Genomic DNA, 288,358 nt, shown 5'->3' with positions numbered 1-288,358 from the left:
TTCTTCTTTCCAGATCTAAACAGATATTTCTCTAAAGAAGATAAACAGATGACCAACAAACTCATGAAAAGATGCTCAACATCATTCATTATTAGAGAAATGCAAATCAAAACTACAATGAGGTACAATGACCTCACCCTGGTCAGAATGGCCATCATCAAAAAATCTACAAACAATAAATGCTGGAGAGGGTATGGAAAAAACGGAATCTGCTTGCACTCTTGGTGGGAACGTACGTTGATACGGCCACTGTGAAGAATAGTATGAAGATTCCTTAAGAATAAACATGTGATTTAAGAATCCCACTACTGGGTGTATACCCTGAGAAAACCATAATTCAGAAGATCCATGTACCTAAAGTTCACTGCAGCACTATTTACAATAGCCAGGACATGGAAGCAACCTAGGTGTCTATTGACAGATGAATGGATACAGAAGTTGTGGTACATATATGCAATGGAATATTACTTGGCCATTAAAAGAAACAAAATTGGATCATTTGTAGTGATGTGGATGAACTTAGAGTCTGTCATACAGAGTGAAGTAAGTCAGAAAGAGAAAAACAAATATTGTATATTAATGCATATGTATGGAATCTAGAAAAATAGTACCCATGGACCTATTCACAGGGCAGGAATAGAGATGCAGATGTGGAGAATGAACTAGTGGACACAGAAGGGGAAGGAGCAAGTGGGACAACTTGAGAGAATAGCATATACACTACCCTGGCATTGTTAGCCAGCAGAAAGCTGGTGTATAGCTCAGGAAGCAGCTTGATGCTCCCTGATAACCTAGAAGAGTGAGATTAGGGTGGTGAGAGGGAGGTTCAAGAGGGAGGGGATATATGTATGCTTACAGCTGATTCACATTGTTGTATAACGGAAACTAACCCATTGTAAAGCAATTATTCTCCAATTGAAAGCAGTCCATGGGGTCGCTGAGAGTTGGACACGACTCAGTGACTTCACTTTCACTTTTCACTTTCATGCATTGGAGAAGGAAATGGCAACGCACTCCAGTGTTCTTGCCTGGAGAATCCCAGGGACGGGGGAGCCTGGTGGGCTGCCGTCTATGGGGTCACACAGAGTCGGACACGACTGAAGGGACTTAGCAGCAGCAGCAGCAAAAAATAATTAAAACTTTTTTTTGAACTTTTATTTTGAAAACAAAAAAAAGATAATTTCTTCCTTCCTCCTGGTACAGGGAGTGTATCACTCACCTGGAAGTTTTAAGACCTGTTTCAGAGAAGGGCAAGGGGATGAAGTTAGCATGACTTTCCAGTTTCTGCCTTTTTCTCAAACTTCTTCAGCTTAAGTTAAAGTGCCAAGGAGCTATATTTTGTGGTAGTAGGTCCTGAACCCTATCAAGACAATAATACTCTCATCATCACTTTGACTGTAGAGCACAGTCAGTGAAAGAGGCCAAAAGAAAAAAATAAGAGGCATAGGATTGGGAAGGAGGAAATAAGTGTGTCATTATTCATAACAGCTTTTAGCAAGGTGGCTGAATACCAGATTCTACATGACAACAAAATTAGAAAATGTTTCCGAAAGAAGACACCATTTTCAATAGTGTCTGCTGCTGCTGCTAAGTCGCTTCAGTCATGTCCGATAGTGTCAGAGAATATTAAATACTTAGGGACTTATAAAACTTAACTAGGATACATCAAAGAAGGAAGACTCAAATAAATGTAGAGATAAAATTTGCCCAAAGAAAGAAAGAAAGATTCAATATTGTAATGGTTTCACTTTTTTCCAAATAGTTTTGAAGTTTCAATGAAATTCCAATCAATATCTCAAAAAATTTTTTATGGAACTCAATAAGAAGATATTAAAGTGTATAAATACATAGATAAAACTGAGAAAAAGTCCATTTGGAAAAAGATGACACTGGATCTTTAATTTGCATCATCAAATCAAATCCATCAAAGACCCTAATGCTGGGAAAGATTGAAGGCAGGAGGAGAAGGAGATGACAGAGGATGAGATGGTTGGATGGCATTACTGACTCAATGGACATGAGTTTGAGCAAGCTCCAGGAGTTGGTGATGGACAGGGAGGCCTGGTGTGTGGCAGTCCATGGGGTTGCAAAGAGTCGGACAAAACTGAGTGACTAAACTGAACTGAAAATCAATTCTAGATGGGTTAAGAAGTTAAATGTCAAAAACAATACTTCAAAAATTTTTATAGAAAATGTAGGTGATCTTGATGAAAGTGAAAGAGGAGAGTGAAAAAGTTGGCTTAAAGCTCAACATTCAGAAAACTAAGATCATGGCATCTGGTCCCATCACTTCATGAGAAATAGATGGGGAAACAGTGTCAGACTTTATTTTTGGGGGCTCCAAAATCACTGCATATGGTGATTGCAGCCATGAAATTAAAAGACTCCTTAGAAGGAAAGTTATGACTAACCTAGATAGTATATTGAAAAGCAGAGATATTACTTTGCCAACAAAAGTCCATTTAGTCAAGGCTATGGTTTTTGCAGTGGTCATGTATGGATGTGAGAGTTGGACTGTGAAGAAAGCTGAGCTCTGAAGAATTGATGCTTTTGAACTGTGGTGTTGGAGAAGACTCTTGAGAGTCCCTTGGACTGCAAGGATATCCAACTAGTCCATCCTAAAGGAGATCAATCCTGGGTGTTCATTGGAAGGACTGACGCTGGAGTTGAAACTCCAATACTTTGGCCACCTCATGTGAAGAGTTGACTCATTGCAAAAGACCCTGATGCTTGGAGGGATTGGGGGCAGGAGGAGAAGGGGACCACAGAGGATGAGATGGCTGGATGGCATCACCGACTCGATGGACATGAGTTTGAGTGAACTCTGGGAGTTGGTGATGGACAGAGAGGCCCGGTGTGCTACAGTTCATGGGGTCGCAAGGAATCGGACACGACTGAGGGACTGAACTGAACTGAACTGATAGGTGATCAGAGGGAAAAACGTTTTGACACAAAAAGAACCCTATGAAAAGAAAATGTAAATAAACTAGATGATATTAAAATTAAGAACGTTGTCAAAAGATTCTTTACTAAAGCAATCGATTATTTTGTGGATCTTGAAATAGAAAAAGAACATTAGTGGAAAAAACAGTGGAGTCTGGAATGGGGGAAAAACCCCACATTAACCTTTTCTACTTGAAAGTTTATCAAAAGAGTAGATTAAAAAATTATTTTTGTCTGTCGTGAGTCTTTGTTTTTGTGAGAGTGCTTTCTCTGGTTGCTGTCAGCAGGTGCTCCTCTTCACAGCTGTGCTAGGGCTTCTCATTGCACTGGCTTCTCTTGTTGCTGAGCACGGGCTTTAGGGCACTTGGGCTTCAGTAGCTGCAACTCGAGGGCTCTGGAGCGTGGGCTCAGAAATTGTGGTGCATGAGATTAATTGCTCTGAGGCATGTGGGATCTTACTGGAGCAGAGGTCAAACCAGTGTCCTTTGCCTTGCAAGGCAGATTCTTAACCACTAGACCACCAGGGAAGCCCAAGAGTAATTTTTTAAAGTTCTCATCACAAGAAAAAAAAAAGGCACTATGTGTGGTGATAGATGTTAACTAAATTTATTGTGGTAATCATTTCACAGTACATACATGTGTCAAATCATTGTATTCTACACCTTGAACTTGAAACAATGTTATATGTCAATTATATCTCAGTAAAACTGGGAAAAACAAAAAACAATTTCTTCCTAGAGCAAAAGTGACAGATATATATTTTTTAGAAGCTATTAGGAGAAGGCAATGGCACCCCACTCCAGTACTCTTGCCTGGAAAATCCCATGGACGGAGGAACCTGGTAGGCTGCAGTCCATGGGGTCGCAAAGAGTCGGACATGACTGAGCGGCTTCACTTTCACTTTTCACTTTCATGCATTGGAGAAGGAAATGGCAACCCACTCCAGTGTTCTTGCCTGGAGAATCCCAGGGATGAGGGAGCCCGGTAGGCTGCGGTCTATGGGGTTGCACAGAGTAGGACACGACTGAAGCGACTTAGGAGGTATTACTTTATAAAGATGACACATCTCGATATCCCCAGTTCGTATCTTTTATTGCCAGCATTATCCATATAGGAATTGTAGCCGATGAGAGAGAGAGAGAACAAAGTCCAAAGCATATTAATTTACTTCCTCCCCTTGCCCCCAAAGACCTTCCCCTCCCCTGTCTTTTCTCACCTGAGCTCCTTCTGCCTCTTGTGCTAGTCTGAATTCTCCATCTCAGTCTCTGAGCCTCCTGCTCATGTTTGCAGGGTCAGGATTCCTCATCCTTGTTCATTGTTACTGATGCCTCACAGTACCGGTCAGTTACTCTCTGGAGGCCGACCAAAGGGGTTCTACACCTAAGTCCAGTGTTAGGGGTTGGGCTTTTGTTCCCTCATACCAATAAGTGAGGAGTCTAAGAATTTAACTTAATTCTGATCCTATATACCTGTAGACAGCATCTGATTCCACAGGTTGTGGGCTCAGTCATATGGGACTACCCCCACCTCCCCCGACCTCCCACTCCCGTCTCCAACTTTAGATGCCAGTTGCAAGCCCAGGTCGTCAGCTGTACTTCTGACAGACTGTAAATCAGAGGTTCCCCTGATCCCCTCCTTAGGTGTAATAAATTTGCTGCAGTGACTCACAAAACGCAAGGAAACAGTTTACTTACGTTTTACCTACTTTTTAATAAAAAGCATTAGGATAAAGGCTATAGATAATCATTCTGATGGAAAAGATACCTATGGGGCATGGAAAGGGTGTGGAGCTTTCTTTCCCAGGGGCACGCCTTTTGCAGCACATCCACGTGTTCAGCAACCTGGAAGCTCTCTGAACCCCGTACTTTCAGGATTTTTATGAAGGTTTCTCTCACACAAGCATGATTGATCATTAACCCCCTTTTCAGCCCTTTTCCCTTCTCAAGAGAATGGGGAGTAGGACTGAAAGTTCCAAACTCCTAGTCATGGCTTGTTCTTTCTGGTGACCAGTACCCACTCAGGGGGCTGTCCAGGAGCCACCAGGGTTGCCTCATTAGAACAAAAGAGACTTCTATCACTCAGGAAGTTACAAGGGTTTCAGGAGTCCTGTGTCAGGAACTGGGGACAGGGACCGATACATATTTTCCAGGATCTCACACCTAGTTACTTCTTTCTACCCTGATGATCACCTAACTCCTAGGCCTGTATCCTTCTAACCACCACAATGGCTGTGTTCTCCATAGTCTCATGGTTCCACAAGGCTCCATCTTACCTTGGTTAGTAATTTTAGCAAATCCATAGGCTTGCTGTCATTTTCCTGATGGTGGTATGCAAAAGTGAGGGACAGAACCCTCTGGTCTAGGCCTAGCTGTCACTAACCACTGGGATCTTGATCTGATTTTCCTTTTGTAAAACAAGAGCACTGGATTCAATCATGTCCAAATTTCCTTCCAGTTCTTTTCCCTTAAAAAAAAAAACCAACCAACATGCAGCATTATATTATATGTATGGTTTCAGCCATCCAACATAATGATTCAATGTTCGTTAAGTATTGCAAAATGATCATCCCAATAAGTCTCATTAATACCCACCACTGTATATCATTACAAATTTTTTCTTGTAATGAGTTCCTTTCAGAACTGAATTTCAGAGTCTACAATTCCAGGCATAACCTCTGGACCTTTTTGGGTAGTTTCCTGGAGCTAGATCACCTCTCCGGGACCTTGCCCATACCGTTTCCTCTGCCTCAGTTCCTGCTTGGTGTGTGTCCTCCTGTGGCTCACACATGAACACGGCCTCTTCTTCACAGTGCTGTGGCCTTGGCTCCAACTCTCCTGTGTTTGTATATTACCTTGTGTTACCTTTTTATATGCATGCATTTTATCTCCTCAGCTATATCTTAAGTGCTTTTAAGGTTAGAGCCCTGACTTGTAACCCAAAGTGAACTTTTCAGGTCACCTGCCTATAGTGGACATTCCGTAAATATTTCTTCATTGAAGGATGTCTTGAGAATTTATGTACCACTGTTATAAAAGCTTTTTTTTTTTTTTGAGACAATCAAATAAAAGTAGCATAGCTTTGGCTTACCTGACTTAACTTGTTTCAGTGTAGAGATGCTATACATTCTTCCTCTATAACCCTCCTTGTGCGTTCCCTTAAAAGAGCTGTCTTTATAAACGTTTTGAAAAATTTATGTTCTTATGGGAAACATTTCTCTCCAGGCATTCCATTAAACTTGTCTGTCAGGTTATTTGGTATTTTATGTTGTTAGAGAGTTACTCAGAATTATTAGGTCATTCCACTACTTAAAACCCTCCAATGCCTTCCTGTCTCACTCAGAGATCCCAATGCCAAGTGTGAATTCCTATACTGAACTGGCATCCTTACCATCTCTCTGACCCTGACCCCTACCGTCTCCTTACTCTCTGCTCCCTGGGCCTGCTTGCTGTTCTTCAATCACATCAGGTATATTCCACCTCTAGGATTTTGTACTATTCTCTTGGCCTGAAATACTCTTGACCCCCAGATATTAGTATGATTTTTCCCTCCACCTTTTTCGGGTTTTGTTGTTATTTTTTTTTTAAATTGAGAGGTCTTCCTTGACAACCCTATCTGAAGTGGAGCACATAGTGCCTTTCTGGTCACTCTTAAGTCCCCCTACTCTGTTTTTTTCTCTTCATAGAACTCATCATCAACTGACATATTCCATATTCACCCACTTGTTGGCTTTCTCCCTCACTATAGTGTAGGCTCTGCTGGTGGCTGGAACTTGGCTTGGTTTTTGGCTGTACCTCTGGCACAAAGTGGTACCCAGCAATTACTCTCAGGGTAAATGACTATGTGCTGGGGAAAAAAACAAACAGATTTGACTTGAAAAAATGTGTTAGATCACAAATTTAGTTCCAGTAAATAACAGTTATGTAATTATGTTGCTGGTGATTTTTTTTTCTGTTTTATCAGTGATACAACATTGATCAAGTCAGTAAAAGCGGATAAAATTTTGATATACTGAAAAAACTGATTCAAAAATTAAAAAAAATATTAACAAAATTTATTTTGTTAATTTTATCTTAATATCAATAATGGTATCAGTTCAGTTCAGTTCAGTTGCTCAGTCGTGTCCAACTCTTTGAGACCCCATGAATCGCAGCACGCCAGGCCTCCCTGTCCATCACCAACTCCCAGAGTTCATCAAGCTCACGTCCATTGAGTCAGTGATGCCATCCAGCCATCTCATCCTCTGTCGTCCCCTTCTCCTCCTGCCCCCAATCCCTCCAAGCATCAAAGTCTTTTCCAATGAGTCAACTCTTCGCAGGAGGTGGCCAAAGTACTGGAGTTTCAGCTTTAGCATCACTCCTTCCAAAGAACACCCAGGACCAATCTCCTTTAGAATGATATAGTTAAAATAATTTCTTTGTGTGGCCACTAGGTGGCAGAATATACACACATACTTTTAAAATGGACGTTTGTCTCAAGTTCACCTTTTTGGAGCAGAGATACTAATCTCTTATGTTTGAAGAATGCTTTATAGTAGACAAAACACTTTCACAAAAACTATCTCATGAACCCCCTGTGAAATGGAGAAGACAGGTATTTTTGTTGTTGCTGTTCTTGTTTATTTTTAATCCATTTTCATTTTTAATAGGAAAACTGAGGCTCACAGTTTAAGGGATTTGCCCAAGGGAGTAAAGAGAGCCTAGAACCCATATCCTGGGCCTTCTAGTCCAGGGCTCTTCTTATAATTCCACTCAAAGAGGGAGAAAGTGACCCTTCTGAAAATTTGCTATTGAGTCTCAATTTGCTGTGATGAATGAGCCTGAAAATACAAATCCTTTTAAGCTTTTAAAAAGTAAATGAGGACTTCCCTGGTGGCACTTTGGATAAGAATCTGCCTGCCAGTGCAGAGGATGCAGGTGTGATCAGTGGTTCGGGAAGATTCCATGTGCCTCGGAACAATGAAGCCTGCATGCTCTAGGGCCCTCATGCCACAGTTACTGAAGCCCACATACCTAGAGCCAGTGCTCCACCAACAAGAGAAGCCAGGGCAATGAAAAGCCTGTAGCTAGAGAGTAGGCCCTGCTCTCCGAAACTAGAGAAAGCCTGAAGACAGCAATGAAAGACCCAGCACAAACAAAAATAAAACAAACAAATAAAGAAATGAAGTATATATATATATATATATAGGTTTCCCAGGTGGTGCTAGTAGTAAAGAACCCGCCCGCTGGTGCAGGAGATGAAAGAGACTCTGGTTTGATACCTGGGTCAGGAAGATACCCTGGAGCAGGGCATGGCAACCAACTCTAGTATTCTTGCCTAGAGAATCCCATAGACAGAGGAGCCTTGCAGGCTACAATCCATAGGATTGCAAAGAGTCAGACATGATTTAGCACTCATAAGTCAATGAGAAAGCTTCCTAACCTTCCCTTTCGACTTGGGATAGATCCTAAAATGTATCACTTTTTTGGAGGGCGGTCTCCCCAGACTTAAAAATATGTTTGGGGGAAAAATAGTTGAAGTTATGAAGCTTCCACACTGTGTCAGCTGATAGTCTCAGTGGCTGGCAGGGTGCCAAGGCACATGACAACATGAACCTGATTCTTGGAAGTTTTCACCTCCTAAATGGTTGGTGGTTTGGGGTGTGTTTTCTGTGAAGGGTTGGGGTGTGTGATCCCCATTAGTATCAACCGGGAACTGTGTGTGTACTGAATGGATCTGGAAAAACATTCAAGGGATATCGCCTGTACCTAAAAACTATCACTTAAATTCACTAAATATTGCCTTAGGTTTTCTTTGGTGTATTTTTAGCACAGGTAAAAATATTTTCTATTGGCAGAATTGTGATGTAACAAAATGAACTTAACTTTATGTTCCTTGCTTTATGACCAACCTAGATAGCATATTAAAAAGCAGAGACATTACTTTGCCAACAAAGGTCCGTCTAGTTAAGGCTATGGTTTTTCCAGTGGTCATGTATGAATGTGAGAGTTGGACTGTGAAGAAAGCTGAACACTGAAGAATTGATGCTTTTGAAGTGTGGTGTTGGAGAAGACTCTTGAGAATTCCTTGGACTGCAAGGAGATCCAACCAGTCCACCCTAAAGGAGACCAGTCCTGGGTGTTCATTGGAAGGACTGATGCTAAAGCTGAAACTCCAGTACTTTGGCCACCTCATGCAAAGAGTTGACTCATTGGAAAAGACCCTGCCTGATGCTGGGAGGGATTGGGGGCAGGAAGAGAAGGGGACGACAGAGGATGAGATGGCTGGATGGCATCACTGACTTGATGGACATGAGTTTGGGTAAACTCCGTGAGTTGACGATGGACAGGGAGGCCTGGCATGCTGCAATTCATGGGGTCACAAAGAGTCGGACACGACTGAGTGACTGAACTGAACTGAACTGAACAGTACCATGAGCCATGTGGCATTTTAGAAATAACAGGTTTTAAGGCTAAATTCTGGGCTTCCCTGGTGGCTCAGTGGTAAACAATCTGCCTGACAATGCAGGAGACTTGGGGAAATCCCTGGAAAAGGACAGAGCAACCCACTCCAGTATTCTTGCCTGGGAAATCCCATAGACAGAGGAGCCTGGTGGGCTACAGTCCATAGTGTCACAAAAGAGTGGGAAACGACTTAGCGATTAAACAACAAGGCTAAACTGTGGATTGCGGTTCTAGTTTAGCCACTTGGTGGTTGTGTAATCTTTAGTGAGTGATTCAGTCCCTCTGACCCTCACTTTCCTTGTCTGGGAAATGAGTAAAATAATACCTGCTTCACTGGGTTGCTATGAAGATGAAGTGAGATAGTAATTATGCAAAATATTTGTACAACTAAAATCCTTGTATGTAAACTGATTGCTTTTATCAGTGAGATTGAGTGGGGGAGCATGCCTTTTTTGTTGTTTGGTTTTTTAAGGCTAGAGGTCTTGGGCTTTGTCATTACTAGCTGCTGAACTTGAGTGGTTACTTTATTCAAACTGCTAAACCTCTGGTTTTGTGGGGAGGGGTGAAGTAATCAGTAACTCATTTATTGAGGAATTCCAAAGTGTCCAGTACTTGTCTAAAGTTCCTTACATACTAACTGACTTAATCTCTACATTCACTTCTAAAGTAGATTTGCTAAAATTGATTGATTATTAACATTTTGGCATTTTAGAGCTAGAGGAGACTTTAACTAATGTGCTCTACCCTTTTGTTTATCCTTGAAGAAAATAAACTCGAGAGATGAGGTAAAGTGTTCCAGGCCACAGGGGTAGTTGTAGGTGGAACTGAGACTAGAAAAATAGCCAGTGGCTGGTTTCCAGGACATTTTGTTGTCTCAGTTCCTATAATGTCAGTTCAAAGAAGTGAAAAACAGAATTGTTCTTGGATCTTTTAGTCAGGTTGGAGAAATGAGTAGCAGTGAAGTTGTGGAAGAGAGCAGAGGGGCGAGAGAACAACAGAGGTGGAGGAGGTGTCAGAGGGCTTCCTGGAGGAGGAGAGATTTGAACTGGGTGTAGAAAAACAACTAAGATGTGGGAAACAGAAGCCAGGAATAGATATTGCAGAAGGAGAAAATGGTATAAATCAAAGAGGGAAGGAAGATAAGAATATGGAACATGGAGCTTCCCTGGTGGTCTAGTGGTTAAGAATCCACCTACCAAAGCAGGGGACGCAGGTTTGATCTCTGGTTCAGGAAGATCCCACATGCCTCAGAGCAACTAAGCCCGTGATCCACAACTTCTGAGCCCTTGCCCTAGAGCCCGCAAGGTCCTACTACCGAAGCCCAAGTGCCCTACAGCCTGAGCTCAGCAACAAGAGAAACGACCGTAATAAGAAGCCTGAGCACCACAAAGACAGTAGCCCCCACTCGCCACAAGTAGAGAAAGCCTGGGCATGGCAACAAAACCTCAGCACAGTCATAAATAAATAAATAGAGTATGGAATTTGCAGGTATCAAAGCTTCCCCTTAAGGAGAAGTTGCAAATGAGGGCGGATGGATGGTATGTGGGAACTGGAGGCCAGGGACCTGGGATACCAATCAAGTTATGTTCTTAATTTTACAACCAAGGAGAACCATTAATTAAGCAATTCAATTGTTTAACAAAGGTTTATTGGGCATCCATTGCATGTGTGTTCAGTTGGGCACTGGACATATAGTGCTGATCAAAAGGAGCTTGGTCCTCCTTCTGGCAGGTGGAGGGGGGATTCAGTCTAGTTTGGAGAGATGGATGATAAACAGGTAAATCAATACAAACTGAGACATGCTAATGGAAGTCCTGGACAGGGTGCTGTGTTAGCAGTGGAGAAGGCCTCCTTAAGTAGGGCAGACTCTGAACAATGAAAGAGTCCCATGTGGCTAGGATATTTAGTATGGGGGCTGGAGGACAGGTTGGGGAAGGGAGCTGGGGTTAAGTAATGCTGGATTTTGTTCTAAGTGCAAAGGGAGTTTAAAAAAAATTTAGAAATTTTAAAGCAGGTTACTGATATGGTCTGGCACAAAAATTTTAAGTCATTCTTGGGTGCTCTATAGGGAATAAACTATGGAGGAGTCAGGGGAAGAGACAAGAATGGAAACAAGGGGACCAGTGCTGCTAGGGGACCACGGCAGAAATTCTCAAGAAAGACGAAGGTACCTTGAATTGGGGTCATAGCAATGAGGCCATGAAGTACGACATCTTCAAAGCAATGAGGACAGATGGACTTGGCTGAGTGAGAAGATTTGAAGTTAGGAGCTCCAGAACTTGCTGATGAATTGGCTGTGCGGGATAATGGGAGTATAGTGGTTGAATGAGGGCCCTTGAAAAGCTTTATTGTTGTTCAGTTGCTCAGTCGACTCTTTGCAACCCCATGGACTGCAGCACACCAGTCTTCCCTGTCCTTCACTATCTTCCAGAGTTTGCTCAAACTCACATCCATTGAATTGGTGATGCAATCCAACCATCTCATCCTCTGTCATCCCCTTCTCCTCCCGCCTTCAATCTTTCCCAGCATCAGGATCTTTTCCAATAAGTCAGTTCTTCACATCAGGTGGCCGAAGTACTGGAGCTTCAACTTCAGCATCAGTCCTTCCAATGAATATTCAGGATTGATTTCCTGTAGGATTGACTGGTTGGATCACCTTGTAGTCCAAGGGACTCTCAAGAATCTTCCCCAGCACCACAGTTCAAAAGCATCAATTCTTTGGTGTTCAGCCTTTTTTATTGTCCAACTCTCACATCTGTACATGGCTACTGGAAAAACTATAGCTTTGACTATATGGACCTTTGTCAGCAAAGTAATGTCTCTACTTTTTAATATGCTGTCCAGGTTGGTCATAGCTTTTCTTCCAAGAAGCAAGTGTCTTTTAATTTCATGGCTGCGGTCACCATCTGCAGTGATTTTTGGAGCCAAGAAAATGAGTCTCTCACTGTTTCCATTGTTTCCCATCTATTTGGCATAAAGTGATGGGACTGGATGCCATGATCTTTGTTTTTTGAATGTTGAGTTTTAAACCAGCTTTTTCACTCTCCTCTTTCACTTTCATCAAGAGGCTCTTTAGTTCCTCTTTGGTTTCTGCCGTAAGGGTGGTGTTATTTGCATATCTGAGGTTATTGATATTTGCCCCAGCCATCTTGATTCCAGCTTGTGCTTCATCCAATCTGACATTTTGCATGATGTACTCTGCATATAAGTTAAATAAGCAGGATGACAATATACAGCCTTGATGTACTCCTTTCCCAATTTGAACCAGTCCATTGTTCCATGTCCAGTCCTAACTGTTGCTTCTTAACCTGCAAACAGATTTCTCAGGAGACAGATCATGTGGCCTGGTATTCCCATCTCTTGGAAGAATTTTTCACAGTTTGTTTAATCTCTGGAGCCTGAGATTGTGACTTTATTTAGGAAAAAAAGATCTTTGCAGATGTAATTAAGGATCTCCAAATGCTAACATCCTGGATTATCTGCATGGGCCCTAAATCCAATGACAAGTGATTTTATAATAAACACAGAAAAAAGAGGAGAAGGAGATGTGAAGACAGTCACAGAGACTGGAGTGATGCTGCCACTAGGAATGTCTGGAACCACAAGATGCTGGACCAGGCAAGGAAGGATTCTTGCTGGAGCCTCCAGAGGGAGAGCAGCTCTGTTGACACCTTGTTTTCAGATTTCTGGCCACTAGGGTAGTAAAAAACTAAGTTTGTTGTTTTAAGCCATCAAGTTTGTGGCAATTTATTAAGACAGTCACAGGAAACTAATACAGAAAGGGAGGCATCCAGGATGACCCTCAGGTTTCTGGGTGTTTGATGTCATTTACTGAGTTGAGGAAGTATGGGCTTGCAGGTTGTTCGAGGGGCATCAAAAGTTCTAATTTGGCAAAACAGATAAACAACGTCTTTCAACAAGGTATAGTACAGGAAACTATATTCAATATCTCATAATAACCTATAGTGGAAAAGTATCTGAAAAAGAATATATGTATATACAACTGAATCACTTTCCTATACACCCGAAACTAACACAACTTTGTAAATCAACTATACTTCAATTTAAATTAAGAAAAAAAAGAAAAGAAAAATTAGCTAGTTTGGCAAAGATGTAGAAAATTGGGACCCTGTGCACTGTTGATGGGAATGTAGAGTTGGTGCAGCTACTATGGAAACAATATGGTACCTCCTCAATTAAAAATAGAATTATCATAGGATCAAAAAAGTTCTAATTTGGATGTGTTAAATTTGAAATGCTTGCAAGATGTCCAAGCAGAGAAAGGTCAGTACGTAGGTGGATGGATGGAGGAGGCTGGAGCTCAGAGGAAGGGTCAAGAGGGAAGGTATAAACTCATTGTCAGCATACAGATTAAATTTAAACCACAGGAAATGATGTATTGTCTTAGAGAGTGAACCATAGAATCTTGGAAGATTTGTGAATGGCCGTGTGTGATATTTCAGTCCATTTGTGGGAAATTCCTCAATCCTTTGCCTCTTTTTTTTTTTCTCACTTCTGCTGCCCACAGGTTGGAAGAGAGGCAAGTGGTAGAAAGAGCATGGTTGACTGGGAAGGCAGTGTAACTTCAGGGCAAAACAATGCCATTCTACCTTCCCAAATAATTTCTCTGTTGACTGATGGGTGGCTTTTCACCATTAGAGATTTTTTTTTAGATTTTGAAATGAAAAGAATCTTTGGAAGAAGTCACGTGCCACCTTTTCCTTTACGTCTACCTCAATGAGAGTTTGTTTATCAGATGCTTTACTCAGAGCAGGTTATGACCTGGTGGTGACAGGAGTGTGAGAGAACAAAAGCATAAAGCCTGGGGCTTAAGCTGGGCTAGCTAACTAGAAACAGGCAACCAGAAAAAGGGAAACCCTGAAGCTTGGCCATGCCTGCTCCATTGTGTTGCCAGGGAGGGTGAGAGCAGCGAAAGAAAATTCTTTCTCTGCCCCCAAACTCACATTCAGACTTCCTTCCTTCACCCCTTGGAGTACCACTGATGGAAGCTGAGCTGACGTCTCCTTCTCCAGAAAGAAGAGAAAAGTCAGAGAAACACCAGTGGCACACAGCAGATGGTTTCCCACAATGACAAGAGGAAATCCATTGCATGGACTCCACAGCCTTCTAATAAGGACTGTTCTGACGTTTCTGTTCTCTCCAAGGTGAAGGCTACTTCCACTGGCCTGTTGATGTTACCTTCTCTTGTCTCCATGGCTACCATCATCAGTCCAGCATCAGCCTGCTGGGACCTCCAAAGTGCTCAAGCCTGGCTGGACTCCCTGCAGGCCCTCCATCTGCCCCAGAACTTCCTGCTAGTTCTGCCGTCAGAGGGAGGTTTTAACACAAAGCACGCTCTTCTGCCTTCAGTGTCTTCCCACTGCTCCTTGCACAAAGATTATACAGCCTCTACTTATGGCTTCATACCATCTCCCACTCTTACCCACTCTGCTGTCTGAGATCCAGCCACAGGGACCTCCATTCAGATTTTTGCAGCTCCATAGCTCTCTCCTTGCTCCCTGAGTCTGGAATGTTCTCCCTGCCTCCACCTCTTCTCTCCCTTTCTCCCACCAATCTCCCACCCCAGCCCTCAGTATACAGCATCACCACTTCATTAGGGAAACTGTCCTGATTTCCCTTCTACCATAGCAGATCCCCCTATTTTTGGCCTTAAATCACTGTATACCTTTTCTGCCTAGTCCTTCTGATAGTTGTAATTGTATAGATAATAATTTTTATAATATATCTGTATTTTTGTTAGTGAGATGATTTGATTAATGTCTCTCCCTACTGGACTTAAAATCTTCACGAGGGGAGCTCTTCTGTCCTGTTCTTGGTGGCCTCCCTGGTATCAAGTCACCCTTGGCCTGTGACATAGTCACATTGTGTGTTGGCTGAAGAGAAATGAATGGACATATACTGCCACTAATAATTGAGTTGCCGGATGAATTCTAAGAATGATCAGGTTAGGTCTTTTCTATGTGGCTCTTTAGAGTTAGAAAAGTGATTAGTAATGATATTGAGTCTGATTCTCTGCTCTTGGAGAATGCTCATTCCCAGAGTGCAGGAAAGAGAATAATGCTACCTATCAGTTTTCACTTACGAGTAGTTCCTACCTGCAAAGGGAAGAAGAGAAATTCTTGATAGCAACCAGCAATCATTTATGAATGAAAAGAAAGCCTCAGTGAAGGGTGATATCCCTCACACTCTGGAGGCACCCCCACCCGCACTCACACCTTAACAATTACTTGAGAATGTATTTGGCCTCCCTGAAAGAGGAAAGAAGATGATAACCAAATTCAATCACTTTAAATAAAAAGAACACAGGGACTAAGCTTGATAAAACTATCAAAAACCATTAATTTAGGGGGGAAAAGTCAGTAATGTCTCAAATGTGGTTTTAATGTTTTTTCTTTTGAATATTAAGCCTCCAGTACGTGGCTCTAGTCCACAGAGTGATGAAAATATGGTGTGCATCTGTACATTTGTTTTCTCATGGCTTGTGTTTAATTATCCACAAAGAAAAAAGATTCACAAAATGTTTCGTGTTCTTCTTTTAACTGCCAAAACAGGAACTTCTGAAGCTGCAACAGAATTGGTTGCAATCCTTTGAAAGTTTTATTAATGTAGCCAGAATATGTTTTTAATCTTTCGTATTTTGATCACTAAAATGTATTTTCTGTGATTCGTTCATTCTTGTTTCAGCCATATTTTAAGGAAACAAGAGGCGAGCAGTTCTTTCCTTGTAAAATATATTGGCCTTTTTAAAAAAAATGCAGAGCTGTGATGATTAATGAACAAACTAAATATTAAATCAGAGGATTCTTCTTTGTCTAGGACATAAAGGAAGTCTTGAGAACCTTTGAGAGATCAGTATCTGAACTCATTTTAATGTAAACATCAGAGGCATTCCTCTGTTAACATATTTCTTTCCTCTAAAAAATTCTGTAAATGGATGCTGTATTTTCTATGTTTTTGTGAATATAGAAATGTAAATAAATGAAAGTGCTTATTTTTGTGTCTCAATTGATATTTTTGAATCAGCAGCTGAAACTTCAAGCATGTGTTTTTGGTAGAGTACTTTAAAAAATAAAAGTGTGCATGAGAAAACATTGAATGCTTATTAGAGGGACTCTAGTAAGGGTCAGATTTAACTGAGCAACTGAACAACAACAAAGAAGGACACTATTATCATAATTGTCTTTATTTATTTATTTTTTAAAAATCTGTTATTTATTTATTTTAGTTTTTTATTTTTTAAATTTTAAAATCTTTAATTCTTACATGCGTTCCCAAACATGAACCCCCCTCCCACCTCCCTCCCCACAACATCTCTCTGGGTCATCCCCATGCACCAGCCCCAAGCATGCTGCACCCTGCATCAGACATAGACTGGTGATTCAATTCTTACATGATAGTATACATGTTAGTATGCCATTCTCCCAAATCATCCCACCCTCTCCCTCTCCCTCTGAGTCCAAAAGTCCGTTATACACATCTGTGTCTTTTTTCCTGTCTTGCATACAGGGTCGTCATTGCCATCTTCCTAAATTCCATATATATGTATTAGTATACTGTATTGGTGTTTTTCTTTCTGGCTTACTTCACTCTGTATAATTGGCTCCAGTTTCATCCATCTCATCAGAACTGATTCAAATGAATTCTTTTTAAGGGCTGAGTAATACTCCATTGTGTATATGTACCACAGCTTTCTTACCCATTCATCTGCTGATGGACATCTAGGTTGTTTCCATGTCCTGGCTATTATAAACAGTGCTGCGATGAACATTGGGGTACATGTGTCTCTTTCAATTCTGGTTTCCTCGGTGTGTATGCCCAGCAGTGGGATTGCTGGGTCATAAGGTAGTTCTATTTGCAATTTTTAAAGGAATCTCCACACTGTTCTCCATAGTGGCTGTACTAGTTTGCATTCCCACCAACAGTGTAGGAGGGTTCCCTTTTCTCCACACCCTCTCCAGCATTTATTGCTTGCAGATTTTTGGATCGCAGCCATTCTGACTGGTGTGAAGTGGTACCTCATTGTGGTTTTGATTTGCATTTCTCTAATAATGAGTGATGTTGAGCATCTTTTCATGTGTTTGTTAGCCATCCGTATGTCTTCTTTGGAGAAATGTCTATTTAGTTCTTTGGCCCATTTTTTGATTGGGTCATTTATTTTTCTGGAATTGAGCTGCATAAGTTGCTTGTATATTTTTGAGATTAGTTGTTTGTCAGTTGCTTCATTTGCTATTATTTTCTCCCATTCAGAAGGCTGTCTTTTCACCTTGCTTATATTTTCCTTTGTTGTGCAGAAGCTTTTAATTTTAATTAGATCCCATTTGTTTATTTTTGCTTTTATTTCCAGAATTCTGGGAGGTGGATCATAGAGGATCCTGCTGTGATTTATGTCTGAGAGTGTTTTGCCTATGTTCTCCTCTAGGAGTTTTATAGTTTCTGATCTTACATTTAGATCTTTAATCCATTTTGAGTTTATTTTTGTGTGCGGTGTTAAAAAGTGATCTAGTTTCATTCTTTTACAAGTGGTTGACCAGTTTTCCCAGCACCACTTGTTAAAGAGATTGTCTTTACTCCATTGTATATTCTTGCCTCCTTTGTCAAAGATAAGGTGTCCATATGTGTGTGGATTTATCTCTGGGCTTTCTATTTTGTTCCATTGATCTATATGTCTGTCTTTGTGCCAGTACCATACTGTCTTGATGACTGTGGCTTTGTAGTAGAGCCTGAAGTCAGGCAAGTTGATTCCTCCAGTTCCATTCTTCTTTCTCAAGATTGCTTTGGCTATTCGAGGTTTTTTGTATTTCCATACAAATCTTGAAATTATTTGTTCTAGTTCTGTGAAAAATGTGGCTGGTAGCTTGATAGGGATTGTGTTGAATTTGTAAATTGCTTTGGGTAGTATACTCATTTTCACTATATTGATTCTTCCGATCCATGAACATGGTATATTTCTCCATCTATTAGTGTCCTCTTTGATTTCTTTCATCAGTGTTTTATAGTTTTCTATATATAGATCTTTAGTTTCTTTAGGTAGATATATTCCTAAGTATTTTATTCTTTTCATTGCAATGGTGAATGGAATTGTTTCCTTCTTTTTCTACTTTCTCATTATTCGTGTATAGGAGTGCAAAGGATTTCTGTGTGTTGATTTTATATCCTGCAACTTTACTATATTCATTGATGAGCTCTAGTAATTTTCTGGTGGAGTCTTTAGGGTTTTCCATGTAGAGGATCATGTCATCTGCAAACAGTGAGAGTTTTACTTCTTCTTTTCCAATTTGGATTCCTTTTATTTCTTTTTCTGTTCTGATTGCTGTGGCCAAAACTTCCAGAACTATGTTGAATAGTAGTGGTGAAAGTGGACACCCTTGTCTTGTTCCTGACTTTAGGGGAAATGCTTTCAATTTTTCACCATTGAGGATAATGTTTGCTGTGGGTTTGTCATATATAGCTTTTATTATGTTGAGGTATGTTCCTTCTATTCCTGCTTTCTGGAGAGTTTTTATCATAAATGGATGTTGAATTTTGTCAAGGGCCTTCTCTGCATCTATTGAGATAATCATATGGTTTTTATTTTTCAATTTGTTAATGTGGTGAATTACATTGATTGATTTGTGGATATTGAAGAATCCTTGCATCCCTGGGATAAAGCCTACTTGGTCATGGTGTATGATCTTTTTAATGTGTTGTTGGATTCTGATTGCTAGAATTTTGTTGAGGATTTTTGCATCTATGTTCATCAGTGATATTGGCCTGTGGTTTTCTTTTTTTGTGACATCTTTGTCAGGTTTTGGTATTAGGGTGATGGTGGCCTCATAGAATGAGTTTGGAAGTTTACCTTCCTCTGCAATTTTCTGGAAGAGTTTGAGGAGGATAGGTGTTAGCTCTTCTCTAAATTTTTGGTAGAATTCAGCTGTGAAGCCGTCTGGACCTGGGCTTTTGTTTGCTGGAAGATTTCTGATTACAGTTTCAATTTCTGTGCTTGTGATGGGTCTGTTAAGATTTTCTATTTCTTCCTGGTTCAGTTTTGGAAAATTGTACTTTTCTAAGAATTTGTCCATTTCTTCCACGTTGTCCATTTTATTAGCATACAACTGCTGATAGTAGTCTCTTATGATCCTTTGTATTTCTGTGTTGTCTGTTGTGATCTCTCCATTTTCATTTCTAATTTTATTGATTTGATTTTTCTCTCTTTGCTTCTTGATGAGTCTGGCTAATGGTTTGTCAATTTTATTTATCCTTTCAAAGAACCAGCTTTTGGCCCTGTTGATTTTTGCTATGGTCTCTTTTGTTTCTTTTGCATTTATTTCTGCCCTAACTTTTAAGATTTCTTTCCTTCTACTAACTCTGGGGTTCTCCAATTCTTCCTTTTCTAGTTGCTTTAGTTGTAGAGTTAGGTTATTTATTTGACTTTTTTCTTGTTTCTTGAGGTATGCCTGTATTGCTATGAACTTTCCTCTTAGCACTGCTTTTATAGTGTCCCACAGGTTTTGGGTTGTTGTGTTTTCATTTTCATTCGTTTCTATGCATATTTTGATTTCTTTTTTGATTTCTTCTGTGATTTGTTGGTTATTCAGAAGTGTGCTGTTCAACCTCCATATGTTGGCATTTTTAATAGTTTTTCTCCTGTAATTGAGATCTAATCTTAATGCATTATGGTCAGAAAAGATGCTTGGAATGATTTCGATTTTTTTTGAATTTATCAAGTTTAGATTTATGGCCCAGGATGTGATCTATCCTGGAGAAGGTTCCATGAGCACTTGAAAAAAAGGTGAAATTCATTGTTTTGGGGTGAAATGTCCTATAGATATCAATTAGGTCTAACTGATCTAATGTATCATTTAAAGTTTGCGTTTCTTTGTTAATTTTCTGTTTAGCTGATCTGTCCATAGGTGTGAGTGGGGTATTAAAGTCTCCCACTATTATTGTGTTATTGTTGATTTCCCCTTTCATACTTGTTAGCATTCGTCTTACATATTGCGGTGCTCCTATATTGGGTGCATATATATTTATAATTGTTATATCTTCTTCTTGGATTGATCCTTTGATCATTATGTAGTGGCCTTCTTTGTCTCTTTTCACAGCCTTTGTTTTAAAGTCTATTTTATCGGATATGAGTATTGCCACTCCTGCTTTCTTTTGGTCTCTATTTGCGTGGTATATCTTTTTCCAGCCCTTCACTTTCAGTCTGTATGTGTCCCTTGTTTTGAGGTGGGTCTCTTGTAAGCAGCATATAGAGGGGTCTTGTTTTTGTATCCATTCGGCCAGTCTTTGTCTTTTGGTTGGGGCGTTCAACCCATTTACGTTTAAGGTAATTATTGATAAGTAAGATCCCGTTACCATTTACTTTATTGTTTTGGGTTCGGGTTTATACACCCTTTTCGTGTTTCCTGTCTAGAGAATATCCTTTAGAATTTGTTGGAGAGCTGGTTTGGTGGTGCTGAATTCTCTCAGCTTTTGCTTGTCTGTAAAGCTTTTGATTTCTCCTTCATATTTGAATGAGATCCTTGCTGGGTACAGTAATCTGGGCTGTAGGTTATTGTCTTTCATCACTTTAAGTATGTCTTGCCATTCCCTCCTGGCCTGAAGAGTTTCTATTGAAAGATCAGCTGTTATCCTTATGGGAATCCCCTTGTGTGTTATTTGTTGTTTTTCCCTTGCTGCTTTTAATATTTGTTCTTTGTGTTTGATCTTTGTTAATTTGATTAATATGTGTCTTGAGGTGTTTCGCCTTGGGTTTATCCTATTTGGAACTCTCTGTGTTTCTTGGACTTGGGTGATTATTTCCTTCCCCATTTTAGGGAAGTTTTCAACTATTATCTCCTCAAGGATTTTCTCATGATCTTTCTTTCTGTCTTCTTCTTCTGGGACTCCTATAATTCGAATGTTGGAGCGTTTCATATTGTCCTGGAGGTCTCTGAGATTGTCCTCATTTCTTTTAATTCGTTTTTCTTGTTTCCTCTCTGATTCATTTATTTCTACCATTCTATCTTCTATTTCACTAATCCTATCTTCTGCCTCCGTTATTCTACTATTTGTTGCCTCCAGAGTGTTTCTGATCTCATTTATTGCGTTATTCATTATATTTTGACTCTTTTTTATTTCTTCTAGGTCCTTGTTAAACCTTTCTTGCATCTTCTCAATCCTTGTCTCTAGGCTATTTATCTGTGATTCCATTTTGATTTCAAGATTTTGGATCATTTTCACTATCAATATTCGGAATTCCTTCTCTGGTAGATTCCCTACTTCTTCCTCTTTTGTTTGGTTTGGTGGGCAACTCTCCTGTTCCTTTACCTGCTGAGTATTCCTCTGTCTCTTCATCTTGGTTATATTGCTGCGTTTGGGGTGGCCTTTTTATATTCTGGTAATTTGTGGAGTTCTCTTTATTATGGAGCTTCCTCACTTTGGGTGGGGTTCTATCAGTGGCTTGTCAAGGTTTCCTGGTTAGGGAGGCTTGTGTTGGAGTTTTGGTGGGTGGAGCTGGGTTTCTTCTCTCTGGAGTGCAGTGGAGTGACCCGTAGTGGGTTATGAGACATCAAAGTTTTGGGATAATTTTGAGCTGCCTGTATATTGAAGCTCAGAGGAGTGTTCCTGTGTTGCTGGAGAATTTGCATGGTATGTCTTGTTTTGGAACTTGTTGGCCCTTGGGTGGAACTTGGTTTCGGTGTAGGTATGAAGGCATTTGATGAGCTCCAATTGCTTAATGTTCCCTGAATTCAAGAGTTCTCTAATGTTTTCAGGCTTTGGATTTAAGCCTCCTGCTTCTGGTTTTCAGTTTTATTTTTACAGTAGCCTCTAGACTTCTCCATCTATACAGCACCAATGATAAAACATCTAGGTTAAAGATGAAAAGTTTCTCCACATTGAGGGACACTCAGAGAGGTTCACTGAGTTACAAGGAGAAGAGAAGATGGAGGGGGTAGTTAGAGGTAACTGGAATGAGATGCGGTGAGATCAAAAGAGGAGAGAGCAAGCTAGCCAGTAGTCACTTCCTTATGTGCGCTCTATAGTCTGGACCGCTCAGAGGTATTTACAGAGTTATACGGGGCAGAGGAGAGGGAGGAAGTAGACAGAGGTGACCAGGAGGATAAGAGAGAGGAATGAGTAGGAGAGAGACAAATCCTGCCAGTAACCAGTTCCTTAGGTGTTCTCCACCATCTGGAACACACAGAGATTCACAGAGTTGGATAGAGAAGAGATAGGGGAGAAAAGAGACAGAGGCCACCTGGTGGAGAAAAAGGAGAGTCCAGAGGAGGAGAGAGTGGTCAAGCCAGTAATCTCACTCTCAGGTAAACTTGGGTAGTGAAGTTTGGGTTTTTAAATGTACAAAATTGACAACAAAAACTTAAGAGCAAAGATTAAAAATCTAGAGTAGAGGTTGGATTTTCAAAGATACAATATTAAAGAAAAGCAGAAGGAAAAAGGAAGAAAAAAAGAATTATTAAAAAACAAACAAACAAACAAAACCCACCAACAACCATCCAAGGACTATATATGGTGTTTGCCTTAAAAAAAAAAAAGTCTTTTTTTTTTAAAAATAGTAATAATAGGTTATAGAAATAAAAATTAGAGGAGAAATAGAAGACTTAACAATTAAAAAGTTAGAAAAAAAAGAAAAAAAAAACAAAAAACAAAAAAGCAAAAAAAAAAAAAAAGGAATGATTTTTAAAATAGTAAAAATATATCTGGCCCTTCTCTGGTGTTATGGGCCGTGTAGGATCACTTCCAAGGTGGTTCCCTCTGTTTGACTTCTTCTGTTTGCTGGTTTTTTAGGCTCACTAGTTCAGTCGCGCTGTGGGGAGGGGGGATGCTGCAAACAAATAGCACTGTCGTGTGCACACAGTATCTCTGCCCCGCTTGACCTGTCCTTTCTCGCGGCGAACAAACCACTCCGGCTCTATGATGCTCAGCCGGGAACCGTCTGGGGCTGGCCCTAGGCTGCGTGCACTTCCCCGGTCCAAGCCGCTCAGGTTCGGCGCTCAGGCAGCCCTCAGAGGCACAGATTCGGCTGGGACCGCGCTTTGTGCCCTCCCCAGGTCCGAGTAGCTCAGGAGTTTGGCGAGCGCGATCGCCGATGCTTGTCACCTTTTCCGCCGCTGCTACTCAGCTTTCTGGGTGGACCGCTGGCGCACCCCGTGAGGCAGATTGTGACTGTCCAGCACCCCCAGAAGTCTTAGCAAAGGAGCCTGCTTGCAGTTAAGTAAGTAAAGTCTCTCCGGGTCTGCAATTGCCCCTTTCCAGTCCTTATGGCTCTGGCTGCCTGTCCCCGGTGGGGGATGGTCTGCAGCCGGCTTTTTCCGTTCCGTCCTTTGTTCTGTGCTCGGTCCTGGTGTCTTATGTTCGAGCTTTTCGCGTGGTAGCTATCCCACAGTCTGGTTTGCTAGCCCAAGTTAGATCGTTCTGGTTGCACGTGGGGCGTTCCTGCCAGATTCTTACAAAGCTCTGCAGCCCGCGCCTCCCGCGCGTACCTGCCCTGCCCCCACTTCTCAATGGCGGATGCAGGCGTCTGTGCTGCTTTTCCACTGGGGGAGTTACTGGTGGGCTTGTAATCTCTTGGTTTTAATTATTTATCTATTTTTCCTTCCTGTTATGTTGCCCTCTGTGTTTCCAAGGCTTGCCACAGACTCGGCAGGGAGAGTGTTTCCTGGTGTTTGGAAACCTCTCTTCTTAAAATTCCCTTCCCGGGACGGAGCTCCCTCCCCACCTCCTTTGTCTCCTTTTTCGTCTTTTATATTTTTTCCTACCTGTTTTTGAAGACAATGGTCTGCTTTTCTGGTTGCCTGATGTCCTCTGCCAGCCTACAGAAGTTGTTTTGTGGAGTTTGCTCGGCGTTGAAATGTTCTTTTGAGGAATTTGTGAGGGAGAAAGTGGTCTTCCCGTCCTATTCCTCCGCCATCTTTTTCAACCCCCTCCATAATTGTCTTTATTATTCATATTTTTAAAAGGCTTATTCCAGTTTCATAGATCTCATTGTTTGGGGCCTAAGTGTTTGGAGGATAAATAGCAGGCTACTTAACAGTGGTTGCCTGAACAGAAAAACAAAAGCAATATGTCTTGTCTTCTGGATGAATTTGTAAGGAGATTTTAACTCAAACAAAATGGAATTCTTGGGTTAACAGTCTCAAAAAGACATAACTAAGGTAGTTTTAATGCAGCCCAAACAAAAAAGTGTCTAGAAGAACTAAAAGTCAAAACATTTGTTTGAAATAACATAATTACATCTTTTAAAACTAAAAGTGTTTTTTTGCATGCCATGTGGAATCTTAGTTTCCTGACCAGGGACTGAACACATGCCTCTTGTTTTAGAAGTGCAGACTCTCAACCACTGGACTGCCAGAAAGTGAAAGTGAAGTCGCTCAGCCATGTCTGACTCTTTGCGACCCCGTGGGCTGTAGCCTACCAGGCTCCTCCGTCCATAGGATTTTCCAAGCAAGAATATTGAAGCGGATGGCCATTTCCTTCGCCAGGAGATCTTCCCAACCCAGGGATTGAACCCGGGTCTCCCACATTGTAGGCAGACGCTTTACTGTCTGAGCCACCAGGGAAGTCCAAGGAAGTCCCTAAAAGTATTAATATATTTTTAATTAGTTACTTTTGACTTTGCAGAAGCAAAGCCTCAGACTTTGTTTCTTGTTAAAATCATACTATAATCTGCACATACAGACTTTTTTTTAATGTACTTGAACAGATCTCACCTGCACTACTTAGGTTTACAGCGACATAGACCCTAACAGACATAGACTCTAACATTTAAGGATTGAAGAGAATGCCTGGAAATGGAAAGACAACAACTTCAAACATCAGGCAATCTGAAATAGGAGTCCATGTTATAAAGAACCATTTTTCATCCCTCTTTTACTCACTAATTGAACAAATATTTCAGTGCTTCCTGCATATCAACCACCATTCAAGCTGTTGAGAATACATAAATGAATGAACTAAGGAGATAAATCTAGCCTTCAGTTCAGTTCATTTCAGTCGCTCAGTCGTGTCTGACTCTTTGCGACCCCATGAATTGCAGCACGCCAGGCCTCCCTGTCCATCACCAACTCCTGGAGTTCACTCAGACTGGCATCCATCGAGTCACATTGGATCACAATGACGCCATCCAGCTATCTCATCCTCTGTCGTCCCCTTCTCCTCCTGCCCTCAATCCCTCCCAGCATCAGAGTCTTTTCCAATGAGTCAACTCTTCGCATGAGGTGGCCAAAGTACTCGAGTTTCAGCTTCAGCATCATTCCTTCCAGAGAAATCCCAGGGCTGATCTTCAGAATGGACTGGTTGGATCTCCTTGCAGTCCAAGGGACTCTCAAGAGTCTTCTCCAACACCACAGTTCAAAACCGTCAATTCTTCGGCACTCAGCTTTCTTCACAGTCCAACTCTCACATCCATACATGACTACAGGAAAAACCATAGCTTTGACTAGACAGACCTTTGTTGGCAAAGTAATGTCTCTGCTTTTGAATATGCTGTCTAGATTGGTCATAACTTTTCTTCCAAGGAGTAGGCGTCTTTTAATTTAATGGCTGTAGTCACCATCTGCAGTGATTTTGGAGCCCCCAAAAATAAAGTCTGACACTGTTTCCACTGTTTCCCCGTCTATTTGCCATGAAGTGATGGGACCAGATGCCATGATCTTCATTTTCTGAATGTAGAGCTTTAAGCCAACTTTTTCACTCTCCTCTTTCACTTTCATCAAGAGGCTTTTTAGCTCCTCTTCACTTTCTGCCATAAGGGTGGTGTCATCTGCATATCTGAGGTTATTGATGTTTCTCCTGGCAATCTTGATTCCAGCTTGTGTTTCTTCCAGTCCAGCGTTTCTCATGATGTACTCTGCATATAAGTTAAATAAGCAGGGTGACAATATACAGCCTTGACGTACTCCTTTTCCTATTTGGAACCAGTCTGTTGTTCCATGTCCAGTTCTACCTGTTGCTTCCTGACCTGCATATAGGTTTCTCAAGAGGCAGATCAGGTGGTCTGGTATTCCCATTTCTTTCAGAATTTTCCACAGTTTATTGTGATCCACACGGTCAAAGGCTTTGTCATAGTCAATAAAGCAGAAATAGATGTTTTTCTGGAACTCTCTTGCTTTTTCCATGATCGAGAGGATGTTGGCAATTTGATCTCTGGTTCCTCTGCCTTTTCTAAACCAGCTTGAACATCTAGCCTTAGGGATCTTCAATTCTGGTAGGTAGAAGTGAAATACTTCAATTTAACCATGTCTTAATCTAATAATCAATCACATGTTATGAAAATATCTCTAGATATCATCATGGATTAAGTTCAAGAACACCTATGGAATAAATATACCACCGTATATTACTTTTCTGTTAAAAAACTATGAGATTCATCCTGTTAGCTCACTTAAAGTTTACTATATAGTTGATAACTTTATAACTGAATTTGTCTACATCTTGGAAATGTGTTTTTCTCTCTACTTTACAAAGGAAAACCAAAAAGTTTGTTACCCAATTAATTAGTGGCAGAGCTAGTAATAGATTTTGATGTTTCTGCTACTGTTTGATCTTATTAGTCCTTTTAAATTTAAAATCCTGTTAGAGTGATCTGTTTTGAACTGGAGAGTGGAAGCTGACATTTACTTAGTATCTACTATGAGCCGGGTACTTGACATATGTGGAGAAGCAGCTATGATCAGACACAATTCTTAAAGGAGGAGACTTTTCTGAATACAAATAGATAACAGGTAAAAAGACTGATCCCCAGTAGGATGCACAGTGAGATGAACTGTTCCTTTCTTTCCAGCCCTTGGATTCGTTCATCTGATTCAAGGAGACTTAAAGAAAGGAAGCTTAAGCTGGAGACTGGCTGTGGTAGAGTGGGCGGGTGAAGTGAGGATCTATAATGTGTTTTGTTGTTTCCAGCTCTTTTGTAACCCCATGGACTGTCGCCTGCCCAGGCTCCTCTGTCCATGGGATTTCCCAGGCAAGAATGCTGGAGTGGGATGCCATTTCCTTCTCCATGGGATCTTCCCGACCCAGGGATTGAACCCATGTTTCCTGCATTGGCAGGTGTATTCTTTACCTCTGAGCCACCAGGGAAGGCCAAGAATGTGTTTACCTCGAAGGCAACAGAAAGGAGTAGTTCTCTGTGTATGTCATGAGCATTTCCTAAATGTTCCAGTGAAAGAATAAGACATGGTTTCCTCACATTTGCACAACAAAATGGGAGTTAGCAGCAGTGTAAATGCTGGCTGAATATATGTGTTGGGGACAGTATCTTCTCTTTTTTGGTAAGTTTTCAGGGCTTTTAGTCATTTGCTAAAGGAATCTTTTCTGAACATCTAGTGTGGAAGTGGTTCTGTGCTACAAATTGGAGGACATAAAGGTATACTTTGCAGGAAATTGGAAGTGAAAAAAGGCTACAACAGATCGAATCTTAGTCCACATTTAAATGAATTTACAACAAAAGGCCTGGTAAGAGGGAAGCTGACAGCGACAAATGAGTGCATTAAAAAAATTTCAAATAATCTAATTTTTAATAAAAAATCTAAATAAAAAATGAAACAGGGAGTTTACAATGAAATTAGAATGTTTAGAGAAGAAACTTGATAATTCAAACAACAGATTTAACATAGAATTATCCAGGATAGAATAAATATCTAACTTAATTATATCGACTGAGTAGATTGCACAGTCCACTTTTCTTATTATTTCTTTTAGATAACATCACTGAAAGATATTACATCTGTACCCTATTGAGGTAATTTAGGATAGTATTGGTAAGTTACTGAAATTCTCATGTTCAGCTTAGCAAATACTTTGAAATATTAGAGGAAAAACTAGATTTTAATGAAGTGATTCTAGTAAACTACCACATATAATATAACACACAATGTCCATTCTCCTTTCCAAGGGCTCTGGATATAAACCAAAAAAATCTTGACAATATTTCATTTCTTGAATGCCAGTGTATTATATATTAATTAATTAGTTAATGTTTGAATTTGATGCCTTCCAGATGAGATTTTTGTTGTTGTTGTTAAGGCAAAATATAAACATAGACTTTATTACATGCGGCTCAATTCCCCAAAGAAGATCTTTCATTACATAACAGTTTTCAACACAACTCCAAGTTAAGAGATTGGCATCAGATGAGGTTTTTTATGCAATATCCTGGTGATTTAGGAATATACTGTAATGTTATCAGGAATAAAGTTTCAAATTTTGGGTGTGTCGCTCTTGGGAAAATATCTTCAGATGGCTCATCTCATTCTTTTTTGTGCTTCCATTGCAAAAGACATCTTTGCAAAAAAAACAAAAAACGAAAGACATCTTTGCTTTTTTCTAACTCCCTGTATTCTATGACGATTCCCTATTTGGATTGTATACCCCTATATGTGAAGTTCAGAGAGTACATATATAAATATAGTGTGGATTTCTTTGGGGTTTTAAAAAAGTTGTATTATGGAGCTTATGTAAATATTTTCCTTTTTCTCCTCCCTGATCATAAACTTGCCCTCACTCCTGGATTTGAAACATGACCAAGCTGAAAGATGAGATCATGTTTGTAGTGCACACTGAGGTCTCAGCAAGAATCTTCTAATTTGAGAGGCATCAGTATTTTACGCACTCATGTGCTGAAAAACTAAAGAATGAAATCAGGAGTTTAAAAGTTATTTTCAGCACCCGGACTAAGTAAAGGAGATAGAGTTTTCTTTCTTTTTTTTTTTTTTAATATTCAAAATAACTTAATTTCAGTTGCAAATACAATTCTGTTTCACTTAGAAAAACTGACTCAATAGTCATTTGGTGATGCAAATAATGCTAATGTCTTCCTTTTATTTTGTTTTTAGTATTACATAAATTGCTTAGAGAATGTTATTTTGAAACTGGCAAATTTTTAGACTATTATTTAATAGTGGTCTGATTTGCTGTTTTAATACAGTGAAATTTTTTTCCTTTTCTTCTTTTTCACAAAACTGTACATGATTATTATTTGTTAATGGTCTTATTTACTTCTTCAATTGGAAAGGTAAATTTCCCCCTTGTTTCATGTAATTACACATTCTATACCACTTAGGATGGAGAACATGCGCAGATAAGTATCCTCTTTTTTTTTTTTTTTGCAGATGTTTACCACATGTGGAGCTTAGCACAAAGAATAAGCATGAATGCCCCACCCCAATACCCCTTTGAAACACTTTAAAGTAGTTCCATGAAATAGCGTATATTTTAATAGTTGCCATGATGGCCATGCTGCAGTCTTTCTCAGACAATCCGACTCAAACTCTCTGCTGTGGGCATCTATTGTTTTTACCCACTCATTCTACCACCTTCATTTGTCAGGAATCAGGTCTTGATTTTCTTTCGGAAATCACCTCTCCCTAGGCCATGAGGTCCTAGTGAAAAGACTACCGTGTCCCACCCGCTCTGAAACAAGAAGAATCTTCTCCAAGATTTGTTTCTATAAGATTTATAGCTGCTAGGAGAGAGAGGAGTTCTTTTTCTCTGGGTTCTCAAGCTGAACGAATCACATATGCCTGAAGCTTATGGTCTTAACCCCAGGCTTCATGGAAGATCTCTGCAGAAAGCTTGCCAGCACACAGAGAGAACTAGAGCTCTGGTAGCATTTAGCACCATCTGAAGCTAGATCAACCCTTGAAGTGTCCAGTTACTGGAGCCAGTACATTCCCTTTGGCTTAAGCTAGTTTAAGTTATATTTCTATTATTTTGAACCAAAAGAGCTTTGGATGTTGTTATCCATCTAAAGGTGGGAATGATAACTTGGTACAAGCAAAAGTAACTTGCCAGCAGTTCTAATAGAAAATCCTATCAAAATCTCTTTTGGATAAGTAGTGTTTGTTGGTTTGGGATCCTAAATTTAGAAAGCTCAAATAACTAACATTTTCTTGTACCCTAGAGACAAGTGTTAAATAAACTAACTGATCCCAAGGATTATTAAAAGATATAATTTCAGGGTATATCAGAGTGCCATTATAGATTCAACCTAATCACCTACATTTTCAACATTAATAGGATTATTCTACAGGAATTGATGCCATGAGAAATGATCCAAAACTTGGTGCTAATAATAGCTACAACATATTGGGACATTTTATGTGCCAAGAAGTGTGCAAAGCCTGTCATTATTTTTTGTTTAATTCTCACATAAAGTCTAAAAGGTAGGTGTTATTGTTCTCCTTTTACAGATAAGAAATCTTAGAGAAGTTCAACAGTGTGCTCAAGCCCAGGTTTGTCTAACTTCAAAGACTGTGCTTTTAACCACTGTTTTCTCTTTAAGTTTCCAAAGTTCATAAGTTCATTGTTGATTTTTTCAACATATTTTGGAGATACACATGGCTAATGGCAGAGATATCTATATAGATATATTACATAGTATATAGTAGATATAAGCTCTTATGAATACACACACACACACACACACACACACACACACACATATATATATAAGCTTCCCCGATGGCTCAGCAGGTCAAGAATCCACCTATACAATGCAGGAGACATAGGAGACACAGCTTTGATCCCTGAGTTGGGGAGATCCCCTTGAGTAGGAATTGGCAACCCACTCCAGTATTCTTGCCTGAAAAATCCCATGGACGGGCTACAGTCCAAGGGTCTCAGTCGGGCACAACTGACATGTATAAAACATATGTACAGTCTACCTTGAGCCAGGTATAAGAATTACTAATTCACATGGCAATCTTATTGCAAAACTCTATGAATAAATCATAATTTACTATCAACAGTTCAATATCTGAATTTTAAATTCTTCCTGTTATGAGAGAAAGAGGCCCAGGGAGGCATTAAATAAAAAAAAGCCAGGCAACCAATCCAGTAGATTGCTATCAGAATGTGGGGTTGCTGCTTCTTCCCAGAAAGCACAATCCTTTGGTGGTTTTGAAAGACTTGGAGGGCCTCTCTGCTGGTCTGATGGGATCTGAGGCATAGGAGGCAGGAAGGAGGGAGTGGAGAGCCTGGCCCTGGCCCTGGTCACAACCTTCTTGCCTGATCCAAGTCACATGTGTGGATGTATGCTTCTGACCCGTGTGTGGATATGTGACAGTGCCTTATTTTCATGTTGACTCTCCCCACCTGGGAGCTGTATTGGTACCACATGTTTAACTTTCCACATAGACACCCAGTCCAAAATGCAATTAATTGAGCCCTTACTTGAAGCAAAGATGTATTTTGTGTATTTAGAGATCCCAAAATTATGTAAAAAGAAATTTCAAAATTGAACTAATTCAAACAAAATTATGTTTTCTAATGAGGGAATGAGAAGAAGTAGGGATTTGGAAAGAGAACACCTAGCTTTGACCAATTATTAAATATATATCTTTGCTCAGGTTGTTGTATCTCCATTTTCCAATTATGATATTTAGCCCATAAAGATGCTGGAAAGATCAAGTTAATATTGACAGGAAAAATTCCTAGAAATCCCTGGAATATTAGGGAATACACACCATTCATTTTGATGTGTTTATTTCCATAAAGTCTCATGAACAGTTGAAAAAATCAGTTTAAAATTTAATATCTTTAAACATACTACATGGCTCAATCAGTAAAGAATCTGCTTTCAATGAAGGAGACCCAGGTTCAATTCCTGGGCTGGGAAGATCTCCCGGAGGAGGAAATGGCAACCCACTCCAGTATTCTTGCCTGGAGAATCCCATGGACAGAGGAGCCTGGCAGGCTCCATAGGGTTGCAAAGAGTTGGACACAACTGAAGTGACTTAGCGCAAACATATTACAATGCAGAATACAATAGTGTTTACAATGCTATTGTTTAAACAAATAGCTAAGTAAAAACATTTAAATCCTTGTCATCTTAAACATATGAAAGATCAAGCAATTGCAAAAATCATCCTGATTTTTGGGTGTAGATTCCCTTGATTACATATTTGTAGATACTGGTTCTTATGGTGCTTTTCTTTCATGCTGGAGAAATGACTTATTTCTCTTTAGAGACCACTTGTATGTGTTCCAGGTAATTAAATATTTAGATTAATGAAGAGCTATTAGATATTTTTCTCAGAATTAGAACCAATAAAAATACACCTAATAAAACTATATATGACTATCAAAAAAAAAAAAAAGCCAGAAAATAAGTGCTGTGATCTATGGAGAAAATTGGAGCCTTTCTGTAGAGTTGGTGGAAATGTAAAATGGTACAGCTGCTGTGGAAAACAGTATAGAGGTTTCTTCAAAAAATAAAAAACAGAATTACTGTATAGCCCAGCAATTCCACTTCTGGATATACATCCAAAAGAATTGACAGCAGAATCTCAGAGAAATAGTTGCACACTCCTGTTCATTGCAGCCAAATGGTGGAAACAACTCAAATGTACATCAGTGAATGAATGAATTAAAAAACTAGTCCACACAATGGAATATTAGTCTTAAAAACAGAATGAAATCCTGTCACATACTACAACATATATGGACCTGAGGACATTATTCTAAGTGAAATAAGCCAGTCATAAAAAGACAAATACTGTATGATTTTATTTTTTGTGAAGAATATAGAGTAGTCAAATTCATTGAAACAGAAAGTAAGATGGTTCTTGTCAGAGGCTGGGGGGAGGGAGAAATGGGGAGATGTTATTCAGTGGGTAGAGAATTTCAGTTTTGCAAGATGAAAAAAGGTCTGGAGAGCTGTTGCACAACAAAGTGAATGTACTTTACACAGCTGAACTGTAAACTTAAACGTGGTTAAGACGGCAAATTTTATGTGAAGTGTTTTTTACCACACACACACAAACTGTATATGAATGCAGTTTAATGTAGGAGGTGATTCAGAATGTTCCTTTATTATCTTTTCAGGCCTGATGGTAATGCATGTTCACACGGGGACCCAGGAGAAGCAGCTCAGATATTTGTGTCAGATTACAAGGGATAGAAGATCCTCTGGAGGAGGAAATGGCAATGCACTCCAGTATTCTTGCCTGGGGAATCCCATGGGCAGAGGAGCCATGGGCTATGGTTATGGGGTCCCAAAGGGCTGGACACGCTGAGCAACTAAACAACAACAGATAGGTGTGGGGTCCCAGGTCAGACAGTTTCTTATCAGTGTGTAAGGACTAAATCCAAGGCCATTTGTAGAGGGGAAAGGGAGATGTAGGGAGAGAAAAGGATTTGAGTTTTGGCCCAGAATGCTTTCTCTGAAGCATGTAAGCTGGGGAAGCATTCCAGAACCTCATGTTAGTAGTTGCCAGTCATCATTAAAGGAAATATTTGTTGATGAAAAACACTGATGAAATGCATTATTTAAATAATGAATCATGTTTTTTATTGTATATCAGAGTTTGCCAAACTGTGTTTTGTAGAACATTAGTTCTATGGGTATCATATTTTAAAAAAGGGTTCTAGGGTCACAAGGTTTGGAAAATGTAGGGTTAAAGAGTTAAAAATGTGATTCGGTTTTATCCGGAACTTTTCAAAGGCTTTGATATGTTAACATTAATATTAATGTTACTATGTTAAGTCGCTTGCTCAGTTGTGTCCAACTCTTTGCGACCCCGTGGACTGTAGCCCACCAGGCTCCTCTGTCCATGGGATTCTCCAGGCAAGAATACTGGAGTGGGTTGCCAAATGTTAGTACACCAATATTAAACATTAAAAGTTAATATTTTTTATTAAATAGGTTAACATTAATGTTAATGTATTCATTAATATCCATGTTAATATATTATGGTCTAATCCCATATGACCAAGGGAGCAAGCAGTCCTCGGCACACCATTGTGAGAATACTCCCCTGCATCATACAAGTCATGATATTTTTGTCATCTGCTTTCCTTTAAGATAGTCACTTTCTTTCATTTTTCCTAAGTTTGCTGTGAAGCCCATCTCCTTCACCATAAGCACCAGTGGGGAAACACCCAGAGAGTAGGGCAGCTGCTGTTTTCGTATTTGTTGTTTTGAGATACGGTAAAGCTATGATCGAAGAAAGTGGAGAAAACCACTAGACCATTCAGGTATGACCTAAATCAAATCCCTTATGACTATATAGTGGAAGTGAGAAATAGATTTAAAGGACTAGATATGATAGACAGAGTGCCTAATGAACTATGGATGGAGGTTTGCGACATTGTACAGGAGACAGGAATCAAAACCATTCCCAAGAGAACGAAATGCAAAAACAAGCAAAATGGCTGTCTGAGGAGGCCTTACAAATAGCTGTGAAAAGAAGGGAAGTGAAAAGCAAAGGAGAAAAGGAAAGATATACTCATCTGAATGCAGAGTTCCAAAGAATAGCAAGGAGAGATAAGAATGCCTTCCTCAGTGATCAATGCAAAGAAATAGAGGAAAACAATAGAATGGGAAAGACTAGAGATCTCTTCAAGAAAATTAGAGATACTAAGGGAACATTTTATGCAAAGATGGGCTCAATAAAGGACAGAAATGGTATGGACCTAACAGAAGCAGAAGATATTAAGAAGAGGTGGCAAGAATACACGGAAGAACTGTACAAAAAAGATCTTCACATCCCAGATAATCACAATGGTGTGATCACTCACCTAGAGTCAGACATCTTGGAATGTGAAGTTAAGTGGGCCTTAGGGAGCATCACTATGAACAAAGCTAGTGGAGGTGATGGAATTCCAGTGGAGCTATTTCAAATCCTAAAAGAGGGTGCTGTGAAAGTGCTGCACTCAATATGCCAGCAAATTTGGAAAACTCAGCAGTGGCCACAGGACTGGAAAACATCAGTTTCCATTCCAATCCCAAAGAAGGGCAATGCCAAAAAATGCTCAAACTACTGTACAATTAATTGCACTCATCTCACACGCTAGTAAAGTGATGCTTAAAATTCTCCAAGCCAGGCTTCTGCAATACATGAACCATGAACTTCAAGATGTCCAAGGTGGTTTTAGAAAAGGCAGAGGAACCAGAGATCAAGTTGCCAACACTCGCTGAATCATTGAAAAAGCAAGAGAGTTCCAGAAAAACATTGACTATGCCAAAGCCTTTGACCGTGTGAATCACAATAAACTGTGGAAAATTCTGAAAGAGATGGGAACACCAGACCACCTGACCTGCCTCTTGAGAAATCTGTATGCAGGTCAGGAAGCAACAGTTAGAACTGGACAGGGAACAACAGACTGGTTCCAAGTCGGAAAAGGAGTACGTCAAGGCTGTATATTGTTACCCTGCTTATTTAACTTATATGCAGAGTACATCATGAGAAATGCTGAGCTGGAAGAAGTGCAAGCTGGAATCAAGATTGCTGGGAGAAATATCAATAACCTCAGATATACAGATGACACCACCCTTATGGCAGAAAGTGAAGAGGAGCTAAAGAGCCTCTTGATGAAAGTGAAAGAGGAGAGTGAAAAAGTTGGCTTAAAGCTCAACATTCAGAAAACTAAGATCATGGCATCTGGTCCCATCACTTCATGGGAAATAGATGGGGAAACAGTGGAAACAGTGGCTGACTTTATTTTTCTGGGCTCCAAAATCACTGCAGATGGTGATTGCAGCCATGAAATTAAAAGATGTTTACTCCTTGGAAGGAAAGTTATGACCAACCTAGACAGCATATTAAAAAGCAGAGATATTACTTTGCCAACAAAGTTCCATCTAGTCAAGGCTATGGTTTTTCCAATAGTCACGTATGGATGTGAGAGTTGTGCTATAAAGAAAGCTGAGCACAGAAGAATTGATGCCTTTGACCTGTGATGTTGGAGAAAACTCTTGAGAGTCCCTTGGACTGCAACGAGATCCAACCAGTCCATCCTAAAAGAAATCAGTCCTGGATGTTCATTGGAAGGACTGACACTGAAGCTGAAACTCCAGTACTTTGGCTACTTGATGCGAAGAGCTGACTCATTGGAAAAGACCCTGATGCTGGGAAAGATTGAGGGCAGGAGGAGAAGGGGATGCCAGAGGATGAGATGGTTGGATGGCGTCACTGACTCAATGGATATGGGTTTGGGTGGACTCCAGAAGTTGGTGATGGACAGAAAGGCCTGGTGTATTGCAGTTCATGGGGTTGCAAACAGTCGGACAGGACTGAGCAACTGAACTGAACTGAAAGCTATATGAAGACTCAGCTTTTCTTTAACTGGCTGTTTTCCAAACAGAGCATTAATATTGAACAATCTTACAAGGGTGTCAACAGAAAAGAGTGAGCAAGAAGAATACATATTGCAAAGTGAAAATGTTCAAAGTGTGTAGTTTCTTTAATGGGGTACTTTTTTGTTTTATAAGGAAAAGCTAGCTACTGCATTAGGAAGTTCTAGTAGGCTTATTTTGAATTATCATTACAGAGATTTTAAATGTGACTCTTACTAAAATGATGATAGCTCAGAATTGGCCCATTTAACAGTTAACAGATTAGTTAAAATCGAGTTTAATATGAATGGACTAATCTCTAGAGGGAAGATATTTCAAAATCTTAAAGAAACAACCACTACCAGTATCTGCGTATAAAATCCAAGTCAAGTGATCAAGAAGAGAGTCAAAGCAGTTTCTTGATATTATCAGAGTCCTTACATGTGTTACTTTTTCAGCTGAAAACTCAGAGTTGCTACATCTACACTCAACTTTCTTTGTTTTATCTGTAGTCAAAGCCAGGACACACCATCATAGGGCAGGCAGGGAAGCCTTGTGTGTAGACCTTTGATGATAAGTCCATGGTAAGTCACCTTGGTTAAGACATTAGCATTAGAAACATTTGATTTTGAACCTGAAAAGTGGAACCATGAATCTAAGTCATTACAAGAGATAGCGTGATTAGTAGAAGTATAAACTGCGTATTTTAAAATTCTTTTTTAAGTGTATAGTTTTATCTTTACTAGAGCACTAGTTCTGAAATACTCCTTCTAAAATTACCTCTTGCCTTACTCCTTTTATTTTTCAATTTAGCAGATATTTATTGAGCACCTATTATTTGCCAAACATTGGGTGGAACACTGAAGATATTTGTTTTGCTACCGCATCCAAGAAGCATATTTTTATTTGTATTAAAAAAATTAAATCACCTTATTCCCCATGATGTAATAAAATGAAGACAAATATATTAAATTTCAGTTTAAACAATAACTACCTATATATCAAAATTTTAGTATGATATCTTTTTGAGAAAATAGTTTTCAAATTCTTTTGAGATTTGCCTTGTTTAGAAAATGAACATATATCTCAGTGGAGGAAAACTAGTAGTTAAACATATGAACCCATGTTCAATTTTACTAGGAGTCAGGGCAAAACAAATCACTTTTCAGATTAAAAGAAATTGGAAAGTTTCATAGTATTAACTATTGGCAAAATTTTGGACAAGCAGCATGGCTCATTACATTAGTGGGACTCTAAATTAAGATACTCCCTGTGGAGTATACAATGTAATACTTATAAACCTTTAATTGTTTATACCCTTCAACTTAATAATTACTCTTCTAGTTATGCATCATAGACTAGAGAAGCTGTCACAGGTGTGAAGTGGGAGGCAGATACAACAATCCTTGTTTGTTGAAATCTTGTAACAACAGTAAGTAGAACCAGTTCCAATAACCATCTTCAAGGAAACTTGAAACTTAAATTTAAAATGTTATAGTAATTGTGTGGACTACTATTATCCTATCTATGGATATTCTATTAGATAGACTATTCTATTATCCATCAACTAGAAGAAATACCACAATGATAGATTTAAAAATCATAATGTTGAATAAAAAAGGCAAGTTGTAGATTATATGCTACTTATGTAACATTTTAAAGTGGACAAATACTTTCCCTCATATTATGAAGAATTGCTTTCTATCTATATCTATGTATATATGAATGCAAGTGTGCATGCTAAGTTGCTTCAGTTGCGTTTGACTCTTTGCGACCCTATGGACTGTAGCCTACCAGGTTCCTCTGTCCGTGAGATTTCCCAGGCAAGAGTACTGGAGTGGGTTTCCACGCTCTCTTCCAAGGGATCTTCCAGACCCAGGGATTAAATTCAAATTTCTTGCATTGTCTCCTGCATTGCAGGCAGATTCTTTACCACTGAGCCACCAGGGAAGCCTGCATAGATGCATATGACTATACAAATACACATACACATATATGTATATGCAACAGTATAACAAAGTGCACTAGAAGGGTATACACTGGAAGGATACACACTAAATTCATAAACGTGGTTTCCTCTGGAGACACTGGCAGGGTAATTGGTTTGGACTGGAGTTGAGGTGGGAGGGTCAAGGGGATTTGAATTTTATCTGTAACATTTTATTTCTTGTATAGAAAGATAAAGAATTTGTCAAAATGTTAACAAATGATCAATTCTGTGTGTTGACATGTGGGTGTTTATAAAATTCTTTGTATTTTTCTGTATTTTGAAAATTTCTTATAAACATGTATTATTTTTTATTTTATCTTCTACTCTGTGCTTAGTTTTGGTAAGTTGGCACATTTTAGCCCACACAATGGTTATGAACAAGTCTTGCAACAAAATGTGTGTAATCCTCTGCGTAACAGCCTAGCACATTTTTACCAGCCTAAAAGTAACTGAAGAGTAAAAGTAGGGTTGGATAGAGGGTCCCTCTGTCGACCTTTAGGACTTTTGGATTGTCCATCAACTAATCTTGTCACAATCACATAATTAAGAGGCTGCTTTGAGTTGCTGAACCAACATATACAAGGAAAATATGCTGCAACCAGAACTATGCCACGTCAAAGCCCTTCAGGACACGATGCTTCTCTGGTGTTTCTATGTGAGGTTTTCCTAAAGATAACAAAGGCTTTAAAAACGTGTTTTTCAGGCATATCAGCCTTTCCAATGAATACACCTCTTCTCCAAGCCAAGTTGTATGTCCTCCCTACTCAATACTGATGCTGCATGTCCATCATATAAATACCCAAATGTCACATCATATCTTAGGCTACAGTTGGATAGTACAATACCTTTTAAAGCAGTAGGGTTGCAGAATTCTATTAAAATGACCATTATATTCTCCTCTGAAAGGGAATCTCGTAAGTTGAAATACCAGTTAGTGAAAAACACAGGAAAGAGAAAACTAACTGCACAAGGGCACAAGTGCACTCAAGCGATACTCAAAATTCCAGCTGAGTTGAACTGAAGAGTTATTTAAGAAAAGTCAAATGTTTGAAGAACTAGTTTGGGAGTCTCAGTGTGCCCTCCGCGCCCCTCCCCGCCCCCCACATTTTTAAGGTGCATACCACTTAGCTCTCTGGAAAAAAAAAAAGTTGAAAGGGGTTTCTATCCAAGAGAATGAAATCTGAGACTGACATCTCAGGTCAAATGCAAAGTTATAACTCAGCATTCCCAGTAAAGGTTTCTTCCCTCTTAACTTTGTATTTTGGAAAATTTCAGGCCTTGAGAAAAGTTGAAAGAATACCCACTGAAATTCTAAAGGCACAACAAAAGACTGGAAAATAATTTATATGAAGGAAAAAAATCTATAAAATTTACTAACTTGTATGTTTATTTTTACAAATGTGCACAAAATATACGTGCATTTATTTATTTATTTGATAGGAGTATAATTGCTTTACAATGTGTTAATTTCTGCTGTACAATGGAATGAATTAGCTATGTGTATACAAAATGTGTCCCCTCCCTCTTGAACCTCCGTCCCACTCATGCTTGGCATTTAAATTTAGTAAAATTATGTTTAAGGAAAAGTAGGAGAAAATTTGGTCAAAAGAGAAGAAACAAGAGTGAAGAACAAAGGTCATGTAGAATGCACAAAACCTGTGAAGCTTTTGATTTTCAAACAGAGCCTGAACAACTGGTTTATTTGATTTTTAAAACAGAGTTGAAATTGTTTCTACAGAGAAAGCTGAAGGGGATCCTAGTGGGACTGTGTAGTGTCAGAGACCAGAGGCAAAGAAGGAAGTGTGTTGTCCTTTCTCAAAGGGAAAAGTGAGTGGGAAGGGAGGAGACTGTTTAAGTTAATGAATGCTTCCTTCCTTTCTCTCTCACTTCAGGAGCAGCCAAAGACCAAAGATCTGCTTCATTATCCTTTAGGATACTAAGGGATACTAAATCCATGCCTTCAGCATTTCAAGAGGGCCAGCATTTTCCAGCAATGATAATAGTAGTGTGGATATGATTTTTTAAAAGTCTCTATCAACACAGTATAAAATACGAGTGACATGCAAAGGCATTGCATATTATTTCTACTCTTAGTGGCTCCTGGCTCTTTCTCTCCTTTCAGCTAACTGGATTCAGCAGCCTTATTTGCTTCAGTCAGGTCACCTGGTTTACCTACACCTTGCTAACAGGTCTGACCGAGATCAGGAAGCCCCTTCCTCATGCTAAATCTGTGGCTTCCAGTTGAAGCTTCATTCATGTTACTTATACCACATACTTACTTCCTGCCTGGGCAAACTGGTGCTGGTTCTTCCAAGTCAGATGTATTCTGCTGCTCCCTGAGTCCTGGCTTGCTCAACCCAACCCAAAACTCTTGGGTCAGTATCTTGTTGAGCCTCTAGAGGGGCATCTGTCTCAATGGTTGTTATAAAACTTCACTGTTCTTGGTCTCTAGCTGTGGGTATCTATCTGGAAGCTGTCCATTAATTCAATGTTTATTGGATACTTAGAGGCAAGGACCATTGTGCTCTGCTAGGAGCTGGGAACACAATGTTGGTTAAAACAGCCATGATCCCTGCCCTCGTGGTTTTTGTAGTCTAATGTGAACTCAGACAGCCTGCTCCAAAGAGGGGCTGGGTTTTATTCACTAACATGAATTGTAGATGGAAAGTACTGAATAAGTATGTGTGTGAAGATGTGTGTGTATTAATGGGTGGGAAGCTAGATTACAAATGCAAGAAGACTAGAGATATCATACTTGTATAAGAGAAAAAACTGTATAAGTTAGATAGGATTGCTAGTCAATTTTTAAAAAAAACGAATTTATTCGTTTGGCTGTGTTGGGTCTTAGCTGCCGAACTCGGGATCTGGGTTGAGGTGCCTGGGCTTTAGTTGCTCTGCGGCGTGTGGGATCTTGGGTTTCTGCAATGGCTTGATGGTAAAAAAAATCCACCTGCCAATGCAGGAGAGGCAGGTTCAATCCCTGAGTCAAGAATATCCCCTGGAGAAGGAAATGGTACTCCAATATTCTTGCCTGAGAAGTCCCGTGGACAGAGGAGCCTGGTGGGCTGTCGTCCATGGAGTCACAAAGAGTCGGACATGATTTAGTGACTAAACAACAACAACTGATTGACTGAGATGAGGAGATGGAAGATGTGTTCATGGGGATCAAGAGTACAGTTTTTCACATGTAACGTTCAGTTTTCCTACTGAACACATCGAGTGGATGTCAACTAAATGCACAAGTTTGGAGTTAGGGGAGAGGTCCAGGCTGGAGACAGAATTTTGAGGATTGTCAACGTGTGCTCGCGTGTATGCTAAGCTGCTTCAGTCATGTCCTACTCTTTGTGACCCCATGGACTGTAGCCCGCCAGGCTCCTCTGTCCATGGGATTCTGCAGGCAAGAATACTGGACCGGGTTGCCATGCCCTCCTCCAGGGGATCTTCCCAATCCAGGGATCGAACTCCTGTCTCCTGCAGCTCCTGCATTGCAGGCAGATTCTTTACTGCTGTGTCACCAGGGGAGCTTTATCAATGTGTAGATACATTTAAAGAGAGAGGTCCTTGATAGCACCTTGAGAGTCTTAATAGAGAAGGGGACCAAAGACACTGCCCCAGGACAAGCCAACATTTAAATTCTGGGAGCAGGAAGAAGAGCTATCATCGATAACTTAGAAGGTTCAGCTAGGAAGAAGGAAAAAATGTTATTAGTGCTCTATATTCCTGTAGCCAAAGAAAATGTCTCAGTGAGGAGAGAGTGAGTTCCTGGGTCATAAGTTATTGCGTGACTGACTAAACAAGATGAAAACAGAATTGGTGACTGGTTTGGCCACACTGTAACCTTGACAACTGTGGTCTGATTAGATCTGGTTGAGGAGAAAGTGATGGGTGAAGGGGCATGGGCAACAAATGTAGATATCTGTTTTGGAGTTTTATTATAAAGGGAGTTGAAATTGAAAGTGAGAAATTGAAGTGAGATGGGTATGTGGAGTCAAGTAAAATTTTCTAAGGTGAGAAATATTATAGTATATTTATAAGTTGACTGGAATGATTTGATGTGACGTGGGGCCGGGGTGAGGAGTGGCGGAGAGAAAGAAAGAAATATGAGGATGCAAGTGAAAAAGGATTGAAATGCAGTACTTCGATGCAATCTCAAAAACGACAGAATGATCTCTGTTCGTCTCCAAGGCAAACCATTCAATATCACAGTTATCCAAGTCTATGCCCCAACCAGTAACGCTGAAGAAGCTGAAGTTGAATGGCTTTATGAAGACCTACAAGACCTTTTGGAACTAACACCCAAAAAAGATGTCCTTTTCATTATAGGGGACTGGAATGCAAAAGTAGGAAGTCAAGAAACACCTGGAGTAACAGGCAAATTTGGCCTTGGAATGCAGAATGAAGCAGGGCAAAGACTAATAGAGTTTTGCCAAGAAAATGCACTGGTCATAGCAAACACCCTCTTCCAACAACACAAGAGAAGACTCTACACATGGACATCACCAGACGGTCAACACCGAAATCAGATTGATTATATTCTATGCAGCCAAAGATGGAGAAGCTCTATACAGTCAACAAAAACAAGACCAGGAGCTGACTGTGGCTCAGATCATGAACTCCTTATTGCCAAATTCAGACTTAAATTGAAGAAAGTAGGGAAAACTGCTAGACCATTCAGGTATGACCTCAATCAAATCCCTTATGATTATACAGTGGAAGTGAGAAATAGATTTAAGGGCCTAGATCTGATAGATAGAGTGCCTGGTGAACTATGGACGGAGGTTTGTGACATTGTACAGGAGACAGGAATCAAGACCATTCCCAAGAGAAAGAAATGCAAAAAAGCAAAATGGCTGTCTGGGGAGGCCTTACAAATAGCTGTGAAAAGAAGAGAGGCGAAAAGCAAAGGAGAAAAGGAAAGATATAAGCATCTGAATGCAGAGTTCCAAAGAATAGCAAGGAGAGATAAGAAAGCCGTCTTCAGCGATCAATGCAAAGAAATAGAGGAAAACAACAGAATGGGAAAGACTAGAGATCTCTTTAAGAAAATGAGAGATACCGAGGGAACATTTCATGCAAAGATGGGCTCAATAAAGGACAGAAATGGTATGGACCTAACAGAAGCAGAAGATATTAAGAAGAGGTGGCAAGAATACACGGAAGAACTGTACAAAAAAAACTCCATGACCCAGATAATCATGATGATGTGATCACTAATCTAGAACCAGACATCTTGGAAAGTGAAGTCAAGTGGGCCTTAGAAAGCGTCACTATGAACAAAGCTAGTGGAGGTGATGGAATTCCAGTGGAGCTGTTTCAAATCCTAAAAGAGGATGCTGTTAAAGTGCTGCACTCAATATGCCAGCAAATTTGGAAAACTCAGCAGTGGCCACAGGACTGGAAAAGATCAGTTTTCATTCCAATTCCAAAGAAAGGCAATGCCAAAGAATGCTCAAACTACTGTACAATTAATTGCACTCATCTCACACGCTAGTAAAGTCATGCTCAAAATTCTCCAAGCCAGTCTTCAGCAATACGTGAACCGTGAACTCCCTGACGTTCAAGCTGGTTTTAGAAAAGGCAGAGGAACCAGAGATCAAATTGCCAACATCCGCTGGATCATGGAAAAAGCAAGAGAGTTCCAGAAAAACATCTAGTTCTGCTTTATTGACTATGCCAAAGCCTTTGACTGTGTGGATCACAATAAACTGTGGAAAATTCTGAGAGAGATGGGAATACCAGACCACGTAAGCTGCCTTTTGAGAAATCTGTATGCAGGTCAGGAAGCAACAGTTCGAACTGAACATGGAACAACAGACTGGTTCCAAATCGGAAAAGGAGCACATCAAGGCTGTATACTGTCACCCTGCTTATTTAACTTATATGCAGAGTACATCATGAGAAACGCTGGACTGGAAGAAACACAAGCTGGAATCAAGATTGCCGGGAGAAACATCAATAACCTCAGATGTGCAGATGACACCACCCTTATGGCAGAAAGTGAAGAGGAACTAAAAAGTCTCTTGATGAAAGTGAAAGAGGAGAGTGAAAAAGTTGGCTTAAAGCTCAATATTCAGAAAACAAAGATCATGGCATCCGGTCCCATCACTTCATGGGAAACAGATGGGGAAACAGTGGAAACAGTGGCAGACTTTATTTTGGGGGGCTCCAAAATCACTGCAGATGGTGACTGCAGCCAAGAAATTAAAAGATGCTTACTCCTTGGAAGAAAAGTTATGACCAACCTAGATAGTATATTCAAAAGCAGAGACATTACTTTGCCAACAAAGGTCCGTCTAGTCAAGGCTATGGTTTTTGCAGTGGTCATGTATGGATGTGAGAGTTGGACTGTGAAGAAGGCTGATTGCCGAAGAATTGATGCTTTTGAACTGTGGTGTTGGAGAAGACTCTTGAGAGTCCCTTGGACTGCAAGGAGATCCAACCAGTCCATTCTGAAGGAGATCAACCCTGGGATTTCTTTGGAAGGAACGATGCTAAAGCTGAAACTCCAGTACTTTGGCCACCTCATGTGAAGAGTTGACTCACTGGAAAAGACTCTGATGCTGGGAGGGATTGGGGGCAGGAGGAGAAGGGGACGACAGAGGATGAGATGGCTGGATGGCATCACGGACTCGATGGACGTGAGTCTGAGTGAACTCCGGGAGTTGGTGATGAACAGGGAATCCTGGTGTGCTGCGATTCATGGGGTTGCAAAGAGTCGGACACGACTGAGCGACTGAACTGATCTGAACTGAAAAGTCTTTGAGTAGCTAAAGAAATAATCCGGGACACAGGAGGGAGAAGGGCCAAGAAGAGAGAACTTCAGAGCAGAGAATAGACACAGATACACTGACAGAGGTGTTGGGAAGCTGGGGATATTTTCTTCAGAGGCCTCTGATATTCTTAGTAAAAAAGAAATAAGAAACAACGTCATTAGGTAAGGGGTAGAAGGTACTAAATATTTGAGGAAAGAGAAAGATAAGTAAAATAAACCTCCTGGAGAATAAGAGAGTGAGCTGATAAGGAAAATATAGTGGGATTGCTGAACAGTGCTAAGAATCCATTGAGGACTGTGGTCATAATTTAAAGTGAGAGCAATCATGGTTGTGGATGGTAAAGAAAAAGTAGTTGGGATGATGGATTAGAGATCCTGATGGGCTCAAATCATATTTGAAATCAAGGTACAAGAGGCAGTGATTTGGAACAATAGAGACTGATGGTTAGAGAAGAATGCTTGGAATTGAGATTTGGGAGGTGGAGCACTTATTTCTGATGGAAACGACCTGGACAAGATCATGTTTTCAAGCGACTGAGGTGGGATGAGAGAACAGGTCCCAGGAGGGGAGAAAGTCAAATAACTTTCATTTTTAGCGACTGAATTTTCCAGAGGTGAATATACAAGGGATTTTGCTGGTAATTTGTCATAAGTTCCAGATGCAAACTGGAAAGGTTTGGAAGGTTGAGAAAATGGGAAAGAGAGAATAAGTTAGGAAATGTTCAAAGCCATGTGGTGGTAAGAATCCAGTAAGCAATGACTAAGAAGGCTTGGATTTCTTACTGAAACCGAAGGAAACGGGATTTTCAGACTATAAGAGGTCCTTTTAGTCTCTTTAGGGGAGGTGAATAGGCTGTTCTTACTTTAGCTTCTTTCTTGGGACAAGTCTTGTAGGTGCTCCTGCTTTATAGCCTTAGCATCCCTTTGCCATTGTTCAGAATGTTCCTTCCCTCCTCTGCATGTGGTGCATCCTGGGCTCCCTTCTCATATTCTCAGATCAACCCAGACCAAGGATCATCTCAGTTCTTTAGCACATAAAGTCACATTTGATACTTCACATAATTCCTATTCCTTAGCTAATTTTTAATTGTATTTTGTATCACTTCTATATGTATCTTTCGACCCTTTATATGGCTTAGCAAATGTCAATGAATATTGGTTGGTTTTTCATGAGAGAGGATAATATCTTCCAGAAATTATATGGGTAAACTGGGGAAATGGTAAAGGAAAATTTAATTTAAAATTCTGTAGAAAATTTTTCAAATGTTAAGAAGTTAAGGACCCTTAAAAAAATTCTTTGGCACCTCTGGAAAAGAATTTCCACTTCAAAAGAGAAAAAACATTGACCAGAGAAACAAGAATCTTTTATTATGGGGAAGTCTATTGTTTTTTAATTATCCCTGTCCCCCTTCCCCCAAAAGAGGATAAACACAGCTTTTAAAGATTATCATTAAAACAAAAAAGCAAAATGAAAGCAAATTTCTTACTCAACTTATTACTAAATTCTAAAGACTATGTCTACAGGACCCAGTTGAGAAACTCTCCTCCTTAGATTGCATGAAAAAAACAAAACAAAACATTGTGAGAGTAACCTAAAGAAATGTTGTAACAGGTAATTTTAACAAATACATGGACTTATTCATTTTCAGAATAGGTTAGGAAATAAATTTTATAAGGCTAAACTTGTAACAAGGGCTTACACAGAGTGAGTGCTCGTAAAGGGTAATAATAACAACGATAACAGAGGATCAATAGCAATGGCAATATTAAATTCTGGTATTTTTACAAGTGGTGTTTCAGCATTTCTTGTATTCATTAAATGAAAGTAATAAGATTTGTAATGTTCACAGATATTAATATATGTGCAGGGGGCTCTTAGTCTTATTTTAGTCCCCCTGTCACAAAATAAGACGTTTGTGATTTTTTTCTCTTCTCTAGGCCAAAACAAAAGTTCTCTGCAGGGCACCTAAGGAGGTGGGGGCCAGGGAGAAGCCTTCCCTCTGGAGTGCCTGCACCTGAGGCAGGGAGAGCAGAGGCTCGGCCCCATCCCCTAGGGAGCTAAGACCACAGGGATCTCAGTGGGGTTTGCTATTCCTTTGAAATGGTGTGAGGTTTCCTGCTTTTTCAGAAGACCCGCTGAGGGGGAAATTGAAGGTGCATTGTGGAAACTGCCATTGGAGGCTCCGCACAGGCACAGGAAATGACAAGTTTGCAGGAACTCTGGCTTACTGGAAGGGAATTTGCTTTGGATTTTTATTTCCAAATTCTCTGAGGAATCCGCCAGGCCTGAGTCAGGTGTCTGTTTTGGGCTCTGCTCTGCAAACAGGCTCATCTGAGAGTACTTTTTTCCTCATTAATTTGAAATTTGCCAGCTGCAAATTTTATCAGTGAAAATCATATTCTAATCTTGGATATAGATATAGAAAAATGTGGCTTTAGATTATGGCTTTTAGGTTATGGTGATATATAAAACACCTACAGGTATGAATTGGAATCTTTATGGGCAAACTTTAGAAATAAGGTAGTAAATCTTGCTGTAATAATAGGTCAGCCGAGCAGAAAATAGGAGCACAGACTGTAGTTTGTAGATCAGTCTCCTGTCACAACAATTTTGGAACAGTTGGTTCATGTTCTGTCACACATTCTTAAAAGGAGTTATGCAATTGCTTCTAAGATCTTGGCTGTTTCAGACAAACTTTAAAGTTAGTGTCTCTTCTCCTTTCTTTCCTGGGTGAAAGGAATCAATTTTTATGTGGTGGTGGAGGGTAATATTTCTCAACAAACTTTATCTTTTGAAACTTTTAAAGAATTGAGCTTTAAGAATATGACTCTGCTTTGAGTGGATGGGGCTCTATTTTCACCTGTAGCAGCATAAAGTGGAGGTTCAGAGCACACTCTGGGTCAACCAGCCAAGTCACACTTGCTGGTTGTGTGACTTTGTGCAAGTTTCTTCACTCTCTGCATCATTTTCTAATCTGTAATGAGGATGATACAGTGTCATAAGGATTGAATGAGCTACGATTTGTAAAGCGCAAAGCATATGCTAAGTACTAAAGGAGGACTTAGAAAAGAAAAACAACCGAATGATTTTCTAATGATACAGTCTTTTAGCATTTCGAGGTGTTGACTTCTATAAGGAAAACAAGCAGGTTATTTTGAATTTGTTCAGTTGTCTGCTAATCAACAGAATCTGGGGACATGCCACTGTTGTAAAGCAGTAGGTTCACACCTATAGGAAGGGTGGTTCCTTGCAAGAAACACGGTCTCCGTAAATTTCGACGCTCTGCTGTCAAACCTTTTTTTTTGCAAGTAACAGAGTGCACATCTTTATCTCACCTCTCCGCTTGCAATTCTTTTTGAAAAAATTTGAATCAAATGACTAAGACAGCACCTTGAAACAAAGGAAGTTTTTATCTTATGGGAATAAATCCTGTAACTTGAACAAAGTCCTAATTTGTAAGAGACCAATCAAAGGAGAGGATTTATTCCCTCTAGAAATCAGTGAATATTGTATTACTAAAATGTAAGGGAACTAAAATGTAAGGGTTTCTGGAGAACCCTTTTGCTGGGGAATCAGAATTTTGTTTAAAACCTTTGCTTTATGCTTCAGGTGTCTGCATTTCTGCAAATAATATCACATTATTAGCATAAAGATTGAGATGAAACACCTATGTAGGCATTGTTAGTTTTGCAAATACTGATATAATTTCTTGGATTTTTCCATATCATCTAGAGAAACTAATTAAATAGCCCTACATTTTAAAGATGTTTTGAGAAAAAAAAAATCCCAACGGACTAAACTCCTCAAACCTTTCATTTTGCCAATAATGTAAAGCTTTTGATGCCAGGTAGTACATCCAAGGAGATCAAACCAGTCAATCCTGAAGGAAATCGACCCTGAATATTCATTGGAAGGACTAATGCTGAAGTTACAAAACTTTGGTCACTTGATGCAAAGAACCAATTCATTGGAAAAGATCCTGAAGCTGGGAAAGATTGAAGGCAAAAGAAGAGGGGACAGAGGATGAGATCTTTAGATAGCATCACCAACTCACTGGACATGAATCTGAGCAAACTCCGGGAGATAGTGAAGGACAGGTAAGCCTGGTGTACTGTAGTCCACGGGGTCACAAATAGTTGGACACGAATTAGTGACTGAATAGCAACAACAACAACAATGTCCTGGTGGTTGAGGACTTGGGCTCTGAGCTAGATGCATGTGGATTTGAATTCTGACTCTCTCACTTATTATATGTACTATCTTAGAAATTCTAAGGCCTTAAGGTAGGTGTGCACATAGGCCTCAGATTGTATCCAGCTTTATAGGGCTTGAGAAGTAAATGTGTTTATGTATATGGAATATTTAGAACTCTGCCTGGCACAGAATAATTGTCCAGTTTTGAGTTACACATAATTGGTTACACTATTGAGAATCTGATTATTGTGAACAGTTACGTTGTCATCACTCTCTAAAGACAAGACTGTTATCTAGGACTTGGTTTTTCTCTCTCTACTTCTACGTCATTTTATTTAGAAATTTAAAAGCTTTAGTTAACATGATTGATATGTTTAAATGTAGGATTAAATATTCCAACCCAGTTTAAGTGTTCATGTCTGGTCTTGAAACTAAAACTTGACAGTTTGAGGCATGAATACTTTGTAATTTGAGTCTATGAGAAGTCTAAGTCTTTGAATCTATAACTCTACCTAGACTGTTGGCTCCTACAGGGCATTAGCCCTATATATTTCTCCAAGGCCTCACTCAAGCCTCTTACACAATAGGTGTTCAATAAATATTGGTAAGGAATGAACTGTTCATTTTAGAGATTTTTGCAGTAATCCAGGTGATTCAATAATGTTTTGTCTTTTGTGGAAATATCTCCAATTGAGTGCGTTCTCTGTGTATAGGTACAAGAGAAAAAAGAGGAGAAACACTTCCTCTTCTCCCAAAGTAGGAAAACCCAGTAACTTTCCAAATAATAATATTGCAGAAGTAATAATATAAGAAACTTTCCCATTCTACTCTCTAGCGATTAAAAGCCTAGGACCATAACCTTTTAAGATTTGAAGAGGTCTCCTAGGCCAAGCTTCTCATTTAACAGAGGAGAAATCAGACTTGGAGAGTTTAAGCTCATAGTCCAGGGTTCCACATCTAGTCAAAGCGCAGAGTCAAGACAGGACGTCTGGTCTCTGAAACCTGTCAGCTTAGAGTCATTTCACCAGCCTCTTGGTAAAACAGTGTCCTTTGATTTAAGAATATCTTTTAACAGAAAAACCAGGTGTAAAAAAGGAGTATCAAAGCGGTATTCTGATGACAGCGTTCATCAACCCTTGCAGCAGTCAGTTCAACCGGACTTGCACGCAGGAAGCAGCACAGCGTGAACACCTTCACTTACATCGCGCCAATCTAGGGATAATGCCAGTAATGCTGACCAGGCTCCTTCATTTGTATACTTTATCTAGTGAGCAGGGGGTAATGGCTGCGTTATGCACTCTCAGCTGTTAGGAGGAGACAAGACCCACCATTAGAACGCATCTTGATATACAGCAAGCAGGACTGCAGGTGGGAAAAACAAGCAGGGACAGAATGAATGTGCGCGTGGGGGCCTTTGCTAGGGTGTACGCAAGAGGTTTACCGCAGGTTTTAGAATTTTTATATCAAGACGGAGGGAACCAAATAACCCAACTCTTCCAGAGAGCTCTGAAAAGTTGGAAACACCTAGTTGGAGGATGGGAATCCCTGCAGCTCGCGTCCACGTTCCACCCCTGCCCCCTGCCCCAATGTGGCTCTTCTCCGAGGACTGGGACCCTCCGCCCCACAGCCTTTCGCCCCAACCTGGGCGCGCAGCACCCCAGCCGTTCCCGGTACTCCTTTCCTCTCCCTTTCTCCTCGGTCCGAAGGGAAACTCAGGCTCCGGCCGCCCTCGGGGTTCATCCATCAGCGCGAAAGGAAAAGGGGGAGGAGAGAGGGGAGGCGGGCGGCGGGAGGAGGAGTTTCTCGGCGGCGCGGAGCTCTGGTGGGGACCGCGGAGGAGGAGCGCCCTTCCCCCCGCGCGCTGATTGCTGTGGCGTCCTGCCCGTCCCCGCCCGCGTGTGTGAGGGGGAGCGAGTGCGCTGGGTCGGCCCGATGGGGGTAATCGAGGGTTTCGGGGACGCCGAGTGGCGCTTTCCTCTTCCTAGTGAGTGAGGGAGGGAAGTCGGCGGCTCTCGTGCCCGGCCACTTTCCCTGCGCGATTCCCTGAGCTCCCTGCAGGAGGAGAAAGTCCCCGGCGGGTCGGGATGGCGTAGTTGCGCCGCGGCGCAGCAGCTGCCGGAGCTCGCGGCCGCCGGGCGCTGGGCGGGGAAACTTTGCTCTGCTTTCCTGCAACTTGCGGCGGGTGGATCTCCGTTTGACACACTGCCTCAGAGGTACGTGCGGGCTCAGCCTAGCGGCGCTGCAGCCCGCGCCGGGACACCCTTGGCCGCCAGGCTAGCCCAGCACCCGTGCCGGCCAAGGGCTCTCCAGGCTGCGCGGGGGCTGTTGGCGTTGCACTGGGTTCCGCGCCTGTTTCCCGGCCGGGATCGCTCCGGCCGCCAGGACCCCTGGGCTTCTTGGGGGCGGCGTTGGTCGGTTGGTGTTTACGCTGTGAGGTGCACAGGGGAGCGGCCGTCCCGGGTGGGCAGCGCTCCGGGCGATGCGGTGTGCTGGGGAGGACATCTGCTCCGCGCCTGCCCTCACTCTTCCTTTCCGCGGTTTCTTCTGACCTCCGCGGGGCGCGCTGGTCACTTCCCACTGGGCGCGTGACACCGTCGGTGGGAAAGATTTGTTGTGGGTTCATACTCAATTGCCATTGCAGAGGCTGCGGCCCCGGCACTGGCGCAGCAACAGGAGCTTCACTCCCTGCGGGCCGCGCCCTCAGGGTGCACTGCGGGCGGCGCCGAGCGCTGCAGCCCTGAGTCCGCAGAGAATCCTCCCTCCCGCTTTAACTTGCTAGCCACCTTTCCCGGTTTATTTTGAAGGCTTCCCTTAGCATGTTCATTTGGTTAGAATAATCTGGAAACTCTTGGACTGTTGCTAGGAGAATCTCCTTGCAGTCTTGTTCTTATTAGGGCATTTGCTTCACTTTCCAGAATCATTTAGTGCAGGGGACCAGCTTGTCAAACGTGAATTACCTTGACAGTGTGTGTGTGTTAGTTACTCCTTCATGACCGACTCTGCGACCCCAGGGTCTGTAACGGACTGTGGCGAGCTCTCCAGGCTCCTCTGTCCATGAGATTCTCCAGGCAAGAATGCTGGAGTGGGTTGCCATTCTCTTCTCCAGGGGATCTTCCCGACCCAGGGATGGAACCTGGATTTCCTGCTTGGCAGGCAGTTTCTTTACCATCTGAGCCACCAATACTGGCTCCCACCTTGACCAAGTAGAACTTAATGGGTTTAGTGTCTACAAAAAAGAGCTGGGAGAAGAAAATCACTCCATTCCCTTAGCTGTGAAATGGGAATAATAATAGTATTGGCCTCAATGTTACTGTGAGAATTGAATGATTTAAAATATGTAAAGTACTAAACAGTACCTGTGCACCGCTATTAGCTGTGCTTGTCCTGAGCCCAGTGGAGACTGGACGGGAGCGTGGAGGGTAAGGGATGGTAGGAATGACAGACTGAGATGGGGAACCAGACTTTTTCTGAACTCTGCATCCCTTCCAAGAGAAATAAGCGATGGGTTTGGGAGGAGATAAGTCTCGCACAAGTAGCAAAGCACATGTCAAGACCTTTTAATTTTCCTGGAATAGTACTTTAGGTTGCAAACAGGTACTTCAGTGTGAAATTAGCTACTTTCTTTCCGGAAATAATAAAAGCTAACGTTTATTGGGCCCAAACTCTGTGCCAGACACTCTCCTAAATGCCTTATGGACACTTAATCGTTACACCAACTCTCTGGAAAAAAACACTATTAATAGCCCTAATTTGCAGATAAGACACTAGAAGTTAGTTACTTGCCCAGGCTATTACACAACTGTTAGTTCTGTCTGACTCCAGAGCTAGCTTAGCCACTCAGCAGAGAGCAGCAAGTGCAGTCAGATTTGTGTGCGGTGAGTTTGGGCAGCTTTTCCCATCCTTCAACTTCCCACTGAGTTGAACACACATCTCTTGAAACACAAATCAGGTATCCGTGATTAATGTAGATGATCTACCCATGGGGGTGCCAAATTTCAGCTTCTCTGAAACTGGCTCCAAGTAATTATAAATAGAACTCTGATTTATATTAATTAATTTAGATCTTTAAACTTCATTTCTCATATTAATTCTCCAGACATTGTTGGTCAGTGTTACTTAGCTTCCTTAGGAAACAGCTTGGGGTTGGCACAGGAGGCAGGGAAATAATTCTTACCCCCTTAAGGGCTATTAAAATGAAATTGATTTCATGCCATTGTGTCAGTTAAAGGATGTTGCTCTGTTTCTTGATGTTCTCTGCTTTTGGCTTCAATTCTGCATTGTTTAGTGTTTCAAGGCTTCAGCATGTTTTCAGCCCTTCAGTTTGTCTTTGTCATTTGTCAACTTTAATTTTTCCTGTTTTGATGGAATCTGACCATTACATGGCACCTTTGCTTAACAACTGTTGACCCAGCTCATGTTTTTAAGCAGAAAAATCACCAACTTACTTTTGAACCCCAGCACTTCAAAGGCAACCCCTGGGGAATTCATTGTTATTTTGAATATTAGCCAATAGGGGGAGCATTGCACACTATGCATTGATGTCTGTTGGGCACCTAAGCCAGTTTTTTTTCGAGTATTCAGCATACATTTCAGGAATGGAAAATGTTGTGGCTTTATCTAGCAAAACAACCAGTTTGCTTTCTGACTTGACTATGGAGAACTGGGTTTAATTTCAACTGATGAATGTTTAAGAATAACTTTGAGGACAGGGCCTATAGATTGGATATTTGTCTAGAACTCTGTGGTGTATGGACAGGTATTAAATACACACACAGTTATTTCCATTTGTTTTCGTTAAGAGGCATATGTAAAATGATTTAGTGTACTTTGAATAATATTTCAAACTATCTAGGAGAACTGGGAGTCCAGAGAGATGCATTGTGAATTCTTTTGTAATGAAGCTCATTTGTCTTTTGTAGTAGAGTGGATATAGTGAATTTGTTCTCAGGAAGGCTGGTGTTCTCACAATCCTGTCATTATCATTTTTCATTAACATCTGAGTACAAGACAATAAGGAATTGTTATGTTGAGTTTCTATTCCAGTACATTCTTTAGAGGCTTATATTTTAGTACGATAATAGTTCAGAAATAACATGTTTGTTTAGTATAGATGCAGTGTATCTATAGATAAATATATAAGCAATATTTAGGAATTAACATGCTTGGAAAAGCAGTTAAATTAACTTTAAAAAAAAGTTTTTCATCTCTGCAATTTTGTAGGTTAATTTCCTTTCTTGCTTCTTGAGTATCAGGTACTTTATTTCATTTACCAAGTTAGGGTCAAGAGGATTTTATTTTAAAGTAACTTTCAAATTACTAAGATTTAGTCCTTTCTTTCTAAATCTCAATACTGCAGTTACACTTCAGAGTAGCGTTTTATTTAGTCTGGTTTTCCATGGTCTTTTAGTTTACTTATTCAGCAAACTTGTAGCAACTCCCAACTCCCTAATAGGCTTAAGGTTCCTGGTGTTGGAGTTAGCCAATCCCCTGATAGCAGGATGCCTTAAGGCTTCCTAGGGTTTAGGAAAGCCTGTTTGTTTTTTTAAACCACCATTATTGACAAAATTGGTTTGCTTAAAGAGAAGTATTGTCCCATTCTTTTGAAGACTCAAAGGAATTAATCTTTCTTTTTGCATGCAAACTTGATTGTATCTTGTAAAAATCAAGTGATTCTTGCTTTTCTGAGGGCCTGCTCTGGGCCTAAGCACATGGAGAACTCAAAGGTCCTTTGAGTACTAAGAAGGTGATCTCTGCAGACTCTTTAATACCTAACTGTTGACCAACTTCCCAGGATCATAAATTTGTGGAAATTTCTGACTTTACATTTTAAGCATAACAGGTAGAACCGTTAACATTTAGAGGATCACTGGTAAGTATCAACATTGCTGTAATACTTTTCCTGGATGAATTTGATCTGTGATCATTTTAAATTACCCCTGTTCTTGATAATCCATTTTGAAAATGTGTTTTTTTCTTCCCTTATTGCTGTTGGACAAAAACTAATTATAATTGTCAGGTTCATTAGTTAATGAGGACACTCTGGCTTTTCTCCTTTCTTTTTCTTTTAATTCAACAATTATTTTATAAATGATTTTATCTCTGTTTCAGTCTCTCCACTGGAGCGTTTTGCTTATATTTTTAAACTTCTTTTGAAATTTTGAAACTTAAAATATTAACTACTTTTTTTGAAAATTATTAACTACTTTTTGAACTTTGCATGATTCAAGTTAGATAGTGGTTTGGGGGTCTTTAACTTAGAGCAATCTTGTATTGCCTTTAGGAACATGGATAGTTTGGAATATAAGAGTGAATTTAGGACATTTGAGGCTTCCACATCTTCAGAGTAACACTTGGAATGATAGCGTTGTCTTTTTGTAGCATTTCATAAAACACAAGCTATTGCTGATTTGTTCGGTTTCTAGTCAAGCTGAAATAAATCACAGCTTGGAAGTGCCTTACGAAAAAGGATTTGGGTCCATTTCCTGGGCTCTGTCCATTTCTAGATTTCTTTTTTTATTTCTTTTGAAATAGCACATTTGTTTGTTAACTGACACTGAGATTTATTTTCTCTGTTTGCAAAGTTTTAAGGTTTAGCACAGATTTCCAAGACTCTTGCCTTCTTTTAGGAGGAAATTGTTTTTATTTCTCCACCAAGACGTGCAGTATTTAATGTTTGAAGCAACATTCTTAAATTTTCTGCATGGGGCCCCTCTCATTTGGACCTTCTGCATGTTTTATTCTTTAGTTTTCTAGATCAAACAAGACTTAGTAGGCTGACAACTAAAGGTATAAGGGATGGAGACCATATTTAAAATTGAGATTATCCCCTAAGGTCTGAAACATGGTCTCCAGAAGCACACCCTTAGGCTATCTTGATAGTTCCTGCTTAAGATAATTATAGAAAAAAAAAAGGTTAAGTCTGTTGCTAGTGCTGGTGATTCCTTTAGCCTGACAAAGTTCATTTTTAGGATTTAATTTTAAATTGTTGCCACAATAATAATTTAGAATCTAGTCTGAAGTGTCAGCTCTGTCTTCACTTTAAGAAAAAGGATGGTGATCCAGAGGCATATACTTTCCCTTAATTCTTGGACACCGGGCTCTGGGAGAAAGGGGACTTCAGGGTTGGGTACTTTTTGCAGAAGAAGGAAGAAGCACCTGCTTGTTTGTGCTTCCAAGCTCATAATTCATTTCCCTGGTACAGGCTGAAGGTCAGCTTTTTGTTTGAATTTGCCGATGGACCATTTGTAAAAACACATTTAAGTTGATTAGTCCCTGAAAAAAAATGATCTTTAGAAAACAGTCTTTAAAAATACTAGTCCTTGAGCTCTCCTGTGATCAGATTGCCCTGGGAAAAGGTCTGGAGTTTACAGGTGTGATGACTAAGCACCAGTGATGGGTAAGAACACCAAGCAGACCAGGTGGAGGGCCTAGCAGAACTTAGGGTTTCTTTTTTTTAAATTCTGATTATACTATTTTATTAATGGAAACTTGATGAATACTTAATTCCATTTGGTGTGTGAAAAGATTCCCTTTTGGGAGTATAATTCCGTTAGCATTTTTAGTGATTTATGTGTTTTGACACATGAAATTGTTCATTGGATGCAGAAATACACTGGTGGCTATTTGCAAATTTCATTTTATAATTAACTGCAAGATGATTGCTGGAATAGAATGTTGCTTTAAAAAAAAATACTTGGAAGGTTATTTGAGGTGAAATATTTAGATTCCAATCTCAAAACCTTGTGTTCATGTGGTAGCCTAAATACTTTTGTGTGATACTCCCCTGTGTTGTTTTGAGTTATCTCTTTTCTGGTATTTTTCTTTAAAACAAAACGTACTCAAACACAAAACTCTCCTTCTGAGTGTCCATAAAGAATAACTATCTCATTTTACTATATTATACTTTGTGCAATTGGCTGGCAAATGAAATTCAACTTTGAGGGAAAGCACCATTGACTCATTACATACATTTTGCATCACTGCATGTAAGGTCTTCCCTATATGTGTGGGAGAAGTTTCTGATCTTCCAAATGGGTATGTTTACTATTGTTGGTCTCTATTTGTCAAGTCCTTTCTGAACAGACATTCCTCTTAGTTTCTTATTTTTGTGTCTTTATAGACATAGTTACAGGAGAAAGCAATGGCAACCCACTCCAGTACTCTTGCCTGGAAAATCCCATGGATGGAGGAGCCTGGTAGGCTGCAGTCCACAGGGTCGCACAGAGTTGGACACGACTGAAGCGACTTCTCAGTAGCAGCAGAGATAGTTAGGGCTTCCTGGGTGGCTCAGTGGTAAAGAGCCAGTGCAGGAGATGTAGGTTTGATCCCTGGGTCAGAGAGATCCCCTGGAGAAGGAAATGGCAACCCACTCCAGTATTCTTGCCTAGTGAATCCCACAGACAGAGGAGCCTGGCAAGCTATAGTCCATGGCGTCACAAAAAGAGTCAGAAACGACTTAATGACTAAATAACAACAACACAGCTACTTGCCATATATTTATAATATGCCCTGTGAATCATGAAAAAATACATAGCTGCTTTTTTTGTTTTGAATCCATCATACTCATCCATTACAAAGCTGTGCAGCCATTGGATGCATCATGTTTTTGACACAGGAGCCAGAACGATGACCTACTTGATACATTTCATATTTTGGGGGGGATACATATGCTTTTTTCAGTTTGTGGCCTCTTTATTTCATTTCTAGAATGGCTGCTCTCAGAGATTGAAGGTTTTAATTTTATTCAGTGTGTGGGCAAACAGGGAGATTTCCCGTAGAAGCAGTTCTACCAAATTAAAAAAAAAAAATGCTTCCAGAAAGTATCCTATATAGATACCTTGTTAGATAAGGCTTTGATGATGTTCAGATAGGAAATAACACAAAGCAGGATTCCATTTAGCTTCATTGAATAGGGGGGCTAGGAGAGAGGTGGGGGGTATCTAATTTGTTAGGGGAAAATGCACTTTTGCAAAATATAAGGCATTTAAATTTAAATTTTTTGGGGGGGGATTAATATATACTTCTAGTAGTTACATAGGTAAGAGGTTTGCAAAAGAAATTTTGCTAAGGTTGAGATTCTGTAGTTGGCAACTCTTATAACCCTGAAGATCCTGTTCCCTGAAGCCAGGAAAAAGCAGTCTGTTTCCAATTATAAATCACAAAAATAGGGAAATTAGGCCAAGAAAAATGACCATTTTGGGGGTTGGGTTGATTTTTTTCAGAGGGTGAAGGAGAAAGGACCATAGGCACACAGTAAAAAAAAAATTGCTAGTTATTCTGTTGGCTTTCTTTTTTTTTTTTCAAGCAGTCTGTATTGGAAATTAAGAATAATTTTAGGTTTAAAGACACTTCCTCCTTCAGCTCCTTTTTGTTTCTCAGAGTGCAAATAGAGGAGCAGAGTTAGGCAGCTTCTGCTGACACTGAGGGGCTTGGTCCCAGTGTTTTGGGACCCAGCTGGTATTACTGGTAAAGCCTTTTCCTGTCTGAATGGTGCCAGATTATGGCTTTCCAGCATCATCCCAGCTAGTTGGGGCTATGGTTTATTTATTACACTTTATACTACGCTTTGTGGGCTTCCCTCCTGTCTCAAACCGTAAAGGATCTGCTTGCAATGGAGGAGATCCAAGTTTGACCCCTGGATGGGGAAGATCCCCTGGAGGAGGGAATGGCAACCTACTCCAGTATTCTTGCCTGGAGTATTCCCTGGACAGAGAAGCCTGGGCGGCTACAGTGCAAGAGGTCACAAAGAGTTTAACAGGACTGAGCCACTAACACTTTCACTTCTTTCTTTTCCCCACACTATGCTTTGAATGAAGATGTAGTCCCAACGGATTAGTATAAAGCTGCTCTGGGAGAAAGACTAGGTTTGCTAGTGTGAGAACAATCGGAGGTGAGAAGCCTAACTGGGAGTTGGGTGAGGTGTGAGTGAATCTATTGTCCTCAGCGCTTGTTGGAAGCAACTAGCCTTTCTTAAATACAGCCTGCTGTTAGTTTCAGGATTAGTGGTCCCATGAGACCCAGGTGTTAACTAAGAAATCTCCTTTCTACCACCAGGAGATCACCAACACATCTTAGTTCCTGTTTCTCACACCTTAAGCCTCCAGAGTGTTGAATAAAACTTTCCCGATGGTACAGAATCTTTCATAACAACGTCATCCTTCGGGGCTAGTGGTGTTCAGCGACTGACTCTTTTCTTCTCACCTCTGGCAAACTCCTCGGCCTGCAGCAGGCGGGCTCCCACGCCCACTGCACCGCCACCCCAGATGGGCGGGTGCGAAGTGCAAAATTCCGAGCTTGTTTTCAGTCAGCATCTTAAGTGTCCTCTCTCTGGTGCCTTACTCTCTCCCACGTTTTATTACCTTGGTTTCCTGGAACTATTTTGTCCTGGTTTCCCCCACTTCCTGCCCGATCTCTTCAGGTTCCCTTCTCAGTGCTTGTTCTGTGTAGGTCGTTGTTTTCCAGCTTCGATGTTTCCTTCCACTCCTCCGTCATTCAATGGCTCATATTTCTCTGTCACAGTGGTCACCTAACTCCCAGTTTTATGTGTCTGTCTCCTTATTTCCAGCAACTACCTGGTATTCTGCCGATTTTTCTGTGAAGCCAAGCCCCATGGCGGTCCAGTGGTTGAGACTTCCTGCGTCCATTGCAAAGGGTGTGGCTTCCATCCCTGTTTGGGGAACTAAGATACCAGATGCCCCTCGTATGCGCGCAGTCGCTCAGTCGTGTCAGACCCTTTGCAGCTCCATGGACTGTAGCCTGCCAGGCTCCTCTGCCCATTTCCCAGGCAAGAATACTGGAGTGGGTTGCCATTTCCTACTCCAGGGCATCTTCCCAACCCAGGGATTGAGCCTGTGTCTCTTTGCATTTCCTGTTTTGTCAGGCAGATTATTTACCACTGTGCCATTTGGGAAGACGCTACATGCCCCTGGAGAGGGCTGAAAAACAAAACAAAACAACAATAAAACCGAAAAATTAAGTCCCAATCCCAGTGTACGATTTCTCTGTGGTCCCCAGCCCCTAACTCCTGTATTTCACATGTCAGTAAGTGGCACCAGTTGCCAAGCTAGGATCCTCAGGCATACTCAGTTTCCTTTTGCTTACCTCCTCCACCGACTCACACTAGTCTCATGGTGTCATACTTTTAGCAGATCTCAACTGGTATTTATTTTCGCTGAGTTCCAGGAGACTGACTTTATGGACACAGAAATTGGAATTTCATATAATTTCCAAAGTATCATGATATTTTATCATTCCTTTGACTTTTTTCCATCATTTTAACATGTAAACACCATTCTTAGCTCTACAATAGAGATTGGCTTCTCTACAATAGAGATCACTTAATGGGAAATAGATGGGGAAACAGTGGAAACAGTGTCAGACTTTTATTTTTTTGGGCTCCAAAATCACTGCAGATGGTGACTGCATCCATGAAATTAAAAGACGCTTACTCCTTGGAAGAGAAGTTATGACCAACCTAGATAGCATATTGAAAAGCAGAGACATTACTTTGCCAACAAAGGTCCGTCTAGTCAAGGCTATGGTTTTTCCTGTGGTCATGTATGGATGTGAGAGTTGGACTGTGAAGAAAGCTGAGCACCGAAGAATTGATGCTTTTGAACTGTGGTGTTGGAGAAGACTCTTGAGAGTCCCTTGGACTGCAAGGAGATCCAACCAGTCCATTCTGAAGGAGATCAGCCCTGGGATTTCTTTGGAAGGAACGATGCTAAAGCTGAAACTCCAGTACTTTGGCCACCTCATGCGAAGAGTTGACTCATTGGAAAAGACTCTGATGCTGGGAGGGATTGGGGGCAGGAGGAGAAGGGGACGACAGAGGATGAGATGGCTGGATGGCATCACGGACTCAATTGACATGAGTCTGAGTGAACTCCGGGAGTTGGTGATGGACAGGGAGGCCGGGTGTGCTGCAATTCATGGGGTCGCAGAGAGTCGGACACGACTGATCGACTGAACTGAACTGAACTCAACTAGGTCTATAGTTCAAGCCCTGCAATTGGCATGTTCTTCTCTATTTGCAAATCATCATCTCACCTGGATTATTGCAGATGTATTCCAGTTGGTTTTCCTGGTTTCAGTATCTTTCTCTCAAATTGTTCATCCATTACGATTGGAACCTTCTAAAAATACAGATCGGACATGACTGAGCGACTGAACTGAACTGAAAATACAGATCTGTTTTCCTTTCTTTTATTTAAAATGTCTGCTGTTCCATTATCCTTGGCAGGGGATGTCTGGTTACTCACAATGTAGCTCAGCCTACTTTTTAGCTGTTTTCCTTCACTTCTCCCATGAACCTCACTGTGCTTCTACAAGACTCCTTATGTTTTCCAGAGCACACCCTGGGCTCTCATGCCCTGTTCCTTTAGTACTGGTCTTTTCTCTAGCATCCCCTCCTTTTCCTTCTTTCTGGTGGCCCCCTGTTTAACTCCATCATCACCTTCTCTGCTGTAGTTTCATGTGGCTCTTCCTGGCGGGTGGTTGATTGCTTCCTCCCTTTATTTCTCTTAGAGTCTTTCTCCTGCTGCCTCCTGAGAATTTACTTTCTTCTCCAGACTTCCTAGAGCAGGATTGAGTCTTACCATCTTTGTAACCTGGGTGTGTGGCATGGGCATGGCCATGTATGTTGTCAAACGGAATTCAGCTTGGCTCCACTTCTGCTAAAGCTTGAGGGAAAGACCAAGTTTGCAGTTGATATGAATTGTAACTGTAGATAAGACAAAGGAAATCAACTCAGAGTCATGTAGTTTAGGATTAGATTGGGGCTTAGAAATAATCCTTTCCAAACCCCTCTAAAGAGGAGGACAGCCAGGTACAGAGAGCTTGGGTGGTCTGCCCAAGATTGCAGGGTGGGGAGCAGTGCTTCCCTCTGCCCCTCTCCAGTAGTCTCCACCCAGTAGTCAGGATGGCCTTGATAAAACCTAAGTCAGATGCTGTCATTTCTCTAATTAAAACACGCTCTTGTTTCTGTCTTTCTCAGCATAAAAACCCCAATCCTTATAATGATCCATAAAGCCTTAACCAGCCCGGCTCCCTTGCCTGTTACCTCTTTGACTTCACCCTCCATTTTCTGGCTTGCTTACTCTACTCTAGCTACTTGACCTGCCTTCCCTTTCCCATGCCAGACACACTCTGTCTCAGGGCCTTTGCATGTGCTGTGTTCGTTGCTTGTAATGTTTTTCTCCCAGATATCTACACTGTTCACTTCTTAGGGTTAGGGTTAGGTCCTTACTTGAAACAAACAAACATGCACACAAACAAACCTTCCTGTCTTGCTTCTCTGTTTTATTAATTTTCTCAGCATTTATCTCTGCCTCATATATAATTGTATATCTTGTTTATAGTTTTGGTCTCCCCTGACTAGGATGTAAGCTCCACAAGGTCAGGAATTTTTGTATATTTTATTCCCTTTTGAATCCCCACACAGACCTGGCACTGACTGAGCAGGCAAATAGATAAATATTTGTTGGATGAATATATAAATGAGAGGAAGCAAGATTTGTGGTTTCTTGTAGATCCAGTTAAATGTACACTTATGACATTGAAAAGGGAACACTATCAGGTATGTCTGGAGGGAGAATCTGATTTTTTAAAAATCCCCATTCAAGACCTGTCAGACTAGAACACTGACCTCTTTTAATTGTCTGACTTGAAGCAGTGACAGTGGGTTCTGCTCAGCCTTAAAGTGGTTTGGGAAGACTCCCATTTTACCTCTAACAGGCTAGGGCTTGCTGTGGTTTCTCTCTGCCTGTGGTTTGCCCTTTAACCCATGGGACTACAAAGATGAAAAGTAAACATGGTATTAAACAGAAGAGCTGGGGGAGAGGGTATGGGGCAGAGGAGCAGAATTTCCTTGTGGCCCTGACATCTTCCCTTGGCTCTGGGCTCATGCACAGGGCCGCTCACTGAACCATCTAGAGTTGCTTCGGGGCTATACCCTAAGGAACGGTCTTGAGACTGCCAGGCCAAACTCCTGAGTTTTGCTTTGATGTTCTGATTTCTTTGAAAAGAATTTTTAGTTTAGACAAAAAGGACATTGGAGTATGGATTTTTTAAAAATTAAATTACTGTCTTAATTTTGAAGAGAGGTTTTAACCCTTTTCAAGATAGCTGTTGAAATTACCATTTGCACACTTCCCTAGCGGTCCATTGGTTAAGACTGTGCTTCTGCTGCAGAGGGCACCAGTTCTATCCCCACCAGTTCCCCATTAGGGAAGTTCTGCATGCTGTGCAGTGTAGCCAAAAAGAAAAAAACAAAAAAGAAATTACTGCTTGCTTTTGTCAGTAGTGCTGGTGGGGGTATGGTCCTTTGAAACCAATGACTTAAACCCAAGGGGTAGTAAATTATACTTCTGAAGAAGAATCCAATTTTGGGGGTAGGGGGTTGGGTTGAGTATAGAGCTAATTTATATTAGTGTAACAGTCGTTTTAGAGTTACTTACCTCTCTCTCTTTTTGTGATAACATCTCTGTGATAACAACAGAGCCCCCCTCATCAGGACAGGAAGCTCAGCCAAGGAACTCAAAGGCTTAGGAGGATGTTATTGGCCCTATACAAAGCTGTAGCACAATTTAACCCTGGGATTCAAAACTATCAAATTGAAAGTAAATTGTCTTGAATGGAGCTGCTGTCAGTGACCTAGTTAAAAATCAAAGCTACCGTTTCCTGAACACTAAGAACATATGAGCTCTCTGAATAGTGTCTAGTACATGGTAGTTGTTTACTTGCTAAGGCGCACCCAACTCTTTACGACCCCATGGACTGTAGCCCACCAGGCTTGTCTGTCCATGGCATTTCCCAGGCAAAAATACTGGAGTGGGTTGCCATTTCTTTCTCCGGGGGATCTTTCCGACCCAGGGATTGAACTCATGTCTCCTGTGTCTCCTGCATTGGCATGTGAATTCTTTACCACTGAGCCACCAGGGAAACTCTCTGGTACATGGTGCTGGTGCTGCTAAGTTGCTTCAGTCGTGTCCGTCTCTGTGCGACCTCATGGACTGTAGCCCACCAGGCTCCTCTGTCCATGGGATTCTCCTGGCAAGAATACCGGAGTAGGTTGCCATGCCCTCTTCCAGTGGATCTTCCCAATCCAAGGACTGAACCTGCATCTCTTAGGTCTCCTGCATTGGCAGACGGGTTCTTTACCACTAGTGCCATCTGGTACTTGGTAGGTGGTAATAAATAATGAATGAATGAAATAAAACTGCTGATTGAGCCTCGCCTCCATGGTTACAAAACAAAATAACTTCTCCCTTATGTCAGATCTAATCAGGCTGCCACTATCGGAAAGTGACTGTGGGGCTTGGTTGGTGTCCACAACAGACAAGCTCCTGTTTGGTGGTTAAGATCATAGGCTGTGGAATCAGACAGACCCGGGCTCAAATCCTGGTGCCAGGATTTACTAGCTTGGGGGTGGTTTAGCATCTTAAGCCCCACTTTTATCGCTATAAAATGAAGTTAAAGAAATCTGTCTCCTTGGGTTTTTGGGAGGTTGAAATGAGAAGTTGTGAAAAAACAGAGTAGGTGCCCCATAGATGGGAACTGGGACATTTTGCGAGGTCCAAAGAAGGTGGCAGCGTGTTAGCCTCTAATAGGAAGGCGAATGTTGCAGAATCACATGAACGACCACAGAATAATTACAAAGCAGCCTGTGGACAAGTCTTGGCTGTGCTACTAACTAGCTGTGTATCAGTGGACCAGTCATTGAGCCTTTTTAATTCTTGGTTTGCTAATCTGCAAAATTAAAGGGTTGGAGTAAATGTTATCTATTTCTAACATTCTGAGTTGGCTCTAAGTAGAGGATAACATGGAACAAATTATACACAAAATGTTAAGGAAACAGTGTTTACAGAGGGATGGGAGTAATCAGAAGTGACTTTTGAAATGAGGTGAGGAGAACAAGTAGAATTCATGGAGTTTGAGGAGTAGAATAAAAATGGCAATTTTGATGAAATAGGCAGATCTGACAAAATTCAGGTTTTGTGATTTCTTGCCTCGCTTATAAGATAATTTATTTAAATATTTTTTGTTTATATAAGTTGTGTGTTAAAAAATGTAGTATTAATACTTTCTTTACACTTATATTGTCAAGTTGAATGTTTTTCTAGGATAATACTTCGCAGTTTTGTTGTCATTCCTGCTAGCTACTCCATGATCGTGTGTTTCACATTTCCACAAGTGTATTTGAAGTCTCATTTTATAGGAAAGATTCAGGATTAGTTTTTAGCTCTTACAATGACAATTATAAGTAAGGTAGAGAATAAAATATTTTCTTGTTTAATCTCTTCATGTTAGAGATGAAAAAGTTAAAGCCCAGAATGAAGTGACTTGTCTGAGCTTGTAACATGTGTTGATACCCAAATTCTTGCCTCTGCTGTTCCTTTGATGCTGCCTGAGGTATAGGGTCTTTCTTAGATACAATTCTTAATAGTTAGAAAGTGAAAGAAAGTGTGAAAGTGTTAGTTGCTCACTCATGTTCGACTCTTTGCGACCCCCTGGACTAGCCCGCTAGACTCCTCTATCCATGAAATACTCCAGGCAAGAATACTGGATGTGTAGCCATTCCCTTCTCCAGGGGAATCTTCCCAACCCAGGGATCCAACTCAAGGCTCCTGCACTGCAGACAGATTCTTTCCCATCTGAGCCACCAGGGAAACCATTCATTTATTATTGAGAGATGTTCTGATAACTCACCATCTTTTCATACTACTTTTAATTGTAATGTAGAAGATAGTATTTTATACTTGAGATCCAGATGGTACCTTCACTGGTTGCCTTCTATATGCTAAGTGAGCCAGGGCAACTGTCATCCCTGTTTCTGAAATGAACAGATGAGTAGGAAAGCTACACCTGGAAGGAAGTAATTACATGGAGATTTACTTTGGGGGTGGACTGCACTATATTCTAGGTGTCCAAGTTTAATTTCAAGAGAATTAGAGGAGGCTTCCTTAAAGAAGTAATGCTTATACAGAGACCTGAAGTCTTGAAGATGTTAGAAATTGGCCATGTTAGGGGATCCATGGCGGGTCATTGAATTGCAATACAGTGAAGGTCACTTCTGGAAGCAAGGACTTGACCCTTTTGTAGAACTGAATTAAGGCGAGCGTGGATGGAGCATGCAGAGGATGAGGTGGGACTAAGTTGGCAACATCCAGCAACCATGCAAAGTGTTTTGGTCTTTATCCTGACAGCAGTGGGCAACCATCAAAGGGTTTTAATTCTTAATGTTTCACAAGCCTGGGTGGCTGAACCCTTTCTTTACCAAATAATATCAGTTGAGTGATCCAAATGTATCTGTTGAGGGATTATCCCCACCCAAGAGAAAGAATTTTATCTTGGAAGTTAGTGAGAGGAATAAAAAAACATGCTTAATTGTGATTAGCACGATAGCCTTATTGCTGGAGTGTTTATCCTGAATTCATATATTTGCAGAATCCCTGCATATAAAGATGTGAATCAAATGTTTCGGTAAATTAATATATGTTGTACAAAATAGTCTGTTGGCGGTCTAGGAGATGTAGCGCTTTTAATTTATTTTTTGGCCATGCCACACAGCATGTGAAATGTTAGTTCCCTGACTAGTGATCAGACCCACTCCCCCTGCAGTGGAAGTGTGGAGTCTTAGCCCTTCAACTGCCAGAGAAGTCCCACCCCAAAGCTTTTTTAAATGACTTGGTGCAAGCTAGGACTTGAGAATATTCAGCTGTGCTGCTTTGGCTGGAATGATTGCCGCTTTATGATTTAATAAAGCCTTTTGGTGATAGCTGTTTCTTCCCTCTAGGCATCTGGGTTAGTTTGGTGGCAGTGCCAGGCTGAGCTCTGAAGCCCCCTGGCTAAACCCCTGAAGCTAATTTGGGAATCATATGGTAGAACTGAGGAGGGCTATGCAGCCAGATCTTTGTAACTTATACAAGAGCTGTTGAGGCAGTAGCTTTACTGCCTTTTTGGAACAGCATTACAATATGATAACTGTCTTTAGGACTTTTGTATTAGGTTTGGAATCATTACTTTTTGGTGATGGAGGAAATTTCTGAAATTCTAGATGACAAAGTCTAATCCCAAAATTAATATAAACTTTGATGTAAACTGCTGTTTATATTATACTGACTGATAGTTTGCCTTTTTTTTAAAGATGATGTATTTTAACTATAAAACTTCAATGACTATTTTTTTTTTAACATATTGAATGGGAAAAAAATGTATTATGGGGGCCAGATATTGTTTTAGGTATCATGCCTATATTCTGTCTCATATATTACAATCAAAATATCATTACTATTTTGCAGATGAGGGGGTGATGGAGGCTAAATGACTGGCCCAATGTAATACATCTGAGAAAGCCAGATTTGGAACCCCTAAGAATAGTTCTCTGTGAATTCTAGCTTAGAATTATAAGCAACTGAAATCTTTAGATGCAGAAATATTAAATGTGAAAGGTGGTTCTTGGAATACTGCAAGGGTGAGTTAAAAATATCAGTCCTAGTTTGTTTGAACTTGAACAAAACCTGGTCTTTTACAACCTTGTGAGATGTATCCAGGCCCACCCTCCTCTTTATGCTGTATTTTGCTTGGGCAGTGAGAGCTCTTGTGCTTGGGATAGACAGAGGGCTCTTAAGGACTGACTGAAGGTCAGCCCCGAGGAAATTAAGGTTGCTGGGGCCAGAGACGTGTTGGTTACACTCTTAGCCAGGAGTGAGGGTGGACCAGGCCCTGAAGGGGTAGAGGAGAACAGAACCCAGCTTCTCTGTACTTCTTGTGCCCTCTGTGCATCCTGCCTTCTTTTACTGGGTCTTCATGTAGAATTCCTACCTGTAAGTATAGGTAGCTCAAGAGTGAAGTGAAAAGTAAAAGTGCTAGTTGCTCAGTTGTGTCCAACTCTTTAGGACCCCATGGACTATAGCCTACCAGGCTCCTCTGTCCATGGAATTCTCTAGGCAAGAATACTGGGTTGGATAGCCATTCCTTCTCCAGGAGATCTTCCTGACCCAGGGTTCGAACCTATATCTCCTGCATTGGCAGGCAGGTTCTATACTGTCTGAACCACCAGGGAAGCCCAGGTAACTCAAGAGTGATCCTTCTTTTTTCCTTTCCACTGGCGGGCACAGAATATTGAGACTTTACTTAATCTTAGGCTTCAGGATAATAATTCCCTTTGGTAGAGACAGGCTGCTAATGATAAGTAATACAGCTTTTGTGCTGTTACTTGTACAATTTCATTTGATGCCTTGTTACCACACTGTGATGTAGGTAAGGTTAGTTTCAGTTCAGTTCAGTCGCTTAGCCATGTCCGACTCTTTGTGACCCCATGGACTGTAGCATGCCAGACTTCCCTGTCCATCACCAACTCCTGGAACTTGCTTAAACTCATGTCCATTGAGTCAGTGATGCCATCCAACCATCTCATCTTTTGTTATCCCCTTCTCTTCCTGCCTTCAATCTTTCCCAGCATCAGGGTTTTTTCCAGTGAGTCAGTTCTTCGCATCGGGTGGCCAAAGTATTGCAGTTTCAGCTTCAGCATCAGTCCTTCCAATGAATATTCAGGACTGATTTCCTTTAGGATTGATTGGTTTGATCTCCTTGCAGTCCAAGGGACTCTTAAGAGTCTTTTCCAATGCCACAGTTCAAAAGCATCATTTCTTCAGCGCTCAGCTTTCTTTAGTTTATTTTCTTACAAATCAAGAAACTGAGGTTCCATTCTAATCTAAACCACGTTTCTTGTCTGACTGCTGTCCGAGTTTTAACTGATCATCTTAGCACTCTGGGCTCCTTTGGTGTGTTCCCCACATGGTACCCAGAAAAGTCTTTATTTATTTTTAATGAAATTTTTTCAGTTTTATTGAGATATAATTCACACATAACATTGCATAAAATACAACATAATGATTTGTATATTGCAAAATGATTACCATAGTAAGTTTAGTTAACATCCATTACCTCACATAGGTAACAGCTTTTTTATAACTTGTGTTAACTTTTAAGATTGATTCTTACCGACTTGCAAATGTACAGTACAGTGTTGTTAACTACAGTCATCATGTACATGCTATCCCCAGAGCTTATTTAGATAACTGGAAGTTTGTACCTCTTGTCTACATTCACCCGTTTCCTCTACTGTTCACTCCCGCTTCTGGCAATACCAATCTGGTCTCTGTTCCTAAGAGTTCAGTTTTTTAGATTTCACAGATAAGTGAGCTCATATAGTATTTGTCTTTCTCTGACTTACTTCACTTAGCATATTGACTACGAGATCTATCAGTTTTGTTGCAAATGGCAGGGTCTCCTTCTTTTGTGGCTGAGGAATATTCCATTATAGACACACCACATTTTCTTTATCCAGTCATCCATCAGTGGACATGTAGTTTGTTTCCATGTCTTGGCTACTGCAAATAATGCTGCCGTGAACATGGGGTTGCAGATATCTCTTTTGCAGTGGTTTAACTTCCTTTCGGTATAAAGCCAGAAGTGGAATTGCTGGATCATATGGTAGTTCTGTTTTTAGTTTTTTGAGAAACCTTCAGCTGTTTTCCACATGGGCTTCCCTGGTAGCTCAGTGGTAAAGAATCTACTAGCAATGTAGGAGATGTAGGAGACCACCTGCAATGCAGGAGATGCAGGTTGAATCTCTTGGTCAGGAAGATCCCCTGGAGAAGGAAATGGCAACCCACTCCAGTGTTCTTGCTGGGAAAATTCCATGGCCAGAGGAGCCTGGCAGACTATAGTCCATTGGGTCGCAAAGAGTTGGACACAACTGAGCAGCTAAACCACCCGCATAGTGTTTTCCACATTGCCCGTACCAGGGAAACTTTAAAAACCTACTGGGATCATGCCGCTTTCCTGCTTAAACTCTTTCTTGAACCTGTTCCTTTCCCTTCCTATTGACTCTGCAGCCAAGCTCCCTTCAGCATCAGTGACTTGTAATGGTTCCTTTATCTGTAATGTTATCCTTCACCAGAGCTTTTAAATCTTTACTTATCCTTCAAGTGGTGATACTTTTTTAAAGAGCTCTTATCATAGCCTATAATTACATTTTCTGGTGATTATTTGCTGGTTATCCCACCACACTTTAAGCCTATGAGGGCAAAAGAATATGTCTCTTTTTGTGGCCATTATATTCCCATTGCCTGGCATGGAATAAGTAATAAAGATTAACTGAAGGGAGAAATGAGGCTCAGGAAATTAAATTCTTGCCTAATGTAGTAGATGGTGTTACCTTTACTAGAATATAAGCACCATGAAGGCAGGATTTTTGGCTCCTTTTTTCCCTGCTATATCTTTGATATCTTTAACAGTGCCCAGCTCCTCATAGTAAATATTGAATATTGATTATACTTGGATGCAATTCCAAAGATTTCTTATCCACATCCAGCACTTTTCCCCTCTTTGTGCCAAGTCTGTCTGCAAATGGGGATTTGGGATTAGCCAGTTTCTCTGTGTTGTAGAGAAATGGGAGAGTTGCTGCTGTGACTCAGTAAGGTGGTTTTGCTGTCTCTGTGTACAGGTCTTAAAGGGTATCCAAGTGTCATCAAACAATAGTATCTGTTCAGGCTGCCAAGCTCTATATTGATGTCATCCATCCTGCCTTTTTTCTAAATCCCCTGAATAACATCCATCAGAGCAGTTCTTCTACCAGCTTTTATTTAACCATTTGCAGACTTAACAGTATACCTTTCTCCAAAAAATTCACTTAAATGGCAGACCAGAAACATTGTAATGATCTGCTAGAAAACCTTTTCATGCTGAAGGACCAGAAAATCAGGTGTTATTTACTATTTGGGTTTAGGGAATAGGTCATTTTTTATTCCACTCAATATACACATCTTTAAGATCTTCACATTTGTTGAATATTTTCCATATTGGAGGCTGAACAGTCATAGTGTTAAGATATGACAATGCAAAGATTTGTGCTTTATCTTCAAAGAACTTGAGTCATATAGCATCACCAAGGATTGTTTATTTATTATGACCACCACCCACAGTCCTGAAGTCAAGTCTTAGTTTGTGATCAGTAATGATTTGTGCAAAGTGCACGTGTCAGCATGGAAGTACCGATGTCTGATGGCAGCTATGGCAGGCTTCCCTCTCTCTTGGAGAAAACATTCTGTTTCCAGAGATTGAGCACTGAGGGAGAGAAAATGGTTACTAGTTTGTGGCAACTGACCTGGAACTTCAAGATAGAGTGCTGTCATGGGAAGACCCTGTTTCTAGTCTTGACTCTGCCTTATTGTTAATATTTTGGTCAAGTGTTGGTCTTGGAGATTGGGCTTCCCTTCATCCATGAATTCTGTTGAGCTCGTATAAGTTTAAAAGCTGTTCATGTTATCTTTAGTAGGCTAATTCTCATAATTGAGAAATTGATTGGGTGGAAGCTAATTGTAGGTTCCAATTTTGAATAATCTCATGTTCTTAGCCACTGTGTTAGGTATCTAAGGGGAAGTTAGTAATCTTTTTTGCTGGCTGTTAGCTTATTGCCAGGCATTGTTTCACCACGTTTTCTAAGATAGAGCAAAGTTTGCACTTAAAAAAATTCCTGATCAACCCAGGGAATACCAATAGTTCCCAATCAATTCCTTTTGAATATTGGTTCAAAAAACCATGATGTATTTCAGGACTCATTTGGGTAGGGGTTTTCAGCTTATCCTGGTCTTTCCCTGTGAACTTGTTGTATCACTAGAGAATGTGGGGCAATGCACTAAGTTTAATGACCTTAGAAATAGACTCAGGGGAAATTAGAAGAATTAGCATCACATTCATTTTTAAAAAACTCCATTAAGGTCTCACTCAGAATTATTTTTTGTTCATTTGTGGATACTATAAGTTTTGGTACCCTTTGAATGGAATACATTACTTTGAAATGTGGGCAAAATGACTGTTTCACAGTATCTTTCAAATTGTTCTTTTAAGATTTTGAGCACCCTATTTATATATCAAAAGAAAGCTATTTGTTCTTAAAGTCCAAAGAGATACAGAGAGGTCAGAAAACCAGGGTGGTTGAGTCTCTGATCTATGCAGATGGAGTGTGATATAACCTCAGAGAAAGAAAAGAATTGGTAATTCCCTAGTTTTGTTCCAGATCTGTGACTTTTTCGAAGCTTTTGATCATCCTGTTTTCTCCTAGTTAGGGAACTGATCCCCAGGTTGTGTGTTCAGCTGCTGATATGTGCAAGTCTTGGCCAAAACTGGAGTTCCAATGAATGGAATGACACACTTCCCTTTTTATTCTCCTCTGCCTTAGGATCCTGTCACCACATTGGGAAGATTAGACAAAAACTCTCTGCAGTTTATTTTCTCTTTTGAACAAGTTACATTGTGGAGGTACTTTTAAGCTAAAAGAAGAAAAGCTCCTTCTTTGTTTGAAGCAGCAGTGTGTAAGTTTCAACTTGTCTTGGACTTCCTCAGAGATGTTTTAAGATCCGGTGTAAACTTGCTGTGGTTTGCCTTTGGGCATCAAACTGTTTAGCTTGGCTCTATTATATCTGTAATTGCTGCGTTTTAATAATTACCCAATATTCTTGTCAGCAATTTGCAGTCTATATTTTTTTAATAGAACCATTTGCCTTTCTCTCCCAGGTTCATTCAGACTTGGTTTAAGCCCTGGATTAATGTGCACAGCCCCACAGACCCTCTGCAGCTGAAGGCAGGGGGTGACACAAGTTTATTAAATATTCCTACAAGCCTCGTGCTGGTTATGTAGTTTGTGTGCACCATAAAAACACTCTGGGAAGTCATCTTCTGAGATCTCCTTATAGGGTTTTGCTTTATAAAAGTTGCCTTTTTAGTATTTGTTGAAATAACATGTTCTTCTAGAGTTTTCCTTATCCATCCATTTAGGAAATCTAATTTTTTGAAGGGAAAAAAAATAGGGACAAATTCTCTTTACTGTCATTGATTTTTTTTTTTTCTTTTGGGTCATTGATTTTTAAGGTAACCGAGGAGACTTCCATTACATCTGAGGTGATGCGGAATTATGGTGGCAATCACTTTAAGCAGTGATTGGAAACAATTTTATGGTGTCCAGAGTTATGTCTATAATTTAGTCAGTTTTTGAGATAAGACCATTGTGCCACCAATGAACTGTGCCTCAATTTGCTTGATAACTTTGTTTTCTTAGTGATCTGCTCTTTAGCTTATCTCCTTTTGGTGTCCATTGTAATGTTTATTTTGCAGTAAACAAAAAGTTAAACTGATTTTTCAGTAGCTAAAAATTATGTAAATAGCTATACCCTAATTGTTCTGCTTTCTTGGTATAAATATACCTCAAAGGGAATGGACCAATAATGATAATAATAGCTAGCATTTATTCATTGCTTATTATGAGCTAGGCACTGTTCTAAACAATATATCTATGTTAACTCATTTAATCCTCACAATAGTTTGGAGGATAGTTTCATCCATGCAGAGTGTCCAGGTCAACATCACTCATTTGGGAGGTGGCAGAGTGGATTCACACCTATGCAGACCTTTTACTGCTACTCTAATCTGTATTTTACTCATACTAGGTTTTTAAAACTATTTTCCTACCAAGATTGGACCACAGTGCCTCCTGCATATGTAATAGTTCAGTTTTAAAGCATATATAAAAATTATCTTTGAAATTCGAACTTTATTGTTATTGCTGGGTAGGTAATACTTGTAAAACCCTAAAGAGAGTTCACTGAAAAGGTTTCCGCCCTCTCCTACCACTGTACCCCAATCACCCTATTTCCTTCCTTCTCCAAGGCTATTAGTATTGCTACTACAGAAATGCATTTAAAATATCTTTCTCTTCACACTTGATGCAGTGAATTAAAACCATTTAATTCGAGCTTGTTTTGCCATTGTTTTTATGTATTTGTACTGTGTCTGCAAGTGCCCGAACTAGCTTTGTGTCTGAAGGTAGCATGCTGTTTCTGGGGATGCATTTTTCCGACTCTGGGTAACAGGGCTGCGGTCTCTAGCTGTTTGAGGTGGATCCTAGAAACTTGTGATCCTGCCTGTCCGAAGCTTAGATCAGGCAGAGTTGTCATAGTTTTATCCAGTCGTCAGATAATTTTTATTCCTGACACCAGGAATCATGTCCTTACGCAACACATGGAGCATAGTAGGTGCTCAATAAATGTTTGTTGAATTGCAGCTTCTATGGGTTGTTCCAGACTCAGGGAGATAAGGTTGGAAAATTTATCAATACGTTGCAGTGTCTAAATGAGGTAATTTTTAGGGTCATTGGAGGATATTCCAGTTAATCCCACCTTCACAAAACTTGTCATTTCAAGGCTCTAGATAGGAAAATTTTTTAAAAAGCCTTTTGGATCCTCTAGTCAAGTAACCAGATAGTCTCAGATGGAGTTGAGAGACAAGTTTTCACATGTTAAAATGTTGGCAAACAGTTGAAATAAGAATTTTGCTTTTTAATGGTTCCTTATGTTTTCAGATTGATTCTAGATTAATGTTTTAATTTGATCTTTATGATAGGTCTGTCACTATAACATTAGACTGAGTTCTTTTAAAAAACTTTTATTGAACTCTAATTGATTTACAATTTTGTGTTAAATTCTGCTATATAGCAAAGTGATTTGGTTATACACATATATATTCTTTTTCACATTCTTTTCCAGTATGCTTTATCATAGGATGTTGATAAAAAACATAAAAATATAAAATATAAAAATTTATAAAATAAAAATTAAAAATATATTTTTATATATGCTTTATATAAGATGTTGTTGTTTATCTATGCTATATATAATGGTTTGCATCTTAGATTGAGTTCTAATCAGAGTTGGTCTTTTTTTTTTTTTTTTTTGCTGAAGTTCACTTATTAAGTGTCATTGATTAGTGTTCCAACATAACTGATGATGTTATGTTTAAGTGTACCTTGATTTTATTCTATACTCTTGAAACTATACTATAAAACCAAAGATTTAAAACATCAAAGCAAACATGTATTTGCAAAAGTATTTGCTGTAAAAATCTTTATTTGGTAATTACTGTTCCCCCTCCCCCCCAGTTTGCTTGAGGGCCGTCTAGTCATCTTTTAAGGTAAATTTCTTATACTTTATAGGAATTCTTCATTTTACTTTAATATGTACTTATGAACAGAAATTCCTGCATTAAGTTTTCTTCTTAAAATGTGTATTTTTACAGGCAATTTGAAAATTGGAAAGAAAGATTTTAAAGCCACTTTTGATTTGCAACGATTGTCTATAATCTGAAGAACTACAGGCTGAGGTGACTGAATGGGACACACTTTTGGAGAAATAAAAATGACTTCTCATTGTGTGATTGTCATGTTTGCCTTAATGAGTTCCTGCTTAGCAACTGCAGGTAAGTAGCATAATACAAATTGCATGTTCATTATGTTCTTTTGGATATATTTTTCTTCAGTGTAGAAAAATTTAGAATATGTGATGTTTATGCAGAGCTTGAGTATTTACATTCTTCAAGGAATAAAATACTTGACTCCTCTACAGATACACAATGTGTTTGCCTATATTATATCTTACTACACTGCTAAGCTGCTAAGTTGCTTCAGTCGTGTCCGACTCTGTGCGACCCCATAGACGGTAGCTCACCAGGCTCCCCCGTCCCTGGGATTCTCTGGGTTGCCCTTTCCTTCTCCAATGTAGGAAAGTGAAAAGTGAAAATGAAGTCGCTCAGTCATGTCCGACCCTTAGCAACCCCATGGACTGGACCCCACCAGGTTCCTCCATCCATGGGATTTTCCAGGCAGGAGTACTGGAGTGCGGTGCCATTGCCTTCTCCGTTAGTGCTAGATATTCGAACGTTGGTGACGCAGATACTAACTAACCTTCGGTGTGGAGGTGGCTAGAGAACAAATATATTGTTTAAACCCACTTAAGTTTGTTACATGCAGAGATTACATTTACTTTCTTGTCCTAAGTAAGAATTTCAAGAAAGCCCTTTGATTCTTTATTGTAAAATAAATAGATCTTTTGTATAGAGGTGACACTGCTAGCACAGGCTACTTAGGAAACGTTTAATTTTGCCTATTTCAGATATTTTTAGGATGTAATTTTTAAAAAACTACAGAGGGGATTCCTTAGCAGTCCAGAGATTAGGACTCTGTAATTTCATGGCTGAGGGCCTGGGTTGGGGACCTGGGATCCCACAAGTTACATGGTGTGGTCAGAAACAAAACAAAATAGAAAAATTAAAAAGTACCGAAATATACTGTGCTTCCTAGAGGCCATCAGAATGTGAGATTGTAGATGAGAAGAAGCAAATGGTTTGGTTGGAATACTGTACCTTAAATAAGAGTATCAGATCCCTCATATCAACATCTTAGTGTAGGTAGTCAGGGTTACTTAACAAATTTAGAAACTTAATTTGCTCTATTTTGTTATAATTTGCTTTGTGTCTCCTTTGTAATGACTATATTAGAGCTAATTTGTTGGGCCAGTTCTGAAAACTGGCTGGCCTTAAGAAGACACACATTGACTTAAAAAATGATTAGCTTCTTGGTTTTGACTGTTGACTTGCACATACAGATGACATACTGCTGCTGCTGCTAAGTCGCTTCAGTCGTGTCCGACTCTGTGCGACCCTAGAGATGGCATGAGAGTGATAATAATAAGCATGCACTGAGTGTGCTACAATTATAGATTAACAATGAATAAGGATATTCTTAGTTTATGAGCTCACTTAGTCACAACTCTGCTAGTCACCTCTGTGGTGTACTGAAGAAGCTGGACCACCATTAAGGCTTCAGTTGACTCGGACGAGGAGTCATATGTAGGCAGACTGAGTGGAAGTCACTTTGCAAAACTTGGTTTATGAGATTGGAAAGCAGAAAGAATGCCCCCCTTTTTGCAGATATCTTGAGGGAAAGTTTTTTTGAATGCTGGTGTGTGAATTTGAACTGCCCATTCCCTCTGCCAGCAGTTTCACTTTGTCTCATGATTGAAAAGTTATTTGCCTTTTAGCTGGTACATTAAAAGTGATCTTAATTAAAATCTCATTAAAAAGTAGGAGAAAAAAAAAGAGAGAAATATCTTCTGCTTCTGTTAGGCCCATACCATTTCTGTTCTTTATTGTGCCCATCTTTGCATGAAATATTCCCTTGGTATCTCTCATTTTCTTGAAGAGATCTCTAGTCTCTCCCATTCTATTGTTTTCCTCTATTTCTTTGCACTGATCACTGAGGAAGGCTTTCTTATCTCTCCTTGCTATTCCTTGGAACTCTGCATTCAGATGGGTATATCTTTTCTTTTCCCCTTTGCCTTTGGCTTCTCTTCTTTTCACAGCTATTTGTAAGGCCTCCTCAGAGAAACATTTTGCCTTGTTGCATTTCTTTTTCTTGGGGATGGTCTTGATCACTTCTTCCCGTACAGTATCACGAACTTCCATCCATAGTTCTTCACGCACTCTGTCTATCAGATCTAGTCCCTTAAATCTATTTCTCACTTCCACTGTATAATCATTAGGGATTTGGTTTAGGTCATAGCTGAATGGTCTAGTGGTTTTCCCAACTTTCTTCAATTTAAGTCTGAATTTGGGAATAAGGAGTCCATGATCTGAGTCACAGTCAGCTCCTGGTCTTGTTTTTGTTGACTGTACAGAGCTTCTCCATCTTTGGCTGCAAAGAATATAATCACTCTGATTTTGGTATTGACCATTTGGTGATGTCCATGTGTAGAGTCTTCTCTTGTGTTGTTGGAAGAGGGTGTTTGCTATGACCAGTGTGTTCTCTTGGCAAAACTCTTATTAGCCTTTGCCCTGCTTCATTCTGTACCCAAGACCGAATTTGCCTGTTACTCCAGGTATTTCTTGACTTTCTACTTTTGCATTCCAGTCCCCTATAATGAAAAGGATATCTTTTTTGGGTGTTAGTTCTAGAAGGTCTTCTAGGTCTTCATAGAACTGTTCAGCTTCTTCAGCATTACTAGTCAGGACATAGACATGGGTTACCGTGATACTGAATGGTTTGCAAAGACAGAACACTTAGGGATATACAAAGAGATGTAAGATTCATCCTTCTTTTGAGTTGCTTGTACTTTAGTTAGGCATATAGAATATAACCATGTAACAAAATAATCAGTGCATGGTGAGTAAAAGCCAGATGACCTCAGACGGGTCAGAAAGGTGGGTTAGAGCAGCCAGGGAAGGCTCTGTAGCAGTCTATGTTGTGAGCTATGTTTTGAAGACCAGGATGACTTAAGAAAGGGGAAGGCACTGAGGGTGAGCAGAGGGGGAGAACAGTGGCACTTAGGTGTCTGATGTTGTTTTTTTTCTGTTTGTCTGTTTTTGCCTTCAGCATATGGGATCTTACTTCTCTGATCAGGGATCAAACCTGCTCCCTTTGCAATAAACGTGTGGAGTCTTAACCATTAGACTGCCAGGAAGGCTCTTGATGTTGTTTGAAGGAACAGATGAACCAGACAGCTGCTTGGGGATGTAGAGGATGTCTGTTTAGAAGGAAGGATGGGGGTGGATTATAGAGAACCTTAAATGTCAGAACAAAGCTGTGGATTTCATTCTGAGGTTTGGATTCTCTCTTCTTCCATCCCCCTGTAGTCAAAAGCATGCATTGTCAAATCTTAGAATTCAAACTGCAGCCTCAGAAAGTAAGGCTAAGAATGTGGCCTCCTTGGCCACAAAGGCCACAGTGCCTGGCACGTAGGCTGACATTTAGCTCAGGCTTGCTCTGTGCCAGCTCATTTTGTCTTTATGAAAGAACACTGTGACGTGGTATTAGTATTATTATCGTCATCTGCATTTTTCCTCACAAGAAAACTGAGACTCAATAACTAAGAAGTAGCAGAGTGAGGACTTGAATCCTGGCGGTCTGGCTGTGGAATCCAGCCCATCCACCAGTCCGCTAGAGCCTCTATGTAGGAGACCCTCAGTGTGGAATAAAGGAAGCTCTTCACTTGATCGGTTCAGTACCAGATGAGTAGCCACCAATGAGGCATCCTGGAACCAGGTTAAACCCCCTTGTTCTTAGGGGAGACGTATGTAAGTCAGCAGAGTGAAAGGACCCTCACGTAACGAGCCTTCTTTGTTTGTATTCTTATTCCGCGGACACGGCTGTGAAGCTCTGTTATCGAGTTCTTGCCAGCAGAAGTGGTGAAGGCTTCCTTTAGATATGTAGCCAGGGAGGAGACAAGCACAGCACAGCACATAAAATGAGCCCGAGCTGGAATAGTAGATGCCTGCGTGTGGGCCTTCATTGAAAGCCTTCCTTCACTGCTTGTGGCTGAGGGTGAAGGAAGCAAGCCACATCCCGGTGTTAGTGGATGCTTTGACAAAACTCGCACTTTCCTTCCCTCCCTTGTTCCTTGGTTATTGTACAGCATTGTGTGGAGGGAGGGCCATGGTCTTGAACAAGAGCTTTGTAGGGACCCTAAAGCCACCTGATTAAAAATTACCTTAGGCTTTTATCATCAATTTTATCTTATCTTCCATCCTAGAATGTATCTGAAGAAAATGGAAAGTTAAAAGATGCAAATGCTTGCTCCTGTGGGCTTAAGCTTCACTAAGTTTTCACTTTAAAAACAGTTCCACTACACATCTTTAAAAAATATTAACTGCTGCCTCCGTGGCTGGCCAGCGTTAGGTAGGGCTGTGTTCCCAGAAGCCTTGGTAACGAGAAAAAGAGGCATGCAGGGAGAACTCAGGGAAATCGGTTTGGGAGAAAGAGATGGACTTGTCTGTGTTTTACTGGTCCCTTGTGTCAGGACAAAGGGGTGCTGTTGAGGGGAGCTCTGCAGAGACGCTGCTGGCCTCTGTGCCAGTGGAGTGTGGAGGGGTTGGCTATGTTCCTCATTCCACAGTTGCCATTTGGTGCCTAGATGTATCCTTTTGGAGGCTTGCCCGTGACCCAAACACATATTTCTGTTGAGCAGACACATTTCTTTTCATCTTTGTTGGATGTACCTGGAATTCCAGGTAGAGTCCGCAGGAGAATAGTGATGTTTTTAGTTGGAGCTATTTTCCTGCTAAGAAAGCTTTGAACTCTTTGGGTTCATAGGACAGCAAGCAGAGGTATTAATACTAGCTGGTTAATACTTGGTTTGGAATGGACAAGCAGACAGCCTTGGGTGGAGGCTAAACGTAATAATATCACTTTATTTTTATTGTTTTCAAATGCTTTCATGCCTGGTGTTTCATTTGATTCTCATAGCAGTCCCTGGGTGGGCAGGGTTGTTTTTTCATTTATGGAATGAGAGTAAGGGGCTTGAGAGCAAGTAATTAGTTTAGAAAGCTGGTCTGCCTCTTGACTGAACCTGAACCCAGCACACTTCTGCAGACAGACTGCACCGATGAGTTAGTGTGATTTTCCTGCAGCATGCCCCTCAGCACCTCTTGAAACCATGATGCCAGGCGCTCTGCTGGGTACTCTGCACCAGTCAGTTCATTTAATCTTTACAGAAACCCAGTGAAGTAGGTGTTCGTCATTATCACTGTTTTTATAATTATTACTACTGCCACCACTCCTACCACTATTATTATAATACTAATTTTACAAATGATGAAACTGAGGCTTAAGGAAGAAAAATGTCATATATAATGAGAGTTAATTTTTAAAAAGTTGAAATGGTCCTTTGTGTCATAATAGTCATATGACAATTAAGTGTGGCAGCATGGCAGTAGACACAGAGTTCATGTTCTTTCCGTTGTGCTGCCCAAAGGGAACTGGCACTCTTTCTCTTGGGCTTGAGATCAATGGCCTGAGCACCGCAGAGGTGGTTCTGCCACAGTTTTCCCTTCTCTGCCAACTGAGGGCTCAGCAGCTGTAACTCATAATGGCAGGAGGGTAGGGAGGGTGCCAATGGGGGCTGCCACTAGGGAAAGTAAACATAGGAGGAATAGACTTGAAGGTTCAAAACAAATTCAAAAAGATCTCTTGCTAACCCTTAAGTCTTTGGACAAAGCTAGTTGATTTGGTCAGTGATTATTATAGTTTTCAGGTGGTTATTATAACTACTTTTGTGTTTAATTCTACTTGTGGATACATAGGGAAAAGATACTGTCAGTTGTGATGCCAGCTATCACCAGGGTGCCAGTTTTCTATTCATTTTAAGGAGCAAAGAACTATTATTAAAAGACGCAGAGTGAATAGAATGGCCTGCATTTTAGGTAGTGATCCCTCTGGAGAGACCATGTACACCCAAGTGTAATGAGGTCCCTGTTTCCCTTTCTTTAGGTTTTTACACAGAAACAACACACACACACACACACACACACACACACACACAGTTGGGGCAGTTAGCTAGTCAAGAAAGATGAGTTTATTTCTCAAAGATTACCTTGCCTTGCATAATCTACCAGTAGGGGTGGGATATGATATGATATCAAAAAAAAGGCCTTTTTCTTTTTTATGTGCAAGGAGAATAGATAGTTGTTGGGTAACCAGATGTGCATATAGATTAAGAAAGATACTTACCAAGAGGGTGAGAATCTACCTGCAGTGTAAGAGACTTGAGTTTGATCCTTGGTTCCCCTGGAGAGGGCAATGGCTACCCACTCCAGTATTCTTGCTGGAAGAATCCCATGGACAGAGGAGCCTGGTGGGCTATAGTCCATGGGGTTGCAAAGAGTTGGACATGACTGAGCGACTAACATTTTCACTTTGATGTCACAAGTTCACAGAATCCAGATTTCTCTCCTCTGCCTCCTTATCTTAGACTGTATAATTGCCACCCAGTTTTCTGGATTCCTGATCTGGGTTATTTTAGGATACCCATCATGGTGCATTTTTGTAAATGCTGATCCACTTTCCCATCAGGACAGAGCTGTCTGTGTGTGACCATGTAGCTGTTTAATTGCACAAGGCTTATATTTTCACACATTGTGAAATTAGGCATTCTCAGCTTGTTTGCTTTGATAACTAAATCCTCCTATTCTGGGGCCACCTTGAATCATTGCTAGAGCTCCAAGTGCTGGTTTTGGAAGTGTTTTAGAACACGGAGTGTTCTGGGCAGTGTCACTGTGAGGCCTTCCCCCAGGACCAGCATCAGGGCTTGGAGGTGCTTGCCTGTCTCAGGAGATTGGCCCACCTTGCACTGCATCCACGTGAACTGCTGACTTTCATTTTCTTTGAAACGTTCTCTGCCAGAGTGGCCTAAAAAAGATTTACCCTGAAGTCTAATGTGGTCTTATTTTTGTTCTCTGAGAGGACGCTGTAAATCAGGTGGCATTCTAGAGGGCTTACCAATGTGCTTGCTCTCAGAACATTCCTTCCAAAGACCAGGCAGCAGGTGCCCTGGGGACGGAGGCCTAGCTCTTCTCCTGCCCTGTCCTGCCAACTCTTAGAAATCTTAAGGAAAAAAAAAGAAACCAAACTAGTTTAAACTAGAGTAGAATGTAGAAAAGCTTACTGCCTTTAAAGGAAAATGTTGATTAAAAAAAAAAAAAAAGGATATTCTCTGTTGGCAGTGAAAGGAATCATATAGTTATAAGTGGTGTAGTTGTGGCAGAAGGAAAAGGTTCCATTAAGAGTGCCCTGAGTTCTTTGTGTTGCTTCTTCCCTTTGTCCTCGCATGCCTGAATAACTTCGTTCTGGCCTAGATAATAAACTAGCCACCAGGAGTAACACCTCCCATCCTCCTGCCCTCTGGCCCCATCCACAAGGATGCTCAGGTAGCAAAGGCCTCAGGAGAGAGCAGAGCACCTGCTTCTGGAGTCAGTTCCTTTTCTCTTGTTTTCATCAGGGGTGCTGCTGAGCTGCTGGGCACTTTCCTGCAACAAGCTTTTCCAGCGGGACACATCTGTGCGGCCCACTTTGGCATTGTGTTGTTGCATGGTGAAGCAAAATGCCGCAATGCTCCCACTTGCCCCTTTATCCCATTTATCATTTCACCTTTTCTTTCAGTGTTTAAATCCTGCTGTGTTTAGATGGGTGTTTGTAGTCTAGTGAATTAGTTTTGAGTGTATACTAGGGCTCAGGTACTTTGATAGCTTCTGTGGCACAGAAAGGGGAGACTTTGTAGTGTGAACAATGAGTTTTTGCCACCTTCTTACATGGTTAAGTTTCCTAAAATGTTGATTGATTTATTCAGCAAGCATCTCCTGAGCATTCTAGATAGCATTCCAGCTGTTAGACATGTAGCAGTGAGTAAAACAGTCAAAAATCCTTGTGCACCTGAAGTTTACACTTTAGTGAAGAGAGACAGAGACCAGAAACAAACAAAAACTATGCACATTTTAGCAGGGTTAGTGGAGAAAAGGCAACAGGGCTAGGGATTATTAGTGGGCAAGTACAGTTTAAAGTAAGGTGATCCAGGGAGGGCCTCACTGGGATGATGACATTTGAGCAAAGATTGGAAGGAGATGAGCTAAGTGGATATCTGGGGAAATGAGCATTCCAGGCAGGAGGAAGAGTATGTGCAAAGGTCCTAAGGTGGGAGCTTGTCTGAAGTGCTTGAGCCTTGGTAAACAGGCCAGGTGGCTGCTGGAGCGGAAAGTCAGAGTTCCTTGGGGACAGGTGTAGGGCTGCATATAGCCTTGTTGACCACTGCAGAGTTTTTACTCTAGTGAGAAAGAGCCATTAAGCAGCAGAATGATGTGATCTGAAGGATATTTTAGCAAGATCACTCTGGCTGCAGTGTTGAGAATAGACTGTTGGGCAAGGGTGAATTTGGGGATACTGGTCGGTGGCCATCGTAATAAATGAAGCAAGAGATGATGGTAGTCAAGATCAGATTGTAGAAGGAAAGATCCCTGGAAGTGAAATGCTTGTGAAATTAGGAATGACTTTGTGGTTTTCTTTCAATTTGTTCCCTTTGAGGGGGGAAAAGGATAAAGACTGATATCTCGTATTAGTGGAATACTAAGCCATAACCTAATAGTAAAGATAGTTACTTTTATGTAACAGTGAAAACGAATATTGAAAAACAGAACAACCTTCCAAACTGTCTAAAGAAAATTTCTTTGCACTGTGAATGACTTTCCTTGAAAAATCAGTGTCTGAAAATCCTCAACCCTCCCTTCCCAACTTACTTCTAAATCTCATCCTTTTCATTCCCCATGTGGTCTGTTTTTCAGGAATATGAATTTTTGAGGGTCTTATCACCTTTTGCAAAGTTGCCTCTCATAGCAAAACTTGTGTTTCAGAGAAATAGAATTGAATCCAGTTTTACATAGTAAATAAGTGCATAAATTCATTGTAATACATTTTATAAATATAAGTTACATGCTAGATGTCAGCAAGGAGCTGGATTATTATAGCATACTTTCTTCTATTCTAGTTTTTAGCTCTGGCTTCCTCACTGATTCCTATTTTATTCCTGTAATCAGATTCCAGGCTAGAACTTTAAAAAAAATTAACATTTTTTAAAAGGGGAAAAAAATAATTCCCCAAAGTTGTTGTTGATATTTATTAAGTACCCAACATCATATTCATTAAAAATTGAGATAAGACACTGAGAAGGTTTAACCTCTGTGCTTGAAAAGTTGTCTTTTAGAATAATTTCTATTTATTTATTTTACCACTGAGTAGTTTATAAAGTTTTCTGATTTGCTTTCTCAGATCTCATCACTGTCATTGGGGGGTGGGGGAGGGGCATTGGACAGCTTGAATCCGGCCCTGTGCTCACCAAGCCCCAGGTGGTGGTCTTTCTGTTTTTGAAACTGGAACAGGAAAGTCCAGAGGAATGCAACTACAGTTTTACTTCTTGCCCCCTGCAGGGTTTCTTTCTAGGCCTCCCCAAAGTGTGTTTATCTTACTGGCCATGCATGTAGAGCAGCCTGGAATTCTGTGGGGCATTAGTGAAAAAAACAGAGATTTCCCACATGACTGAGGTTATGGGAGAGGGAAATCTGGGATTATGCAGGACTCTTTGATTGAAAGAAGATAATTTGGGGATGAAATTTATTTTGATATCTACTTTTAAAAACTATTATTCATCCCTCTCTTTTAAAAAATTAAAACCCATGTTTTTGGGGTAGAGGTATGGTCTTCAAAGGATCTGCCCAATATGTGGGAGACCCAGGCTCGATCCCTGGGTTGGGAAGATCCCCTGGAGAAGGAAACAGCACCCCACTCCAGTATTCTTGCCCGGAAAATTCCATGGACAGAGGAACCTGGAGGGCTATAGTCCATAGGGTCACAAAGAGTCAGACACAACTGAGCAACTAACGGAAGTGTGGAGGTATAGACTAGAAGCAATAAAAACCTTCTAAGTATCAAATCAAGAGTTTCCAGTCATTAGAAGGAAAAAATATCTTGAGGGTGGAAAAATAATTTGAACTTTAAGAACCTGATAATGATATAATTTGAGGGCAGGGTCTGACATATTGTGAGGACCCTAAGGGCCTGACCCCGGCAGCCCCCAACTTTGTCACCCCAGGATTGTTTGCATGGGTGGCTTCACTGCCACCAGCCAGGTCTCTGGCCTGGCCCTCTTGAGTGTTTGGGGAGTCTGTGTCCTCTGGTTTGTCACATTTAATTAGCTCTGGAAATATGTTATCAAAGGCTGTCTGGCAGTGTTTCATTAATGGTACAGGGTGAATTCGAAAGCATAATTAATTGTTTTAGATTATTTGCAAAGTCCGTGCTGAAAAACCTAATGACTGTAGGAGAAAGTTGGCAGAGAGGCTGTTTAGAGATTAGCCTGGACCTTACCCGGCTCAATTGCCTTTTGGAGTTGGGCCAAGAGAGGAGTTGTTTTTCTTTTTGGAGAAGTGTTTGTGGCCACATTGTTCCCTAAATTCCCAGTTTACTGCTCCAGGCTCGTGGCTGATGGAGATCATATGGACCTTGCAGGGCTAGGGAGCTCAAAGAGCATCTTCTAGAAGTTTTTGTTTGTTTTTTGTCTTGTGAGAAAAACACAATTACTTAACTCTCATTAACTAAATAAATACTTCCCAAGGGCCTCTTCTTGGAGGGAGGAAAGGGAGCTCTAGTTTGTTATGAAACAATTCAGGTTCTGAGTGTTAAATGTTCAAAGGCACCAGGATCAAGCCTTAAGCAGTTTTTTTTCTTTCTTTTAAAATAAAACAAATCAGATTCCTCATTTCCTCTGTTGAGCTGGCTCAGAGTAGCAAATAGCCACTGCGTTTGGAAAATACTGTTCAAAAATCTCAATTTGGAATCAAGTGCACACAGTATAAGTTCAGAGTATACTGTATGTATGAAGGGGGAAAATAGACTTGCATTATTTTGCTAATTTGGCATATGTTATAGAATAAGAATACCTAGAATTAGCTCAGCCTGATGAATTATAGAAAAATAATGGAAGTCCCTGCCCCTTAAAGATGAGAGAGATTTGAGGCTGACCGAGTCAAGTGCCAGTTCTGACTCTGAGAACAGTGTGGGCAGTTGAAGATGAAAGCAGAGAAGAGTGTTTCAGACTTATCTCAGAGCCAGTCAAGTGTAAAGGAGCACTCTTCTAAGCAATATATAGCTTCGTTGGAAAACATCTATCCAGAAGCCTTGCAATTCCTGGGCCTGCGGCTGGCCCTGCCTTTTACTCATAGGCTTTAGCATCTTTTCCCGTCCTTCTGGGCTCGAGCTGCTTGTGAGTAAGTAGTTGCGTATGAATCTGAGGCCAAAGTGTACTTTATTAACATGATTCAGGAGAAAAGAATTCTAATGAAAAATTTCAGAGAACTGTGTTGAGCTATTTCGTGATATTGTCAGATCTTCCTGAATTCAAGGAGGGCCCAAGAAAATCTATTATGCTTGTTTATTACTTGGAATCTATTGGAAAAAAACTTACATGAAAACCTCAGCAGAGTATGTGCTGGTTGAGGAATTTATTACTGAGGGCACAGCAGCCTGTGTTTACTCTGTGTGAGGCTGGCTGTCCTGAGGTTCTGGGCAACCTGCCTCCTCCTCAGCCAGCAAGCTTGAAGTAGCTACTTTGACTTTTAACACTTTCTATAGATGATCCCCAGGCAACCTTATGGAGTTGATAAGAATTCTGGCCTCAGAGCTGTGAGGAATCATGAAAGATATTTTCAAAAGTTGAGAATAAAGCCTTTGAACCAATAAATGACTGATTTTTCTTTGCTGCTCTATTTTTCTCAATCTCATTACATTTTTATTTTAGAAAGTAATGTTGTGCTACAGTGTCAAGACTTACCGTATATCCCAGTTAAGTTATAAGAGATCATGAATAATGTTACAACTAAGAGTTAAATTGATGACTTTAAAGGGTGATTTTACTTTACAAAGACAGAATTCGTGTTTACCCTAACCATGGTTATTTGCATTTAAATACATTTGAGTGTGAGAGAGAGGGGTTAGGATTGCCATTGATAGAATGAAAAGAACACAGAATCTGTAGCATGTCATATCTGTTTTGCCATCCATGAACATGGTATACCCCTCAATTTGTTTAATTTCTTTCAGTACTCCTTTAGAGTTTTCAGGAATTTATTTTGAAGACTGTGTAGTGTATTCAAATATGAAGAGTGTTCATTAAGCATGTCTGTTTCATTAGGATTAAGTTTGAGGACCTCTGTTTTAGATATATAATTCTGTCTTTACACTACTCTTGATTAACAGGGATAAGAACTAATACTGCTGGCCTTCTGGAGAGTGAACTCAGTCACAAATAACTAAGGCCATCTGATAAAGAATTATTGGCTTGCTAGCTTTGCTTTTTGTTGTAGGAATTCAGAGCTCAGTGCATACTATAAGAAACATGTTCTTTAGCTGAGACTCAAACTGGTGTTGCTGAGCAGAGGAAAAGCCACCGCATCTCTTCACTATGGTAAAGCAAGCATACTTGTTCCTTTAGACAGTCTCAGAACCCAAAGATTGAAAGTTGTGCCCTTTTTCCAAGCCTTTGGGTTTTCCAGCAGATTTTTGCTGGAGCATAATCACCAATGAAGGCTTCTCTGGTGGCTCAGATGGTAAAGAATCCAACTACAATGGAGGAGACCCAGGTTCAATCCCTGGGTTGGGAAGATCCTTTGGAGAAGGAAATGCTGCTCACTCCAGTATTCTAGCCATGGAGAATCCCATGGACAGAGGAGCCTGGCACTAAGTCCATGGGGTTGCAAAGAGTCAGACAGGACTGAGGGACTAAGCGCAGTCACCAGTGAAGCTTTACTTGTAAGTAAAGGATTTTGTAGAAGTGAAAGTGAAAGCACTCAGTCATGTCTGACTCTTTGTGACCCGATAGATTATACAGTCTATGGAATTCTCTAGGCCAGAATACTGGAGTGGGTAGCCTTTGCCTTCTTCTGGGGATCTTCTCAACCCAGGGATTGAACCCAGGTCTCCTAAATCGCAGGTGGATTCTTTACTAGCTGAGCCACTAGGGACAGCCAAGAATACTAGAGTGGGTAGTCTATCCCTTCTCCAGTGGATCTTTCCAACCCAGGAATTGAACCAGGGTCTCCTGCATTGCAGGCAGATTCTTTACCAGCTGAACTACCAGGAATACTTGAGCAATGCCTGAGGATTCCTGTTATACTTTTATGTAGGAAAAGTAATTTTCTACCATGATGTTTAATCTTGACAGAGATGTATTAAAGTCAGAGTCAGAATCTTAGTGGTGACATTGGACTTTGGATTCAGACATAGATTCAGGCCCAGGCTTTTCTATTTGTAGGCTGTATGACCATATACTCGGTGTCCCTGTATATAAAATAGATATTGATTATACTCATTGTACTGTGTCCCCATTATAGATGATATAATCCATGCAAATCAGAGGGTCATGTTTACTTAAATGAAACTATTGAAAATGATGTTCTGCTGCTGCTAAGTCACTTCAGTTGTGTCCGACTCTGTGCGACCCCAGAGACGGCAGCCCACCAGGCTCCCCCGTCCCTGGGATTCTCCAGGCAAGAACACTGGAGTGAGTTGCCATTTCCTTCTCCAGTGCATGAAAGTGAAAGGTGAAAGTGAAGTTGCTCAGTCGTGTCCGACTCTTAGCGACCCCATGGACTGCAGCCTCCCAGGCTCCTCCATCCATGGGATTTTCCAGGCAAGAGTACTGGAGTGGGCTGCCATTGCCTTCTCCTATCAGTAATTTTCCCCATCCATGTAGCACTCTGGGCTCAGTCCCATCCTAAGCACCTTATTTAAAATTGTAATCCCAATTCCTGGTATTCCCATTCTTCTAAACTTGCTTCATTTTTTCCCTCATAGCATGTATCACCTTAAAACATGTTTATGATTTATTTTTGTTTATTACTTACCTTCCTCCATGGAAGTGTAAGCTCCATGAAAGTACTCAGGTTAGTTTGCCTTTGCTCTGGTACAGCTTTTCCATCTATATGAAAATTCTCAAGTGGAGGAGTTTCTGTGTCTTTGTCTGACTCTGCTTGAATCTTATCATTGAGTGAGAAGATGGAGACAGTTCAGTGATAAATCTTCGGTTCCCAGCACCTGTGAAGTTGCTCAGTCGTGTCTGACTCTTTGCAACCCCATGGACTGTAGCCTGCCAGGATCCTCCATCCATGGGATTTTCCAGGCAATAGTACTGGAGTGGATTGCCATTTCCTTCTCCAGGGGATCTTCCTGACCCAGGGATTGAACCCGGGTCTCCCACATGGTAGACAGACGCTTTACCGTCTGAGCCACCAGGGAAGTCCCAGCACCTAGTGGGTGCTTAATGTTTATTGAATAAATTAATACTTAGAACTCGTGTTTATAAAGTACAATAAAGAGAAATGAGTTTGCTAAAATAATAAATTGGAATCTTAATGTACATATTCTGCTTTTGGGGAAAGAGGCAGTGGTGGAATGAAGGCTACTCCATGAAGACTGGGTGAGGGTCACTGTCTTTTCAGAATAAACAGCGTCTGAGTGATGTGTGGGCACTGATTTAAAAACAGATACTGGATCTGTCACTAGATTGTTATGAGTCTTTGACATCAAGAAGTTATTGTTTCCTGGTAAAACTTCTGTAAATCTTAGCATATAATTCTTTTTAGTACGTTAGTGTTGGCTAAAGTAGTAGTGGTATATTTCATTCAGGAGCTGAAAGTTAACTCTTTAAATCGGTGGTACTCAAAGTATGAACTATGGATCTTGGATCTTTTCAGGATGTCTGTGAAGTCAGGACTATTTTTATAATGATTCTAAGATGTCTTTTTCCCTGGGTTAATATTGTAGAAAAGAAAAAGAAAGATAGCGCTAAGTCGTGTCTGACTCTTACGATCTCACAAACTGTAGCCCGCCAGGCTCCTCTGTCCATGGGATTCTCCAGGAGTGGGTTGCCATTTCCTTCTCCAGGGGATCTTCCCAACCCAGGAATTGAACCCAGGCCTCCCACATTGCAGGCAGATGCTTTCACTGACTGAGCGGTATAAAAGCAACATTGGATAAAACTGCTGGCGCCTTATCAGGAATTGAGGCGGTGCTTCACTACCACTCACCTGCTTTATTTAAGAACATTCTTGATGAAGCATTAAAACCCTTCAAATACCTTTTTCATATTCTGTATGCTGAAATGGGAAGTAAGTAGCACTTCAACACTCCGACGTATAGTGGTTGTCTTTTGCTTCAACTGTGAGCTGAACTAGTCTGATTTTCATCAAATACCATTTTGCTTGAAAGAACGAGTGACAGACAAATGATGGTTATTTGACCTTAGGTATTTGGCAGACATTATTCAAAAATAAATAGAGGGAGCGTATTGTTTCAAGAACAACTGACAATATTTGTTACCAATGATACAATTTTATTTTTCAAGCAAAAACTAAAATTTTGGCAATTTGTATCTATCATTGTGACCATGGCAGTTTCTCAATAATTAAATGCTTTTTTAATAAGGTCGATGGAGAAATTAACAAATGTGATGTTTTGATATCATATAAGACATACCTCAACATTTGGCATTTTTGCATAACTCAGTGAACCATTATTTTCCAAATGACCAATACAAGATGTTATAAAATCATGTGTGAGTAAAAGAGCCCACATTTTGATAGTATAAGATAGACCAATTGATTTTTTTTTAAAAAACTTTATATCTTGAGATAATTTTAAACTTACAGAAAAGTTGTGTATATACTACTGAGAATTCCCATAAGCCCTTCACCCACCTTCATCTTATAACATCTTCTATACCCATGGAGCAATTATCAAAACTAAGAAGTTAATCTTGATATCATAGTGTTAACTGAAGTATAGAATTTATTTGAATTTCACCAGTTTTCCCACTCATGTTACTTTTTATGTTTCAGGACCCAAGTCAAAATCTCACATTGCATGTAATTGTCATGTCTGCTTAGTCTCCTCCAATCTGTTATGGTTCTCTGTCTTTCAAGTGACCTCGACAGTTTTGCAAAAGTACTGGTCAGTTTTGGAAAATGTCCCCTGATTTGGGTTAATATGATTATGATTGCTTTGAGGTTGTGTGCTCTTGGGAAGTTTGCAGCAGAGGTGAAGTCCCCTCTCAAGGCCTCAAGTCAGTGTTACATTATGTTGGTGTGTCTTCTTACTGGTGATGTTAGTCTTGATCACTTGACTAAAGTGGTGTCTACTAGAATTCTCTGCTGTAAAGTTACTGTTTTTCCCTTTATAATTACTCAGTATTTTGGGGAAAAACATGGATTTTATTGTAACAAGGTATGAAAAGTTCATTATATGATTCAGATTACACTTTTAAATTAATCTCTAAGAAATAACTGTTTATGTGTTGCTATGTACTTTATGTACTTTAGGTATAAAGTACAAGAGGTAGCCACAAGTATGAGAAGAGACTAATAAGATTTGCTTCTCCTTTCCAACTACATATCAGTGTGAGGCCAGATTTCTTCATCTCCTTCAACCAGAGCAATAAATTGGATGCAAAAGTAGATCTGAAAACGTAGCTCTCTTCTGTTAAGCCAGACATTAAAGAGATTTGCAAAATGTAAAACAGTGCCACTATTCTCACTAAATTATGTTTTATTTTGGAAAATAGTTATTTTTCATAAATGATACCACTTATGTTCACATGCAGTGGGTTTATTATTATTGGTTTTAAATGAATTAATAGATACTTAAAATTTTTTCTTTTTTAAAAAATTTATTTAATTGGAGGCTAATTACTTTACAATATTGTAGTGGTTTTTGCCATACATTGACATGAATCAGCCATGGGTGTACATGTGTTCCTCATCCTGAACCCTCCTCCCACCTCCCTCCCCACTTCTGTTGTGGTCACTGTTGATAGGTAGAGTTCATATCAGCAAAATCTCTTTGGAGCCCTCAGTAATTGTAAAGTATAAATGAACCCTATGACCAAAAAAATTCAGAATTGCTGTTGACTGAACACTAAAGAGGTGCTGTCTTGGGGTGAGGGTGAGGGTGGGTAGTGCTTGGCAGATCATATCTTCTGGCCCAAATGAAGATTCAAAGGAGACCTGAGGGAGGTCACTTACCTAGTACCTGTGTAACCAGTTTCCTCACCTGTCAGATGAGGGAGATTAACCTGAGGATCTCCAGGTTTCTTTCAGTTCCCAAACTATGATTCTAAATCGCTGTTGCTGTTAAAGAAGCCATGTTGGCAACGTGAGCATTATGGAGCAACACAGGTAATTTTTAAATATTCACAAAGCTAAAGATAAAGATCTCATTTGCAGGATGTGATCTAGAAATATTTGTGAGGACCTTGTTCTGACTTTTTTGGCCCATAAAATTCTTTTATTGTCCCCTGCAAAAAGTTTTAGTTGTAATTATTACTGAATTTTCTTAGAATGAATATAGGAGAGATTTAAGTTATTGCTGAATATTTTTGTCAGTTTATGTATATCACCAATTAAGAAGTGCATGATTTTCTAGAATTTTTCTGCTATAATGTTCTTTCTCTCTCTGTATATGTGTAAACTTATTTTATGTAACTAGTTATAAGTATGCATAAATCATTTTTATTTGTTTTGGGTTCTTAATGTACCACTAGTATCTATATTGAAGCAGGCTCAAGTTGTATATCCATGATATACTTACTGATAGTCTTCATGAAGTTGGTACTTTAATACTTTGGTTTTTAAAAATATGATTATTCAGACTCTTTAGACATCATGATATTTACAAATACAGACTTAGAAAAATGCCAAGTGGAATATACTAAGAATTCCAAACTTTGGAACTAACACTTTCCTTTTTTAGTTTAAATGGAAGGAGACTTGATGGCTTAGTTTTCCAAGATGAGGAAACAAAAGGGAAGGAGAAACCAATAGTAAATTGTCATATTAAGAATCAGGGTAAGTCAGTTTTTAAACAGGATCCTGCATTCCTGTGAAGTGGATTTTGTAATGGAAACTGCCACATTTGAGGGCCAGCTCTGTCATAATCACCAATTTGGGCATCTCTGATGTTTAGCAGAAATATAAATATCCAATTCAATGTATGTTTGTTACACAGTCATAGGAAAACTTTATGACTGATTTTGAGCCAGAATCTTCTAGTGTTTAAGCTACTACTTGGACATAAGATCTGGAAGCTGAGCTAACTTTCTGAGCACTTTTACAATTTAGTAAATCATAGTAAGGTGAATTTCATATGTATTATATCTGGAACAGAAATTTATAATTATCTTATATCAGAAAAGTTTCATTCATCAAACTTTAAGATTCCTTTAAGTAATTAACTATTTTAGAATATTCATGTCTCTCTAAGAGGAAAATGCTCCCCAGCTCCCAACAAGACAGCGTAGGAGAGCACAGTGCTTCACATCACAGACCTGAGAGCCAGCTGCCTGGGTACAAATCTCAGGTCTGCCATTAAGTAGCCGTGTAGGCTTGTTTGCTTCAATGTTCACCTGTAAAATGGAGCTAATAATAGTATCCATCTCAATGGATTGTTTTGAATATTTAATGAGATAATATGCTTGAAGTGCTCAAAACACTGCCTCGCATTTACTAAGTGCCAATAAGAAGGCTGTAGCTGTTAGTCTTTGTCTGCTTTTAAAATTATTGCTTAGTTAATACATGGTATATTTTTGGTCACTTATTTCTTCATGACATCTGAATTTTTATTTCATTAGTGACATTATCCTCAAGAAATGTTTTAGGATAAGTTACACCTGGAAAGGTTTTACATTTATAGGGCACACCAGAGTTCTAGATTTGTGGTATGTTGCTGGTATTTTAAGGATCCTTAGGGAATACCTGGTCTAATTCAGCTTGATGTATAAATCACCCTTCTAATATCCTGTTGACTGATCCCCCAGCCTTTGCTTGAATTTAAAATATCTCTGACTCTTGGGAAATTCTTTCTTGTGTTATGCAGTCCACCTGGCTATAACCTCTACTTTCAGCCCAAGTTCTGTGCAGTAGAGCTGCATAGAATTTGGCTAACAAATAACCCACCCAAATAGTGACTGTGAAACAAAGGGGTTCTGGATGATTCAGGATTGTCAAGAAGTGACCAGAGTGTAATTCAAAGTTGAGGGGGCTCATTGGATTTATCTGTAGGTGGAGTTGCCCTGAGCTAGTTGAGAAAATATTTGGCATAGAAGTTTGTTCCGTTGATCCTGTGGTGGGGCTCTGAACCAGAGAGGGGGAAAGCAGTGCCAATGTCTCTGGCCCCTGGTGGTACAAAATACCCCCATGAATTGTTGTACATGACCTTTCCTGGAGGTGGAACTTCTTTGTGTTTTAAAAACCTGATCTTCCATGTTTAAAAATTTGTCTCTGTTCCTCCTCTAATGTAGAATGGAAGCTCCATGAAAGCGGAAGAGAAACTGCTTACTTTGTTCACTGCTCTATCTCTAGCAGTTCCAAGAACTGGGAATATAGTGGGTGCTCATTCAAATGATGAAAGCAAAGATTGAACACACAAATGTGAATTTATTTTCAATTTAGCACAGTAAACTAAATGTCATATTCTCTTTACTGGCATGGGCCATTCTTTGGGCCTGAGCTGAAGGAGAAACTGTCAGAGGATAGGATTGAGATCTCATGAGGGGAATATATCTGTTATTATTATTTGCAACTTTCAAATATTTTCAGAAAAAAAGTATCTTTTCTGTTTTGATATGTGAGGATTTTCTAGAAACAAAATAGAGGTTTCTAATGTTATCAAAGCGAGAGGTATACCATGCTATGAGAATTGGGTTTTTAAATCAGCCCAGCTGGATAGCAACTTCATAGTGTAGCCTGGGCAATGTTATATGAACTTAGCTCTACTCTGAGTGCTAATGAAACAAGTTTGCCAGACACATGAATTGTAAAAAGCCATCAAAACATTACAATGTAGAAGAAAAATGTAGTGAAAATTCCAACATATAATGTCTAAGTAGTTCCTTTTTCTGAAGGCTTTTAAGTTTTTTCTTAGGTAATTTGCAAAGCCCATCCGAAGTTGTCAAAAATATATGTAAAATTAAAATAATATTAGTTGAAAACTTTGAACAGATAATTTAAGGAAATCTGAGTGCCCTGCTTGGATTTTGGGTGTAATGGTGGCTCAGAGGGTAAAGCATCTGCCTACGATGCGGGAGACCTGGATTCAATCCTTAGGTCGGGAGGATACCCCTGGAGAAGGAAATGGCAATGCACTCCGGTACTCTTGCCTGAAAATCCCATGGATGGAGAAGCCTGGTAGGGTACAGTCTGTGCAGATGTGAAAAGTTGGACACGACTGAGTGATTTTAACTTCACTTCAGCACATTAAAGAGAAGTGAAAGTGAAGTCGCTCAGTTGTGTCCAACTCTTTGTGACCCCATGGACTACACAGTCCATGGAATTCTCCAGGCCAGAATACTGGAGTGGGTAGCCTTTCCCTTTTCCAGGGGATTTTCCCAACCTAGGGATCAAACCCAGGTCTCCCTCATTGCAGGCAGATTCTTTACCAGCTGAGCCAGTAGGGAAGCCCAAGTATACTGGAGTGGGAAGCCTGTCCCTTCTCCAGGGGCTCTTCCAGACCCAGGAATCAAACCTGGGTCTCCTGCATTGCAGGCGCATTCTTTACCAGCTGAACCACCAGGGAGCAGCTGGATTTTCTGTAGCTTGAGGATACATATTTAGGTCAAAACTCATTGCCATGTTCCTTCGTATATCTTGATTCTGCATCCTTTCTGGGAAGAAACACTCTTTGATTTTGGAACAAGAAGGCTACTTCCTGCATTCTAATCCAGGTTCCCTGCCCTCATGCTGGTCTTGGTTTACTCATTTGACTAGGTCTGTAACTTATCAATAACTTTGTGACATTGAGTGAGTTACTTAATATGATTCTACCTCAAATTTTTCATCTGTAAAATGGAGGTAATACTACTATATCTCAAGGTTGTTATAAGGAATAAATACATAAACACATGTAAAGTCTTTAGAAGAGAGTGTGGGATATTGTAATGTAATATCATTGTTGTCAAGTGTGGATATTTTAAAGGTAATACAGTGGAAAATAGATAAAAGAGCTTTGGAAATTTGAAATATCTATACAAATACAAAGGAGTATTGATTAGTATTCACAAAGTTATTTCCACACGTAGGGCCACTCACTGTGGTTCCATTCACACGTCTCTCTTCAGGGTGTGGAATTAATTCCTAGGGTGCTTCCTTTGGAGCCAGGAACGCTCTGAGGAAAAGAAGTTTAAGTACCAAGTAGTTAGAAAATGAAGGGACTGAGTTTTCTAAGCTATATCTTTACTTGGAATTTAAACTTTGTAAATTTCTAAGTAAGGGGATAAAAAAGACTACTGGAATCACAGTGTTCATAGCCAACATGAAAAAAAAATAGACAACTCAAGGAGAAATTTTTTTTTGGCCATGCCTCCCGGCTTCTAGGATCTTAGTTCAATGACCAGGGCTTGAACCCACACTCTCGGCAATGAAAGCGTGGAGTTCCTAACAACTGGACCCCAGGAAAGTCCCGAAGGACAAAGTTATGAAGGGAAAAGTTAAAAAAATAATTTTCTACATTAATCAAATTCCATGCATTTTGAATCTTAGTTATTACTTTGTCTATGCAGAGAATGGAGCAAATTTTGAACATGTCTTTTTTTCCCCCTTAAAATATATCAGCATTATATTTAACAGGATTTATATATTTTTAAAAAATAGAGGTAATTAATTGGGAAGTATTTTGATGTTCAGCAGGCAAAGGAAACATATTACTTTGTGTAAACAGAGGTTAATATGGAGTCTTTGAAGTCTAAATTATTGAACTATTTGCCTAAGGACAAGCTTCTTAACTGTTTAGGTTTCCTCTGGCCTGTAATAAACTATAGGGGTGAGAATATACAAAAACATTCTATGTGTAAAACATTTGGGTTCTGTTTGCAAAGCATGTTTGATCCAAATTTTCAGGTTTCTCTTTGAGTTATGCTGATGAATTAGGGAACTTTCATCCCGTTTCCCTCTCCTTGTAGCAGTCTAATTGGCTCCTGGTTGATAAAGACAGAAGCATGTGTTTCTGGGAAAGGTAAGCCGTCATTTGTTTAAGTTTTAAATGATCACTTGCCTCTGGAACTGGCACAGGGACCAAAGAATGTTTATTACTTCCATGTTGTTAACATGGGAGTGGATCTGAAAGACGTTAAGTGAGGTTTATGTCCAATTCTATTCTATAGCTTCCTTGGGCCCTGGCCAAGGTGACTTGTGTTTGTATGGGCCAAGGAAGCCCTGCTTAAAGAGTAGACTCTTTTTCTATAGCTGTTTTTAATTTGAAAATATCTACCTTGAAGACAGAGCTCTACTTCGGAGAGTAAAAAATAGCTGTTACTGATCTTAGCCAGTGGACAACCATCAGGGAGGTGGGCAGGGGCATACATGTTTCTGGACACAGCTTGTGCCTCATTCTTGCTCTGCTTGTGTTACTGGCCAAGCAGATCTTGTGGCCTTTGGACAGGGTTGCCTTGGGAAGGTGGGAACACAACAGTATTGGTTTCTAACTTAGACCTCGGGGCCTTCAGTCTCGAAGTTCTTGGATCTGTGTGTGCCAGGTGGGGAGTAGGATGTGTGTCCTGCTGTGGGGTGGGGAGAGCGGCGTCCCACCCTCATCGGGAAGGGCGAAAGCTCTGATTGGCACATGTGATTCAGAAGCCTCACTTCTCAAGTTCGCATGTACTTTTCCAAGATCTTTCCTCTACCCTGAGCTCTGGCCTTGCCTCCTTTCTTGGCTCTGGGGACCGTGGGAGCTGCTGGGAGGAAGTTGCCATTCTTGATTTTCTTTATTCTTTTTGTGCCCCCCAGGCTGACATCTGTCAGGACCCCACCCCAAATCATATTTGTATTTTGCAGCTTGCTTGGCAGTTCGCTCCCAGGACCTGGACTCCTGTCTGAAATACTGGCTGGCGTGACTGCAGCTCCTGTTGACCCTCTGTTCACAGAGGCCTAGGGACAGATAGCCCCAGACTGGAGAACCCAAAGAAAGCTCTGGGTGACCTCTGCTATTTAGCAGCTGCTCCTAGCACCAGTCACTGTGGCAACTGGGCTCTGTTTATGAAAATGAATGAAGGCCTCAAGCCTGGGGCATCCACGCCATGGACAGAGCTCCCCCTGGAAATACATCGCCTGCCAGATTGCCAGGGCTAAACCAAAACAAAGATGAACCAAACAAAAGTAGCCAGGGAAGTGTTCAGCCCTCGGGGGACATGCTCCATGGCTTAATTGCCTAATTATCCTCCCTTACCAAGCAGAACCATGCCAGAGTGAGCTTATCTTGGTTATGCTAGAGGAAGACTAAGGCTAAGACCCTGGAGCTGGTCTGGGCAGTTTTCTGAGCTTATCCTTGCATTGCACTGGCCTGGCCTCTAGCTGTAGATTTAGAAGGAATCAGTGTTTAGAATTAAGGATCTGACTTTTTGAAAAACTTATTTTAGATCCTGCCTTTATATAAACTGTAAAGCTATTTTTGGGGTCTGCACCTTTGGAATGGACTCTTATCTGGAACAATTGAGGTTGGAGTCTGTCCTTTTTGAGTCCTTGCTTTTACAGAGTCCAAAGCACTCTTTGTAGTTATAACTGTCCATGGGAAATGGAGAGTTCACTGTGGACGTCTTTAAGAACACTTTGAAATCGGAGCTTCCTTTGAGGGGACTGTTATGTTCTGGGTACTGCTAGCATTCTTAGATTTTATGATTCCATGGCTGGACATGTCCAGCATATGTGTCCTTTGGCCTCACTTAGATGCTCACTGGGTTACTTCGCTGAAGCATAAATAGATATGGAGCTGGGAGGACCTGTTGCTGCTAAGTTACTTCAGTCATGTCTGACTCTGTGCGACTCCAGAGACGGCAGCCCACCAGCCTTCCCTGTCCCTGGTATTCTCCAGGCAAGAACACTGGAGTGGGTTGCCATTTCCTTCTCCGATGCATGAAAGTGAAAAGTGAAAGTGAAGTCGCTCAGTCGTGTCCAACTCTTAGTGACCCCATGGACTGCAGCCTACCAGGCTCCTCCATCCATGGGATTTTCCAGGCAAGAGTAGTGGAGTGGGGTGCCATTGCCTTCTCCGGGGAGGACCTGTAGAAATCGTCAAACCACACTCCCTTATTTTAAAGGTATTAAACCAAGGATATAGTTCACGTGGTTAGTTAGGCAGAGCCAGAACCAGTGCGTGGATCTTCTGATGCTGTTCCAAAGCCCCCTTCCCTACTCTGTGCTTTGTCATGGTGAGGCTGTGTTTAGGCTATAGCTGAGGGGTCCTGGTGGAGGAAAACGAGCAGGGAAGTTTGAGAGGGCTGGCATCGATGGTTTTCCAACAGAGCAGAGATGCCTAGAAATGTGGTCAGAGAAACAGGGACTCCTCCACATCCATGTAAGGCAGCTTTAGCTCTAAATTTTGAAATACCAGTCTGCTGCATTGAGGAGGCCTTGAGATCCTCACCTGCTTTTCTTGATGACAAGGAGTTTGAGATAAAGAGGGAGAGGGACCCAGGAGGGGGTGCTGCAGATTTTGATGGCAGTGAGAAGAAAGTCTACTTGAACCAGAGCTCCATCCTAGAATTCAGGTCTGCCTCTGTCCCAGCAGCCCTTTACCCCTAACTTCGGCTGCATATCTTGGGGTTTGAACAGTTCTGTCCCTGGTGAAGGTGACCCATCCAAAGAGACCCTTGCCACCCGGGAAGAGAGTGAAGTCCTTGAGTTCTCAGGTCTATGCAGTTACTGGGTGGCTGCTGCTGTTTGCCAATGATAATCCCTCGTGAACTCTGCTGTTGATAAACCAAACCAAATCAGTGGTCGTTTTCTTTTAACTGAGGATTTAAGTTAACATATAACTACAAGTATCCAGTTGGTTTTCATTCATGTCAGCACTGAACATTTGTACACTGAGCTGTGGATTTGATGTTTGAGTTGTCTTGGCTGAGATACATATGTGAATTGTGAGTTTGCAGTTGGCAAACTCTTTCCTCCTCTGGCTGGTCAATGAAGCTAAAATAGGTCGATTGGTTATGTTCGAGAGATTCTCATGGGCATGAAGACTGGTACAGGTAAATCCTGTGTTTCACTCTGAGTAATTGTAATCAGGGGAAGAAGGAAACTTTCCTAGGTTTGTTCTGTAGTTATGATGACATTCAGGTTCCTTGAGGAAAGGATAACGAAGGGGATGGCTAGAGGCTGTGCTGCACTTGTGCTGTCAATACCAGCAGACCTCAGGCTGAGCTGAAAAGCCAGCACCCTGGACCAGACGAAGTCATCATTAACCAAAATGATTGTTCTGGACAGTCTGAAGTTGAACAGGTTTCTCTAGCGTCTATTCACAGTTAGCCAGTGAGGTTAATAGCAAGTTAGCTGGAAGTCAGTGCCTGCGTTGGTCATAACCGACTTGTATTCCGGATGGGGGTCAGAGAAACTGAATAGATTTATTCATTCAGCAAGCAGTGAGTAACAGCAGCCTTAGCTACAGAACCAGCTCTTTTCAGCTTCTTGATGACATGTACTATTACTGTTGTTAACAGGTTGGCTAAAAAAGTGAACCTGGAAGAGTCAAGGCTTTGTTTCTTCCTGTCCCATACTCAGATATTTTCTCCTAGTTTCTTGTAGTTATTCAGTAAACATTTACCAAGTACCTACTGTGTGCCTGGGGCTGTGTTATCACAACCAGTAACTTATTCTTAGTTAATGAATGACCTCATGCAGCAAGCAAACAAAGAAGCCTTAAGAAGAGGAGGATAATTGGGATCTTGTGTGTCTCTTCCTGCTGTCCTTTGGTGCCTTCACACCAGGGAAAGGAAGCGGAAGTCAACTTAAATTAGTTTACTTTGGTAATGACAGTTTTAGAAGAGTTTGGAGAAGGAGATTGAAACTATTGAGACATAGGAGGTTTGGGGATTACTGCTGGAGTTTTCTTTCTTATTCCTCCTAGCCCAGGAACTCTGTCCCAGTTACCACTGATAATGGACCTTTTTTATGTTTAACCATCTTGTCAGTAAGTCAGTAACACGTGCTGAGAATAGAAACTAGTGCTGTTCCATGTTGTAATCGCCAGTCCATACATGCCCCACGGGTTCTGTTGTTGTGATTGTTGCTATGATGCTTCACATCAGATGCCAGCCATTAGTCCGCCACTTTATAGCGCATCTGAAGAAGTGAAGTGAAGTCGCTCAGTCGTGTCCGACTCTGCGACCCCATGGACTGTAGCCTACCAGGCTCCTTTGTCCATGGGATTTTCCAGGCAATAGTCCTGGAGTGGCTTGCCATTTCCTTCTTCATTATAGCACATCTACAGGTCCCTATTCCAAGCAGCTTACCTTCCCCAGAAGCCCAGGGCTTTCCCACATTGGCACACAGGAGGTGGTTGAGGGGACGGGACAGGAACCTTCCCTTTGTGAAATGTGGTCCTTGCTTGAATCAATAAAGGGAATTGTGTTCATCTATTTTAATAGGGAAGGCTTTTATTTAGGTAAAATATTTTTCTATTAAATTCTGCCTTTTAAAATGTCTAGGCTTGATTGTAACAAGAACAGAATAACAGTTCTGTTCATTGTTTCTGTTTTTTCAGAAGATGTGACTTGCAATGGTTGACTACGTGCTAGATTCTGAGGGAGGAAATGAAACAAGAGATGTCACTTCTAGTCTCGGCTCTGTAGGTGCTTCCTGACCAGCAAGGGAAGAAAAAACATCAGGTGGTGTTTTCAGGAGCATCTTAAAGTGGACAGGAGAAAATGGAAACTTGACTAATTTCATTGTTTTATCTCCATTATCCTGGCCAAAGGGTTATTGTAACTCAAGACGGATCTGCTGGTGATTGTAGGGATCGTTGACAGTAGGTATTTAGGGTTGTAGGCTTATTTATAGTTCAAGGAAGAGTGATGCTGCCTTCAGCTTTCTTAATAATGTGAAAGCCTTTTCCCCTAAACTCTAGCATGCCTCTTTTTGCATTCTGTGGCTGGATTGACTTAGTTCCACCCATCTGTGAACCAATCATTGGCAAAGAGTAATGGAGTTGCTGTGATTGGCTTAGATTGATAAACTGGAGAGTCAATCACACTGCTGGCCACAGTGGACTACCAAAATAAATATGGTGGTACCTTGCAATAGAGGAAATGTGAATTCAGTAGGACCCTGACAGAGAAATAAGAGGTCAAGGACAAAGTAGTGGAGAGAAGGTCCTGGCCCTAATCTGTGTTCCCTCAGTTCCCTAGACATGCTTCTATGGGGCCCTCTAATGTGGTGCTACAATGTGGACCCGCCTATCTTACCTCTCAGCATATAGCTTCTTAAGACTAAGTCTATCTTGATAATTGTGGTCACCATACCTGGCACATGGTAGGGACTTAGTATGGGGTTTGAACATATTGAATGAAAAGGCATGCGTCAAATTCCTTTGTGTTTGTTGTCATTCAGTTGCTAAGTCTCTTGGCGGCCCCATGGACTCCATCACACCAGGCTCCTCTGTCCTTCCCTATCTCCCAGAATTTGCTCAAATTCATGTCCATTGAGTGGGTGATACTAATGAACCATCTCATCCTCTGCTGCTCCCTTCTTCTTTTGCTCAATCTTTCCCAATCTTTCTCAGGGGCTTTTCCAATGAGTTGTCTCTTCGCATCAGATGGCCAAAGTATTGAAGCTTCAGCATCAGTCCGTCCAATGAATATTGTATTTAACTTTTATTAAACATTCTTTGAAATAAATGGACCACTGACATCTTACTGTTCTTTATTTTATAACTGTTCTTTTTTTAAGATGTAACTCACATACCATACAATTCACTTGTTTAAAGTGTATAATTCACTGGTTTTTAGTATATTCACAGAATTGTCCAACCACCAACACAATTGATTTTAGAACATTTTCATTACCCCCAGAAGTAACTCCATACTCATTAACTATCACTCCCTACTCTCACCTTCTCCCAGACCTGGCAACCACTAATCTGCCTTCTGTTTCTATTTTGGACACCCCACATAAGTGGAACCATACAGTATGTGACTTCTTGTGTTTGGCGTCCTTTACTTAGCGTGTTTTCAAGATTTATCATGTATCAGTATTTCATCCCTTTTTTATGGCCAAATCATATTCTGTTGTATGTATATACAATATTTCATTAATCCATCATCAGATGATGAACATTTGTGTTGTTTTTAGTTTCTGGCTATTATGAATAATGCTGCTGTGCACATTTGTGTACAAGTTTTTGTGTGAACATACGTTTTTATTTCCCTTGGGTATGTATATACTTAGGAATAGCTGGATCATATGGTAACTCTATGTTGAACCTTTTGAGGAACTGTCAAACTGTTTTTCAAAATGTGCTATTTTTCATTCCTCACAGCAATATTTGAGGGTTCCAGTTTTCCACATACTGGCCAACTCTTGTTTATTTGGTTTTTCATTATAACCATCCAAGTGGATGTCAAGTTGCATCTCAGTATTTGTTCATCAACTGAAAAAAAATAATTGCATTTTCAGAAACTCTCTGTTAGGTAAGAAGACTGAGTAACCTTTGACTCTTTCCACCCTTCTGGCCTCATCTCTTTCATGTATTTTTCTCTTAATTCATATTCCAAAGACACTAAATTGTTTTATAGTCTCCACACTACTGCATTGTTTCTTACCTGTAGGTGTTTGCTGGTGCTCTTCCTTGTGCCTGGAATGTGGATACTAATGCTAATGCTAATGGGGCCTCCCTGGTGGCTCAGATGGTAAAGAATCTGCCTGCAGTGCAGGAGACCCAGGTTCAGTCCCTGGGTTGGGAAGATCCCCAGGCGAAAGGAATGACTCCCCACTCGAATATTCTTGCCTGGAGAATCCCATGGACAGAGGAGCCTGGAGGGCTTGGAATCGCAAAGAGACACAACTGAGCATCTAACACTTTCAAACAATGCTAGTACTAATAATGATACTGCATGGTTCTTACACAGCCAGTAAGTCATAGAGCTAGCAGTCTGGCCCTAAATCTGTGTTCTTTTTAATTAAATTAGTTAATTAAAAATATTATGTATTTATTTATTTGGCTATGCCAGGTCTTAGCTGAGGTGTGCAGGATGTTTGATCTTCATTGTGGCATGCAGGATCTTTAGTTGTGCATGTGGGATTTTGTTCCCTGACCAGGAGTGGAACCCGGGCTTCACAGAGTATTAGCTGCTGGACCTCCAGGGAAATCTCTAGGGAGTTAATAAATTCTCTCATTCTTTACATATTTTTTTCCAGTTTTTATAGAAGTTTAACAATATAACATTAAGATATTTTCTCAGTACTAATAGACTGTTTTAACTGCAGCATATGTATTTCATGGTACAGATGTACCCTCATGAATGTTTACATTATTCCTAGTATGTCTCTGGTGTATTTACAATTACACCAATTGTTACTGGTGTGATCTCATTACAGTTATGGTATAATGCCTTTACAGGGGTGTTGGGTAGTTCAGTTGTTCCCCAACCCTATCTGAGAAGGTTGTAACAGGTTCAAAATGTTCCTATTGGCCTTTTTTAAATTGAATGATCAACTCTTTGAAAGTATTAATTGAGCATTATCATCATTTTTAGGCAAAATTTAATAAACTTTTAACAAGTGCTTGCTGCTGCTGCTGCTAAGTTGCTTCAGTCGTGTCTGACTCTGTGTGACCCCATAGATGGCAGCCCTGCAGGCTCCTCTGTCCCTGGGATTCTCCAGGCAAGAATATTGGAGTGGGTTGCCATTTCCTTCTCCAATGCATGCATGCATGCTAAGTTGCTTCAATCACCAGGCTCCTCTGTCCACAGGATTCTCCAGGCAAGAATACTGGAGTGGGTTGCCATTTCCTTCTCTACAACTGCTTGGTACATTCTTATGTGTTATCTCACTAAAATCCTTTATTAATCCCATGAAAAATGTGCTACTATTTACTATTTTCTGAAACTAAAACTTAGAAAGATTGTGACTTGCAAAAAAGTGACATGGCTTTAAGAAACCAGTTCAACTTTGCACCCCATCTTCTGATTGCCAATTCAGTGTCTGTTTCCCCATTGTTCTAAAGCTAGTCCATTCCCTCCTAAGAGACTTAAAAGGAGAAAAATTATAGAAGGTAAAATGTCTCTGAAATAATGTAGTTGTAGCATGAAAAGAGCAAGGAAGAACAAGCATCTCTAGATTAGGGATTGGAGTTGGTGGGGAAACCTCTGCCCCTGTCATCAGGCTTGGAGGTGAGATTCATGACTTCAGAGGGGGACTCCTAAGAGGCCTTGGTGCTCTGACAGCAATGTCCTGCTATTGTGAGCTGTGGATTTACTGTCATGCTGAGAAAAATAAATCACCACCAGGAAAGGCTGTGTGCTTAGATGCAGCCCACTCCTGGAGGCCCTCTCCCAACTGGAGAACGGTCCTCAGTGGATGAATTGTCTCAACTTCCTTTGAGTTTTAATTTCTATATAGATCAAAGGGTTATTTTCAGCCTGTGGGATGGCTTGGCTCCTTGAGAAGTGGCCCCTTTTATAGGGACTAGAGTGAGGTGATGGTCAGGGTTGAAGGGTTGTTTCAAGCTCTTCCTAGACCCTATGTTTGCAGGTTCCCTGAAGTACAGAGGTAGAATTTGAGCAGTTTGGGTTAGGGGAATCAGTTCTGTTCTCTGGCAAAGTGACTTGTGTCCATCAAGCCTGTTGGCAATGAAAAAAATAAAAAATAAGTCATCAAAGTTATTTGAGGAAGAAAACTCAGAATTTGTGAAAACAAAGCACAATATAACAGAACACAAACCCATAATAGAGTAAATGACATTCTTAGAATGAATGTGTCAGCATTTTTAACAGACACATAGTCAAGTAGGTGGTGATGCAGTATGGGTATAAAAGCGCAAATGTAGTCAGTGTTTACGTTCAGCCTCCCACCTCCAAAACACAGCCACGAAAGGTCCTGCCTGTGGATGTGGAATTACGTCTCTGAATATTCCCTCCTTCCGCTTTCCCCCCTCCTTTCCTCAAACACATATTTTGGTTTACTTCCCTAAAGATACATGATGTATATGAGGAAACATAGTCTCACACCTCTCTGAGTAGTGTGAAAATATAATGTTTCGAATACCAGGGACTCGGGTCCACCAGGAATCCGAAACACTGGTTTCCAGCCACAACTGTGCTGGAATGAAAATAGAAAACAATAAGGCATGTGCGGAGTCAGCTTTACTTTGTGTCTCAGCTCAGCAGTTTTCCCGCTGTCCTAAACTTTCCTTTAAAAAAAAAAGGGGGGGAAAAAAGAGGAAATGATCTGGTTTAAAAATAATCTTAATAGTGAAAAGTGAAAATATCAGATAGCAGCTCAGACTGTGGGGACATTTATTTAAAAAAAAAATCAAAACTGAATCCATGGTGAAAAATCTCACTGTTCTTTGCTGGGTCGTGAAGACTTGCATGTCTGTGCACGACATGGTACACGCCTCACCACACGTGTAAATACAAACGCAGTCACGGATTTTCATGGCGGGGTGGTACAAGCTGTATTTGGTCATCATGAAGCACTAGTTTTATTTTTGCTTCTGCTGCCCACTTGCTGTGGAATCTTGGAAATGTCACTTTTATTCATTAATCAAGTAGTTCTACTTAACAAGTATTTATTGTATGCTGATTATGTTTGAGGCCGTGTCTATGTTCTGTGGAGGATTAGATAAGTTAGATCAATTTTCTGACTTTAATATAGTTAGATACTGGGGCAATCACGAAGAAATGCTCAGTGTTGCAGCTTGCTGTGATGATGTGTGCCCGTCTGGGAAGAAGCAGCTTGCTGTCAGAGAAGGCAATGGCACCCCATCCAGTACTCTTGCCTGGAAAATCCCATGGACGGAGGAGCTGCAGTCCATGGGCTCGCTGAGGATCAGACACGACTGAGTGACTTCACTTTGACTTTTCACTTTCGTGCATTGTGGCACCCCACTCCAGTGTTCTTGCCTTGAGAATCCCAGGGACAGGGGAGCCTGGTGGGCTGCCGTCTATGGGGTCGCACAGTGTTGGACACAACTGAAGCGACTTAGCAGCAGCAGCAGCAGCAGCAGCAGCAGCAGCAGCTTGCTGTAGGAATCCAGAGGAAATGTCAAGTGAAAGAGGCTTCTTAGAGGCCGTGAAGACCACTGAGGTGGTCGTGAAAGGCCAGATGGCTTTTAGACAGTGGGGAGTAAAAATTAGGTGCCAGAGCTGGGGAAGCACGTGGCCTTTTGGATGATCAGACCCTAGGAGAAAGTGGGGCTCTGTTTTGATAGAAGTTGACTGCCAAGCAAAACTGTCTTTTAATTGCTCTGGGTCTCAGTGTCCTCCTCTGAAAAAAAAGGCAGTTGAAATTCCTTTTTTTTTTTTTTAAAGAAGGGTTTATTTATTTATTTTCTGGCTGTGGCGGATCTTTGTTGTTGCACGCAGGCTTTCTCTCGTTGCATCAAGTGGTGGCTACTCCTTGTTGCAATACACAGGCTTCTCATTGTGGTGGCTTCTCTTGTTGCAGAGCATGGGCTCTAGGCATGTGGGCTTCAGTAGCTGTAGCTCATGGGTTCAGTAGTTGCAGCTTGTGGACTCTAGAGCACTGGCTCAATAGTTGCGGCGCATGGGCTTAGTTACTATGAGCCATGTGGGATCTTCCCAGACCACGAATTAATCCAGTGTCCCCTGCACTGCAAGACAGATTCTTAGCCACTGAACCACCAGGAAGCCCCTGAAATTTCTTTCTGTTTCAGTGTGCCAAAGAAAGATAGAGAGGATTATGTTTGTGGCCGGGTATGCCAATTGCCACTGGTCTTAGGTGTTAGTGCTTGAAAACAAATAGGATTTGTCCGTTATAAAAAGTAGACATCAAAACGCTTTCTCCTCCCTATCCCCTTTCTTATTTTCTCATTTTAGCATCTTTATCACTCTTTACTGTAGGATGGACTTGTAGAAACTTACTTGGTACATAGGGGGAAAAAACCCAAGTGATGTTTCAAGTCTTTCTCATGAATGGTGCAGATATCCAAATTTATTAATAGTTTAATAATAGTTTAAGTTGAAAGATTTGTTAGTAAAGTATTATTTCAAACATTCATATATGCATCTGTAAAAGGAGAGAAGCCAAGGTAAAGGAAGATGTAAGCTTCAAGTACATTCAGATTTTTTTCCCTGTTACCAGTAGCATCCTTCAGAAAATACTGATTAAAACTGAAGGCTGTTTTCAGCTCTTCGTTTGCTTGCTTCATAGCACACCAAGTCAAGGCTGAGCGGGTGCTTCCAGAAAGCACAGACTTCCTTTCTGGTTGGACATAATCCCATATTTTGTTTGACCTTCAGAATACTCATAGCCTTGCTGGAATATAGGGGCCAGCATTTGTCCTGGCAAGGCCAGGGCAGTGTAAGTTTGGTGTCCTCAGGGATTGCTTTATAGGTTGTGAAAAGCAATGGGAGGAAGGTGACTATAGTAACTCAGACATTTGCGTCCTTTCCGGCTTTAAAATCAAGGGGGTGATTTAAAACAGGTGGTATTTGAAAACAAACAACAAAAAACTTCTTGCAGTTCCTATTTGTCTAAACCTCTGAGAACTACCAAGGTCAGACTGTTCTTTTGCAAATGACCTTGTCATGAAGAGGGGATTACATCTCATTTATTACACTGTGTTAAAATCTGCAATCCTCTTCTGACTGTCAAATACAGACCTTGGAAAGAGCACAAGTTCCATGCTGTTTGGACAGTATGTTCTTTATGATGTTCTTTATGTGTGTAAAAATATTATCAAATGGTTAGGACTTGTGTTAGCATACTAATATTAGCTGGAGTTAGGCCTCATGGTACCTTTGTTTGATTAGGCCAGAGTCCAAAACCTAAGACAGAGTTAAAAGTTATCGTTCTTTTTATTTTTTCACTTTAATAGATGGCACTTTTTTTTTCCTCTTCCAAGTTTATCGAGATATAAGTTGACATACAGTGCTGTGTAAGTTTAAGGTATACGGCATAATGATTTGACTTAAATATATCAGGAAGCAATTACCACAATGTTTAGTGAACATCCATCATTTTATAAAGATACAAAATAAAAGAAAAAGAAAAAAATTTTTTCTTGTGATGAAATTTACTCTCAACCTTCACGTATACAACAGTGTAAACTATATTTATCATATTATAGATAACATCCTAGTTCTTATTTATCTTGTAACTAGACATTTGTACCTTTTGTCTTCATCCAATTTCCTCTCCTACCACCCCTCTGATTATTCTCACAGAAAATACATAACTAGAGTTATTTCATGTACTGGGTTCTTGAGTACTTAGTGAGGTCAGTGATTCTCATTATTCAGGGCCAGTTTGATTTTGTCAGATGTGTAGTTGCAAAGATATAAATGATAAGGTAATCAGGGATTAGTTGGCTTCATATGTGGGAACATGAAGATGTTTTCTTTAATAGGAATATCCATTATATGAGTGTAATTACTGGTGCTCGGTGGTAGAGAAGCCGCCTGCAATGCAGGAGACCTGGGTTTGATCCTTGCGTTGGGAAGATCCTCCGGAGGAGAAAATGACAACCCACTCCAGTATTCTTGCCTGGGAAATCCCATGGACAAAGGAGCCTGGTGGGTTACAGTTCATGGGGTCATAGAAGAATTGGACGTGACTTAGCGACTAAACAATGATTGAAAATAATCATATCTTGATCTAGTTGAAATCCTGTATTAATTTAGGGGGAAAAAGTAAGTCTTTTTATTCTGCATATATAAAGAGATAGGAAAGAATGTATGTAACTAAATTTCTTAATGCTTCATTTTGCTTTTGGTGTGCGCATACTAAGTAAAGTTATACTTGAATGTTAACGCTTATAGCTTGAGTCTAAAGTTTCAATTGTGGTCCATAGATGGGAACCATGATCTCTAGTGGTTTCCAAAATACAATCCCGTAAAGATGAAGAGACCCCACAACTGAAATAGGTGGTGTGTTCAATTTAAGTGAACATTTGGGAGTTCAGAAAGTATCCAGCATTATCTCATCACTGTCAGAAGTAATTGCAACATCACTGCTGTACACCAGCCCATGTTGTTGACTGTATGGGTGTTTGCTGTTCACTTAATGACATAAGCAAAATATTTTTTAAAAAGATATAAAAGAATATGTTAGACACTGTCTATAAGTCCAAACTGATATCTATATGCTTTTGGCAGCTGAGAAAGCAGGAGTGGTAAGTGAAGCTCAAAGGTTTAAGTATGAAAAATAATTGAGAAAAATGAGTAGAGAAGAAAAATTGATCTTTTGATGATCTTTGTCAAGTGTGTTCTCGAAGACCAGCCTAAAATTTAAATTATTATATGGAGGTTTTAGCTTCCAGTAGTTCTTCAATTTGGAGAAGGCAATGGCACCCCACTCCAGTACTCTTGCCAGGAAAATCCCATGGATGGAGGAGCCTGGTGGGCTGCAGTCCATGGGGTCGCTAAGAGTCGGACACAACTGAGCGACTTCACTTTCACTTTTCACTTTCATGCGTTGGAGAAGGACATGGCAACCCACTCCAGTGTTCTTACCTGGAGAATCCCAGGGATGGTGGAGCCAGGTGGGCTGCCAGGTGGCCAGGTGGGGTCGCACAGAGTCGGACACAACTGAAGTGACTTAGCAGCAGCAGTTCTTCAATAGGAATTCAGCTTTGAGTTGAACTTTGAGATAGGTTTTTTACTTTTCTTTTTAATTACCAAGAGACCAATCTGTTGTAGTTTGTTGATCTATTTTCTCCTCTTACTCTTGCTTTCTGCATGAGCTGCTGTTTATTCTGAAACACTGGGAATCCACATATAGAATTAGGGTTTGCCTGCCTCTGTCTTAACTAAGAATGGAGACAAGCTGACCTGATATCTCAGTTCGCAAGTTTAAGTGGACTCAGAGGGGTTCAAATCCAGTTCTTTGCTCTAAGTTCCAATTTCTAAAGCCCTCATTTCTTTCTTTCTTTTTTTTTTTTTTTTTGTTAATAGTTATTTATTTGGCTGTGTCAGGTCTTAGTTACAGCATGTAGGATCTTTTAGTTGTGGCAAATGAACTCAGTAGCAGCATGTGGGATCTAGTTTCCCTGACCAGGGATCAAACCTGGGTGCCCTGCATTGGGAGCACAGAGTCTTAGCCACCAGGAAAGGCCTCCCCAACCCGACCATTTCTTGATGTAATAAATATATGAGTTTCCACTGTGAAGGCTTCTACACTCTTCTGTCTTTGCTTAGCCTTCTGGTGCCAGGTGTTTGGGAGAAGTCTGACCACAGTCAGCTTCTTTGCTTGTCAGTTGATTTTATAACAGAGCTATTAAAGTCCAAACTCTTTGATAGGCAAATCTAAGTCATTATTTATTATATAGATGTCTCACTTTATAGAATTCTTACAGAATTGTAAGTTTATGGAATTCTTTGCTACCCATTATGTTCGTTCATTTTGGCAAGATTGGCAGTATTAGCCCCAGTTTACAGGGAAGGAAACTAAGTAAGATGGCCCAGGTCAAGAAGCTTGTTAGTTACAGATCTTAGAGTAGAACCCAAGTCCTCTAAATCCAAGTCCAACCTTCTGTTTTCTATGTTTCTATATCCATATTATATGTTGTGAGCTTCTTTTTTGAAAGGAAAACATAAGATAGTAAGGAGAAAGGAAATTCAATTCTATTGATTTTTCTTACGTTAGTCATCTCTTTGTTTTTGTATAAAGCTTCCTGACTTAATTAGAAAAAAAAAAAAAAAAACCTTTCATTTGTTTTGCTAACAGTTCTGGAGATTAGCTAGGACAAGTATTATCCTTACTTTAAAGGTGAGAACACCAGAAGCTCAAGGAAGTGATACATAGACCAGACAGGGTTGGGCTAAGACTAAAGTGAAGGAGAATTAAATGTGAGCCTTTTCTTTCTGTAACATACATGGAGCCTCTATTATGTGTCAGTTGCCATGTTAGATGTCATGGATTCAAAAATACCTGTTTTTAGGAGTTTGAGAGTAACAATGTACACACTGCTGCTGCTGCTGCTGCTAAGTCGCTTCAGTTGTGTCCAACTCTGCGACCCCAGAGACGGCAGCCCACCAGGCTCCCCTCTCCCTGGGATTCTCCAGGCAAGAACACTGGAGTGGGTTGCCATTTCCTTCTCCAGTGCATGAAAGTGAAAAGTGAAAGTGAAGTCGCTCAGTCGTGTCCAACTCTTAGTGACCCCACGGACTGCAGCCTACCAGGCTCCTCTATCCATGGGATTTTCCAGACAAGAGTACTGGAGTGGGGTGCCATTGCTTTCTCTGAATGTACACACTACTGTATATTAAATAGATAAACAGCAAGGACCTATTGTATAGCACAGGGAACTGAACTCAGTATTTTGTAATAACCTATATAGGAAAAGAATCTGAAAAAGAATGAATATTTATATAACTGAATCACTTTGAAGTACACCTAAAACTAACACAACACTGTAAATCAACCATACTTCAATTTTAAAAAGACTGAAAAAAAGAAAAAATACCTGTTTTAAAAATTGTCTCAGTATGTCAGAGATTCTCAGAGTTTGTGGAGTGGTACTGGTAGTTGATTTTGTTTAAGCAAATCATTTCTCTAGTATGGAGGAGGGTGTAAATTTGGAAGATGTTATGTTGTAGAACTGCAGCCAGATATAGAGTTACTTTTGTGAGTTTCTGTTTTATTTGCTGGTTTATTCATTCCTATGCATTAGGACAGAAAAATAAATATAGTTCTGTTTTGGCTCCCTGAAATAGTTTTTATATTTTCTGGAATTTCCTCACTTATTGTCTTTAATATTCCAAAGTTTTATTATGACTCATTTTGGCCACCCAATAATAGAAGGAGTTGGTGTTGGCCTGTTTGAAGAGGCTCATTAAGTAATTTGGGGGAAATATGTTTTGAAGGCTATAAATACTAATTTTGGTGTTGAGATTGGTGTCATGGGTGTCAGTTTTGTATGTTTGTGTATGTTTTGGATGGGAGAGGATAAAAAGTTATGCTAAAAGAGCTTAGTTTAATTTTTCACTTTGGCTCAAATATGTGGTTTTACCATAAACTACTGAAAGTTTCCTGTTCTTATTTGATGAAAAGGTCACTTCCATTCATTGTTTCCACGGAACTTCCTATACTTTTTAGAGAAAAAGGTTGAAATTGAGGATAAATTATGAGTTATCTCTAGGAGCAAAGAAACTCTATTTCATTTCAGAAAAAGCTTTAAAAAGTGAGCCTCCCTGAGTCTGAAACTGCAGTAGCCCTCAATATATGCCTTTCCTTATGTAAGCATGTCTTGAAAGGAATTCAGTCTGACCTGTAACTCAAACTAACATGGGAAGGTAGGGAACAGTCATGTCATGATGATTTTAGAAAGCTGCAGGATGATACCATGTACTGTAGAGAGGCGGTTTGAGTGGCTTTGTTGTGTGTTTTCTTTGTGAAATGGCACTGTCCAGCACATAGCCTGCCCTGCACTGTATTTATACCATGGATCGTTTGTACTGACTGGTAATAGGGACCACTGGTAGGAGTGTCTGATGTCCCTAATGGTGCCTGAAGGAATGGTGATGACATGTTCCACTGAGGAATGACAGTGACGCATGTGCAAATGATGCTAAAATTGTGATTAACTGGGGATGTGTAGGTTTTATAGGAAATGGCAACCCACTCCAGTGTTCTTGCCTGGAGAATCCCAGGGACAGGGGAGCCTGGTGGGCTGCCGTCTATGGGGTCACACAGAGTCAGACACGACTAAAGCGACTTAGCAGCAGCAGCAGCAGGTTTTATATCTCTTCATCGTGAAAACTGAACAGAAGAGAAGCTATCATGAGACCTTTATGTAATACACATGAGACCTAACCATATATTTGCTTTCTCTTCTTGAAAAGATAAAATTTGAAGCCCTAGAGCAATGGGAAAGTAGGGCTTTTAGCACAGTTTTTGTGAGAGCTAAATTCCCAATGGTTCACTCTTAGTGCGTAAGCTTTGCTTTTTATGATGCTTGCCATTCAAATTAGATCTGTGTGGTCGCTGTCTATAATACTGTTAATATTGTCATTCGTATTATTATTCAATGTCAGTTTTACAGCAGGCTTGTGTATCTGGAGCTCATGAAGAAAGCCAATATGTTTCGTGAGTTATCAGGAAAATAGCTGTCAAAAGCCATGGAAGTTACTCTGGAAGTGGGATGGCCTTCATCCAGAGCTTGCTGACTTAGAATAGAGTGTAAAAGATGGTAGTCATGGGCTTGAGGCAGAGACACAGGCTTTCAGCTACAGCTGAGAGAAACAGAAGTGTAAAAAGTATAAGCAGAATTATAAAACAGAGAAATATGGGACCATTTAGTGTAGAGATAAAAGCTAAAACACCATACCAAGTTTAATAAATTGTCATTAGTATTTGTACTGATGACCCTATGTCCTCAAGAAATAAAAAAAGAATTAATGATATTTAGGATGTATAAGGGAGAAGGCAATGGCACCCCACTCCAATACTCTTGCCTGGAAAATCCCATGGACAGAGGAGCCTGGTAGGCTGCAGTCCATGGGGTCGCGAAGAGTTGGACACGACTGAGAGACTTCACTTTCACTTTTCACTTTCATGCACTGGAGAAGGAAATGGCAACCCTCTCCAGTGTTCTTGCCTGGAGAATTCCAGGGACAGGGGACCTGGTAGGCTGCCGTCTATAGGGTCTCGGACACGACTGAAGCGACTTAGCAGTAGCAGGATGTATAAGATGGCCAGGAAGTAATTATGTATGCAGTATGTTTTAGGTAGATTTATCTTAGAAATGACTAAAGTTACTTTCTTTCTGGAAAGGACTAAAGCCCAGTTATTTGGAAGATTTGCTTATGTGGTCTATCTCATTGCTAGTCAGTGCTGAATAAATGAGGCATTGATGATGTGGTGGTGCGGTCGTTCTTTGGGCCAGATGAAATAGGTGGGAAGAAGGGAGGGGGAATGATATAAAATACTGAGAGAAGGAGTTAATTACTACTGTATATAATGGATTAGTGTAGTTTTGGTACACTTTTCTATGCAGATTTTGAAACAAAGCTGTTTTTGTCTTAGGAACTGGCATGCAAAGGATTTTATTTTCAGGTTGACCATTTGAAAGTATTAGAACTTGTCTCCACGTGAGAAAAGGTGAATTCCTTCTGGTAGACTAGTTTCCTTAGGTTCACTTGAGAGGGAGAGGGGAGCAAGTTGATCCAGAGTGGAAAAACACTGAAGAAAAGTTTTCCCCGAAATAACACACAGATTTCAGGAAAACAAAAATTGCTTTGATTGAATGTGACAAACTGAAAAAAAAAAGCTGAGCTTTGAAACGTCATATGACACATCCGTTTTGAAAGGTTGCTTTGTCAGATACAGCTGTGTGTTTTACAGCACTTTACTGTGTGTGAAGTTTTGTCATGAGCATGCTCAGTAGATGTTTTTCTGAACAGGTATCTCATTTATCCTAGTTTTAAAATTGGGGGAGGGTGTGGAGAGTTTATTAAACAACAGAACATTATTTTATATTTATCTTTAGGTTAAATGCACTATGGTTGAATCAAATCCCTCTCTTTTAGTCTTTTATTAAATTGATAACTCTGTTTAGATTTTATCTTCTCAGAAGTTGCTTATCACAGGAAAACACAAAACTTCTGATTTATTGCATGGCATGGCAGGGGCTTCCCTGGTGGCTCAGATGGTGAAGAATCTGTCCTCCAATGTGGGAGATCTGGGTTCAATCCCTGGATCAGGAAGATCCCCTGGAGAAGGAAATGGAAACCCACTCCAGTATTCTTGCCTGGAGTATCCCATAGACAGAGGAGGGCTACAGTCCATGGGGCTGCAAAGAGTCGAACACGACTGAGCAACTAACGCAGAAACACATAGTCTTAAAAACTGAGATTACAAAATTCCCTAAATACCTTTAGCAAACCAATGCCACTTGTTTTTTTGGCTTCATACCTACATTAATGTGAATTATTGATTTAAAAGTAAGAGAACCGAGCAAATTTCCAATTCCAGAAAAGGAGTTTTTGTGTGCATTAAGAATTCCCAGATTCCTGAATGAAATTCACTAAAGAGTGTATTTCCTCTATTTGTAATGAAGCTATATAAGAAAGGGTTTCCATTGTGGCTCAGCTGGTAAAGAATCCACCTGCAATGCAGGAGACCTGGGTTCGATCCCTGGGTTGGGAAGATCCCCTGTGGAGAAGGGAAAAGATACCTACTCCAGTATTCTGGCCTGGAGAATTCTATGGACTGTATAGTCCATGGGGTTGCAAAGAGTTGGACATGACTGAGTGAATTTCACTGCTTTCTATATAAGAAAAATTATGTACCTATGCTGTTTGTAAAGTAACTCTTGCAATCACTGATCTTTGCTTTATAAGCCTCTTAAATTCAGACTTAGGAAGAATATTTTCTTATCCAAAGAACTGATTTGTTTCCTTTTTTGAGATCTTGTAAACGTCCCATTTTCTTTTTTTTTTTTTAACCTTGACTGGTGGGAAGCTCAGAATTAGGTTTAGTGTGCAAATAAAGTTGTTTCTGAAGTTCTTCAATAAGGTTTTTTTTTTTTTTAATAGCCACTTTTAATTGATTGGCAGTTTAATTTTCCTGGACCTGTTTTTTTTTGGTTATATTTCCTTTATTTTTTTTTAATTACAATCCTCTCAGTTTCCTTTCTAGAAGTGGTTGAGTATATGAATAATAAAGGAATATTTTGCATGGCATTTTGGTTGGATCAGGAATTTTCTAGGAATAGAACTTATTAAAACTGGGGGATTCTGGGTCAGACCTATCTTGGTATCTTAATTTTGCATGTTTGGGACCAGAAGCATGGAAAAACTTGTCTGAAATTCAGAAAGAACTGGAGGCAAAGGTCTTATACCAACAACTGTGGGTGACAGTGAGGTGACTGAACTACATAGAACCACAGTTCCTTTAGCTCTATGATTCCTAATGCAAAAGGAGGCTGAGACAGGTTAAAAAGTACCTTTTTAGGACATATTCTATAGTTGGAGAGTTGGTAATAATAATTATAGTTAAATGATAATAAAGATGAGTTAATCCTAAGAACTGGTTGTTTGAAGAATTCATTACCCAAAAAGTGCTTGTGAACACTTGCCTCATGCTAAGCACTGTGCTAAGCACTTGGGTAGATAGAAGGTAAGCAAAAGAAACATGGTCCCTGCCATCTTGGTGTTTCCAGCTAAGTAGAAGACACCCAGACACAAGCTAGGATAAATGAAACAATAGGTTTATAACTAAAAGCTGTTACTAGCCATAAGGAAAAAAATGTAATAAGAGGCTTATGGAGTCTCTGAATTGAGTAAGGTGTGAAAATGTGCTTCCAGCCCAGGGTTGCTTAGCACAAATATCCACCTGTCTTTCGAAGGTCTGTCGTCCCTCCGTCTACAGTGAGAAGTCCTGTCAATGCCTTTGTTTGACTGAACCCTGGAAATTCCAGCTCCATCTATACTCCTGAGCCTTTTAGCTTCACTGTGAAAGGAGAAAGAGCACATTAGTTTTTATAGATTTCTTTGCAAACTATCAGCTGTTTCTTAACAGAAGCACCTGAGCAGCGACCTACCTTGTTTGAAGAGGAAGGACTATGATTTAGTATTGTAATTGGATTCGATGTATCATTGATGCTTAGTAATTTTGGCATTCCTGTTAAGCATTTCCTGCATTCCTTTAACTACCAATTATTGAGTGCCTCATCTATATATAAAATCCTTAAAGTCAATGTACTTTAGTTCATGGCCCAGTTTGTACACGTGTCTGTAATTAGTAATATTTTTTTCATGGCCAAACCAATAGTTGGCAGATTTTCCTTTTTTAATCTCTTGCCTCCTATTTATAATCAGGACTGATGGTTACAGCCTGTGATTCATCTCCTCAGCAGTTGTGGTTTCCCCCTTCCATCCTTTCTGACCATCCCCACCATCCCCCCACTTATAGCTTCTTGTCTTGCCACTAACCCAGACCTGTACCCCAGCCCTAACGAAGGGCTCAGCTGTCCCTGAGAAGCATGTTATAATTCTGTTGCAGCAGGTTATAATTCTGTTTGTGTGCACGTCTTTACCTCTATTTCTCCCATTTTTCCTTTCTCATCAGACACCAATTTGCTAGAGATTAAAAAAAAATTAGTTTAGCAATTATCTTAAGTGGAAATCAAAATCTGAGAGACACATTTGGTGATGTTATCCCTCAGGGTTAATGAGGAGTGGCTTTCCAGCCCTGCAAATTTCACTTTACTGTAAAATATTGCATTAGTAGGAATTAAATTATAATTTTTATTGGTTGCATGCCTAAATTGAATTTAATATTTTGATTCCAGATCAATTATTTTCCTTTTAATAAAGAAGTATACTTAAAAATTATTTTGTGTATCTCAAAAACACAGTAGGAGGAAACAGATTCTGTTTTCTTCCATCCTCCCAAATCTTCAATTTGTCTTGGTCCCTGTGCTGAACCATTTAGGCAATAACATTCCATAAATTCTAATCTCCTCATAAATGAATTCTGTAGACAATGTTCCCTTCATTCCCAGGTTCCTTTAGATCTTGTCAGAAAAACAGGAACAAGTGTACCGTCTTATCGATGGAAAATGAACAGTAAGAAAGTTGGCCAAGATGGTGCCTGATTATTCTCATTCTGGACTGTGGCAATTCCTGGAGGCAGAAACATGACCTGTTCTCACCTTTGGGAGTTGTACTTCCAGATTGTGCTCAGAGAACTGGAATTTTTACTCTAATACTGACTATAGTTTTATTTTAAATCTTCTTAGTGCAGTTCTCAGAAATAATTTTTGGGGAGTAATGGCTAGTGTAAGAACATCTTATCTTGGATATTTTATTAATATCATTCTAAAAGTTCATAAAAGATTTTTTTTTTCACTTGGAGAAAATGTTTTAATTCATTTATTTCTCCTCTCCCTAGAGGACTTTATGTTTCTAACAATAATTGAAATTTGTAAAGTATCTGCATGTATAGGGTCTCATTTGATCTATGAATTGAACCTGTCATAATGTAAAAGAAAGGGAGATTATGGGAAACTTAAAGACAAGGTCAAACAACTATAAGTGGGAGACCTGGATTTAGAATGCAGCTCTCAGATGTCCTGGTCCAGTGCTCCTCCTGGACTACCAGGTCTCTAACGCGAGGACTCTCTGCAGTGCCCAGTGGTGACTTCTGGGACATGCTTCTTCTGCTACCTTTTCTCTTCAGGTTATTAAACACACACACACACACACACACACACACACAATGAAACAACCCCCTAGAGCTGGGTAAATCCACTGATACTTCTAGGTTGTCTAGTGGTGTTTTGCCTAGATGGAAGAGTAGATGGCTTGGCACTTGCCAACACTTTGAGAATTTAGATTCTTAAAAAAGCTCTGCCCATTGTTTCCTTTTGAATATTTAAAAACACAACTTGAACACAGGAAGTTCTTCAACACGGATGCACCATGATTTCAACACAACAGTGTGCAACTAACTATGCACTGGCTTCTGGCCCAAGAAGTTGGCGGGTTGACTTCTTGGAAGACTGTTGGTTTGTCAAGAGAAAGGTTTGGATTTAGATATTCACTTGGAGAATGAATGAAACTATGATAAGATATGCCTGAGGAGTTGTTCTCTTAAAAAAAAGAAAACAAGTGCCTGTTTTTTCCTGAGAAATCCATAGTACAGGATTTAGAAAATTATATGCTCTTCTGCCTATCTTTTTTCTATCAAGGATAGGCTTCAGCTGTAAGCCAAGTTTTACTGTTGAAAAAACCCAGGTGGGGGCTGTGGTAGAAAGGTCCCTCTTTGAATTTTAATGGTGGTGCATTCCACAGCTCCATCCCCAAGGGGCTGTTGGTCCACTGAGTTGTAATTTGAGAAGGTATAAACACGAACATATGTTGTGTACACTGCACGAGCTTGGAGCCTTCCAGGTGTTTTTTCTTGGAGCTTTGTTTTTGCATCATATCCTGATGCTTGTCACGTACCCTCTCATAAAGTTCCATTCAAGCCAGACTGTGCCTTTGACCAAAATCACCTTGGGTGCCCTTTCTTACAGATTCTTGCATCCTGTGGGGGTAGAAGGGAGTTTTAGCTCAGGGGCAGAATAGATCCTGCAGTGCCCAGTCCCACAGTCTGTGGGAGTTTGTCCCTCTTCGCAGCTGACAGCATTGTGGAATTCCCTGTGGGACCATAACAGAAACCCTTATTAGCCAATGGTGTTGTTGGAATAAAATCTCCCCACAGCAGTGTCTTGGTCCCAGGCTATAATGTTACCCGCTGATTCCCTCTGCATCTTTACCACTTTTATTACAGCTGAACACACGCTCCTCATTAGTACTCTGGGTGATATGGGGAATCAGTGTGTTGGAAATTATGTGGAATAGGTACCAGATGTTTGTGTCAACTTGGTATGTATTGGTATTTAGAATGCTTAAGGATCACATTTATTAAATGTGAAAATTACTTACTGTCCCTTCCCCCAAATAATCACTCTCCCCCTCCCCAACCCCCAATATTTTACTCTGTGTTGGCATGAGGTGTGATATTAATTTCTTTGGGGACAGATTAAATTTAAAGTGTGTGCAGCAAATGGGTCTGTTCCCAAATGCTTTGTCTGCGTTTTGTCAAATCTGAGGGCTGGCTTGCAGCCAGTGGGGATGTGGGGGTTCTGTAACTGAGATTGGAATGCTGTGTTGTAGCTAAGGATATAATGAAAGGGTGAGTCCGTTTGCATTTTTTTCTTTAAGTGGAACTGGGAATTTAGACATTCATGTTATAGCCAGACCTAGGAACATTTCCCATGTGTGCAGATAAGCAGGCATTAGTGAGAAAGAGGAAGACATTTGGTAAAATGAGAAATGAGCTTGTGCTTTCTCATTAAATATATGGCCTTTTAAGTCAACCGAAAGGTTGCAAGTGTGATCCAAGCAATTCTTTTATTGTATTTTATTTTATCAGACATGAATTATGTTTATGTTTGGCCATGGCGTTGGCCTGTTCATCACATCCAGAGGTGCAGGACTGGAGGATGCAGGCAGTGGTTTGTCATGGGAAGAACTTGGATCTGGAGTCAGAGAGTACTGGGTTTGAATCCTACCCTGCTGCTTACTGGTGGTGTGTGACCTTTGGCAAGTCGCTTAACCTCTCTGAGTCCCAGTTTCTACTGGGGGTTTTAAGTAGGGGTTTTAGCAGAATCTTTCCAGTTGTGCTATGAGGATTAGAAACTATATGTATACAGCATGCAGCTCAGAGAAGGTGCATAATAAGTCTACACATGAAGAATTAAACCCTGGCTTATCGCAGGAGCTGGAGGCTGAGGGGTCTCACCATATGCTTCACAGCACTGCTCCAGGTGGTCCAGCTGCTGCACAGAGGGCCCTGCCTGCTGAAGGAGGCTGCTTGGTCTGGGCCACTTGGGGAGTTTCTTACCACAGGGTTTACTTGAATCTGTGTTGCTGTCAGGTCGGTAAATGTTTTTACTCAGTACAAGTAGCATTTTGTGGGTGAATAGGGGCTGTGTGTCTGTCCTGGTTGCCCAGGAGGGTACTGAGCAGGAAAAACAGAGTCTGGCTTAATTAGATTCTTTTGGGAATTATCCCCAAAGACTTCTGGACGGGCCATGTACTAGATGTTCGGAAGAAACAGAAATACCCAGATTGGGAGGCAACAGGCAGAAGCATCTCTGGGGGTGTGTTACTGTCAGGAAGCAGTTCACCGAAATCTGCACCCAGCTCTGTGGCTTACAGCAATATATGTACAGTGGGAATGATATCTGTTCTACCCACTTCATAGAATCTCTATAGAATGTCTTTTAACTGTAAAGTACAGTGCAAGGTTAACAGGATTGTTGTTTATGAACAGCACTTCTCTCCGCTGTGATCTGTGCCCTGTTGGTTCTCACTGCAGTAAGGTAGCTTTTGGTGAGCCGCTCAGCAGCCCCACTAGGGCTTGTGCTCACCTGCTCACTTGGGCTTTGGGGAAGAGATGGCTCAGGGAGGGAAGGGCTGTGGGTTTCCAGCAGTGGCCGCAAGAGAAACTGCCAGGCCTCTGAGGCGAGCCGACAGTAGCAGAGCTCACGGGTCACCACAAAAGTGAGCATGTGAGTCAGACAGGGTTTCGGAGCATGTTTCCCTGGTTCCTGAGCCTTTGTGACTGTGAGGTGCTGTGCTTGGGCGTCGTGGTGGTCATGTGAGAATCATGGCCCCCTTCCTACTCCAGGCTCGCGTGGTAGAGTCTGGGGAGGGGATTAGCGCTTCCCAGGTGGAAACTCTTCTAACTGGAGATGAGTCTGCCACCATGTGGGCAGCCTGGTGGGGAAGGATGGAAAACCAGTTGCTGGAGGCAGGCTGTGGCTGCAGGAGAGGGACAGGAAGGCCTGGAGGCTGACGCAGGAGGTGGCAGGATGAGGCTAGGGGTGTGCCTTGCTGATGGGAAGGGGGGATTGTTATGCCTCCTTGGAGAGAAGTGTCTTGCCAGAGCGTGTTGGGGAAGACAGAACAAAAACACGTTTGCGTTTCCTGCCTTCTGTGACATTTGAGAGTGGGGAAGCCCTGATGGGGACTTGATTCTTAGCAACCAAAAATGTCCTGCTCGATTTTTTTTTCCCCTTTAGCATAAGATTGAAGCTTTGCGGGGAAGAGATGGTTAGGGGGTTTGGGATGGACATGTCCATCTGCACTGCTGTATTTAAAATGGATAAGCAACAAGGACCTGCTGGGCAGCATGTGGAACTCTGCTCAATGTTATGTGGCAGCCTGGATGGTAAGGGAGTTGGGGGAGAATGGATACATGTATATGTGTGACTGAGTCCCTTCACTGTTTACCTGAAACTATCACAACATTGTTAATCAGCTATACCCCAATACAAAACAAAAATTAAAAAAAAAAAAAAAGACTGAAGCTGTGGCTCCTAGGTAAAGAGTCAAAGAAAGATTCTAAGATCGAGTCTCCTATTTGATGTGATCCTTTGTGCATGGATCACCTCATTGTTCTTTCCCTTTTCCTCTCCTGCCCCCTTCCTCATTAATATTTGAATACATACTATGTGATAGACATTGTGCTGGTATAAGGGATAAAGCGGAAACAGAATGATTGGATTCCACATTTTAGTGGTATCTGTAGTCCTAGAATGTATGCAGATGTTGAACAGATAATTGCACAAAAAAATGTTGCTTGCTTCTTGGAAGAAACGCTATGACTAACCTAGACAGCATGTTAAAAAGCAGAGACATTACTTTGCTGACAAAGGTCCATCTAGTCAAAGCTTTGTTTTTTCCAGTAGTCATGTATGGATGTGAGAGTTGGACTATAAAGAAAGCTGAGCGCCAAAGAATTGATGCTTTTGAACTGTGGTGTTGGAAAAGACTTGAGAGTCCCTTGGACTGCAAGGAGATCCAACCAGTCCATCCTAAAGGAAGTCAGTCCTGAATATTCATTGGAAGGACTGAGGCTGAAGCTGAAACTCCTTTGGCCACCTGATGTGAAGAACTGATTCATTTGAAAAGACCCTGATGCTGGGAAAGATTGAGGGTGGGAGGAGAAGGGGGTGACAGAGAGTGAGATGGTCGGATGGCATCACTGACTCGATGGACGTGAATTTGAGCAAGCTCTGGGATTTGATGATGGACAGGGAAGCCTGGGGTGCTGCAGTTCACAAAAAGTCGAACATGACTGAGCAACTGAACTGAACTGAACTGAACCACATGAAATGCAGTGAAGAGAAATAGTACCAAGAGAGTACCAAAGAATGTATATCTAACGTAAAAGAGCTAAGAGAAGCTTCCTTGAGAGATCTGAAGAATGAATAGGGGTTCATCACACCAAGGCAGGGGTAAGTGATAGGAATGGTGGGGAAAGTGTTGCTGAGAGAAACTTTGTACATGCAGGCTCTGGTGGGAAGAAGGTTGGTATTTTTGATGAAGTAAAATAAAGCCAGTATATTAATTAAGGTAGGTGAAGCTATAAATGGCAGAAAACTCAATGTCGGTTTGAATAGAGAAAAGCTACATGTATTTCATATTTTAAAAAAAGCAGTCCAGAGCTGAAGCAACAGCACCATGTTCATCAGTGACCCAGGCAACATCTGTCTTAATGCTTTGTTAGACTCACCGTGTTGCTACCGTCTTATGGCCCAGGATGGCTGTTTTAGCTCTGTCCGTCACAGTCTGTATTCCAGCTAGCAGGAAGGAGGAGAGGGCAGAAGAACACAGCTCCTTCCTTTTTTAAGATACTTCTGAGAAATTGTACATATCACCTCAGGCTATACCTAGCCAGAATTTCATCACGTGGCCATACATTAGCATTAGCTAACACTTCCAGTATAATGTTGAAAACGAGTGGTGAGAGGGGATGTTCTTGTCTTGTTGATCTTAGTGAGAAAGCTTTTAGTTTCTCATTAAGTACAATGCTAACTGTGAGATCTTCTGGTACAGGTTCTTTATCCAGTTAAGGAAGTTCCCATCTCTTCCTACTTTGCTGAGAGTCCTTATCGTGAGTGACTGTTAGATTTTGTAAAATGCTTTTTCTGCTTTTATTGACATGATCATGTGATTTTTCTCATTTTTCTTTTTTAGCTAGTTGGTGAGATGGATATATTAATTGATTTTCAAATGTTGCATACCTGGGATAAATCCCACTTGATTGTGATGTATAATCCCTTGTATCCATTGCTGGATTTGATTCGCTAGTATTTTGTTGAGAATTTTTGCACCTGTGTTCACGAGAGATACAGGTCTGTAGTTTTCTTTTCTTGCAAGGTCTTTGTCTGGCTTTGGTATTAGGGTAATAAGTTAGAAAGTATTCCCTCTGCTGCTGTCTTCTGAAAGAGATTATAGAGAACTGGTGTAATTTCTTAAATGTTTGGTAGAATTCACCAGTGAGCCCATGTGGGCCCAATGTATTTTAATGAAAACTTTCACTTTACAGAGATACTAACTTGGAAGGCAGGTGTGAATTTGAGGCCTTGAGTGACTGGGGCAGGCTTAGAAGAGTTACTTAAACATTCCTTTTCTTTAAAATGGTGATAATACCACTTGCTTATGGTGGTATTGGAATGATATACAGCACCTAGCACTGTCCAGCCTATAGTGAGCAATTACTGGGAGCTACTTATTTATTTACTTATTACTTACTTACTAACTAGACCAGACTGACATTGTGCGTTGAACTGTTGAAGACACCATTTCTTATATACCCTTGGAGGATGGGATAGATAGTTTCTGATTTTTCTTTACTTTTATCTTTCTCTTTCACAATCTCTGTCTCCCTCCATCCCTCTCTTCCTTCCTTAAGGAAGGAAGGATTAATATATCCATATTTTGGATTAATATATCCATATATATGGATTAATATATCCATATTAATCATTGTTGTTAGTTGCTAAGTCATGCCAACCCTTTGCAATTCCATGGACCGCAGCACGCCAGGCTTCCCTGTCCTTCAGTCTCCTGGAGTTTGCTCAAACTCATGTCCATTGAGTTGGTGATACCATCCAACCATCTCATCCTCTGTCATCCCCTTCTCTTGCACTCAATCTTTCCCAGCATTAGAGTCTTTTCCAATGAAAAATATATTAATCATATGTTGTAGCTATTTTTCCTTTTTAAACTTGGAGGAAAAAAATTCATTAAAGCACTTCAGTAACCAACACAACTTCAGTATGTCTGATGGTCAGGGATACTGTATACTGAGTGTATTTAAATGTTCACCCCAGTGGGTCTCTGTAAAGTGAAGCTATCCCGTCAGTTGGTCAGAGTGTGCCCTGTGCATTGCTTTCTCTCTTATTTGACATTGGATTAACTTGGATAACTCATGACTGGAGCTGCAGCCTATATAGTGGGGGTGTGCCTTGTTTTGGTCTCTGTTAGGACAGGGAACAGACACTCTTAAGGTGAAGCATACTCGTCTTCAATATAGAAAGTTAGTCGTTCAGTCGTGTCTGACTCTTTGCTGACCCCATGAACTGTAGCCCGCTAGGCTCCTCTGTCTATGGGATTCTCCAGGCAAGAATACTGGAGTGGGTAACTATTCCCTTCTCTAGGGGATCTTCCCAACCCAGGGTTCAAACCTGGGTCTCCTCCATTTCAGGCAGATTCTTTATCAGTTGAGCCACTGGGGAAGCCTGGTGCTGGGGGTTTTCCTCTTCTGATTCCCTTCCTCTCTGGGTAAGACCTTATCTTTTCATTTGTTGCCAGTGAGTTTTTTGTGGAGATGAGCAGTATGGTGACTGAAGGAAGATCTTAATGGGTGATGGTGGTGTGTAAGGAGGAGGGTGGTAAGGAGAAGGGTGGTGGTAAGGTAAGTCTGCGAATCAAGCAGACTGCAAGCCTTTTGCGGATGTGTTCTGGGTGGAATTGCAGCTCAGTCAGAGCTTTGCACATATATACAAAAATGGAACCGAGAAGTATTTTCATTTGTACTTTATTTGTGATAATGGCACGTCCACGGCAGGAGGCCGTGAAATCAGTTCAGGAGGGTAGCAAGTATGGGTAGCAATAGCTGCTGCCAGTCCCCAGGGTTAAGTAGCAGTAGGAGACTTTCTGGAGCTCTGGGGTGTGAAAGGCACCTGACATCTCAGGGCTGGTAATGGCTGGAGGAGGGGTGCAGGCATCCGCTCATACCCTTTGCCTTGCTCAGGGACTTCAGGGAGTCGCACGTCCAGTACCTCCTGACTGTGCTGCTATGACGTCTTCCTTCACCACCTCTCTTTCTCAGAAAACGGCTGGGCTCAGGAGAGCAATACAGAGGGTGGCAGTGATTATTTGAGAAGGTACACACTTCACTTCAGACCAGATAACTGTTATCAGCCTAGATAATTTCTGTGAGTTCTGAAATAGACTTGGCACACCAGGCAGGGTGTCTGCTTATAGTATAGCGGGAGGGATGAAGGATTGCCTGGTTTTGCATTTTAGACTGGGGCTGTCATCCTGGAGAGTATTTTTACTGTATGGAGTCAGGAAGACCTCATGAAGCGCATGTAGGTCTTTTATCTGGTTCCATTTGGAAGATGGTGATTTAGAATGCTATCTGTTCAAGTCCCAGTCTCCTCAACTCACTGGGGACAGCACCAATCTTACAGAAGTATGTGAGGTTTAAGTGTCACTGACTCCTCCTTATTTCTGGACGTCCCTCCCTAGCGATTCAGTTAATGCATGTCCCATCAGTGTAGCGGTCTCTTCCGCATGTTAGCTCCATACAGAAAGGTGCCCTAATCACTGATCAGGGAGGGGACAGCTTTTTTTCTTTAAGCTTAATGATTCATCTAAGAAATATTTTTTTGCATCTTATACATGTGAGGCACTGTGATGGGTGCTGAGGATAGAAGGATGATAATCCACAGCTGTCAGGGAGGTCCCACTGGACTGGCAAAGACAAGACTTATACACTGGTGGTTACAGCATAGAAAAGAAACAGCAGAAGTGGGCAGAAAAATTATGGGAGGACAGAGGAAGTGTCTGAGGATCTTCCTGTTTGGGATGTTTCTTATAGGGTTGGAGATAGCATGGAAGAGGAATTTGGGAAAAGGAAACAAGCTTGAATGAAGACTTGGAGTTGAGAAACATCATGTTTGGAGACCTTTAAGCCATTTGAGGTTCTTGGATGGGGGAGGGGTAAGGCTGGAGAAATAGGAAGGGGCTAGATCCAGAAAGGCCTTGCATGCCAGTTTAAGGAGTACAGGCTTTATTCATAGGCCAGCAATTCTCTAAGGGATGGGACATGCCTACAGGGATGAGAGGGGCAGGTCTTTGCATTTGGAATGACCATTTATTTGGTTGAGGACTGCCTGCCAATGCAGGAGACATAAGAGATGCAAGTTCAGTCACTGGGTCAGGAGGATCTCCTGGAGAAGGAAATGGCAACCCATTTTAGTACTCTTGCCTGGAAAATTCCATGGACAGAGGAGCCTGGTGGGCTACAGTCCATGTGGTCGCAGAGAATTGAACACAATTGATTGCACACACAGTGCGATGCAGTGAGGACCATGCTGGGTTAGGTGGACCATGCTAGGTTAGGTGAACCATGCTTGTGTGGAAGGTAGCTTGGAGAGCTTGAGACCAGAGGCTCCTTCTAGGAATATCCACAATTGTCTAGGGACAGAGACAGTGAACGCTACAGGAAGTAGAGGTAGGAAGGAGTGGATGGATTTCAGATTTAAGTTCTGATTGATTAGAGGAAGGGAGAATGAGGAAGCAGGAGTCACATATGATCAGACCTTTACTTTTTCTTTCAGAGGCTCTGCTCGTATCCCACTTCTCTTGGGAGAGTCTTTCTGACCTCTTCCAAACTTTGCTGTATAACTCTGGCCTCAACTGCCTCTGCTCATTCCTTCTTGGTTTTGTATGTTCTTAAGTTTGTTTTGCTTTCTTTAAGAAGAGGAAGCACTATTAAATACCTATTAAACACCTATTAAATATTGGACTGTACACAATTTATTTATCTCTGGTTTTCTTCTAAGAGGGGAAGGAAGAATTGAACACAGATGTCAGATGGGAGGTTTCCTCCATCCAGAAGAAAACATTTGTGACTTGTGTGTCTAAAAGGGAATTTAATCAAATACACATCAAAATCATCCAGAAGGAGTTTAACGTTGGGGTTTTAGAAGAGTAGACTAGTTTTTTTTTTTTTTTTGCCATTTAGTTCTAGAAACAACTTGGGCTTCCCAGGTGACTCAGATGGTAAAGAATCTGCCTACAATGCAGGAGAACCAGGTTCTATCCCTGGGTCAGGAAGACCCCCTGGAGAAGGAAATGGCAACTCCAGTATTCTTGTCTGGAGATCCCATGGACAGAGGAGCCTGGACGGCTACAGTTCATGGTGTTGCAGAAGAGTTGGACGTGACTAGCGACTAACAGCAAAGAAGGCAATGGCACCCCACTCCAGTACTCTTGCCTGGAAAATCCACGGACAGAGGAGCCTGGTAGGCTGCAGTCCATGGGGTCACTAAGAGTCGGACATGACTGAGCGACTTCACTTACACTTTTCACTTTCCTGCATTGGAGAAGGAAATGGCAACCCACTCAGTGTTCATGCCTGGAGAATCCCAGGGATGGGGGAGCCTGTTGAGCTGCCGTCTATGGGGTCACACAGAGTTGGACATGGCTGAAGCTACTTAGCAGCAGCAGCAACTAACAGTTTCACCTTTCACTTCTAGAAACAACTTACCTGGATAGGCACCTCTGGTGGGTTGGCTGTGGCTTATACATCCAGAACAGTTACTTTAATCGTGCCACAGTTAACTGCTGTCTCTGAAGGGCTCGTGTTTGTGATTCCCTCTGCAGGTCCAGAGCCCGGTGCCCGGTGTGAACTGTCGCCCGTCAATGCCTCCCATCCGGTCCAGGCCTTGATGGAGAGCTTCACTGCCTTGTCGGGATGTGCCAGTAGGGGCACAGTGGGGCTGCCTCAGGAGGTTCATGTCCTGAACCTCCGCGCTGCTGACCAGGGGCCCGGCCAGCCGCAGAGAGAGGTAGGTACAGTGCCAGCTTTCTACCCACTGCCCCTTGGAATTTGTAAAGACACTTCTTTGGATGCAGAGTTCCTTCGTCCATTCTGGGTTTAATGAGGATGCTTGTGTATGAACATAAGTGGGGAGGAGGACACAAAGTACATGAGAGAGAGAGAAGGATTTCAATTAATCCGGAAGGATTGCTCTCTGCACTGGGCAACTCTAGGACTTTTCTCTAGAGAGCTTTCTCAGCTTTTCATCTTTCCTGCCCATCCGCTGCCACCATATTGGAAAGAATGTTTTTGAGAATTTTACTTTTAAAACATGGTTGTGAAAACACAATGTTGCCACTTTTCTGTTATTATAGAATGTCTCTCATCTCCTGTGCTGTCTTTCTTTTCTTTGCTTTGTCTTGTGAGCCTACTTCTCCTGCAGGATGTGTCAAGGGAAATGGAATTATATTAATTCCATTGTATTAATATTCACATGAAAGCCCTGGGTGGGGGGTAGCTCCTTATGCTAGCCAGGTAGCTTCTCGAAGATGAAGATGGTCTTGGTGGTGGTAGTGATGACCCAAGCTCATAGCGACTCAGTGTTTCCTCTGTCCTCAGCACTGTTTGAACCACTCAAACGCTTATTCCAAGAAGTCCTATTACTGCCCTCAATTTATAGGTTATAGACAGGTGCAATGATAACTCACTTGCCCAAGGTCATTATCGTAAGAGCGAAATAGCCTCCTCTGTCTTATGGCTCCGAAATGACCCACATTGTGGATAATGGTCATGCTACTTCTTGGAAGATAACATGCAGTTGTCATTCTGTTAGTTTTTAAGCTTCTGTGTCAGAAATGTTATCATTAGGGTATTATTTCTCTGGGAAGAGAGAAACCACAATAAAGCCCGATCCCAGTGAAGTGTAGAAAAACCCATGCAGAGCAGAATTTATCTTTGAGCTTGTTTCTGATCAAGAAAGTTAATTTCCAGAACCATTTGTTTATGTGCCTCAACCACTCTTCATTCTGGGAAGGGCGGGGAGAGTAGGACTAGGGGAGGCGAGGTGTCCAGAAGGGAAAGCAAACTGATTTTAATCTTGCGAAAGTGTGTGGAGTTGGCTCATTTCAAAGACAAATCATCTAACCTTCCCAGCTACATTGGAAATTATTGTTAATACTCTTGGTTGCTTGCCATTGTTGCTGCGGCACATATTTCAGGTCAGATTTCTTTATCCCAGTAATGCGTCTTTAATTTTTAACTTATGGGGGAGAATTTGTGGTGGGAGGGGAAGAAGGGGAGGAGGAAGTACAGCTCATATGAGGTACTGCTGACTCCAGCAGTTTTTTAGCAGCAATAATTACTCATGTTATATATGCTGTCTCAGAAGAACCAAGAAAGAAAAAATAAGTCCGTGCTATTACAAAAGCAGCAACAGCAGAAATTCTGCATGTTAAATTGTGCAGTACTGTTGTTGGTTCTGAAAATAGATTCACATAAGACTATTGAAGCAAAAGAAAAATACCTCAAGGAATGATAGCAGAGCTCTCCCACACTTGTATTTACTGTGTTAGATAAAAATAGACATGGTTGTCCTGAAGATACGTAAAATGAGCTGGCATCAAGGGACATCATATGCTCAGTGAGGAAGTAAAGAAAGAGGGCCTGTGGGGATAGTCTCTAAAACTTGGTTAAAAAATGTTTACTGTATGTACTCTTTGGGATTAGTGATTTGAAGGTATTACTGAGACTAGGCAACTGAGGGAAATTGCATTCTTCCCTTCTTTGGGGGACTTTAAGGAATTAGGTGGTTGTATTCTATCTTGTTAGAAGACAAAATGTTGGGACATGTGATCTTTGGAAATTCTCTCTGGCTCTGAACTGCTTTCATAGCATAGACCTGGAGTATTTTATATCTACAGAGTGAGTGTCAAGGATAATCCAGAGCAGTGAGGCCCTGACAAAGGGACAATGAAGGAGAAGTTTGTTTATGGACGGTAAGATGGAGGAGGAAAAATAAGTGTCTCTTACCTTCTTCATGTGTGACTCTGGAAATTCATTACTGCAGCCATGCCAATCGCTTTGGAAGATCATTTAGACTATATGACCCAGCAATTCCATTCCTAAGAGTATATACTAGAGAAAAGAAAACATACATCCACATGAAAAGTTGTCCACGAATGTCATAGCAACATTATTCATAATAGCCAAAAAATGGGAACAATCTGCATGCCTGAATACCGGTCAAAAGTGTTAACAACCTGAATGCCTGTCAATGGATGAATGGATAAATGAAATGTGATATATATATATCCATATGATGGAATGTTATTCAGCAATAAAAACGAATGAAATACTGATACATGCCACAATGTGGATGAACCTTAAAAACATTATGCTAAGTGAAAGACACAAACGACATATACTGTCTGATTCCATACATATGAAATGTCCATGGTAGACTGAAGCGACTTAGCAGCAGCAGCAGCAGCAGATGGTTCCACAATTGTATATGAATATTACTAAATACCATTGATCAGTTCAGTTCAGTCACTCAGTCGTGTCCGACTCTTTGCGACCCCATGAATCGCAGCACGCCAGGCCTCCCTGTCCATCACCAACTCCCGGAGTTCACCCAGACTCACGATAAATGTCAATAAATGTGAACATACTAAAAGCCATGGAGTTGTACTTTAAATGGATGAATTTTATGGCATGTGGGTTTATTTCAGTAAAGCTCTTAAAAAAATAATGATTTAGCCTGTCAGTATTCTAACTACCTTAAATAAAAGTTATCTTAACTGTATCTAGTTTTTTTTAACACCAAGATTGCTTCCTCCTCCAACCTAAGCCCTTCCAACTCTTTCTGATGTTTTTAAAGATAACTTGATTTTTATACATATGCTATTTTATATTGGTCTGTGCTAAAAATAACAGCCAGTTGATTCTGGTGGTAATAATGGGAGGGAGGATCAGAGACAGCCTTTGTGCATGTTTCTACCAAATATTAAGGGCAAATATTTTTCAAGATGAAATGATAAATGTTGTTGCTTGTAAATTAGAAAAAGAATGTCCTACTGGCTCCAAGCCATTGTTACTTTGACTCCTATGACCGACGTAGTTGTTTTTCATGCTGTCCTCCTTAATGCAAGGGAATTACTAAATCAACCCCATCCCCACCCCCTCCTCCTGGCTTGTTATTGGCGGAGGATAAGCATTAAGATCTATTATAAATCATCCCTTCTGTAACATTTTACTAAATTCCTATCTCCCAGGCACCTTAAGTTTCCTCAACTGAGAGGCTTCTGCTTTTCCTCTGTGGAGGATATAACAGCCTACACCTGAAAGTAATAACCCCAGCAGGTTGACAAGATTTGGGGAAACAGTTATACTAAAATTCAGTACAGTTCAGTTCAGTTCAGTCGCTCAGTTGAGTCCAACTCTTTGTGACCCCATGAATCACAGCACACCAGGCCTCCCTGTCCATCACCAACTCCCGGAGTTCACTCAGATTCATGTCCATCGAGTCAGTGATGCCACCCAGCCATCTCATCCTCTGTCGTCCCCTTCTCCTCCTGCCCCCAATCCCTCCCAGCATCAGAGTCTTTTCCAATGAGTCAACTCTTCGCATGAGGTGGCCAAAGTACTGGAGTTTCAGCTTTAGCATCATTCCTTCCAAAGAAATCCCAGGGTTGATCTCCTTCAGAATGGACTGGTTGGATCTCCTTGCAGTCCAAGGGACTCTCAAGAGTCTTCTCCAACACCACAGTTCAAAAGCATCAATTCTTCAGCTGTCTGCCTTCTTCACAGTCCAAGTCTCACATCCATACATGACCACAGGAAAAACCATAGCCTTGACTAGATGGACCTTAGTCAGCAAAGTAATGTCTCTGCTTTTGAATATACTATCTAGGTTGGTCAAAACTTTTCTTCCAAGGAGTAAGCGTCTTTTAATTTCACGGCTGCAATCACCATCTGCAGTGATTTTGGAGCCCCCCAAAATAAAGTCTGCCACTGTTTCCACTGTTTCCCCATCTATTTCCCATGAAGTGATGGGACCGGATGCCATGATCTTCATTTTCTGAATGTTGAGCTTTAAGCCAACTTTTTCACTCTCCTCTTTCACTTTCATCAAGAGGCTTTTTAGCTCCTCTTCACTTTCTGCCATAAGGGTGGTGTCATCTGCATATCTGAGGTTATTGATATTTCTCCCAGCAATCTTAATTCCAGCTTGTGTTTCTTCCAGTCAAGCGTTTCTCATGATGTACTCTGCATATAAGTTAAATACTAAAGTTAGGGAAACAATTTTATAGGCCAGCAGAGAATTTCTATCAGAAGCATGCTTGCTACAATGATTAATACAAAGCTGTCTGTGGCGAAGCATGGTTTTGCTATTGACTTCCCTGCTGGATTCTCATCAGGACAACACAGACCTGTAGTTGTATTTTCCATCTGAGACCACACCTCTCATTTGTAATCATCTACTTTGGAAATAGCAGTCCTGGAAGTGAACAGTAAATTGGAAAAAGACTCTTTGGTGACAGAGGCAGGCAGAAGGTAAACAGGCCTGAGAGATCAGTTTTGTCTTTTAGAATAAGTGGGATGTATCATAAGTTTTGGGCTTCCTTGGTGGCTCAGTGGTGAAGAATCTGCCTGCCAGTGTAGGAGACATGGGTTGGATCCCTGGGTCAGGAAGATTTGCTGGAGGAGGAGATGGCAACCCCCTCTAGTATTCTTGCCTGGGAAATCCCATGGACAGAGGAGCGTGGTAAGCTGCTGTCCACGGGGTTGCAAAAGAGTTGGACATGACTTAGTAACTAAACAACAACAAATCATAGGTTTCATCCTCCCTGTGCCCTTTAAGTTCAAAGTAAAATCTGCCCCCTGCACGCCCACCGCCCCCCAGCCCCCCGCCCGCCCACTCTTTCCTGATGACCCCATGTGCCTGCCCCTGAGTTTGGTCCCTCTGGGTGTTTCCTGATTCCCAAGAAGGTTTGTAGCACTACTAAGAGGCTGCTTGTTGACAGTGATATACTTTCATTAGTTGCTGGAATGGCAACAATTTTGCTCCCCATCATCTAATTTTTACTGTGACCTGTTTTTTTGTGTGTGGTAGTGCTTCTTTTCTATTTCCCACTTGTCTAACTGCTTGCTTATTAGGAAAAGCTCTTAGTTAGCAGTGTATATGTGTATAACAGATTCTGGGAGTAATTATGGGTGTTTAAATTTATGTATGTGTTTTGACATCAAAAAAGCAACTGTTAATGGGCATGCCATGCCAGTGAGATGGCTGTAGGGTGGAGTGAGGATCGGGGAGGATCCATTGTCATGGGAAAGGGGCCAAGTTTAATAAATTTATCCTCACCCGTCAGAGGGCTTCCCTGGTGGCTCAGACAGTAAAGAATCTACCTGCAATGCAGTAGACTGGGTTTGATCCTTGGGTTGGAAAGTTCCCCTGAAAGAGGGCATGGCAACCCACTCCACTATTTTTGCCTGAAGAATCCCATGGACAGAGGAGCCTGGCGGGCTACAGTCCATGGGGTTGCAAAGAGTCAGACACTGAGTCAGACTGAGCAACTAAGCACACACACACCTGTCAGAAAGCTCAGAACCCTCCATTCTTTTATGGATTATTCTCTGTTTCATTCCAAAAGGGATTTGAGATGGGCTTACAACAGACATACCAACAGTGTAAGCAGAAATACAAAATGAGGACAAAGAAGTGTAGTTTGTTAGAAAGATATAGTTTGATAGCCATGAGGGTTAATGTGATTGGCGTGATCGAGTTTGAAATTTGGCTCCAGGTTTCTAGGCAGGCAGGGCCAAATGGGATGTGTAGTTAATCACACATGTGGCTCCAAGTCATTTTTATTTTGCACCTTCTCTAAGGACTGTGGCATATAGTTGTTCCTTTCCTGTTTTTTTTGAGGGCAGGAAAGGACCACGGTTGGGAGAAAGAGAAGGAAGTGAACCCATCTAAAATGCGAACTGTTCTGCTTGCCTCTTCACAGCTCCCTTGTGTGTGTCTATGCTTAGTCGCATTCGATTCTTTGTGACCCTGTGGACTGTAGCCCGCCAGCCTTCTCTGTCTGTGGCATTTTCCAGGCAAGAATACTGGAGTGGATTGCCATTTCTTTCTCTGGGGGATTCTTCCCGACCCAGGGATTGAACCCGAGTCTCTTGCATCTCCTGCACTGGCAGGTGATTTCTTTACCAATGTGCCACCTGGGAAGCCCTTCTAATTCATTACCCTTAGCTCCCTGAGGCCCCAGATAACAGTAACAGCTATGATCGTGGTGATGGTGAAGCGACTGCTGTGGGCCAGCCACTTGCCCGGCACCTGTGTTGTCTCTGCCCGTTCTCACTGTCGGCCCGAAGGGAGGTTACACAGCAGACCCTGGATATGCAGCCCCACTCTGTTGGATTCTACTGTCCAGGCTTTCCCCGCAGTCCACTTCCCTTTCATCTTTATCTCTGACCTAGCTCTGGCTATGAAACCGGCCATCCTGTCGCACTTAAACCTGTTCCGTGAGCCAGCAGATCTCCCGCTGAAAGTTTGCGTTTCCTGCATAGGCTTCTGATAGCTCTTTCTGATATTCAGAGCTCCTTTTCTTCCCCTTCCTTGTGTCTTTGGGGCAGTTCTGAGGGTGGTTTTGTGTGTAGCATTGTCTCCCTTTTCCTTTCTGGCTTAAAAGATTATCACGTCAAGTGTCAGTAATTAGAACATGCGGGACTGAGTTTAGGAGCCCTTGCACTCTATGTGGCCGTTAATCCTGCACTAAATGCCAACCGCCCATCTGTTTTTCACAGTTGATCATTTTCCTCCCCCCAGACAAAGCTTTTAACTGCCTCCCCACAGTAACTCACCTGTCTTCTGCTAGTAATCCATGACTTGTAACCAAACTTGCTGGAATTGTGTGGATAGAAAACAAAACATTCAGGCACTCTTTCTGCTCTGAGTGAAGTACAGGAGCTTCAGTGTGTGGACTTTGCCATCTAATGTGACATCTCTTTTGCTTCCTTTGAGGAATCTGGCAGTTTAGGAATTAAATTTGAGAGCCCTGCAGCAGCCTACTTACCAGTCTATCTGTCTGTCATCTTTCCCCTATTTCTGCAATATTAGGTGGACAGCTTCTTTCTTTTTGGCCCCCACCTCCAGTTATTAAAATATGGACAGAACAGCGCAGGGGTTGGGGGAGTGGGTGGGTTTCTTACCTTTACATGTCACCACTGGAAGAACTGATAGAAAATTTCAGGACTGTGTTTTGGAGAGTACACGTATGGGAGCAGAAATATCAAATGAACACTAGCACACTAGGTACGCTGTTACTCTTATGCGGGGCATTTTCCTCTCTGAATGACTTCCCAATGCTGCTCCTGTGTATATGCTGGGGAAAAAACCTCAAACGAACTCAAGGCTATTTATGTTTCAGAGATCTTATATGTAGCATGTGCTAAAATAAGCAGGCATCAAAGTAAACCCCTCACACACAGACACTGTATATTGGTGAAATTCAGTTACTAAACAAACACTTTCCATGTGTAAACACTGCTTGGTGTTTGTTTAAATGGAAGTTGTTTTGGAGGTCACCCCAGCCTGACAGGTAAAGTCATCTCTGAACTGGCCATTTCGTCACAGACCGACAGCAGATTTATCAGAAAGTTACCCTGACCGCAATGGTCTCATTTCTCAAAAGACATTCCTTTTCCTCTTTCTTCCCTCTCCCTTTCTTCTCTCCTCTCTCCCTTCTTCTTTCCCTCTTTTCCCTCCTCCTTTCTTCCCCCATTCATTTGAGCGTTGCTGTCAAAATTATTTCATTAACTTGAAAGATAACCAAACCTGGCTTTCACATAGAATTGGAGGCCCTAAATAAATAGGACAGCCACATTATTTAAAATGAGTTGCCCCTTTGCTTGAAGATACTCAGTGCAGGTTACATGATGACACGCTCCTGGGCAGTATGAAGGTGCCAGGCCAGGACTGGACAGAGGAGCAGGGGTGGGGCCAGCCAGGTAGCCAGACACCCGGCTGCTATTTCAACAGAAGACAATGCAGGCCAGGTAGAACTGGCCTCGCTAGTCAACGATGGTTTCTAACACATTGGGGCAAGATGTTCAGTTTCAAGCTACAGCTAACTCTCAAATGAGAACTCTCCAGAAACCCAATCTTGGAATTTTAGAAAAAGGGAAAGCAGATTCAGAGTGATAATAGTGTTAATAAGTATCAGAATTTAGCAAACCGATTAGGACATAAGAAGTGAAGAAGTTATAAGACATACTGGCTAGCCACATGGCTTAAACCCTGCCGTTAACCACAGTAACATCCAGATACAGTAACGTAGCCCTCAGAAAGCACACTCCTTCCCCACAGAGGGACTGAGCCTGGTTGGACTCTGCCATTTTAGCATGAGGTAATGCCGGTTATGTTTTTTGCTGGCTGGGAGCTGACAGATTGAAAAATCCTCTCTTGTTATTGCCTCTTCCCCAGTCTGGAGGAGAGGCTGCCTTGACTCCTTCTGAAATTTGTCCAGCAGCAGCATTTTCCACTGGTGCAGTCTTGGTCTTTATGGAGGTTAGGGTTACGACCTCAACCCATACCCTTGTTGCCATGGTAACGCTCTTGACTTTTAAAAAATTGTGTAATTTCCCCAAAATATTGTTAGGAAATATTTCTAACGTTTTTTGGAGTACCCTCCACATTTGAGAATGTGACTTTTTGCTTTTAGAACTCTTTGGGGAGTATTTTAAAAAAGCAATAGACCAAAGTAAAGAGCAGGTTTGCAAATCTGAGACCCAGATGTGCTGGTTGGGCAAATGCCCAGTTTGTGTGTGTTGCCGAGTGTCCAGATATCCAACTTGTATTTTTTTCTTTCCATTTCTGATTTGCTCTCTTGACATTTTGTTTGAAAATGTCAATTTACTGGCTAATACCTCTGACTTAAATACCCAAATTCTGCAGAAGTATTCATTACTTTCAAGAGTTCCACTCTCCACTGTGTTTTTTTTTTTTTTTTTAATCTCTGTGAAAATGAGACACGTGTTTAGTTACTCTCCTTTCCCTTCTCTTTCAGTGAAGAGGCTGTGTATGAACCTGGCTCTGCTGATTGCCTCTCTGCACCATCTTATTTCTTTTCCTTGTATACCCCTCGCCTTGAATGAGTGAGTCTGTGTTTCCTGCCTTCCCCTTCTTTCCTCTCTGTAGCCTGATTTCTGCTCTTCTGAATTTGTCTCTGGTGATTCCCTTTTGACCAACTCATGGGATGCTAGGACTGGAGAGATGCCCTCAAGACAACCCAGTTTTAACCACCTTCCAGGGCCAGGGAGTGAAGCCATGGCTTATTCACTGTCAAACAAGAATTTGGTGTCAGGGCTGGACTGGACCCCCGGGCCCCCAGCTCCCGTTGCAGAGTTCTCTCTACTGCCGCCCCTTTCCTCACTCTTCACCCCACCTCAGCTCCTTTTGCTGTGCCCCCTCTTCTGGCATCTCTCTCTGGGTTTCAGGATATTACCTTAGCTTGCTTCTCCTTCCACCCTTTCATCTGTTTTTCTGCTTTGTTCCCAGCTTCTCTTTCTTTTCTCTCAGTGGTTTTGACTGAACTGTAGTCCTTGGCCCTGGTTTTCCCCTGTCTGCTCTCCCTGTGGTGGCTTGTCTGTTCTCAGGATTTGGATTGCCACCTCCATGCCAACGACTCCCCAGACTCTCTCATGGCTTCTTAAGTGGAGCTCCAGGCGACTCTCTGAAGCACTCTACCTCTCACGTCTGACCTCAGACTCTCAGGGGCCTGCAGTGTGCTGTGGAGCAGTGGCTATCACTGTGGTTCTACCTGGTGTCAGATAGAGGGCTGACCTCAGCTCTGTCACTTCCCAAGCATATGACTCTGGGTGAGTTACTTAATTCTCTGAGCCCATTTCCTCTTTGGTAAAATAGAGATGATAGTGGCAATTCTTTAGAAGATTCACTGAGGATGGAGAGACATCTCTATGGCCCCCTTAGGACTGGCATGTATGCTTAACACACAAGAAATAATCAAATGCTAGCTATTTATCTTTAAAATTGACTGTAAGTACCTTCCAAAGCTGGTCTTCTCCTTACCCCCGTGCTGGTTTATCAGTCTAACTTCCTTGTCCCGTCAATGGTACCACTACCGTCTTGGGACATTTTTTCCACCTTCTTTTTTTTTTTTTCAAATCACCTGTGTGCGTTTTCAGTGTATTTTTGTTTCATTCCCCTCCCCCCCCGCCCCCCTTGGCCACTCTGCACAGCATGCGGGATCTTAGTTCCCCCAACAGGGATTGAACCCAGGACCCCTGCAATGGAAGCATGGAGTCTTAATCACTGGACCGCCAGGGAAGTCCTCTGTCTTGGGACTTTTGAACCATCTTGGACTTACCTATTCACTCAAACCCTATATTTGTTCAGTCACCAAGTTTTATTGACCTTCCTCTGAAATTTCCCGAGTTTTTATGCTCCTCTCCACTGCCTTGCAGCTCCTTAACCAGTCTGCTGGGACTGGCCTAATCAACATTAGGCCCTGATTATTTCAGTCCAGCTGTGGGCCTCTTCATTAAAATTATTTTTCCCTAAATAATGTTCTTATAATTGATTCATTTGTTCATTGATTGATAGACTTATTCAATGAGTTATTCATTGAGAACCTACTGTATACTAGATAGATTCTCTGCTGAATTCCTCCTCATCGTTATGTCTTGAGCATTGCTGCAGGTTGAGGGAAAATCAGTTTAATACAGTGTGACAGATAATATGACCATTATTTGTCCCCAGCAGCAGGAGTGGTTATTCTATATGCAGGAGAGGGAGCAATTCTCAGAAGAGAGCATTTGATGAAAGACTTCAAAGTCAAGTAGAAGTTAGTGGGCTGAGGGGAAGGAAGGCTTCAGCATGTGCAGAGGGAAGAGCAAAACCACGTGTGGAGGAAAGTTCTTCCTTGTGCATGGAGTGGCTGATGTACATACAGATCAGGCAGTGGCAAACTATGGGCTTTGGGCCCAATCCTTACCGTTGCCTATTTTAGTATGTATGTAATTTACACACTGTAAAATTCACCTGTTTAAAGCATCCAAGTCAATGACTTTCAGTATATTTATATATTTATAGTGCAACTATTGTGACAACTGAAGTTTAGAACATTTTTAGTATCCCCAAAAGGAAACTCAGTGCCCATTAGCAATCATTCCTCATTCCCCATGCTCCCACCCACTAATCTACTTTATAGATTTGAAATTCTGGGCATTTTTCAAATAAATCGAATCACATAATATGGGTGACATTTATGACTAGCTTTCTCACTTAATGTAATGCATTTGAGGTTCATCCATACTGTGCATGTATTGGTTATTTCATTCCTCTTTATTTCTGAACAGCATTCTGTTATATGGCTATACCACATTGGCACATAGCCATGCCCATTTGTTTACTTGTTTTCTGTGGCCTCTTCCTCACCACAGTGGAAGACTTGAGTTAGGGTAACAAGAATAACAAAGCCCCAAATGTCTACAGTCTGGTCATTTTCAGATAAAGCTTGCCAACCCCTGGAATAGAGGATGTGGTAATGATGGGAGCAGCGGTGGGGGTGGGCTGGGTCCTGGAAGTGGAAGATGAGACTGGAAAAGCTGGACAAGTAAGGATTTGGACTTAATCCTATGGATCAGGGTATATGGTATGCGGAGCCCCTGTATCTGAATCCCTTGGACATACTTAAATGCATGTTCCTGAGCCTCACCCCTGACCTTTCTGCTGAATCCATTGCCTTATAGCTTTTTCTTAATTCCACCTGAACTGCTTTCTTAACTCTTCAAACATAACATGGGTCATGTTTGAAGACCATGTGCTAAGTCTTAACTCATCAGCATGTCTTTTCTTGGTTCCTTTATCCTCCTCCAACTCCCTCTTTTCTAAAGTAGCTCTGACTCCCTTGCCCCCCACAATCTGTACCTCCCCAGAGTATAGAATTATATGTTTTCTTGTATTACTTGCTGCTGAATCACGTGTGTTAATCTTGTGTAGTCAGCTGGGGAGTGGACTTCTTAAGGGCAGGAACCAAACTGGACTCTTTTGCATGGATTGTTTTTTTTTTAACTTTTTATTTTGTATTGGGGTATAGCTGAATAACAATGTTGTGATAGTTTCAGGTGGACAACAAAGGGGCTCAGCCATGCATATATATGTAACTATTCTCCCCCAAACTCCCCTCCCATCCACACCTTGCAGGGACTCTGGGTTTTGCATAGTGCTGAGGATATTATTTAAAGTATCATCATAAGTCTGCTTAAATTCTTCCCTTTTACCACTGTGTAATTTGATTTGATTTCATTATATCAGTGGACTTGGTGTTTTGTTCCCAGTCCTTAACTGCTACAGCAGAGCAGGTATCCTCTGCTTTGTATTACTGCATTGATTTATTTTTCCTAATTAAATCTTGTGCGTACATGCTGCATGCTCAGTTGTGTCTGATTCTTTGCAACCTCATGGACTGTACCTTCCAGGCCTGTCTGTCCATGGAATTTTCCAGACAAGAATACTGGAGCGGATTGCCATTTCCTTCTCCATGGGATCTTCGCGACCCAGGGATTGAACACACGTCTCTTGTGATTCCTTCATTGGCAGGCAGATTCTTTACCACTGCGCCACCTGGGCTACTGCAATTTACTGTATATTCTCCAGGTCTCTGTTTTAGACTTTTCCAGCCGGTTTCTGAGTGTTTTTTTTTTTTTCTTTAGTCTTATAGATTTTAGTCCTCTATTAGTACACCAGCTAGTCTTTTCCCTCAGCTGGGTAAAAGCTATAAATGGTTTTCGACTCTATGCTGCTCCCTTGGGTAGCTCATTTGATCTGAGTCGGGTTTGAAGTTGGGCCATTGAGAACGATCTGTCCTGATGCAGGGGGATGATTCCCAGCCAATTCTTCATGTTGCTGGAATTAATTAACCTTGATTCCTCCAATCGAAAGAAGGCATTTTTACTTTACCCTATGTCATTAAATACTTAATAACTTGATTTTTTTAATTTTGTTTTTTTGCTCAGGGAGCACTTAAAATATCCTTGCCTGTATAGTAATTTGTTCCCTGTTTAATGTGGCTTTTTCCTTTGTTTACTCTGGACTCAAGTCTTTGTAGCTTGTTTTCTAAGTCAGCTCAAAAGTTGCTGGTCATTGGATTTGGCAGCCTTTTCCAGCTTTACCCACCAGAGCCCTACAGGAAGTTGTGTGTCGGCCAGAAGAGTCTGTTTATTTAGAGCATGGTGTCCAGCAGAAGCAATCCATTTATGAGGGTCTGGTCTTAAAGACACAGGAATCTGAATCTGTTTGAAAGACCTGCTGCTTTGGCTTCCACTGCACTTCTGTGCTCTGTGTTGTCCTTTCCAGGCTGCTTGGATGCCTCAGCTAGACGGGTGGTTAATTGGAATAGTTCTTTGCCTGAAACTCCTTGGCCTTGTCTGACATGCTAAAACATCAATGCCCAGATACCAGATAGCCTTTTAAACTCACAGGGAAAAGATTAATTTTTAAAATTGTCTTTTATAAGTTTAGCATTATTTTCTAGTATCCTGATGGCATTTTGCTCTGAATGCACTCCTGATTTAGGATGCTGAAACTAAGGTAAAATGGCTGTACTTTTAACTCCTGGGTATGGTTCTTTGCCTGCAATCATCTGGCATTATCTGGGTTCTAGTCCAAGACACTCTACAATAAGTGCTTGGTACTTATGGAATTTTCCACCTGAACTACAGAGTCCTTTGACTGCATCTAGAATTTTTACATCCTTTGGTAAAAGAGAGGTAAATTTTAGCTAAGATTTGGGTACTTTTGAAGATACAAAGACTAAATTAGATGTCACTGGGTCTAATATAAGCCAAGGAGAGCCAGCTGTAGGATCCAGGATGGGTTTAGGCAGGCAGATGGATTTACTTGCTCTGCAGTGTGTGAGATCTTAGTTCCCTGACCAGGGTTTGAATCCACACCCCCTGCATTGCAAGGAGGATTCTTTAAGCTCTGGATCTCCAGGGAAGTCCCTCATCTGATTCTTTTTGATTTGCTACAGCAGGTTGGTGATGTGGCTGTAGGTTTCATGTGCCTAGCACCTATGCACTGATTTAAAGGGAAGCTGCCTTCATATTTTAAGAGGTGAGCCCCTCACAAGGCCTCACTCCTAGGGACATGAGTGCATATGCAGGTGCCTTGGGAGAGAGGACTAAAGCGATGTGGCAGGTGCCGAGAGGGCTGAGAATAGAGAGGCAGAGGAAAGTGAGGCATTACATTTTCCACCTCTAGTCATGCTCCTGTTGTCTTTTCTGGTTGTCTGCAGCCAGATTTTTTTGTGAGGTGGGAATTATATGAGATTCCTACCTCAGGATAGTTCCTAAAGAATACTGACTTTTCTTAGTCTTCAGTAAATTGAAAACTTACTTAAGTTAAAAAAAAAACAACACCATTTCTTGCCTACTCCTCTCCACCTCAAGGAGATAGATATGAAGGCAAGGCTTTCCTTGGGAGACAGTAGTTTCTGAAGATAAAGGAGAAGGCTGAAGTCCAGTGAAGCCCAAGGGCCACGTGGACATGGACACGTGTGCTTTGCTGTGAGACATATGTCTCTTTTGCTTGCCATGCTGAGTCTCAAATTTGGGGGTCTTCCAAAATCCAAGGCGACTGAAGAACTTAATTTCCAGTGGAGTCATGTGTGGGCATTTTGCCGCCACCATCTGTCCCAGAGGAATTTTGGGGGCCAAGTACCCTGCCTTGTTCTCTGAACACCTCCCAGACTTCATCTGGTGCAGCTGGCCAGAGGGTTCTCCCTGTTCCCTAGTGTGAGCTCTTTCTGCCAAGCTGAGAGGCCATTAGAGGGTTTTCTGCTAGCCTTTTGTTGCTTTTGCTGTGTTCTTAATGCTTTGTTCTTAATGTGTATTTCCTGCTTTCATAGGGAATGAAGATTCCACTCTTTTCCCCCTTATCATCACTGGTTGTTAAGATAGTAGGAATCTAAATGAAATGGTAATATCACCATTGAAAATAAGTATTCTTCTGAAAAGATTTCTTTTTATTCAGGTTTAATGCTGTTAATATCTAATTCCCAGTGTTTTCATTGGAAGCTGTTCAAATTTCCCAAATCATAAAATCTTTCAAAGCCTACTCCGTTACTTTTTCTTGATTCAGTTCTCCTCTTTTTGCATTGAAAAAAAAAAAAAAAAAAGCTTAGTTCCAAGGAGGGAAATGACCTGTGTTTATTAGAGACCAGAGTGATATGGACCCCTGATTTGCTGTGAAGTTGTTTTTTTTTTAATGTTTTTGGAGTAGTGTACAGAGGTAATTTTTAGTTCTCTTTTTGCCATGTGTTCTTACACGCATTTCCTAAACACTTTCCCTGGCTTGGTACTATTACTGTGTATATGTCCTACATGTGTTTCCTATTTTTTATGACTCATACTTACGGTACTCATAAAGATTTATCCTTTATCTTGGCTCTGAGTAATGACCCCACTTGCACATTTCCAGCAGAGATGTGGGTTGGGACTTCTGTGTCTAATCCTGGAGAATAGGCCTCTTGAAGGCATAGTGCAGGAAGCATGACATACTCAACTAAGGTTCTACTCACTTCTCCTCCCTGAGGAAGCAGTCAAGTTAGTTTCTGTGCATTTATTAATTTGTGTTTTCCAGGTTTTGCTTTTCCATGCCCCTTTTAGTCATTTTATAGCTTATGAGCGAGACCACCGGAGGGTGACTGGATGGAACAAATGTGCTGCTTCTTTTCCCTGCTGGCAACTATGTTAAAGAGTCTGGTGGAGGAAGGAATGGAAATAATTAAACTGAAATGATATCTGTATTACATGTGGCAGCAAACATCCAGGGGGTCTTCTTGGGTTCAAACAAACATTCAGACCCAAGAAATTATCACAGGCCACAGGTGGCTTCAATCTGCTAAAGAATACAGGGAAGAGGCTGCAACATAGAGCAAGGCAGCATGGCCTTCCTCTTCATTTGGATGCCTGTGGCTTTGGATGCATGAGTTCATACAGCCATCTGGAGCACTCCAATGCTAGATCTACATGGAGTATGTGTGTGTGTGTGTGTGTGTGTGTGTGTGTGTGTGTGTGTATGTATGTGTGTGTTGCTCTGGTTTGGAAGCCTCATACCTCCCAGGAACTAATAGGCAACTATGCTCTATAGGAATAGTTTCCATGATGCCCATGAAAAACATACCTGGTTTGCTAGGGTCTCTGTTCTCAGGGAAGAAGCCTCCAAATATCTCTTCTCATTGGAGATTTAAAATTTTTCCAATCCCCATAAATTTATCAATCCCAGGGATAATTTTTATTATAAGCATGTTACCTTTTATTATAGTTGACATACTGTTTTAGAGTACCAGGATTATAGAGATAAGAGAGTTAACAGAAGATCCAATTCTCATGTGAAAAAGGAATAAACTTTGCCAACTTTTTGTCCACACCTGTTGATTTTTATTATTTTTCTTATACATATGCCTGATTATTATAGGTTAAATAATGGCTCCCATAGATATGCGCATATCCTAATCCCCCAAACCTGTGAATGTTACTATATTAATATTGTATGGAAAAAGTCTTTGCAGATGTGATTAACTGAAGAATTTGAAGGTGAGAACATTCTCCTCAATCATCTGGGTGGCCTCCGAATGCAATCACATATGTCCTTATAAGACAGAGACTTGACGTAGACAGAGCAGAAGAAGGTGATGTGATCATGGAGGCAGAGACTGGAGTGATGGGACCACAAGCCAAGGAATATCAACAGCTGTGAGAAGCCAGAAGAGGCAAGCAGTGGTTTCTCCCCTAGAGCTTCTGGAGACCCTGGTGTATCTGCTGACGCTTTGAGAACGATAAGAGAATAAATTTTTTGTTGTTTTAAGCCATCATGTTTTTAGTTACAGCAGACATAGGAAGCTAATACCCTCCCTGTCTCACCTTAGTTTGGGAGGTTATCTTCAGTTCCATGCAGCCCTCCTATCCCCATTCTGTTCACTGCTTATGTTCTCCATCTCCATAAGGGGCACTACTACCTAGTTACCAAGGCCAAAATCCTTGTCATTACCCACTGACTTTCTATGTTTATCAGATGTCACATGCAATCCTATTCATTCTACCATAAAAATATACTTTGAGTCTGCACACGTTTAATGACCCCGCCCCCCCACCAGCTTCTCTCACCCCTCTGCCCCCACCACCACATTTGGTTTGAACCACCTGAGGCTCAGTGGACCCCTAACCCAAGTCCCAAGTGCCTGTGTTAGAATCCTGATTCCACTGTTTATGAGCTGACTTTGAGCAAGTTATCTAACTTCTCCTTGCCTCGTTTTCTTCTTATGGGGATAACAATAGTATCTACTTTATAAGTTGGGCTTCCCAGCTGGCACTAGTGGTAAAGAACTGTTTGCCAATGCAAGAGATTTAAGAGATGTGGGTCCAGTCCCTGGGTTGGGAAGATCCCCTGGAGAAGGGAATGGCAACCTACTCCAGTATTCTTGTCTGGAGAATCCCATGGACAGAGGAGCCTGGCGGGTTATAGTCCATAGGGTCACACAGAGTAGGACCGGACTGAAGTGACTTAGCATGCACACTCTTTATAAGTTGCTCTGACAGTTAAATAGTTAAAATGTGATGTGCTTAAAACAGTACTTGGAATATAATAAGCACTTAGAAAAAGTTAGCTACTGTCGTTATTAGCCAATGCATAGCAGCTTGAATGATCCTTTAAAAACTTAAGTCCGGTCACAAAATTCACCAGCTCAACTTGCCACAGTGGCTTCCCATTACATTTAGAGTAAAATCCCCAATCCCCAGCGTAACTCTCACGCTCTCCCCTCTGCTCTCACCATTTCCACAGTACTGTAGTTGTTGATCCAGATGTCCTTCAAAAGTGCAGAGCATGTTCCTTCCTGTTATCTTTTGCTTGGAGCACTTCTCCTGTTTACTCACTGGACTTGTTCCTTTCTTTCCTCCAGGCTCTGCCCAGCCATGACCTCTACAGAGAGATCTTCATCAGTTCAGTTCACTTCAGTCGCTCAGTCATGTCTAATTCTGCGACCCCATGGACTGCAGCACGCCAGGCTTCCCTGTCCATCACCAACTCCCGGAGCTTACTCAAACTCATGTCCATTAAGTCGGTGATGCTATCCAACCATCTCATCCTCTGTCATCCCCTTCTCCTCCTGCGTTCAATCATTCCGAGCGTCAGGGTCTTTTCCAATGAATCAGTTCTTTCATCAGGTGGTCAAAGTATTGGAATTTCAGCTTCAGCATCAGTCCTTCCAATGAATATTCAGGACTGATTTCCTTTAGGATGGACTGGTTGGATCTCCTTGCAGTCCAAGGGACTCCCAAGAGTCTTCTCCAACACCACAGTTGAAAAGCATCAATTCTTGGGCACTCAGCTTTCTTTATAGTCCAACTCTCACATCCATACATGACTATTGGAAAAACCAAAGCTTTGACTAGACAGACCTTTGTTGGCAAAGTAATATTTCTGCTTTTTAATATGCTATCTAGGTTGGTCATAACTTTTCTTCCAAGGAGCAAGCATCTTTTAATATCATGGCTGCAATCACTGTCTGCAGTGATTTTGGAGCCCCCCAAAATAAAGTCTGTCACTGTTTCCATTGTTTCCCCATCTATTTGCCATGAAGTGATGGGACCAGATGCCATGATCTTAGTTTTCTGAATGTTGAGTTTTAAGCCAACTTTTTCACTCTGCTCTTTTACTTTCATCAAGAGATGCTTTAATTCTTCTTCACTTTCTCCCATAAGGGTGGTGTCTTGCATATCTGAGGTTATTGATGCTTCTCCCAGCAATCTTGATTCCAGCTTGTGCTTCATCCAGTCCAACATTTTGCATGACGTACTCAGCACATGAGTTAAATAAACAGGTTGACAATATACAGCCTTGATGTACTCTTTTCCCGATTTGGAACCAGTCTGTTGTTCATGTCCAGTTCTAATTGCTGCTTCTTGACCTACATACAGATTTCTCAGGAGGCAAGTCGGGTGATCTGGTATCCCCGTCTCTTGAAGAATTTCCCACAATTTGTTGTGATCTGCACAGTCAAAGGCTTTGGCATAGTCAATAAAGCAGAAATAGATATTTTTCGGGAACTCTCGTGCTTTTTTGATCATCCAGTGGATGTTGGCAATTTGATCTTTGGTTTCTTTGCCTTTTCTAAATCCAGCTTGAACATCTGGAAGTTCTTGGTTCAGGTACTTTTGAAGCCTGGCTTGGACAATTTTGAGCATTACTTTACTAGTGTGTGAGTGCAATTGTGTGGTAGGTTGAGCATTGTTTGGCATTGCCTTTCTTAGGGATTGGAATGAAAACTGACCTTTTCCAGTCCTGTGGCCACTGTTGAATTTTCCATACTTGCTGGCATATTGAGTGCAGCACTTGCATAGCATCGTCTTTTAGGATTTGAAATAGCTCATCTGGAATTCCATCACCTCCACTAGCTTTGTTCATAGTGATGCTTCCTAATAGGACCCCTTGACTTTGCATTCCAGGATGTCTGGTTCTAGGTGAATGATCACACCATTGTGATTATCTGGGTCATTAAGATCTTTTTTGTATAGTTCTTCTGTGTATTCTTGCCATCTCTTCTTAATATCTTTTGCTTCTGTTAGGTCCATACCATTTCTGTCCTTTATTGTGCCCATCTTTGCATGAAATGTTCCCTTGGTATCTCTAATTTTCTTGAAGAGATCTCTAGTCTTTCCCATTCTATTGTTTTCCTCTGTTTCTTTGCATTGATCACTGAGGAAGGCTTTCTTATCTCTCCTTGCTATTCTTTGGAACCCTGCATTCAGATGGGTATATCTTTTGTTTTCTGCTTTGCCTTTCACTTCTGTTCATTTCACAGCTATTTGTAAGGCCTCCTCAGACAACCATTTTGCCTTTTTGCACTTCTTTTTATTGGGGATGGTCTTGATCCCTGTCTCCTGTACAATGTCACGAACCTCCATCCATAGTTCATCAGGCACTCTGTCTATCAGATCTAGTCCCTTAAATCTATTTCTCACTTCCACTGTGTAATCATTAGGGAATTGATTTAGGCCATAGCTGAATGGTCTAGTGGTTTTCCCTACTTTCTTCAATTTAAGTTTGAATTTGGGAATAAGGAGTCCATGATCTGAGTCACAGTCAGCTCCCGGTCTTGTTTTTGCTGACTGTATAGAGCTTCTTCATCTTTGGCTGCAAAGAACATAATCAGTCTAATTTCGGTATTGATCATCTGGTGATGTCCATGAGTAGAGTCTTCTCTTATGTTGTTGGAAGAAGGTGTTTGCTATGACCAGTGCATTCTCTTGGCAAAATTCCACTAGCCTTTGCCCTGCTTCATTTTGTACTCCAAGGCCAAATTTGTTTGCTACTCCAGGTATTTCTTGACTTCCTACTTTTGCGTTCCAGTCCTCTATAATGAAAAGGACATCTTTTTGGGGTGTTAGTTCTAGAAGGTCTTATAGGTCTTCTTAGAACCGTTCAACTTCAGTTTCTTTAGCATTACTGGTTGGGACATCGACTTGGATTACCGTGATATTGAATGATTTGCCTTGGAAACGAACAGAGATCATTCTGTTGTTTCTGAGATTGCACCCAAGTACTGCATTTCAGACTGTTTGGTTGCGTATTATGTCTACTCCATTTCTTCTAGGGGATTCTTGCCCACAGTAGTAGATATAATGGTCATCTGAGTTAAATTCACCCATTCCAGTCCATTTTAGCTCTATTTCTAAAATGTCGATGGTTACTGTTGCCATTTCCTGTTTGACCACTTCTAATTTGCCTTGATTCATGGACCTAACATCCCAGGTTCCTATGCAATATTGCTCTTTACAGCATTAGACTTTACTTCCATCACCAGTCACATCCACAACTGGATCTTCATAGACCACTCCATTTAAAATATCCATACCCCTTGCCCCTACTATCTCCAAACCCTTTTTTACTTTTTAAAAATAACTCATATCACCACCTATTTATATTTAAACATGTTTATTGTCTGTCACCACCCTTATGGCAGAAAGTGAAGAAGAATTAAAGAGACTCTTGATGAAAGTGAAAGAGGAGAGTGAAAAAGTTGGCTTAAAGCTCAATATTCAGAAAACTAAGATCATGGCATCCAGTCCCATCACTTCATGGCAAATAGTTGGGGAAACAGTGGAAACAGTGGCTGACTTTATTTTTGGGGGCTCCAAAATCACTGCAGATGGTGATTGCAGCCATGATATTAAAAGAAGCTTACTCCTTGGAAGGAAAGTTATGACCAACCTAGACAGCATATTAAAAAGCAGAGATATTTGTCAACAAAGGTCCATCTAGTCAAGGCTATGGTTTTTCCAGTAGTCAATTATAGAGAGTAGGACTATAAAGAAGGCTGAGCACCGAAGAATTGATGCTTTTGAGCTGTGCTGTTGGAGAAGACTCTTGAGAGTCCCTTGGACTGCAAGGAGATCCAACCAGTCCATCCTAAAGGAGATTAGTCCTGGGTGTTCATTGGAAGGACTGATGTTGAAGCTGAAACGCCAATATTTTGGCCACCTGATGTGAAGAGCTGACTCATTGGAAAAGCCCCTGATGCTGGGAAAGATTGAGGGCAGGAGGAGAAGGGGATGACAGAGGATGAGATGGTTGGATGGTATCACTGACTCAATGTATATGGATTTGGGTGAACTCTGGGAGTTGGTGCTGGACAGGGAGGCCTAGCGTGCTGCAGTTCATGGGGTCACAAAGAGTCAGACACGACTGAGTGACTGAACTTACTAACTTCCATTAGAATATCCAGGAGGTGTTTTACTTTGTGCACTATCTTCAGTAATTAGAACACAACGGCACCCCACTCCAGTACTCTTGCCTAGAAAATCCCATGGACGGAGGAGCCTGGTAGGCTGCAGTCCATGCGGTCGCAAAGAGTTGGACACGACTGAGCGACTTCACTTTCACTTTTCACTTTCATGCATTGGAGAAGGAAATGGCAACCCACTCCAGCATTCTTGCCTGGAGAATCCCAGGGACGGGGGAGCCTGGTGGGCTGCTGTTTATGGGGTCGCACAGAGTCGGACACGACTGAAGTGACTTAGCAGTAGCAGTAACGCATAGTAAGCATTCAGTAAATATACGTGAGATAAATGCTTGAATGGAGAAGTGAATATGATGATTGTAACAGCTTAGCTTTATTAAATGGACTGAGTTAGAAATTTTTTATTTAGAAATTTCTTATATTTTCTCTAAAGTCTGGTTATCGGTATATATGGTTCAATCATAAAGTAATTTGTATGTGTGTGTGTTTGGGGGGCTGCACCACAGCTTGTGGAATTTTAATTCCCCGAATAGGGATTGAACTCAGGCCACCGCAGTGAAAGCACCAAGTCATAACCACTAGACTGTTGGGAACTCCTTAAAGTGATGTTTCTTAATCCAGGTTTCAAGGTGTAAAAAACAGATCAGTGGATTGTGCGTCTTAATGATTGTTTCTTCATTTATCAAGATTTTATTTAAACTTGAGCAAATCTGTAAGCCCATGGGAATGAGTTTCTTCATTTGTCGATATGAAGAGGTTGGGAAGGTTGAGATATAATATTTTCTTTCAGTGCTTTTTTTTGAGTGTACATTGATAGTTTTTTTTTTTTTAATACCTTAGTCCAGGCCTCCAAATTAAAAGGAAAAAAGCTTAATTTGCATTTAGTGAAAAATACCAATTGAAAAGTAGACCAGAATGTGGGTTTCTGGAATTGTTAAACCTAGAAAATATCCTTAAAGAAACCCTCAGTGTGCAATGGGTTAGGAACCAAGTAATAGCTGAAATGTAAACGAATAATATTTGATGTCTTCTTATGTGTGTGTGTTTTAAACCTGGATTAAGAAGGATTTCCAGATCCGGGAGGCAAATCTGGCCTCCAAATGCTTGGGATAATGCTTTTCAGTTTCACTGCTTAGGTCTTACTGCCTCGCACTGTAGAAATTTCTTGATTTTCCAAACAGTTCACTGTTTCATCAGGACAGAGTACACACAAAGAATCTTTCTGCTTCTCTCTTTATTTATTGAAAAATAGAACACTAGAGGAACTAATCATTTCAGTTTACTCGTGTGAAGGCCCCTCCCTCCCCCACGTAATTAGAACCAGCAACTGGACAGCCTCGGCCGCAAGCCTTCGGGACTGTGCCCCCAGCGCAGAGCGTTGTGGGAGTGACGAAGGCAGCAGTCCGCGCACCGCTGCGCGGACCCTGTCAAAGAACACCACCTGTGAACTGAAGGGACCGAGACGTAGGAACTATTGCCCCAAACACCCATGATCGAAGCGTAACCAGATAGATTTAATCAACTGCATCTGGGCCGAGGTAAACACAGAAGTGCTAAGGAATCAGGCGTGTTGGAAGGGACGGGGCCGGGGGAGGCGCCTTGCCGGAGTAATTGGAGCCAGGTGTGCTAGCCTGGCAATGCTACTTGGAGGTGAGAATTTGGAGAGGTCTGAAATAGGGATGTGGTTTGGCTGAGGTCTGGAGGCAAAATTTTCCAAGACTGGGGGAGGAGGCTGGTAAATAAAACACAGCCGAATTGAGGAGTATGAAATGGGTTAGGACAGCAAGTACCTTGGCAACTGTGGGAGCTTGCGTCTGATGGCGCTGCCTGTTGGTGTTTACCTTGGGAGAATGAGTGCTCATCTGTTTTGATGCAGGTCTTTAGAGCCAGATGGATTGAGGCTATCTTCAACGCAGGAAGGGGCAATTTAGGTAGACCTCTAAAGATAAATGTTTGTCCCCAAACTTCCCAGCCTCAGATTGGGAGAAACCTGTGGCTTTACCTCATCCAGTGACTTCAGCTGCCTTGGAAGAAGTTCATGGCTTTAGCACTTCCTATATTTCTGTTTCTCTGGGAAGCATACTCCAGGATGGAAAGGCAGGTGATAGAGTTTCAGAAATTTCCCATGGTTCAGAAATTTGGGGTCTCCTTAGAGCAGATGTGGTGTTGAGGCATGAAATGAATATGGCATTCTCAGGACGGTTTTTTGTTGGATTCTGAACAAAATTCCCCCAAGTTGCAATGAAATTTGGAGAGCAAGACCTGAGCCTGCCCACTCGACCCTTTTCTGCACAGGAGTAACTGGTGAAGATGACCAATCACATTTGTGCTGCTTGTGCTGTATCTTTCCCACCTGGTTTCTGATGAGACCCGAGTCCCAGAGGTTGAGGGGAAAGCTGGGAAATAGCAGAAAAGCCACTAGTTCTTTATTGGGAAGCCTGGAGAATGCCAGGCAGGAGCCTGGCAGGCTACAGTCCATGGGGTTGCAAAGAGTCAGACACGACTGAGTGACTTTCACATCATCAAGGACTGTGTTTGCAGCTGTAATCAGTTTGTCATCCTGCTTCAAAATCCAGGGACCTATTGGCAGAAGGTAATGGTACCACATTGATTGGAGCCACAGTTAAACAAGCAGGTAAACTGCTTTCTCAGAGGATGAAGAAAGGCAGCATTCTGGTCAGTCTTATCAATGCCCCTACAAGGGGCATCAACACTAGTTTACAGACATCGAGATTGAGGCTGAGAGAGGTTAAATATTCTCCCCCAAATCATGAGCTAGGAAGTAATTGGTAGAGCCTAAGCTTGAATCTGCAGCATACATCTCCTATAGATGGGGTTGATGTGCAGTTGAGTGGGTGTGGGCCAGGTGGACTTTCCCAAGGTTTTGACACTTGTTTGATCATTAAATGACTATTTATTAAGCACCTATTACTAGGCAGTCTTTGACGCCGCTTGAGACTACCAAAGGTAGCAAAGATAGAGTGGATAGCAAATTCTCCCTCTGTTCCTGCTCCCATTTAGATGATCTCACCTCCTTGCTCTCCTTAACTGTGGGCTTAAGTATGGCTCCCGATATTGTTTGTTAACTTTAATCATATTGGAGATAAGTCTTTGAGCTTCAGTAAAATAGCCACTTGGTAAGAATTACATGTGACTAGGTGGGTTGTCATCTATAGGTTAAGGACTCAGAAAGAGGGGCAGGTTGGGGCGTCCTGTTACTCCCAATAGCTCCGTTCTATACAAACAACTTTCTTTGCTGGATTATCTGTGCCAAAATATTACCAAATAGCTTGGAAACAGGTTAGAATTTTGCCCTTTAGGGGAAAAAAAAAAAGACCATGGAGTTGAATTTGGAAGGGAATCTTGGAAAATATTTCAGTAAAACAATGTATCATTCACATGCTCAAAAATTTAGTACTGCAGGGCTCCTGCTGGCAGAATCAGGTGAACTTTGAGATATATTATGACTTGATCTTGAATTCTTGCTTATCTGAAGTAGGCTGAAAGTTGGTTATTTTTGTTTTCTTGGCCATGGCCTTTTATCAGAAATGCCTATCAGATATGGTTTAGATAGATGCCAAAAGGCTTTCTGGTAACTTTTCTATATCCACAGCTACCTTTTTTCCCTTCAATTTTGCAAAAACATAAATGCAAACATTTCCCAGCACCATGTTGTGAAGTTGCCCCATATGTTGGTTCATCTTTCCTATGTCTTTCATACACTCATTCATTTATTCATTCTAAAAATATGTGAGTGTTCACCATGTACGGGCATTTTCCTGGGATTGGGGATATAGTGGTGAAGAAGGCAGAGTCTCAGCCTTTGTAATGCTTGTGTTGTTTTGAACATGAGGTATTCAAGTACTTGAAGGAGTGGTCATTAGCGTAGATAGGAAAGGCTTCCTTGTGGAGGTACACTTCAACAGACATACTAATGATGAAAAGGAGTGAACGATGCATGGATCCATGGGAAGAATATGCCAGATACAAGATCTGCTTATGTCAAGGCCCGGAGCTTGGAAGTGAGTTGTGGAGGTGAATGAGAAGGCCAGCCTGGCTGGAATCTAGTGAGCAAGGAGGAAAGCATAAGAGATGGGATTAGCTAGTCAAGGGTCAGATCATATGATGCTTTGCAGGGAGAGAAGTTGCTTCTTGGCATTCTTTATGTTTCTGTGTTCTTATCCAGTGGTTAAAGAGGCTGACCCTGAACTCTAAAGATTCAGGGAGATCTTTTTCAGTATCAGAGAACTGGTTCTGTAAGGAGAGGCATGGAAAGTTCCACTAGCAGGATAAGTAAAAGCTGGATCACTGGTATGGATATTTGGGTTCTAACCCCAATTATGCCATAACCAGCTGTGGAATTGGGGCATGCCATTACCTCTTTGGGCTACAATTTCCTTTGCAATAAATATTTCCTCTACAAAAAATAGACTGTGTCTAAAATCTCCTGTATCACTAAAGGTCAGTGATTTTATTGTGCACAAATTTCATTTTGTGTTTTATCCTCTTCTTTCAGGTTTTTATCACTGCTTACAGTAACCAAGCCCACTGGTTCTAATTTTACCCTTTTCTCTATTCTTTTGCTTTTGAACAGCCAGTGAAGTACTAGGGGAACAAAAAGGTGGCAGTAAAAAGAAAGAGTTGGGGGGAATGAGAGAACTTCATAACTTCACACCTTGGATCTAGAGCTGGTCATAGACACCGAATGAGTCAATTGTAGTGACTAAGACTTGTTCTCAGCCTATTGATTTATGGTTTAACCAAGAGCAACCATTGTCTTTATTAAGGGATATTATCCCATCAAAATAGTGGTTTTAGAACCTGACAGCATAATAGAGTTGTTGTTGACTCTTGTTTTTAAATCGTATTTTGATTTACTAGAAAGATAGAAAATAGAAAAATCTTCCAGTCTTCCTGAAATTCAGTATAAATCACGCAGCTCTCTTATTCAAAAGTATATCTAAAAGAAATTAGCAAAACCAAATAAATTAACTTGTCCTAGAACTATTATCTTGTCAACACTATGTATTTTATAAGACACTGTAAATCTTGATTTACCTTTAGGATTAGCCTTGAGTATTTTATGATTTATTTTGTTTCTGTCAAGCATAAAAGACTGTAAGGCACACACGGACCCAGAGTTAAAAAGAAAAGAATAAGATTCTCTAAAAATGCTCTCATTGGTCTGAAAAGTTCAATAAATTCATTTTGGAATATTTTCAGTTCTTAAATAAAAATCTTCTGTTTTACTCTCTATATTCACTTTGGCAAGTTTAAACTTTTGTCACTCTTTCCTTTTAATTGAGTGCACAAGTCGCTTAGCGTGACCTGGAATTTGTGAGTTGATGACTCAGTCATATCAGCCCATTCTCTTTCATCAGCCACGTCTATTCCTAGGGCTCTGTCTTGAAGACTTACTGATTCTACTGGTTGCTCAAAGAACTGTAGGCTTTGGCTTAGTCCCTTCATTTATGGGGAAATTGAATCCCAGAGAAAGATACTAAAGCAGAACGTTTTTTCCTTAAATGAGTGATATGTCCAGAATCTTATCCCAGGAAGAAGACAAGTTTGAGAAGCAACTGTGTTTGTGGTTTATAGTGAAAGTACCTTTTCCCTGTTTCACAGGCAAGGATAATTAACTTCTCCACAAGGGCAGGCAATAAGTCATTTTCTGTAAATCAGACAATCTTATCTGCATTCCAAAATTGCTGACCAACTGTTTACTTGCTTTCTCTTTTGAAAAGAATATGATATGAGAAATTATGACCCAAATTTGTTTCAGGTGTTTACTGGAAACTTATTGTTAGGTCTTCCGAAGATTTAGGAGTTCATCTCAGGAAGACGATGGATAGAGAATGAAGACTTGTTTTCACTTTAGGAGTAAATGATCTGGTTCATTTCTTACAGAGTAGAGAACTAAGGGTGGGGTTTAAAGATTCTTACATAGAATATTATAAATAGGACTGAATTACCAGGCTCATGACTTACTCCTTGTAAAAATGCTTGAGGCTTGTAACTCATAGTAGTTGCCTAGTTTATTCATTGTTTATGGTTAAAATATATCCCAAACTCCACAAGTGTTTACTGAGGGCCTATAAGCTGGGGATAAAGCAAGGGAACAAACCCCTCAAGTCTAGGATACTTGGGGTTGAGGATTAAGATTAATTTTTCTCCCATTGCAAGATACTCCTTGATAATTCCTTAATAATGATACTGGATAAGATTTGGAATGGGATCCTGTACAAAATGGGTTTTAAAAACATTTCTATTACTGATATATATTCTATTGGGCAAACAACTGAGGTGATTGAAGGGAGTTTAGTAAATTAAGGTATTAATGTGATTAACTAAGTCACACTTGATATGCCAGAAGTTGACGTACCCACTGTTTGTCAGGAGGCAAGCCATGGCTACATCTCAGTGAATTACATTACACGCTCTTCTTTCAATTGCCTTCACCGATTAGTTAAGCTTGGCTTTCACGGCTCATTGAGATCTGGCCCCAGTCTACCTTTCCAACTTTATTTTTCTGTATTCTTTTGTATATTTCCTCAGCTCTATCTGAATTAAATGTTCTCCAAGCCTACCCACACTACCCTCCCTGTCTTGACACTTCTCTCGAGGTTCTCCCTGCCCTCCTGCCCTGTCCCCTTAGTTCCACCTGTTTTGCACTGTTCACTCTCAGCCTCCCACCAGAGCTCCCTCTCTGTTCCCCACAGACCCATTTACATCTGAGCATCTTGCTCAAACCCCAGAACTTGTGCAAGTGGACCCCTTCTTCACAATGGATTCAGGGAGCTGCACTATGCATGGGATGCACCTAGAGAGGAGGAATGTGATGTGTGTGTACACATCACATTGTTCTAATCAAATTTCTAAACGTCTGTTCAGGGTAATTTGAATTAAGATTTCTCCCTACTAATAAGTATTTTATTTTATCAATTCATTATGTACCACCAATATAATTGAGATTCTGATAATTTCTTCCACAAATTATTGCTAATGGGAATTGTATATTTTTCTTACCTAACTTTTGAGGATGCTATAGGGCTACTCAGGTACATCACTTTGCATTCCTTAAAATAAAAATGTTCTGTGTATTAAAGCTGTGGTAAACATAGTTAATAATTAACTTTGATCATGTTAATAAAATCGAAGACTCTTATAAGTTTATGAAGAAATTTGTTTCTAAGTTCCTATACTTTATAGTTGCTGCTTCTATGTATTATAGATATATTTTTATTCTTATATAGTTTCTTATTTGCTGTTTAAAGTATAGCATAAATCGATGGTAGTGGATCAGAAACCCTGGAACAGTCATTTTTTTCATTAGTGTTAAATGAAGTTTAGAAATTTCCCTTAAATTTATCAGAATTAGTCCAGGAAAGGTCAGTATGAAATAAAGTCTATTTAAGATTTTATCAGAAAATCACCTTCTGGGACTTCCCTCATGGCCCAGTGGTTAAAACTCTGTGCTTCCAATGCATGGGGCAAGGGTTCAATCCCTGGTGAGGGAACTAAGATCCCATATGCAGTGCAGTGTGGCCAAAAAAAGAAAAATCACATTCTCTCTTTTTTTAAATCCAGGGTTGGGATCAACAGCTGTTCTAGCTTGGGCAGGGTAACTTGATATAATGGTGTACATTTTTACCCTGGTCTGCTCTTAGAGCAAATTTGAAATGGTTGTTTTGGAAAATGTGCTATGAACTTATCTCTAGACCTTCGCACCAGAGCAGTTAGTTCAGCCGAGCAAATCCTTGGCACTTGACGTGCATCTTTCATAACAAAACTTTGATGCTGTGACTTGATGCCTTGAAATCAGCACAACAGAATGGTGCCTGAAGAGCAGTGTTTACTTTGATCATTTTTCAACTTCTGTGCCCTAGCCGTTCCACGGAGTACAGATTGCTTTACCAGAGTTATGGGGCTGCAGCCCACGAACTGTTTTTGTAGTCTGGTTGCTGTGGTGATTCTTAGCCTTCCATGAAACTCCATCTCCAGGGAAACAGAAACCTTTGCAGCTGTCTCAACCTTTTTGGTGTTGTATCTGGTGGAGGTCTTCATCAAGCTTGTAGCAAGCCTGAGAGTGGTTGATTTGTGAGGGTAAACAAATACATTGAAACAAGGCCTCTCATTCTGGACAAAGCAAACAGCTTCCCTATCCTTCTCCCAAATCATATGGGGACTTTGAAGTATCTCCAAGTCCGGCTGAAGCCCAGAGTTTAGTGCACCATGGAGATGCTGTTGGTTATGATAATGACATGAGCAAGAGCTTTGGGAGAATGGCTGATGAAGTCTGTAGAGTTGCCAGGTGAAGAGAAGGTGGTGGCAGTGGAGAAGCTTAATGGGGCTTGTGTGTGCCCAGACAAGAGAAGCTGGTTTAGGAAGAGAGGCGGGCTGGGTCTAGGGAGGCCAGCAGTTTGATGTTTAGGAAACTGTGAGAAAAACTGTTTTGACTTTAAACTTCAGTGGAGGACAGTAAAGACAAAACCTTCCTTCCATAGGAACCAAGGGAATGGAGAAAAATTTTTAATAAACTATGGCTTTAGAGGGTGGAAGTAATGATAGTGAATACTTAAGCAGCACTTACTATGTGCCAGTGCCAGTCACTGTTCTAAGTGTTTTATATGCAAGACATGTTTAATTCTTTGCCATCTGATGGAATAAGCACACGTATTATCCCCATGTTATAAAGTTGGTGAAACTGATGCCCATAGAGTCTTAATAGGCTCAAGGCCCTAAGTCTGGTAAGTGGAAACCCCAGAGTCCAACTGGCTCTGAGTCACTGCTCTTAACCACTGGGTCAAACTGCCTGTAATTTAGGAAGGAAGGCAGAATGACCTGAAGGATTGGATTACAGGAGACACTGGCCAACTTTCTTGGAAGAAAATGTAGATCTTGGAAGAAATTAAATTTTGCTCTAGAATATGTTTATTGATTCGCTTGTCCATTCATTCATCATTAAGTATTTTGTAGTGCTTTCCAAGTGCAGGGTACTTGACTAGGCTCCAGGGTAATAAGAAAAAAGTCCCATTCCCTCTTCTCAGATAATTTGTATATTAACTTAATACAAGGCAGCAGGTGCTAGATACTGTAAGAAGGGTTCACTGGACAGAGGTCAGGAGCACCCACAGGGAAGAGCTGCCTTCTTCCCTCTTGGGGCACCGATGACATGAAGCCTTCTTTAAGAGTGTGGTATTTTTTCTGTGAGGTGAACAAAATTGATCCCAGATGAAAATACGGAGCTGTAGTTAAATTCAGTGTATTAATACATACCTCTGCCTCTTTCTAAGGGCTGAGTGGTATAGAATCCTTCTGCCCATGCAAGAGATGCAGATTTGATTCCTGGGTTGGGAAGATGCCCTAAGAAGGAAATGGCAACCCACTGCAGTATTCTTTGCCTGGGAAATCCCATATACAGAGGAGCCTGGTGGTCTACAGTCCATAGGGGTCTCAAAAGAGTCGGACATGACTTAGTGACTAAACAACAACCTCTTTCTGAACAGAATTGACAGGTCTAATCTGATGATATTGCATATGGTTTGTCCTTGAGAATTTCCAAACCATAGTAGATCAGTATGTCTAATTTCTGAACAGTGCTGGTAGGCATGGGTTGTAGGGTAATGATGGAGAGCACTTTATAAGAAGGAAAAGGTTGAGAAGGCCTGGGAGATCCATCTTTATATGGAATAAGTTCCTATGATGCCTCAAGTGATGACTGTGCAAAGTTCCTGAGATATATTGAGGGCCTGTCTATAACTAATATGTAATTTTAAACTATGGGACAAATGTGTTTCTAGTGCTTACAAGTATTTATTTATTCCTCATAAAAAGTAGTCACTACTCTGTTTTTCAGATGAAGAAATAGCAGCGCAGAGAGGTCAAGCAGTTTGCCCAGTCACACAGCTAAGGAATTAGTGGAGCTGGAATTGAACGCAAGGAGTAGGCTGCAAGTGTCCGTGCTCTCAGTCATTATGTGATTCTGATTAGTCATATTTCACTTAATGGGTTTCATTTTAAGTCATAAAGTATTCATCGAAACCGTCTGTTGGATACTAAGGCATTCCTAAGTTTAGCTTGAGGCGAATGTCAGACCCCCTCCTTCCCATGAAACGTGTGGTCATTCACTGTTCTAAAAGGGACTATATTCACATTGTACATCACGCTTTATGTCTCAGTGCTAACTGGGAACCTTTCATGGTAAGTGGATAGTTAATAGAAAAAAGAAACAAAAATCATAGAGTTTAGCTACTTGTTAAACTCTGATTTGAAAAGTTTGTTTGCTTAAGGATATGGAATCTGATGGTGACTTTGATTTTAGTAGGTTTCCTTGTTTTAAAAACAAAGTTATTTTAGAATTTTATCCCCCGAAAATAGGTCTGAAAATTTTAACTTTTCATCATCCTTCTTCCAGAGGATAATAAAATTTCCCTCACATGTTGGAGTTTACAAAGAATTATGTTTGTCATAATATAAATTATTTAATCTTCTCAACTCTCCTATGTGACTACTCTGATTTCTTTTGAGGTAAGAGGAGATTTAATTTAATATATCTTAGGAAGAATAATGGCTTGTTCAAAGCTAGTTCTAATTTTAGAACTTGGGCTGATAAGCAAGAGACAACAAGCTCCCACAGACTCAAATACACTAAGACATAGACAGATGGGACCTGAACCTACCAGGATAGTATTCTGAGCTCTTTATGAGATACTAATGAACTGTCATCACTTCCCTATTAGATTTGCTTTATCCTGGTATCATTTTCTTTTGAAATAATTACTGTTGAGAAGTATTCTCAAGTATTTTACTGTATTGCTTGCTAAATATATAGACTTTAAAAAAATATCTAGCAGACTTCTTTAGAGAGTAAATGAAATAAGTGAGTGAAGTGATTCTGAAAGTCTTAAGAAAAGTATTCAGTAATGAAGTTATGGAAGCCCTAGCTTCTAGGATCAGAAGGAGGTCTTAATGGTCATTCAATCCAGTTTATCCTTGTGTGTGACTTTTGTTTCTAAAATATCTCTGACAAACACTCACCCAGCCAATACAGGTTGTTCAGAAAACTGGGAAGGAGTGGAAGAAACAAGAAAATGTATCACATTGACAGATTTTGCCTGTTTCTTTCAGACACCTTTAGGTCTAATCTGTCCTGCTTGGGAACCCTGCCCAGCCAAGCTGGTGTTGCCTCCCCCAACCCTTGACATCTTCTCTCCCCACACACCCTGGACATATCGCAGTCTTGGTTGGTTTTATATTGAATATTATCATCACCTCCGGGAGTTGGTGATGGACAGGGAAGCCTGGCATGCTGCAGGCCATGGGATTGCAAAGAGTCAGTCAAACACGACTAAGCCACTGAACTGGACTGACTGATCATCACCTCTTCATGTAGCTGACTTTCTCTGGATTGTGGTGACCACCTTGGGGAAAGATAGGCTGCATCTTATTCCATTTTTGTGTTCAGGAATGGGTATGGTGCCTGGCACATCCTAGGTACTTAATTAATGCTGTTTGAATAAATGGAAACCATGCACAGGAAACACAGGTGCCATCTGAAGCCAGCTCTGTGTGTTCCTGAGCTTTGACTGCCTTAGATCTGGAGTCGTAAGTGTTGGTGCGAGCATTCAGCCTACTAAGATATGCTGAGTTCCCTGTACTATCGTGTAAAGCTTTTTCTAGAAGAGATTTGAAACTCAAGAATTGGTCAGGTTTATGCTGCATGAAAGCTTAAATCACACTTTTTTAAATTGTGTGGTAAAAAAGAGCCACGTTATACAATATTTACCATTTTAACCATTTTAAAGTACGCAGTTGAGTGAAATTTGTACATTCATGATGTAGTGCAAATATCGCCACTGTTTTGTTCCAGAACGTTTTCGTCACTTCAAAAAGAAGCTCTGTGCCAGCTAGCAGTCAGTCCCAGCCCTGGCAATAACTTCCTATCTCTATGGATTCACCTGCTCTGAACATTTCAAATAAATGGAATCATACAACATATGGCCTTTTGTGCTGACTTTTTTCACTTTGCATGTTTTCCAGGTTTATCTGTGTTGTAGTGTATGTCAGAACTTTATTCTTTCTATTGGTGAATAAGATTCCATTGTGTGGATATACCACATTTTGTTTATTTCATTTCATGTTTTTATGGAGAGATTTGTCACTGAGTCAGATTTCTTATTTCTGGCCAAATATCATGAATGGTAGAGAATCTTAATTATTTCTTTGAGATCTTGGTTATTTTGGAATGTTTAAATTTATAGTCTAAGCCTGAATATTTTGTAATGCAAGCACCCCATCCCTTTCCCATTTTGGCTCTATTTACTGCTTAGTGGTGGTGTTTTCGAAGGATGAGTCAAAGACAGAATGGTAGACTATAGTAGTTTTACTGAAAATGAGAAGTAGAAGACTAGTGGCTATTGACTTAATAGGTGCATTTGGATCTTCACTGAATTATGATCCAGAGCTTAAGCTGATTCTGATTTTTTTTTTAGAACCTTCCCGACTTTGGTCAGGATTCGAAACTTTCTTCATAGATGTATTATGGAAGAGTTGCTTTTATCTGCTTCATTTGCATGGGAAACTAAGTCTTTGTAATACTGCTGTACCTTGTGTTTTTAAAATACTTAGTAAAATTCAGAGATTATAAGGTTTTTAAAAAGTCATTTTATGTATAAAAGTGAGACTATGCATAAATAGTTAAGACAATTAATATTTCCAGGTATTATGGGAAAGCCTCCTATTTCCTAATGTCAAATATGGGAGACAATTTTAATTACTGGAAAAGAATGTCCTTTTCTCTGTTGCTCTGTAACTCGCTGATTCCCAGTGACTGACTTGACCTATCAGGGTTTCAACTGGTTGACTATATGTATGATATTGACAGAATTATTGAATCTTCATTATTGGGGAATGAATGACTGTGTATAAGTTATGATTTGAAAATCAAATGGTTTGTGTTAGAATTTGCACTTGTTTCATTTTGAGATAAAATCCCTGCCGTGACACTCAATTCTGATTTACCTGTAAATAAATGTCAAGAGGATCATTCTTGATCTAAATAAGGAATGTTGTTCAGGTTTCTTACAACTTAGTCTTCTGCTTCTTTCTTTTACTTTTTATTTTCCTTTTTCCTTCAGGTTATTAATATATGCTGAAATGATTTCTAAGAGTGTAACATCACTATAATGAATTTGTTACCAGGTCCAGCTCTTTACTGTAGCTTGTCCCTTTCCAGTTAGAGCAAATGTAATAAACTACTTTTAATGGTACCTGAAGAAAATAGGAAATTCAACCCCTTTAATATTGGCTTTAGGAAGATGTGATCCCATCTTAGACACTTATCAACTACAGCATGCCAAATTCTGTATGCATATTTTGGCAACCTTCCCTCTGATCATAGATCTTACCCTGAAAACTCATTGCAAGGCTTAGGGAAAACTTAACCCTGAGAAGGGAAACAGTACTGAACTCTAGTGTAAACACTTTAAACTGCATTTGCTCTATTGTGCATTAGCCTGTTCTGACATAGTTCATTGCCTGAATTAAAAGCATTTAAAATTCTGTGCCTCTAAGAGACACTAGAACAAATGGTCAAAAAATAATGCTTTTTCAGGAAAAATACTCCCAAGGCACAGATAACATGTTTTCTCACCTTTGACGTCTGAGTTATTTGTTCTCCCTTTCTCAAGGATGGGTCATGTAATGTTGAAGCTAAAGTTCCTCTAAAACATTTCCATTTAAAATTATGACCTGGCTGGATGAAACCAGAATACCCTTAGGGGGCTGGTACTGTGACTTTCAGGAGTTGTTTTGCTAGAGCTTTCAAAGGAAACCAGACTTCAAAGTTCCCAAGACTTTCCTACAGTGGCCAGAATTTAGTTTCCTTAGAGAATGCTTTGGTCTAATCCATATATCAACTGGGAGGCCCTGGAGCTCAAGGAATGATTGGCTCTCACCTCTGTCTGCTAATTCTGATTGTAGAAACCCAGAGGAGGGTATATCTCTGCAGATTTCCAGAGCCTTAGCATTCTCGTGGCCCTCTCCACTTTCTGGGTATATAACTTTACATGTGGCATGTCTGAGATACATTTGATTGACTTGGATTTGAAAGGCAACCAACACCATCTTGACTGCCATAATGCATTCGTTCATGAGAATGGTGAGCATTATTAAAGCTTTTGTAGAGGAGATAGAAGGAGATAGTATTCATAAAAATACTTGTTGACCCATCCCTGTGAATTTCACTGACCTCTCAGCTTGTACTGGCCTTCTGTTGTCTTGCTCACAACTTAATCCTCTTCCTTTCTTTTCTATCTTTCCTTTCCAGAAGCAAAATAATTCCTGCTTCTTACTCCTTTAGAGCATTCCCATCACCCTCTCTGCCCTATGGCCACACCCAAGATTAAGAATGAGGTGGGAATCAAAAGACATAGATTGGCTGGGTGGATGAGAAACATGTTCATGTATGCACTTCCGCTTACCACATTACTTAACCCTCCAAATTGTATATAATTATTTTATATTCTTAGGTTAATCATGCTTCCATTATGGCTTGCAACTATAATTACCTTCGATTTTTGTCTGGCTATTGATTATGAAGACTGATAAACACCTTTTACTATTGTGAAAAAAAAAGAATGAGATGGGAAGGTAGGGAGAAGGAAAGAGACAGACATTCCATTCTGTTCTTATGAATAGGCTATGAATATTTTTAAGAATAAAACAAGTTCATTCTATTCTTAGCACTGCCACTTTCTAGCCATATGTCTTTGGCTAGAAATTATCTAGCCAAAATTATCTCTAAGCACAAGTTTCTTCATCTTTAAAATGGGAATAACTCTATAATTAGGCAAAATAACTCTTGATAAGAGTAGCAAATCTTAACCCAGTAGATGAACTGATGAATCTGCTTACTGTCTTTGAGAGATGATACTAATGCCTCTCACTACTATTCCTGTTAACATGGCAACCAAGTGTAGTGATTTTGAACATCTGTATCTGAGTAATTACTCCTCTCTAGATTTCTCTTTTGTGTTAGAAAGGAAACACTGTATGCCCATTCAGAATTCCTTACCAGCTTCAGGTTGATGTACTAGTCCAGGGAAGTCCAAATGCCATCCTTTAACATTTAGAGCATCAAATTAAATTTAATCACTACCTGCACACTGAGTGGTACATTTGCTAACTTTAAGAGGGTGTGTAAGCAGCAATCTTTATTGAGATTCATAACTGCAGTTTGCAGATGGAAATGATTGATCCAGTACTCACATCATGTCGACATTGGGTTCTTGCTATGCCTGCCTTTTAAGTTGGCTTCTACTGGTCACTCCATGATTCTCTTTATTGTACAAGTCTGTTTATCACAGTAATGACAAGCTATCCTGACATCCTGTGATTATAGACATATACATGTCAAAGGAATGGCTTACTAAACAGGTAGCACAAACAATTTTGAGCCCATTGTAAAAAGCAGACATTGAGAGGAAATAAATGAACACAGTACATATTACAGGAAGCTTTGGTTGTATATTAGTGTTAGATACAATAATAAAGTGTTTGGAATCGATCTATTTATTAAGTATGACAAGGAATATGAAAAAATTAAAGCAAATATTTTTTCATGTTAATCACTTTGCCAGTATTAAGTTCCTTCAGTTTTTCTAGAAGTTTAACTGTTCTAATACACTTCACTTGCCTGAATGAAAATCACTTAACTTTTGGTCAAAGTTTTGTCTTTGTTATCTATCCCTGAGAAAGAGAACATGCTCCAGGGTTTTCTTCATGTTTCATGTATTTGTATTTGCATAACTGTAAAAAATAATAAGTAAAATCATTCTGTTTTCTTGGCTTTCGCTGTTTGCCTAGTGTGATTCCCCTCTATGGCATAGGTGGTACTCTGCCCTGTCCTGTACACACAACAGAGGAGGATAATCAGGGTGTTTATTCTCACAAAGCCTAGGCATGGCCTCGAAATTCTGTCCAGCACACATTCCAGGCAGCCCCCACCATTTGTTTTGGGAGCATGAGTTGGTGTCTGTTTGCTTTTCTTGACTGTGTTTTAAAGTTCAATAGAACTTGATAGTGAAATTAATGTCCTCCTTATTGATGCATTGCCCCTACCACGGCACTTTCTGTCCAGGAAAATCCAACCATTTGACTCTGTAACCATTACTTGAGTCACATTTCATGAATAGCTGTCATTGGTGCGTCCTTTTACTCATCTTTCAGAAACCATGTTGCCTGCTCACTAGATATCTAGCCCTGTGCTAGCCCCAATGATGCAGAAATGAGTGTGACTTAGTTTCTGCCCTTAAAGAGTGCCCTGAGGGTTTCACAGTGTAAGGCGGGGAGTCAGTGCCTTGCAGAGTAGAAACTGAAGCGTGGTCTGTGGGCATGGCCCTGAACCCGGCTCTGTCTGTGGGGCAGGGAGGGTTTCACTGCAGGCTGCATTTTGAGCTGGTGTACTTGTTGGTCCAGGGGCTGGCTGGAGGGTGCTGCAGGCGAGAATCCTGAAAGACTGTGGTGTGTTAGTGACAGAGACTGTTCCATTTTCAGATGGCAGATGCTTAGTGCTCAAGGGCAATGGGAAAGCGACTGTCCGTGTTCCCAGCCTTGCTGTCAGCCCCATCCATTTCTCAGGACACCTGGAGTCTCCCCTTTCTCAGCCTCTTTTTCCTATAGTGATGGCAGTGGGCCACTCTGGGAGGCAGGGCCGGGGTCCCTAGAATCCCCTTGCAACTCTCCCAGCCAAGACTCCTTTAGAGGGTCATGACCTGTAGCTTCAGAAATATTCCTCTATTTATACGAGCCCTTGTCTCTCAACCCCCAATGCAAATTTAGTTCCGAGTATTTTTCCAGGACATTCAAAATATAGACAGGCAGACTTATTTCTGCATTATATTTCAGACTTTCGTTTGAGGGCCTTTCTTCCTTATTTTGTGGTTTTATTAGATTATTTTCACAGTCTCCTGGGGAATCCTGAATCCTGTCCTTGTTGAGGGGGAGGAGAACTTAGTTTTGGGATTGACTGGCTGTGTCCCTCTCATCATGTTAAGTGTCTCAAGACAAAACCATTGGGAAGGAGCATGATGTCATTTGTCATAGAGGTGAAGTCAAAAGAACTCAAAACCTTAATGCCAGTGAGGCAAAGGTGAATGATCAATTGACTTCTTAGGATAGGGTGGAGACAGTAGGGGTCAAAATTCCTTGAATTTAACATTTAACTGATTGATGATCTAGAAATTCAGAGAAATATAAAAATAAAATCATAAGGAAATTTTTTTTAAAGTTCCAGATCCAATCCTTCAAGAATATTTTAAGGGAATCTTTTTATACCAGTTCCCAGATGGCAAAAGACAAGCAATGGTAAATAAAATGTCAGCTGTAGGGGTTCCTCAGATTGGAATACCCTTTAAAACACGGCAGAGAACTAACTGCTGTTCCCCACTCCCAGCAACTGGTTGCATATTTCAAGTGCATCTGAGTCAGATTTGAGTTCCTAAAAGGCCCATTGCCCAAATGTAAGGGAAATTCGAGTTCAGCTGTGGTTACCCTGGTGTCCTGAAGTAGGTTGAGTCCGGCTGTGTAAATTATGAGTGCTATGGGAATCAGATGTAGGATGTTTTCAGTTACTGCCAGCGCCGTTGCTAAGTGGTTGTCTGCTTACTTCTGAAGAGGGCATGGACATGGCTATACAAACACCCGGGTGGGAGTTTATGGGTCTTGTTTATAGACACAGTGCTGGAGTGCTTCTCTTATCTGTCTTCGTGTAAACTGATTATTGGCTCATCCATTTCAGACCAGTATTTGGTCTGATTTTAGAGAACAGAAGTCCCTCTGGTTGTGTTTTGGATGACTTCACTGTTTCATGGGTCCATAGGGGCCCTTACTAAAATCAGAAATGTTGACATGGAACTTCACTGACACGTTAGCAAAATTAGACAACTGTTAGACTTTTGTATCAGTTTCTTCGCTTGCTTTGCTTTTGTTTGTTTTAACAAACCCCAAGAGGAGGGGATATAACTAATAAGAAACTTTTGAAATCACTGTGGTAGAAATAATCTTGCATCTCTGCCATGAATCCTGGAAAATCCAAAACAGTTTTCATATGGCATCTTTCCATCAAGAGAGTGGTGTTCTTTTCTGTAAGAAAGTACATAATTCATTTAGATAAAGTGATTTACAGGGTTTGCTACAATGTATGGTTTTTGCTTATCACAGATAATCTGTGGAGAACCGAGTCTTCACCCAAACAAGGTCCAAAGAAAACCCTTCCTGTTGTTTTCTGGTGATAACGTGGCAAGGACACGCTTCCTAAATGGGAGACAGGAAGTTTATCTTCCCACTCGGAGGCTTTATGCTCCTGAGAGTTGGCCTTGACTTTGGTCAGAACTGTGTTCAGATTCCCCAGAAGAGTACTCAAAAAAGATTTACTTTGAATTTCTTTGTAAAATAGAACTACATTAATTACATCTAATAGTTTGTTGAAGTGCACAGATAGCCTCCTAAGACCTCATGTCAACAGGTGTCATGGAGCAGATTGGACCAAACAGTTTTCCTGTGTTTTCAGTAGTGTGTGAGCAACGTCTGCATCAGAGGTGTGACAGATCAGATTCACTGGTATTTTCTCATGACATTCAGAAGACTGAATATTCAGCACCATTTAAGGCAAACCTGATTAGTGCTGGAACTCTTGGACAGGGTTTTTTGGGTTGCTGTGTGATCAAGTATGGTTTCAAGAAGTCACTGAAATTCCAGAAGCTGCATGTGAACATTTTTTAGTTCTGCATGTGTACTAAGTCATTTCAGTCATGTCTGACTCTGTGTGACCCTATGGGCTGTAGCCCTCCAGGCTCCTCTGTCCATGGGATTCTCCAGGCAAGGATACTGGAGTGGGTTGCCATGACCTTCTCCAGGGGATCTTCCTGACCCAAGGATTGAACCCCTGTCTCTTATGTCTTCTGCACTGGCAGGCGAGTTCTTTACTGCTAGCACCACCTGGGAAGCCTCTTTTAGTTCTGAGTTGTCATCTATTATGTTCTTTCCCTGAGGGGATGATATTTTAGAAATAGAGGTATAATTTCTAGTTTGATTAGAGAGACTAATGTTGTTTCTGTTTCTGTGATTAGAATTTTCCTGCTCTTCTAGAGTATACTCTTTAACATGGGTTAATGGTTACTTCACCTGGAGTTCACGGGCCCTGCAATGGATGTATTTCCCTGACACGGTCAGAAAGTTTTGTGTGTCTGTGGGGTATTTTGGTGTGTGTGTGTGGTGGAGGGTGTGTGTGGGGGGGGAATTCATAACTTGCATTAAGCTCTCAAGAGCTCTATAACTCCCAGAGGTTAAGAAAGAAGCCACTACTACAGAGATTGTCACTGTTCCCTCATTTGAGATGCAGCCCCTTTAAGTTTACCTCCATTTGCCTTCACCACCACATGGCCTCTGGGTTCAGTTTGTTATTCCTTGTACACACACACACACACACACACACACACACACACACACACATACACACAGACACGCACACATGTGAAACCTGTGGACTAAGAGATGACCCTTATTTTTATGTGTAAATTTGACGTAGGGTTGAGAGTCAACTCTCTAAACTTTTGTTTGGATGTCCAAGTTGGAAATTATTGGATATACTGCTGTTTCTTTGCTGCAGCCTGTCTCACCTCTGATCTTCTGACTGTAATCCCTGGACAGTTCACACAGCAGGGAAAAAGCTTTAGCACAACGCTCTTATCTTTGTAACTATAGTCTATCCTGATCTATAGTTGATTCTAAAGAGGATTTTCTTTTTCTTCTCCTTTTTGCCCCTTCTTCTTTTCAGTCTGAGAGAAATTAGGCACCTTAGCCAGGAATTCTTTAAGAGCTATTCTCGGTATGTTCTCCCCACATTTCTGGGAGCTTTTTTACCTTCATTCTTTGTTGGTTGTTTTTGGTTGTCCTCTATCTTCCCTTCAGCATGATTTATTCAAGTGGAGGAAGGTTGCTGAGGGGTTAGGTGAGCAGGTGCTTAGGGGGACTCTCTGTTGCTGCCAACTGATCTTTTTAAAAAGTATTGAGTATTTTTCTTTTAATTTCCCAATTGTAGTGTCAATTCTTCTTTGCCAAATGGTTTTTGGGGCTTTGCCTGGGCCCCATGTGCCAGAGTCGGGGATTCATCTTGGCCAGACACTGCCACATATTGAAGAGGGAACCGATTCCAGGAAAGCTCAGAGAGCCATGGCTCCTAGAAATCTCTCCTTGATGGTGTGAGCCAGGCCTCGACACTTTGGACCATCTGGAAAATTTTGGACTCGAGCACCAGTATCTGTCTCATACATATTTTTCTTTTCATTTCCTAAGTTTCCCCCCCCCCCCACTAAATTCTTGTTCATTGGAGATATATATTTATTACTGTTTTATCTGTAAGCTCCAAGGAGAATCGTCTGCCTGAGGACTGCAACTATTCTTTGTGCTCAGTAAACAGTTTTGTAATGAATAAATCTGGAAACTTTCACATATTAGTAGTGACAGAGTGTTTCTTTGCAATTGTCAGGTACTCTTAGGCAAGGAATGATTTCATCTCTCCTTCCCCACTCTCCATAGTGTGTGCTTTCTGTAGTGGGTGTCTCTCTCTCTAGTTAGTGTAGCAATATGAATCTCTGCCCCTGCTCTGTTTCTGCTGCCTCTCCTGTTTATAGGGGTGATCAGTCTGACTGTTTCCAAACGTGGACATATCTCCAAAATTCTGTGAAGTTGATTCTGTACAATCAGAAAACATGTTATTTTGCTGTAGCTGTACCTGACATCACTGTTCATTAGTACTCTGCTTTTAATACTATGCTTATGCCAATACTCGGAGAAGGCAATGACACCCTACTCCAGTACTCTTGCCTGGAAAATCCCATGGACAGAGAAAAGCTCGGTAGGCTGCAATCCATGGGGTCACTAAGAGTTGGGCACGACTGAGCAACTTCACTTTCACTCTTCACTTTCATGCATTGGAGAAGGAAATGGCAACCCACTCCAGTATTCTTGCCTGGAGAATCCCAGAGACAGAGGAACCTAATGGGCTGCCATCTATGGGGTCGCACAGAGTTGGACATGACTGAAGCGACTTAGCAGCAGCAGCAGCAGCATGCCAATACTAAACTGACCCTAGCAGTGTTGCTGAAATAGCTCATGATAGAGTCTTGCTTCTATGTTTTTTCACTTTTCTGGAAGTTAGTTAGCTAAATACTTTTGAGTCTATTCAGATTAAAAAACCTTTTTAGGTAACATAAATTGATGAATTTACTGTGGTAAATCAGTCATTAAAAATTATCTACTCTATATTAAGCACAGTATTAAATGTAAGACATATGTTTGCCTACTGGGTATTTGCAGTCTGTTTTGAAAATCAAGACACATATTCTCAGTAGTAAATGAACCAGATGGTATTATATACCATAATGCAAATTATTCATAGAATAAGATACTTTTTGGCCTTGAAAAGCAGAGAATTAAACATCCAATTGGCATTTATCGAGTGCCTACCCTGTGCTAAGGCATGGAGACTGATAATTTAGTGTCTTATTATCGGTGCCCCGAGGATACACTATAATAAGTGACACTGGTGTCCTAGGCAGTTCTGCAATGAAAGGCAGAGATACACTGAGTTCAGAGCGGTCCAGCAGTCATTGGGAAGATATCGAGTAAAGTAATCCAGCTTTGAGAGCTCTATGCCTAATGATGGTACAGATTCAGATCATAGATGTAGCCCATTTAATCTTCATAAGGATTATGGCTGAGACGTAAAATTATTTCCAGTGTATCTCTCAGTCTGTGTCTTTCAAGTTAAAGTTCACTTTTGTTTTTTGCCTAATCACTTGAGGGTGCTTTTTGGTGAGTTCAGCTTGTTTGCATGTGTGTGTACTCCAGTATTCTTGCCTGGAGAATCCCATGGGCAGAGGAGCCTGGTGGGCTACAGTCCATGGGGTTACAAAGAGACACAACTAAAGTGACTTAACATGCATGCACGCACTCACACTAAGTCGTTTTAGCCGTGTCTGACTCTTTGAGATCCTATGGACTATAGCCCACCAGGCTTCTCTGTCCATGGGATTCTCCAGGCAAGAATACTGGAGTCAGTTGCCTTGCCCTCCTCTAGGGGATCTCCCTGACCCAGGGCTTGAACCTGCATCTCTTACGTCTCCTGCATCGGCAGGCGGGTTCTTTACCACTAGCACCACCTCAGTTTATTTAAATACAAGTAGTTCCTGGGTCTTGCCTCGCCCCTCTGGACAGAAAGCCAGTGGAGACATACTTATATGAAAGTGTCTGTTCAGTATTTATCCATCCTTTTGCTTTTCCATGTTCATGTTGACTGACCTTGACTGATGTGCTCTGGGAGGGTGTTGTTGAACCCTCTGTGTCCAGATCCCCTCACAGGTGCTTTTGGGTGATGCTAATTATGACAATGTAACCTTACAGTAGTCCTTGATCTGCTATCAAAACTGGCCACAGTTTTCCTATCCAAACTCATGGTTTTCTTCTCTGTTTTTTCTTTTTTGGGGTTGGAACTGTATACGGTCAATTTTTATTCTGTGTGTTCTCTGTGCCTCATTTGTTTGGAAAACCCCTTCGAGCTAATAGCTGGGATGATGAAAGCACTGGCAGCTCCCTTTGGCAGCCCCTCTCCCTTAGCTTTCGGTGCTTTTCTTTGGCAGAACTCACTTGACTTTATAGAGAGAGATTGGAGCTTACCTGGAAGAGAACAAAGTCATTTCTTTGACAATTCAGAGGAATGACCTGCCCCCAGGTGATTCTGTTCTCCACTTTTAAATTTAGTCATTTGATTTGAAGGATAAGGCAGCCCTGAGGGAAGGTAACTTTTATTTTGCCTTTGCCAACTCTGAAAAAAAAAAAAAAGTGTTTTGTTTACTTGTATTCTGTTTTTACTGGGAGTTGATTCATGTTTTGGTTGAAATTAGTATGGATTGAACCGTACGATATAGTTGTTTTTTATAGTTAAAAAAGGTCAAATATTGGCAGAATCATCCAGTTCAGCCTAATAAATCTTATCTGTAGAATCTGAACTAGCTTTTAGCTTGTTTCTGTTAATGGTGAGCTGTGAAACAGTATGCCATGTGCTGCGCTTAGTGGTTTTGATGGAAAGCTAGTGCTAAGACTTCTCTTTCTATTTCTTCCTAGGTCACTCTGCACCTGAATCCCATCTCCTCAGTCCACATTCACCACAAGCCTGTTGTGTTCCTGCTCAATTCCCCCCAGCCTCTGGTTTGGCATCTGAAGACAGAGAGACTGGCAGTTGGGGTCTCCAGACTTTTCTTGGTAAGTGCTTAAAACCCTCCCAACGTGATCCTTGAGCATGAGGATATAATGACCCTAAAACTTTCAAGGCTTTTAAAAAGGCTTATTTCATTGAAATGTTAATAATAGCAGAGTCCACAGTGTATTAAAGTTGGATTTTGCTCTTAGTGATATTTGGGTGGCATTGATAAGCATTCACAGAAAACAAATACCACTCACATATCCTCTTCTATGCATGAAGAGTCTGGTCTTGCTTGCATGTTTGAGCAGGATCTGTAGTCATACTCTGTGTGGCCTTGGCTTTGGTCTCAGTCTCCCCTTCTTTCCTCCCCATAGTACCAGGAGATTGTAAATATTGTAAGTGCCATTAGATGTGTGGTCTCCGACCACAAAATAAATACGTACGGACCCATTTTATTCATATATAACACGGGCCTAACTATAGGAGACTGACAGTGCTTTTGAGTATGAAGGGAGCCAGTTTAGTGTAAGTGCTTGTAGGATCTGTTTGTTGAGAAAGTGACACAGTGAGCTCCAAAATGAAAACATTTGTATTTTATAAAAAAGCTGGAACCCAGCTCTTGTGGAAGGATCCAAATATTACCTACTATTTGTAAATCATGTCCTTTTGAGTTTGCCAGAAACATCCAAGCTCGCTAGTTGTGGAGAAATTGACGGGTTGTTTGGATAGAATTTTTGGGGTATGATATCATGTCTGATGATGAGCAACACTGCACAGTGATAACTCACATTGTCTATTGCTGGGGATACATGCTAATGCCCTCAACTGCAGAGCCTCGGACTCCCAAGCCTCTCTTGCCTACAGGCAATCAAAACGAGAAGAGTCCACAGTTAATGGTGTTCGTCTTGCACCATGAATACATTTTGCCTAATTAATGATACTTAATTCAGATCTGTGGTTTCTTATCACTTGTATTTGAAGTGTACTTTTAAAAACTCAGAGGTACCCACTGAATAGAATAAGACTCCATAGATAATACAGTTAAAAAGTAGATAATTAAATGAGTAAAAAGGGAGGAAGGGAAAGCTTTTTATAGAAGAATACCAATGAATAACTATAGAAGGAAGGATGGAATTAGAAAATCATCCATTTGTAACTGTCATAGTAAAAGTTGATTAGGCAAGAGTCATCAATAGATGCTGAATCCAGTGGTGGTGGAGGGTATTTGAGGAACAGTATATTTACATAGTCTTACTAGTTATTATTCTAGCCAAAAATCCATATAACCTGAGTCTAATCATGAGCAAATGCTGAAGAAAACTAAATTGGGTCACGTTCTATAGAGTAACTGGCCTGTCCTTTGCAAAAATGTTAGTTATCGAAGAAAAGTTGAAGAGCCATTCCAAATCGAAGGAGGCTAAAAAGACACCTGTGATCCCTGGGTAAGGAGTGGTACTGTCACCATGAGCAACGTTATGGTGACAACAGGAGGAACTGAAATTGAGCCTGTAGATTAAAGTATCAATGTTGTATTTCATGAATTTTATAACAGTACTTTTCTTATTCAAGAGAATATCCTTCTTAGTAGACATAATACACTAAAGCATTAAGGGTTAAAGGGCCAAATAGTTCAGAGAAAAATTCATATATAGACAGAATATAAAGCAAATATGGCAAGATATTGAAAACTGGTGAATCTAGTTAAAGAGTATACATGAGTTCTTTGTACTGTATTTGCAACTTTGTAAATGTGAACATTTTAAACCCCAAAGTACATTTATAAGATAGGAGTTACTAGTAAGTTATTAACTAGTAATTTTCTGAGAATTTAAACTCTCATTACTTCTAAATTTAAAAGGCCAAAAAGTCAAAATTAGTTGTTATTGGGCTTCCCAGGCGGCTCAGTGGTAAAAAATCCGCCTGCTAGTGCAAGAGACACAAGAGACATAGGTTCAGTTCCTGGGTTGGAAAGATCCCCTGGAGGAGGAAATGGCAACCCACTCCAGTATTCTTGCCTGGAGGATTCCTTGGACAAAGAAGTCCACGGTGTCGCAAAGAATCAGACACAAATGAGCGCACACACGTGCATACACACCTTATTGCTATCAACACATTTATCTAGCGCTTAGTATGTTCCAGATATTGCATAAATGCTCTAATGTTTTCTCTTATTTAATTCTCACAATAACCCCATGATGATGGGGATATTTACAGATGCATTTCCAGATGAGGAACTAAGATTTAGAGAGGTTAAGTAGTGACCCAGATCACTTGGCTAGTTACTGACAGAGTTGAGATTCAAATCCAGAAAGAACTTAACTCTACAAGCACTTATTCTAAATTGGCTCCCTTCATACTCAAAAGCACTGTCAGTCTCCTATAGTTAAAGGCATTTGTGTAACGGTCATTACTATAAAATCCTATACTCATTTTGCCCTTATTGTGCAGAGTTGCGCTGTCCAATTCTGTAGGTACCAACTGTGTATGTCTATTTAAATGAAGTAAAGTCAGAAATACAATTCCTTAAGCACCCTAACCATTTCAGGAGCTCAATTTCGGGAGCTACTACACTGGGCAGGTTATGAGCAAGGACTTTTGCCTACACTGGTTTGAATCTAAGCAGTAACAAGGGGAAAGTATTTAATTTCTCTAAGCTTAACTTTCCTCAGTTGTAATTTGGGAGTGATAATAGTCACTACATCATGAGGTTGTTCTCTTGATTAAATGCAATTACATGTAAAATGTTTAGTATGGGACCTGGCATGGATAATTTCATAAACATTACTACCATTTTTGTTGCTATTTATTATTAGTCATTAGTAAAGACCACTTGGGAAGGATGTTGAATTTACATTTCTAATTATGAAATGTCTAGCTTGGCCAGGGAGGCCTGGCATGCTGCAGTCCTTGGGGTCGCAAAGAGTCAAAACGACTGAGTGGCTGAACAACAACAACAACTAGCTTGGCCGGCCCCAGACTGAAAGGAGTTCCTGTTTCTTTGGGCTCTAGATCCAGATGAAAGTGGGGGTCACATGTATTGTAGTTGCACCCATCGCTTTCTGGATTCTTCCTTCAAACTGCCTCTCTGTGACTTTTAAGGGAAAGTATCTTACTCCTAGTTATTATTTACTTGCTTTAATTCTGTTTAACATCGGTAAGAACTGCTTCTTGGCCATCAGCTTATGACACACTAACAGTGAACCGCAGGAGATGGTTTTAGTAAACAATTCAACATCAGCCCTATCTGGAGTTTATCCCATGTAAGGAGATTGTAGAACAAGTGATGAAACTCAAATTACCAACACATGGGAGGCAGCACTGGGAGAAGTCAAGGATTCAGATTCTGGGGCACCTGAACTCTGCCTTGCTGTCCAACAGGCTTTCTTTAGGGAAAATGGTTTTCTCTATCTGTGCATTTCCTCGTGACCTGAAAGAGATGGTGGAGCATCTGTTGTTCATTCCGGTTCTTAGATCATTAGACAACGAAAGGGTACAAGTTCTCTCACAAGCTGGGCAACTCTCCCTAACAGAGATGGTGCTGAAGGGAAGGAGGCAAGGTGAGCCCTTCCCTTGTTCTCTGTAACTTGAAATGAATGACTTGACAGCCACTGGGGCAGAGGGATCTGGATAGATAATTGCAGGTGTGTTTCCTTTATTCGTTCATTGTAGTTAGAGGTAAGGGATAAGATAACTAAATTATTGTACATAAAGTGTTTCATCCAAACACTTCAGAAGGTCCCTGGAATCTTTGGAAACTGAGGCTTAGCCCTGTCCTTCAGTGTCTTTTCCCAGGTTACCTGGAGAGCTCAAGGGAGCCGAGGAGAGAGGGTAGGTCCCATGATGCTCAGTCTAAGATGTGCATGTCCTTTGCTGATGGATTTGTTTTACTGTCCTAAAGCTGTCTTTACTTTAGAGTTATAATACTTTAAAAGTTTTGTGTGTGTGTGTGTGTGTTTTGTCTGCATTGTGTGACTTGCAAGAGCTTAGTTCCCTGATCAGGGATTGGGGCACCCTCAGCAGTGAAAGCACGGAGTCCTAACCACTGGACTGCTAGAAAATTCCCCAACAGTTATTATTTTTAAGTAGGATTGTGCTGTGCTTAGCTGCTCAGTCGTGTCCGACTCTCTGTGACCCCATGGACTATAGCCCGCCAGGCTCCTCTGTTTATGAGGATTCTTCAGGCAAGAATACTGTAGTGGGTTGCCATGCCCTCCTCCAGGGGATCTTCCCAACCCAGGGATCAAACCCTGGTCTCCCACATTGCAGGTGGATTCTTTACCGTCCACCAGGGAAGCCCAAGAATACTGGAGTGGGTAGTTTATCTCTTCTCCAGGGGATCTTCCTGACCCAGGAATTGAACTGGGGTCTCCTGCATTGCAGGCAGATTCTTTTCCAGCTGAGCTTCAGGGGAAGCCCAGGATTGTGAGAGAAGTTCAAGTAGTGATATTTACTCATCTACAAACAGGGTGACCTTTTAAGTAGTCAAGTCTGCATTATTGTAACTGTCCAATTTACAAAAGGAAACCTTTCATAATTAGTTAGCAGGATCTTGTGTTACACAGACTGTCTCAGATACCTACGAGGGTGACTGAAAACATTATATTTTAATGCCATCTTAAGATGGTATCTGTTTATCTGTTTTCTACTGTCAAATCTTTTCAGTCCTCCTCTTGATTCCACTGTGTAGGCAAGAGGGAGTGTGTCAGGTAGGGAGGAAGTGGGATTGAGTTTCCTCTGCAAGTGCAGTTCTTTTATTTGGTTGTTCTGGTTACCTCAGAAATGGGAGTGGTTGAGAGTGATTATTTCAGGCTGAGTGTCAAGTAGTAGATCTTTGAGTATGTCACTCACACACACACACGCACGCACACACACACACACACACACACACACACACACACACGATCGAGTTGTCACAGACTTATAGGTTTTCTTTTGCAAGGTGTAGGGATATCCCAGAGAAGATTGAGTCGGTTAGAGTTATCCTTCAGTGCAACCTAAAATAAAAATAATCCTACTCTCTCAATCTGTCAAGTTGAAACTACAAGTACAAACTCTCTTAGAAGGATCATCTAAACTTATCTTTATTTATGCAGTTATTTCTGCATCAAAGACAAAATAGTGCAATAAATGTCTGAACTTTTAACCTAAGTTTGCTAAAAATGATTGAGCAGAGTCATAATACTGGATTATCTTTAAAAACATGCTATAATTTGAATAGGCATTTCTCCAAAGAAAAACACAAATGGCCAATAAACATGTGAAAAGATGTTCAATATCATTTGTCATTAGGAAAATGCAAAGATGCGTGATACAGGGTGCTCAGGGCTGGTGCACTGGGATGACCCAGAGGGATGAGATGGGGAGGGAGGTGGGAGGGGAATTCAGAATGGGGAGCACATGTACACCCATGGCAAATTCAAGTCAATGTATGGCAAAACCAATACAATATTGTACAGTAAAATAAATAAACAGAAAAAAAAGAAAACCAATAAATAAATAAATAAATAAAACCACAATGAGAATCTACTTCACGTTCGCTTAGAATGGCTTTAATAAAAATGGCAGATGAATAACAAGTGGTGTTGAAGATTTAGGGGAATTGGAATACCCTTCCTTGGTGGGAAGGTTAAATAGTGCTTTGGAAGACAATTGGGCAAAATATATGTGCATGGAAAAACTTGTCTACAATTGTTCATAACAGCATAATTCGTAATAATAAAAAAGTGAAAACAACCCAAATGTCCATCAGCTGGTGAAGGGTTAAAAAGTGATATATCTATACCCTGAGATATTATTTGACCAAAGGAATGAAGTCTGATACATACGACAATATGGATGAACCTTGAAAACATAAATAAAAGAACTGAAAGTGAAGTTGTTCAGTCGTGTTTGAAACTCTTTGTGACCCCATGGACTGGGGCCTACCAGGCTCCTCTGTCCATGGGATTTTCCAGGCAAGAGTACTGGAGTGGGTTGCCATTTACTTCTCCATAAAAGAAGTCAGACACAAAAATCTACAGTGCATGATTCCATTTATATGAAATGTCCCAAACAGGCAAATCCATAGAGATGGAAAGACAATCAGTAGTTGCCAGAGGCTAGTGGGAGAGGAGGATGGGAAATGGCTACTAACGGTATGGAGTTTCTTTGGGGTGAAAAATGTTCTGAAGTTAGATAATGGTGATTATTACCACAGTTGTGAATATACTTAAAACACTGACTTGTACAGTTTAAAAGGAGGAATATTATGATATCTCAATGAATTATAAGGGTAAATGGTATAATTTTGTTTATGTAATTTATATAATAGAACTATAATAAGGTTGAATTGCATCTTAATAAAGCTGTTAGAAAAAAAAAACTTGCTACAGAATTCTTTTCAAAATGATGTTGTAAAATCAGTGAACCCAACTTTAAAATCATTTTACTTTATTCTGTGAGTTTTATTTAAAAAGAAAAACGAAAAACCTTGCTTTATTTGTATTACAAACCTGAGCATTCTCTCCTGCAAGGTCTGTAGACTTAGAACTCTAGAACAAGCAGACGTTCTCAAATGCCTGGTTTCTAGTAACGTGAAATGTCTAATCCAGGAGTCTTTGCAGCCTTTATTTTGTTTTGTTTTTTATTTATTTATTTTTGGCTGCACTGGGTCTTCATTGCTGCACAGGCTTTCTCTAGTTGTGGCAAGTGGGGGCTCCTCTTTGTTGGGGTGCTTGAGAGAGATAAGCAGCAACTTCTTCCAACCTCATTCACTCTTGGGATAACAGTGCTGTGATTTATTTTTTCCAGCCATTTATCAGTAAAATCAGGAAAGAAATGCCTGTAAATATGTGTGTTTGAACAAAAGTGGTGAGTCAAAGGGGCCCCCTTAAAGGTAGAGTTTCCAGTATTTGGGGCATACTTAACACCAAAATATTATTCATTGTTTGTCTGAAATTCAGATTTAACTAAGTGTCCTGATTTTATCTGTCAGTTCTATCCAGAGGTAACTCAGATTTTTGTTTCTAGTTCACACTGTGGCCTGGATGTCAGGAGGCCCAAGTACTAATCTTCGGTTCCATCACTGACTAATTATACATCAAGCACTACACAAAACCACATAACTACCCAGGTCTCAGTTTCCTCATCTCTAAAGTTAGGAGGTGGCACTAGGCAATCTCTGAAGTTCCTCCCAGTTTTCAAATCTCTCCAAGAATGATAGTATAACTGCTGCATACTAATATTACATCCCAGTTTAACTGGAAACAGAAAATGGTAATCTAAACATTGCCCCTTCAGCAAATCCAAGTAAATATCAGGGCAGGGCAATTGAAATAAATGAGAGAAACCAAATTCTATGCTCTTTGGATTAAAAACAAATAAAAATTTAACCCTAATGAAAAATGTAAATTAATACCAGGACCATGCTTAATATTTAAAACCTAGTTTTGTGTTTCTAACGGGGATCGGGGGTTGGGTAAAGAGGCTAAGGTTGCCAAAATTGGTTTATCCCTGTCACTTAAACGGGGTGGGGGGGGGCACGGGGAACAGGTCCAAATATGTTGGGGCTCTGCCACCAAACCACAGGCAGTTCTCTGGTCTGCGCGGCAGTTTGGATGACTGACAAGGCTCAGTGAAAAACAAGTGCTATTTGTTTTCCTGTGCCCAGTATTTAACTGGAAATCAGAAGGCGAAATTTCCAATCAGTTGTTAAATAGCCCCAGATGTGTGCTTAGCATTACTCTAGGAAGGGACACGCACAGCCTGTAGCACAGCGCATGTCCAGAAATTCCTCTTCTGAATCCAAGTGATGTGTAACTGAGCCCTGAGCATCCAAAAATACCCTCTGAATAGCTCAGACATTCAAGTTTGCTTGTGGAGGAGGGAACTTTTAAAAAATTTTCATATTCTCTACTGTGTTGCAGTTTAAAAACCTGGACATGATTTCTTTTTTTCTTTTTGAATTTCCTCCTTTCTCTTGTTTGGCAGTTCTCCCCACCTTTAGAAAAACATGGTGTTAGCATACTTGGTGTGAGGTTTCCGTAGCTACTTGTTCATTCACCCAACACCCAGTTTTCAGTGCCTGCAGGACACTGGGAACTATGCTGAGTGTGGAGGCTCCAGAGCGAAACGGGGTGGATTGCCTGCCCTCAAGTAAGATGGGAAAGATGGTTATGAGACTGGGAAGTACCACTGGCGGATCCTGAAAACTGGAGAATGTGTGAATCCTCTTATTTCAAGTGCAATTAAGGCAGCTCCCTCTGTGAGGCTGACCCTGGAGCAGCGTGTGGTTGAGGGCTTAGGGGTGCTGACCTAAGCACCAGAAGTGCTTAGCTGGAAGTGTCACCCCTATATATAGGGGTCCAGATATGCCATTTTGAATTTTCCAGTGAGGTCTTTCCCCAAATAAATTCTCTCTTAAAGGCAGATTAAATAGCTAAATGTTTCAAGATTGGTTCTTCCTTTTTCTTTTTTAAAAATATCTCTTGTGGAATGACTCACTGTGTCCTGTGGGATATTCCAAGTGGTTCTGTACCAGGCACTTTTGTTCCAGAGGCTGCTTATCTCCTGGTTTTGTGGCTTGTCCATAAGAGCCTTAATTATAAGGGGCTTGGTCCTTTCATGCGCTGGAGTCGGTCAACTACCATATTTCCTAGGAGTGAGTTTCTGGCCCTTTTGTGGCGAGAGAGCTCTTCCTAAATGTCACGGAGGTAATTAAGAGCATTGGAAAGAGTCCAGTTTCAGCTAGTAATCTTGGTCCAGAAAGAGTTCTTGAAAGACTTCCTAGGATTTACCCTAACTCGTATGAAAGCTGGTGAATGCTGCCAGTGAGTGGCCCCTTGGCCTTCTGAGGTTTGCCTGGGTGTATTCTTCCTGATCAAGACATCCTGTCCTGAAGGCTTCATGCAAACATAGACTTTTCCTGCCTCTGCTGGACTTGCTGTGCCATGTCTGCGTGGGAGAGGGCTAGTGTTTCTTTGTGTAGAATCCCATGGTGTCCTTTAAGGCTTTACTGTTTCAGGCTGATCTGGTAATGTGAGCAATCTGCCCTTCCCAAGCATTGGGCAATTGTATCAAATGTTACATCTCCAGTGCCCTTGGTGAATGCGGTAGGCAGCCTCCGGAGAGCTGTTTGGTAGAAAAAGCAAATATTTTGTTAAGGGAGATTGAAGAATATTTTTTTCATGTCATGAGTTGGGGGAACTCTGTCTCCTGGGAAGTACTAGTGAGGCTGACTTGAAAGCTCATTGGCGTTGCATTGGTCCTCTTATGAATTGCAGACATTGAGGTCCTTGGTAAGCGTTCCCCACAGGAGCTGGTAGTCACTGTTTCTCAAAAGGACCACAGGACACTCTGACTCCTTAGGCAGAGTTGTTGGAGTTATTTGAGGCAGCTAAACATAGGATAAATGGTTTTCCCCAAGACCTAGTTGCAAGAGGTTGTCCTGACTGTGTCTGACTGTACATAACAACAATATTCTCAGATGCTGTGTGAAGCTTCTGAAATAGTGCTACCGGTGCTCGTGGCTGGAAGTTATAGTGGCTGCCACCTTGTACCAAAGCCTTCTGAAAGGGATTGAAACAACTCCCCCTTTTTTTTTTAAAGTCTTTATTGAATTTGTTACAATATTGTTTGGTGTTTTGGCCCAGAAGCATGTGGGATCTTAGCTCCTCAACCAGGGACAGAACCCACACCCCCTACATTGGAAGAGGAAGTCTTAACTGCTAGACCACCAGGGAAGTCCCCCCATCGGTGTTTTGAGCCCTTCTTTCTGTGATATTTTCCCCTTTGTTTGGCGCCTTCGCCATTGTCCCTCAGTCATAGTACAAGGAAGGTGACTCTCCTACGGGACATCATTCAGGTTACAACTTAAAAACTGCTTCTTGACCGCTTTTCCAGCAACATTAAGTCCGTGGGTTCCTCCGCTTGGTCTCTCTCGGTCAACCCCACCAGGATGCCCGGCTCTAATATCTGCATCTGTCCTTAGCCCTCTGGGAATCATTTTTTCATTGACGTTAAATGAAGTTCAGTTCAGCCTTCCCAGCTTTGGCACAGGAGGTCTCCTTAGTCTTCTCCAGAGACTGTGAACCTTACACTGGAAAACTATGCAGCCTGCCTTTGGTTGGAAGCTAAGCTGAAGGAAGTTCAAGAGGGCTCCAGCCAGTGGTTTGGATTGAAGGCCCCACTCCATCCTGGCACCCAAGGACATGTCCCTTTGAAACCCCTTTCCCCAAAGTGTTCTTAGGTCTGTGGTTTCTGGGTCAGAATATGCAGCTCCATTCTCTTGGAGCTTGCATCAGCCCTTTGCAGAAGCTGTATCAGTCAGGGGTTATCCAGAAAGGAAACCAGTAGGAGGTATATATGGGGAGAGATTTATTGCAAGAAATTGGCTTGCACCACTGTGGGCACCGGCAAAGCAAGGCAGACATCCATAGGGCCGGCAGTTAGGTAGGGTGGCTGGAACTCTCCAGCAGGAATGGAGCTGCTGTCCACAGATGGAATGCCTGCTTCCTTAGGGAAGCCTCAGCTCTGCTGTGAAGGCCTTTCAGCTGATTGAATCAGACCCACACAGATTAGCTAAAATAGTCCCTTACTTAGAGTCACCTGGTTATGGACTTTAATTACATCTACAGAATACCTTCACAGCACATCTAGATTATTGTTTGATTGAATAATTGGAGACTATAGCCAAGCCAGACTGACATATAAAAGTGAATGTCACAGAGGCTTTTATATTTCACATTTTTACAGCCTGATGTTCTTGTCATCTTAGATCAACTGTAGTTTCTATTCAGTCATTTTCAGATCCTGTGCAGTTTTTGTCGCTGTTGTTTACCATAACAGATCTCTCTTCTTTCAGCCAAGCCGTTTTTTGCTTCCATATCAGTCCTTATGATTTTCTATCTGCCCCTTCCATTCTGTTTCTCCTCCACTGCTGCCAGCAAGACTCTTCTAGCTGCTGGGAAACGGGAGAGAGAGAGACAGAGAGATGGACAGAGAGAGAAGGAAATAACCAGATAGGGAGACTGTGCAAGAGGCAGAGAAGGCGTGATCCCCAGCTCTGCCTCGGTGCTTTCCTTTGTCACTCTTGTACACACCTGGGTTTCTATTGTAGTTTTTGGAGTTCTGCAGATGCAGTTTGAGCATGCACTTGTCCCTTGCTAAATTTCTGTAAGCTGGGGCTTCACCTAACCTCTCAGTAGGAACTCTGACAACAGAGTTGTCAGATGTGAGGATTCAGAATCTATGAAGTGTGCACTGAGTGACCTGTAATTGCTTTTATGATTTTCTCTCCCAGTGTTCTATTGATGCGAGCCCAGGGGGCTCCTATCTACCTTACTTTACTGATTTCTTGAGGTTAGTAGCTACTACTCAATGGAGGTGGAGTAGAAAGAGCTCTAGAGTGAGAAGAGAGGTGTTTGGTTTTTTGTCAACCCTGCTTTCTACCAACTTTGTGCCCCAGGCGTATTTAACTTCTTTGAACCCTAGTTTCCTTATTTCTAACTTAGATTGTCCTGTCTTGATAAAGAAAAACTCTGTAGAGGGAATTATAGGTGCCTGTTTGGAGTCAGGTGTTTGAAAAATTCAGTTTGTGCCTTTGAACCTGCATTGGCAGATTGGATATAACTTAAAAGAAAAATAGAAGAATGAATCCTTCTTAGTGAGGAATTTCCCAGAAGCACATTTGATGGGCCACAGTATATTGTGGATCATGGCAAGGACTGGTAATGATGCCAGCATTTTGTTTACTTCCTGGAAAACACTCTAGATGATAAATACACTTTAAATTTTGGGTCACACTCCTTCTAACATCATGCTATATTGGAAGATGGGAAAGGGTAAATATAAGAGTCTTGAGAGATGATTTTATAAGGTCATCGAGGATCCCTGTGTGGCCTGGGGCTTTACTTTGGAAAACTCTATATTATAAAGCAGCTTGCACTTCATTAATTTGGTAACCTGTGGGGACTGAGTTCGTCTTTCAGAATCAGTGAGTTATTTTTCTTGTCTTTGTGTATGTGCGTATTCATATATACTCTCATTTTTGTAACATTTCCATGGGAGATTAGAGTATTGCTTTTGTACTGGCTCATGTTCAAGTTTGTGCATGTTTCTATTCTTTGGGTAGCATTCAGAACTTTCCTCTTGGACATGTGTAAATATGTAGGACATTAAAAACAGAGGGCATTTTCAATCCTTTAGTTCTTTATATTTCAACAGAAATAAAAATTAAAAGCAGAGGATGATCACCATGAGTGTTTTGAGAAAAATTGTTGAATATGTTTTAAGTCATTTTGTTGGACAGAGTAATCTGGTTATGGATACAAAATTAAAGCATCCAAAAATTTTTAAATGGTCACATGGATTCATGTTTCTTGAGTGCACTGTTGGCAGAGATCACAATCACATGGCTCATGAATATTTAGCTTTGCAAATTATGCCTGTAGGTTCCATGGTCATGGAAGTTATTATTTCTTTAAAAAAAAAACTGAAAAAAACACAAAGTTATGATATATGGTTATATAGAAAACAGGTTTCAAATCACATGACAGGAGGAAATAGGCAAGCACAGTCCTACCAGGAATTGGGGTAGGGAGAATGTGTGATTTTCCTCTTTCAGAATGTAGGGTTCTGTCCTCTTTTGGGAGGTAAATGTTTCAGTACTGTTCCAGCACTTTATGTAAGTTTGTTTTTGCTGGACTTGGTGCATGAAATACATCAAAGCACCATCTCCTCATAAGAGTGTGGGCACTCTTATGAGTTCTAGGGCAGATCAGATCTGCATAGATCTTACTTATGCAAAAACCTAAACTCTAGAGAGATGCCTCTCCTACTTCACCATAAGTCTTTTTCTCCCCCCTAGAATTGAACTAACACATTCTTGGCATGGTAGGTGTTTCTGAAATGACTGTGTATTTTTCTTTGCTTTATTTGTTTTCCTTATTTTACTGCTTCTGTTCTCTTAAGCAGGCATCTCCAGAAAGAGATGTGTTGGTGCAAGTGTCAGGAAAAAGGAATAGGAGTAGTAAAGACTGGGTGTAAGGCAGGTCAGAAGAGAGAGAGGAGCTGACCCTGATTGTGCAAGTGCTGCACATTCAGCGATGCCAGAGTCATGTAAATGTATGAAGTTGGGTATGTGCGTTAGAGCAACCTCATGCAGCCGTAACCTGAACAGCATAGCAGGCACTCACCCAAGTGATAACTCAAGCTCCAAATGGACCAGCTATTGGGTGCGCGCGTGCACGTGTGTGTGTGTGTGAGAGAGACACACAGAGAAAGAATGATTGATTGATTCTTGAAACAGATTTTCCTCTGACATTTCAGCAGGCATTTCTTTATCATGGGGGAGCTATGGTTCCTCATTTCACAGGGCTCATTTCTATCTTTTTTGATATATAAGAAGATGACTCCCAAAATGACTTGCTTTACACTATCGCTCTTGGCTTTTTTAAAACTAGTGTGCAGGAGAAAATTCTTGCTTGTTCTCCAAGCAATCCTATGCATGCTTTACAAAGATTACATAATGTTTTTATCTGTGGCCTAGAACATGATCCTCAAGTATGCCTGGCCATCATGGGGTGGCAGGCAGGTGATTATAAAGCAGTCTCCTGGACCCTGCATTCCCACTCCACCCCAGAGTCTGCATGCTAACATACTTCCACGGTGATACGTAAGTTTGAGGATCACACTTCTGAAAGAGGTGGATGTCTTCCTTTTTTAAAAAATTAATTAATTAGACTGTGTTGCACTGGGTCTTCATTGCTGCGGTTCTCTCTAGTTGTGGCGAGCCAGGGCGCCTCTTCATTGTGGTGCGTGGGCTTCTCATTGCGGTGACTTCTCTAGTTGCAGAATGCAGGCTCTAGGGCAGGCAGGCTTCAATAGCTGGCGACCGTCGGGGTCAGTAGTAGTGACTTACAGGCTTAGCTGCTCCTTGGCACGTGTAATCTTTCCTGACCAGGAATGGAACCCGTGGCAGGCAGAGTCTTATCCACTGTACGACCAGGGAATTCTGAGACATCTTCTTATCACTGGTTTTACTATATCTTCAAAATCTGGTGTGTATTTTACATTTATGACACTGATCAATTAATTACATACATTTCAGGCTCTCAATGGCTAGTGGCTACTGTGCTGAACAGCCGTAGAGCAAGGAGGGCCTGACCTTCTGGCAGACACAAAATTGACCATGGCACTCTTTCCCCTCTCTCCCCTGCTCCTAAACATGACCTCAGAATACTTTCCAGCATAGAGCTTTAGGCAGCCGCTGCCAGTTAATGGGACTTCAGGATTCATGCATTCATCAAATAGTTATTGAGTGTCTTTTTTATATCCAACACTGTACTTTGGATATGCCTATAAGCAAAGCAGTCTAAAATCCCAGCCTCTGAAGGAGCTTACATACTAGTGGGAGGAGATGGGCTATAGGCATAATATACAAGTAAATTACATGGTAGTTTAGAAGCTGACTATATTATATTCTAGAAATAAGAATATGTAACTCAGGTTTGGGTGCTAGAGTTGGGGTTGCGGGGTGGTTGGATTGTAATTTTATATAAGCCGCATTGAGAAGGTAATGTGAGTAGACATGAAGGCGGAAACTTAAGAGAAAACTTAACTGCCACCCGGGCAGTTAAGCGCAGCCTGCATTTTCACCTGGGAGCATGGATGAGGTGGGAGAAGGCAGATAGGACTAAGTGAGGACTTAAAATATGGCGTTATCCTCAGCAACGCTTCTGTCTCCCTCCACACTGAAGAGATCACACCAGCTTGGGGGAGGCCAGAGAGAGACTGTGAGGCAACCGCCAGGCCTCTGAGTCAGCTGATGTGCTGAGATAAGTGCTAAGATGAGGAGCCCCAGTTCCAGGAAAACAGCGTCTACACCCATTAACCAGCATTGCTTCCCTTCACTGGGCCTGGAGAGATCCATCTTGAGGCTTCAGTGGGTCTGCTTAGGACTTTAAGAGTTAAAGCTTAAACACAGGTGTGGAAACAAAAGGGCTGGTTGCCTCTTTTGCTTTTTTTCTTGCTCTTTGGACAAGGTTGTTGAATCTGATCCAGAAAAAATAACAAACTTGGCTCTTGTTGCCTAGCCGTAAGTTCTTGTAATAAAACTCCCAGCACTGGCAGAGAGAGTAATGTTCTTTAAAAAAAAAAGTCTGGTAGCATAATCAGAATTTAAAATACAAATGGTGCGCATGGTTTCAGTAGGGAAGAGCAGTCACGAGAGGGGGTGGTTCAGTGCATTTCAAAGCCTAGGGCCTGTTGGACAGTCCAGTGCTTCATGTTTGTCCCTTCAATGGACACTTGCTAAGGTTCAGGATTCTCAGGGCTTGGGGCTCTGTTCGTTCCCACAGGAAAACGTTTGTCATGTTGGAATGTCAGAGGACTGGGTTTTAATTAGTAAGCAGGAGAAAAGTTCAGTGGTTTCTGCAGGAAGGCACAGAACTACTAAATGATTTAATAATTGGTTTTTAGGGGAGTTAGTAGGTGAAAAATCAAATACTAGTTTTAAAGCCTGGCAAAAGATCATTTCCTGGGCAGTGAGGAAAGCAAGGTTTGTAAGAATAAAGATATTATGGCTTAGCCTTTCCTGTAAGTAACACCATTGAGCTTTCATTCAGCAAGTGGTTACTGAGTCTCTACTTTGTGCCAAGCACCTTGCCAGGCCCAGGAGATGATTTAGAACGAGCTGGGTGCTTTCTTGGCCCTCATGGTGCTTGTCAGGTGGCATGGCAGCAGGTTTGCTGGTAAATGGTAGCAGTTCATGTGAGAGAGGGGCTGAGCTCGTGGTGTGCAGACGGCAGCTCCATCTCCAGGAGAGAAAGGGAGTCTGAGAGATTTTACAGAGAAGGTGATACCTGTGGAGGACAAGGAGCAGGTACAAGGTGAGCACGGGGTAGGGGATGAGCAAGCCAGGTGGGGAGAAGAATGTAAAAAGACCCAGGAGATCTTAGTAGCATGATGTGTTGTGCCACTGTGAGTGATTTCATAGGGCAGGTGCTTGGGGGAGTTCTGGAAAGTGGGGCGAGCAGAAGCCCTCTCTGATCATGTGCCAGTTAAAATGCTTAGATGCTATTCTCCATCATCATGTGTTTTACTTTTTAGAAAGATCTCCTTGGTGATAGTGTGGATGAGGAGTGGAGCGCGATAGGATTGGCAGCTTACACAGCAGGAGGTTACTGTAATGGTTGAGATGGGAAGTTGGTTGAGATGTAAGAGCCAGCAGTGGTGTGGGTAGCAGGGCAAGGACCTGAAAATAAGGTGGAGGATGGAATGAATTGCCTTGAAAAGTTTCTGCCATTTTATCCAAATGTAAAACCCTTGCTCTTAACATTTTTTAAAACAATTCCATATTCAGTCATGTAGTAATTATCCTTGTAATAGTGATTGTAACCCCTCCTCATGTTAGAAACATAATATTTTCCCCTCTCTCTCTCTTTTTTTTTTTTTTTTGCTATTCTCTTTACATCTCTTTTCTTCCATAAACTTTAGCCCAAACCAGACTCTAGCGAGGACTCCACTCTAGGGAGATCAGGCAGGGACTGAAGTGCTGACCGGTAGAGGAGTGGCACTGGCCTGTCATGTCTTTATTTCAGGAGAGCTCTTGAGGGGTCCTAGGATGATGCCCTTGCAAACAAGATGAGGACTATTCCATGAGATCACTTTGTAGTTGGTGAACAGCCTGCAGGCGCGCTAAGTCACTTCAGTGGTGTCTTGACTCTTTGCAACCCCATGGACTGTAGCCCACCAGGCTCCTCTGTCCATGGGATTCTCCAGGCAAGAATACTGGAGTGGGTTGCCATGCCATCCTCCAGGGGCTGTTCCCAGCCCAGGGATCAAACCCACATCTCCTTCAGCTTCTGCACTGCAGGTGGACTCTTTACCACTGCCCCACTGGGGAAGCCCTGGAAAACAGCCTGGGCCCCTGCAAGTTCTGTTGCATGTGCTCAGGTCAGCGTGAGAACGTGCCTGCAAGTCAGCAGACCTCAGCCTTGTCTGGTTCAGCATCTCAGGGATTTAGACAAGTGTGGAGATGGCACACACATGAAGTTTAGAGATTTTTGACATCAACAGAATAGATTTTTATATGGTCTCTACAGAATTGAAATGAGTCTAAAGACTTTGATTTATATTAAGATACACCAGTGTAGGGGAAGGAGGAGAAGAGCCTTGAGCTGATAAAATCAAGACCTGAGGCTTGAGGTACTGTTATTCCTATCTCCACCTCCCTGGTGTGAGCTGCCGTTCTTTCTCCCCTGGATTATTCCAGAAGTCTAGTACTAGTCTCCTGCTCCTTGTTCCGCTTCAGTCTAGACTGGCCACAGCAGCCAGAGTGACTTGTTAGATGTTTTCATGAATCCTTAGTGGCGGCCCATCTCACCCAGACTAAACACCACAGTCCTTTTCAGTGGTCTGTATTGGACCTACTGGTCTCCCCTGTGGCCTCTCTGACTTTACTCCTGCTCATCTCCATCTCACCCCTGCGCTCCAGCCATGCCAGCCTCCTTGCTGTCTCTTTTCTGTGCCAGACCTATGCACTTGCTGCTGTCTCCTCCCCAGCACCCTTCCCCTGATGTCCACATGGCTGCCTCTGTCATCTCCTTCAGTTCTTGACCTGCCCAGTGACTTTCTCAGTCAGATTTTACGCTTAAAAGTAGAGTGCCCCTCTTCTCTCAATTTATATCATTCCTTCACACTTGTTAACATGTATTTTAATTGTTAATTTTGTTCCTCTGACTTCCTTGCTAGACTGTAAGCTTCACAAAGCAGGGAATTTTGTCTGTTGCCTTCTCCACTATATTCCCAGCACTTTGAACAATGCTTGGCTCTCAATAAATATTTGTTGGATGTTTGTTTAAAGCATAAATGAATGGATATGAGATTATAGTAGGGTTCAGCTGATATAAAAGCTGATGTGATCTTGGGCCTCATGTGGCATCCATAGAAAGATATTTCGTAAAGAATTGACTCACGTGATTATGGAGGCTACAACTTCTGCAGACTCAGTGTCTCAGTTTGATACTGAAGGACAGCAAACTGCTAAAAGGACAGCAGACTGCTATAGGCCCAGGAAGAGCTGATGTCCCAGTTCAAAGGCTGTCAGCTGGAGAATTCTCTCTTACTCAGGGGAAGGGTCAGCCTTTTGCTCCATTTAGGCCTTCAACTGATTGGGTGAGGCCCACACCCATTGGGAAGGGCAATTTGTTTTAGTTGGTCTACTGATCTAAGTGTTAATTCTGGACTTCCCTGGTAGTCAGGTGGTTGGGAATTCTCCTACCAGTGCAGGGGACATGGATTTGATCCCTGGTTTGGGAAGATTCCATATGCCCTGGGGCAACTAAGCCCAAATACTGAGCCAGCCCTGTGAGCTGCAGCTGCTGAGCCTGAGGGCCTGTGCTCTGCACCAAGAGAAGCCGCCCTAACAAGAATCCTGTGTACCACAACAAATAGTAGCCCCTGATTGCTGCAGCTAGAGTCCACATGCAGCAACGAAGACCCAGCACAGCCAAAAATAAATTAACTAAATGAAAAAGAAATGTTAATCTCATCCAAAACACCCTCACAGAAATGCCCATAATAATGTTTGACTGAATAACTGGTACCCTGTAGCCCAATCACACTGACACCTGAAGCTAACCTTCACAGTACTCTCATCAGACCACACCCCAAACCCTTGGTCTCGTCCCAGGCACCACATTCCAGAGACTATGCTGATGAAGATATGACAACCGTGGTATCTAGGGAGGAGTCCAGGGGGTTGGGACTGTTGCCCTCAAGAAGTGAAGTGGTGGTCAGGGTTGAGTGATACCTACAAACATTTGAAGCTTTGTCTCATGGAAGAAAGAAGAAGGGGTTCTTTGGTTTGGAAAGCCCAGCTCAGACAAGTGGGCGGAAGGCAAATCTTACAGGCAACTATAAGTAAGAAGGGACATCTCCTGCTCTGAGAGCCAATGAAGTCTCCTTTCTGGAAGGATGCAGGCAGGGCCAGCTGTGACTAGGAGTCAGAAGTCGCCTGTTCTGATCCGGCCTGGTTGCTGATTCTCTGACCTTGGGTAGGCCTTTAGCTTCTCTGAGGTTCTCTCTGTGGAAATTGGAGTAGCCTACATCAGAGGTCATCCTGAAGATCAGGTGAAAATAACCATACCTTGTAAAACTCGGTGGGGCTCAGGGGAGGCCTTTGTGTGTGAGCTGCTGTGTCAAGTCAGAGAATGGGTGGTCAGGAGGAGCGCTGACTAACCCCTTGCTACGGCAGAAAATTTCCACTGACCTGCAGTCAGGGACGCTTCACTGCCCCTGGCAGCTTTGCTTTCTTCTCGTTGGAATTTGCCTGAGGAGTGGCAGTTGACTCCTTTTCCAAATTCCTCAGCCCTGAGTGTGTGATCTGTGCTGCTGCTGGCCCTGGAGAAGCCAGACGAGTGGGGCAGATGGTGTGTGAAGGGCGCTCCCCCTTCTCGAGGAGTCAGCTCCACGATGGCATTGCTTTTAATGACTTCAGGATACATTCCCAGGTTGCTCCCCATTTCTTCTCTTATTTACACTGCTCACATTCTTGCCTCTGGAATGCACCACGGTGATCTATCCCACCTTCCACTCTGAAGAAATGTACTCTCTGCATAACATAATTTAAAGCCCTAGTGTTTTATTTTCTGGTTGTAACATGAATGAGAAAAAAGGAAAGAACGGAACATCCAGGGAGGCTTGCCTAAACATTCAGAACTGCGCTGGCAGTGGGACAAAGGCCTCTGCACTGCTGTGGGTTTTTGCGGTGACAGCCTTGATAAAAGTGACTTTTTAGTGCAAGTGCTTTTCAGTGAAAAGATGATTTTACTACAGTGCTTAAGTCAGAAAATCAGATAAGCATTGTCTGAAGTTCAGTGTTGATGAGTAGCTAAGCTTCAGAGGATTTATGAATAGGTTGGCATGGTTATTGTTGGCAGGTAGATGGCTCAGGAGCTTTTTCTTATGCAGGCGATGTCAAAACAAGGTCAGAGCTAAGTGTGCTCCCACTGGTTTTGTTTATAACTGGCATTGGGACGTGTAGCAAATGTCATTGCCACATTTGGTAGCTCTCTATAGTGCCTGATACATAGTAGGTGTAATGAGTGGTCACTGTTATAAGTGGTCATAGTTGACACCCAGCTTCTTAGTGATTAGTTCTGGGTTTCCCGAGCCAATACAAACCAGAAAGTTTTTATTATTCTTTGTAAAGTGCATAGCGGCCCAGTTTTTAGGATAGAAAGAGCTGTCAATTTGGAGATCCAATTTGAGAATCCAGTAGCTCTTTGAGTAGCAATAACATTCAGTCAGTCCAAAGCATAGGCCAGGATTTCTCAGTTGTGGTGCTGTTGAAGTTTAGGATAATTCTTTGTCATGGGGGCCATCCTGTGCATTTTAGGATGTTTAGCAGTGTCCCTGGCCTCTATTCACTAGATGCCAGTAGCTCTTCCCTCCTGTTTGTGACAATCAAAACTGTTTTCAGATGTTGCCACATGTTCCCTGATGGGCAGAATAACCCCTGGTAAGAACCACTGGTGTAGAGGAAGCTGTGAGGTGCCCATGATGGGCTTTTCAAACTGTGGATCACTCAGTACCCATTAAGGCCAGGCTTTTCAACTGTGGTTGAACATTGAAATTGTCGAGGAAGCTTTAAAAAATGCTGATGCCTGGCTCCCACTCCCAAATTCTAGTTGACTGAAGGAGTGGCCTGGGTCTCAGGATATTTAGAAACTCCTCAGATGCTTCTGGTTTTCAGCCAAGAGGGAGACCACAGCATGAGTTGGTGATGGAGTCAATGGGGTGAAGTACTGCTTTGCTAGCATTTAAAAAGTATAAGTATATATGTTGCTGCTAAGTCGCTTCAGTTGTGTCCGACTCTGTGTGACCTGATAGACGGCAGCCCACCAGGCTGCCAGAATCCCCGTCCCTGGGATTCTCCAGGCAAGAACACTGGAGTGAGTTGTCATTTCCGTCTCCAATAAGTATATATAGTTGAAGAGGAAATATTAATGCCTAGCACAGTATTTAAAGGTAAGAAGTATTTTATATGGGGCTTCCCAGGTGGCTCAGTGGTAAAGAATCTGCCTGCCAAGCAAGAGACAAGGGTTCTGTCCCCGGATCAGGAAGATCCCCTGGGGGAAGACATGGCAACCCACTCCAGTATTCTTGCCTGGGAAATCCCATGGACAGAGGAGCCTGGAAGGCTATATAGTCCATGGGGTGGCAAAGTCATGTTCAGCCAGACACAACTGAATGACTAAACACAACAACAACTATTTTGTATGTGTGTTGAGGTTGAAAACACTGCTGGAAAGGGTAGAGCCATAAGCATAATCTTTGCCCTCAACTTGCTTTTAGTCTGGCTGTAACCACTTCAGAAACTGCTTGCTTTTTGTTGTTGATGATAGTTAACATGAAAACATTTTTTATTGAAGTATAATTGATAATATAACATTATACTAGTTTTAGGTGTTCCACATAATCTTTAATATTTGTATATATTGTAAAATGGTCATCACAATAAGTCTAGTTAACATCGGTCACCATATGTAGAGAAGTTTTTCTCTTATAGTGAGAACTTTTAATATCTATGGTCTTTAGCAATTTTCAAATGTGCAATAAATGTTGCTAACCATAGTCACTATGCTGTACATTAAATCCCGATAACATATTTTTTAATAACATGAAGTTTGTACCTTTTATATACATATGTATTTTAAAATTATTTTATTTATTATTTGGCTGCACTGGGTCTTAGTTGTGGCAGTTGGGATCTTCCGTTGCAATACGTGGGCTCTCTAGTTGTGACACTCGGGCTTAGTTGTTTCACCGCCTGTAGGATCTCAGTTCCCCAATCAGGGATGGAATTCGTGTCCCCTGCACTGCAAGGCAGACTCTTAACCACTGAACCACCAGGGAAATCCCAAAGTTTGTATGTACCTTTTGACCCGTTTCACCTATCTCACTCATCCCCTATCTCTCACCTCTGGCGACCACCAGTCTGTTCTTAGTATCCGTGAATCTGGATTTTTGTTTTGTTTTCAGATTCCACATATAAGTGAGATCATTTGGCATTTGTCTTTCTCCATCTGACTTATTTTACTTAGCATAATGTCCTTGAGGTCCATTCATGCTGTTGCAAATGGCAAGATTTTATTTTTTTTCATGGCTGAAAATATTCCGTCATGTATATATACCACATCTTTATTCATTCATCGGTGAACATTTTAGGTCATTTCCATATCTTGGCTATTGTAAATAATGCTGCATGGTTCATATATCTTTTCAAGTTAGTGTTTTCATTTTCTTCGGATAAATACCCAGAAGTGGAATTGCTAGATCACATGGTAGTTCTGTTGTTAATGTGAAATTCAATACAAAACGTTTATAGTTCTGTGGCTTGGGAGGTTTTGAGCCTTTCTGCTCACATTTTGAGGTTCCACCCTGACACTGATAAAATCAGTTGCTGGACAATAAAGATGACATGCATACTTTCACCAGCAACTGAATTTAATTATAGTGTAGCAGCTAGATGATAATTTTCCCCCTTTGTCTGTGTTAATTATATATACCGTGATATGCTAGGTCAGCAGTGGTCTAAATACATCCAAGCAAATATTGGGTCTTGCATAAATCATCCCAGACATTTTATGAGGATCAGTCTAACGGCCTCTTGACTCCATTATCTATGGGAATTTGGGGGTCTTACAAAATAAACTGTAATACACATTCATCTCACTGCGAGGAAGTAGTGTAAAGTGGTAGAAGACTGGCCAGCTCTGGTCGTATTTTATCTCAGGGCTCAGGAGCCAGTAAACCAAAGGGACTCTTGCTGTGTTCCCGTGGTGGTGACTGTTGGCAGAAGCTGCAGCTATGGAAGATGTGGACATCGAAGTCAAGCCTTTGGGATCACTTTTACTGATCCGTTACAAGTCCATGGAAACACTCACCAAGGCTTCCTATTGGACTTGAAATACATTATCTGAAAGGTTGGCCTTCAATTTAGATATCTGGAAAACAGCGCTGAGAAGTCTTATGATTCCTCACAAAGCACTCTGTGGTCTCGTCACAAAGTTCTTTAAAAATTCAAAGGGCCGTCCTGCATTGTTTGCAGTTTTGTCATCACCTGGAAGAAGGTGGGCTTGGGATTATTTCTTGAATGTGCTGCTGAAAAAAGCTGTTGCCATTGTGTAAGAAAAGGAAGAGGTTAGATTGACAGATATTTATTAATTGTCTGACAGGAGCTTTTTCTGATAATGATTTAGCGGCAGGTGATTGCACCACATTAAATATGCAACTCTGTTTCTTCTAGGTGTCTGAAGGTTCTCTGGTCCATTTTTCATCAAGAAACTTCTCCTTGTCAGCAGAAACAGAAGAAAGGAGCTTCCCCCATGGAAACGAACATCTGTTAAATTGGGCCCGAAAGGAATATGGAGCGGTCACTTCTTTCACTGAACTCAAGATAGCAAGAAACATTTATATTAAAGTGGGGGAAGGTAAATTCTATGTGGTCTCAATTAATGACTGATTTATGACAGTCAGTTGTTTTCTTTTCGGAGACCAGGTGGCTAGGGCAAGGAATCAGAGAATTACAGATTGTTGGAGCTGGCAGGGACCTGAGGGATCGCTGGGGCCCGCTCCCCACCACATCCTCTCCTTCCCTTTTTCCTTCTGAGGAGATAGGCCTGGTAAAGGGGGAGAAGTGGGGAGTAGCCTGGTTGAGAGAGGAGGAAGTCGTTGGGTAGAATTTAGAAGACACCCAGGCACAGAAGTCAGAAGTGAGTGGAAGCTGACAAGCTGAGGTGTGGGAAAGGAAGGGCTAACTGATGGAGTGCAAGGAGAGTTAGCATCGTGAGTCAGCAGTTAGGGCTTCCTCCCACCTGTTATTCTGCAAACATTTAAAGCCAGTGTCAGTGTTGGGGCATAGCCTGGGCTTATTATCTGCAAGTCTTCAAGTTTGAGAACTACTGGGGCATAGCCAGGGGCATTTGAAGCCTCGAGACATCAGTTAAATTTTGGACAATAGCAGAGGAAGAGTGTTTGAATGTATTTTTAATACGAATGCTTGTTACAAGGACAAATTATTGGAGAAAGGAGCTGTTTAGCCTTGATAAGAAATGGCCTATTTTAATTTCCTTGCCTTGCAGAGGGATATAAATATCTGGTGATTCAATTTTGAAAGCATATTATTTCTCAAATAACTTCTTTATCATTATTTTTAGTTGAGTATATTTGGAACTCCCAAATAAGTTACTAGAAATAACAACTCTTGTGAATGGGCCCTTGTTACAGTCAGGTGATTGTGTAAAAATGGCGTTTCAGGTCCTCTGGGTCCATCTGCTTTCTTCTGAATTCTATAGCAGTTGTCTCCTCTATCATCGACTGTGTGGAAGCATGAGTGAGTTATTGAATGCTCGTTCCCAGCTCTTTTCCAGATCTGGGATGTTTGATAGATTCAGGACAGTGATATTGAGTGTGTGCTGTGCGCAGAGGCCGTATCAGGGGATTTCTACATGCACCCTCATTTAACCCTGCCAGTAATCCTAGGAGGAAACCATTATTTTGACCATTTTGCAGAGGGGTCAATGAAGGGTTAAGCTAACTTGCTCAAATCCACATTATTATTAGCAAATGACAAAACTAGAACTCAAACTCAGGTTTTCTGACCTTTGAGTCTAATGCTTATTGCCTGATGGTGCATTGTAAGTCTTAGCCCAGTGAGATGATGGGAAAGATTGAAGGCGAAAAGAGAATAGAGAAGCAGAGGAGAAGATGGTTAGACAGTATCACTGACTCAGTAGACATGAATCTGAACAAACTCTAGGAGAGAGGAGCCTGGCATGCTGCAGTACGTGTAGTCCCAAGGAGTCAGACATGGCTTAGCGACTGGACAACAACAATCATAAAAGTAGGTTACCTAGATGAAAAGGCTTGTTTAGTTGAATAGAGGGAGGAGGAGTTTAAAGGAGAGCAAGTTTCAAAATTTGGAGTTTGTTATTAAACTCTCATGGTATTCAGGTCGCTAATCATAGAGGTCAAGCCCCATTGGGACAAAACAAACAAAAAATCTCTTTTAATAAAGGTTCTAAGCCCTGACCGCTGTCTCTTTTTGAAGCAGAATTCTAGTGCATATTGACTGGATATTGATTACTTCCCTGGAATTTGTTAGAATAACAACATGTGTTATGGTAACATGTAGAAGGTTGGGTTCTATTCTGTTCTCTTAAGAGGGGCATGAGCTTCGGTGCACAAGGGTGCACTGATTTCCCCAAGGCTTGCAGACTGGATCAGGGAAGAACTTTAAGGACCTCGTGTCCTGCCCAGTAAAACTTTAATTTCTTGTCAACACCTTTGGAGATACTAAAACTTGACTCCGGACACCAGTCAGGTGTAAATCACTGGCCCATACCATGGAGAGGAGCAGCTGGGGAAGTGAGGGTCCTTGGCTAGGTTGGTGGACCACAAGGCACTGTTGCCTGTCACCATGGATTAGACTCTGCTGAGCAGACCTCATCCGCTGGTTTCCCAGAACCTGACCTGTCTCTACCCAGCTGAGTTAGGGATCCTAGGCCATGGGCCTCTTCTTATTCTATACAAAGTGTGGTCCCCGCCCCAGCAGCATCCTCATCACCTGGGAGCTTTTAGAAATGCTGGTTCTCGGGCCCACCCCAGACCAACTGACTTAAAAACTCTGGTGGTAGGGTCCAGCCATCTGTGTTTTAGGAGGAACTCTAGAGTGATTCTGAGCGCTCAGTCACTCAGTTGTGTCTGACTCTTTACGACCCTATGGATTGAAGCCTGCCAGGCTCCTCTGTCCATGGGATTTTCCCAGCAGAAACGCTGGAGTGTTGCCATTTCCTCCTCCGGGGATCTTCCTGACCCAGGGATCGAACCTCCATCTCCTGTGTCTCCAGCACTGCAGGTGGATTCTTTACCACTGTACTACCTGAGAAGCCTATGGTGCTTCTATTACTTGGTAAAGTTTGAGAACTACTGCTCTGACCTATATGCTTAGAGTGGAAGAACTGAGGGCTTTCAGTTCTTATCCCAGCTGGGCTTATTATCTGCGAAGCTTCAGGCAACATTCTGATTTACCTGCCACCGGAGCCTCAGTTTCCATAGCAGGAAAATGAGGTCTTTACATTACCTCTCAGGTTCTTCGAGTATGTTATTCTAGCTCTCACAGTGGTTTGTCAATCCTTTCCTAAAATACAAATAAGCATGTGACTTCCCCCCTCCCCCACACTTGCCAGGTTTCTACCCGGGGATTCCCCTTTGTGGTTTCCTCTCTGCTTGGCAGTTGGTATAAGTTTTGATGCCAGGCATGCGGAAGGTCATTTGGGGGCAAAAAAAAACCCCCACATACATGCATGCACACACAACAAAAAGTGATCAGCTTACTCAACTTAGTGACAATGGCATCTGGGACTTAAGCCCTTAATAGCAGCAACTTTTAAACAATTAAACCTTTCCTGGTGGCTTTGGAGGGTCACAGTGTGGGTGAGCTTTTTGTTGCTTGTCTCAAATCTCACACCAGTATTTGTTAATTCCGAAAACCTACGCCACGTGCCTACTGTATATGTGCCAGATGCACCCCAGGCTCATCTGTGAACCGGGAATACAGGCCAGAGTCCCAGGAGGGGGTCCTTGTCTCTTGAGTTCCAGACGGGCCTGTCCCTGGCCCGTGCCTCCATCTTCTGACGCTTGATGAAGTTGCAGCCTTGCCACCCCAATGTCGCTTTCTGTCCTGTGATCTGGGGAAGGCACTCGCAGGGCTGCAGCTGCAGGGCGTGCATTCCTCATCTGCTCATCTGGCGAAATCCTTAGCAGATGTGGGGGGTGCTGCTCCCGCAGCCAGAGTCGGCAGAGCCTGGGCCTCTTTAAGGGGGTCTTTAGGGAAGAGTACAGAATGCTCAGCCAACACTTTCTTGAAGTGAACCTTTAAGCAGGGGCCCCGTGAACTCCCCCAGTCCCCCCTGGTCTGGGGGTGACACTGGGGATGCCCTGGTGCCTGGAGCCAGAATGCCACAATGCGTGTTGTGGACTTTAGCACAGGGGCGTTGCGCAGTTGGGTGGGCAGTATCAACCCAATCTGGGGAACTCCTGGGCTGAGGCCTCATTCCTAAGTGAGACTTGCATATGAATTTGAACCCTGGCATCCTGTCCATTAAATGAAAAAGACAGAAGTCTGTTTCATTAAAGTGCCAGGTCTCTGATTAATTACCCCTTCTGAAAAAAGCTTGCTGCACCTAGAACTTCCTTGACACTGGTCCCAGCTGTCACACTGCCAGCAGTTTCAAGTTCTGTTTAAACATTTAAACCACTTGATGGAAATCCCATCAGCCATGGTGCTGTGTAAGCAGCATGTGCTCTCGGGCGAGTATCTTAGGACTCCGTAAGTGCATCACTTTCCCTGGTGGAGGTGATGAACAGCCCTCAGCACAATGAGATAATGTTTGTGAAAGCACCTTGCAAACTGTAAAGTGCCATGTAAACGTTTGCTGTCTGTGTCAAGATTACGAGAAAGAGTGGAAATCTGCCCTCACTCGAACAGTCTTTAGAGTATAAATGACTCAGAGGAAGAAATATGAAGAAATGATTAATTCTACAGCATGGGCCAGAGAGTTAATTAGGTTTCTGGTTCTTCTATTAATTGAAATAGCAAATATCCAAAGAGGAGCATCCTTGGGGCTAGGATAGATAGGTCATTGGATTCAGCATTGAGTATGCCGAGTGACATAGCTGTTGGGTTTTTAGGTGGGGGGTGCTTGGGAGGCAGATGACCGTGCAGGTGTGCAGCTCAGGAGTCATGGTCTAGGTACAAGTTGAAGCTGTGGGAATGATTGAGATCATCTAGGAAGAAGATGAACTAGAAAGAGTTGAGGAAGCAACTGATATTCTTAGCCTTGGTTTATATCAGGATTAACTGTGGCGCTTTTCAAAACGAAAGGCTTCTAGCTCCCACCTAGATCTTCTGAGTCAGACTCTCCGGGGTGGAGTCCAAACAGGTGGCTTCTGATGTGCACTGAAGATTGAGGACCACAGATGTTTAAAGGATGAGCAGAGGAAGAGCCCGTGAGAGACTGAAAGACAGGTCAGAGGAAATGGGTGAGGACAAAGCAGAATCAAAGAAAACAGGAAGGGAGAGGATTTAGACTAGAAGAGGCCACTGGAGTTGATCAGAAGGAGCCCACTGATGACCACAGAGGAAGCATCTCAGGGCAGAAGCTTGAGGTTCTCTGTGTCCCGCACTTGCCCAGGGTCCCTCTTACCTTCTCTCCTTTGAGTCTGGTTACCACATAGCTCATTGTGTGTGTTTCTTTCTTTTGTCTTTTAATTTTCAGATCAAGTGTTCCCTCCCACGTGCAACATAGGGAAGAATTTTCTCTCCCTCAATTATCTTGCTGAGTACCTTCAGCCCAAAGCTGCAGAAGGGTGTGTGATGTCCAACCAGCCCCAGGATAAGGAAGTACATATCATTGAGTTAATCACCCCCAGCTCTAACCCCTACAGGTGAGTGAGTGTGAGTGTGTGTGTGTTCTGAACCAAGAGAAGAAAACAAAGACATGATGTGACTTGACATGATTCTGACTTGAGGCAGGGAGAGGCTCAGCCCTCCCTCGTGTGAGAGAGAGGGAGCGGCTGATATTCACAGAATCTTTGAAGAAAACAGTAAAGGTGCCAGTGTCGTGTTTTATTTTCTGATCTCTCTCTAGATTCCATATATCCCAGATGAGTTCTGAAGCATAATCTGAACTTCTTGGTACAGTCATCCATTGGTATCTGCAGGAGACTGTTTCCAGATCCCACTCAGATACCAAAATCCATAGATGCTCAAGTCTTTTATAAAAATGGCGTAGTATTTGCATATAACCTACATGCACTCTCCTGTATACTTTAAATTGCCTCTAGATTACTTATCATACCTATTATAATGTAAATGCTATCTGCTGCTGCTGAGTCGCTTCAGTCATGTCCGACTCTGTGAGACCCCATAGATGGCAGCCCACCAGGCTCCCCTGTTCCTGGGATTCTCCAGGCAAGAACACTGGAGTGGGTTGCCATTTCCTTCTCCAATGCCTGAAAGTGAAGAGTGAAAGTGAAGGCGCTCAGTCGTGTCTGACTCTTAGTGACCCCACGGACTGCGGCCCACCAGGCTCCTCCATCCATGGGATTTTCCAGGCAAGAGTACTGGAGTGGGGTGCCATTGCCTTCTCCAAATGCTGTCTAATTAGTTGTAAATACAACATTTGTTGTTGTTGTGCAGTCACTCAGTCGTGACCGACCGGCTCTTAGTGACCATGGACTGAAGCAAACCAGGCTTCCCTGTCCTTCACCATCTTCCAGAGCTTGCTCAAACTCATGTCCATTGAGTCAGTGATGCCATCTGACCATCTCATCCTCTGTCATCCCCTTCTCCTTCTGCCTTCAATCTTTCCCAATATCAGGTCTTTTCTAATGTAGCGACTCTTCACATCAGGTGGCCAAAGTATTGGAGTTTCAACTTCAGCATCGGTCCTTCCAATGAATATTCAAGGTTGATTTCCTTTAGGATTGACTGGTTTGATCTTGGAGTCCAGGGGACTCTCAAAAGTCTTCTCCAACACCGCAGTTCAAAAGCATCAATTCTTTGGCACTCATCCTTCTTTATGGTCCAACTCTCACATCCATGCAAGACTCCTGGAAGGATCACTGCTTGCACTATACCGACCTTTGTTGGCAAAGCAATGTCTCTGCTTTTTAATATGCTGTCTAGGTTGGTCATAGCTGTTCCAAGGAGCAAGGGTCTTTTAATTTCATGGCTGCAGTCACCATTTGCAGTGATTTTGGAACCCAAGAAAATAAAGTCTGTCACTGTTTCCCTTGTTTCCCCATCTATTTGCCATGGAGTGATGGGACCATACGCCATGATCTTAGTGTTTTGAATGTTGAGTTTTAAGCCAGCTTTTTCACTCTCCTCTTTCACCTTCATCAAGAAGCTTTTTAGTTCCTCTTTACTTTCTGCCATAAGGGTGGTGTCATCTGCATATCTGAGGTTATTGATATTTCTCCCAGCAATCTTGATTCCAGCTTGTGCTTATATTAAATACAATATAAATGCTATGTAAATAGTTGCCTGCAAGGGGCAAATTCAAATTTTACTTTTTGGAATTTCCTGGAATTTTTTCCCCCAGTATTTTCCATCTGTGGTTGGTTACATCTGCAAATGTGGAACCTGGAGACACAGAAGATGGACTGTACTGGTTATAGAACAGACCCTCTTACTCAATTATTATCACCTATGACTGAGGTTATCCCTGATAAGAAAATTACAAAGTGTGCCTTATTAGCATAGTTATCATTTTAACAATATTTTTTAAAAGAAATCTCTGTTTATAGTGTCCTCAGAGCACTTTAGGCACTCATAACTGTTTGAAGCTGTGTGTGACTGTGTATGTGTGAGTGTGTGTATGTGTGTCAGAGGAGTGGCCCTTCACGGTGACACATCAGAGAGCTATTAGATACTAGCCTTTCTCTTCAACCCTCAGCATCCTGTCCGGGACTGAAAATTTAACTCTCTTTCTCAAGAATGATTGGGGAATTTGCGTAAGAAAGAAAAGGGAGAAAGTAGGCCTTTCTCCCACTTTCACCTGCATTTCATAGGGACTAGTGAGTAAAACTGTTAATTTATATTATAGAAGGATTTTGCAGTTAAAATTCTAATCAAACTTTGATTTCAAAAGTGAATAAACTACAGATTGGTTTCTGAAAATGGAAATTTTATTCCATGCGAAGAATTGTGGAAAATTAAAAGGGAAAGGGAATAGAAGTAATGGAAGCATGTATACTTAGGTATTAGCCCTAAGGCTTCACTCATTTTATGCTTTCCAAGTGTGTAAAACCAAGATGGAAATAAAGACTTTCCTCTAAATCCAGAATGCCAGAGATGTTATTATTTGGTAAGAATTCTCTTCTGTACTGGATTCTTAGAAGTTTGGATTGTGTTCATTAATTTTTCAATAATCACTTGGTTGACCATCTGTTTGTTTTTTTTTTTTTAGTAGCTATCTCCAGAAGTTTGGGGAAGTTAATGCAGATATGATTTTGTAACAAATGTTAATGGCTTAAGCAACCCTTATATAAGTCAAGAAATGCTCTAGCCTTTTGCTTCTTATTTTATTCTGACGTTTTCTAACTCCACTCACCAAACTGCCACCCACTCCTGGTTTGAAGGATTTTGAGCATATAACAAATTAGAATGTTACATATCAAAGGTGTTGAGCCTGAAGAAGCAATAATTCTGCTTCAAAAGTAAACTCTTGTAGTTTGTTCAAGTCCCTTTCAAACAGTGGCCACATGAAATAACCACCATTTTTTTTTCCCAATGAAGAGAAAAAGTTTAGTGGCTAATTAACCACAGGCGTATTTTTCTATTGTTATGTAAAATCATTTTGTTATGTGTGCACTAAACAATCTGTTTTGCACATGTCATTTGCCTGGGATCCACTCCAGCTTTTTAATCAACTGGCCAGACACTGGAAACATGAAGACTTGGAAGAGGGGAGTTGCAACTTTCTGGCATTTGGGTCCTAACTCTGCCTTTGTTTTCCACTCACAGTGCTTTCCAGGTGGATATCATAATTGACATAAGACCTTCTCAGAAGGATCCTGAGGTGGTCAAAAATCTGATCCTGATCTTGAAATGCAAAAAGTCTGTCAACTGGGTGATCAAATCTTTCGATATTAAGGGAAACCTGAAAGCTATTGTAAGTTGGTTAAGCATTTCTTTGTTTTGATGAATGGCAGTAATTTAAGCTGTGTTTGTATGTGTTATTTTTGTGAAGTTTTTCTCCATTATTTTTCACTTTATAAAATAGGCTGTTCCTTGGCTTCTTCTGTCAAGGACAGGCAGTGTGGTAGTTAAAAAAGGTCTTTGGGGTCAATACAGACCTGGATTCAAGTTCAGACTCTGCCACTTATGAACTGTGACCTCGGGCAAGTCCCTTCACCTCTCTGGACCCCACGAACCTCTCCCACGAGACCTCTGGATCTCACGAAATTCCTGAAATGTATTAGTGCGCTTTCCAGTCTTGTTGTTTTGTTGCTAAGTCGTATCCTACTCTGCGACCCCTTGGACTGTAGCCTGCCAGGTTCCTCTGTCCCTGGGATTTCCAGTCTTAGTAAGTACAAAACAATGAACACAAGCATTTCATGGCTGAGAATCCTGTGGGGGCCTCAGTGTCATGGCTGTGAATATCAGCTCTTACTGTAGGGTTGGGTCTTTATGAAAGATGTGGGAAATGAGCTAACTCCAGCTTATTTTTCTTTTCGAGACAAATACTTGGTATTGGCATGGGTTTTTACTTGCTCCTAAGGATAAAACCCTGATAAGAGAATTACAGCTGTGCACAGGTTAGTGAGATGATGCTGGAAAAGTATCCCCGGCCTGTTTCCTAAGCATTCTATTTCATGAAGGAAATATATGTAAGAAGTTTAACTGGGTGGCATGATGGGTAGATAGCAGCTCATTTCCGGAAAAGTTAAATGTTGAAATTTGGTGGAATACATTTTTTCCAAGTATGTTTAGGGAAATAACTATTTGACGGAATATTGCAGCAAATTATATTGAAAGTTAAAGAATTCCCCTTCCTCATTTTTAAAAAGATAATTATCTCTTTGCATGCATATGTGCATGCTAAGTTGCTTTAGCTGTGTCCAACTCTTTGTGACCCTATGGACTGTAGACTGCCAGGCCCCTCTGCCCATGGGATTCTCCAGGCAAGAATACTGGAGTGGGTTACCATGCCCTCCTCCAGGGGATCTTCCTGACCCAAGGATCAAACCCTTGTCTCTTATGTCTCCTGCATTGGCAGGCAGGTTCCTTACCACTAGCGCCACCTGGGAAGCCAATTACATCTTCAGCATCTCTTTTTGTGGGCTTAAATATTGGTGCATTGTCTTAAAAAAATTTTTTTTAATTAATTTAAATTCAATTTAAATTAAAAATTTTAAACTGGAAGATAATTGCTTTACAATGTTGTGTTGGTTTCTGCCATACAACAACGTGAATCAGCCATCAGGATACCTATATCCCCTCCCCCTTGAGCCTCCCTTCCGCTCCACCATCCCATCCCTCTAGGTCATCACAGATCACTGGGCTGAGCTCCCTGTGTTACATAGAAACTGTCTGTCTTACACAGGTAAGTGTGAGATGTGTTGGTAGTGTATATGTGTTGGTGGTGTTTATGTGTCAGTGCTACTTTCTCAATTCATTCCACCTTCTCCTTCCCCTACTGTGTCCACAAGTCTGTTCTGCACATCTGCATCTCTCTTCTGTGCATCTGCATCTGTCCTGTGTGTTGTCTTTTTTAAAAAGTGTGGCCAGTTCCTCTTTCAGTTCCTGCACTGAATCAGTTGAAGTGGGGTTTATGTTTTCAGTGGGTTTATGTTTTGGGAGAGGGATGCCTTTGGCATTAGTATTATTCATTCATGGCACCTTCTGTGTGACATGTCACACAACAGTCCCCTAGGCAGTACCCTGTACGAGCATTTGCCAGAGGCAGTGGGTAAAGCCATTAGCACACACATCTTAATTTTAAAGTAATCATTTCTGGTTCCTGTGGGTTTTTTTTTTTTAATAACTTTTAGGGGATCCCAATAAACCACCATGTGTAGTGGTGATACATCAATTTGGTATTGAGCACAAAGCCCAGCAGTGATTTTCTGAAGTCAGAGCTGTTGTGATTGCTTTCCCTGGCATGGCATGAGCAGTGTTGGTGACCTGGGCTGTTTGCAGCCTTTGCTGCCTGGCACACCAGCCAAATGTTTTTAATTTCAGAATAACAAAAACAGGAAAGGGAATCATGCTTTGAAAGGCAAAAACATACGGTACATTTTAAGTCCCTGCTGGAGTTCTTGTGTAAATGTTCTCTTGGCCCTGACCCTTTGATGGCTCTTTCTCTCCCTGAGCATGTGTGCCTAGTCCAGGGCAGTCCTGGAGTTCACTCTGAAGGTCCCCACTTCTCCTGTGAATCAGAGAGGCTAGAAAAAGAGATTGCTCATCTCAGTGCAAGATCTGTTTATATTGCTCTCCTTGGCTGTACTCCTGTTCCAGGCCAATTTTGGACAATGCATGACAACATTACTAAACAATTAGGTAATGTTTCATGATGTTCCTTTTTATTCTCCCAATCAGTTTCATGCTTTGTGATTTCTTAACTCCTGTCTCAGATGTGAGTTCTGACTGTGCTGGGAGGGAAAGTTACCTGCTAATAAAAAGGTGGAGTGGAGAGAATGCTGGCTTTGGGGCCAGCCAGGTCTGGATTCAAATCCTATTTCCAATTGCTGTTATCCCAGTTGATCCTGGTCAATCTCATTGAACTTTGAGTCTGTTTCCTCACCTGTGAAATGGATACAATGATAATACTCACCTTGAGAGTTCTTGTAAGGTTTAACAGAGTCCATTCATTCATTCAACAAGTACTTGTTAAGTGTGCCCTGGGTATTTCATCTAAAGCAGTCAGCATACTGCCTGCACATGGTGAGTTCTCAGCTACATGTGCTACCTAACTTCTGTGAGCCTCAGGTTCCTCTTCTCTAGAAAAGAATAATAACACCTACTCCTTGTATTTTGGAGAAGAATTAAATAAGAAAACATATATTAAGCATTTAGCACAGTGCCTGCCATAAAAGATGGTGGTAGGGAGTAGGTTTCTATCTTCCTTCTATTAGCAATTCTTTAAGAGTTTGTAGGGACAATTAACAAAGTGAAGACAAAGACAAATGTTTACTAAAGGAATTGTGTGGAACTTGATGGGGAAAATTTAAAGAAAAGCACCATTAAACATAGGTGGGGTATGTATGTGTGTGTGTGATACGATGTGGGCAGAATGAACCCTCTAAAAGACAGGATGGTCCAAAGAGACACAGAGGGTTGTGCTGGGCCAGATGGGATTACTGGAAGTATCCACATTACATCATCATGCCCAGCTCTGGCTTTTAGTTCAGGGCCCTTATGGACCATGCATAATCACATTTTGGAAAAGATTCCAAAACATAAAAGAATAGATGGAGATAACTTGTTAGAAATTTTCTGTTGCATGATTTCATAGGGCCTCAGGGCTTCAAGTTTGCAAATAGTGAGTTTATTCTTAGAAGAGGTATTTTTTAATCCCATTGGGAGTATGCACTGCACCCTCTGCCTAACTTTCCCTCCAGCCCCCGCCCTCCCAGATACCAGCAGTCTTGATGCAGGTGTGTGGATGGTGGGGAGAGGGAAAGGTACTCAAGAGTCTACTTAACTCATTGTCCTTCATGAAGATATGGCTGGGAAAGATGGCGGTGGTATTTGAGACCACCGTGAATACTCCTTAATGGAGTAGCTATACTGAGGCCTTGGGAGCCTGGGGACTCCCAGAAATACAGGATAAGGAACCCATTCATTGCTGGGAACCAACTTGCCTGCCATTGTCCCAAACCTTGCTGCTTTACAAATGCATAGATAGATTTCTAGCCTTGTAAATCCTGAGGTGTAATCAATATGAGTTGTGCTGACAGCTCCTAGTGTTCTTGTGGAAAGGTATAAACAACTTATTCCATTTTGCTACAAAAAGAACAGGTGGCAGTTACGATGATAGTATTCTGGAAATACAGTATTTTCTCAGCTGTCCAACAACATGAAAGACTAGGGCAGATGAGGCCAAGCAGTATTGTTTAGGCCAGTGTTGCAACTCCAGCCAATCAAAACGACAGGCTGCCTTGAAAGCCCGGAGGAAGCTGTGCTGAAAAAACTGCTGTTGACTCAATGAGTAAGAAGGTCTAAGAACTAATTGGATCCTTCTTTACTTCATTTTAGTTTCCTTCCATCCTCCTCCTCTCCCTCTCCTCTTTCTTCTTTTCCTTTCCCTAAGGAATGTTTTCTGAATCCCAGTAAGAGCAGAATAATCCAAATCTGTGAAACTGAGTTGTTGGGTTTTTTTTTGCTAATGGCTACAGAACTTGGTTGCAGCTCTTTCTGGTCCCTTTGCATGCATTATGGTGACTTGCTTACCTGATGAGCACTTCGAGTAATAGGAAAATATACTGGGTGAGACTCTTTCAGCTTTGAATTGAAAATGCTTGTCCTCAGCCAGTATCCCACAACCAGAGAGGCCAAGAGAACTTAGAGGCTGCGAATCTTCTATGGTTTTATAATGGGAAAGGATTAATATTTAGTCATGTTAGGGGCAAACAGAATGGGAAACAAATGGGGAATTTAGGAAAAATGCTGCATGTATGCAGAAGAAAATAATTGGGCATGGAAATTAAAGTGATTTTTATACGACATGAAATGGCATAATCCGCTTGCTAGAAGGGCCTTCCAGCCCTGTAGGAACAGATGTTGAAAATGTGGTGACTTCCCTTTGGGTGCTCCCTGCAGCATTCAGCTCCCTCACCATCTGAGGAGATCACTGCAACAGGATCAAAGTGTAATGTGAAATTTACCTTCCATGTTCTTAGTACTCAGAGTCCTTCGATATTCTTTCGTGGAAAGATTCTTATCACTCAGTTTTAATTTTTAACTGACTACCAAATGAAAGTTAATTTTAAGAGTTACTTGTATTATGGGATAAAAGTATTGGTACGTAGAGGTATGGTGGCTTAATTAATATTTTAGACCATAAAATCTAACCATATTCCGTTAATAGAACTGGCAAATGTCTATAGTTACAGGATTGCTAAATTGATCATAAGTTATAAGTGAAATATCAACATTGGTTGTTTCACCCTGTGTCATTCATAGTTTGCAAAGATTGGATAGTTTCCACAGTGAAGTAACTAGGTTGTGCCTTCTTTCATTTAACTCTGGTACTGCTGCTGCTAAGTCACTTCAGTCGTGTCCAACTCTGTGCGACCCCATAGACGGCAGCCCATCAAGCACCCCGTCCCTGGGATTCTCCAGGCAAGAACACTGGAGTGGGTTGCCATTTCCTTCTCCAATGCATGAAAGTAAAGAGTGAAAATGAAGTCGCTCAGTTGCATCCGACTCTTAGCGACCCCATGGACTGCAGCCTACCAGGCTCCCCCATCCATGGGATTTGCCAGGCAACAGTACTGGAGTGGGGTGCCATTGCCTTCTCCGTCATTTAACTCTAGGATATAGAAATTAGGGGGTTCCTTGGTGGCTCAGCAGTAAAGAATCTACCTGCCAATGCAGGAGATGAAGGTTCAATCCCTGGGTGGGGGAGATCCCCTGGAGAAGGAAATAGCAACCCACTTCAGTATTCTTGCTAGGAAAATCCCTTGGACAGAGGAGCCTGGCGGGTATTGCAAACCGGTTGGATGCGACTTAGCATCAACATAGAAGTAACAACAACAACATAGAAAGCAGAACACAGGCATGTTCGGATAATATAGAATACACATTTCTGAGTACTTTATATATAATTTTAAATAAAAATCATGAAAGTTTTGTATCATATTTGATGTGTATGTTAATAATTTAAACATTAACTCTAGTGACATGGTAATCATACTTATGATAATTAGATTATCCACTAATGACAAAAATGATTATGTTATTTGTATCAACATAAGCAACCCAAATGATGCAACCAGTCAGCATGAATGATATTTCTTAATCTGCTGTTACAAGTTTTCACATCAGTATTCTCAGCCCAAGGAAAGTAGGGATCAAAAGAATAAATAGTTTGCTCATACACAATAGAGAATCTATTTGTTTCAGGTATTAAGGCACTGTTTAATTTTGTAGACTCATGAGTGAAATTTTATTATTATCTTCAGGCTCCTAATAGTATTGGCTTTGGGAAAGAAAGTGAAAGATCTATGGTAATGACCAAATCAAAAAGAGATGACATTCCTTCAACCCAAGAGAGTCTGGTCAAGTGGGCTTTGGACAATGGCTATAGTCCAGTAACATCATACACGGTGGCTCCTATGGCTAATAGATTCCATCTTCGGCTTGAAAGCAATGGTAAGTATGATTTTTTTTGTTGTTATTTGTATAAAAAATATCCCCCCAAATGTGCTTTCCAATGAGAAACTTTCATTTCAACTCATATGGTGCTGTTTTTCTGTTGCAAATTTCAACAATTCATTTGACTACTTATTACTGTAAAGCTTAAAGTTACGTAGAATTGTGCTAGATTATTTTGGGGAAACTATCTTGAATACAGACTTTTTACTAACATAGAGTCAATTGTGTGTTGGAAAACTTTGTTATAGATCACTTTCTCTCTGCATATATTAAGGATAAATTAGTCTGGGTTCTTTTCTCAGAGGAGCCTAGTGATCACTTTGGGTTGAGATACAGAGGGGTTGGGACAGCAGGAGAGAAGTCTTAGGTCAGGCCAGATCTCATAGGAAGTCACGAGGACTCAAACTTGTGCTTTCTCATTCTCACCCAGAGGGAATATAGGAGTTATTACCCCAGTTAGATGGAGGAGAAAGCAGAGGCTTAATAAGTTCTTTGAGGTTCTCCAGAGTCTTATAGCTACTAAGACTTGAACCCCAGGTTTTCTGATCCCTAGATCTCTTGCTCATTGCATGGTACCACAACTGAGTGCAGGGTTGGTAGAATGAAGGTTGTGAGTCCTGGTTCAAGTCTCAGCTCTGATATTTGATCACTGTTTTTGGAAGTTGCTTAACTTCTGAGCCTCTGATTCCTCCTCAGCCATATGAGGGAAACAATAGGACCCGTCTCAGAGGGTGGCTGTGAAGGTTTTTTGTTAACAAATTAAAAACCTCCAAACCTCTTACTTCTTTTGGACCCATACAACTGTGTCATCCTTTTTAAAAAAATGGTATTGAAGGAGAGCTAACATCCTCTTTTCCAACTCCCACTGCAGGATGGATTAACCTCAAGTATGTGTCAGTTGACTTTGAAGGAATAATTGAAGCTAAGCAGCTTTTTCTTTTTGGGCGGGGGACTGCGTTCTAAAAGGCCAGGGTACCTAGATATCTTAGAATTTAGCAGTGAAATAGGAGGTAGCAAAATAATTTCAAAATAGCAGTATTGTTTCAAGAAATCTTTAGAGAGACTGTCTAAAGAATCTCTAGATTCAAGGAAAGTATTTCATTGGCATTTGAATGGAATAATATCATCCCACATAACTTATTCAGATAGAGTTTTTATAGCTTGAAGGGCCTTCAGTTCAATTCAGTTCAGTCACTCAGTTGTGTCCGACTCTTTGCGACCCCATGAATCACAGCACGCTAGGCCTCCCTGTCCATCACCAACTCCCGGAGTTCACTCAGACTCACGTCCATCGAGTCAGTGATGCCATCCAGCCATCTCATCCTCTGTCATCCCCTTAGAAATCATCTAATCCAGCAGTTCTTAATCTTGGCTGCACATTGGAATCACATGGGGAGCTTTAAAACATAATGATTTAAAGAGAGTTCAGTTCTTAATTGGGCTGGGGTACAGCTTGAGCATAGGGATGCTTTTTTTTAGGTTCCCAGAGTGATTTCAGTGTGCAGCCAAAGTTGAGAACCACTGATCTAATCCAACCTCTTAATTTAAAAAAATTGGGAAACCAAAGCACAGAGAAGTACTGTGCTACTTACCCAAAGCCACCAGACCAGTTAGAAAGGATATCAGGACTAGAATTCAGGCTTCAAGACAGACTCCACATCTCCTTTATACATTGCTCATTAGGGATAATTTTACATATGCCCATTCTTTGCTCGTTGCTCCTGTTCTTACCTCTCATGATAATGATTGTGACCTGGCATCAAACACTGATGATGTTCTGCCTTCTTCTCTTGCCATCAGAGGAGATGAGAGATGAGGAGGTCCATACCGTCCCTCCCGAGCTACGGATCCTGCTGGGCCCTGGCACTCTGCCTGCCCTGGACAACCCACCCATTCGGGGAGGAGGAAGCCGAAATGGAGGTTTCCCTTTTCCCTTCCCTGACATCTCCAGGAGAGGCCGGAAGGAAGGGGGAGAAGATGGGATCCCTCGGCCAAAGGACCCTGTCATCCCTGGCATCCACCTGTTCCCTGATCCCAGAGAGCCAGAGGAGGTGCAGGGCAGCACAGACGTTGCCCTGTCCGTCAAGTGTGACAATGAGAAGATGACTGTGGCTGTAGACAAAGATTCTTTTCAGGTTGGTGCAGTTTCTTAAAGGAGAGAATGGGAGGTTACCTCCCTGTCCGTCTCACCTCAATCTGGGTGAGTTATTTCCAGCTCTTTCACTTTTGAACTCTGGAGATTTGATACTGTTTTCTCAGTTGGATGGTCTCACTTCCCCTTGGCTGTGAGTCTCACCCGGTTCCTGTTGTTCTCAGTGAGGGGGGGTTCCAGATCCTTGTGTGTCAATATTTTGCTATTGAATTTCCAAGGCCAACAAACACAATTCTGGGGCTGTTGAGAGATGGTAGGCTGAAAGGAGGTAAGGGGGGAGAGGGAGTGCAGGCTGCTAGTGACCTTTATTTGGAAGACCAGGCAAAATGTGTTAACTGCATGCTATAGAATGGCCTGTGGGCCCCTCTTTATGTCTTTGGTGGTGGTTGTTTCAGGCCAGCGGCTACTCTGGGATGGAGCTCACCTTGTTGGATCCCACCTGCAAGGCCAAGACAAATAACACCCATTTCATTTTGGAGTCTCCCCTGAATGGCTGTGGGACTCGGCTCCGGCGAGCAGCCCCTGATGGTGTGGTTTACTACAACTCCGTGAGTGTTCTCCAGGACAAAGCTTTCCCTTTGCCTGAGCCTTGCTGGATGTTACCTTAAAATTAGTCTTAAGATTTCTATGAAAATGAGGAGGGCCATATACCCTAGACTTGAATGAAGCCCAGTGTTGGTTCTCAACAAAATGGGATGTACTCTGACCCTGAACACTTTTGTTTTGTTGGTGAGTCTGTGGGAGTTGGGAGGCCCTGTTTTCTCGGCTGGAACATTTGTGATGATCTTTCCCACCCTTCCTTCCATCTCCTGGAGGCAAAGCATTCACTGGCAAGGTGATTATGGCTTTTTCTGGCTAAGCTGGAGGCTCAGATGGCCTGGTTCACATGAGGACAAACTCCAAGGCTATGAATGAGCACCTCTGTACAACTGAGCTAACCAGATCCATGGTTCATCTGAGATCCATGGCCTCATCTGAGGCATGTCTAGAAGTAGGAGAACTTTTCCCACCCTCATGAACAAAAGAACCAAAAGAGAGAAGTCTGAAAAGGTCCTTTGAGAAATTGTTAAATCTCTTTCCATCCTTAGGAAAGACCCTAAATTGAAGAACATCTCCTACTTTTGAAGTTAGCCAGAGATTCCTCAATGATAGTCATTGCAGTAGCTACCCTTCACTTTCCAGACATCATTCTTGGCAGTTCACCTTAATCTTTTCAGATTAAATCTGTTTGTGTAGAAGTGGACACTACACAGTGACTGTTAGAAGAATTTGAACATGAAATTTCAAAAGGACTTTCAAGTGATAATTTTGCAATTTGAGTTGTCCTTTTGATGATAGAAACAGGGCTCCTAGATCCCCGTGTCCAGCTTTGACGCGTGTGTGTATGTCTGTGCTCCCAGCTTCGGCGTGGGCTGGGGAGGCCCCGACTACTCTGTTTATTCCGCTGCTGGTTGTCTGCAAACAGGACCCAGCCAGGGAAGAGACTGGCTTTCTGGTCAGCATGGCTCATATAGGGACTGACTCTCCTGTGAGCCAAGTTTATTGTTCCTCAGACAATTTTAGAATGTTTGAGCTGGAAAGAACCCTAAGATGATCTCATTCAGCGTCCTCATTTCACAGGTGAGGAAATTGAACTCCAGGGAGTTACGAGACTTGTTTGGATTTGCGAGACGAGTTAGTGGTAGAGCCAGGACTGAATCCAGCTTCCCAACCTCTCATCCACTGATCTTCCCCCAGCCCTAGGCTGGAGCAGCTACTCTGCTTTGTTACTGAAATTATTTATTAACCTTTGACTTCCTTGATGAACACTCTTCTGCCAATTCCAACACTCATTTTCTTGCAGTTTTCCAGTTTTTCCAGATGTAATGAATGTCATATATTACTGGTATATGTGATTTTGGAATTTCAAACTTCTAAAAAAATATTTCTATATACTTTTGGCTGTGCTAGGTCTTTGTTGCTGTGCGGGCTTCCTCTAGTTGCAGTGCACAGGCTTCTCATTGCAGGGGCTTCTCCGGTTGCGGAACACGGGCTCTAGGGCACGCGAGCTTCAGCAGTTGCAGCATGTGGACTCGGTAGTTGCAGCTCCCAGGCTCTAGAGCACAGGCTCAGTAGTTATGGCTCACGGGCTTAGTTGCTCTGAGGCAAATAGGATCTTCCCAGATCAGGGATCAAACCTATGTCTCCTACATTGGCAGGTGGATTCTTTACCACTGAGACACCAGGGAAGCCCTGGAATTTTAAACTTTGATTTTAATTAATGCCAATAAGAGGCCATGATAACTGGTTAAGTTTTTTAAAAAAAAAGTGCCATCTACCTTAGGAGAGAAAAGTATATTGCATCGTCGTCTTTTTAAAAAAAATTATTATAGGGTAAGTAATAACCTAACTTGCTTCAGTTGCATCATCAATTTCTTTGAGGACCTGGGAAGGAATAGAGAGGCAGTTTTCCTTCATTTCTTTTCCATTCTGCTCTCCTCTCAGTGGCTGTTTTAGCCATTTCTTCCAGTTATAATTGTTTGTAGTAGTTTTCAGACAATATCTATTTTCATTTTACAACATATTCAAAATCTAAGGAGGTGGAACATAGAATCAAACAAAAATTATAACTATCCCATTTGTGCAAATAAATTAGGAGTTAATTTATGGAGTCCTAATCCCTGGGTGAATTTTTTCATCTTACATAGAACTAACCGTCTACCAGTGTTAAGACAGGTTTTTATGGCATAGAACTTATTGTTCTTTCCTGCATCTATACCTCATACAGGAGATAGTGGGGGAGATGGACGCATATAGAGAAGGGTGAGGAGAGAATGGCTCAGTAGTAAACATCAGGTTCTTTGCTTCTGACTCAAACCAAACTTGACCAAATCTTTTTTTTTTTTTAAATTTATTAATTTGGCTGTGTGGGGCCTTGGCATGCAAATTCTTAGTTGCAGCATGTGGAATATGGTTCTCTGACCAAGGATGAAACACAGGCCCCTTGCATTGGGAGCTCAGTCTTAAGCCGCTGGACCACCAGGGAAGTCCCTATCAAATCTTGACAGACACAACTTTCAAGAACTCCTCAGATTAGCCAAATCAGTGTTTCTTAGAGTTTTCAGTATAAAGGCCCCTAAGGAGAAACTCCCCCACCCCCTACAGTACAGGTGGGCCTGTTAAAAACCCCACCCAACTCCATTTCAGTATCTGGTGTTTTCACACTATTTAAAATACATATTTTATTTTAAATCTTAATTTATTATGCATTGGGCTTCTTCTTTTTCATTTCTTTGAGGATAAAATCCTAAAAAAAAACTTGGAGGTTTTTTTTTTTCAATTAAGTCAGATTTTCAGTTCACCTCAGAATTTATTACATGGGTGTTTATGTGAGATGGAACCAAAGGTATGTGATTGGGTGTTTTCATAACTGTGCTTTCCTTGCTTTTAGATTGTGATTCAGGTTCCACCCTCTGGGGATAGTAGTGGCTGGCCAGATGGCTATGAAGATTTAGAGTCTGGTGATAATGGATTTCCGGGAGACATGGATGAAGGGGACACTTCCTTCTTCAGCCGACTTGAAATTGTGGTGGTATGTATTTGTTTGTAGGAGGTAGTTTGTAGAGAATGTTGTCTTTTTGGTTGGCTTTAGTCAGGGACCACTGGAAAATAAAATCAGATGTTAAAGGCTAAAGCTTCTAAAGCTACAAGCTTCATTTGACTTTGATTTATTTCCATCTGTTTTCTTCTTTTCTCCAGTTTAATTGTAGCCTACGACAGGTGGGGAATCCCCGTAGCTTCCAGGATGAACCCAACAGAAACGTCACCTTCAACATGGAGCTGTACAACACTGACCTCTTTCTCGTGCCCTCCCAGGGGGTGTTCTCTGTGGCAGAGAATGGACACGTTTATGTTGAGGTGAGACCCATATGTTAGCCTTCGGCTGTTAGGTTAGCGGCGGAGAAGGCAATGGCAACCTACTCCAGTACTCTTGCCTGGAAAATCCCATGGATGGAAGAGCCTGGAAGGCTGCAGTCCATGGGATCCCTGAGGGTCGGACATGACTGAGCGACTTCACTTTCACTTTTCACTTTCATGCATTGGAGAAGGAAATGGCAACCCACTCCAGTGTTCTTGCCTGGAGAATCCCAGGGATGGGGGAGCCTGGTGGGCTGCCGTCTATGGGGTCACACAGAGTTGGACACGACTGAAGTGACTTAGCAGCAGTTAGGTTAGCGGAGATTCTTAGTGGCTCCTGAGCATGAGTGAAAGCCCTTGGGGGCAGACCTCTTCCTGCCTTCCTCAGTCTTGATCAGCTCTGGATGAAGGCTTCACTCAGAAGACACTTCCATATTGGTTTCTGACCAAAGCAGGAAATTTCAGGATTCATTGCACTATGCTAAATGGAGAGAGCATTTTATAGATGAATGGATGAAATGTTTTGTTTTTTTTAATCAGGGACATAAATTCTAATAAAGCCTTGTCCTTACTTTGTCCTTTGTATTTTTGTCAAGGGCATTCATTCAGTAGTTGCAATATCAGAGTTAACAAAGGAATATTTCAAACCCCCTCAGAGACTGTCTTTTAAACTATGCATACTTTTGAGTGAAATACTATATGTTACCATAGCTCATGAAAATTGTTTTTTTCCTAGATCATTATCTAAATGTATCTGTGGTGGTGGTTTGGTGGTTTAGTCACTAAGTCCTGTCCGACCCTTGCGACCCCATGGACTGTAGCCTGCTAGGCTCCTCTGTCTATGGGATTCTCCAGGCAAGAATACTGGAATGGGTTGCCATTTCCTTCTCCAGGGGATCTTCCCGACCAAGGGATCCAACCCAGATCTCCTGCATTGCAGGCAGATTCTTTACCGACTGAGCTATGAGGGAAGCCCCAATGTATCTATAAATTTATTAAAATTATTTCCTATATATAACAGTAATAACCACACATAATGTAAATGTGGACTGACTACAGAACTATTAGGTAGTGGTGATAATAATGAAATAACAGCTAAAGTTTATTGTAGATTTATTTTGTGCCAAGCTTAGTTATAAGTTCTCAGTTATAAGTACTCATGTTCTTCTGAGCAGTTCTATAACACAGGACTGTTAATATCCCCATTTTGTGGATGAGGAAATTGAGGCCCAAATTTGTCTAAGGTCACACAATTAGTACCTAGTAGAGTTCAGAGTCAGAGTTCATACTCAGTCCATCTGGCTCCAGAGACCACACTGTTGTCCACAGGATGCCATCATTTATCCTCAAAGTGCCATTTTCAAGGGGGAGAAAATGTAACCGCTTTGCAGTGCAAATACCCAAGTTCACAGACTGGATTCTAGAGAAGATAATTATCCTCATGGCCCCAGAATGTCTGCTGGTCTTGCAGGAAAGTCGTCCTCTATTGAGCTGGTTTTGGTGCTAAGATGCAGGCTGGTGTTCTCCACTATGGGAGAAGGGAGAAGCTTAAGGGGCCAAAATGGGATACTTCCATGTATTAAAAGTGACTTCAGTACACATATTTCTATTTAAGAAAGACAAATAACTCACATTTGTACTGATTCTGGGACGGAGCCCACAGGCTCTAGACATTTTCTTGGATCATCTCCTCCTTTCTGATTTCCCTCTTCTGAGAGATCTTCTCTTTCATTGGGTACTCCTTTCTCTGTTAGGGAAGATATACTGCTTTCTATGTGCTGTCCCTAATCAGAGCTCTCTCTTTCTTCTTGCTATTCCGGCTGCTCCATCCACATGTGTGGTTGGTCAGTGATGCACTCTTGTACTGTAGGTTTTAGGGGTGCTGCTTAACTGCAATTTGTTCTTTTCCAGATGTGTCCCTGGCTTTGCCAATTTGTGGCTTTGCTGTCTTAAATCTTTCTCATACATCCAACTCTGGATGTTTTGGGTTTTTTCCCGCCTCCCCAACTGCCTCCCCCAACCCCCAGTGCTGGCTTACTTGAAATACATTTTCTTTTTCATTCTTATTTTCCCATTTATAGACCATCTATATTGTTCATAATTGATTGACTCAAAGACATTGTGAAAGTGATGGGAAAAAATGAACCAAGTCTTTTGGCTATGCCATTTTAAACATCATTAAAATGATATGTGAAAGTCACTCAGTCATGTCCAACTCTTTGCGACCCCATGGACTATACAGTCCATGGAATTATCCAGGTCAGAATACTGGAGTGGGTAGCCTTTCCCTTCTCCAGGGGATCTTCCCAACCCGGGGATCTTCCCAGGTCTCCCTCACTGCAGGCAGATTCTTTACCAGCTGAGCCACCAGGGAAAATACATAATAATACACTGAAGAAAATTTGGGGAAGAGGGAAATGTTATAAACTACTTTATTTTAAAATTGTTTTAAACCCCCTAAAATATGAGAGAGAATTGGTAAATATTTTGCTAAATAGGATAGTAGCCATGCCTAGTCTTTTTTTTTTTCTCAGTTTGGACTCCATCGCTGATAGGAAAATGTTTTATTTGGGGAAAGTAAGTAAAACTTAATCATTGACTTGGTCTAAAGAGCTATTTCCATGTTTCCTCTTGTGGCCATTCTTATCACATCCCCTCCCAGAATCTCCCATTTCCTCTAGATCATGGCCTCTTCCTTTAATCCAAGACGTTATCAGCTTTGCCACTTGGTCTTTGGCCATCTTTGGGTGATAGTTGGCCACACAGTTGGCAGATTTCCTTTTAGTTCATTTGTCTTGGGAAATTATAAATATAAGTCTATATACTGTTCTTGTTGTTCAGTCGGTAAGTCATGTCCAACTCTTTGCAACCTCATGCACTGCAGCATGCCAGGCTTCTCTGTCTATCACTATGTCCCTGAGTTTCCTCAAACTCATGTTCATTGAGTCTGTGATGCCAGCCAACCATCTCATCCTCTGTTGCCCCCTTCTCCTCTTGCCTTCAATCTTTCCCAGCATCAGGGGCTTTTCCAGTGAGTCAGCTCTTCACATCAGGTGGCCAAAGTACTGGAGCTTCAGCTTCAGCATCAGTCCTTCCAGTGAGTATTCAGGGTTGATGTCTAATATAACCCCCGAAATGTAAATCTAGATTAGCACTACTAGTATTAGCTGGCATTTCCTACCTATCAGAGAGCTGTGTTGTGTGCATATAATTTTGACTGTGCAGATTGTCACAGTCGCTGTATCTAGACAGTATCAGTGCCTCATTCTGGGGGGGAGAAACCAAAGGTCAGTGCTCATGGCGAGTGAGCAGCAGAGTCCTGCCACTGCTCACTTCCAGTCCATTTCAGAGTAAAAGATTTATTGACAATAATCTTTTTTTCCTCTCAAACAATTTTTTGGAGTACCTTAGCTATTCTGCCATTGCATGCTTTCTCTGAGATTAGAGAAAAGGTTTGCATTGGTTCTGAGTTCATGTTAAAGGGCACTTTTGAGTAAATAGAGTATATGTAGTTTGCCATTTTTCCGAGATTAAATATCTCGTTTTTCAGAAACACTGTAAAAATAATGAAGTGTGAATATTTTCAGACTACTAAATACTACTTCCTGGAAAGATGTCTTAACTAAGCACCCTCCCTGACCGCATCATGGGCAGCTTGAACTGACCCTGTAGCTGTAGTGAAATAGTGAAGAGAAAATGGACTTGGGTTCAGAAGACCTGGGCTCAAGCCTTGGTTTTCCCCAGTGTTTGCTAGCTATGATTTTGAACAAGTCATCTATCCTGTGTGTTCCATTTTCCCTCCATTTATAAAATGAAGATGAAAATACTTATAAGATTGTTCTCAGGGAGTAAGCTTTAAGGCACAGCGAAATGTCATTATCATCTTCATCTTCACTGTTGAGTGTCTTGCAGTTAACCACATAGGGATCTTTCAAAATAGTGCCGTGGGCTAAAAGCCCCATGTGATGTCAGGGATTTCCTGTGGGTATCTCAGAATGCAAAGTGTGTTTATAGCTTCATGCCTTTGAAAGGATTCTGGGGCTATTGGCTTATGGTTAAAGACCAACTTTATTTCTAAAGTGTTTAAGTTTATTTTGATTCTTAGTTTAGTCAAGGAATGAGGCAATAGGGGAGAGAGGCAGTTCACGCAGTGATCCATGTGTCGCCAGATGGAGAATCCAGTCTGGTTCAGAGATTTTAGCTGAGTTCAGGATGGTTGAGATTTGAATTCTGTTTACACTTGGCCACACACTACTTCCTGTTTCTAAAGAAAAGAACCTTAACAAGGTTTGGACATAGCCCATACAAATGTTTTGTAAGAGGGAAGTGTAAATGAGTCGGAAACATTTCCAGATTAGATTTCCCTTAAAATACCCTTGGGCTTAAAGAGTGAAGGGAGAGTACTTGGCAAGGTCTGGTTTGGACCTCTGAAGAGCTGGGACACTTTGCCAGGCCCGTGATCGCCACCAGATTGCACCATGCCCAACATCCAGCCCCAGAAGCCAGCTCTGGCTGCTCACCGTGAAGCAGGACTTCAGATGAATCAGTAGCTTTACTGCAGTGTTTAGGCTCCTTCTGACTTGCTGCAGTTTGGAAGTTTGGTCTTCCCTGCCTGGTTTAAGTACGTCTACCTCTGTCCTTTATTTTTTGAGTAATTTTTAAAAGAGGTTGCCTTACAAGTGAGAACACTGTTATGACATTAGGGTTTTTACCTGTTGGTGTTTTATTTATTTTGGAAAAGTCTGCTCTAGGTGCATGATGTACTTTTATTTTTATTTGCCAGAGGACTTATAGGAAGTCAAAGAGACTTATTTATCTTGTATTAGAATCTTAGAATATTAGAATCCAGGCTGGCACTTAAACTAAATAATTCACTGTCATCATCCATACCAAATTTAAATGGAAAATATCTCTTTCTTCAGTGAATCTGTTACTTTTGTGATTAGAAAGAAGACTATGTAGGTGTGTTACACAAATCAAGCAGTGTCTCTCATCAGAAGGGCCACGTTGGTATGTTGTCCTTGTGCCTACAGTGAGAGTGAGATGCTAACTTGTTTCTGAATTGAGCTTTCTGTTCTGTTGTAGGTGTCTGTTACCAAGGCCGACCAAGAACTGGGATTTGCCATCCAAACGTGCTTTATCTCTCCGTATTCAAACCCTGATAGGATGTCAGATTATACTATCATTGAGAACATTTGTCCTAAAGATGAATCTGTGAAATTCTACAATCCCAAGAGAGTGCACTTTCCTATCCCACAAGCCGAGATAGATAAGAAACGGTTCAGCTTTGTTTTTAAGCCTGTCTTCAATACCTCCCTGCTCTTTCTCCAGTGTGAGCTCACGCTGTGTACCAAAAAGGAAAAGGACCCCCAGAAGCTACCCAAGGTTAGTGGGCCTTCATCTATTTTCTCCTGTTATTTTGACATCTTTAGGTGAGGCAGTGACCTACCAGAAAGGTTTAATCACAGCTTGCTGCAGGTTGAGGTTTTTGGTTTGGGAACTGCCCAGTCAAAATCATAAAGTTCATGTTAGCAGGGAACTGTGAGTTTTATGGAGTCTTGGAGAATGAATCCTGACCGTATGCTTTTTTTTTTTTTTTTTTCCATGCATGCTATTCAGTAGTATCTTATGAACGATAAATCAAGACTGTTTTCCATTGAACGAGAGGTCTGGCTTTATCTTTGCTATTCTAATAGTACACAGTGCCAAGAGTACAGAGAGCCGAAGGACAAGTTCAACGTGAGGATTAATTTTTCCAGGTCCCGCTGAGATTTGTATTGCAGTTGTTTTTTGACCTTCTCTGTGTGAGTTATAGGGTTGACTTGTCTCATGAGGACTTCTAAGGGAAACTAACAAATATTTTAATTTTTCTTGGTTTCATATTGTGGTTCGTCATGTTTGCCTCATGTTGCTCCCCACATAGAACCAGTACATGCCTTTGCCACAACAGAAATCAGAACCCCTTGACCTTGTTGGTGTGGCTATGGTAGGGGGCATCCGCAAGGGTGATGACCTCATTGTTTTGGCTTTTTGCACGAAGGGTATCTTCTGTCTAGTTTTGTTTCTGTGATCTGCTGTAATTATGTATAACTTAGTATGCATGTTTATTTTAGTTAGATATCTCACACAGTGTAAGCTGGCTTCTCGTCCTTTTACACTTACATATCAGTCAACGTCTAGAAGTCCAATAATTGAGCTGTGTCATTAACAATGTATTATAGGGACAGAATTTTCTCACCTGGTACATAGGTTGTGAGAGATGGGCATAAAAGGAGAAGGAAAAATTACTGTTATGAGACGGATTGTCATTTATCTGAATCCTTTGCACCATTATATTCTCCAGGGCATCGATTTCTCCTTTAGACCACAGGAAATTTTATAATACATTTGAAAATATAGTGAATCTGATCTCTTAGTCCTCAGGGAGCGCATATGTGTATATATATATAGGGTGATTTAGGCTGTGTTCTTTAGGTTGTGTTAGGAAACATTGGTGCCCTAGCCTTGTGGGCCTCCACCTTCCAGTGGCCATCAAGCTTGGGCCATAGTGGACAGTGGTCGAGAGCCATGCAGAACTTCTTGTGTGGCTGTGGGACCCAGAGAATAACTTTTAAAAGTTGGGAATCTAGGAGGGGAGGCCTGGCGGTTACCCCTGCCTTTACTGATAGCTGTGGCTCTCACCTGTTAGTGAGCCTGGCCTATAGCAACCCAGCTTCATAGTGTGTCAGTCTGTGAAAATTAGTCCTAATATTTCCTTCTAGAACATTTAAAGGAAAGTTCTAAGTGCCTGAGGTTGATATAGGATGTAACCCTAAGCCTAAGGTTATATCCAAGGCAAGATAGAGTGGAAAGAGCATGGGGGCCGAGAAGGAAGGCCTGATTCTTACTAATAGGACATTAGCAATTTCCTGATCTCTCAGAACCTCCGTGTCCTTGTCTGCACCGTTGGAGTAATAGTATAGCCTTCCTTCCTAGGTAGAAGAGCAGGTGAGACAGTGGAGGTGAGGACAGTGGACCATTTATAGAGCTGTTACCGCTGTCCCTCTGTTTATGGCCTATGGTTAATACTTCCACACTCCTATGACTGCTTTCTATGACAATAGACTGAGCCAAAGATTCTTCTAGGAAGAATTCTCAAGGACTGTTGAGTCCAGCCCTGCCTCTTGCTGATGAAATTGAGAGCAGAGGTTCAGTGACTTGCCCGGGATCTTGCAGTGAAATTTGTTATAGACTCTTGCTTAACCAAGGAACTGGAAGGAAAGTAAGAAAGCTCTTCCTAAAATGCAAATCTTCTCAACGAGTTCTCTCAATGAAAAGCCCATTGTTTCCCTTTACAGGAGGGCTGTTGTAAAGACTTTTCTTGTTTGTTTGGGGCAGGGGTTGGAAGAGAGGGGAATTGTCTTATAACATGTATCTGACTTTCATGTTGCTCAGAGCAGTGATGACAATAAAGCAACAAGTCTCTGCTCTTTTGTGACTGGAAGATCTGGAAGCTAGTTAACTTTTCTGGATGCCTTGCTATATATAGATTTTAAAAAAATAATTGATATGTTTCCCCTTCCAACAAAAGTGATAGGATGTCACTGACATTAGCATTTCACCTATTGATGGGCGTAGACAAGGAGCCAAAGTTATTTTAAAGGAAAAGGTAATGGAAACAGATACACCAAGCTTGGGCATGCTGGTTCTAAGTTTGGAGCCTGAAAATAGCTGGAAACAGCTGATCTCATGGCCTCCACCCCTAGGCACAACTCCCTAGGACTTCATTTTGGAACATTAAAAGCAGATGACCCTGGAAAGCTTCATTTTGCATGAGCCTATACTGTAATTAAAGAAATCAAATGCACTCGACAACATGATTATCTTTTTTGGACAACAGATGTAAAATCTGTCACCCTCATAATGCAATACATGAAGTTTCCTACCATCACAAATCACAAACATGAGCCGTTTATGTGTAAGCCAGCTTGGTGAAGGGCCAATATTTGTCATATAGTTACTTTATTTTTCAGACTAAATAACACTAAAACCTCCAGTTGTTTTGTGGGAATCCATCCAGCAATGTTTGCATCTTCAAGTGCAGCTGAGAATATACTGAGCCTGCTCTCATAGCTCTCAGATTATTGGTGGTTCTTTGAAAACCATCCTGGCATCCTGTTTTTCTGGGGTAAATAGCTGTGAGCTGTCTAAGGGGCCACAGGACGATCATGCTGGCCCTTCTGAATGACCCCCCTGACTCTGTTCTCCTCTCTGCAGTGTGTGCTTCCTGATGAAGCCTGCACCTCACTGGATGCCTCAATGATCTGGGCCATGATGCAGAATAAGAAGACGTTCACCAGGCCCCTCGCTGTTATCCACCACGAAGTACCATTTAAAGGTGTGTTCTGCGGAGGCTCGGTCAGAGAACAGTGGCCTGTGTGCTACTCATAAAGAAGCTGCAATACTGTAAATCAAAGCCCAGTTTTATTTGAAAGATAAATTAACCACCATTTAGTAGCTTTAGAAAAGAATTCTGTGCCCACGGAGTCTTTTGTTTAGTTGGTTCTCCTGCTGCTGTGCATGAATGATACCTTTGCCAATGACTTCCTCTTTAAATATTAGAGCAAAGTCTCGGTCGTCTGTCATGATGTCACTTGCCCTGCCTGCAGATACGCTTCCTCGAGCATGCAGGAGAGGGTTAGAGTTCCTTCTGGAATTGCACGCAGTCCACAGCCCATCTTTCTTTGACCTACTGGTAAAGGCTGTGCTGGCTACAAGCTATTAGAGTGCTTTGTCAGGGATCACAGATGCCTTTGGGGAGGGTACATGTATGTGAACACCATCTGTCTTTGGTGTCACAGCAGAAAAACATTGAAAACCACTGTTCAGATATGTTTTTATTGTTTCATTTTTAGAATTTTATGCACAGCTCTAGACTTTCCCTGCTAGCTGGCTGTGGGACTCTGGAGTTCTTCTCTTAGGTCCTTGGGTTTCATTTTCTTTATCTGGAGAAAGAGGGCCTTGGACCAGATGATTCCCAGAGGGCTTCTCAGCCATACTACTCAGCTGTACTGTTTGAAGAGGCAAACAATTTTTCATTCATTTCCCAGCCATCCTCAAGTTGGTGGGAGATGTATGTATTAGATGTTTATTGGTTCCTCATCAATGTTTTTGTTGTTGTTTAACCTTATTCATTAATTTTTAGTCATTTGAAGCAGTTATAATAGCTGCAGTCTTTCTATAAATGGATTGCCCAAGTAGTTCCTTGTTTATTGGGTCCAAGGGAAAAGAAATAAGAATAAATTAATTGTGTTGCAAAGCGTATCATAATCGGGCAACAGCTGGCTCTGTTTTGTACTGTTAAAGTGGTGTAACAGCAGCAACAGCCACCCCATACTCCATCTGTTACTCTTACCTATTTTGAGAGAGGTAATTCTGCCGGTAATTGAAGGCAGCAGCTTGCTTTTTCTTGTGCCAGACAATAATTAGGCATTAATATTGCAGCAGTATAACTTCCAGTAATTCATTCATTCATTCTTTAAGTCTGGTGGTATTTTTGTAAGTAATTTCTCTTATAAATTAGGTAATTACCTTTATTTAAACTTGGTGTATAATTATCCTGAAAGTTCAGTTTTCTTTACATAAAAGTTCAAGAGGAAAGTTTTACCAAATATCAAAGCGATTTCATGAGATTTGCTAATTGAGACTAGGTTTTAGTGGAGAAGCATGCGGTGAAGAAAGTTTATTGCCTAGGTTTGTTAAACAAATTGAGAAGGTTAGGCTGTAGGCTGGCTTCCCAGGGGCTGTATGCAAATGCTCTTTCTAACTTTACACTGAATGGGGTAGGTTTCCTGGCAATTTTTAGCCTTTTTGAGTGACTCCACTCATCTTTTATGTTATTTTCCTTTGACTCTAGAGGCATTTCTCCTCAGTGCAGGCCATTGGAATCTGTGCTCTCCTACCTCTCAGGGAATTGGAATAATCATTTATAAGAGGAATATGACTATTTGCCTGATAGTATTGGATTCTTTAAAAAATAACAGGATCATGAGTGTTCTTCCTGCCAGACAGCCTTATGTGTTACTGTATTAAGATAACAAATACCCCAGTTATCTGTGGGCTTCCCAGGTGGTGCTAGTGGTAAAGAACCCGCCTGCCAAGACAGGAGACATAGGTTTGATCCCTGGGTCAGGAAGATCACCTGGGTGGGGGCGTGGCAAAACCACTCCAGTATTCTTGCCTGGAGAATCCCATGGACAGAGAAACCTGGAGGGCTACAGCCTGTGCGGTTGCAGAGAGTTGGACACAACTAAAGCAACTTAGCACATACAGTATCTCTGGAAGTGGGCAGATCTCTTGTTGGGAATAATTTTGGGGGTAAAAATTTCCCAGTTGGACAGTTTACTGTCCTTTTACTACATGGATCCTCTTTGGAGACCTGGCCGAAGTTCCAGCTCTCCCTGGCCATTTGGTCCATCTTATTTCTCAACGCTTGGGTTTTCTGGGGCAGCAGATAGAGGTTGTCTACTTCACAGTCAGCCAGAGAGCTGCTCTGTGGCTACCACTGCCAGGTAGCAAGGGCACATTTCAGGTGATGTTTCTTTCTTCTCTGGGCAAGCAGAATGGGCCATCAAAACTAAATAAGTAATTCTGAGTCCTTCCTCTGGGCCACTGTTGCTTTTGTGCTAGGGGAGACACTGTTATTAATGGAACTTTCCTGAGTTTCACAGCACATCTTTGCCACCTTTGATCTCTCAGTCCCTTGGGAACCAACTCTGGGATTAGAATTGTTTTGCTTAAATTTTCAATAATGATGATGCTAGCAGTCATGATGAAGATGGAGATGATAATAATGTTGATCTGACATTTATTGAGCATTTACTTTATGCAAGGCTTCATGCTAAATGTTTTTTGTGGGTAATAGTATTTAATCCATGTGGCCCCTCTGTGAGGCAAATCTGTTATAGAGTAAGGGTAAGTAACTTGGCCAAGATCACATCACATAAATAAATGGTGGGTCTGGGATTCAAATCAAGGAACTTTGAGCCTGTGCTCTTAAATCTTTATGCCTTATCCTAGGTGGAGGTTGATTCTCAGTTCAGATCAGTTGAGTCGCTCAGTCGTGTCTGACTCTTTGCAAGCCCATGGACTGCAGCACACCAGGCCTCCCTGTCCATCACTAATTCCTGGAGCTTATTCAACCTCATGTCCATTGAGCTGGTGATGCCATCCAGCCATCTCATCCTCTGCCATCCCCTTCTCCTCCCGCCTTTAATCATTCCCAGCATCAGGGTCTTTTCCAATGAGTCAGTTCTTCGCAGCAGATGACCAAATTGATTCACAAATATTGAAGTTTCAGCTTCAGCATCAGTCCTTCTAATGAATATTCAGGACTGATTTCCTTTAGGTTGACTCTAGTTTTTAATAAAATCTGCAAGCAACACAGTCATCTGTCCTTTCATATGCCTCTTCCTGGCCTCTTCCCCAGTTCATGCCATATCACATTGGTATATGCAGGTTAGCACCCAAATGCTCTAATAATTATGAAATGAAAAGAAGGTGAAGAGTTTTAGGGACAAAAGTCTGTTCCACCAAAGGGTTAAGGTATTAGGAAACACGTAAACTATTTAAGAGTCTTAAAGTTTAGGATAAGTTCTGTGACTTTGAATTGTAACTCAAAGAAAAGCCCAGGAAACGTGAATAGTTTATGCATATTACGATTTATGGCAAAACAATTAAAATAGTTGAGGTGGTGCCATCCTACCATATTTTCTGAAATATCTTGAAATATAGGCATGTTAGTGCTGTTTGCTTTGGATGCTGTGACTGCTTTTTACAGCATTTGAGAACACTTGGGCTTACATAATAAAAATGATTACACCACATCAGCGATGATTCTTGTTTTTAATGGTGAAAGGGAAAAGTAATCATTTCTCTGAAGTTTAGGGCATATATATATATATGGGGAGAAAATGGGCACAAATGAACATCCCCAAATTTGCCATGCTTTATGTACAATCTATAATTCTTAGCAAGTTAAGTGTTTAAAATACTGAATTTTCTCCATATTTCCACCACATAACTTTTTAAAGTATGCTCAGGACAGCACCTGACATATCATGGGTACTCAGTAAATGTTAATTTCCTTTCCTTCCTCTTAACATCTTAGCCAAACTAGGCTTTCTGAGGGGATTAGAGGGGAGTGAAAGGGCAAGTTGTGAATGTCGGTTGGAAATTAATCCAAGAGAGGCGTTGCTTTTTGGAACACTTTTGATTTTTCCAGAACAAAAATACTTTAAAGCACCAGCCAGGTTTTGTCCTCAGGCAGAGGTAAAGATGAGGGGAAGCCGAGGAGAAAGATGGTAGAAGTGCTTAGTTAGCGGATCAAGACATTCAGTCTCTATTCAGTAAGGGAGAGGTATCATAGGTTCTTTTTTTTTATTTATTCAGTATGCTTCACATTTTGAAAACCTTATAGTTTCAAAAGTTTCAAATCTAAACAAAAACAAGAAATAGTAGCATGAACTTCTATAAACTATTCATCTGGTTTCCACAATTACCAATTCATAGCCAATTTTGTTTTATTACTTCCTGTCTATGGATTGTTTAGAAGGAAACCCAGACATTTCATTTGATTCACAAATATTTCAGTATGCACCTCTAAAGTCTGAGATCCATCAAAAGATCTTGAGTAGAGAACCGACCATCAGATCATTTAGGAAGAGTACTCTGAAAGCAGCATGGAGGTTAAGTTGCTAGGGCTTGTATGCAATAATAAAATATATATGATTTTTTATGAAAGTTGCTCAGTCGTGTTTGACTCTTTGCAGTCTCATGGACTGTACAGTCCATGGAATTCTCCAGGCCATAATACTGAAGTGGTAGCCTTTCCCTTCTCCAGGGGATCTTCCCAACCCAGGGATCAAACCTAGGTCTCCCGCATTGCAGGTGGATTCTTTACCAGCTGAGCCACATATTTATGGTTATTTATTCCAAAAACGTTTATTGAGGATCTACCATATGCTTGGCATATAATATACACACTTTCCTATGTTTGATGCCTTTACAATCTAATGCATGGAGAAAGGAATGGCTACCCATTCCAGTATTCTTGCCTGGAGAATTTCATGGACAGAGAAGCCTGGCAGGTGAGGGGTCAAAAAGAGCCACACCCGACTGAGTGACTAACACTTTCCCTACTTTAATTATAGCTTAAAATAAATATGAAGATACAATCTAATGCACTACTGATGTTTTGGGCTGGATAACTCTTTGCTGTGGGGTGTTGACCTGTGAATTGTGGAATGTTACGCAGCACCCCTGGCCTCTGCATACTGGATATCCTTAACAAACCCTTCTACCACCAGTCGTGACAACCCAAAATGTGTCTGGATGTTTCCAAATGTCCCCTGGAGAGCCTAGTGGGCAGAAATCACTCCCGGGTGAGAACCACTGATCTAGTAGAAGGATACAGATAAGTGAGAAGGCAATTACAGTGAATGTCATAAATATTGAAAGAAGCCAGAGAAGGGATTAATTTACAGTGTGGTTAAGTTAGTAAAAACTGTATCTTCGGTGGCCTGCACAAGCTTCTTTATCTCCCCATCCATCTCTCTGTGCCAAATACTAATAGATGTGGGTACCAGTTAGACACCTCATTTCCCTATGGGCCTGCCCAGTCCTGCCATGTTTAGGAGAACTGAATTGAAAGTGGGAGGACAGAAGTTGTGGTCAGTTACTCATGCATAACCCGAGAAATATCTTTTTTATGAAAACCATGAGTAAACAATCTGAGGAGGGAAGTTTTGGTTCTAGAGGCAGACCAAAGTTTGCTCAGAGTACATGAAAAGATTTAAGTCAGAATGTTGATTATAGTTTGTTCTTTCTGTACAGAAATCTTTATTGTTAAAATTTCTCTTTACAGCAATGGCTAGGATTCCTTTCTTGCAATCGTACCCTTAAACCAAAAGTAAATATTGTTTTGTCTTTTCCTTTCAGCATGCCAACTCAATTATAGGGTTCCAGTGGAGATCAAACTATTTTAGTTATAGTCAGAGTTTATTGGGAATTTTGGAACACAAAAGTAAGAGGATAAAATCCTTGAACCTTGGTTCTGTAGCCTGTGCTTGTTATTGTTTATGCACAGAAAGCATGGAGGAACTTCACCTCTGGGGAAATGAGCAACAACTGTTTGTGCTTAGCTGTGTGAGAAGGCCCATATTTGGGGTAGGGTAAGAGGATTAGGTAATAATGTAAATCCATTAAGAATTTTCAAACAGTGTCATCTATCACACAGGCTTTACTGTAAAACCTACATTCTCACATACGAGGTCTCCTTAAGGGAGAATCATTATTTGAAACCTTTTGGGGATTCTGAGTGACAAAGTTTAACTTAACCATGGGTGGTTGATTGGATGGAACTCTTCCCAGAAGTGTGTATATTTCTTGCATGATGAACCCTATAGAGACATTTAAATGCTTTTGGACTTAGTTCCCCGTATCAAACCACTACTTTTTACAAATAGGAGAATTTTGTGGTTAGATGCCCCTACTTCATAGGACTCTTGGGAATTTAAAATGAGAAAATATAAGTGAAGGCTTTTTTGTCGACTGTAAAACACTATACAGTGTACAAATGTGGAGGCATCATTGTTGTTGCTTCACTGCTGCCAATAAGGCTGGTGGGGCCAACCTCCCAGGAGACAGGCTCTTATGTGCCTTGTGTAGTTGGTATGTGTTCTGCACACTGAAATACATTTTCTTAAAAATACACAATTATTTTAGTTTTCTTAGTAATTTTATTTTAAGTATAACTTTCTCATATATCCTAATCCCAGGGACACTATGCTGCACAACTCCAGGGGGTGCCCTTCAGTTGTAGTGACTTTGTTTCATCCTATAGCATCCCTCCCCCTAGAGCTAGACTGTGATACTCCATGCTTCACGGATGTAATCAACCAGCTGAGATGGTTAATCCTGAGAATTTAACAGTCCTGTCTAGCTGCTCTATTTTTATAAACATCAACTCAAATGCTGCTTGTTTTGGTCAATTTTTCACAATTGTTTTTTTGCTTTACTTTGGCTTCCAGAACAAGGTGTGTGTTCCTTTTTTATTGAATAAAAATGGAGATGAGGAGAGGCACTAAACATGTTTACTTTTAAACTCTCGAGAACAGGGGTAGAGTCTGTGTGCCAGGACTTAACACACTTTTTCTATAAAGAGCCAGATGGTGACTATGTCCAGTTTGTGGCTTATGGAGTCCCTGCCTCAACTACTTAACTGCTGTTGCAGCCTAAGAGTGGCCGTGGACAGTATATAAATGAATGAGCCTCGTTATGTTCAAATACATCTTTACGAATAGATTTGTACTGTGTACAATTTTCACATGTCATGAAATATTTTGGTTTTTTTTCAATGATTTACAAATATAAAATTCATCTTTAGTTCACTTGTACAAAAATAAGTGGTGGACTGTGATATGCTGCCCTGTGGCCAATGATACTCTCACTGTTGAGAAGAGCACACAGCTGTGCACAAGCAGCTGCTTAATCAGTGCTTCTCTAGCTCAGGGCGCAGCCACACTCACCAGTCATTTAGCCTGCTAGGCAGAATGTGGAATCCTGGGTCAGCCCCTACCCTGATGCTTTCCAGCTGTGACCTTGGGCTGGTCACATGATAAAGAATTTCAGGCTGCTTTTTTGTAAGATAGTGATAAGAATTCTGTTTCTGCCTCCTTTATGGGGCTGGTTGAAACCTCAAATGAGATCAGGCTCTATAGCACTCTCTGAACATGAAGGCATTATAGAAATGTCAAAGCGTATAAGCATTTTCAAACAGTCTTATTCCAAAATTCCTCTGTTGCCTCTGTTTACAAAATTGTGTACATGCTAAGTCGCTTCAGTCGTGTCCAACTCTTTGCGACTCCATGGACTGCAGCCTGCCAGGCTCCTCTGTCCATGGAATTCTCCAGGCAAGAATACTGGAGTGGGTTGCCATTCCCTCCTCCAGAGGATCTTCCCTACCTAGGGATCAAAAACAAGTCTTCTGCACTGCAGGCGGATTCTTTACCGTCTGAACCATCAGGGAAGCCTGATGAATCAAAAAGTACAGCAACATTCTAACTGACCTTCACTAAGCTTTCTGGTAAAGGCTCTTCTATTCCCGGCCGAGCCCTGAGGGTCTGCAGATGAATAAGATCCAGGCTCTGCCCTGGAGGTGGAAAAGATTAAGAGAATTCAGATGTGATGTGGCACCTTTATGACAAAAGAGGAAGAGGATGAGCAAAAGAGGAAGAGGATGAGCAAAAGTGGGAGAGATTTGCCCCACTGGGGTGGGTATGGGGCTGTGAAATAGTCAGAGAACGCCTCCCCTGAAAATGCCAGCAGAGCAGGTCATGTGGGGAGGGTACTTGAGGGAATGGCTTGCAACTTGTGATGACATGGAACCGCCTGGAGAAGTGGGGGAGCTTAACTTCGAGGAGCCCAGCATGGCTGAGGAACCATTAGTAAAGGAGGCTGGAGAGAGGTGGGGAGAGGAAGGCAGATCACTCCATGCCATGCTCGAGAGTTTGGACTTTTTTCCCGTAAATGAAGGGAAACCATTGAATGGTTTAATCAGGGCAATAATATAATCAGCCCTGAACTCTGCAAAAGTCATTCTGGGGGCACATATTGGGGAGGAAACATTTGGGTTGGGTGCAGTAGTGGAGACCAGGAGACCAGTTAGAGAAGCTTTGTAATAATGCACATGCATGAAGAGGAGCTGGACTATAGGACGACACTGTCAGGAGGAGGAATAAAGATGCTTTTACAGTCTGTGTATGTGTTAGAAGACTTTTTGAAAGTGGAATAATATTAAATACACTGGAGAAACATGATACTTAGAGATACTGCATCCTTTTGTAAATAAAGAAAGTGAAAGTGAAGTCGCTCAGTCGTGTCCGACTCTCTGTGACCCCATGGACTGTAGCTTACCAAGCTCCTCTGTCCATGGGATTTTCCAGGCAATAGTACTGGAGTGGATTGCCATTTCCTTCTCCAGAGGATCTTCCCGACCCAGGGATTGAACCCAGGTCTCCCGCATTGTAGACAGACACTTTACCGTAAAGAGAAAGGTATATACACGTGTGCGTGCGCACGCACGCACACACACACACACACACACACACACGCATGAATTATCAGACTCAAATTTCTTAAGTTTAGGTGTTTGCTTTCAGTTTTTTTTCAGGTTAGAGAAAGTATACAATTGATCATTAACGAAGTACAGGGCTTAAAATTTCTGAGTAATCCATGTTACAGTCTTGATATCTAAATAGAATAATTGACAGACTTTTCACAAAATAAGTATTCACAAATAGAAGAATGTCAGCCTCTTCTGAGATTTTGATAACCTCTTGCTTAGAACCTGGTTTCTCTGTAGAATGCATCGTGATTTATGTTTTTGTTTCAGAAACAGGTCCAAGTATTAAGGAACCGATTCCAATTACTCCACGTAAGTCTTTATGCAACTGTTTTGAAATAAAGCCTCCTGGGCTTTTATAAGAATGAGTTGGTTATGGAGCATTTGCCAGACCCTGAGTTTTGATAAGGAGACTTCTGCTCTCATTCTCCCTTACCCCTTTTTTCTCGTACTTTCTCTTCCCCTTCCTGTATTCTCCTTTCTTTTTTCCTCTCTACTGTTGCCATTTTTAAATATGCAACCAATGTTGACCCATTGGTATGCATCACCTTAATGGAATGTAGTAGCTTCTTAATTTTGGAGAAATTCATCATTTACCTTTAGTGGCTGTGATCTGAAAGACTTAACATATAGCTATGGGAGTGGTTTGCTTTTTGTATCATCAACTGTATCTTCCTGCTCAGAGAGGCAGTGCTGAAGGAACTAGTTGCTATACCATTAAGGCAGTCACTAGTCCAAGGGGTGTTGAGAACACTTGGAAGACAGAGAGAGACCAACTGCTACAAAATGATACGTTGAAAATTATCTGCTTATACAGAAGAAAACTCTGACCCAGAAGCGTTTCAGTGACTTCCCCACAGTTATAATTGGCACTGAGGCAGGACTAGAGCCTGGGCTTTCTGGCTGTGCACCCAAAACTCATCTAGATAATGTTGCCTGTGGGGAGAAGCTTTACTTTTTTTTCCTCCTTAAGACATTCCAGATTTAGTCTCCATGGCTAATTCCATCACGTATACATAGGAATTAGCCTGGAGAGTTTCTTTATGCTAAATACTTTATAAACCGTTCCATTAAGAATATTTATTTTAACAATATCATGGAACAGTATTATGAATCCAGAAAGAGACGCAGATGGACACATTCTCCTATACTCCCCTAGTCTGATTCTTGTAAATGACACCTCTGTCTTTAGAACTTTGGTGTATTTTCACTCAAAACTTTTTATCATGCCCTACTTTTCATCTGTAGGCATGAAAAGACATCTTTTAATATCTGTCCTACAGACTAAATTAAATTAGGTTAGGTTGATGGCTTGGTTTGTCCTAACCTTCATAATGTCCTTCCCAGTTCTTATTCCTCCTAGGGGATCCCCAGCCCCTTTGCAAACTCCTTTTGTTTACCTCCTGCCTTCAGAAGATAAGATAGTGCTGTCCCGTTTTTAGAAGTTGAATGAACACTAAGGAGCACATGGCTAGAGGAGTAGGAACCAGAACTTGGGAATTTGGATCTTTTGAATCTTCTCCACAATGTCATACTTTTCCTGAGCCCTTTTGAGTGCTGGGGCTGCTCCAGGTCATATTTATCTACACAGGTATCTTACACTGAAGTGAGTTGAAAGGCAAAGTGATTAAATTTACATAGAGATCAGCTGGAGTCACTTCTGACTGGAGAGGAGCATAGAAACAGTACTGAAGTAACGGAGAGATCCTGTACTTTATTTTTATTTTTTTTTAAGAGAAACTTTAGAAATTTTATTCCGCTGAAAACCTCTCTCTCTTAGAAACTGATCTTTACTTTTTATAAATGACTCAAAGAAGGTAATTCTCTTAAACGAAAGGAAATGTTCTGTATCTATGGCCTGGAATTAATTTCAAATGTAAAAATCTTTGCCAAATTGATTCTATTTATATGTTTTGCTGACCATAAAATTGACATCACTCCCCGCTGAGGAGTATTTCTAGTCCCCTCAGAAAGGTCAGGTTGGAAAAGTGTTAAAAAGTAGGTTGTGTTAAATGACACAATAGGTAATTATTGAGATGGAGGGTTGAAATGTGAGATCAGTGAAAGTTATGTTCTACGTTTTCTCCTTCTCACCATTTTCCTTCCTGTTATCTTTCATGTTTTAAATGTTCGTGGAAGTATGTTTGTAAAGTGTTTGGCTTGTGGTTTCTGTGTAGTGTCTCATTGTATTTTGTGAAGGGTCTCAATGTTTAATGAATAAGAAGCCAGATTTTGATCATGGAAGTTTACCTTATTTTCCCAAGTGTCTTGAGCTTTGACTTTCAAGCCCCTTTACTGTTCAAATAGTATATCCTCAGACTGAGGCAATGACCAACAGGCCTAAAGTTTTACAGAGTTGACAAATCTGACTTTTTAGTAAGTTTGATGCTCAAAGTAAATTGCAAACTGAAAGTATCTTGGAAATCTGAGAATTTCATTTTTCTTTTGAGAAAATATTTGCAAGTTACAAATATAGTGTATTTTGTTAGAATCCACTTTTTATCCTCAGAGTTTGTTAGTTGGTTCTCAGCCTTTCTGATGATACTTGTGAAACAAATATAAAATTGTAGCATGTGATGCTGATTCACTCAAAGTATGCATTGGTTTCTTATCATTATAGAGATTTTCCATGGTCTGGACACCCTAACCGTGATGGGCATTGCGTTCGCAGCATTTGTGATTGGAGCACTGCTGACGGGGGCCTTGTGGTACATCTATTCTCACACAGGTGAGTGTGACTGTTGCCTGGCAGTTGGTGCACATCCTGTGTGCCTCGCACACTAAAGGCATTTGGTGTTTCTCTGCACGGATGAATGGATGAAATAATGAATGTAAGAGAGAGAAAGTTCATTCCCACCATTTTCACATTTACGTATTTGGCATGAACTGGGTTTTGCAAAACTATAATTTGTTTTAAGCAGTTGTAGAAAAGGAGTGTTTAAACTACGTTAATTGTATTTGAGATGTTGCTGAAATTTAGCTTCTAATAAAACTATTTTGTGGTTAGGACTTAATTAAAGAAAGTTAATGTAGACAAACTGGAAATATAAACCATTCACCCAAAGTTGAGAACTTCAGAATAGACATATAAATGGACAGGAAGTAAGCGAGGAAGCCAAGATTTTATTACCACATCTGCTAAGATGCTGAGCACTGTCCACCAGAGGCCCTAATCAATGGCTTAAACCAGAATTTCTCAACCTTTTTTAAACCCATACTATCTCTTCTTGGATAAACACTGAATTCTCTTTTCTTTTCTTGAAAGTTATTTAAAATTTTAAAGTTTTTTTCATGAATTGTAAATAGAAATAGTCAAAAAAAGCAGTTTGTTTTCGAGTTACGTTCTTCCACCCCTAAAAATTATCATGTGCCTTCCTTCCTGCCCTTTACCCTCCAGTCCCAAGGTAGAAACATTCTGGTCTGAACAGAAAGAAAACTTGTTCTGACCCCAAGACACAATGCAAGCCAGGCTTGGGGTGTCTGTAGTGCAAGAGGAAGGAACAAATGGATTGCTGTTTCATAACTTCTTTCTTAGGTTCCTTGTAAATATGGGAAGGAAAGATGCATTTTGAGACATGTCTAGCAAGCTAGTTGGTATTGTCTGTTTTCATATGCTTATTTACACTGTGAACCTGGATAAGGTGCTGAATTGATCAGTCAGATAGTGGCAGGCACAGACTTTCTGTGAGTTTCATTTATTTTCCATTGAACCAGTGCAGGCCATGATCTTTGGCCTTACCCTTGGGCTGTCTAACTGGCCAAGCTGAAGCAATGACTGCTTTCAAGGAAAGAGAAGTATGGAAGGGTGTTTTGAGAAGTCATATCTTAATCCTCATCAAAATCTTCCCTTCAAATACTGCATTCTCTGAGTTATTTTAAATTATGGCAGAAGGAGCAGAATGAACCCTAAGGTGCCAAGCATAGGAAAGTCACACAGTCCAAAGCAAATTTTAGGAGTTTAACAATAAGGCTCTAAGTCCTTAGATTTTGTTTCTAATCACCAACCTTTTGAGTGAAGCCAGTTACTCTTAAACAGTGTGGGTTAAATGCGATTATTTTTAAAGAGTGAATACTGCTGTCATGGTCCATGGTTGGTAGAATCTGCAGATGCAGAAGAATTTGGGATGCAGAAGGCAGACTATCAGTTATATGCAGATTAAGCCCCACATTGTCCAAGGGTCGACTGTCTGTTTCATGTGAGCGAAAGGAAATAAGTCTGTTAAGTGTTAGACTGAGGATATATGGACATCTGTGAATCCATTTAGGAATGTTGTTCTTCATGAACAGCTTACACAAGCATGGGAAGGGACAGTGTTTAGCAGAGGAGCCTCTTTGAGTGAATAATTCTGTTACAGGAGTACTACCACATCCAAATCTCAGACTCACAGTTCTTTGCAGCTTTCCCCATTCTCCTGCATGGCTGTAAAGTTCTAGAGTTCTTGGCAGCTTATGCTGTATATATTAGGAATGAACTTGAAAGTACTCCAAGAAGACTCTGTAGCCCTGAAGATTTCTACAAGGTAGTCACCCACAGATGCTTACCACATACCTGCTGATCATGACTGGCCTTGGTAATAGAGCTACACTCCCAAACTCTGAAATCTGATCTCAGGCCAGGAGGGCCAGGAAGCCAGCTCAAAGCAAAAAAGGGCAACCAAATGGTGTCACTGTGGGAACAAACCCCACTGAATTCCCTCTGATAACCCCGAACTCTTGTCCACAGATACACTGACAAACCTGGGAGAGAGCAAAACCTGGCTTTATGACATGCATTGCTGCTCATTAAATTCTGAGATGTGTTGTTATAAGTAGATTTAAAAACAAAAACCCAAAGCCCTTCCTGTGATGGTTTCCAGCAAAATAAATTAGGCTCATTTGGAAGCTGAAAGGCTTTATAGACACTTGGACTTTAAACTCTAGTCATTTGGATTCTAAACCTGTTAGCATCACAGCTTGAAATGACTTTTTATTAAAAGCTGTAGCCTCTGGTTCACTTTAAAGACCACTCCTAAGGAATACCAGCAAGATGCAAGAAAGAAAGACTTACTGCAGGACCAAGTGGTAGTTTCCTATTGAGAACCCTCTCCGTTTATTACCTGGATCAGCCAGCAGCAAATTGAGATGAAAAGATCATAATGCGGTGGCCAGTGGAAAGAGGTGTCTATACAAACACTGACTCAGTCCATTCAATTTCCGCAATAACCTAAGCTGTGGAACTCAGACCTTATATGGTATATTTGGGGGTTCAGGCAACATCTGCCTCTGTAGCTAAAATAGTCCTCAGTTTAGATATTTCCCTTTGTGCTTTCCACTCTGTCTGCAGCACAGAGCACAGAACCAAGCCTTAGGTTTGAACTGTGGAGATCTACTTACATACATGGAATGCATGTTAGTCAAAAAAATCTGCTTCCCTGCTTTTATCATATGACAGCTTTCGGTATGATAATGGATACTTCCAAAAGCTATATTCACTGTTTGGAAAACCCCATTCCTAAAACTTACATTCTCCACTAAGATAGTGCAGAGAGGTGGGGCAGTGAGGGTAGAAATGGTCCTGGAATGGAGTCACAGAATCTTCATGCTCCTGGGAACCTAACAAGGTCAGTGTCCCTAAACTGACTCATGAAGGTCCCAGAAGTTCTGTGCAATATTATGTTTTGTTTTGTTTTTTGAGGAGAGGAGCAAAAGCATTTATTCAGTAAACTTTTTAGCTTTATCACAACATGTACATGGTTTAAAGGCTGAAATCATCCTCCAAATAGAATTATACTGGTAATACGACTTAGCAACTAAACCATCACCATGAATTCATCTGTTGACTCTTCCAGTTGTCTCAATCTCCTTTTACACATACACGTTCAAACATCAGGTATTCGACTGACTCATTTTCCTCAATACTTTTGAGTTGTAGATGTCCTGTGTCATGGATCCTGTGTCTTCCTCCTCCTGCGTTTAAAGGGAACATAAGAGAGAAATGTTTTTCACATGTGTGAAAATATCATTTGCATGTCTGAAAATATCCTCATTTTATATAAGCACTAACAGATAGTTTGCCACGGTATAGAATTTTAGACTTCAAGTGTTTTTTTCTTCAGAATTTTGAAAGCACACCTCACTGACTTTTAGCTCTGAAATTGCTTTTGGGAAATTCAAAGTCATTCAGATTTCTAATATGTTTTTTTTCCTTTCTGGAAGAAACTTTACAATGATAGTGCTTGATGTAGGTGTATTTTCATTCATTATGCTGGGCATTAATTGAGGCCTTTCAGTCTAGAAACTATGTCCTTTGTTGTTGAGATTTTTTTAGATTTATTTTTTCTTGCCCATGTTTTTTTCTGTTCTCTCTTTCTAGAAATCTTATTTGAAAGTTGAACTTCTTGAATTGTGCTGTAATTCTCCTTTTCTGTTTTCCATATTTTTCCTTTCTTTTCTAGGAGATTTCTTTATTTTTATCTTTCAGTTTCTTATTGCATTTTTAATATTGCCTTCAAGTTTGTTAATTCCAAGAAGTTTTTCCCATGAATTAAAGAAACATGTCCTACTCTTGTCTTATGGGTACAATATCTTATCTCTCTAAGAATATTAATATAGAATTATTTAAGAATAGGGAAGTTCTGAGCTTGTGGGTGGAACATATTGATTTTGAACTTTACTTAGGGTGGTCTAGCTGGGCCTTTTACTGAGAAACTCCTGATATCACATCTTTGGATCTTTCCTCTTGAGTTCATCATGTTTTCTGTGAAACAGGTTTTCCTATTTCCTTCTTGGAGGTTATAGATCAGGCTGTCAACATTCTGGGGGTCACAACATTCAACATGTAGGCCTTAATTTTGTTCTCCTCTGTCATTGTGTTTCTCTTCCCTCTTGTGCTGGTGTTGGTCATTCCCAGAACCCTAGTTTCATTCTCTTCAGAGAGTAAACTTCTGTTTAACAGGCTTCTGTTCAATAAATCTTAGTTGAATACACTGTGTATTCTTAAAGCAGAAGTCAAGCACATACCCAGGTCCGCCTGAATCATGTCTTTTAATTAGGAGTGTCTCTGGAAGCTTCAGATATTTCTAGAAGTCTGAAGTTTCTCCATGCTTCCAAATGTAATTCAGAAGCAGCAAGATGAGCAAAAGTGTGACTCAAGTTGGAGGCAAGAGGCTAAGTTACAGGGATCAGAAAGATGCAGGTGGAATAGGTGGAAACCCTCGTATGACTGGAAAGAAGGTAGGATCCACTCTCTTCACCCAAGTGCTCAGGTTGAGTTCAAATAAGATGCCCATGGAAAACCAAAGTGCAAGTGTGGAACAGGCTGGTCACATTGCAGTAATACTGAAAGAAAGTGGGAAGCAGAATATTTTGAAAGATTTTGCTTCCTTCCTTGGAACATTTCTCCCTTTCTCCATAACTTACAACAACATCTAATGCACCCCTCCTGTAAAGTTTTGCTTGCACAAGGAAAGTCTTTTAGCTTGAAAAGTGAGGAGGGGCAATTTTTGAAAATGGTGAATAGTGATGGAAAGCTTCTCTAAAGGTTGATCTAATTCACTGTCCTTCAGTTCAGTTCAGTCGCTCAGTCGTGTCCGACTCTTTGCGACCCCATGAATTGCAGCACGCCAGGCCTCCTTGTCCATCACCAACTCCCAGAGTTCACTCAGACTCACATTTATCGAGTCGGTGATGCCATCCAGCCATCTCATCCTCTGTCATCCCCTTCTCTTCCTGCCCCCAATCCCTCCCAGCATCAGAGACTGTCCTTACTTGAGTCTGTGAAATAGTTACAATTAGGATATCAAGAGATTGAGACAACTGGTACAAAATTGCAACCAACACATAGGCCTAAGAGGGAAATATCTTTGTTTTCTCTGCAGCATCAAGTAATGTTGAGTATGAGTCACCCCCAGGCACACGGTCTTCAATCCAATGCTTAAATATCTCCCAAGAAAGAAATTCCACAAATTCCCACTGTAACTAGCCAATCCTCATAATGAGCAAGTTCCCTTCTGTGTGACCCAAATCTCTATCACTGCCGTTTAAACTCATTTCCTCATGTTCTGCCCTCCAGGGAGATAAAGAACACCTGTCTGCTCCTCTCGGTAATAATTCTCTATGGCCAGTATTTGCAAACTATCTGCTTTGGGCTAAATAATCGAGATTCCTCTCACTTTTCTTTAAAATTCTTCTATTCTTGTTTCCCCATAGAGTTTCTCCAAGTTATTCACATCTTAAAGTTTCTCCCCTAGGACCTGCCATGCTAAAAAACAGGGATAAGAATCCAGTTGTGAACTGCCGAAAAGTGGCCGGAAATCAGATCTGAACAGCTCCATGTTAAACTGAAGAAAGGAAACAAGTTATCCCTTAAAATATGTTTCTTTCTGTTTCTAAGGGCATCTCTGGCAATATCGAGGCTTAGCCCCAGCCTAATATGTGAGCTGAGTGGGATGAACCCTTGTAACACACCCTTTTCCTGAGGACAACATGTGCCAGATGCGTCTTTTCCCTACTCACTCTCCTTCCCAAGGGTCTCTTCTTTCGTGGTTTGAGATTTTAGGAGCAAAGCATGAAGACTAAGCACATTTCTTTTGATGGCCAAGTTTGAAATCCATGGTCGAGGGGCCTTGCTTGAACTTGCATTCGCTAAGTGGGCCTGCTCTGCATAACCCTGCGGTCCTCACTGCCCATCTTCTCCAGAAGGAGGCTGGTTATATTTGTCACCCAAGGGATATTCTGAAGAAAGTCAGTGCTTCAAGACATCAGAGGTCACTGTGCTAGAGAGCAGAAAACCAAAGGACACATCTCAGAAAACCTAAGGGACTCTGCTGGCTTTTTAAGCAGAAACATCTGCATGTTAAACTTTTGTTTGTCATAGTGAATTTTTCTGTAATGCCACTTGCATCTGACAGTGAGAAAACTTTTCTTGATTTCTGAAAAGGTAAAAGTTTTTTTTTTTTTTAACAACTTGGTTATAATGAGAACTCTCACATCTTACATGTGAAAATAGACCCAGGGCTAGAAGGGATAGTCTAAAGAGGATGTTTTCAACATTTCCAAGCAGATCTCAGACAAAGATTCTCCTTGGCACACTGTTGGCTCAAAGCCAGGGGATTATTTGGTTAAGTTGACTTGTCCACCCTGGTGAAATGGATCCTGCAATCTTGAGTATAGGGGACTTCTTTGTTTTGTTTTGCTTGGGGTTTCATTTTGGACAGTGTTTTGTATCAGCAGCACAAGAGTTTCCAAAACTCTGGAAGTTGAAAGACCTTTTTAATGGGTAATGATTAAAATAAACTGACATGGCAACAAATTATATTTGGCAAATAGACTTCGGAAAGCAAATATTCAGACTTCCTGGGCAGGGCGTAGTACTGGCACTTTTCCTGAATGTGACTAATCGTGCACATGTCGCATTTGGGATGAGACAGACTTGTTCACTGTCAGTAGGACAAGCCAAGGCCTTCTTGCTGATTTAGCCACTATCAGGCCAAACAAACGAAGCCCAGGTGAGCCAAAGTGGGGAGGGTGGTGTGTTGACTTACCTCCTGCTTTTCTGATATATCCTTTATTTAAATGGGGAAGAGGTATTTTTAAACTGTCCTTCACCACAGTCACATTAGTCCTGCTAATTGATAACAATGAGAATGGGTGTGGATCCACATGTGGGTTGGCAGGGGGCTGAATTTTTCAAGTCGATCACGAGTTGTTCTAGTCTCTAGAGGTTTGGGGCTTTTTTTTTTTTTTTTGATAGACATAAGAATTCAGAATAGCTAACAGATTTAATTTCCTTTTAGAAAGAAAGTTCCCACTCTGGGGAAAGTGGATTTCTGGCAGAAAGTCACTGTCATTGAGGCAAACGTCCATGCCTTTAATTAAATGCACACATGAAGGGTAGAGGGCAGCCCTGGAAAGGGTCCAAAATATAGATTGCCCCCAAAAAAGAAGAATGAAAATACAGTGTTACTCTGCCTCTGAGAAATATTGACCCAGAATCCCCTCTCCATCCCTCCAATCCCAGAAGAATAGATAATCAGAGGAAATACAGCATGGGCCAAATATGCAACAAGCGTGTGAAGACCCAGAGGTTGAAGCCTGAATGTGTGTCACTGGGTGGTTCCTAAATGGGTGACAGGGAAAGCTGTACCACACAAGCTGCTTCTCTGTTTTGTGGAACTGCTGTTTTGGCAGAGGTTTTTGAGGAGTAAAGGGCCGAGTTCCTGTGCTTGGAGGGCAGAGCCTTTGCTGATGTGTTTTGTTTTAACGAAGAGGCCAGAGGGTTGCTTATCTCCAGCAGAGAGCTGTGTATTTCAGGCCGACAGGAAAGAGGAGGCTCACTCATAAACAGACCTGGCCCTCTGGGGTTTCCCACATTGGAGCGGGGAGACCACTGACCAGAAATTTATGAAGTTTATGCTTTGATTTTTTAAAGAAAATGCTGTGTTTGTCATCGGAGAGCCTTGATTGCTTTTCCCTACCTAGAGCCATTTTTTTGAGGGCTGCTCTCAGGCCAATTTTGTTGAAGAAAAGATAGCTCTAGAGCTCTTTGCTGTGTTAAATGCAAACCATGTGTGTGACCCAAGGTCTCCTTCCTCCCCACAGTCCTGCACACTTGGCGCAAGGAATGGGCTTAGCTAAAATGCAGTGGGGTGTGTGATGAAAAGTAGGGTACTTGATGTGTGAGGAGATACTCAGGCTGCAAACCTCAGGATGGAGGGGGTGTTCCTGGCAACTGCAGTCCCTTGTGCAACAGCTAAACCCCTTCTTCAAAAGGTTTTTCTGAGCACCAGGTCCTCCCACCTCCATTTCTCAGGTGTGGGTCCTGTGCTCGTCACAAAGCACTCTCTGCTACAGCTAGGGCGAAACCTTGGCATCACCACCCCTATTTTGACCAGGTGTATTCAGAAAAAGGCCTCCATATTGCCAAGGTGATCTCATTACAGTTTAAAGGTCTGGTTCTCCAAACCCTCTGATACCTTTATGAGAGGAGATGTTCTCTGAATACAGGTGCTGGTCATTTGGACCACACAGCACAGATGATGGTGGTTTCTTCAAAGGTTGTAGGCACTGAAATCCTGTGCATTCATCCTCAACTATTAGGGGGTCTTTGCCCCTATTAACTGTCTGTCAATCACCTTGAAAACATTCCTTTTTCCCTGTGCAAGGGGCTTTAAAAACGAAACAAAACGGCAACAAGCAGAAACAGCATCGTGATGGGAGGCCTTCTGATCTAGCTGCTTCTGCCCATGGTTGAGAAGAGCCCCAGATGAAATGGTCTTTTCAGAAATGCACACATGTAACATGCGTCTGTCCTTTTCTGTACTGACTGCAGGAGAGACAGCAGGAAGGCAGCAAGTGCCCACATCCCCGCCAGCTTCAGAGAACAGCAGCGCAGCCCACAGCATTGGCAGCACGCAGAGCACACCCTGCTCCAGCAGCAGCACGGCCTAGCCTGCCCCGCCCGCCATCGAGGGCAGGCCTGGGGGCCCACACCTGTGTCCAGATTCCAGGCTCAGAAGGCTCAATTGCGGTTCCCTTGTAAAGAGTGAATTTCAGTATAACCGTCACCTGTTGTGTTCACCCCCCACTCAGGGCTGACATAATTGGGGCCCCTGGACTTCTGTAACACACTAGATTCATGTGAGAAAGCTAAGGTGGTGGCCTTCTCCACCAGCCCCTCACAGGCTTAGGGGTTTTCAATGTGAAACACATGCCAGTTTTTTAAATGCTGCTTTGTCCAGGTAAGAACATCCATAAGTTGAAGCCCTGCCTTTTACCCAGATACAAGGAGTTGGTAAAAGGAATAACCAGATAGTAGAGCCAGTGAAGAGATGTGGCCAAAGATTATTTTCTAACCGAACCAAGATGTAAAACAAAAGAAATGCTTCAGGACTTTCTAAGTGTGTTCCTCCATGTCTAATTTGCACCTTCAGGATGCACACTTCTCACCTTGCTGCCACACTTGTGGGACCGCTGTTTCAGCTTGATGGGTGCTGCCCTCGTGGACTGCACCCTGACACACCTCAAGGCAACATTCCTTCTTGTGCCCTGGGCCAAAACCAGTGCTGAATTCCTTATCAGCTTCCTCCTCCCCACGCTCACACACCAACTGCAAAAATGTCTTAACGCAAAGTTTGTATTTCTTTATAAGCATATAGAAATTGAAAATGGCCAGAATCTGGGACTGCAGATTCCTGCTCATTTATGACACTGTGCTCTACTAAATTAATGTGTAAACAGGGGCAAAATTCTCTTCTAAAAGCTGAGGAGGAATTTGCACAGTGATATATATACCAGCGCATGTATATTATATGTCATTTGGCACTTTTGTTTTTTCAGTTGAAGAGAAAATTCACTCCCATTTAGAAAATGTCCTACACCTTCAGAGTTGTTTATTCTTAAATATTTTTGGGAGAATTAGTGATTCCATGCAAAACATGTCAGCCTTTTAAAAAGATTCTTTCGTAAGCACCAAGCTCTTATAAGTTGCAAACGTATGGCAGATTCTTTTGGTTTTCTGTTGGTTATCTGAACAGGGTCACCAATTCTGCCAAGAAAGTGATGAGATTTGGAAAAAGGCACTCATTTGGATGCTTTAGTTTTCTTGCCTTAAATATATCACCAAACTCAAAAAGAATTTGAGGTAAATTTTATTAAAATGGAGTATCAATAATATGCCACTTTGCAGCTAAAATAAGCTCAACTGATACCTCTATGTTAAAACACACACACACACACACACACACACACACGAAAAAACAATGCCAGAGGAAAGCATCCATGCCAAATCACTTACTACTGAAGATTACTTGATTACCAGTAAATATTATTGTTTTACCAGAATTCTCCCAAACAACTCAGAACTCTACAAATAGAACAGGCTAGATTCTACATCTAAAATACTCACAAGCAAATCTAAATGCTCTTAAAATAAGGAAGCTGTGCCTGGTTCTCTGTGAATAGAGCCTTAAGTAGGAAATGTTGGTGTTGCCTGAGACTGGAAGGCAGTGTCTACAAGGCAAATAGGTGGAGATTGACAGTCATTGTTACCCCACCATAGAGTCCTGCTCCGATTGATTTCATAGTTATAAACATTCAATCAAGATGATTTTAACCAAAACAGATTGAGGGCTAAGATTTCCAGGCTATCTACACTGATAATTTTGCAGATCTCTACAAATAAAGATAGATTAGAAAAAAAATTTTGCCTTCAGTTAACTATATTTTTAACATAAAGGTATCAGCATGGAGGACTTAGATTACGCTACCTGTGTTTGAAAATAATGCGCTTTGCCTAACCTTCAGCAGAATGTATTGTTTTAGCATATTCTATGTATAAAAAAGTTTAAAGATGTCTTCAAAGAAGACTAGAGTCTTTAAGTCACTTATAGCTATATTTTACTACAAAAATCTGTGTATAAAGATATATTTAAGTGTTTTAGATAAATTTAAGTTACTCCATATGAAATGTTTAATTTCAGTTACTGTGAATTCTTTTGATCAGTTCTTTGCTTTTTAAAAATCCCTATCCATCCTGTTAAAAAGAAAATTAACTATTAAGAGGTATTAAAAGATTCAATTCTTAGATGGACAGGGTTTAAAACCTTTTGTAATATATTCAAATGTATATTTTTGAGAGAGATGCTGCATTGCCAATGATTTTATAAATAATTTAAAATTAATTTACAAATTTATGGATGTAAACCAAGAGATTTTAAAAGAGAAGTCAACCTTTATGTATTTGGGTCTTACTATCCAGAAGTATTATTCAGATCAAGAAATTCATGTTGATGAAACCTGATCCTGTGTTATTGGAGAGTGAATGTCATTAAGTATTTCTGAAATGTTTCTAAAAAGTGAACCTTTAAAAAATACTGTGTTTTCTCCCTAGCTTCCTGTTATAGCATTTCCAATTGCTTCATACTTCACAGTTTTAATGAATACAAAGTATAAGCTCTACTTTATAACACGTCCTGTAAGTTTCTTTAAAACAGTTTTTATATTCCAGTTAAATTTCTCTATCTGAAAACTCTTTTGTTACTGCTGCAGGTTACACCCTTCATCCGCAGAGGCCACTTTGTTTTGTTTGTTATATGCTAAAGCTATTGTTGAAATGCTCTAAATTCCAAGGCAGATTGTCTGTGTAATACCCTACAGCTTTTCACCATGTGGTGTGTACCAGCCATTACTCTGTATTTGAAAAGTCGATTCCTTCTGTCAAAGCTGTTTCTATAGCATTTTCTAAACAAAACAAAAGATCTTTTCCTTGTCTGTAATGAGATTGTAAACCCGTTTCCTGTGTGTGTTCTGTAGTGGGCGTGGTTGTGAGTGTGTGTGGGGGTGCGCACCTGCGTGCCGGTCTTTTGTACTGTAACTACCTCATGGTTTGAGTGATGGTTGTACTGCTGATTGTGTTAACAGAGCACATTTTGTTGGGTGACTCGTGCGTGTGATTTGTTTTTCCTGTTTGTTTTAGCTGGGGGTTGTTCATGAAACCAACAGATGTTTTTCTAAAAAGGACTATTATCAGTTTCCAAATACAATACTTCTCTCTTCTGGTTTTTCCTGAATGAGCCTGATTTTGTTGCTGTTTTTCATCTATGAGGGTAAAAAGAGTGCCCTGAAAATCCCTGTGGCCAGTTTGAGCACCCCTGTTGTACTCTTTTTCTGTGTTCAATGTGTCAACAAATTTGTGAACATGCTTAGATGTATAGTTTTGATAACCACAGTTTTAAATCCTTTATCTGTGCATAATAAAAAGATATATATCAATTATTAATACGTGTCTTGCTTGGTTATCATTAAATCCTCCCCTCGGGCTGACATAACCCTTGTTCATGGCCTTTCTGCTAAATTTACCGTCTGCTGCAACTGTGTTGGGCTTCCCAGGTGGCTCAGTGGGAAAGAGCCCACTTGCCAGTGCAGGAGATGCAAGAGATGCGGGTTTGATCCCTGGATCAGGAAGATCCCCGGAAGGGAGAAATGTCTACTCACTCCAGTACTCTTGCCTGGGAAATCCCATGGACAGAAGAGGCTGGAGGGCTACAGTCCACGGGGTTGCAAGTCGTTGAGGAGGAGGGAGGGGAAGGGCTAAGGCTCACATAGCAGAGGGGAGGGGTGACAGACTGGAGTGGGGCATGGTGGAGCTTCCACTCTTTTCAGAAAAACGTGGCAGGAGACCTGGAAGTGGATGTCAGCCCTGGCTTCCGTCCAAGGGCTTTCTGTCAATCTCCTGGAGGCATGGAAAGAGAAATAATACGTATTTCGAATCTACTATTACCATCCCCTCCAAATTTCCCAGTGCTGCTTCCAGCATCCTCTATCAATATGCCATCACCATCTACCAGCTGCCCATGCCAGAAACCTGGGAATCTCTCTAGACTATTTTTGGCTACCACACCCCCAAATTAATAAATCCAAGCTTATTCTACCTTTGGAATGTCTCTTTCTCCAAACCACTGACTTATTTCTGCTCCTTCTGCTGTTACCCAGCATCCAAAACCCATCATCTTTTAAACTCCCACTCCCTGGCCTGCTCCCCTTTAACCCTCTCTCTCCACCATGCAGCCGAAGGAGTCTTGAGCTGTCTCAAGTCATGTCACTTTCCAGCCTGGAGCCTTTAAGTAATTCCTTGATTTGCCTTCGGAACAAATTTCAACCTCCTCAGCATGGTTGAAAGAGAATAATCTGCTTACTTTCCCACCTACTTCTCTCAGCTCTCTAGAACTCAAGTCCAATGTGGCATATCCCCAACCAGACACGTTTATATTATGAAAAGAATAGCTTTCTTTTGCTATCAGAGATGAAATGGTAACATTGAATATATGTTTACAAACTGCACTCCCAGATCCCTGTCTTCTCTCCTTTTAAGAATTAGTGATCTGGATGGTTAGAAACAGGCTTCCTGGCTGACTCAGCAGTAAAGAATCCACCAGCAATGCAGGAGCCACAGGAGACATGGGTTCAGTCCCTGGGTAGGGAAAATCCACTGAGAGGGAATGGTAACCCATCTGAGTATTCTTGCCTGGAGAATTCCATGGACAGAGGAGACTGGCAGGCTACAGTCCCATGGAGTCGCAAAGAATCGGACATGGCTGAAGCGATTTAGCATGCACGCGTAGTTAGAAACAGACCCGCAAAGGTATCAAGGACAGAGGGCCAGGCCTTGCATCTCCCACAGGTAGGTGTCCACACAGCAGGAGCCGTGAGAGGGGCTTAAGCCACATCTCACTCCAGCGAGGTTGGAGTCCCCATCGAAGAGAGTCCAGCCAATGCCCAGTACCCAGAGTGTGCCCTGGAGCCAGCCCTCGGGATAAAGGGAGAAATTGATAGCTTACCAATTTTTCTGCTACTAAACTCCGTCTTTGCTAGAGCAAAAACCTAGGTGATCCATAAATGAGCTTCAGAGTGTCTATTAATTACCTGAAATTGCATGTAGGTTTTGCATTGATATGTCTGGACTGTATTTCTGGTTTTGAGTTTCTTTGTTGAAAGAGCCCATAGCCCACTGAAATACTTTCTTTTTTTTTTTTTTTTTGCACTCAGTGCAGTTCAGTCCCTCAGTCCTGTCCGACTGAGACCCCATGAATCGCAGCATGCCAGGCCTCCCTGTCCATCACCAACTCCCGGAGTTCACTCAAACTCATGTCCATCAAGTTGGTTATGCCATCCAGCCATCTCATCCTCGGTCGTCCCCTTCTCCTCAGCCCTCAATCCTTCCCAGCATCAGGGTCTTTTCCAATGAGTCAACTCTTCACATGAGGTGACCAAAGTATTGGAGTTTCAGCTTTAGCATCAGTCCTTCCAATGAACACCCAGGACTGATCTCCTTTAGGATGGACTGGTTGGATCTCCTTGCAGTCCAAGGGACTCTCAAGAGTCTTCTCCAACACCACAGTTCAAAAGCATCAATTCTTCAGCACTCAGCTTTCTTCACAGTCCAACTCTCACATCCATACATGACTGCTGGAAAAACCATAGCCTTGACTAAATGGACCTTTGTTGGCAAAGTAATGTCTCTGCTTCTTAATATGCTATCTAGGTTGGTGATAACTTTCCTTCCAAGGAGTAAGTGTCTTTTAATTTCATGGCTGCAGTCACCCTCTGCAGTGATTTTGGAGCCCCCCAAAATAAAGTCGGACACTGTTTCCACTGTTTCCCCATCTATTTCCCATGAAGTGATGGGACCGGATGCCATGATCTTTGTTTTCTGAATGTTGAGCTTTAAGCCAACTTTTTCACTCCCCTCTTTCACTTTCATCAAGAGGCTTTTTAACTCCTCTTCACTTTCTGCCATAAGGGTGGTGTCATCTGCATATCTGAGGTTATGGATATTTCTCCCGGCAATCTTGATTCCAGCTTGTGTTTCTTCCAGTCCAGCGTTTCTCATGATGTACTCTGCATAGAAGTTAAATAAGCAGGGTGACAATATACAGCCTTGATGTACTCCTTTTCCTATTTGGAACCAGTCTGTTGTTCCATGTCCAGTTCTAACTGTTGCTTCCTGACCTGTATACAGGTTTCTCAAGAGGCAGGTCAGGTGGTCTGGTATTCTCATCTCTTTCAGAATTTCCCATAGTTTATTGTGATCCACATAGTCAAAGGCTTTGGCATAGTCAATAAAGCAGAAATAGATATATTTCTGGAACTCTGTTGCTTTTTCGATGATCCAGCGGATGTTGGCAGTTTGATCTCCAGTTCCTCTGCCTTTTCTAAAACCAGCTTGGACATCTGGGAGTTCACGGTTCACGTATTGCCGAAGACTGGCTTGGAGAATTTTGAGCATTACTTTACTAGCATGTGAGATGAGTGCAGTTGTGTACTAGGTTGAGCATTCTTTGGCATTGCCTTTCTTTGGAATTGGAATGAAAACTGACCTTTTCCAGTCCTGTGACCACTGCTGAGTTTTCCAAATTTGCTGACATATTGAGTTCAGCACTTTCACAGCATCATCTTTCAGGATTTGAAATAGCTCAACTGGAATTCCATCACCTCCACTAGCTTTGTTCATAGTGATGCTTCCTAAGGCTCACTTGACTTCACATTCCAGGATGTCTGGCTCTAGGTGAGTGATCACACCATCACGATTATCTGGGTTGTGAAGATCTTTTTTGTACGGTTCTTCTGTGTATTCTTGCCACCTCTTCTTAATATCTTCTACTTCTGTTAGGTCCATACCATTTCTTTCCTTTATCAAGCCCATCTTTGCATGAAATGTTCCCTTGGTATCTCTAATTTTCTTGAAGAGATCTCTAGTCTTTCCCATTCTGTTGTTTTTCTCTATTTCTTTGCACTGATTGCTGAAGAAGGCTTTCTTATCTCTTCTTGCTATTCTTTGGAACTGCATTCAGATGCTTATCTTTCCTTTTCTCTTTTGCTTTTCACTTCTCTTTTTTTCACAGCTATTTTTAAGGCCTCCTCAGACAGCCATTTTGCTTTTTTGCATTTCTTTTCCATGGGGATGGTCTTGATCCCTGTCTCCTGTACAGTGTCACGAACCTCTGTCCATAGTTCATCAGGCACCCGTCTATCAGATCTAGTATGTATAAATAAATACAAACAATAGACATATGTAACAGAGAAAAAGTATCATGATCCTCACATTTAGAGACAGTACTGATTTAGTGAGTGTGTTCCCAGACATTTCCTTATATTTGTATCAACATGTAAATGTTACTACAATAAATAAGATCTCATTATAACATTTGTAACTTGCTTTTTCCACATGGCATATCTTCCCATCAGGCTTCATGAGATGAGTGATGGTTATCATTTTTGCACTAAACTTTCCCTAAATTGCCAAAGTAAAAGGTGGCCATTAGAGGAAGTGAAATAAAACAAAGTTATTTGTTAATGCTTTTTCCCACCCCCTCTAGTCACTTCCCTGAAAGAGTGATGTTGACAGCCTTTATTCCAGTTCAAACACTGATACATGCTCACAAAAAGAGGACTTTTTTTGTTTACACTGTGTATATACATACACTGAAACTTTCCTTTTTCATTTAATGTGAACCTCCTTCTAGTTAGTAGATATAGAACAAATTCTTTTAACGGTCATTCTTTTTAACGGTTACTGAATATTTCATACAATGAATTCAGCCAATTCAGTGTGATCAACATTTTAGAAGTATTGTTTTCAGAGTTTTAAAGTGCCATTCTAGCACTTTAAAGGAAAAAAAGGTGACAGAATTGCAAGGAGAAACTGACAAATTCATCATCACAGTAGACCACTTTACCATATCATTCTCACGTGTGCATGCTCAGTCACTTCAATCATGTCTAACTCTTGGCAGTCCTTTAGCTGCCAGGTTCCTCTGTGCATGGGATTCTCCAGGCAAGAATACTGGAGTGGGTTGTCATGCCCTTCTCCAGGGGGTCTTTCCTGCATCTCCTGCACTGCAGGCAGATTCTTTACCGCTGAGCCACCAGAGAAGCCCATATCATTCTCAGAAGCAGATAAGTAAAAAAGATTTGGATATAGAAGATTTGAATAGTGCAGTTAAGCTTGATCTACCGGGCATACATAGAATATGTGACCCCAAATTTGAGAACTTTGTACATATGAAATATTTATAAAAATTGGCCACTAATAGACCACAATGGAATTCTCAGCAAATATCATAGTACTTAGTCATACTGGTCAAGTTCTTTTTCCATAAAGCAAACAATTTGAAATCAATAAGCAAAGAGTAATTTTTAAATGTTAAATATATTTGGAAATTAAAAAAAATGTATTCCTGCTTCAAAGGAGTACCTAGAAATCAGAAAGTATATAGACTTGAAGGATTAAATTACTAAATTCATACATGCAGTTCAAGTAGTACTTTATGAGAAATTTATAACTGTAAAATGTTTATATTGGTAAGTAATGAAAGGTTGAAAGTGAAAGAGTTTTCAATATTCAAATAAGGAAAAATGCCAGAAAATGAATTATTTTAAAAGACTACCAGAAATAGACAAAATTAAGTAAAAATAAAAGCATGAATTAGGAGTGGAAAAGGACAAATCAGCAGAAACTACAGAGATTTTTAATAAATAAAGGTTCACCATAAGTTTCTTCTAATAAGTTTGAAAACTTAGGTAACTTGGATAATATATCAGTTAGAGTCCTGCGGGTGAGCAGAAACCACACTGGGTATTTCAACAGAGAGATGTCAATAACAGGAATTGGTTAAGCAGGTGCTGGATGGCTGAAAGGTGAAGAGAAGATACTCAGGTAACACAGAGTTAGCAAATGTAGAAATAGTTGCATCCCTGGGACTGGGGATTGTCAGGAGGTGAAATTAGGGGTGATTTGCAGAACCCAGGCAGGTAGAGAGGGAAGATGGGAATCCAGGAAACAAAAACTTAGTAAATGGCACAGATGATTTCCTGGAAAAATACAATTTTCTAAAACTACTTCAAGCAGCAACAGAAAATTGAAAATGCATCTTCAACCATTAAGAAAATCAGGGGGTTAAAATCTACTCACAACAAAACAGAATTTTTAAAAAAGTTTTTTAAATACTGCTAAGCCCAGATGTTTTTATGTAGGTTCTACCAAGTAGTCAATTGATAGTGGATAATGCCAGGATCATAATGGTTATTTTGGGGATGGCATGTCAAAGAGAAAGAGTTTTTAACTATTAGTGTCGATTACCACATTTCTTTTTCTAAAGGTTGTAACAAATCATCATTGCTATAGATCTCCCCATCAGCATGGGGCATTCTGAAACAGAGCTTGGCCTCCCAGACTGCACAGGTTTGAATTTAGACTCTGCCATTTGCTAGCTGAGCTATATCCTTAATTTAAATAAATCTACTTCTTGGCATTTTCATGAATATTAAATGAGATAATCCACATAAAGTATTTAGCATATACTAATCACTTAATATCATCTACTATTAATTGTTACCAGCATTAGGTTACAATGTTTTAAATTTTGCCAGTCTGATGGTTGATAAATTGTATCTCCTTATTTGAATTTGTATTATCATGGTAACCAGTGAGTTTTAAGTTGTTATAAATTATTGGCCTTTTCCAGATTCTTCTGTACATTTTCATTTCCTTTGCCGCTTTTCTACTCAGTTGTATGTTTCTTAATAATTTCCATATTAGGGACATTATATGTCATATGTTATGTATGACAAATATTTTTTTTAAATCCATGATGATCTTTTCTTTCATTCTGTTTATAATGGATATCACCAAGATAAAATGTTTTTTGTGTAGTTGAATATGTCTACCTTTTCCTCTTGAGTTCTGGGCTTCCTTTCTTACTTAGGGTTTCTCTAACTCTAGACATATACTATTACTTTTATTAATTTGCTTTTCAAATTTAGATCTTTATTATTTTTTGATGGTATGAGGGTAGGGGTCTATTTTGTTCTCTTCCAGATGATTACTCAGTTTTACCAGAGCATTTATTTAAAAGTTCATCCATTCCCCACTAAATTAAGATTTTTGAAAAAGAATAATAGCTATGATTTGCCCTTAGCAGATGTTAGAATTTAGCATAAAGTTTTATAATAAAAATAGTATGATATTAGCATAGGAATAGTTAAATAGATTTCTCAAACAGGCAGAGCATTCAGAAAGAGATCTAATTCATTAACATATGACAACTAGTCCCAATTTTCACTTGATTCTTTGGATTTTTCAAATATTTATTTATTTGCCTGAATGGGGTCTTGGTTGTGGCACATGGGATCTTTAGTTGCAGCATGTGAGATCTAGTTCCCTGAGCAGGGATTGAACCTGGGCCCCCTCCACTGAGAGTGTGGAGTCTTAGCCACTGGATCATTAGAGAAGGCCCATTAGATTCTTAAAGGATTACATGACCCCAAAATGGTTACAAATTCAAGACCCAAAGTATGAGATATAGGTTCTCCCAGTTTCATTGTATGTAACCAGATCTGATTTTATTCTGTTATTTAAAAAATCTAGAGAAATTTTTATCTGAAAAAGAAAAATGTAGTTAATATTAGGTCTACCCTAAGCTTTCTGTGGGAGTGAGGCTGCCACCTCGCTGGGTCTGGAGGGCAGAACATCAAGCCAAAAGGGATTGATTTGGATCCTTAAGATCTCATGGAGTTTGGGGTTTTTTTTTTTTTAGGCTTTTGACTTGCTTGGGTCCTGTCATGCTTTCTGTTTTCTTATTTTTCCTTTTTGGAATGAGAATTGTGGGGGAGGGAAAAAATTTTCCCTCTACCCTTCTAAGTTCTTAGCTGAGACCTCTAATAAAAGACATATTAACAAAAGAAAAACAAACAGAAGTTTATTAACATGTATGCCTCATACGTACATGGGAGACTCCCAGGGAAAAATGAGTAATGTAAGGAGGCGGCCTGAGTTCAGGATTAGATACCATCTTAGGGAAAGAGGAGGGAAAATGTAGGCCTTTCAGAGAAGCAAAATAATTAAACAATTTTTAAGAAAGATAAACGGGCCCTTAGAAGAATATATGAGAGTCTGTGATAACGGTTGAGTTTGATGTTGACCTCTATTCTCCTTCCCTATGATGAGTCATCTCCCCTGGTTGATAAAGCTCCTAGGGAGAAGATTTACAACAACTGAGTTCCTTTTTGGAGAGTCTGTCTTCAGGCAGATAAGAGAGAGAGCAGAGTAAACTTTTTTTCTATTTTAAACTTTTTGGCTATTTTTCAAGTGCTTATAGATCAAAATAGTCAATATACCAAATTTGCATAATTTGGAGTAGTATGATCCTGAACGTCAACAGTCGTATCTTGGGGTGGCATGTTCTGCTCCCCTTCAGAAAGTCTCTCCTATGCCTGTCCCACTGCTGTATTTTGTAAGCACTTAACCTGTTTGGCTTCACAGGTTCACAGTTGAAGAGGAAGTTACTTCAGGATGATGTGTACCTACCTCAGTTCTCACTGATGATCAGATAATAATTAGATAAGACTTTGGACTTTAAAGGTGATGTGGGAATGAGTTGAGACTTTGAGGACTGTTGGAATGGTAGAATGTGGCATGCGAGAAAGACGTGATTGGGGTGGCTAGGGGCTGAGTGAAATGCTACGGCCTGAATGTTGGTGTCCTCCCACAATTCATATACTGAAGCCCTAATTCCTAGGGCGATACTATTTGGAAAGGGGGCCTTTAGGATCTAATTAGGTCCTGAGGGATGGAATTAGTGCCCATAGAAGAAGAGACAGGAGAGGACTTGCCTTTTCCCTCAGTCCTGCGAGGATGCCGTGTGAAGACAGCCATCTTCCAACCAGGAAGCAGGCTCTCACCAAACACCAGATCTTCTAGCACCTGTTCTTGGACTTCCAGCCTCCCAGAACCGTGAGAAATAAGCGTGTGCTGTTTAAGCCATTTATTCTCTGGCAGTTGTAGCAGCCCAAGCTAAGAGAGAAATCAGTGACTTGCATGATGATTTGGTGCTCCTCCTCCTCTTCCTCCTTACACATAAATGTTTGGAGAAAAATTAATATTAGCTGATCAAACATCATTTATAAAATATTTATAAAATGGTTTCTTCCAGCCATTTGTGAATGTTACAATAGGTTTGTAAAGTGAAGAAATATTACCAGATGCCAATTTCAAGGAAAATCTAGACACTTTTTTATTTCAAAGCAAGCCAAACCTATAGCATTGCTCTTCCCTAACACAGTATGTTTGAAAATGGGCGAGTGGCTGTTTTAAGATTTACAGCTGTCATTGATAATCTACAGTTTGAGTTTTTGCATATTTTTTGCCTTCATGTCTAAATTTCAATCTCAGCTCTTTCAGAGGATCTGAGTACTGCACTTTATGTAGATTTTATTTTACTCTTAAAATAAAGGTCATATGACATCATCTCTCCTTCTGCAGAAGGTCACAGCTTGAATTGATTTTTAATGACCTTCTCCATTTATTGCCTCTAAGATTTCATTAAAAAGGAAAAGAAAAACTTTCAAAGTAGAGCTACATGACTGAAGTTAACTCTACCTTGACTTAAAGAGAAACGAGGGTCATGAGTATGCACATACATGCAGACACACACACACAGGCTTACATCTCAACCATTTTCTGATTTTTTAAAAAACAGTTAACATGTTCTCAATACTTTTCTTCAGCTCAAACACCTCAGAACTGATGATCCTTTTATAGACCACAGCACACCATCTGTATAAGAAGGATGAGCAAGGAGAACAAGAATTTCTCAGTTTTAAAAACCAACTGGGTTCCTTCCATTTGACCAACCCAAGATCCAGAGCTGAAAGTCTTCATAAGTAACTTGGGTGGAGCAGTTTTTGCTGGTCTGTTACTCGTCCCAGTTCATAAACTGCGTATGACATAGTTCCTGCAAAGAACACAGTGCACTTCATGAGGATGTTGAAATAATACTGAATTTTAAAAGGGGAAAAACACATGGATTCTGTTTGGTGGAGATGAAGAGTAGAGAGAAAACTGGATTGTTGATGTTAAAACCCAACCCAGATATTAACAATCGGCCCCCAAAATTAGAAACCAGAGCTTCAGCTATCTTCTCCTTTAGAAACACAAACTTCTAAGCCCACTAGGCTTTCAAGATAAGTACAAAATCTGCAAAGGAATCTCTCCATTGAGGAGTCTAGATCAAACCCTTTCCTTAAATGGAGTGGAGAGGTGAAAACAAAAAGTTTCTTAGCCTATCAATTAACCTGAAAAGTAGAATCATCTGTTGGAGTGTCTAAACGGAACTCGAGAGAAATGCACCATACTTCAGCATTTCACTACCGTTTACAATTACATTCCAAGAGAAGGTAATTCAGTTATTAAGCCAGCAAAGGGAAAACCAACAAATTTTTAACCCAGGCAGACAGTCCCCATTTTGCCTGGCTGATTTTCCCTTTTTAGTATATTTCTCAGAATGCCAATGTGCGTGATAGAAACTCCTCAGTTACTGCAAGGAAACAGTCACAGTGCAGAAAGCAGTTGAAAGAAGCACGTAATGAAAATGGAGGATTTGGGTTCAAGTCCTTTCCCACCTGTAGGTCTGAGCTGAGCCACAATGGAGAAAACCAGAGGAACAATTAGGAGAGAGATCTAACCCCGCCCCCCAATCCCACCCCCTGTCCTGTGCCCTGGCCTGCTTAATTTCCTCCTATTTATCTGCATTGCCTTCTCACCATCTCCTCTGATCCTAACATCCTTCACGGTTCTGCTGTTACTTCTCTCTGGAGCATTAGGAGCTGCCCCCATCTGTGACTTTTGAAGCTCTAGTAGCACCATCTTGTCACCTATTGGTCAAGATATAAAACTCTTATTTTCTCCCACCCCTATCAGCAGCAGGTCCTGTTGACTTTACTTCCAAAACACATTCTGCTTCTCCCCATCTGCACCACCTCATTCTAGTCTAAGTCATCCTGGTCTCTGACATAAACTATCACATCTATTCTTCTTGTCTCACACACAAAAATTTGTTCCCTACTTGGCTGCTGGAGCAACTCTCTTCAAAATATGCTAGATCTTGTCAATTCTGTTTAAAACTCTACGACTTCCCATCACACTTAGAAAAAATTCCAAATTTTTCCTACTGCATTTAGAAAAAGTTCCAAATTCCTTTATTTTTTCTTAGCTCAATCAATAGGTTTTATTACTTATTCATCTTTGTCTTTAACAACTTTGTCTTGTTTCTTAAAGTAAATGTTAATGAGTAAGAATTGCTTCTTATTTTCTTCTTTATTATACAATGGTAGCAGACTATACGTGCTCTGAATTTTGCTTTTCTCGCCTGATGTATTTTGTTTCCATATCAGAATGTAAGGCAGTTTCTCATTCCTTTTTTAAAAAATGGCTCTGTAAGTTTCTGAAGGGCTTCCCCAGAGGTGACTCAGCAGTAAAGAATCTGCCTGCCAATGCAGAAGGTGCAAGAGATGAGGATTCACTTCCTGGGTCAGGAAGATCCCCTGGAACAGGAAAGGGCAACCCTCCAGTATTCTTGCCTGGAGAATCCCATGGACAAAGGAGCCTGGCAAGCTACAGTCCATAGGGTTGCAAAAGAGCTGGACACAACTTAGTGACTAAACAACAATAGGGTCCTACTAAGGGAATATACCATGACCTAGTTGACCTGCCCCTTTCAGTGCACAATTGATTTGATTCTCTCTCTTACTGTTCAAGCAAACTGCATTGTGTAGGCTCATATGTAGGTTTTTTAGTTTGTGTACAGGCAAATCTCAAGGATAAAGTCCCAGAAGTAGGAATACCAGGCCAAAGAATAAATGTACTTATATTTCTAATAAATATTACCAAGTTGTATTCTATTGATATTGTATCATTTTACCCTTCTGGTATTTTTTCCAATCTGGTGGATTAAAAATGGTATCTCAATATTATTTTGATTTGCATTTTTCTTATGATGAGTGAACTTGTGCTACATATATATATATATGGATTATTTATTGTTTTCTTTCTGTGAACTGTCCTGTTTTTTGCTTGTTTTTCTATTGAGTTGTTTTCCTTTACTTTCTCAACTTTGAAGAATTCTTTATACATCAGGGAGATTAATCCTTTGTCTGTGATTATCTTGGCATTTAAAGCCCTAGGGATCTGACCTCATCTCTGACCTGAGCTAATGTAAATCTCCTTCCCACCTGTTACACTCCAACCTCAATATTCTGTGATCTCTTTCTTGCCTGAAGGCCTTTAAATTTGCTGTCCCTTTGCCTGGCATGCTGTTTTCCAGGTCACTGCACAGCTGTCTCCTCCTTATTACTCGGAGCTCTGCTGAAATATTGATGGGCAAGGCTTTCCTGGACCATAGTCTATGATAGACACCCAGTTCTGCTCCATCGCACCATTTAGGTTGACTTCTTTACATAGCTCGTACTTGTCACAAGTATTTTTTCTTATTTGCTTTAGTTTATCATCAGTGTCTCCCAATCCAAAATGGAAGCTCCGAGAGAAATAGGTCTGTCTTGCTCATCACACTATCCCTAGAGCTTAAAACATAGCAGGCATGTTTCAGACAGATTGTGTGAGTAATGAATCCTTTCATCCTCTCTCCAGGCATCTTCACATGTTTTTACAATGTGCCTCACCTGCCATATGCCCTAGAAAGAAGATTGATAGCAATATGTGCAGAACGCTGGACTTGGTTTCATTATATATGTCATTTCATCCTTCTGATCACTCTGAGCTAGTCAGCATTATGTTCACTTTTATTAATAAAGCTGAGACTCTAATAAGCCCCAAAGAAGCCTCCAAGAACCTGTGGATTACATATGCTAGTCCTGATGAGGCCAGGTGATTTTAATGTCCATTCTCTTCTAATTACACCATACTGGGACATTACTTCTTAAACTTCTGCATGGTATCTACTTGTTACCTGCACATTGTCCGTGTTCAATAAGTCAAATAATTAAAATATGTCAGAGGCTGAAAGGGTCTTAATGGTCACTTACACTTAACTAAGTGATACAGTAAATCACCAGTAGGTCCAGGATGTACATCTATAATCTCTGAGTCTTTATTGCTAGTTTCCTTCCTACTCCCTGTTATCTTGGTAATGCCAAGCTCAGTCTCACCACAGGGCCCTTGCACTTGCTGTTCCTTCTATTTGGAATTATTTCCTTCTAGATTTTCACACGACCAGCTCTTTGTCAACACTCAGACCTCAGGGCACATGTCCTCCTTAGAGAAGACTTTTCTGACCACTCAAACCAAATTAGGTACCTCTCTTACCCCACCAACTCTCTATTGTGTTTCTCTGCTTTTATTTTCTTTTGAGCACTTCCCCCAATCTGAAATTCTTAGTTTTCTTGCTTGTTGCATGCCTTTCACACTAGGATGTGAGCTCCATGAGAAAGGAGCCTTAGCTAGTGTGTTCATGGCTGTATGTCCAGTGTCTAGAACAGCAGAACTATAATAAACACTGTGAGATCTAAAAATTAACAAGGTGGCTCTAGAGGCAGCATGGAAAAAATGTAGGCCTGGGAAACTAATCTGGCTCAGTGATTACCCAGCTGCTACATCATAGCAAGTCACTGCGCTTTGGTTTTCTCACCTTTCAAGTAAGGAAATGGGTATTTTGTGGCATCTTACAGTATGGTAATTCTATGAAGTTGTAAATTATTCATATAATTCAAGAGTGATTTTTCAAAGAGATGAAGTTTACCTCAGTGCAAACTCTTTCCCTGTTTTTTTTTTTTTTTTCCATTTGGGATGGGTATAAATTCTAAAAAGTACCATACACTTTTTAATTTTTAATCAAAATAAACAGACCACCTTTGCCTTCTTATTGAGCCAAAGTTTTCATTCATAAAAGTGAATATTGTAGCATGTTGCAAGGAAAATATTGGGAATGTTAGTTTCTATTAATTGATAGTTCTCCTTATTATGGGTCACATTTTCCTGCTTTTTCACATACTAACAATCTTTGATCGGATGTTGTACTTTATGAATGTTATGTTGTTGAATTCTGGATTTTGTTGTCTTCTTTGATAGAGGGTTGAATTTTGTTCTAACAAGCCGTTAATTTATTTGTTGATCAATGTGGTCCTTTCAAGAGATGGTTTTGATCCTTGTTAGGATGGGTCTAGAGTAGCCTTTACTCAAGGTTAGACTCACCCTTCTCCTAAGATGTGACCTTCCTGGGTCTCTACCGACTGACTGCCTGGAGTGTTTTGTGAGATCGCTCCACCTGGCTGGTCAGAACTTTAACATCTCATAGTCCCATTTGAGTTTCGGTAGTTGTTTAGTTCACAGCACCCCAGTGGTTGCTCTTGCTCTAATAGTTGTTCTTTGCCCAGCCTTGTGGAATCTTGCCCCACACAAGAAAACAGCTTAATAATCAGCCAGAGATTCCTAAAGCCCCCTAAGCACGTGTCTGCAGGGTTCCTTCCTCTCCAGTGCTTTGCCCCACGAATGCGATTCACTTCAGAAGCCTGATCACTGTCTTGTCAGCTCACCAAGAGGACTGTGCTCTGAGTACCCCCTCCCTGCACCTCAGTGGGTAAAGGACCTTCAAGCAGAAAGGTAGGGCTACTGAGGGATTTATCTCATTTGTTTTCCTTCTCTTGAGGATCGCAGTCCTGTCTCGTATCTGAGAACAACTATTTTATACATTTTTGCCAGTTTGAGAGTTGTTTACAATGGGAGACTAATATGGTATGACAATGGCTAGAAACGGAAGTTGCCTCCTCTAGTGCATTCAAGGTATGTAAAATCTATCCGTCACCAAACAAAATGACCCCAATGTGCTATATCTTTAAAAAATTTTTTGGGGGGAAAAATATGATGGTTTATAAAGTTCAAAGAAATTCAAAAGATACAAACTGATGTAATAACTAGATATATACCTGGTGTAAGTCACTAAGTCACAGAGTATCAGGATTAAATAAAATAATGACCAACATTGCAGGCCCAGTGACTGGAACATGAGTATTTGATAACTGTGTCCTTCTCTATCTTATGGGGGATGCTTAAAGTCAAGTCCTATTTTAAAATCATTTGGTGAACTAGTTATTTAAAGAATTCCTGTGGTGAATCTTTTTCCAAAGCAAAAGATCCTTTTGTGAAATGTGTAAACTCCTCCTAATCTTTCTGTAAATATAGATTTTTATATATTTGGTTGGCTTAATGTGCTCTGTGAGGAATTTGTTTGCTAAGGCTCAGTGTGGGTGTGGGTATGGATGTATGTTTGGGAAATGGTTAAGAAAGAAGGGATTTTGTTGTACTGTGTCACAAACCTTGTTGGTTTGGGTAGAAGCCATGGGGTTTTAGAACTGGGTTTTGAATGAGATGATTAGACAATAACAAATGCAGGGTGGGAAATCCCTAGACTGCACAAAAGTGGAGATGATATACCAGTTTCTGTTGCTTGGATTTTCACAGATCATTTTTCCAAGAACCTGGAAAGAATCTTGCCAGGTCAAGTCTTGGCCATGGCAGTTCACTCCCCTAGTCATTTATTCACGTAGCTAGTACATATTGCATGCCGGGTACTATTCTACGTGCTGGAGACACATCGGTGGACAGCATACCTGCTTTCAGAGAACTTATGTTCTAAGGGGAAGCTATCAAATAAACAAATGATGTGCCGAGAGAGAGCACAAGGTAAGAGTGTTAGAGAACAGCCTAGGCTAGTAAGAAATGAGGTGAAGTCGCTCAGTCGTGTCCGACTCTTTGCGATCCTGTGAACTGTAACCTACTAGGCTTCTCCATCTATGGGATTCTCCAGGCAAGAATACTGGAGTGGGTTACCATTTCCTTCTCCAGGGGATCTTCCCGACCCAGGGATCGAACCCGGGTCTCCCGCATTGGAGGCAGACGCTTTAACCTCTGAGTCACCAGGGAAGCCCATGCCTTTTTGATATTGGGAGGGGGCACCCAGAAAGATACACTTGAGCAGAGACCAAGAGAAAGAAGGAGGGGAGCCGATGAACCATCTCTGAGGAAGCAAGGACTGCAAAGGCCTGAGGTGGGAGCAGCATCACTAGGGTGTGGAGGATGAGCAAGGAGGCCATAATGTTGAGAGTGAAGTCAAAAAATGGTGAGATGTGAGGAGAGGAAGGTAAGAGATGAGGACTGAGGTTGGAGAGCACCAGATTGGATATCTTGTGGGCCAGGGCAAGGGCTTTGGATTTTATTCTGGATAAGACAGGATGCATTGGAGAGTGAACTGCAGAAGGAGAGGATCTCATGTTTTTAAAGGATCACTCTGGCTGTAGAGAAGAAACAGGTGAGAAGATGAGTAACGTCGCTCTTGCAGTAGTACTGATGAGATCTGTCAGCGGTTTCTTTTTTTTTTTTTTTTTTTTTGTCAGCGGTTTCGACCAGGATGAGAGCAGCAAAGCTGGAGAGAAAGGGTCAGACTCTGCAGACATTTCAAAGGAGAATCTGACAATGTGTGTTAATGGATTGGATGTGGGATAAGAGAAAAAATGCAAAATCAAAGCTGACATCTGAGCAATTGGAAGAATGGCACGGCCATTTCTTGGTAGGAATGGATGGAATGGGGGCAGTGAGAGGTGGAAGAGAAGGTCAAGAATTCTATTTTGAATATCAGGTTCATTTCTACATATCAAAGCAGAGATGCTGAGAAGGCAAATATATATCCAGGTTTGGCGTTCTGGGAAGCATTTTCAACTGGAGATGCAAATTTAGAACCATCAGCATAAAGATGGTATGGAAAGCCATAGAATGGGACAAGGCTCCCTAGTAAGTGAGTTAGTTCAGTATTTAGGGTCAGGATAAAGAGGATGTTACAAGGAGTGCAGCCATGAAATTAAAAGACATTTGCTCCTTAGAATGAAAACTATGACAAACCTACACAGCCTATTAAAAGACAGAAACACATCACTTTACCAACAAAGGTCCATCTAGTCAAAGCTATGGTTTTCCCAGTAGTCATGTATGCATGTGAGATTTGGACCATAAAGAAGGCTGAGCATTAAAGAAGTGATGCTTTTGAATTGTGCTGGATAAGACAAGGAGATTAAACCAGTCAATCCTAAAGGAAATCAACCCTGAGTGTTCATTGGAAGGACTGTTGCTAAAGCAAAGCTCTAATACTTTGGCCATGTGATGTGAAAAGCCAACTCATTGGGAAAGACCCTGATGCTGGAAAAGATTGAAGGCAAAAGGAGAAGAGGGCAGCAGAGGATGAAAGGATTAGATAGCATCACTGGCTCAGTGGACATGAATTTGAGCAAACTCCAGGAGATAGGGGAGGACAGAGGAGCTTGGCACGCTGCAGTCAATGGGGTCCCAAAGACGTGGGGACACCTCAGTGAATGAACAGCAACAACAAAAGGGGGATGCAGCAAGTAGACCAAGACAGAGCAGTTACTCCAGAGAGACTAACACTCATGTTACTGATTGTCTCTGATCCCCAGGCTCTTCTTCCGTAGAGAAGAGATAACTCTCAGCTGTGATGGTTAAATGAGTTAAAGTTTGGTCCAGCTATGTGCAGCCCACTGAGAGAGAAATTTTCTCTTTTCCCAATGGATACATCCCCCATGTTCTCAGCGCTGAACATCATAGATCCAGATGGAATCATTTCTCAAGCTTCTCTGAGATGGTGAGTATCACTCTGTGGCTATGAGAGCTGGTTGTCTTGCTAGCTCATAGGGACACCCAAAGCCTGCTTTCACAGAGCTGACAACAGAATCGTCCTGAAGCTATGAGAGGCTGGTGTCTGTGTGGGATGGCTGAAGAAGTGTGAGGCAGGAGAGAAATAGGCTAAGGAGGACCACTAGGGAGAATGTAGGGGTACAGGAATGTGTCTCCACCCAGGCACCCATCTCCCAGCCACTTTGCCTGTCAGTGACTGTGCCCTTAACTGACTTCCTCTGAGGGAATTTCCCTCACGACCTGCCAAGGTCATGCCCCATTCCTGGGAGCAGTCTGCAATCAAGGATTGGAAGAGGTATAGTATAATGTCCTGGGCCCTGGCCTCCAGACAGTAAAGCTCTGATGGGCCGTCTGGGTGTGCTTCTCTATAGGAACAGCTGAAAGGTTTGTTAGCTACAGTGTGCCCTACATGTGAACCTTCAAGTAGCGAGCTTTCAAAGATGCAAACATGTGTTTGCATGTCCACTCGCGTGAGTTAGTTCGTGTGTCTGGTGTACATTGCCACATGCATGCATCCTCTACTTTTGTGTGCTTTTGTGTACTTGACTGTATACAGTAGTGCAGTACCTTTATTTCAAGCCCAGAATGTCCAGAAACAAAGAGTAAAAGTGATATAGCTGGCACTGCTAAGAAGCACCAAGTGATAACCATGGAAACAAAAGTGAAAATAATTGAGCGAGTAGAGCAAAAAGAGGAAGAAGTAACTAAAGAACTGAAGAGGTTCACGATGCAGGAAATGGCAAGGGGCTTTTCTCTATTTCAGGAGGCACTGTTAGTTTTTGAGGCACAAGACCTGAATGTAGAATAGTTCATGAAAATTGCAGTAGCCATTCAGAGCGCTACTGTCACCTACGACGAGAGAAAAAGAGCTACTACCCAGATATCACTGGATCTTTTTTTTTTTTCTTTTTTCTAGAGGGTAGCTAGAATTGAATCCAGCAAGGAAACAGCACCTGTGCCATCAATGTAAAGGCATGAGTAAAATTGCAGTTCGCCCTCCGTCTCCTATTGCGACGTTCAACTCTGCCGTCTTCCGCACCCTCTCTACCCTCCAGGCTGTAACTCTTCTTGCTGCCCACTCGGTGCCACTCCCTGTACTCCAGCTGCTGTACTGTACTGTACCTTTCAAGGCACTGTACTGTGAAAATGAAAATGATGTCTGTATTTCTTGTGTTGTTTGTTTATGTATTATTTGTGTGAAAAGTATTATAAACCTATCACAGTGTAGTACTCCCTGGTGGCTCAGTGGTAAAGAATCCATCTGCCATGCAGGAGGTGTGTGTTCGATCCCTGGGTGGGGAAGATCCCCTGGAAAAGGAAATGGCAACCCACTCCAGTATTCTCGCCTGAGAAATCCCATGAACAGAGGAGCCTGGCAGGCTACCGTTCATGGGGTTGCAAAAAGAGTCAGTCACCACATAGCTTCTAAACAACAACTACCTATTTACAGCGCAGTACTGTATAGCCAGTTGTGTTAGTTGAGTGAAAGAAAGTGAAGTTACTCAGTCGTGTCCAACTCTTTGCTACCCCATGGACTGTAGGAGCTACCTACCAGGCTCCTCCATCCATGGAATTTTCCAGGCAAGAATCCTGGAGTGGGTTGCCATTTCCTTCTCCCGAATTGCATGCAGACGCTTTACCATCTGAGCCACCAGGAATGCCATGGTGAGTTGAGTACCTAGGCTAACTTCATCGGACTGATGAACACTCTCAGAACGGAACTCTCTCGTGTGTAGGGGCTTACTGTACATGGCAGTTCAACTCCCTCTGTCAGTCCGGCCGCCCTCACTCCTCCCAGCTGTTTGGCCTGAGAGTGCTCCTTAATTAACCTCCTGCCTGCAAATCTCACCGTCTTGTCATCTGTTTCTCAGCGTACCTGAGCTATGAGAGTTGGAATAGAAAGTAGCTTTAGGAAGCAGGCTCTAAAATGGGATTTCAAACTGACTCATTCATTGGCAGGTTGGCTATGAAGCTCCTGCAATAGTGGTAGATGAAGTGCTCATAGCCTCTGGCAATATATAGCCACCGCCGCCCCCCACCCCCACCCCCGTCACTAGTGGCAGATGAAATACTCATAGCCTCTGGCAATACGTAGCAGTCAATTGTTAAAATCAGGGTCAAGTTGTAACAAATCCCACCTGGGGAAGTGCTGGGCCTGCAAAGAGAAGAAAGGAGCTTCAGGACCTGGCCAGTCTGTGCTGACAGAAACTGAGAGTGTGGATGGGGCTGAATTCTGAACCTCCTAGGTCGGGGGGCGGGGGAGGGGGGGGGCAAGGGGGGGGCGGGGGGTGAGAAGCAGGGGGCTGGGAAGAACAGAATGTTGGATAAAAGAAAGTATATTACTTATCTATTGTTGCATGATAATACTCCCATGGGCTTAGTGGCTTAAAACAATATTCATTTCTTTTTCTTAGAGTTTCTGTAGCTCAGGGGTTCTGGCACATCTTAACTGGGTCCTCTGCAAGGCTGCAGTCAAGGTGTCAGCCAGGAGTGGGATTTTATTCGAAAACTTGACTGGGAAAGGATCCACATGGTTGTCAGCAGGATTTAGGTCCTTTCTGACTGTCTGACTGAGGGCTTCAGTTGCTCCTGGATGTCTGCCTCAGTTCTTTGCTGTGGCCCCTTCCTGGGGGCAGCTCATGACATGGCAGCTTGCTTCTTCAAAGTCACCGAGGGAGAGAGACACCTGGAGGGGTGCTTATTCATCCTACAAATGTGCGTTGCCTCCTGGCTATGCAATCCTCTGTGTCAAGTACTGCTTTATGCTGGTATACAAGGTAGACCAAGATAGATGTCACAATATTGTGTAAAGTAATCACACGTATCTCAGCATGCAGGTCACACCCAGGGGAGGGATTACACAAGTGTGTGAGCACCAGAAATCAGGATCGTGGAGGTCACAGCAAGTCTTTTGCCACAGAGAGTTTATTGATAGCCTTCTCCCATGATACAGGATGGAGCACCCTGGCAAGGACCCTGGGAAGCAGTGCTAACATGCTGCAAAGAGAAAGCAACGTTCCACATTAAGTGGAGGTTAAATGTCACACTGCTGTGGCAGATGGTAGAAGAAGACTGCAAAGCATGCAGGAGGGGCTGCTTCATATGAGATGGGAAAACCCAACGGCTCTGTTCTTCAAGGGGGCCTAGAGGACTCTGTGTTTACCAAAGTGATAAGTAATGCACGAAGGAGAAAGATGCTGGGTGTGTGCTACAGAGGCTGTGGCCTGACAAGGGAGAGAGGGGCAGAAGTGGTGAGGAGTAGCTGGATTCTGGACAAGATTTGTTGACAGGCTGAATGTGGGGTGTGAAAAAAGGAGAGGAGTAAGGGCTGACTCTAAGGTTTTGGGGCCGAGCAACAGAAGAATAAGGGTACATTTACTGAGCTGAAGAAAACTGTAAGAAACAGCTTTGTGGGTGTTAAAAAAACCAAATTTAGCTTGAGTAAATTTTAAGGATCATGTTGGCTTATTCAATGATTCATGAGTCAAAAAGCATCCGATCCAGCTGATATTAATAGAATAACTCTGAGAAGCTGTATAAAAGGAGAGACTTTTACAAGCAGGAGGGAGCAGGAACAAGTTTTTCTAGGCAAGAGAGCAGATTGGTTATCACAGGGTTACTTTCCTTTAGGGGATGGCAGGGGTCTAGCAGGCTGATTACCTAACTAGTGTTGATCAGGGGATTCTTGATTGACTGGTTTTAAAATTCCACTTCTGGGAGAGCTGAAATTGCAATTAAGTCTCAGTTTGGTGATGTGTGGCTTAGCATAAGAAACCCCAGTTTGGGTCTGTTGTCTTGTTTTTAACATGGAGAAATCAAGAGTTAAGAGTGAGACGTCTGTTAGACATTCATATGGAGACGTGAATAGGCAGTTGGATATATGAGTCTAGAGTTCAGGAGAGGTCAAAGTAATAGATTGAAACTTGGGAGTTATCAGCTTATGGATGTACAGACCATCCATAGGGATCAGATGACATCACCTAGAGAGGAAGTGTAGATAAAGAAGGGGTTAGAGAAATTGAGCCCCAGAGCATTCCAACATTTGGAGACTGAGGACTGGGGAGACGAGAAAGCCAGGGTCTATCATAAGACTAACGTGGGAAAGGAGAGAGCTGCAAGAAAGGAGGGGGAGAGACTAGGCTGCAAGAAGGAATGCTGGTTGGGAGAATCATCTAGTGTCAAGAGCTTCAGAGTGGAGGGTTTTAAACACGGTTGAGTGCTGCAGCTCTGTGGAACAGGCTGTGGCAGGACCAACTACCCAGGAGAGGCAGAGTGCTCAGGGTGCAGCCAGGGCTCAGAAGTAGCAAGTCATGATGGGACAAACCAGAGAAGAGGCTGGGCATGTAGGGATTCTATTGATGATGGATAGAGAGATTCCTCCTCTCTCCCCTTGCCCCTTCCCCAGGCCACTAGAGAGCTTTCAGCTAATTTCCAGATTATTGCTTTCCTACCTATGCCCCCATCTTCCCAAGAGAATGACTCAGACTTTGGTAGAGACTGTTGTACTCAGAAGTTCTGAAGACCAGGGGACTGAAGGAAGGAAAAGATTTTGAGATTAGGATCTAAGAGATTAGATCCTAACAATAGCTGGGCTGGAGGAGAATATGGAAATGTGATAGGGGTGGGCTTGAGAAAGAAGGGAAGTGAGGAAGGTGGTAAAGAAGTGTCTAGATTGATCTAGATTCTTGTGGAGCTGGACAGAATTGGGGTAGAGAAAAGACAGTATGAAAAGTCCTGCAGGGTTTATGAATGGACTCCCTTGAAGGTCAAAACATGGAACAAATGAAAGTCCTTTTCAATAATTTCTTCATTACTTTCTTGAATGCAGCAGTGCTTGGGGTGGAGCTTGTGGGTACTGACTAGGGTAGAATTTAAAATGGATAAAGATAATTGGACCCCACCACAAGCCAAGGTTCTGGTCCCTGAAAGAGGCAAAAATCAGGTAAGGTAATTCTTATAGAATATTATCATGAAAAAAAAAAAAAGAATATTATCATGACAGACTTACCCAAGCTTATTCATTCATTCATCAATCCATACATCAATCAACCAACCAATCCAACAATCCCTATAATGTCAGCTCCAGGGGTCTGGGATTTTTATCTCATTTTCTCTTCTATCTCCAACACCTGGAGGGGTGCTCATTCATCCTACAAATGTGCGTTGCCTCCTGGCTATGCTATCCTCTGTGTCAAGTACTGCTTTATGCTGGTGTACAAGGTAGGCATCTTCCTGTGCTGCCCTTATGTTCTAACTCTCTACTGGTATCACAAATGAACAAATACCTTTATAATTATAAGATGTGGTTTTGTTAAACGCTATAAAGGAAATACACATGTCGATGGGCTAAAGAGTAATGAGTGTCTTGAATTACATTGGTTAAAATAGGCCTCTCAGCTCAAGCCTGAAGGAGACGTGGCCATCCATAGTGGTAGGAGAAGGAATGGTTATTTTCTAAAGACAACAGCAAGTATGAAGTATGTAAGGACTGAAAGGATGGGCACATCATTTTATTGCACTATCAGTGTTATTTTTCCAACAGGATGTGTTCACTTTGTGTCTGTCACATTTTGGTGACTCTTGAAATATTCCACGATTTTTCATTTTGATAATATTTGTTTTGGAGATCTGTGGTGTTACTATTGTAATTGTTTTTAAGTGCAACGAATCGTGTCCCTTTAAGATGGAGAACTTAATTGATAAATGTGGTGTGTGTTCCGGGGCTTCCCATGTGGCTCTAGTGGTCAAGAACTCACCTGCTAATGCAGGAGACATAAGAGAGGTGGGCTCAGGGTTCAGTTCCTGGGTTGGGAAGATTCCCTGGAGGAGAGCATGGCAACCCACTCCAGGATACTTGCCTGGAGAATTCCATGGATAGAGGAACCTGATTGGCTCTAGTCTATAGGGTCGTAAAGAGTCAGACACGACTGAATGTTTGTGTTCTAAGCACTCCACCATCCGGCCCTTTCCCCCATTTTTCTCCCTTCTTGTGCCTCCCTATTCCTTGAGGCACAACAATGTTGAAATTAGGCTAACTAATGCCCCTACAATAGCTTCTAAGTGTTTAAGTGAAAGTAAAAGTTGCAAGTCACTCACTTTAAATCAAAAGCTAGAAATGATTAAGCTTAGTGAGGAAGGGGCGTCAAAAGTTGAGATAGGCTGAAAGTTAGACCTCTTGCGCCAAACAGTCAGTCAAGCTGTGAATGTGAAGAAAAGGTTCTTGGAGGAAATTAAAAGTGCTACTCCAGTGAACACTCAGATGATAATTAAGTGAAACAGTGTTTTTGCTGATAATGGGGAAAAGTTTTAGTGGTCTGGTTAGAAGATTAACCAGTCACAACATTTCCTTAAGCCAAAACCTAATCTAGAGCCAGGGCCTCACTCTCTTCAATCCCATGAAGACAGAGAGGTGAGGAATCTGGTGAAGGAAAGTGTGAAGCTAACAGTTGGTTCACGTGGTTTAAGAAGCCATTTCTGTAATATGAAATTGCAAAGCGAAGCAGCAAGTGTTGATATAGAGCTTCAGCAGGTTATCCATATTTAGCTAAGATAGTTAATGAACATGGCTATGTTAAACAACAGATTTTCCTTTTTTTTTTTTTTGGCTAAACTGCGTGGCTTATGGGATCTTAGTTCCTTGACCAGGGATTGAACCCTGGGCCCTTGGGAGTGAGAGGGCAGAGTCCTAACCACTGGACTGCCAGAGAATTCCTAGATTTTCAATGTAAATGAAACAGCCTTTATTAGAGGAAGATGCCATCCAGGTCATTAATAACTAGAGAGAAGTCAATGTCTGGCTTCAAAGGTCAGCCCAACTCTTTTGCTAGGGGTGAAGTAGCTGGTGAATTGAAGTTGAAGCTAATGCTCATTTACCATAGGGCCTTTGAATTAGGCTAAATTTATTCTGCCTGTGCTCTCTCTAAATGAAATGAAAGAGCCTGAATGAAAGCACATCTGTTTACAACATGATTTACTGAATATTCAACTCCCACTGTTGATTTGAAAGAAAAGATTCCTTTCAAAATATTACTGCTCTTTGACAACACACCTGGTCACCCAAGAGCTCTGATGGAGATGTACAGTGAGATTAAGGTTGTTTTCCTGCCTGCCAACACAATGTCCATTCTGCAGCCCATGAATCATGGAGTAATTTTGACGTTCAAGTCTTATTTAAGAAATATGTTTCATAAAGCTATAGCTGCCATAGAGAGTGATTCCTGGGATGGGGCTGGGCCAAGGAAATTGAAAGCCTTCTGGAAAGGATTCACCATTCTAGATGCTATTAAGAACATTAGTGATTCACAGAAAGAGGTCAAAATATCAACATTCATAAGGATTTGAAAGAAGTTGATTTCAACCCTCATGGATGACTTGGAGGGCTTCAACTTCAGTGGAGGAAGTGACTGCAGATGTGGTGGAAAGAGCAAGGGAAAGAATTAAAACTGGAGCCTGAAGATGGAACTGAATTGCTGCAATCTCATGGTAAAACTTTAACAGATGAGGAGTATTTCTTACGGAGGAGCAAAGAAAGTGGTTTTTTGAAATGAAATCTACTCCTGGTCAAGATGCTATAAAGACTGTTGAAATGAGAATAAAAGATTTAGAATATTACATACTCTGAGTTGAGAAAGCAGTGGCAGGGTTTGAGAGGACTGACTCCAATTTTGAAAAAGAGGTTTACTGTGGGGAAAATCCCATCAAACAGGATTGTATGCTACAGAGAAATCATTCGTGAAAGGAAGACTCAATCTATGTGGCAATCATCGTCTTATTTTAAGAAATTGCCACAGCCACCCCAACCTTTAGTAACCACCACTCCGATCAGTTAGCGGCCATCAACATCAAGGCAAGACCTCCACCAGCAAAAATATGACTCACTGAAGGCTCAGATGATGGTTAGCAGTTTTAGCAATGAAGTATTTTTTAATTAAAGTGTATACATTGCTTTTTTTAGACATAATGCTGTCGTACACTGAATGTAAACATAACTTTTTATGCACTGGGAAACTGAAAAATTCCTATGACTCACTTCATTGTGATATTCACTTTATTGCAGTGGTCTGGAATTGAACCCACACTATCTCCAAGGTATGCCTGTATATTTATACTTTTTAATGAGAAAGTTGTGACCAGTCACTGGACTGAGGTTTCAGTTCTGCATCTTCCAGTTGTCTCTCTCTGGCTTTCCAATAGTTAACATTTATGAATGACAGTATTTCTTTCAATCTTTTCCAATCTGAAGGACACAACATGGTCCTTCACTGTTTTAATTGCATTGCTTTGACAATATTGGGGCTGGTGGTAAACATCTTTTCAGGTGTTTATTGGGTGTTTGTTTTCCTTTCATGAACTGCCAGTTCATCTTCCCACCAATATATTTGGGATTTGTCGTATTTTTATTGATCCATTAAAAGTATTTTAAATTCATTCCACTTCAAAAGTAAATAATTTTACATTACTTCTGCCAAGAGAGAAAGAGTCACCAAATGTCACATGTCAGTATTAGGATGTGAGCCCACTGGAAAGGTTGAGGATCACTGCTGGAGATGGCATGCCTGCAAATTGACTTTTTGTTCCCTTGGTCCTTAAACTCCAGTGGGAGGGTGGGGAGGTGACCAACAACCCCCAGTTCAGTAAGAAATGTGCAATTCCAATTCAGCAGTTGCCAGCCTGGGTTGGCCCCAGACTCCCTGTTTCCCACCCCTCCTCCCCTCCCGCCTCCCAACTGCCCCCCACTTCACACTGGGTGGTCTCCCCCCACCAAGTTTGAAGGGATTATCCGGGATCAATATTTGAAATAGTTGTATTTTTTTTCTAACCGGAGTTAAGTTTATAAGCTTTTTTTATTTAACCACCAAACACCAGAAATAAAAACCTGGAAGGGAGCCAGTTTGAGTCAGAGCCAGTGTACTTCCTCGTAGCCAAGGAACTCACCCTTCTCCTTGTTTCCCCCCAGAAGTTACTGACATTTCCTTTCAAAAGCTGATTCTTCTACTTCTCAAATTCTTCATCGTTCAGACCCCAACCGATTCCCAGAGATCCAGCCTTCCCAGTCCAGCCACAGCCCAACCCCGATACCTGAGCTGTACCTGGAGCCGAAGCCAAGTGACCCGGGCTCTAACTCTGGGGAGCTTTAACCACCAGCTATGCAAATGCAAAACAAGCCCCTAGTCAGCGGGAGGGGCCCAAGAGCATCGGAAGCCTCTGAAAGCTGGTCCCTGAATAGAGGTGAGGGGAGGGTTTTGCTCATACTAATTCCCAAGGACTGGAATAAATCCATGTACTTATTTACACTCATCATCGTCATTATTATTAATACTACAGTGGGTAGCCATTTCCTTCTCCAGGGGATCTTCCCAACTCAGGGATCAAACCCAGGTTTCCTACATTGCAGGCAGATTCCTTACTATCTGAGCCACCAGGAAAGCCCTATTAATATATTATCAATCATTAAACATATACTGAGCACCAACTGTGTAGGAGGCACTCTTCTAGGTACTGGGGAACAAGACTAAGTGGACTCTGGTGAAATTTGCTGCTAAGGGGCAAAGACAGACATGGAATAAATAATTCCACAAAGTCGATAATTACAAGTGTGAAATTCTGCTTAGTCAAGTGGGAATGATTTCATGGCCTCCTTTCTGAATCCTTTGGAAGGATTCAAGGGAGCAGTAAGGAGACTGCCCCAGGGGCTTGTGACGGCAGTCCTTTCCTTCTGCCTCCCACATGTAGGGCTGGGCTGTTCTGGGAAAACAGACATCCCAGACGTGAGTAAAAGACGTAGAGGAGGGCATGGGCAGAAGCTGGGCAACCCTGGAGCTGTTTTGTCTTTCCCTGCTTGGGAAACTCCTCTTAAAGTCCAGCCTCACGACTCTGATGAACACTCTCGGCGCTTTGGGACTTGTCCTGAGACGTGGCAGGATCGTCCCGGCTGGCCTTCGAAGTCATCTCTGAGTCAGCTCTCACTGACCAGCATATTCAGGCCTCCTCCCCTCAGCTCCCCGCTCCTGCTCTTTCATGCTCAGAACTCATGTTCCAGATGGACTCAGCTGGCAAGTGTTTGAGACGTGTCTCAGCATCTTGTGATGTGTTCCTGGATCTCTGGGCCCCTGTGTGGGGTGAGTCACTGACTATGACTTGATCCCTGCTGCATGTGGGCCCCTTCTTCCTGGGTCCATAAACCAAAGTCCGTCATCTGAAAGCAGACCCCCAGGTTCCTGCGACAAAGCCCGGGGGGGATAGCTCTGCACTGAGATACAGCCAGTTGGCCCTGCCCTCCAAGGATTCTTTTTTTCTCCTTTTTCTTCTATGCTGATTGTTTCTCAGATTTCCTTTCTCAAGGGATGGGGATAAAAGCACCATCCCACTGGGTCTTTTTCCCTCCCAGCTCCCTTTTCTTACTTAACGTTTGTTAAAACTTTTTTACACCTGGGCTATGAGACTGAACACAGTTGGGAATGCTGCCAAAGCAGAAATATTGCTGTTCCGTCCAAAAGGGTGAATTTCATTTTTAGCAATTTGGGGGAGGAGGTGAATTGGTGAGATGGGGAAATGGGAGGAAAGGGAGGTATTGTCTTTTGGTTAAGAGTCTGCCAGGATTCAGAGCCTGGCACTGTCACTTTCTAGCTGAATGGCTTTGGGCAAATTTTTGTTTCAGTTTTCTCATCAGTAAAATATAAATAAGCACCCAGTTCATAAGACTGTTGTGAAGATAAAATTAGTTAAAACATATACAGATCTTTTTTAACAAATGCCTAGAATATGTGTTAGTAACAGTGCTCTTGTTGATATTACAGGCACTTAGGGAGGTTCACTTTTGTAGATTTTTGCAATTCCAGCCTGGTAATAAGGATTTTTGTGTACTGCCACCCCCTTTTGTCTTTTCTGGATTAGTACTACAAAATAGCCAGTCTGGTATGTTTTCTTCCATTTTCCGTCAACTCAGATCAATAGCGCTTGGCTGGAATGTTTCCTTTGCTCCAGTATCTCTGGGATCTGCCTCACTTAAGGTTTGGGTGAGGTCTGAGCAGAGGAAACCCATTCCTCACTGAACAATTCTTTTCTCCCCAAGCCTGAAGTCCCCCCTCATCTGTGGCTGACCCTCAGGAGAGCCTATTTGAATCATCCATTTATCAAGGCATTTATTTACTCGTTTATTCCACACACATTGTTGGGTCTCAACTATCTGTTAGGTAGTGTGAGAGATACTAGGTCTAAAAAGATGAAAAATAGTTTCTGTGCTCAAGAGGTCAAAGTCACTGACAAATATTATCCTGGTGTATTAAGTGCCATTATAAAGGTAAGTGTGAGGTACCTGACCTGAGCTGAGTGTGGGGGGTTGATGGTGTTCTGTGCTGGGTTCTGGGAAACAAGGAGCATTTGGCCAAGTGAAATGAAGGGGATGCCATTCCTGGCAAGAAAGCAGCTGGTACAAATGCCTAGAGAGAGAAAAGAGAGCTGGCTCAGAGTTGGGTGTGGATTCTCTGGGAGGCATGTGCCAGGAGAGGGTAGGGGTTCCTTTCAGTTTTTCTATTGATGATCAGGATCTGTCATATTTAATGTTTTCTTATTTTTTTAATTAATTTATTTGGCTGCTCAGGGTCTTAGTTGCTGCTTTCTTATTTCTTTATAGTCTATTTCAAATGGTGCTCAAACAATGGTATGAATTTTAGTAATTTTCACTTGACCTATATGAAACTGGCAGATCCATTATATATATGTTCTGTAATAGTATGTGTATGTTTTTGCACTTCTGGTTAAACACACATGTATTTATCTCAGATACCTTGCAAAAATATCACTGAAATGAGAGGAGACAAAAATAGGTATAAACTCATAAAGTCAAAGAGAAGAGACAACAGCAGATGAGAAAAGCCAATAAATATTTGGAATATGAAAATCAGATAAAAGAGAGCTAGAGAGCTATGAAGGGCCTTACACTGAGCTCCTTGTGAAATAGTCCCTGAGACAGAGATCTGATGCAGGAGGTTTATTGGGCAAAGCTCTTGGGAACCACACCTCCTGGGGAGTGAAAGATGCAGGGCTGGTCAGAGAGAGAAATGGAACTGGCATGCAGTCGTGCCAGTCTGATCTCACAGGAAGCTCTTCAGAGTGCTCCCAAATTGAAGCAAGCGGTTCAGGCACTTGTGTGCCTCCATGGACCAGTCATTGGATGCAGTTGCCCCTGGAAGGGAGATAATCTTGGGAGAGGCAGTTTCCTTCATCCAGGGCCAATTCTTGGGGAGGAACTCAGCTGTGAGCCTTCAAGAGACAATACTTCCAGCTACTGGGAAATGAGTCTCCATCAAAAAGAGAGCATCTGGGTTTCCCTGGTGGCTTAGTGGCAAAGAGTCTGCCTGCCAATGCAGGAGACATGGGTTCCGTCCCTGGTCCAGGAAGATCCCACTTGCCTTGGGACAACTAAGCCTGTGAGCCACAAAAACTGTTAGCCTGTGCTGTAGAGCCCGGGTGCTGTAACTACTGAAGCCCCAAAGCTCTTAGAGCCCATACTCTGCAATAAGAGAAACCACTGAAATTAGAAGCCTATACATGGCAACTAGAGAAACCCCCCCATTCACCACCCAAGCACACCAAATAAAGCAACAAAGACACAGAACACCAAATAAATAAAAACATTTATTTCTTTAAAAAAAAAAAAAAAAAGAAGGGCGGGAGCATCCCAACACTCATTACCAAGAGATTCAAAGAGGAAGCAAACCCATTCAGGCCGCAGAGCCCTGGAAAGGATCAGCAACTAGCAACGTGGGAGCCTCTGAGGGCAAGCAGGAGACGTGGGGCTGAAAACAGAGATATCCTCTGAAAGGTTGTAAGAGGAGAACCCTTTCCGCAACCAGGCAGAGGGCTGAAGATTTAATGTGGGAAGGGCTTTTACCAGACTGGTTCCAGACCTCGAGACAAGGGAGGCACCAGAAAATGGAAGAGTGTGAGACGGTCTTTGAAAAACAGGGAATTCCGCCTTCTAATTGGTGAGACCTCCAACCCCTTCCCCCATTTAACTTATGGAACTTGAACAATCAGGTTCATAGAGACTAGGCAGGAATCTAGACAGGAAATTCATCTCTTGGGAGATTGGCCAGCCCACTAGAAAAGATGTACCATACTGAGATTTGGGGGTTCTTAAATAAAAAAACCAGTCAGTTGCCTTATCACCCTAATGAAGATTACCAAGCAATAAACTTCACCCACAGTCACATAGCTTTTAATCAGTTTTTAATGCTTCAGTTTCAAATATGGTAAAAGAGTCAACGATTATATTCAGGGGAAAATGCAACATAAAAACCGTGGCAAAACTGATGGCAAAGAGAACTCAGAGGAAAGAGAGACAATGCAGGAAGCAAAGGAAACTAAAAGCAAAACAACAAAAACTCTTCAGAGTCTTCAAAGTAAATCAGATGATGCTACATTATCAAAATAAGAACTGATGCTATACCAAGGAACAACTACAGCATAAGAAAATTATTTCTCAATCATGAGTCCAACAAGTGATAAAAAGAAGGCAGATGCAGTGAGACTACTTCACAACGTTATTTAGAGCTCAGCTGACAAAGTCTGTGCCATCCTTGCCATGGAGCTTCCAGTGTCACCCTGGGGAAGAGAAAGAGGATCTCTTAGAGGGTTTTATGGATCAGGTCTGTAAGTGGCAAGCATCACATTTCATCAGCTAAAAGGGACACAGCCTAGCTTTGTACTCAGGGAGAAGGATCTGTTTGGGTGAATACATTGTAATATTTGCCACGAGAAGCGTTAGAAGTCAAGTCAGGGAATTATCATAGCAGGCCTGGAAGTTAGCTAGTCCAGATTAGAGCAGGTGATGGAAGGCTCCTGGAGGGAATGGCTTTAGGAAAAAACGGAACTGAAACTGTATCAGATGCTTAACTGAAAACAAAAGTTGAGTTCAGGGGTTCTTACAATGTTCTTGTCAGTGTAAGAAGAAATTATGATAGTGAAAAATGGCAGATGGTAAAAGGAAGGAAATTATTCCTTATAGAAAAAACAGTGAAGGAAAGAAAGGTAATCACTAAGTAGTGATTTAACCAAAAATTGTAATGTCTCTGTTTCGGAAGTGTGATGTAGGGTAAGGGACAATGAGGAGCAATAGTGCTACATTCTCATTTTCTGTATAGACAGTCAATGGATGATATATAAAAGTATTGACCTAAAAAGTAGCCGTATAACCCTGTTGGTTAGAAATACAGACATAAATACCATACAAAGTAGCAGAAAACACTTCAAAGGAAGATAAAGGAGATGAGGAAGAGTTAGTGGGAATTTTGAGGTTATTGTTTATAAACCTCATACGTTTTGACTCTTAAAACCTTGTCTATGTATCACTTCCAAATAATAATGATACATGTAAATCAACTATACTTCAATAAGAAAATAATAAGGCCATAAAAAGTCCATGCGTAGGACCTGCTTCAGGGGTGACTGGATTCAGGAACTCATACGAAGTTATCAGGGCTTGATTTCTCAGCTCTGCTCTCTCTTTTGAATTCATTTTTAGTTAGGCCCTTTTCATGGGCAGAGGACCTCCTGGCTGTGTTTTTCTTTCCTCCTCCCTTGTCTCTCTTTTTCTCTCTTTCTTATTAAAAAAGATTTAATTGTGGCTACAAAACACACGAGGCTTCCATCTTAACCATTTTTAAGTGTACAGTTTAGTAGTGTTAGGTATATTTACATTGCTGTGCAGCAGATCTCCAAAAGTTTATATCCCTGACACAAGTCTTCCTTCTCCCATCCCCAGCTCCTGGTACCCACCCTTCTACTTTCTGCTATTTTCTTATAGCTAGTAACGGCAGCAGAAGGAAACCTTGCTTTCCTGATAAATCTGACAAAAGTCCCAGGATTGTTCCACTAGAGTGACCAGGGATTGGCCAGCATCCCTCAAACAAATGGCCTGAGAGTCAAGGATGAGTGGTTGCCCAAGAAGTGCTGACAGCAGAAGGGGCCTATACTCCAGGCAAACAAAACCAGCAGAGTCCCACGGTGAACAGAGGGCGGGCCAGGCTGAGAGAGCCGCCGCATCAACCCTCCCATCCCCCACCCCACTCCCCCAGCCCTACTGCCCTGCCCCTCCCCCACACCCTCCCACCCCCATACACCCCCTTTATAAACCCCCCACTGGATTTAGAACTTACTCTTATCTCCATGACCTATCAAGCAAGCAAGTTTATCTCAACTCTCCAACAGACTTTTAAAAATCTCTTTAGTATAAACGTTTTAAGAGTTATTATTCAGAGAAGTAGAAAATTCTGATTATTAGTAACTTTAACCTTCTTTGGGAATATTCATTAGTTATTTTGTCTTTTTCTTTATGAATTGTCTGTTCATGCTCTTTGCCCATCCATGGTATTAATAAATACATTTATCAGGCTTCCCGATTCTAATAAATGTGTAAAAATATGTTTAAAAATATATCTCACAGAACTTTGTACAAGACTAGAAATTACCTAGTAGCTTACTCTCATTTTACAACAAAGAAAAATAAAGGATAGAGAAGTCAAGTGTGAAGCCAGCTCGAGAACTTTGTTGGTAATGGATGAAGGAAAAGAAAACCCCATTTGATTCTCTGCCTGTTAGATTATGCAGCCCCTTCAATAACTCCTAAATTTGGTTTCCCTCAAAGTCACATTTTCTGCCCAGTCACCATTTTCAGGGTTTATAGAGAGCCATCTTTATTTTCCCACAGTTTGCAGCATTTTTAAAAGGCTAGGGATAAATAGCTGAGAAGATTTGTAAGCTAACTTGAGGCCCCTTGTGATTTTATGCATGAGAGCAATCCCCTCTCCTCACCTTGCAAATTTCCACTCCAGCTAGCATTGGACTGTATTTTGCCATTTAAATAATACAAGTTACAGGGGGGAAAAAGATTAATCTTGTAACTCTGTTAAAGAATGAGAATGAAATGTTGATTTTCTTGCGGGGGAGGGAATGCAAAGGATAGAGCAACCATCTGGCCTCGGTGCCTTTTGGCTTTGCACTCCTGGAGTCTCCTGCATTGCAGCCGGATTCTTTACCAGCTGAACCGCCAGGGAAGCCCACTCATGAAGCTTGGGACCACAAAAGAGATTGAAATTATACCCTGGTTGGAATGAAGCATTCGCTGCTCCTCCTGCTGTCTCACTTAGCGTTAGTGATATGGTTGCTGTGTGGGCCAGAGCAGATGTAATTTGTAGAAGAGTGACTGGAGGGCTTAGTGTTTCAAAATGTAAACTGAACTCTAAAGAACAGGGGGCATGGGCAGGATTTTCTTTCGATGAGGAAATCTCTCCTTCCAGAGTAAACTTGAAGCAATTGTGTTTTGTTGACTCTAAGTTTTAAGACTAATCAAGTGTCTACTGCAGTTTGGAAGGCTAACTGCTGAACTCTATTTTTATCTGTGAACTTCGTGTTTCCTTTTTCCCTGACAGTGTGGACCACTCAAGTGATAATAGGTTAGACAGCTGCCTCAGTTAGACTGCTGTTGGGAGAGTAGATGAATTCTCTTCAGTAGATAATAGAGAGGTTTAGAATTATTGAGAGATGGGATTGGAGCTTCAGATGGACAAATCTTCAATGGTAAAAGCAGGAGGGCAGGGCTAGAACTAAAAATAATGGCTAGAGCACTTAGTAGGTATCAGTCATTGCAGGAAACCTTCACAAGTATTATCCCATTTAATGTTAATAACAATCTATGAGGTAGGTACTGCTGTCTTTACTACACAGATGAATAAGGGGAAGTCCACAGTAGTAAAGTTACTTGCCCAAAGTAACACAAGCAGACTTCTTGGGGCCAGAGCAGGCAGTCTGATTCCGGCACCCTGGGCTCTTAGTCTTTCTCTTTAAAGCTCCATGATTGTCCTGAAGGTTGTATCCCCTGCTCCTGAAATAGTGCATGGCAAATAGGAGGTGCCCCTCAAATATTCACCAGCTAAATGTATGATTACTCCATGCTGCCTTGGCCTGGGTTAGGATCGGTGTTCTCTGAGAGCCAGGGAGAACTGAAAGCTGCATTCAGATGACCTTTCAGACAGTTGTCACAGTCAGAAGCCCTTTTTCTTTCAGCAGAATGAAAATACATATTTTAAAATAGTGGTTATTATAATTATCACAATTAAAGTAGAAAAACGTAAAGACTGAATGTTCAATGGCAGAAGGCTGGTTGAAGAAACCATGGAATGCAATGATGGAATGCTTAACAGCTGTTAAAAATCAAGTTGTAGAATACCAGATGACATAAAATGCATTCTTGATACATTGTTCAAGGGAAAAACCAGGTTACAAAATACTATGTAGAGCATTAGCTCAACACTGAAAGAAAATAAAATAAAGTATTGGTAGTAGTCATTTCTGTGTGACGAGAGTATAGATGGTTTTAATTTTCTTTGTGATGTTTAAATATTTTTTCCAGTTTTCTACAATAACTATGAATTTCATATTCAGAAAAAAGCAACAACATGTTTTTCTTTAAAAAGCAGTTGTAATCACATTTTGATTCTTGTTTTCATATTTAAGATATGAGGTTACAGTTTAATGAAAGACAACATAGCGTAGCTGGTAAGAACATGGTCAGTGGAGCCAGACTGCAGTGTTCACATCCCAGCTGTACTGTTTATAAACTGTGTGACTTTGGTGAAATTAGTTAACTTATCTGTGATTCAGTTTCTATATGTGTAAAATGGAGAACATATTACTTCCTACCTCAGAGAACTGTTATGAGGATAGAATGAATGAATATAGCTAGAGTATTTGGAACAGTCAGTATGCGTTCATTATTCGTTTATCATTAAAAATTCTCCCAAATTCTCTTATCCCACCTTTAAAAATGCAGAAGCAGAGGACTTTGCTGGCGGTCCAGTAGTTATGACTCTGTGCTGCCAATGCGGGGGGCGCAGGTTGGGTCCCTGGTCAGGGAACTAGTTTCCACATGCCACAGCTAAAGACTGAAGATCCCATGTGCTGCAGTTAAGACCCAGTACAGCCAAATAAATAAATAAATACTTTAAAAATGCACAGGCAGAGGTGCACCTAGGTCAGGAATTTCAAAGCCTATGTATTTGGAATTCTAGTTCAAATGTGTGACTAGGATATGCCAAAGAGGACCCCAGGAAGAGGTCCAACTGAACCTCCCAGGGCTCATGATCACCATGAAAATAAGTAGATTTTGTAAAAATTCAGATTTATTATGCCCTCACTTATTAGCTGAATTAGCAAAATATATTAATAGTTAAAACTGGGGGAAAATTAAAGCATAAGGGAGAGATAATTCTTCCCATCTCAACCCTCAAATCACCTTCTACCATGATTCTTGCCCTCTGTTCGTTCCCCAAATATAAGCCACCTTATATTGTGAACCTTCAAATTCGTGTCTTCTGTCTCACTCCTCATCCTTCACCCTTCACATACCCCTCCCCTCAGCCAGCACCCCACTCTCACTCCCTGGTCCAACTTTAATGACTGACCTCCACACAGAAGAGGCTGAATTCCACGCCAGCCTGCAATAGCCTCTGACCTCTCCAACTTCTGAGGTCCTGGGAAAGGGAGCCTGAACATGACCCTGTCAGGAGAGTGGGAAGTGGCAGTGAGATGCCCCCAGAGGACCTGCTCCCAGGCTGGCCTTATCCTGGTGTGCAGGCTGGGATTTCCTGCCCGGAAGCACCAGGCCTGGACACAATGGGAGTTATCAGTAACCATCGGGGGATCGGGACCATGGTGGGAGCCCTTCACTTAGCTATGGGTTTTCCAGGCCTTTCCTGTGTGAATCTTTACTTCCGTGGAAGCTCTTGTTTTGATCTTTTTCAAGATGGAAGCCCTTCCCCCAGCTTCCCACTCTCTGTCGCTTTGGGTCAGCTGCCTTTTACTTTTCATCCTTCGGGTCCTCCTTTGGATCTAAGTCAACTGAAGATGGTAATGAGCAGAGTCTGGGTAAGGAAAGTGTTTCCACCCTTTCTAGATCTTTTTTTCTTTTTAAAATTATAAGTGAAATTAATGTATTAATTGTCTTCCATGATGACAATAGTATCATCCATCAACTGAGAAGATTAATAAATTGTACCTGTACTGAGGTTTACATTCTTAATCTAAGAGATTATTTGGCTTATTTAATAATATTCATAAGAAGGTCTTTTTATATTAAAAACAAAGGATTTTTTTTTTCTAAGCTCAATAGTTTACTTACAGGAAAACATTTTAGAGGAAACAATTTATTATGTTGCAAGTCTTAATGGTACAAACAGCAGGTTTGCTTTAAAAATTTATGTTGCAAAATATTAACTCTCATTTACTGCATTCTTAAGTTATGTATCAAGTGGATTGCAAGTGGTTTGCTCATGTTAGCTTGTTCAGTCCCCAGGACCACCTATTTTATGAATGACAAAACCACTCCTCAGAGAGGCTGAATAACTCACTGAGATCACTTAGGGTGTAAATGTCAGAGCTGAGTTTTGAACTCTGACTGTGTGACCGCAAGGTTGGTGCTTTTAACCCTATACTCTACTGCTGCCTCCAAAGTAGCTGAGACCACTCATATCCACCAGTGATCTCAAATATTATTGTTGTATTGGATGTGGCTTTAGGTCTGAAAACTTATCTCCCCTGCCATACCCCCTCCATACTAACCCCAGTCAGTTTCTTAAAACTTACCTTGCTCACAGGGCTTCAGCATCTCTAAGCTCAGAAAAGAAGAAAAGATGATGGCATTTGTTCCCACAGACTCCCTATATTTCAAAAGATGAAATAAATTAAACCAACCTACAAAGAAAGTGTCAACAAGTTAAACAGCGTATGATTTTTCCAATGTGTATATCTGTATATGTGATAATATATGTGTATATGTATAAGAGCAGATACTTTCCAAATAATACTTAGGATGTTCCTATCTTTCCAGGCTTTTCTATCCTCATCTAGCTGTAAGGTCATTGAGTGTTGCCAATTCTTACTTCCCGAGTTGGATGTGGGAAAAGAGAAAACAAAGCATGGGAAAAGAGAAAGCAAAGCAAAGGAAAAGAAAGGAGGAGGCAAGGAGAAGGAGGAAGAAAGTGCTGCTTAGAAATAGAGGTGCGGGCTTAAGACTACCCAAGGACTACACACTGTCCCTTCCTTTCCACCCTGGAT

General features: G+C 41.3%; 1 protein-coding gene and 1 long non-coding RNA gene across 3 annotated transcripts; both read left to right on the top strand.

The window, feature by feature from the left end:
* Window positions 1–51,193: 51,193 nt before the first annotated feature.
* On the top strand, window positions 51,194–250,978 carry TGFBR3 (transforming growth factor beta receptor 3). 2 transcript variants are annotated; one of them, XM_069597758.1, is made up of 17 exons: window positions 51,194–51,611; window positions 75,532–75,711; window positions 129,840–130,024; window positions 175,002–175,139; window positions 198,371–198,554; window positions 203,403–203,571; window positions 206,657–206,804; window positions 212,821–213,010; window positions 214,814–215,148; window positions 215,561–215,713; window positions 218,596–218,736; window positions 218,904–219,062; window positions 224,148–224,447; window positions 227,319–227,439; window positions 236,500–236,535; window positions 238,844–238,951; window positions 247,532–250,978. In XM_069597758.1, the coding sequence occupies exons 2-17, from the start codon at window positions 75,624–75,626 to the stop codon at window positions 247,648–247,650; spliced, it is 2,574 nt and encodes an 857-aa protein (XP_069453859.1). In that variant the 5' UTR covers window positions 51,194–51,611; window positions 75,532–75,623; the 3' UTR covers window positions 247,651–250,978. The 2 variants fall into 2 exon arrangements, with proteins under 2 accessions (XP_069453859.1, XP_069453850.1); XM_069597749.1 differs by having other exon boundaries at window positions 236,494–236,535.
* Window positions 250,979–265,019: 14,041 nt separating this feature from the next.
* LOC138444331 (uncharacterized) lies at window positions 265,020–269,410 on the top strand. The gene is made up of 4 exons (XR_011258435.1): window positions 265,020–265,147; window positions 266,938–267,110; window positions 268,009–268,193; window positions 269,163–269,410. It is a non-coding gene; the product is annotated as an uncharacterized lncRNA (long non-coding RNA).
* The last annotated feature ends 18,948 nt before the right edge of the window (window positions 269,411–288,358 follow it).

This window comes from Ovis canadensis, chromosome 1, assembly GCF_042477335.2.
Source record: "Ovis canadensis isolate MfBH-ARS-UI-01 breed Bighorn chromosome 1, ARS-UI_OviCan_v2, whole genome shotgun sequence".
NCBI classification, from domain to species: domain Eukaryota; kingdom Metazoa; phylum Chordata; class Mammalia; order Artiodactyla; family Bovidae; genus Ovis; species Ovis canadensis.
Note: the sequence above shows the minus strand (reverse complement) of the source record. Positions and strands in the feature narration are given on the sequence as shown.

What these genes read in the sequence shown, in the direction of transcription:
- TGFBR3 (XM_069597749.1), top strand. Translation starts at nt 75,624, where the DNA reads ATGGGACACACTTTTGGAGAAATAAAAATGACTTCTCATTGTGTGATT. An exon ending in TAGACAAAGATTCTTTTCAG is followed by an intron (nt 215,149 to 215,560) that starts GTTGGTGCAGTT and finishes TGGTTGTTTCAG; the next exon opens with GCCAGCGGCTACTCTGGGAT. An exon ending in ACCCCCAGAAGCTACCCAAG is followed by an intron (nt 224,448 to 227,318) that starts GTTAGTGGGCCT and finishes TCCTCTCTGCAG; the next exon opens with TGTGTGCTTCCTGATGAAGC.